This window comes from Ursus arctos, unplaced genomic scaffold (assembly GCF_023065955.2).
Source record: "Ursus arctos isolate Adak ecotype North America unplaced genomic scaffold, UrsArc2.0 scaffold_26, whole genome shotgun sequence".
In the NCBI taxonomy this organism is placed as follows: Eukaryota; Metazoa; Chordata; class Mammalia; order Carnivora; family Ursidae; genus Ursus; species Ursus arctos.
In genome coordinates, this window is record NW_026622941.1 from 3,222,410 (window position 1) to 3,444,063 (window position 221,654).

The following is a 221,654-nucleotide window of genomic DNA, read 5'->3' on the forward strand; positions in this document are numbered from 1 at the left end:
ACCCACGCCCACACGTACACAAGCTAGTGTCTAAAACTAGCTTCAGGGACCAGCCAGAAGAGTTTTAGGCTCTAAGGTAAACAAGAGAAAGAAAACCTTTCCAAAAAAAGACTCACTCCTGGTAGCTTTATTTTAAAAGCAGGGAAAAACGCAACGACTTGCATAAACAGAATTTGAAGGTATAACTTTTTCCTGTTCTCTTCCTGTCCAATCAAGGGAGAAAATGAGAACATCAAATAACCTGTCAATAACAGTTTATTGCTTACTCGCTTTGTAGAATAAGGCTTATGCTTCAGAGCCTATTAAGTAAAGTACAATTTTTGTTTTTTTTAAACTTTCAAGCATAAGGGGAACAAGAGGAAGAAGTCTCTAAGCCTCAGTCTCGGGAATATGCTGGAGTCCACCCACCCTTAGTGAGTGGGGACCTTATTCCGCTCCACCAGTGTGAAGTCAGACAGCATCCTCAGGCTGTTTTTCAATTTCCTTGATAAATCCGCAGGGTTTCAATGCCAGTAAGTAAAGCTACTAACTCAAAGCAGGCTGAGTGACCTCGGCTGGCCCCTCTGGGGCTGGAGGGGCATTGGCGCCACTAAAGAAAACGATGCTGTCACTACCAACTCAAGAGGTCACCTATCCATGTACCCCATGCCACCCCCTGCAGTGCACATGGCTGCGCACGCGCACACGCGCACTCACACGCGCACGAGTGTATGCATGTGTGCACTTCCCGCAGGGGCTGAGGCCAGGACAGGCAGCCCACATCAGTGGATGAATAGCAGGTCTGTCCTGCCAGCTGTGTGCTCTCTCCCACCCAAAGAAAGCAGTAGAGACTCAGACAGCAGAGCCTGGAGTAGCCCACGCAGTCTGTTAGCACCAGTGCGTGTGAAGGCACTTGAGGGCAGCAAGATGGAATCAGAAAGAGAAATCGTCGACCTCCAAGTAAGTTCTCTCTGGGAGAGAGCAAGGAGGGTGGAGATGGGGAGCAGAGGCAACGTTGAAGGAAGGAAGGATTAATATTTTGGTCACTTGATATTCTCCCCTCACCCCCCTTTCTTTCTTACTCACCCCCTTCTCCACATGTTCCCTAGGCTTTGTCTCTTTATTCTCTTTCCGCTTCCCTGTCTGGTTCTTTGCTTGTTTTGAAATATGTGAGAAAGGGATTGTTTAAATCCCTCTCGGCCTCTGCTTCCTCTTGTCAGTCAGAGAGCTAATTAGATTCGCGTTACCAGAAGATGATTTCACATTCGGCACAGCTCTTTCCTCCAAACCCCAGGACAGTAGAGACTTATTTGAGAGCTGCCGGACAGTTCTCTGGAGACAGGGAAAGATAGGAGTTTTAGAGTTAAGAAGAGAGGCAGCTGGCCAACTTTGCATTTTGCAGGTTGGAAAAAACTGGAACCACTCCTCGGCTCTCTCCACAAAGCGCTCCTGTGTAGGACAGAGTGTCTTATTTGGCCGGGGCAAGAAAAGGAAGCCAGTATAATCTGCTAGGAGGAGGCAGAGATGTGTGTCCCTGGCTACCTGGGACAGGCTTGGAGGGCATCAGAAGTTCCCATCCATTGCTGGGGAAGGGAATGGGCTGTTCTGGTGAGAGGAGAGCCAGGTCCTGGAACTGGCATTCCCTGACTCTGTCTAGTGGATGAAGTCAACGCTTCTGTAGGGATCATAGAGGTTGTATGGTGAAGTTTCATAGAGTTGGACAATTACAGAGTGGAGAAGGACTTCTGAGACCAAGGATTTTTGCTCATGGCATCTGTCCTTCAGGCAAAAGCTTCAACAACACCCCGGTGTATGCTTCAGATGAAAAACGAGCTGCGGTGTGTGGTGGGCAGGGTGAAGCAGAGCCTCCGCCCCCGGCCCCGCCACCCCTGAGACACGACCAGGGAAGTCCTAGGACCCCCCGGAGTACTGTGTCAAAACCATTGGTCCAGTACAACCGCACCACAGGCTCGTTTGCCTTGACTGTCGTATAGCCCCAAACGCGGTTCCAACTCAGGGCTTGCTGGTCCTTCTGCCCGGAATACCCTTTCCCTCGGCTGGCTCCTTCTAGTCCATTCGGATCTCAGCTCAAATGTCACTGCCGAAGGGAGACCTTCCCTTCACCCTCTGTGGAAGAACCCTCCTTCTAATTTGTCTTGATCGTTTGTTTTATTTCTTCCATAGCACTGCTCACTCTCTGAAGTTACATTGTTTGATTACTCATCCAATTTAATCAATCTCAGAACAGAATTGCCAGTAGAGCAGGATCTCCTCTGTTTTTTCCATTGCTGTATCCCTAGTGCCCAGGACAGTGCTTGGTACACAGTAGTTGCTCAGAAAATATGTGTAACTAAATATTTCCTTAAGGAAACCATGAGTTAGAGGAGATCGATAACAGGCAGAAGGTTACCCTATCAGACCCTGACAGAGTCAGGACCTCAACCCAGGTCTTCTGACCCTGGGGTGTTTTTGGTTTTGTTTTTTTTAAGATTTTATTTATTTATTTATTTATTTATTTATTTATTTATTTGAGAGAGACAGAGCGCGAGCGCAAGAGCAGGGTGAGGGGCGGAGGGAGAGGGAGAAGCAGACTCCCCACGGGAGAGGGCAGACTGATGATGGGCTTGCCCTACAATCCCAAGATCATGACCTGAGCTGAAGTCAGACACTTAACCGACTGAACCACCCAGGCGCCCCGCTGGGATGTATTTTCTTTTTATTTCCTCTAGTTCTGGCCGCCATTGGATCCTTAGTAGCTAAGGAAACCGTATTACTTGTTTTCAGTCTCTGCAGAACAAGTTTCTTATGCACTGATGAGTTAAACAATCCTGAGTTATGGGCCAAGGACTCTACGTTTGAAAGAACGGCTCAGAAAGAAAGAGGCAGGTGGAACGTAGGAGAAGAAAATTACTGGCCAGGCCTTGACAAGTGTCTCTATTTCTAGCAGGCAACTACAGTGTTAGGGTGCCCTTCTCTTCTTTACTAGAGTCATTCTCTCTTCTCCTATTACAGTCTTTTATTCTGGTGTGTTATTCACACCGTCCTTTGGTCATTTATTTCTTTGGTTGGCCAGAAGGTCATCCACGAGTTTCCACATCTTCCTGGCCAGCTCTCTGGATCTGATTAGGTCTTGGACCCTTTTCGGGAATGGTCACCGCAGTCTTCTGAGAAGGGCAACTGTGGATTAAGGAGAGGCGGAAGTACCTGTCCCCTAGTACTATGACTGTACCCTCCCCTCACATGGCAGCTACCACAGGAAATCCAGAGGAAACATAAATAAAGACCCTAGAATATCACGTACAGAGAAAATATTAGTTCCTCTGTTTCTGAGAAATGTTTTCCAGGGATGGTAAAGATAGATTGACTGCAGCTAAGCCATTTCATCTATTAACAGATATTTACTAATCAATGACTATTTCCCTCTGTGCTTGCTGGGTATGGAAAAGTGTTCGTATTTCATGAGATCATTATGGTGGGTTGAATTCTGCAGGAGCTAAATAGTGTTACTATGTTTTAAAACCCCAAGACTAATTCTTAAACTTGCAAATGTATTATTTACCCCAGGAAAGACAGCTAGAAAGTATGTGAATGATTTACTGTTTTCCACCCTGGACACCTCAAAATATGATGGCACGGCATTTAAACCACGGCAACTCTCTTTACCATGTAAATATCGATCTCTCCCTTATAATCCTGATCTTGGAGACTTTATTTATGTTCAGTATGTAGATTAATTCCTATTCATTACTATCCCATTACCAAAACAAACCAAACCAAGGGGAGAACAAATATTTATTGAGCTTCAACACTGTACGAGGCACCAAAAACTATGATGCCAGAGCACCTGGGTGGCTCAGTCAGTTGAGCGGCTGCCTTCCACTCAGGTCATGATCCCAGGGTCCTGGGATGGAGCCCCACGTTGGGCTCCCCGCTCAGTGGGAAGTCTGCTTCTCCCTCTCCCTCTGCCCTTCCCCCTCCCCCTCTCCCTCCTCAGGACTACCACTGGCTGAGAATTTTTTATTGGAATGGCCATCTTCATAGTTTTAGTGTGTGTTACAAAAAAGGTAACGAATCCATCAAAACTGTGATTTCAAAATTTTTATTGCTCAGGATGAGGCTAAAATAAGTGGCATGATAGGTTTTAAGACCTCATTCAGACCTTGTGAATGTCACAGGCACACCCTGAACTTTTTAATAATTGTATCTGTCTTAACTGTTCAGAAATGCGGCTGGTCTGGATGATAGGAATCCCAAGTGTGTGCGTGTGTGTGTGTGTGTGCGCGCTCGCGCGCGCATTGCCTCTTTCTTTTCATTATAAGATCGCAAACAAGGTACAACTGACATTTGGGAAACTCTAATCGAAAAACAGTAATTGAAGCCTCTATAATCAGTGCTGGAGGTGTTTCTAAGGTCCAAACCTGTGAGACTGCGATGGCTAGTAGCGGTCCCTCTCCTTCCACGCCCTGAGGCTCTGGCCTCCAAGCTTCTGCCCTCTCCCTATCCTTAGTGGCAGCCCTCCCAGGGAGCTAAGGTGGCTCCTCTTCCAGGCTCTACACTTGACTAGCTTTCCATCTTTCCCCCACTCCCAGAGTCTGGATGTATAAAGGGTGGAGGACAATCACTTTCTTCCCCTTCAACCAGTGTTGCAATCCCATCCCAAAACTATGAAGTTCAAGCCACTCTCCTTGCTCCTTCCCTAAATGGAGCTCTTCTCCTGCTTACAGATTTACCCAAGTAGATTTAGTCCGCTGGTCCCTTTCTTCCACCTGTGCTGGATGTTGAGGGACACATGAAGATGGTCAAAGATGGTCTTTTAGTAGGGGAACGAAGACTTGTACACACTGAATGCAAATTCAAAGTAGAAAGGGTTAAGTACGGCAAGAGACAGAATGCAATGGGAATGGAGGTAAATATTACTTATGAGTGGAAGGAGCGTGGTAAATAAAGTACTCTGGAAGTGTTTCCAAATGGAAATTCCAGAAAACAGTTTGGTAGTATATATCAAGAGACTTAAAAATGACCCAGTATGGAGTGCCTGGCTGGCTCAGTCAGTGGAGCATGTGACTCTTGATCTCAGAGTTGTGAGTTCAAGCCCCACCTTGGGTGTAGAGATTACTTTAAAAAATAGAAACTTTAAAAAAGAAAACTGACCCAGTTATCCCACTTCTGGAATGGGCAGGATTTTCACTGAAATATTGTTTATAGCAAAAAGGAGTATCCAACAATGAGGGAATGATTAAATAAATTTTGGTACCTCTGTAAGTGGAGATCATGAAATAATTTTTTCCAGTGTTTGGGAATAATATTTAAAGGAATACCAAAATGCTAATCATATGTAAATCAAAAAAGTAGAATACAGAAATGTATAAACATTTTATCCCAATTTCCTTTAAAAATCATATAGAGTAAATATGTGCAGGAAAACTGTTCACAAGAAATACACCAAAATGTTAATACTGGTTGTTTTTGGGTTATGAATGACTACTTTCTTCTTTTACTTTACTTTTATTTTTACTTTTTATTTCCTTTACACATTTTCACCAACGCATATATTTAGAATAGGAAAAAAACCCTGTAGTTTAAAAAAGAAAATTAGAGAAGCAGATGTGCCTATATGCAAATGAGTAAATCTGTGAATACAAGCAGATATACACACACATATATATTTATTCCCGACTCCGATTACCATAGAAAATAAACAGCTGACTAGTCTTCTGTGTAGGTAGGCATCTCCTTGTAAGTGGCCATCCCTCTTTTTAAAAGTTTTACATGGTATCTCCACTCTTGCTTTTTATGTCTCAGTATGCTTCAAGAACAGACTTTAGGAATGTGAAATCCAGGGACAAACCTGCAGACCACCGAGTTTCTACACAGCCCCTTCAGAGGGACATCAGACACAAGTAGGAGGGGGTGAGGTGGTTGCATCCTGATTTAGTTAGATCTTATTCCTGGCAACTGCAGTAACTTGTCCTTCTATCATACAAAATCATTTGTATTAAGTAGAGAGACACATACAAAAATGAGAGCTGGCTAGCTAGACAGATGATAGAGGGATTAGGGATGACTTCTTGGAGGAGGTAGTCATTGCTTAAACTTTGAAGGATGAGTAGGGCTTTGACCAGGAGAAGATATTCCAGTGGTGAGAACAGCGACAACAAAGACTAGAAGCAGGGCATCATAGGGTGTGTTTGGGGAAGGACAAGTAGTCCAATTTGTCTAGGCTCTAAGGTAAATGGAGGAATAACAGTGGGAATTATGATTATAAAGATCACGATGGACAGTGAAGTCCACGTTACTCTCCTCCAGGATGAGCTGACCGGTGACTCTGGTGACTGATGTTCTTTGCTCTGCACAAGCACCTGAGCTCGCAGGTGGAGGGCCTGGAAGGGGGGGGGGGCAAGGAAAAGGAATGAGGCTATGCCTCCCAAGACCTAAGGCCCCTCCCAGAGTTGAGCTTCTTCCTATATGGGACCTGGAGGGGCCATTAGTCTAGTAGACCAAAGGCCTCGTTTTATAGAAGAGAAAACTGAGTCTGGAGTTGTGATGTTTAACCAGGTCCTAGAATCCTCACACACAATCTGCCCAAAGTCAGCCATGACATTGGGCAGAGTATCCAATGGACAACAAAATACTCAACATTTACTATATTCGTTGACTAATTCATAATTCAATTGGCCATGCACAATGAAAGTCTCTTCCAAATACATGATGAAATCTAATCCTCCCAGCCACCCAGTGGTCATACTCCACCTTTAGTGGAAGAGGAAATGAAGCTCAGAAAGGTCAAGTACAAGATTGAAGAGCAAGAAAGTGGCACCATGAGGACTCAAACCTAAGTTTTCCATTTGCTATACTGTAGCTCAGTGGTTTTCTTTTCTTTCTTTTTTTCTTTCTTCTTTTTTTTTTTGAATTCTTGAAATTTTTTTTAATTTAAATTCAATTAGACAACCTATAGTATATCATTAGTTTCAGATGTAGTGTTCAGTAATTCATCAATTGCCTATAACACCCAGTGCTCATCACATCACACGCCCTCCTTAATGCCCATCACCCTCAGTGGTTTTCAAATGTGGTCACTAGAGCGGCAGTACCCCATCACTTGGGAACTGGTTAGAAACGCAAATTCTCAGTTTCTACGCAAGACCTACTAAATCAGAAACCCTGGGGACTGGGGCCCAGCAATCTGTATTTTAACCAGTCCCTTGGTAATTCTGAGGCACTCAAGTTTCAGATCCACTGCCCAGATACATTGCTGATCAGTGTGGGGGGTTGGGATGGAGGCTCCAAGCCTGGCCTCCTTCCTCCCAGGTAATCCTAGATAAACTGGGGAGTAGCACTTGCACCCGACCTGGAGTAAGGCAGGGAGCAGGATCAGGCAGGGATGCCTGGGAGGCTGGATCAGATGTCAGGCATAGGGAGCTACCTGTCACTTTCTAAGAGCACAAAGGATCTAAGTCTCTTGTTCCAGTATGGGGGCACCGCCACCCTGTCACTGCTATGACTTGCCTGCCGCACACCTGTGGGGATTTCTACCCACTCTGATGAGAGACTCCAGCCTGGGAAAGCGAGTGTTAGACAAGCCTCGGGAGATGAACCGTCCAGGATGTTTGTCCTGTCACCCTGGCCCTGCCTCACACGGAGAGAGGAGAGCAAATGTGGGCAAGGGTGGGACTTTCCCCCAGGGCACAGACACCTGGGGTGGAGGTGGGGAAGTACTCCCTTCCTGCAGGGGTGGAGCAAAGAGAGCAGAGGAATACCACCTTGGGATGGGGGGAAGCAGGGCAGGGGGCAGCCGCCGGGTCATCTGGAGCGCCTCGACACAAAGGCTGACCCGAATCCTAAAGTGGTGAGCCTTGAAGCTGGAAGTCCACCAGACTCCGCGCCAAGGGAACGGAAGACCCCGCGCCTCTGCGGAGGTGAACTCCATTTCCAAAGCCCCATTCGGGGAACTGGGACTGTCTACCCCCAGGTGCAAGAATCTGGCCTTGGGCTTTGTGGGTGTGAGCTTGCCTTGTCTCCCAGGCACAGAGTCCAGGGAGACTTCTGCCTAGATACCCATTTTCAGTCCTCATCTGTACACAGCTGGGCTGGTGTCACTCGAGCGGCCACGACCTCCCACCCCAACCGGCCTTCAGCGGCTGTTTCCTAGAAATGTGACCACCCCGTGTTAGGATTCAAACAGGGCTTCGGCCCAGGGAGGGCAGGGCAGGGCGGGGCTGGCAGGTCGGACCTTTAATGCCGGGCCCTGGCTCTGTCCCCGGTTTTCACAGCCGTCTATGTCATTTAGTGCTCATCCGCATGCCTTGTGGTGAACTGCCTTCGACAGGGTTTGGGTTGGGAGTGGGGAGCAGTACCCTGCAAGGCCCGGGGCTTGTCCTGGTTGCCACAGCAGAATCTCTGGCAACCAGATCCCAGGTTGCTCCCAGCAATCCCTGCAAAGCCGGTGCCTTCCCAGCCCCGTGGAAGCTCCAAGCAGCAGAGCTGGGTGCTTTCAGACCCTTGAGGAGCAGGAATTGGGCAGGAGCTCCAGATCCTCTGTCCCAGCTGAGATCTCTCCTCTCCATATAGAAGGGAAACATGTCTCAGTGGTTGTGGGGGTACCTAAAGAGGAGGCAGGGTGGGACGGAGGGGAACTAAGGGTGAGATGCAGTTTCCAATTTCTGCTCACTGTAGTTTCCGATGCCGTCCCAAACCCCAAGAGTTCGGTATGGCCTGTGGGGTCCCCACATGCTTTTCCCAGTAGTAGCGGCCAGCAGGGGGCTGCTGCTGAGACTGTGAGATGGAGAGGTAGAGAGAGACAGAGAGAAGCCCTGTTATTTTGTTTTCCATTCTCCACGTGATCTGCAGTACTTTTCCTCCTTCCCATTAGAAGTCGGCCTCCTCCCCTACCATCCCGATGTGACCTACTTATCTACTCCCTTTAAAGGGAGGTACTCTGGAAGGCGTCCCAGTCTAGGGCGGTTCTGTCTGATTCTCAAAGACACAAGCTGTCCCTTTAATAAGGGCAATCCAGAAGCCGTAAAATTGGGGGGGGGGGGGGGCCGGGGGTGCTGGGGGGGCCAAGGTAGCAGGGAGGTTAGGGAAGGTTGGGGAGGAAGGGCAATGGTGGAGCCCGAGGGGAGTAGTCAGTGGTGTGTGGCTTTGGCCATCATGACGGATTTGTGCCATGACTAAGGGAAATGGGTTCTGGACCGGTCAGGGACTGGTGGAAGCAGCAGATGTTGATGGCTGGAGAGTGTGCACACAAAGAAGTAAAAATAAAACAAAATTCCAGCTCTTGCAGGTTTCCCACTTTCTGCCCCTAGTTCACTGAGCTATCTAATCTCTGAGCCCCAGTTTCCTTATCTGCAAAATGGGGTTAATGATATCTATCACAGAAAATGGGTGAAAAGATGAAATTATTTACCCCACCCTCTGTTCCCTCCTAAAGAAAACCCAACCAGGTCTCAGGATAACGGGACATATGTGATAACATCTGCCTCTTGTTTCAAAGTATCTATTCTGTGGGAGGCACTGTATATATAGTTTGAATTCCATGAGGAATGTATTATGCCCAGTAAGGAATCTGAGGCTCAGAGAAGTTAAATCACTTATGCAAAGTCACACAGCTAGCGAGTGGCAGAGCGGAGGTTCACACTTGTGGCTGTCTGATTCAAGTATGTGCTCTTAAACACACCTCCCCTAGACTGTAATGACACCAGCCTTAATGAGGAAGGTTTTGGCAAAACCCTTGTCCCCAAATCTTAAGTAAATCTGGAATGCTGAGTCAGATAGGGGCTGGAGGAATCAAACAATAATTGGGTTGTATAAAGCTATCATTTTATGCTAATCTTGGCACCAAGGAGAGATTGTCTTGCGGTCTGGAAGTCTATAAACGCCTATCTGGTCTCCAGCCACTGGCCCTCCAGTCTGGCCTCCCTCAAATCCGTTCTCTTCACTGTAGCCACAGAGAACATTTTCCTGCTTCTACCAGTGGTTCCCAGCTGCCCTCAGGATTACATCCAAACCCAGTGTGGCCAGGGCCTATCTTGTCCTTAGTAGGCCCTGGGCTTGGAAGGCCCTACTCCATTTTTATCAAATGTATTAAAAAATACCCCTATCGTTCACTAAATATGAATGTTTTAACGTAAAAATTTTGAAAGGGTTTTTAATGATTTGAATGTTGAAATGACTCATTTAAACATTCAGTTTTCGCATGTAGGTGCCAATACATTTTTTCCAGGTCTCAAGTATTTGGGGCCTTTGGAAAGCTCCTGAGTACTGAACACATGGTGCCTAATAAGTGAAGCAGCCCTTGCCACAGCCCCTGGCCACTTGCCCTGTGCGCCAGGCTTCTGTAAATACCGTTTCCTTGGCTTAGAATTGGTTCTTCTTCCACAGCTGTACCTACTCACACCATTCCCCCTCCCTCATTGCCCTGCAGTTTGTTTATTTGACCTTAGTTCGTGAGTGCTTAACCTCTCAGCTTCCTTGTGTATAAAACAGGACTAGTGAAACCTACCTCATAATGCTTTTAAGAGGGTAAAATCAATTAACACATCAAGGCCTTGCTATACAAAGTGTGATTCATACACCATCACAGGGGCGCTGGTTAAAAAATGCAGAGTCTCAGGCCCCACCCCAGATGTACTGATCAGAGTCCTTCCGGGGACAAGATCCCCAGGTGACTGGAATGCACATTGAAGTTTGGGGAGCAGTGGACTACAGCCCTTAGAACGATGCCTGCTACATAATAATACATGCTGGCCATTGCTGTTACTGTTGTGCTTCTTAAAGGTCCATTTTCTATAGTTGTCTCCAGTTTCCCTTCTGACTGTACTTTTAACCTCCAAATTCGAGTTCAGTGCTTTTCAAATGGAGCCCCTGCACCAACTTGCATCCTGGGAGCTGGACCAGGCCAGGCATTTCAGCCAAACGCTGAGATTACAGTCAAGACCTTTCCTACACTCAGATAGCTTCCCTCCATCTACAGAGGGAGATAGCCAAGGAAACTGCGACAGGACTACCAAAAAAGGGATATAAGGGTGCTGGAAGGGGCAGCAGGTCAGCTATGGGGCCAAGGAAAGTGCTCTCCAATCTAAGACCTGAAAGGGGAGTCGCCTGGTGGTCTCACAGTGGACTGACTGAACCTACAGTATAAAAGGGACTGGAAAAGCCCATAACTTTGCTTTGGGGAATATCTACGGCCCTTGCTGTTCGCTCCCCCAAACAGGGGAACCCATGGGGGTTTGGGTCTAGACACTACTTGAAGCCCAGCCACGTAGAAAAAGCCATGGCTTCGTTGCAAACCGGACCTTCAGTAGTTGTACAATTCTCTGTCTCTCAGAAACTTGGTTTCCTCGTTTCCAGAACTAGAATAATGATACCCCCTTTACAGGGGGGCAAGATTGTGAGGATTAGGCGAGAGGGCAAAAGTCAAGCAGCAGGCACAGAGTAGGGGCGGGATCAAGTGTTCCTTCTCGGTGAACCGTGTGGCCCCGGGGCGGATTGAGGGCCGGAGCTTCTGAAACCGGACACACTTCTGAGTACTTGCAAATACCACCCTCCCTCCCCTCCTGGGGGCTAAGGTCGGGGCAGGCGAGTTCCGTCGCCCGTCAGCGGAGTCGGCGAGCAGCTGGAGGGGACGGGGTCAGTTGGGGTCACAGGTGGACTGGTTTGGGAGGGAAGAAAAGACGCAATGTTTGGGGGCAGCCCTCGGTGGATGCTCTGAAAGCTCCCGAACAGAGCCGGCACAGTGTGGCCACGGCGAGCCTCGGGCAGCCGGCCTGCCCTTAAGAGGTGCGCTCATTGGCAGAGGCCGCCCGGGGAAGGTGACTATTCCTTTCATAAGGAGGAGAGCGCGTCCGCGAAGACAGCCCCGGGAGCGCGCGCCGTCCCCCTGCCCAAACCTGCCGCGGGGGGGGGGGGGGGGGGACTGGAGAGGCCGCGAGGCCAGGCGGCCGCTGATTGGCCGCGGGGGAGGTTCGCGCCGCGCCGACCCCTCACACCCCCACCCGCGGGCGAGCTGTGCGCGGGGCCGCGGGGCCGCAGGGACGGGGGCGGGCTGGCGGCGGCGACCGCAGGTCAGCTGACTCCCGCCGCGCCGGCCGAGGAGGGGGAAGCCGGCCGAAGGGCTCGCTTCCCCGTCCGGCCCCGGGGCCTGCTGGGGGGGGCGGGGGTGGCCTTGAGCTTTTGTTACGTGGCTGTCCCTCTTCCTTCCCCCGCAGAAGGCCGAGGGCCGTCCTCACCCTTTGCTGAAGCAAAACACCCCCCTGCCCACCGCCGCTCGGCCCAGCCTCCGGCTCCGGTCCTGACGGTCCGGCTGGCTTCGGGGCCGGGGAGAGCCGAGGGGCCTCTTCCGGCTGCTCCCCCTCCGCGAGCGCTCTTGATCGCGGTGGGTGGAGCCTCGTCCGGGCTATTTCGGTTCCTTCTTCGCCTGGAGCCCTCGGTTTCCTGCTGAGTTTCCCCTAGGCTTCCCTTATGTTATTAATAATAATAGCTACCATTTTCTGAGCACTTTATATCAGGCAGGCGCTTTACATATTTATTTTTATATTTCAGAGCACTTTTGTAGTTATCATTAACCCCAATTTACAGATGAAAAAGCTTATAGATCTGAGAGGTTAATTTGGTGAAGGTCGCAGCTAGCTAGTAGTTCAGCGGGGATTCCCATCCTCGGCGGACTCCATCGCTGGGCACTTTCCCCCGTCATGCTCTCCGGTTAGGCCTTTGCCAGGAGCATGCTGAAGACATGGTGAGCAGCTAAATTCTACCCTAAAGCCACATCGTCTTCAAAAACACGTTTGGGGGCCAGACTAGGATATAACCTAGCTCTGGGGGCAATGTTAGAAAAGATTTCCCGAGAGCTTGTTTCTTTAGCACAGAGATCTAATCAAAACTAGTGATCTGGAATTCTTCCCTGACTTCCGTGAGAGGCATCCTGGCTTAGGGCACATTCCTCCTCCCTTGCGCATAGCCGGTCCTCTCCCCTTCATCCTGCCGAGAAAGAACAAGCCATTGCATTTGTCCAAAGCCTCTCCAGTTGGAACTCACCTGTAAATCAAGCATAAACCAAACCAGTCTTGAGCAGGAGAAAGTGAGACACCGGGAGCAACTCAATACATTCACCTTCTGGTGCTGAGTGCTTGAGAAGGACAATAATCTCTCAGGTCCTATCCTCCTTGTGCCCCCCCAAAATAGACACATCTCATGTCCTCAGAACAGCTCCCTCTCAGTGAGAGGGTAGGACTGTTCGAGAAGTAACTTTGAAAGCCAGAGACCATTATACATGGAAGACAGGATTTTTGTCTTGATAAGACATCAGTAAGGCAAGGGCTGGTGTTTAGTATTTTAAGATAGCACAAGCAAATTGTCAAATAACTCCACATGGTAAACAATTACGTGAGAGAGAAGCCTGAAACCCACCTGGAGGACCTATATCGGAAGATTCCTAGGCACAGGGCATGCAAACAATTTATGAATATCACTTCTCACTCGGGTTTCCAACCTACAGCCCTCCATTCCTCTGGTACTGAAATTGGAAAAAGTCTGCGGCAGTGGAGCCCGGGGCGGGGGATGATTTTTTTTTTTTTTTACATATGAGTAAACACAATACAAACAGGTCATTTGAAAATAAGGAATACCATTAAAAAGGGAGGATGAGTTACTGACTGTAGTTGAGCACTGAAGGTCCCAGAGCCATGAAAAGGGAGGTCTGAGCCCCGAGCAGGGCTGTTTCTCCAGGGTGTGTTGTACAAGAAGAAATACATTTTAACTTTTCTCAGGCCAGAAACCCTGCTATCTACCCTTTTTCAAAGCTTCAGGTTCCACATTTGGAAAATAAGGACTTTGGATGTGAGGGTTCCCAAGCAGCCCCCAAGTTTGGAAACTCCTGATTCTGCAATACCCAGATATTTTCATTAAGTGAGGCTCAACTCCTCCATCTCAATAACATGTTAATCATCTGACTAACTGCTCAGCTTTCCGGCTTTATGAGATCATCACTGCCAGTTCCAAGTGCATTTGGCTGCCAGAGAGCAAACATTCCGTGTGTGAACTGGGGATACATATTGCTGTGATAATAGCTGGCAAATTTGAAGCATGCTGATTTAATCTGAAACAGCGCTAAGCTCCAACACACTACTGGGGACCTGGGCCTGGAGCAAAGCTTCCTAATTTGCTTTCAGGTAGCATCCGCCAGAATGCCTCAGGGCTTTGCGAAGGTAAAATATGCCTACCTACGATCCTCAAAAAGTTATCCGGTCCACACCCCACCTTCCATCAGGAAAGATTCATTACACCTGGACTGTCATCAGCCTTGCCTATGAGGGGAGGTTCCACCTGTTACGATCCACAGCTGGGACTACCACCGTCCTCAGCAGGCACTTGCCGAGGAAATCTATGTATATCGCATGACTAAATACAGACATGGCAAATGGTCATGATCTCTCAGTAACAGCCCACACATAGTTTCCAGAGGGCATCAGTAGCTCCTTATAGGCACCTCTAAGCTTCAAATCCATAGATGAGGCCATAGGTTAAGGTGGGGAACAGGATTTTTTTTCTTTCCAGTTAATTCTCACACAGTGATCTGAGTGCCATCCTTGAGGCTTACCAAAGATGTAGAAACACAGAGAAGGTAGAAGACAGGTGGGGAAGGGGCCATTGATTGCACACCTTTAGCATAGTGGTTAAGAATCAGGCCCTGGAGCTGGACTGTTTGGGTTTGAATCCTGGGTCTTCCACTTCCTCGGTGTGCTGTCTAACCTAAGGCAAATTACTTAACCTCTCTGTGCCTCAGGTCCTTATAGGACTATTAACAGGCTTAGAGCACTAAGGATAATGTGTGCTCCATGTCCATGCTATAAATGTGACATTATTGCAGCAAGTCCCATGTTAACTGCCTTATTACTTAACATTAACAACAGTTCTTTTTGCAAAGGAAATTACTGAATTCTACTCCACTAGGTATAATAATGTTTGTGACTAGGGTATATACGAGGAAGGAAATAAACAGATACATGGACCAAACCCTTGTTTCTTCTACTGGTCCCTTCTGCATAAAGGGTTTCATACTGTACTTTTCCCTTTTTGACACAAGAATATGAATTAGCAATCTCTCCATGGCAGAATATGTAGATCCGCTTCATTCTGTTTAACTGCTGCGTGGTATTACATAACATAGCTATAGAGTGGATTAGTTACACAGTCCCATATATTTTGTGAATCTCATGTTTACTGTGTACAGTACAAGATGTGGGAGGAAGCGTAGGCGGTGAAGTAGGCATAGACCATAGTTCTCCAAGACGCTGGTGGGGAAATTTGGGACTTAGGTGAAATAATCACAGACCAATACAAGAGGGTATGTAATAAAATATTAAATGGAATTCAAAACTAAGTGTCAATGTTCGTGATTTGATAGGAAATAACAATACATTGTATTTGACAATGGAGCCTAGAGCCTGCCTCCTGGGCAGCTTTGACGGGATAGAGAGGAAATTCACCCATTAGTTCTCAGTCCTTCCAGCCTCATTGAAAAATGACTCAAGACAAGAAAGACAAGTCTACACTCCCTTAACAAGCCGCAACACAGCAGCACACCGGTGTCTCAGGTGGAATGCGGCAGGCCTACGCGTTCGCTTGCAAGGCGCTGGGCATGTGGGCAGCGCCTCCCTAGAGTAGTGCCGAGGTTTGCTCTTACCTCCAGTCTCTGGAAGAGGCTCATGCTGTTCTCCTTGAATCCCAAGTGGTGCAGGTATCTTTAAGGCACAGCGACTCTGCTCAAGGAAACCAAATGAGAACTCCTTTTTTTTTTTAAAAGTAGGCGCCTCGCCTGGTGTGAAGCCCAATGCGGGGCTTGAACTCATGACCCTGAGATCAAGGCTGAGATGAAGAGTCAGATGCTTAACCGACTGAGCCATGCAGGTGCCCTGAGAACTCCCTTTCTTGAAATCCTGAGTCCTTTGTTTGGCTCTGCTTCCTTGAAGAATTCACAGGGTTGTGAGAGCAGTTGCCCAGTGGGGCCTAGTTAGGGACATTCTGTGCTTAGGTATTCATAAGCTTTAGCCAAGGCAGTATTTCTTTCACCCCACCCCTAAGCGCTAATCACTACCTAAACCCGTAACACCTGGTTGCCACAGAGAATTAGATTGTGTCAAAGCCCACACTTGATATTCCTTCTGCAAGGCCCTACCCGGGATATCTTAAGACCTTGGTTGGGATAAACATTTTGACTCTATCCTTGACCACCTGTACTTCCATGCTTGTCTTTCTGTCCATATTGATGGGAGAGGCAATAGTCAATTAATAGAAAAATATTTATTAGGCACTTACTATGTATTTGGCTCTGTACAAAGCATGGGGCTGGGGATGCTGGATGAGGGAGAGTTAGAAGAAAAGTGAGACAGGGCGTCTGGGTGGCTCAGTCCGTTAAGCATCCAACTCTTGATCTCAGCTCAGGTCTTGATCTCAGGGTCAGGAGTTCAAGTCTTGCATTGTGCTCCACACCAGGTGTGGAGCCTATTAGAAAAAAAGAAAAGAAAAGTGAGACATGGCCTGGCCTTTGGGGACTTAAAACCCTGATACATACAAGAACACGACACGGCAGATCCTGAAACAGTCAAGGTAGACAGCACAGGTGCTGTGTGCTTGGGAGGGCAGAGAAGCAACCTTGGAAGGGAATAGAGGGCCCAGTCAAGAGTCGCTGTTGTCAGGAGCAGCTAGTCTCACCTCCCAGACGCTCCATGGCAGCTTCTTCCGGCAGCCCTGGGGAGCCAGTTCAGTGAGACAGATGATCCAATGTGGCCAACAGATCAATATTTTGCTCCCAGGTTCACAGGAAGTCAGGGTTTCCCTGATCATTTGGGAACCAACACGACTAGACTGTATTTTTCCTGTAATGTCTTAATTTCCAATTAAAAAAAGTAGAAAGACTAGAACAATGAATACTTGCAAACTCTTCCCCTACATTCATCAATTTGGCTATATTTACTTTATCTCTTTCTACAGATGCCCCCTCTTCCCCATTAGAAAGGGAGTTGCAGACATCATCCCTAAATACTTCAGCCTATATCTTCCAAGAAGGGTATTCTCCCACGTAACCCCAATGTAATTATCGCTCTGAAGAAATTTCACATTCGTATACCGTTTATACTCCCTCTTGCCAACCGCCACACAACAATGCCCTCTAGAGCTCTCATACAATCAAAGATTAGTCGTTACATTGGACGTCTTTAATCTGGGACAGCACCCTACTCTCTTTTTTTGGTCCTCTCATCATCTTGATGTTTTTGAAGAGTGCAGCTGAGTCGTTCTGTAGAATGACCCACAATTTGTTTTGTTTTCTTTTCAAATTTTTTATTTAAATTGTAATTAGTTAACATACTGCGCAATATTGGTTTCAGGAGCAGAATTCAGTGATTCATCACTTACATACAACACACGGTGCTCCTCACAATAGATGCCCTCTACCCATCACTCATGAAGCCCACCCCCCACCCACCTCCCTCCATAAACCCTCAGTTTGTTCTCTGTTGTTAAGAGTCTCTTATGGTTTGTTTCCCTCTCTCTTTTTCCTTTTTTCTCCCCTCCATATGTTCATCTGTTTTGTTTCTTAAATTTCACATATGAGTGAAATCATATGGTATTTGTCTTTCTCTGACTGACCTATCTCGCTCGGCATATTACATTCTAGCTCCATCATGGTGTTGCAAATGGCAAGATATCGTTCATTTTGATGGCTGAGTAATATCCCAGTGTGTGTGTGTGTGTGTGTGTGTGTGTGTGTGTATACACACATTCCACATCTTCTTTATCCCTTTATCAGATTATGGATATTTGGGCTCTTTCCATCATTTGGCTATTGTTGATAATATTGCTATAAACATAGGGCACATGTACCCCTTTGAATTTGTATTTTTTTGTCCTTTGAGTAAATACCTACTAGTGCAATTGCTGGGTCGTAGGGTAGTTCTATTTTTAACTTTTTGCAGAACCTCCATACTGTTTTCCAGAGTGACTGCATTTCCACCAACAGTGTGAGAGGGTTCACCTTTCTCTACGTTCTCGCCAACACCTGTTGTTTCTTTGTTGTTGTTGATTTTAGCCATTCTGACAGGTGTGAGATGGTATCTCATCATGGTTTTGATTTGTATTTTCCTGACAATGAGTGATGTTGAGCATCTTTTCATGTGTTAAGTTTTTGCGTTTTTTTTTAAGTAATCTCTACACCCAACTCGGGACTCGAACTTACAACTCCAAGATCAGGAGCTGCATGCTCTACCCACTGAGCCAGCCAGGTGCTGCTGAATGACTCACAATTTGGGTTTATCTGATTATTTCCTCATGGTTGGATTCAGGTGCTATTTCTTTCTTTTTAAAAATTATTGTGGTAAAATATCTGTGCCATGAAAGTTACCATTTTAACCACATTTAAGTGTACAATTCAGTGGCATTGAATACACTCATAATATTGTACAACCATCACTACTGTCTATTTCCAGAATGTTTTCATCATCCCAAACAGGAATGCTATACCCATTAAATAATAACTTCCCATGTCCTCTACCCCCAGCTCCTGGCAACCATCATTCTACTTTCTATCTCTATGAATTTGCCTATTCTAGGTATCTCATACAAGTAGGATCATACAGTATTTGTCCTTTTGTGACTGGCTTATCTCACTTAGTCTTCAAGGCTCATCCATGTTGTAGCATGTGTCAGAAGTTCCTTCCTTTTTAAGGCTGACTAATATTCCTTCGTATGTATATACCACATTTTGTTTATCCACTCATCTGTTGACAGTGGGTTGCCTCTAACCTTTGGTTGTTGTGAACATTGAATACTTTGAATATTGGCGTACAGTGATCTGTTTCAGTCCCTGCTTTCAATTATTTCGGTATATACCTAGGCCTGGAATTGCTGGATCATATGGTAACTCTATGTTTAACTTTTGAAGAATCACCATACTGTTTTCCATAGCGGCTGCATCATTTTACATTCTTACCAGCCTCCAGTTCTCATGAGATTTCCAATTTCTCCACATCCTCATTGATATTTTTTGTTTCTTTTTTAAAAAAATAATAGTCATCCTAACGGGTGAGAAGTGGTATCTCAATGTGATTATTTGTTTGTTTTTAAAGATTTATTCATTTATTTATTTGAGAGAGAGCATGAGGAAGGGGGAGAGGGAGAAGCAGGCCCAGCTTCTTTCCCCTGAGCAGAGAGCCTGACAGGGGGCTGATCCCAGGACCCCAAGATCATGACCCAAGCCAAAGGCAGATGCTTAACCTTCTGAGCCACCCAGGCATCCCAAGAGTGATCTTTTTAAAGTAAGTTGGGTTAGGTCATTACCTGCTTAATAATTATTTCTGGCTTATTATTTCTGACTCGATTCCATTGGTCTATATGTCTGCTCTATTCCATTTAAAGAAGTATATGGTTTCTTCCAAACTCTTTCTTATCCTTGTACCCACTCCATCAAGGAAGGAATAAGGAGGAAAAGTCTTAAATGCAAAAGAATTAATTAATTAATGTAATGGTGCCCTGGATTTGAATGCTAGGAAGAATACAACATTCTGAAGGTGCCCAATTTTCAGACTAGCATTCACATTGTCAGTGTTGAGCAAGCATTTTATTCTATTTTGAACCCATCCCTTGCTATCTTAGGCACAACCATTCTTAACATTTTTTCCCTGTGTTACCAAACTTAGAGGACCCAAATATGCTTGCAAGTTATGCTGTCTTGAAATCCCACATGATGGGAATGAGACTGATTCTGTGTGTTCATTCAGCTTTTAACTCATGGAAGAAGAATTGCTATTAATCAACAGTTATTCATTGAGCACAATTTATGTGGGACACTGTAACATAAAATTTATATCCAATGTGGCTTCCAATGTAATTGGGGAGGCAAAATATACATATAAGCGTATATATAAATGGACAACCACCTAGAGATGAGAAAGATGAAAAAGGAAATAGTTGGCAAAATCTCCAGGCGTGGGGTCTTTCCTGGATATTTAAAGAGGAAGAGTAAAGTCAGATTCAGAGGTTGAAGGGGAAGAATACTGGGTATTAAAATGAAGGCAGGAATGAATAAGCTATCTGGGGACAGTGAGAAGGCCAGCCCAACTAGATCAGAGGTGTGTGTGGGAGAGCACTAGTGGATAGGTGGGGTGGGGCTAAATTATGTAGGATTTTTAAATGACCAGGCAGAAGACTGTGCCCTTGATTTAGTAAGACAATAGGATACCCTTAAAAGTTCTTAAATGACATGATTAATTTTTAAAATAAAGGGTGGTGGTACTGTTTTAGGTACCAGGAAGGGGTGTGGGATAGGTTTTTAGAGAAGAGGAATTGATTCAGTCATCATAAGACTTCACTGGAAAGAAAAGGAGATCTTTGCCCCAAGTCCAATGTCAGATTGAGGTGTGTTTCAGAACCCTTGTTAACTGAAATCCACTATTAGAAAATGCACTGGATCTAAAAATCCTGTAAGATCTTGCCCAAGTTCAAGTAGACCCACTTATCTTTCACGTTAATGGCCTAAAATTTCCACTCTTGGTTCGGGTTTGGTTTGGCTCTCTCCCCGGATTGCCTCGCTGTGGTGCCATGTTTCCACAGCTACCAAGTTGTGGGCAGGGCTGTAATTTTAGTTTCCTCATTTTTACAAAAGGTCAAGTTTTCTAAAGCTATTAGTGGATCAACTAGAATTTGTATCGAAAAGGTACACAAAAACTGGGGACGACTGCAGTTGACCTTTAGAGCTTTCGCCCCACCTCCATTCCCCTAGATGCTCGGCAGGACCTAGCACTTTCTCCTCATTCAGTGCTCTCCCACAGCAGCTACAGGTTACCTGGGACGCACACCAGTGGTCCAAGCTGCTCAGTCCCAGACAGGAATGTTGAGCCTTGCCACTTGACATTTTGGGGGTCACAGGAAAGGAGAGGGTAAACAGGAAGTGTTTCATGGGCTAGAATCATGGGATATGCAAGGACACCCCGTGAACATTCCAGAGCTCAGTGCTAGACAATGGCGTATGAGGGACCATTAGGCTGATTTCCCTTGTGGTCAGAGGTTGGCTGCATTTTTATCCTCCCTCCCCTGCCTGAACACTCCAGACACTGGAATTTCTTCAGATGGCTACTGTGTGTGGTTTTCAACCAGGACAAACAAACAAACAAAAAAAGGATTTGTTTTCCTGTCTGCTTTTGCTGAATGGAATCTCTGATTCTACTTACTGGTCATGCCTTGGACACCCTGGGGCCGGTTGGGACTTTAAACCCTGAGCACACAGAACTCCTAGCTTTACTGACTCCTTTTCCATAGCCTGAGCCTAAGTACGAACTTCATTCTCCTCCTCACCCCCAGCGTCCCTTCAAACTGTGGGTCATTCTGCAGCCAATTCCCAGCTAATACTCCACCCACAAATTGCTATTTCAGCTGAACTTCCCCAAGCTTGAGCGTCCTTACCAAAGACTTTGGGCTTTGTCACAATCTAGTTACTTTCTCATCTGCACACCTTTCTGGTATAATTTTGAGGTGGTGAAAAATCTCCCCTCATTTTAAAGGGCCTATAGTGGGCGCCTGGGCGGCTCAGTCGGTTAAGCGTCTGCCTTTGGCTCGGGTCAAGATCCCAGGGTCCTGGTTGGGCTCCCTGCTCAGCAGGGAGTCTGCTTCTCCCTCTCCCTCTGCCCCTGCTCCTGCACGCTCTCTCTCTCTAATAAATAAATAAAATATTTAAATAAATAAATAAATAAATAAATAATAAATAAATGGCGAATAGTAAGCTCAGCACCCCCAACAGATGTTGCAGAAATCTGGAGTTCTACTCTCTTTATACCTAATTCCAGCCTTCCAGGAGTATAGGATTTCTCAAAACCTTTGTGCTTCGGTGTTTTGTTTTTCACCTTCTTTTTTCCCCTAACTGAAAATGGGGCGAGGAGCAGGAGAAGGGATTGTGGGTCACTGTGATTAAAAAACAAACACACAGGCAAGGAGAGTCTCGGCACTTCCCGCTTCTAATCCCAGGCAGCAGGAGGTAGAGGCAACTCTCAGGTGAGTGAATTTGCAGATGCCTGCGCTTGTCCGGAACATTCCCCAGGGGTCATAAGAGACTGTCCAGCGGGGGCGTGAAGGCTAGGCTTCCGCTTTGGTTTTCTTTTAGAACTTTTGTCCAGAGAGCGTCCTGTTATATACATACCCACTGCCGTCTCCAAACTGCTAGGTGGAGGACAGACTCAAGCGCCTGGCATCGGGTTAGAAATAGAAAACGAGCGGGCAGGACCCTGGTCCCAAGCCTGGGATGGGCTGTTGCTGAGTCCTTCCCACAAGCGCTCTGTACTTTGCCTTTCCTTCTTCCCTTCTAGGGAAGGGCTCAACCCCTTCCTTACTCAACAGTTGAAGACATTTTATAATGTTTTCAAATACACCCTTGACCCCTGCACACATTTAAGAAGCAGCTGTTTCCCCGCCAGAATATTAAGCAGAAAGCTGACCCCCTTCCTTCTCCCTGTCTTCCCCGGGAGGGGACATGGCTGAGCTGGCGCCTCTCAGAGGGAAGCCTGCAGCCCAAGGTGCACACACCAGCCTGAGAGGGGATGGCCAATAGGGTGGGAAGGCTGTGTCCTTTGGGGATTTGTGTTTTGCAGGCTATATTTTATTTATTTATTTATTTATGAACTCTACCATGCGCCTCGAACTCACAACCCTGAGATTAAGAGTCGCATTGCAGCTTAGAAGAAGCTGCCCTGCTTGTAGAAAGCACTGGCCCACTCCGGCTATAATTATGTCTCTTTCTTTTCTTTTTCTTCTTTCTTTCTTTCTTTCTTTCTTTCTTTCTTTCTTTCTTTCTTTCTTTCTTTCTTCCTTCCTTCCTTCCTTCCTTCCTTCCTTTCTTTCTTTCTTTCTTTCTTTCTTCAGTCACTTTCTTTCAGAAACTCAATTTTCAGATGTTTACCATTTTCTGTAAAATGGAAGAAAAAAATGGGAAAAAAATGTTGCCTTACAGGCTGGTGGCCCCCAGTGCATTCTCAGTCTCCTGAGGAAGGAACGGGGAGCAGTTTGGTAAAATTTCACTCAATCTTGGAGTTACCGGAGGATAGGAACTGAGGTGAGGCTTTGGGGACGGCAGGGGGTCAAGTTCTCAATTTCATCATCTAGATTTTGGTGGACCTATTTCGAAGACAGCATTCCTGGCTTGTGTTCCTACTTTCCCCTTTATCAGACCCACGCTACCTCATCCAGGTAACAGCATGGTGGCCAATGGAGCCAGACTGCCTAGGCTCGAATCCCACCTTACTGGTTGTAGGACCTGCTTACTAGTTATGCAAACTTGGGCAAGTTCCTTAATAACAGGATCGGCCTCACAGGATTATGGTGAGCATTAAGTGCGAAGTGTGTAGGCTAGGGACTGGCGTGTATCATAGAAGCATTCCTGTGATTATGGGCTTTTTCCTCCCTCAGCTGTAAAATGAGGAAGTGCCCGTAACTGTCACGTTGCTCATTCTGCACTCTGGACAGGAAGAACGTCCATTGTGTGCGAACACCCACTGTAAGTGCCATTCTGAGCACAGAAAGATCTGGCTCCTACCCTCTGGGAACGGAAGAGACTCCTCAGAGAGTTTCTCAGAGAATATACACAAAGGGAAAAAATCTGCACCCTGCTGTCCCTTGTGGAACATGTCATGACATGGAGGCCTGTCAGAGGCTCGGGGACTATGGTCACTCTCCCTGCAGAGCGGTTTGTCACCTGTACCTGGGGATGGGAGAAAGCTGTGTCGGGATCATGCAGGCCTCCACAGCCTCGCTCTCTGGACTGCAGCTCGCTGTCTTAGTCCCTGGCCTGTCTTGTGGACGTCTTCACGCCCCAAGGCCTCCTCCTGGTGCAGGGTGTGAAAGAGGAGCTGGAAGGACAGACAGGACTTGGATTTGGCAAGGGTCCCTTGAGCAGCTGATGAGCTCCTGCCACTAGGCCCCAAATCTGCCCCCAGGGGATTCTGGCTCCCCCTGTGAGCCTAGCCCCACACTCAGAGCCCAGGTTCTGGACACACTGGTGTCCTCCTTAGTGTGCGTGTGGCGTGCCTTAGCCATGCCCTCCCAGTCTTCCCTGCCTTTCTAGAACCCCCAACCCATTATAGGCTTATATAATCAAAGTCCTCTTTACTCTGCTTTGTCCGTCCAAAGCCTACCCAATCTGTTACAGTCCACTTGAATCTCACCTCCTCCCTGAAGCCTTCCCTGACTGCCCAGCTCTCACTGTCATGTTTCCTTGTAGTGGAAAGTAGAAATGTGGTTAATTATATTAGCCCCAAATATTTGAGCACCTGTTCGATTGCAAGGCTCTAGGAGTGGATGTTGGGGGAATCTATAAAAGTAAAGGACAGGATCTTCTTCTATCAAGAAGGTTAAACTCTAAGAGAATGGCCTGGAAAATCCCCCATTGCCATGTTCCTTTTCAGGTCTGTTGCTGTTATTTAAATTAATAATAATAATAATAAACCATTTTGGGAATACTTGCTCTGTGCCAGTACTGTGCCAAGAAGTCTACATGAACTATTTGACCCTTAATATACTCCTATAAGGGAAATGCTATTATTTGAACCAGGCACCCCGACTCCCCTGTTTCCGCTCTTAGCCACGCTGCCATGTTTTTCCCATGTTTTACCTTTGCTGCTCAACGAGCGGGCAACTCTTTGAAGCCAGGCGCCTTGTCTCCTCCCTCCTCAGCCCCTGCAGCACTTAGCGCACGGCTGCCTTTGGAGCGAGGCCGCACACACGGGCGGTGAGTCGTCAGTCAGGATTCAGGGACGCCTCGGTGAACGGGCCCCGCGGCAGAGAGAAGAGATTGCCCCGGGTTTCTTAGCTCTGGCCAACAGAGCCGGAAAAAGAGCGAGGAGTCCAGCGTCCGCATACCGCCACGGACGACCTCTCAGCTCCGCTGCCTGCAGGCCGAGACCAACAGTACCACCGAGGCAGGCGGCTAGGTGGGCTTATCTGAAGACCTCCTTACGGTGTGCACGGAGGTCCATTGGAAACAGGCCCAGAAGGTTAATGGTTAGTGTTTACGAAGACCAGGAAGTCCCCAGCATTGCCTAGAACTAAGAATGTCCTGTGTTGAGGACAGACGCATGGCATCTTCACATCTACAAGCCTCCGGCCAACCTAAGGATTTCTTACTGGATCTGCCGAGTTAGAGCGATTGCGTCTGAGAGCAGGGGCACTTGGAGCGCGAAAATATCCGTCCTCATTCAAGGGGACAGATTCTCTGATGTTTAATGAAAATCTCACTCCCGTTCTAGTCACGCATCTATCATGTTATCTGTTTCCTTCGAGTCATCGATGGCCTAGTTGGTACCAGAAGCTATGTGAGCACTGAGGGCGCACACCACAAAACTGCCTCCAGCAGTTGATAATCTCAGGAAGGAGATGATTCTAGCTCTATACACACGTGTGTCTACAACACGAGTCATAGGGTAATGATTATCAAATCAACCATTTCTTAATTGCTTACCCTTTGCTTCTATGCTAATAATGCTTTAGCAGATGTTATCACATTTAATCTTTATAACAAATCTAGGAGTAATTATTCCCATTTTATGTATCATGGATAAAGCTCTGAGAAGGTGATTTGTAACAAAGCTATAATTCAAGCCTAGGTTTGTTGGACCCCAGAGGTGGCTCCTAACAACTACACTATATCCGTCCCCTTGAAAGTTCCAGACAGTGAGTGCCAGTGAAAGCAGAGATCAAGGTCACTTTTGGCTCAGTTAACCAGAGGTCTTCTCCTCTAAATGGTGCTTCCCACTGCCACCGCCCAGTCCTTTTTTTAACTCACTTTTTCCCTTATCTAGCCTCCACAGAGCTACCAAATTAACCTACCTTCCTTTCTTTCTTTCTTTCTTTCTTTCTTTCTTTCTTTCTTTCTTTCTTTCTTTCTTTCTTTCTTTCTTTCTTTCTTTTAGAGAGGGAGGGGGGCAGAAGGAGAGGGAAAGAGAGAAGCTTAAGCAGACCCCACTCTCAGTGCGGACCCCAACAAGAGGCTCGATGCCGGGCTCGATCTCACAACCCTGAGAGCATAACCTGAGCCGAAATCAAGAGTTGGACGCTTAACCGACGGAGGCACCCAAACACCCCCCAAATTAATCTTTCTGAGGTATAGCTATGATCATCATGAACTCCTCCACTTAGAAAACTTTGGTGATGCCCCTAAAATCCCAACCTACTTTTAAGCCTGACATGCAAGGTCTTCCAATGGCCAAGTGAATCCTGGCTTTCCAGCCTTCACTCTTTCTACTTCCCTTCCCTACATTCTTGCCAAATAGAACTATTTGCTATTCTGCAATATTGCTTCCAAGTTTCTTTCCATGCCTTCCATCTAGAACGCCTTTTCCTTGGTTCATCTCTCCAACCCTTACCCGTTCTTCAATGTCCAGCTTGAATGTCCCTTACTATGTGATAGTTACTAAGCTAGGGCTTAGTATATACATCTCCATGTATTGTGGCTCATTTATGAGTCTTATTTCCTCTACTAGACAGCAAGTTCTTTGAAATCGGAATCCAAATCTCATTCATTCTTATATTTTCCTATATCCCAGGACCTGGTATCCTAGTACTTCTTTATGTACCTAGAACATCTTTATGGTCCCTCATATCCTCCATATCCTAATTAGATACATTCTCCCATACCCTCCATGTCCTAACCTAATTAGAAGTCCATAAATATTTATTGGATAAATTAATTTTTAAAATCAAAGGATAAAATAATTAAGTGGAAGGATTTGGATGTGTAGTGCCTTGCTCTGCCAATCTTCCTTTGAAGTGTTCATACCTTCACACAAGCTGAGAAGTTAGTTAGACAGCTATAGGTTTGGAGTCCTAGAAGGCTGAAATAGAATTGAACCCAGCAGGGTAAGATTATAGAGAACAATGGATCATTTGCATAGTACATTGTAGAGGAAAAGGACAGGACACAGAGTTCAAGGTGGCGGGTAGAGGAAGGGCTGTAATAGCAATGAATTTCATTCTTTGAAATATTGCCCAACATCCTGGTATTTGGGGAATTTATCTCCCTTGCCTGGTGCAAACTGTGGTATCCTAGCCAAGCCTGGCCGCCTGGACTCTCACTGGTGGACCTTTTGCTTTTCCCCCATGAGCACCTCCAGACGTATTGCCCTCTTAGTCAACCCAGAGCAAGTGTTAGATGCAAACTAAGGCTAAGGATGGATGCTCTTGGGCCAGCTGAGCTTGGGCTCCAGTTGGTTAAAAACCACTGAACTTTCAGAATCAGAATGATGTGTTATAGGGATGGAAAAATCTTCCTTGATTTTGGCTTCTTCGTTCAGGGACTCACAGGACTGAGCAGGGTGGGCAGGTGGGCTCAGCAGGAGAATGAGCCCTCAGACAAGGCGTCTACACGCAGGATCTGAAGGTGGAAGGACAGGTGCACATGGACAGGGGGCAGGAGGAGTGGCAGCTGGGAGATCCTTCCCAGAGATAAGAGCAGCTTTCCATTTCAAGGACTACAAGTCTGCAGGTCCGCGTTCCTAGAGAGACACTTGTAAAAACAGCACTGTCAGGAGGAATTCTTGACTCTTCTTGATCTTGGTGTCTGTTCCTAAGCCCCTTTTGTGGTTCCATTCACCTTACCCCAGCCACCCAGGGGAGCTAGCGTTGAGATGAGGTCTACATGTGCAATGTGCCGCCTTACAGCATGCAGCCTTTTTCTGAACCAGTCTTCCCAAGTCTCAGGAGCCTATAACAGCAGCTGGGAAGTGGGACACTCAGCGGTCCTGTTAAAAGTCCAGTGAGACTTTTAGAGCTTCGATCTATTGAACACTAAGAGAAGGTAAAATTAAACTTATTGAAAGCAACCCACACTAGAGCAGGATTTCCTGACCTGAAGTCTGTAAATGCCCCAGGAGGTCCGTGGTGAATGCAGGGGGTGGGGAACCTGCCGAAGCTGTTGGTAAAAATTATATGTGCACGTGTAGGTGTGGCTACCTTTTTTTCTGGAATGAGGGTCTGTAACCTTTATCACATTCTTAAAGGGTCTCTGACCTCCTGAAGTTAAACAAAACAAAACAGTGCATTTTTCTAGAGGATAAAGGTGGGAACTGGGTGTCAGGGGAATTTGGAGGACATTCCAACCCCTCCCACTTCCCATGTGCTGCAAACATGTGTGCAGTGGAAAACAGTGACAAATACAGGGAAGTGACAGGTCACTTTTTTACAAAAGCCCTTCAAGCTGATAGAATCCTGAGGATTTCCCAGATTTTCTTATAAAGGTTGTCTTTCTCTTCTTAAAGGACACGACTTGCTTACTTGTCCCTCTTTCTTCCATGTTGTCTTTGCTTACACGGGAGCACCTGTTCTAGTGGCTGCTATTTGTTCAAGGGGATTGAGGTTAGAAGGAGAGGCCTCGTTTGTCCGGCTGGAATGAAGAGCCGTGGTCCAGGGAAGGTTGAGTGTGTCCTTCACCTGATCCATTAGAGCCAAACTTGTCAAGCTTGTCCCTCTTTAAAACTTCTAAAACACTTTTGGATTCCTCCAAGTAATCGTAATTGTACTTTTAGTAACCCTGAATGAAAAACTGCATGTTGGGGCGCCTGGGTGGCACAGTCATTAAGCGTCTGCCTTCAGCTCAGGTCACGATCCCAGGGTCCTAGAATCAAGCCCTGCATCGGGCTCCCTGCTCAGCAGGAAGGCTGCTTCTCCCTCTCCCACTCCCCCTGCTTGTGTTCCCTCTCTCACTGGCTGTTCTCTCTCTGTCAAATAAATAAATAAATCTTAAAAAAAAAAACCTGCATACTGATAAAAAGCAACAGTGTATGTAATATTCCTTTATATATGTATTTTTAAAAATAACAGCAGCATCTCTGTGTGTTTGAAAAATAGCCCAGCAGCTACATGCGAGATGAATTATTTATTGTGTCCATAGGCAATGATCCGTGAGCCTCGGGATGCAGGAACCCCATACTTTAACTGAAGACCTTCTCCTCTTCACACAAAGTGGAAGTCACTGGTCTAATTTAAGCTCTTCACTTTATAGATGAGGAGACTAGGGTCCAGAAACATGAGTCTCCTGGCGAGGTGCGTGGAGCTCCTTCCAGAACCCGGTGGGCTTCCTTACTGTCTCTGGGGCTCTTTGCAGGACGCCTGTGGGGCCACAGAATGCTTTCAGAGCCTCCAGTCTCCCACTGGCCCTGGAACTCCTCCTCTTGCACTCCCCCACCTCCCACACCTTCCCCTCACTAAGAGGGCCACCTCTCTGAAGGGTACCTGAGGGAAGAAAGGACCCTGGCTCTCAGACAGGACAATGTTGCTGCCATCAGCACCCGAGCAAACTGCAGAATGGGACCCTTTATGCAGTTTGACATTAAACCAAGCAATCAGATTCTCCCCTGCTTACCTGTGGAAAATGCTTTATCCCTTTCAGATTATCAGACCTAGGAAACCATCAGACAAGAGAGTCCACCGTGCAGCCCCGGGCCTTGGCAACAACCCAGAACACAATGGCTGCCATGGGCAGAGGGGCTGGCCAGGGGTTAAGCCCCGCCTCATGTGGTCCTTACCACACCCCTGTATTATTCTCATCCTCATTTCACAGATGAGGAGACTGAGGCTTGGAGAGGTTAATGGCAATGCCACACACTAAGGGCTTCAGGGATGGGATTCAAAGCCAAGCCTAAAGCCAGAGCCTACAGGGGTAACCTCCATGCAATCCTATGTTATGCAAGGCTGACTGGGCCCAGGGTTCTTGGGTCCTCTTTTTTTTTTTTTTTTTTAACATTTTTATTTATCTGACAGAGAGAGATACAGCGAGAGAGGGAACACAAGCAGGCGGAGTGGGAGAGGAAGAAGCAGGCTTCCCGCTGAGCAGGGAGCCCAATGCGAGGCTCGATCCCAGGACCCTTGGATCATGACCTGAGCCGAAGGCAGATGCTTAACGACTGAGCCACCCAGGCGCCCCTTGGGTCCTCTTTAGAACTAAATGATTTTGCAACCCCTTTCCTCAAGGAATCATTCTAAAGCCAGCCATAGTTAACCAGTAATGTGGAAGCCCTTCGCCACTCCGACATGCTCCCTCTCCAATCCACTCTCCAAGGAAAGCAGCTAGGCTTATGCAAAGATTTCCCTACTCCATGAAGCTCTTCGGAACCCTATAAATGCACGCTGATTTATCTCATTCTTTCTGGAGTATTTTCTCTTTGGCCTAAACACAGCTTCTGCCTTTTGTCTCTTCTGACTTGTGTGAGAGCTTTATTCCCCCAGCAAGCTCCTTGACAGCCGAGGCCCAATGTATCCTGTGTCCCCCTCCCCAAGCAGCCGGCACACACGCTAGTTAGTACTTACTAAATTGAATGCAATGGTTCGGAGAACAATCTTCCTCCCTCCTGGACCATTCCTTCTGGCTACTGCTCCCCTCCAAAGACTTTGCTGGCCCCCTACCCCCTACCTCCTACCTAATTCCCCTAAGGCTCATGACCTTTGAAAGTGCCGGGTTTGTTTTTGCTGCCTTGTCAGAAAGGGGCCTGACCTTTCTGACAATCTTTTGTCTGTGGGGCCCAGGTGGCTCCGCCTGGAAGACATGAGACCAGTTTTTCTGCACCTGAGCAGGGCTCCCAGGAGCTCTAAGAGGCCATTCAAGACTTTGGCAGCTCGGACTTTTAAAGCCACTGGAGTCCAGACAGTGGGTTAAAAGCAAGATTCAGAGAAAGGTGTGTGAGTTTTCTTCTTCACTCGTGTCTGTTTCTCAAGGGCTCTTCTTAACCAAGTGTGTTTGCCTTTCGCTATTCTGGGAGGCCGAGAGCCTCTTTTTCTCTGCAGACTGAGACAGAATGTCTGGAGCAAGAGGCAGTTGAGCTCCTGACCCAACGCCACCACCTCCCCGGAGCCCGACGCTCTGTGTGGTGACGTAGTGCTGTCCTGACTGACCTTCACTGGGTCAACCAGGACTCTCACTGAAGACTGCTGGGAGTCTTGAGCCAACTTTACCCCTCTCTGAACCTCAATTTCTTTATCTGTAAAATGGGGGGGAGGGGCTGGGCATTGATCACTGTATCCCTTCCTGCACTAAAATAGCACAACCTTCTCAAAGGTTTCCCCACCTCCACCCCCATCCTGCCACTGACTTCCACAGGATTCTGAACCACTCTGTGGTCAAGGCTGAACCTTTGCCTTGCCCAGCTAGGAGTTCCTATAGGTTGGGATAGCCCTACTGACAGAGCAGGGTTGCTGCCGCCCAGCTCCCTGGCAAACTGCGGAAGGGGGCAGAGGCGGCTTTTGTGCAGTTTGACATTAAATCAAGACGTCATATCCTCCCCTACTTACCTTTGGAAATGCTTTGTCCCTTTCAGATTACCAGCGTGCTATTTTTCACAGAATTATTTTAATAACAATAATAATACCTGAAATTTTTACCTGTCCTTTACAGTTTATGAAATGGTTTTACATCTATGTTCTCTTTTTTTTTTTGAAAATTTTATTTATTTATTTATTTGAGAGAGAAAGAGAAAGTGAGAGAGCAGGGGTTGCAGCAGAGGGAGAAGCAGACTCCACACTGAGCACAGAGCCTGATGTGGGGCTCGATCTCAGGACCCTGAGATCATGACCTGCGCCAAAATCAAGAGTCAGATGCCCAACTAAGCCACCCAGGCACCCCTACAATCGCTCTCTCTCTTTTTTTTTAAAGATTTTATTTTTAAGTAATCTATACACCCAACATAGGGCTCGAACTCACAACCCCAAGATCAAGAGTCTCCTTGTTCCACTGACTGAGCCAGCCAGGCTACTCCCTATAATTCGGTTTTAAATTCTCATAACAGCCCCATGTAAAAGACAGGGATTATTATTCCCATTTTGCAGACCAGGTAGATGGAATGAGTTACCTAAATTACCCAACGAAAGCGATAAAGCTGAGAATGAATGTACTGCGTCCTGCAGAGGAACCACAGGGACAGAGAAGCCAGGAGCAAGTGCAGGCCTGTTTAATGATGTTCACCTTACCGTGATAGGGCCCAGTGTGAACATTTGGAGGAGCAATCTCTGTAATACAGAAAATATATGCAAATCATATGTAAATCTGCCTCTGGAGATTTTGAACTAAGAGCTTGCTTGGTGCTTCGTGAAGGAACACAACAGCACTCCTTCGATTCCTTCCCGCAAGCAAGAGCCAGAGAAAGCAGAGAAAGAGCCTGTGAGGCAGCGGATATTGGGTGATTTCCAGCCTGCTTTGTTCTTTCTTCTGATAACTTTTGTGCGGGAGACGGGGTGGGAAAGGAGGTAGGGAAAGGAGAAAAGAGCTCCCTGTGTTTGGCCCCATCCCCTCCTCACAGTACAACTCTTGCTCAGAGCTAGGCAGGATGAGAGAACCAATCCTCTGAGACCCAGCCTCCCTTCCTGCAGCCCCAGGGCCTCCCCCTTGGGAAGGGCAGTGATGAAAGCGCGCAGTGGGAGGGCGGCGCAGGCTGTAATCTCTCCCACACGTCCCACCTCTCTGATTCATGTAGGTCATGCCCTGCCGGGTCTGAGGCTCCTGGTAGGAAGTGGAGGAGTGTAGTTCTCTCTAGAAAGGAGAGGCTTTGGAAATGGTACCCAAGTTCAACAAGATCATCACCCCTCGACTGGGCAAAGGAAACAAGGCAATCCTTAAGAAGGTGAAGCAAGAGCTTCGTACCCACGGCATGGCGCTGTCTGGAGAGGTCAATCTGTTGTGACTCGGACACCTCTCCTGTCACTTTATAGCCTGTCCCCTGGGCTCGGTCAGAAAGTGCAGCTACCCTGACCAGGAAAGGCACTGGGTCAGGCAGGAAAAGCCATTCGTTTGGGCTAGCCAGGGAAGACTCACAGATCAGAATCCAGGGCCGTCGTCCACAGTGTTTCTCAGAAAAGGAAACCACTTTATTTGCACTTACCAAAGCCACTTTGAATAAATTCTCTCATTTGACCCTCACGTCATCTCTGTAGGAAAGGAACTATTCTGAGCCTCATTTTATGGGGGATGAAGGTCAAGGCCACACAGCTAGCCGGTGGCAGGTCCAGGATTCATGCACAGGGAGGGTGACCCCAGAGTCTGCCCCCTCGACCGGAGCACAACACTGTCTCTCCTGGGGCACCGGGTGTGGACGGGGGTGCATGAGACCCCAGAACAGCCGTGCCTGGAGAAAGAGCGACCAGGGTCCCAGAGAAGCGAAGGCCAGGCTTTGGGTGATCAGGCCTCTGGAGAACAAGTGACTTCAGATCAACTTGTGAAAAAAGCAGCTCTTTCCTGGGAAGCTGGGCCCCGGCCCGGCTGCCCCACAGTCATTGCCTAACCTCTGCGGCTAAACAAAGAGAGTGAGGTGAGGAAATCGGAACATCCTGGGGAACGAGCAGAGAACAGAAAACACACTGACGCCATGGGGCCGGGGGTGCCCAGGGGTCAGGGTGCCCTGCGAGCCTGGCTGAGGGCCCTGGGGTGGGAGCCGCCTCGCTCGGCAGGCCCTGTAAGCCTCCAACGGCAATAACCACCTTGCAGAGCTCAGGGAACCGTGAGAAAAAGCACAGGGGCCAGACTGGTCCTTTTATCCCCAGGAGCTTGAGAGCTTCACAGACACCCCTTAATTACAAGCCCAGGAAGAAAGGGAGGGAAACGGTGCCTTGGCCGGGACACTTGCCTCATCAGCTATTGTGAATAAGGTCTGGGAGGCCGGAGGAGGGGGGTACAGAGAGGCAGGCATCAGCCAGAGTGTGTCTCAAGCCAGGGCCATAGATTTCGGGGTGGGGGGGAAGCCTGCAGAGCCTCTGCCAGAGGCACTGTGCTCTGACTGCTGCGTGCTCTCCCCTGCTGTCTTCCTGCCGATGTCCCCGCCGATGTCCCCGTAGTACGCACCAGTCTCCACTACCAGCCTTGCTTGTGTGCGGGTGGGCACCGCAGCCCCACAGCAGTGGGTGACTACACCCTTTTCATGAAATGTGGGCAATTTCAGCATCGTGTGTGCCAGAGACCCGCAGCATTTATTCTGGAAGGTAAAGTGAGGATTTGTCATCCTTTACTGGCATAACTAGGGACTCTTGTCTCCAGAATCAGGTTACCTAAGGGCTGCTGTATGGAAGGGTGTTCCATTTCAGACAAAGCTTAAAGGTATGAGAAAGGAGATCGCTATGCAGTTTCCTTGTACCACGCAGCAGTCTGGCTTCTAATTTATGAGTTGTAGATAGACCCGTTTCATAGTCAAGAAGTCCCTGCTCTTGGCATCTTGGCCTCCTGCCTATTTGGAGAGGGGGTGGGAGTGCCTTTCCTGATGAAACCCATAACACCGTCCTTGTCATTGTCCCTGGGACTGGAGCAATCACGTTTCACTGTAGTGACGAGAGCACCACGCAGATGTTTTCAGGCATTCCATCTCTTGAAAACCTTATGCTGCTATCACCCAGGGACCTGGACATTTGCCCTTCCAAGATCAAGCCCCCCAGCCTACATACATTTCTTTTCTCCTCGTGCCATTTATAATTAATCAGCACAATGCAAAAAAATCTTGAGGGATAAACCATAGACAGCTGAGTAATTTATAGGTCCGCAGTCTGGTTACTCCATCCATATGACAGTTAATTCCAGTGACCAGGTCATTACCATTGCCTTGTTCCCTTTCCTGCTCTACTTTCCATTCCTGGTGGGGTTCACGTCTGCTCTTGCAGCTTTTTTGTCTCTAGGCCCTTCTTCAACCTAGGCCAAACAACCAATCAGAATAGCAGGGTGGTCCTGGTTTCCCACCCTCAGAAATTTCCGGGGGCACCTGTGTGGCTCAGTCGGTTTAGCATCTGCCTTCTGCTCTGGTCACGATCTCAGGGTCCTGGGATCGAACCCCACATCAGGTTCCCTGCTCAGCAGGGAGTCTGCTTCTCCCTCTCCCTCTGTCCCTCCCCCTGCTCATGCTTTCTCTCTCTCTCCCCCTTTCACTCAAATAAATAAATAAAATCTTAAAAAAAAAAAAAAGAAAAGAAAAGAAAAAGAAAAAGAAATTTCCTTGAACCAGTCCTTTACCTTTCCGGGAACTTCCTCTGCCCCCAACAAATTCTCATTAGTTCTTTCTAACCAATTGACCAAGTTCTCCTTTCTGAAGCCCTTCACAGTAGATAAAATCCCCTGTAACATACACCCTATCTCTCGGAGAATATTCCTCACTTTTCTCTTCCGAAAGGACGGAAGTCCTTTCTTCCCACGTGCTTCCTACACCAGCACCACCTCTCTGCCAGTGAACAGGATCTTCTCTTGCCTGTCCGTCGACCCTGAAATGGGTATAAGAAGTCATGTGAGGCACACTTCCCGTGCTCGGGGAGCATGCAGCCCGTGGGGTGACAGGCTCTCACATAGCCCTCGGTAAGAGCGCATGGTACACGCTGTACTAGTGGGATGAACCGAACGCTTCGGGAGAACTGAGAAAGAGGGATAAATTTAGACTGTGGGGCTGAGAAAGGCTTCCCAGTTGAGTCGGGCTTTAAAGAGTAAGTAGAATTTCTTCAAGCAGGGAAAAGAATGGGAAGCCGTACGACCTTTGTACGGACAGAGTCTGTCGTTTTAAAAAACCGTGCTCCCTTGGGCAAATACAAAGTGTTCTCATTGATCACGCTGGTCCCTGAGATTTTATGAAACTTTCTAGTGGGGCCTGCTCTTTTCCTTTGAGAATCACTCAGTTACCGGAAGGGAGAGATAACTATGGATTATTGTCTGTACAACCCACAGCAAACCAGAGGTTTCCCTGCAGGCACCCTTGTACACATTCACATAATTGCGCACCCTCGATTCTTCAGAGAGACCGTGGAAGTGTGGACTCTTCCTGGAGTCCCGGCAGGGCCTCTGTGGGCGCTGTTAGGGACGTGAGCTTGTGTGCGAAATGGAAGAGGTCAAGGCCTCCCCAGGCCTGGCAGCTTCCTTGTCTTTGCATGACAGCTGTTTGTTTCTAGAGGGTGCTGACAATGCATGCCGCCCCGGCGTGTGAAGACACAGTCCTGCCCTCAGGCCTCTGGGAACCTGAGCTAGATACTCAGCTCTGGGTGCAAACACAGCTTGAAAAGCAGGCAGGCTGAGTCTGAAGGTATGAGGCCTTTGCTTCCTTCTCTGAGGGAAAAAATAAGCTAGCTAGATGAATTCTCTGAAGAAGGGAGTACACAGGAGTACTGATAAGAGGGGGGGCTGGAATCATGTTAGTGCCCAGGAACTAAAGAATGCCTAGGGTTGGAGAAGGGAAACACAGCCTGAGGCAAGTGGGAAACAGATGGAGGCCAGCAGCGAGGGAGGACAAGCCCCAGAGGGGAAATGAGAGGCCACCCTGTGAGAGAAGTGCCATCTGCCAAGCCTCCCATGGCCCCACAGGCCTCCCCCCCACCCCCGCACACCACCCCTCCCCCTCTAGGGCCTGGGGCTTATAGCTCCACACCCACTGACCTAAATCAAGCCCTGCTGATCAGGTGCCCATGGAGAAAGCTGGAAAGTAAACGCCAAAAGGACTGGTAAAGATGGAACTTCAGGAGACGGCATGACATCATGTAAAAGACACAGGGTTTCAAGCCAGACCAGCCAGGATTCCTTCCCTAGTACCATACCTACCGGCCGTGTGCCTTGGGTGGGTTGATATCCCTTCTCAGCTTCACTGGCCTCTCCTGGAAGATGGCTTCTTGCAGAGTTTAAATGCAATAGCAATAAAGTGCCATGCGCTAGTGCCTGGTACACGGCAGGGGTACACTCGCGACTCCTTCTATGGAAGAGAAGATGTTTATTCTTTAAAATCCACAGTGAGATTTAGAATTAGAAAGAATGACCCAGAAAAAAGAGAAGAGGATCATTTTGCATTTTTCCTTAGGAGCTGCAGAAAGGCCAGGTCTGACATAGCTGTCATAGGGAATTTGCTCAGCAACATGCGGGAGCGATTTCTGGTGTGACGGAGCACCCCAAATCAACCAGCCTGATGGCAGGGGAGGTGGAGTGAGCCTGGGGTGTCCAGGGCCAGGCAGGGTCCCAGTCCAGGCTCTGCCGCTAAACTTCCATGGCCACACTTTGCTTGATGCTTTTGGCTCCTTTCACCCCTAATTCTGTGATTCCGCGAAACCTGCTTAGAGTCCGTTTGAAAGTGCGTGGATTGACCTGCTAGCCAATCAGCCAGGCGATCAGTCTATCCGCCCATTTCTTTCACCTCAGATCCTTCTACTACAATGATTAAAGGATCCAGTATGCCACAGAGTGGGCCACAGAGGCGTGGGCCCTTTGGCTTGCAAGGATACACAGGTCTTTACAAGGACCAGAAGACACTTAGACACTTTTGGTTAGAGGTCACAGGAATGAACCTAAAGTATCCAAGACCAAAAGGGAGAATGTATTATAAGATGTCAGAGTCTCTCCCAGGAATCATGAGCAGAGTGATCAGGGAGGCTGTACAAAGGAAACCAGGAAGCCAGTACCAACCCAGGCAGCTTCTTTCACTCTGCATTTCTAAGGATGACTGGCCTTTCATTTCTGCTTCTCCTGGTGTGACTTGGTTCATGTCCTCATCAGCGGTTGGATAGCAATAGTGAATCTCATCTGCAGTTTGACAGGAGAGAGAATCTGAGTGGCCCTGCTTGGATGGCATGCCTATGCCTGGGGCACTCAGCCAACAGCCAGGTGAGCCAGGCATTCATAGACCACTCTGATAAGCTCTCATAAATAGAACTCACTAGGCTGCTCCTGGGTGAGTAGAGTGGGGGAATCTCAGAGAAGGGCAGGTTGTGACTGCCCTTGCACTCCGAAGGGCGTTATGTTAGTTAGGATACAAGTTTGGCAGCTCTGTCAAGACCCAACAGAATAAGGGCTTAAACAAGATGGAAGTTCATTTCTCTCCTGTGGGTAATAGTCTGAGTGCAAACACTGCAGGGATAATATGGTGGCTTCCCAATGTTAGGGACCCAGGCTCCTTCTAGCTTACTATACTCTTCAGATACTTGTCTTATGCACATGGTTGAGGACGGCTCACCGTAATGTGCAGTCCAACTGGACTTGCCTTCCTCTTAAGTGAATGATTGTTCCTGCTAACTTCTTTTTTTTTTTTTTTAGATTTTATTTATTTATTTATTGGGGTGGGGGGCAGAGGGAGAGGGAGGGAGAAAGCAAACTCCTCGCTGAGCGCAGAGCCCAACTCAGGGCTCCATCTCATGACCCTGAGATCACGACCTGAGCTGAAATTGAGAGTCGGACCCTTAGCCGACTGAACCCCCCAGATGCCCCTTCTGAAACTTCTTATTAGCTAGAACTTGATCACGTGGACATACTGCAAGAGAGATTGGGGGAGGTTGACTTTAGCTAGGTGGTCACGCGCCTGGTCAAAAATCCTACCGCTCTGTGAGAAGGTAAAATAGATATTGGGGGATGACCTTCTACGATAAGCAATAGTGGTCTTGGTTCCTGGAAGTTCATGGACGTTTTCATCCCTCCTGACTCTAGCCTGGGGAGAAGGTTCTTGCGGGGGGAGAGATATGGCAGGCATGGAAGCGTGAACATAGGAATGCCAAAGAGGGTGCAACAGGACCAGGACGAGGTTAGACTAAGTGATGTCTAAAGCGCTTTGCACTCTTATGCCACTTAGAGAAAAAATGAGGATGCTGTGTCTCTTCCTCTATCTTAACTTAGGGGATAGAAAAGGAAGTTCTTGGGACAGATTGCAGAAGTGAATTGTATAACACGGAGTTCTTTAAAGAACACATCTTCAGTGCTGCGGTTCTCCTGGACATAGCTCAGCTCTGCTAAACAAGAGGGAGTTGAAATCATTTCCTTTAGGCACTAGACCCACATATTATGTTCCTGCCTAGCAACCCCATCCTGCAGCTGTGCTGGGTGGAGCAGTTCAGAACAGCTAATCCACCGACAAAGCTGCGTTGGGCACCTACTGTTTGCAGGGTTCTGTGCTGTCTGCTGCAGAAGAGCCCATGGCAGTGGAAGGTGTGCTCACTGGCCCCTTCCTCTCAGCCACCGGACTGACCTTATCTTTAGCTGAGGACTTCCTGCGCACCGTAATTACTTGACAGGCCAGTTCCGAGTCAGCGGAAGGGGTCATGAGTCATGATGCATATGGTAGCTGCGGCTTTGCTGACTGTGCACTCACCCTCTCAGCTCTGAGCTTTGGGCTCTGCACGAGAAAGGAGTGCTGCCTGAGGGGGCTGATTGTCAGCTACGGCAGAGCATTGACCCTGCATCTTTCGGGGTCCAGCACTGCGCACGCGCGTACGTGCGTGCGTGTGCGCGTGCGTGTGTGTGTCTGCATTTGTCAGGATGGGGAAGGCAGAGCGGAGGTAAAGATGATTTGGGGAAGTTAGGGGCTCAAAGTGGACTTCGTACCTTTTAGTTACAGTGATGTCAGGATGAAGTGGGAGGGTTGGGAGCAGAGAGAGCCCCGAGCTAAGAGTCGACTTGCGGTCACACTCTGTTTGGCTACAACTGAACTGAGTGTTTCAATATCATTTCACCCATTTTAAAAAACAGGGGTAATGATGGCCTTGCTCAACTCCAAAAGATTTATAAAATGAAAGAGAATTGGCCCGTGAGCCTTGCAAAGGCAAGGTCTCTACTTCATTTGTCTGTGCCCTTCAGCACCTGGCGTAACGCTTTGTGCACCGAGTAACTCTCCAATGGGTATTGTCTAGACCAAATCACTGAAGTCCCCCGTGCCGCCTGGCGTGTAAGGAAACCGGAACCCAGGGAGGGACAGCCACCGGAAGAGCAAACATGGAAAGCGCCCAGTACCTGACCTGTGGTGAGCATTCAGTCAACGTAAGTGGCCTTCCTTTTGAAATGGCAGCGCCAGGAGTAGAATTCAGATCTTTACCTGTGACAGCTCTGCTCTTGCCCCTCACTGCGGTGCTCTGAGTTATCTGGCTAAAATCAGATCGCTTGTTTAAGGCTGAGGTGGGATCAGTTTGCAGGAGAGCTGTTGCACACACCTGCACCCATGGTTTAAGTACGATGCATGGTTAAAGAACAGGGCCTACGGAGCCAGATGGCCTGGGTTTGAATCCCAATTCTGCCATTTACCACGTGACTTCATTTACTCTCTTTCTGCCTCAGCTTTCTCATCTCTACAATGGGACCAACGTATTTATGCTCACAAGGTTGTGGTGAGATCAAATGAATGAAAAGACGTAAAGTGCTTAGAAAAGTGCCTGGCACGCAGGAAATGTGTTGTTGCTGCTATTCACAGGAAATGGTAGGCTTTTGTCAGCATGGTGGCTGCAAAGGCGGTCCCTGCACTCAGCCTTCACAAAGACAGCCATTTGATGATGGTGGAGTTTGCTATTTCTGAATAGGATAAGATTCCCATGGATGTTTTAAAGGACTGGAGACTCTATTGTGTAAATTCTTGGAGGCCTGAGGTGCTTAACTGATAAGAACTCTCAAGGACTGAGTTCAGTGCCATACAACTGGGGGGCAATTAGGAAGCAAGGATCAGGGGCGCCTGGGTGGCACAGTGGTTAAGCGTCTGCCTTCGGCTCAGGGAGTGATCCCAGCGTTATGGGATCGAGCCCCACATCAGGCTCCTCTGCTATGAGCCTGCTTCTTCCTCTCCCACTCCCCCTGCTTGTGTTCCCTCTCTCGCTGGCTGTCTCTATCTGTGTTAAATAAATAAATAAAATCTTTAAAAAAAAAAAAAAAAGGAAGCAAGGATCAGTAAGAGCTCTTGGGGAGGTGCGGACCCGGGGTCCTCACACTCTATCCACAGCACACTGATGGCTGAGATAGGACACGGGTTTTCTACAGGCTCATCTCCTTCCCTTAAAATCTTTCCAAACCCAGCCTTCGTTCAGATTTGCTCAGCATTAGAAAGTCACTGGAACCCCCCCCCCCCCCCCCCGGCACAAAGAAGGTGGCTGAATGCCAAAGGACCAGAGCCAGGAAAACTATGTGAGAGGCAACCTTGCTCCTGCCAAGAATGGGATGCGATTTCCTACCCCTACCCCCGCAGTGGGCCCCCAACCTCCTGTCATTCCCATTCCCCATCCACCCCCAGTCCTATGGGCCACGGATTTCTGCCTGAAAAAGCAATTCAGTGCTGCTCACTCAGGATATTTCCTCCTGACCTACTTCCTGAGTGCTGGGGCAGAACGCTTGCCCTACTGAGAAAGGCAGCGTTAGCTCAGCATTTCCCCTGCCAAACTTCACCCAGATGCTGAGTGTCTGTCACTCACTCACAGACAATTGCCACACCTGAGAGGTGGCTCCCATGTCGACACCTGGACTGACTAACCTGACAAGTTCCCGGAATAGAGCTAAAACCTCTTTCCTAGTAGAAACGTGCTTTTGCCTTTTCTGTTGTGTGCCTGTTTTTGTAATATGGTTCAAAACCACCATTTACCATGGACCCGGGGACTGAGACTGTCATTCCCAAGTGTTCCTAGTTCCTTCTTCTTCCTCTTCTTCCTCTCCTTGTCCTCCTCCCCACCCCTTCTTCCTCTTCTTCTTCATAATCAATACCTTACAGAGTACCCTCTACTCGGTCAGGTAGTCTACATATTACCTCTAATATGCCCAGTACTCAGCCTTGTGAGGTAGATGTATTAGGACTGCTTCTCAGACTTTAATGTGCAGAGGGAATGCTGTCATAATGCGATTCTGTTGAGTAGGTCTGGGGGATGCCTGGGATTCTGCATTTCTAACAAGCTCCCCTGTGTTAGTGATACTGCTGGTTCTAACTCCTTGAGTAGCAACGGTATCAAGAAGACTCTTTTGGTTGCAAGTGACTGAAATCCAATGTGAACTAGTTAAGCAAGAAGAGGAATTTATTACGAGGATATTAGAGTGTCCCACAAAGCCAAGTATAGGATTAAAAATGTGTCTCAGGAAGATTTGAAGCCAAAGGAGACCCCTTTGGTCTCTTGCCTCTGCTTTTTCCTTCTTCATTCTTCCTCCATCCCTTCCTTCTTTCCTTTCCCCTCCATCCTGGTTAGGACCAAGGCAACTCTACCCACAGTCCTGTGGCTCCCATGTCTTCTGCTTCCTTGATTGACTGCCTCAGTTTGGTGGTGCATATCTTCCAGTAACTTCCTAAGAAAGTGAGCGGAGGAAGTAAAATGTTACTTACGAACATCCCTGAAAATGTCTTTACAATCGATTGATAGTTTCCCCAAGTATAGAATTCTGGCTTCCAGAGTGTCTGTTGTAATATCCAATACCACTTCAATCCTCTGTCCTTTGTATCTCACATCTGAAAGTTTTTAGATTCTTCTCTCTGACCTCCAGTGTTCTGGAAGTTCACAATGCTCTGCCTTGGAATGGTTCCTTCCTCATTCATTATACTGGGCATTTGATGGGTCCTTTTGACCTGGAAACTTATATCCTTCTGTTGTGGAAAAAATTTTTCCTTTGATTATTTAATTATTTCTTCCCGTCTCTTTTTTTGTTCCGTCCATCTGGAGCTCCTGTTATCAGGATGTTAGATCTTCTGACCTGATCCTTTGATCTTCCTAGCTTCTGTATCTAATTTTCCATCTCTTTATCTCTTTGCTTTACTTTCTAGAAGATTTTATAAACTACTTTTTCTAACTTTTCTAGTTGAATTTTAAATATTTATATTTTTAAATTCTCAGAGTTCTCTTTTGTTGTTCTCTGAATATTCCTTTTTCTAATAGGCTACTCTTCTTTCACGGGTGGAATAGCTTCTCTTTTGTCTCCAGGACGTGATTCTTTCCCTTTTTTTGAACTTTTCTTCTCTCTACATTCTTTTCTTTGCCCTTCTTATTTCTTTAATTTGGTTTCTGTCTTTCATGTAGACTTTCTATTTATATTAAAGAGTGAGGCACTAAACAGTTTACCGGAAAGGAACAAGGAAGTAACTGACAGAAGGCTTCTTCGTTGTACCCTTTTGAGTCTTTTGAATTCTGAACCATGTTAGTATAAAGCCTATTCAAAAAACAAAACAAACCTTTTAGAAGTTTATTTTAAGCTTGAGGTGCACGGGTATAGCTTATCCATTGAAGAGCTTTACTGTAGAGATACTGAGATGGGGTGTCAAACAGCTTTTTATCTGAGGGGACTTCTAAATGTCAGCGTTTAAAATTCTCTCTGGGCCATTAAGTCTTTTCTGATAAGAATCTTCTAGACTCCTGTCTGGGGATAGGTGTTGGAGGAGGGTATAAGCCTACCTGCCAGTTTTCTTGAATAAATGTGGGAGGAAGGCTGGATATCCCATTGTTGAGAAGGAAGCTTATTAACCAAGAGCCTCAGCCCTTTCCTAACTATACATTCAACTTAGTTCGTCAGGCTCTAGAGCAAGCTTCTCAAGCTGTCTGTGGTGAAGAACCAGTTTTTAAATTTTCAATCTGTCAGGGACCCACATGTGGTTCTAACGTGCATGGCTAGTCCATATCTCTTAACACACATGACTCCCAGTAGGAGTTCAAACATCCAAACTGGTCTACATCCTGTTCAGCAAGAAGAATCCACTGAGAACTCACTTGAATGTTGAGGCAATTTCAAATTCCTATAAAAATTCCAAACACTCATTCTTACTTTCTGTACTTATCTTATTAGGGCCAGTAACAGGGTTGTGGGCCTGAACCAGTTCATGAACCAGGATTTAAGGGACTGCTCTAGGGAAGAGCAAATCTCTAATCTCTTGCCTTGAAGAGGAGCTGTCACCAGGCTTTGAGGGGCTGTTGTGGGACATCTGGAGTGTGGGACTTCTCTGCAAATAGACTTTTAGCTCATCCCCATCTCAACTCTGTACTTCATTCCCACATTCCTTGGTACCCTATGTTTCCAAACCCAGTGCCTTCTTGAACTTCTCGTGTCCCATTATTGGTTCCTTTCTGCACACATCAGGCCACAGCTTGCACCGCTGGGTCAAATCATTTACCCCTCCTTACTCTACTTTCTTCTCCCATTCTCTTTGTCCTTGCAATTTATACTTTAAAAAATCCCTTTCAGGGGCGCCTGGGTGGCTCAGTTGGTTAAGCATCTGCCTTTGGCTCAGGTCATGATCCCAGGGTCCTGGCATCGAGTCCCAAGTAAGGCTTCCTGCTCAGTGGGGAGCCTGCTTCTCCCTCTCCTCTACCCCCCTGTTTGTGCTCTCTCTTGCTCGCTATCTCTCTCAAATAAACAAAATATTTTTTAAAAACACCTTTCACAAAATCCTGCTGGCTTCTCGGGGCACCTGGGTGGCTCAATTGGATAAACATCAGACTCTTGATGTTAGCTCAAGTCTTGATCTCAGGGCTGTGAGTTTGAGCCCTGCATTGGGCTCCACATTGGGTGTGGAGCCTACTTAAAAGAAAAAAAAAATCCTACTGACTTCTTTGGAGAGTTGATCCTAAAAATATGGAATTTCAAGGGACCCAGAATAGCCAAAACAATCTTGAAAAAGAACAAGTTTGGAGGATTTACATATCCCAATTTTTAAATTTACTGCAAATCTACAGTAATCAAGTAATCAAGTGTGATACTGGCATAAGGATAGACCTACGGATAGATGAAATAGAATTGAGAGTCCATAAATAAACCTTCAGATTTGTGATCAATTGATCTTTGATAAGAATGCCAAGTCAACTCAGTGAGGGAAAGAACAGTCATTTCAGTAGGTGGTGCCAAGACAACTGGAGATCCACACACAAAAGAATGAAGCTGAACCCCTACCTCACACCACACACAAAAATTAACTCAAAATGGATCATGGACCTAAATGTAAGAGCTAAAGATTTAAAACTCTAGAAGAAAATATGAGAGTAAATCTTTGCGAAGCAAAGTTTTCTTAGATATAACATCAAAAGCACAGTAACAAAGGAAAAATAAATTAGACTCATGAAGATTAAAAACTTTTGTGTTCCAAATGACATCATCAAGAAAATGAGAAGAGAACGTTCACAAGAGAAAATATTTTCAAATCCTCTATCTGATAAGGGACTTGTATCTGAAATATATAAAGAACTTTTACAATCTATAATAAAAAGACAAATAACCCAATTTTTAAATGGGCAAAGGATCCAAATAACATTTTTCCAAAGAAGACATACCAATGACCAATAAGCACAGGAAAAGATGTTCAACATCATTAGTCATCAGGGAAAGACAAATTCAAAACTACAATGAGATACCACTTGATACTCACTCACTAGGAGGCTATCATCACAAAGACAGATAATAACAAATGCTCTTAAGGATGTGGAGAAATTGGAACTCATGGGAATGTAAAATGGTGCAGCCACTTTGGAAAACAGTCTTGCAGTTCCTTAAAAACATAAACATAGACCATAGGACCCAGCAATCCCACTCTTAGGTATATATATTCGCACAATGAATGAATGTTCAAAGCAATGTTATTCATGATAGTGAAAAAGTGGAAACAACTCAAGTGGTCATCAGCTGAAGACGGATAAATAAAATGTGGTATATCCATACAATGGAATTTTATTTAATGATAAAAAGAAATGAAGTACTGATACATGCTACAACATGAATGAATTTTGAAAACATTATGCTTAGCGAAAGTCACAAAGTCACAAATGCTTCCATTTACATAAAATGTCTGGAATAGGGGAATCTATACAGAAGGAAAATAGATCAGTGGTTGCCTAGGGGATGGGGGGAAAGAAAATAGATCAGTGGAGTCCAGGGGATGGGGAGGAAATGGTATGGAGGTTTTTTTTTCAGGGTGATAAAGATGTTCTGAAATTGATTGTGGTGATGGCTGCACAACTCTGCAAATATACTAAAAGCCACTGAATTATGCACTTTGGATTGGTGAATTGTATGGTATATGAGTTATAGCTCAATAAAACTGTTATAATGGAATTTCTAGAGTCAACACAGCATATCTAACTACAAGTCTCCAGCATCATCACTCTTTTTTTTTAAGATTGTATTTATTTATTTGACAGAGAGAGCAAGAGAACACAAGCAGGGGGAGCAGTAGAGGGAGAGGGAGAAGTAGTCTCCTTGCTGAGCAGGGAGCCCGACATGGGGCTCGATCCCAGGACCCTGGGATCGTGACCTGAGCCAAAGGCAGCCGCTTAACCAGCTGAGCCCCCCAGGCGCCCTGAGCATCATCACTCTTGAATGTGGAAGTCTCCAGCTTATCTTATGTACAGTGCTCTCAATTTATCAACACACTCGATCAAATCTGAGGTGACACACTTGCTCTCGATCTGATGGTGATCTAAGAGATTGCTGTTGGCTTCGTTAGGGGATGTACCGAGAAATGGCATTTATTGAGTCAGACAAATTAATAAACTGTGCCTAACTTAACACTCTTACTTCATAGAAAATAGTTTCTTTGCTTTTTAAAACAGATCTCTCCTTTTATCAACTGCAAATAATACAAAAACCACCTCCCTACTTGCCCGCCTCGGAATGTGTTCTGAATGAGGATGCAGACCCAGTTTGTTCATTTATTCAACAGATATTTATAGAGCGTTCGCCGTGCGCTGGCCGCTCTCGCAGCTTCCGCGGATGCAGTAAGTGACAGACACATTCCAGAGAGCAGCAAGCTCAGTAAGCCTCGGACCGAAACCAGTCTGTCCTGAATCTCCAAGGGCAGAGAAATTGGTGCTGGTTAACGACTGAGGGATTCAGGGAAATAGCTACATATCTTTTTTTTTTTCTCTTTGAGAACTCAGGGTGGGGTTTTTTAAATTACATAAATATTAGAACAACACTAACAGAAATGGGGAACAAAAGAAAAGCAGTGTAACAACAGTTCTGCCTCCCACCCCTCCCCCCTTCGATCTCATTTCAAACGGTGTCTCTGCTCCCACCCAGTTTTGAAGATACTAGCTCCATCTCTCCCTAACTTAGGCCACCACCCTTCCGTGCCTCTCGGAGGACCCAGTTCAAAGGACCTCCCAAGACTCATTCTGCAAAATTCAGTCCTGAGGCATTGAAGCTTGGTGGCAGCCAAGACCCCCCAGTTGCTCAGGAGGTTGGGGGAGTAAAGGAGTAGATGTGAATCCCAGTGCCAATCTGCTTCGGGGCACATTCCTTAAGACTCAGAAGCCAGGCAGGGGAGGGCCCAAAGGGGGGGGCGGGGGCCACTGCCTCAAGTGTGTAAACCTTGGCATTGGAGGTGTCCTGTGTTCAGAGACCGGCCATGTGAACAGTGTCACCAGCAGTCAGTGGGGGGGACGTCTTAGGGAGGAATGTGAGCCCCTACTCAGGTGTGCTGGGCTGCACGTCTGACCTCGCTGATGGGGAGAGGCAGCAGGCCAGCCCAGGGGTACTTTTCCACACTCTTAGGGGTGCTGGGGGCTCTAGTGCCCAACCCTGCTGCGGAGAGTTGGGTCCAAATACCAGCAAAGCTGAGAACATGCTGTGAGATCTCATGTGTTTCTTCACCTCTCTGAGCCCGTTTATTCGTCTGTAAATGGGGATAATAATCCTCACCTTGGGGCATGTTGAGAGGGTTAGAGACGGCAAGAAGCCTAGCACTGCCTCTTCTCAGTGTGTGACTTGCCATTGTGTCTGGGACACCTACCTATTCTCGTGGGCTACGAGCCCCCCTATATTTCTAGGATTCAGCTTTGTTATTCTCATCTCTCAGTGAATAGGACTTTTTTAATATTAAAGGCTTATTGTACAATATGACTGCAATGTAATACATGTTTATTATAGAATCTTTGACAATTTCAGAAAGTCAGCACAAAATCAAAATAAGCCGGTAATCTGGCCCCTCAGAGATAACCACATTTTCGTTTTAACTCCCAGTCTTTAAAAAAAAAAAAAAAAGCTTACAATTTTAATAGTGGTTCCAACGTAGTAATTACTTCATTACAAAGGTACAGCAATATAAGATATATCAATATCCTTCTATTCTTAGCATAATCTCCTCCAGTTCCATCCATGTTGATGCAAACATTGGGTAATCATCCTTTCGGATGGCTGAGTAATATTCCATTGTATATATGGACCACATCTTCTTTATCCATTCGTCTGTTGAAGGGCATCTTGGCTCCTTCCACAGTTTGGCTCTTGTGGGAATATCCTCCTATTCTTAAAACAAAGCCAATTCAGGGGCACTTGGGTGGCTCAGTCGGTTGAGTGTCTGCCTTAGGCTTGTCCTGATCCCGGGGTCCTGGGATCAAGTCCATGTCAGGCTCCCTGCTCAGCGGGGGGGGGGGGGGGGGGTCTGCTTCTCCCTCTCCCTCTGCCCTTGCTCTCTCTCTAATGAATAAATAAAATCTATTTTTTAAAAAAAGCAAATTCACAATTTGGAACTTTATTTTTAGTTTCAGAGGTAGAATTTGTGATTCATCAGTTGCATACAACACCCAGTGCTCCTTACATCAAGTGCCCTCCTTAATGCCCATCACCCAATTATCCCTTCCCCCTACCCCCCTCCCCTCCAGCAACCCTCGGTGTGTTTCCTAGAGTTCAGTGTCTCTTATGGTTTGCCTCCCTCTCAATTTTCATCTTACGTTATTTTTCCTTCCCTTCCCCTATGTTCATCTGTATTTCTCTGACTTATTTCACTTAGCATAATACCCTCTAGTTCCTTCCACATTGTTGCAAATGGCAAGATTTCATTTTTTGATGGCTGAGTAATATTCCAGTGTGTGTGTGTGTGTGTGTGTGTGTGTGTGTGTGTACCACATCTTCTTTATCCATTCATCTGTCGATGGACTTCTGGGCTCTTCAGTCTCTTTTGATTTATGTATGTAGTGTCGTGAAGTACACACACTTAGTTGCTGCTTGTCTTCTCTGAGTATCTGTCATCATAATTCTCATATAATAACATTTAAAGTAACTAGCATTTAAAATACTAATATCCCAGGGGCGCCTGGGTGGCTCAGTCCTTAAGCATCTACCTTCGGCTCAGGACGTGATCCCAGGGCCTCTCCCACTCCCCCTGCTTGTGTTCCCTCTCTTGCTGGCCGTGTCTCTCTCTGTGAAATAAATAAATAAAATCTTTATTAAAAAAATAAAATAAAATAAAATACTAATATCCCATAGTATGATTATACCATAATTCTTTAACCAACCCCCTACGGTTAATTATGTCCTGTTCTCCCTGTTATAAATGGTACTCATGAATATTCATAAAGCTAAATCTTTCACACATTGCTGATTATTTTCCTAAGATTAATTTCTAAAATGGAGTTACTATCTCAAATGGTAAAAACATTCTTAAGGCTACTCACCAATTGACAGGAAAGACTTTAAATTTGTGTTCTATCGATTTAGTATTTCTCTTTTTCTGCTTATAAAACAAATACATTTTTTTTAAAGATTTTATTTATTTATTTGACAGAGAGAGAGACAGCCAGCAAGAGAGGGAACACAAGTAGGGGGAGTGGGAGAGGAAGAAGCAGGCTCCCAGCGGAGGAGCCTGATGTGGGGCTCGATCCCATAATGCCGGGATCACGCCCTGAGCCGAAGGCAGACGCTTAACCGCTGTGCCACCCAGGCGCCCCAAAACAAATACATTCTTGTCAAAAAAATCAAACATTGTAGGGCCACCTGGGTGGCGCAGTCGTTGGGCGTCTGCCTTCGGCTCAGGGCGTGATCCCAGCGTTCTGGGATCGAGCCCCACATCAGGCTCCTCCGCTGGGAGCCTGCTTCTTCCTCTCCCACTCCCCCTACTTGTGTTCCCTCTCTTGCTGGCTGTCTCTCTCTCTGTCAAATAAATAAATAAAATCTTTAAAATATATATATATTAAAAAAATCAAACATTGTAGAAATACATATTAAAAAGGATTTTAAGTTTCCCTTAATTCTATTGTCCAGAGATCATTGCTACTATTGGTGTACATTAGGAGTCCCTCAAATGACTCCAATTAGGTACTTAGATTCAATTGATGACCATGTTTTAAACATCTGCCTCCCTTTCTCCTGATTTCTTACAAGCCCAGGTTGAGTCACGGGTGAGCTCCTTCTTTGAAGGTGGCCTGTGGCCAGGTCTACACCATTCACACCCTTGGCACAGCGCAGTCTGGTTACCACGGGCAAGCTCGGGCAGCCACCTCAGCCTCTCTCCAGAATCCACTGCGGGTCCTCTCCCTGGAGAGGAAAAGCAAGAAGGGGGCACCAGAATGTGGCTATAAATGTAGGTTCTGGCACTCACCCTCTGGATGCCTAGGGGGAAGTGAGTGAAAGCCCCTGTGATGTAGCCAAGTCTAGAATCATCCCTGGGCATTCCAGAAACAGGTCATTAGCAATGTACTATCTGTCCATATCTACACACGCAGGAAACAAACGTCTATGGGCTCACACATGATTCAGTGGATAGATTCTGTATGCCAGCAGCTGTCCCTGCATCCATGAACCAACCAAAGGCTTATCTGCAGATGCTTGTGAGATGTGTTTACATATGAGATTAAGTTGTCTCTGGAGGGGCTTCTCACCCCTACAAGAGCCCAGAATTACAAAGAAAATCCTGCTGGTGATAACAGAAAGTCCCTTATACTAGAAGGGTTCAATGGTATACTAGAGGGTGCGACGAGGCAGAGGCCCATGGGCCCTCTGGCCCTTAACAGTGCAACATTCCTTCCAAAGTGACCACACCCCAATCCATCCACACCTTCTGTTCAGAGTTAGCTCTGTTTTCAGAGATACAGGCTCCTATGACACCTCTTCATGCTCACTGTTCATGGTAATTCCAATAAATTCTCTTCTGTGGCTGCTAAGATCCTTACGAGAAGATCCATGAAATCTTCTTGGTCAATGGCAGGAGAAGTAGGAATTTCACTTGGCCTTATTTCATCTCAAGATACATTTTTCTTGAGACTTCATCACATGTGTATAAGTCCCTGGCTTTATGTAATGTGAATAATATGCATTATCTTTATTGTTTGAGTTGTTGGACCTATTTTCACTTGTCCATTCTTTATAACATTGAAATCTGTTGGTGTCAGACCGTGTGCTCATGCATTACAGTCCTTAATATCCTGGGTCTCAAATGGAAGCTCCAATAGCCCATCTGTAAGGAAATATATGATAATAACAACAGTACTGAGATTTATTGAGTGCTGACTACGTGCCGGTCACAGTTGTAAGCACTTTGCGTGCACCAGTTCATGTAGTTTTCACGACAGTTCTGTCAGGAAGACACTATTGTTCTTTCATTTTACATATGAGGAACTTGAGGCACGGGGAGGTTAATGACTTGCTTAAGGTCACACGGGTGGTAGAACCAGACAGTACTCACAAGCTCACAGCCTGTAAGCGCCAACATTTTGGCGTTGAGCATTCTGGTTTTTCCTGTGTATATAAAAGTACTTTGTTTTACTTTAGAAAACTGAGGTCATAGATACACTTAACATGCGTTATGTCTTTGTTCAGGATATAGATTTGTAATAGCTGTGACGTACTTTAGATTTTATTTACTTTTCTGTTTGTTTGTTCATTGAGAGAAAAAGAGAGTGCACGAGTGCAACTGGAGGGAGGGGCCGAGGGAGAGGGAGAGAGAGAATCCCAAGTGGACTCCACACTGAGCACAGAGCCCCACTCCGGGCTCCATCCCACCACCCAGAGACCACGACCTGAGCTGAAATCAAGAGTAGGACACCCAACCGACTAAGCCACCCAGGTGCCCCATGTACCTTTTAATTTTAAGAAGTTTTTCAAGTGGCCGAAGTTTAACATTTGTGATGTCTATTAATCTTTACCTTTGTGATTTCTGTCACTTTTTAAAAGATTTTATTTATTTATTCATTTGAGAGAGAGAGAGAGGGAGCGCTCGTGAGCAGGGGAAGGCACAAGGGAGACGGAGAGAGAGAACCTCAAGCAGATTCCGCCCTGAGCTCGGAGCCTGACTCAAGTCTGATTTCACCACTATGCGAGCCTGACCTGAGCCGAAATCAAGAGTCAGACGCTTCACTGACTGAGCCACCCAGGCGCCCCCACTTTTTTTATGTTTGGAAAACCCTTCCGCATTACAGGATCACTATCTTGGCTTCTGGTTTTATTCTTTCTTTTTTACTTTTAATTATTATTCAAGTTATTTGAAATGTATTTGATGAATGATGTATCCCTCTTCCTGAGAAGTTTGCAATACTTCCTTAACATTCATTACGTTCTTATTTATTCTAAGATCTGTTTCAAGGTTGACTGATCTGTTTATTTAATAGATGTTCTTTTTAAAGCAAGTCTTCCCCCGTTATTCTTTTTTTCTTAACAATCATACCTTAACACTTTGCCAAATAAACAACAGAATTATTTTTGGTTAACCTAACAACTTAATTTGAGAAGTTGATATAATTAAGATATTCAGATTTCTAATTTTTTCCATTTTATTTTATTTTTTTAAAAGTTTTTTTATTTATGCATTTATTTGAGAGAGAGAGAGCACAGGCAGGAGGAGGGAGAAGCAGGCTCCCCACTGAGCAGGGAGTCCATGGGCTCAGTCCTAGGAACTTGGGATCATAACCCGAGCTGAAGGCAGATACCTAACCTACTGAGCCACCCAGGTGCCCCTAATGACAGCATTTACCTTTAACACAGCTTTTACTACATTCCATAGTATTTTTTTATTCCCATAATTAACTACAAAATCTGTAATTGATTTTTTTAAAAGCAGCTTTTTTTTGAGTATATATGTATATATAGAGATACCATCAAATTCACTTGTTTAAAGTGTACAGTTCAATGGGTTTTAGAGAATTGTGCAATTATCACCATCATGTTTCCAGAGCATTTTAATCACTTTTAAAAGAAAACCCGGGGGCACCTGGCTGGCTCGATCGGAAGAGCATGTGATTCTTCATCTAGAGGTCATGAGTTTGAACCCCATGTTGCTTGTAGAGATTTCTTAAATAAATACACTTTTTTAAAAAAAAGAAAGAAAGAGGGGTGCATGGGTGGCTCAGTCGGTTAAACATCTGACTTTTGATTTCAGCTGAGGTCGTGATCTCAGGGTTGTGAGATTGAGCCCTTCGTTGGACACTGGACATGGAGCCTGCTTAAGATTCTCTCTCTCTCCCTCTGCCCCTCCCCCTCCCTCTAAAAAAAAAAAAAAAGACAGAAAAGAAAAAAAAGAAGCCCTGTACCTCCCAGCATTACCTTTCATTCCTCCCTTCTCCCAGTCCTTGGCAGCCACTACTCAACTTTCTACCACCATAGACTTACCTCTTCTAGACCTTTCATATAAATGAAACTCTATAATATGTGGTCTTTTGTGTCTGGCTTCTTTCGCTTAGCATAATGTTTTCAAGGTTCTTCCATGTTATCCCATGTGTCGGTACTCCGTTCCTTTTAATGACTGAATAACATTCCATTCTATGGATATCCTACATTTGATTTGGTTTTTAGACCAAATGGACTGATGGACATTTGGGTTATCTCTGCTATGGCTGTTATGAATACAACACTGCTATGAACATTCACGTACCAGTTTTTGTGTGGACGTGTGTTTTCCTTTCTGTTGGGTAGTATCTGGGAGTGGAATTGCTAGATTAACCTTTGAGGAACTGTCAAGCTGTTTTCGAAAGTGGCTGCCCATTTTACATTCCCACCAGCAAGGAGACTTCCACTTTCTTCACATCCTCATCAACAGTTGGTATTTCGATGGCTTTGTTGTAGCCATTCTAGTAGGTGTGAAATGTACCTCGTTTATTTGCAATGATAATTAACGATGGTGGTTATGTTCAGCATCGTCTCATCTGCAGTGTGGCTGTTCATGTAGCACTTTCAGAAAATGGTCATTTTTAATTGGATCATTTGTCTTCCTATTTACTGAATTGTATGAGTTCCTTATATGTTCTAGGTATCAGCCCCTTATGAGATACATGATTTGCAAATCATATTCTCCCTTCTGTGAGTTCTTTTTCTCACTTTCTTGTTGGTGTTATTTGAAACACAGAAGTTTTAAATGTTGATAAAGTTCAATTAATTGTTTCTTTTATTGCTTATGTTTTGGGTGTCATATCTAAAAATCTATTGCCTAACCCAAGGTCATGAAGATTTACTCCTAACCTTCTTCTAAGTGTTTTACAGTTTTAGTTTCTTAATTTAGGTCTATGATCTATTTTGGGTATTTTCTTTGTTTTAAGTTGATTGATTGATTGATTGATTGATTGATTGAAGTAATGTCTACACCCACTGTGGGGCTCAAACTCATAACCCCAGGATCAAGACCTCACAGGCTCTACCGACAGAGCCAGCCAGGCACCCTTCTATGATCCATATTGAGTTAATTTTTGTATATGGTGTGAGGTCAGGGTCCAACTTCATCCTTTTACATATAAATTTACATTTGTCCCTGTGTCATTTGCTGAAAAGATCATGGAATTGTCTAGGCATTCTTGTTAAAAATCATCATAAATAAGCATTTATTTCTGGACTCTCAATTCTGTTTTATTGATCTGTATGTCTATCCTTATGCAAGTACTATGCAGTCTTTACTATTATACATTTGAATTTTTAGTTTATTGTTTGGAATATAAAAGTGTATTGAAAGCACATTTTTAAACTCTCAAGTTTTTAAATTTTTTTAGATTTTATTTACTCATTTATTTTAGAGAGAGAGCATGAACGGGGGAAGGAGCAGAGGGAGAGGAACGGGCAGACTCTGTGTTGAGCATGGAGCCTGACATGGGCCTCGATCCCACAACCCTGAGATCATGACCTGAGCCAAAATCAAGAATCAGGCACTTAACCATCTGAGCCACCCAGGTGCCCCTAAACTTCCAAGTTTTTAGACACTTAAGCTTTAACATTCAGTTTTATGACATGTGGTCATTTAAGCCTTAATGTGCAGTTTTATTGCACTTTGGCTAAAAAAAAATAAAGGTAAGAATTTCATAAAGTACACAGCCCAGTATATAATTACTAGGCTTGTGAATTATAATATTTAGAATTGCCCTGTCCAATAAAGTAACCACTAGCCACATGTGACTATTGAGCAACTCCAAATGTGACTAATGTAACTAAGGAACTGAATTTTAAAATTTTATTTGACATTTTCATCACCCTCTAGAATTTCTTCATGCCCCATTGCAATCAATTTCCATTCCGCCCTTGTGTCAGGCAATCTGCTCTTTGTCTCAATAGATTTGCCTATGCTGGACATTTCATATAAATAGAATCACATAATTTGCAGTCTTCTGTATCTGGTTTCTTTCACTTAACATAGTATTTTTGAAGTTCATTCATGCTGTAGTATGTATCCATACTTCATTTCTTCTTGTTGCTGAATAGAGTCCCATTATATGGATATACCACATGGTATTTCTCCACGTACCAGTTGATGGACATTTGGACTGTTTCGATTTTGTGTAATTTTAATTAATTTAAAATTTAAATACTGAAGCAGGTATAACAGCTCTCCTTCAAGCACAACTTTATTGCATTGGGAAGACTACATTTCTCTGGAACCTCTGTAAACTTAGTGCATGAATTGAGATGTGCCGTAAGTGTAAAATGCACACTAAATTCTGCAGACTTAGAGTTATTAATATGCTTAAAAACATAAAGTAAAAGACTGAAAGAAGGAAAAAGGAACAGAGACTATCTAAATAAATTTGAAAGATTAACTAAAAATCACAAAATAGAGTTTGTAGAAATGGGGAGGGTGGGGGGAAGCATTAAAAACGCACCTCTGAATACCTCCAGGGGTGAAAGTATCCCCTTGTGTTATTTACAGGGGATACATTATGTAAAAATTACATATTTTACATGTATTATTATCTCTTTTCATCTTCCCAGTGACACAGGTGAAGTAGGGATGGACCATCATTTGTTCCTATTTTGTGCCTGAGGAAACCAAGGCTCAGAGAACTTGGCTTGTCCAAGGTCACCTGGCTAGCATGTAGGAAAGCCAGATTTGACACCATTCTGACTTCAAAGACCACATTCGTATCCATTATAGATCAATGGAAAGTTCACCAAGAATGCAAACCAGATATGTGTTTGGCTCCAGCCTGGCCTTTAGGTTTAAGGCACAGTTGGCACAAAAACCAGAGCAGGAGAGGCAAGGGGATGACTTGGTAAAAATAGGGTGTCTCTTGGCTCAAAAGTGACAAGCTACTTCACGTACCACACCTGTTGCCACCAATTCAGTCTTTCACAAGGCTCTTCCGTTACAAGAGGCTCAGACCCTGCCCCCCCATTCCTGAGAAGTTCCAGAGAAACACCCTTGGCCTTCCAAGGTGGCTCCCACAAAGCCCGGCAGTGCCCCCAGCCCTGCTGCTTGATAAGATAAGACCCGAGAGACTGGGGAAAGATGCCAGACTAGTGACGCCCGACTTCTCCCTTGGTGACATCTGTCCCCAGCAGACACCAACCCTCCAGGGACTCCAGGCTCAGCTGAGAGGCCTCTGGTTTTAAGACCAGCTCTATGGAGCTCTCATAACACTGCCTTTCCAGAGCCTTCTGCAATCAGAAAGGCCCCCAGCCTTTTGGTCAAGCGTGCAGCCCAGTCAGCATTCAGTCCCTGGCAGGGGTGGGGTGTGGAGGGGATCTGTCTTCCTTAGCAGTAATGACTGACAGCAAGAGAAGTTCTTGCCTCCAGAGAGCCAGCAGCTCCAGACTGCTGACATGTGCAGTGCTGGGTGCTGTGAGTGTGACAGGGCTATTTCTGCCCCACAGAGCGCTGTCAGCAGGTAGGAGGTGAGTGGTGATGCTGCAGGGGTTGAGAGCTTGGCACAGGGCTGCTTGACCTTGCTAAGGGCTGGGGCCCCACCAGCCTGCAGAACCTAAAACCGCCTTCACCATTGGTTCACAAGAAGCCTGGGAAGGTGAGGGGCGCTGATGACGGACCCTGGGGGCCATCGCACCATTTTGACTTTTTTTTCTCACCACTTTGCTGTAATCTTGATCATAATGCATTATTCACCGCCTGCTTGGAAGAGGTATTGTTCCGGGTTATGCTCAGCAGTGAGCACCAATGAGAGGGGACCCTTGGCCCTGACAGCCTTCCGAATGCCCTGCCGCAGTGGCCCGGCAGCCTGTTGTAATGGGCACCAGGCAAATAGACCTGTGCAGAAGACCACCAGTAGTGCTCTCGCTTTGCACGGAGCCAGATTCCTGGAAGTTTGTCCTCAGATCGAATCGTACTGGGGTAAGATTCCAGACTAGGAACGCACAGGAATTGCTACCTTACCAGAAACACAGATGTCACTCTTTAATTAATTTTATCTTTATATCTCTAAATATTTTATCTACATTTAATTTAATTTAATTTTTTTAAGATTTTATTTATTTATCTGACAGAGAGAGAGACAACACAGGCAGGGGGAGTGGGAGAGGAAGAAGCAGGCTCCCAGTGGAGGAGTCCGACGTGGGACTCGATCCCAGGACTCCTGGATCATGCCCTGAGCTGAAGGCAGACGCTTAACAACTGAGCCACCCAGGCACCCCCACATCTTATTTTATCTTTACTTCTCTTCTTCGTGATTATAAAAGAATGACCTTTGATGGCCAAAAATTCAAATTGAGGGGGCACCTGGCTGGCTCAGTTGGTAGAGTACCCAACTCTTGGTCTCCGGCCGGTGAGCTCAAGCCCCACCCTGGGTGCAGAGATTCCTTTAAAAATTCAGATTGGGAAAATCTATAATTTAGAAAGGGAAAGTTCTTATCGTGATACAAATTCCTTTCATATTTTCCTATGCTCTACAAATGCGTAGTGATCTAAAACAGGTACTCTGAATTTTTTGTATCAATACGGGATCATAGTCATATTCGTAATGACTTTTTCCTCCACTAAATACATTTTATATATATTGCCATATTTATGCATAAGGATCTAACTCATTCTTTTTAAAGACATACATAATATTTCATAGGGGAGATGAAAAGAACTCTGGAGAATATTTTCTGTGAGAGAGACGTGCACTCCCAGAAGTGCACTTATTAGGTAAATGGATGAGAATATTTTAAAATTTTAATAGATATTTGCCAAATTGTCCTTCAGAAAAGATCGTGATCTAGGTGCATTTGGTAGTAAATTACATTTACATCCCCACCAAGTGTATGAAAATGCTTGTTTATCCACATCGTCACCAACATTGAATGTTACCAGTCAGTTAAATTTTTGCCGCCAGTGTAATGGGGACACGCATGCACATGTGTGGGTGCACACGCATGCGCACACACAGGCATGCGCGCGCACACACACGCGTGCACGTGCACACACTTTGGCCATTTACTTCCTCAGTGGCCTGTTTGTTGGCATCCTCTATTTTTCTGTGGGGCTCACTTTAAAGACCTCTGTGTAGATCAGAGAAACCAGTCCTTTGTCCTGTGTGTTCCAGTCTTCTTTCTCATTTGTCTTTGTCTTCTGACATTTATGGTGGCGGTGCAGGGAGTGGCTAGCGCTCGGGGTCTGAAGGCCGACTCCAGCTTCCTCTCTAACAAACTAGCCAAATGACCATGGTTTCCTTACTCAACCTCTGGCTCCCCCTCTGTAAACTGACTGTTACAAGAATGAAATGAGTGCAGGCATATAAAGTGCTCAGCCTAGTGCTTGCATGAAATAAGCACTATAGGGGTGTATGCTGTTATTATTATTATTATTATTATTATTATTATGCATTCAAATAGTTTTAATTTTATGCAGTCAAATTTATTGATCCTTTATGCCTTCTGGATTTCCTGTCATGTTTATGAAGTCTTTTCTCCCTCTAAGATGAGAAAATATTCGGGCCACCTGGGTGGCTCAGTGGGTTAACAGTAGACTCTTGATTTCAGCTCAGGTCATGATCTCAGGGTTGGGAGATTGGGTGTCACTTTGGGCTCACACTCAATGTGAAGTCTTCTTGTCCCTCTTCCTCTCCCTCTCCCTACTCTCTCTCTCTCTCAAATGAATAAATAAAATATTTTTTAAAAAGAAAGAAAAATAGGGGCGCCTGGGCGGCTCAGTCAGTTAAGCATCTGCCTTTGGCTCAGGTCATGATCTCCGGGATTGAGCCCCGAGTTGGGCTCCCTGCTCAGCAGGGGGCCTGCTTCTCCCTCTCCCTCTGCCTGCCACTTCCCCTGCTTGTGCTCTCTCTTTCTCTGTCAAATAAATAAATAAAATCTTAAAAATTAAAAAAAAGTAAATTTAAAAAAAAAGAAAGAAAAATATTCACCAAGGGTGCTACTGAAAGGAGTCTTCAGGAATCCATTCACAATATGAATCCTCCCTCCCCCATTTCACTCTCTTGTAAATTGATTCGGCTGTTTGCATACCAGGATTTTTTTTTTTTTCAGGAAGATAATTGAATTTAATTTTGCTTCGAGTAAGAGAAGGTTATTCTCTTGCAGTTCCGGAGGCTAACGGTCCCAAATCAAGGTGTCAGTAGGGCTTTCTCCAGCCAAAGGCTCTAGGGAAGAATCCTGCCTTCCTTCTGTATCATCCGGTGGGTGCTAGCAATCCTTGGCATTCCTTGGTTTGTGACGACCTAAGTCCCACCTCTGCCTCTGTTTTTGCACGGCCATCTTCCCTCTGTGCGTCTAAGTCCCTGTTTTGTCTTCTCCCCGCACCCAGTTTTACTGAGAAGTACTTGCTAGACATCACTGTGTAAGTTTAAGGCACATGGCATAATGGTTTGATTTACATGTATTGGGAGATGACCGCCACAAGAGGTTCAGCTAATATCCGTCTTTCCAGTGCAGTCTGTCTCTGTCTCTGTGGTGCGGGGGGGGGGGGCTTCAGCCTTACCCCATGTTCTAGAATCCTCTCAGTGGTGTCTTACTCTTGAATAGTTATTACCTGTTCTTCTTGTGAGAGGGCGTGAAGTCAGAGCAACCTGTATCACCGTCTTGATACCCATGCTCTTGAACTTGATCGCCATCCTCAGGAGCTTTCTAAAGGGGAGACCTACTGCACTTTGCGTGTGTGCAACGACCAGGTCGGGTTGTCTTTAAGGGGTCTTGGTTTGGGGAACAGACTGTGCTAGCCTGCAGTTTTATGTCTAAAGACTGGGCCCAGGAGCACCTGGGTGGTTCAGTTGGTTAAGCGACCGCCTTCCGCTCAGGTCATGATCCTGGAGTCCCAGAATCGAGTTCACCATCGGGCTCCCTGCTCAACGGGGAGTCTGCTTCTCCCTCTGACCCTCCCCCTTCTCGCGTTCCCTCTCTCACTCTCTCAAATAAATTAAAAAAATAAAATCTTTAAAGAGCGGGCCTGGCGGGTCATACCACTCCCCCTCTTCATAAACTAAACAACTTCTGCTTGTCAGAGTGCCAGCTCCATGCCAAGGTCCCCACCCCGAAGGAGTTCACAGTCCAATGAGAGAACAGAAAAGTCATCAGATAGAAGGTGTCATCAAACGCCTTATGGTAAAAATAACATCCCTGATGGAAGGAAGAGCTCTTGGGCGGATAGCAAGGAGGGGAACAGAGGACATTCCAAACAGTGGGGACAAGATGTTCAGTCACTACTTTACCAGTATGTACGTGCCTCCAACGCACAGACTCTCTTGCTCCCACTCCACGAAGGCACAGAGACAGGGAAGACAACCCGTAGCATTGGAAAGAGGTGGGGGGTGGGGCCAGATCACAGAGCATCAGTACTCAGACTTCCTGCCCCAGTTCTAGAACTTGACTAGTCAGGTAGACTTAAGAAAGTGGCTTCCCTCCTCTGGGGCTCATTTTGCTCGTCCTTAATGTGCAGCCTCATCCTTATGTCCTTAGGCAGCTATGGAAATTCTGTAAGATTACACATGTGTAAACATTCTGTCCCATACAATGTAAATATTTGACACCCTCAGGACACTTTGAGCTGCTAATTAATAACTGGCGTGGTTCCTACGTAGGGGGCTTCGCTGTGGGGTCAGCCTGTCTGCATTCCCTGGGGCTCCTGTACCTGCTTCCTGCAGAGGGGACCGCTTCCAGCTGGGTCCCACCCTCCTTGTCCACAGCCCACCCTGGTTTCCTGAGTCTTGGTTCCTGCCTCTCCTAGTCTTTTTGTTGATCCAGGTCAGGACTCTAATACCCTTTAACCCTGACAAAGATACTCCGCAGGAAGGTCTGAGCCTCCTCCCCTGATAGGTTGTTCGTAGCAGGACTCGAATTTGCCCCATGTACCTACTGTGTCCCTCTGACCTTGTGCCTCCCAGACATTGGTAAGGCACCTCTTCACCTCTGGCGGTTCTACCATCTGCCCGTGAATGCGAGTTAAAGGCACAGAGGTAGAGCAGATGAGCGTCTCCCTCTCCGCCCCGCTGGAGCCCAGTGAACCGCATCCTCCTAGGGGTCTGGGGACCACTGCGGAGCGCAGCACCCTGCAGCCTTAGTCCTGTGCAGACAGCACTGAAAGGCACCTGGCCAGTACGGAAAGGGCCCTTGATGGGAGTTAGGGAAACTTGTGTTCCACTTCCAGTACTGTCTAGTGGTGGGACCTTGGACAAGTCCCTTACCTGCTCTGGTCCTCAGTTTCCCCATTTATAAAATGAGAGGGCTGGCCATAGGGCTGTCCTGTTGGCAGACAGACGTGTGCGTGTTTGGAGGTTGAATGCCTTTGGGTGGGAATGGCACTTCCCAGTGAGAAGCATTTCCCACCACTTTTACCACCGAAGGCATCAGAATTTGTGTTCTTTGCTGCTCCCCAGTCCTGGCTGTTGGGAAAGGAGCCAACAGCCCCTGGCCTTTTTGCACCGTTATTTAAGAGGTGAACACACAGCCAGATCAGGCTAGGTCATCTCACCTTTTGGAGGTCAACCTTGACCCAAGATGCAAACCGTGAAGCAGTCCCTGGGTTTCTCAAGGCCTGGGATCCTCATGGCAACAAGGAATCTTTCATCTTTTTCTCCCGCACCTATTGGGAGGCTGGCCTGGCTTCACAGGACCTGCTCGTAAGGACCCAGCACCACAGAGGGTCCTCCCTCGGTTTAGTGCTCTGCTCTCACCATCTTGAAATTCTCAGTAATTTTGAACTTGGGACCCCATGTGTCCCTTCTGTACTGGGCCCTGCAAATTACTGTGGGTTACATTATACCCATTTGGCAACCTTTTATCATGTGTCCACCAGCCTCTCGCATTAGGGTACTGGTTCCTAAGACAGACTCTGTGATTACCAGAGGAAGAACATTCTGAAGGATTCTTCTTAACCTTCAAGGTCCAGCTGAGATGGCATTGAAGCCCATGAGGTCTCCTCTGACCTCCCCATTGGATGCTCTCCTACTTTCCCACTTTGTATCTCACATGGCACCCATCCCTCTCTACGATTTATCACAAACTCCCCGTCGGAATGAGTCATCTCTGCAGTATGCCCTCTGTGCTTTGACTTGCCCCAAATAGATAGATGCTCAGTAGGTGTTTGCTGACTGACTGGAGAGCAAACAGAGCTATCTTCTCAGCATAGAGTACAGGGCACTGCACACAGTGGGTGCTTAATCAGTGCTGGTGACTCATCCACGGAGCAGGCCAGGCAGTCACACCCTGTGGCCAGGCCCTACCCCCAGGCAAGGAGTCATACGGACAATCACCGTCTCCCTTCCTACACAGCGAGGCTCGCACCCACGAGGTCCAGAGCAGGACCGCCCCGTCAAAGGGTTTCCTGGTGTGGAGGTGGGGGCACATTATCCCCTACCCACCCCTCCTGTTCCAAAGTGCCCTCGGGTGCAATTATATTAAGAACCCCATACACTTGCAAAGCACTTCAAAGTCTGCAAGCCACTTTCATAAATATCGTTCTCAAACTGTCTTGTAAGTCAAGACAAACACTTCAATACCAATGATGCGGTTGTTGTTTTAACTTTTTTTTCCTTTACTGTTCATTCTGTTCATTGTTCGTTTTCTTTTACTGTTGGTCTATGTTCATTGAGAAAAAATAAGAAAATGCAGAGAAAGCAAAAAGGAAAAAAAACCTCAGATCCCAGTGCCTAGAGATGACACTGTTCATATTTAGTCCATAGCTTCTCAGATTCACCTCAAAATAGGATAATAGTATCACTGTTTCGTAATCACGTGATTCCCAGTTTTCGTAGGTGGCTAGCGGAGGTCCCGGGTCCCATAGGGATCGAGAGGCAGGGCTGAAGGCTGACTCCAGGTGTCCTCAGAGGCTGGTATCCACACCCTGGAACCCGGCCGCTGCCCCAACTCCACAGGGGCCGGAGAGATTGATTGCCCCTATTTGATGGCTGTAGGAATGGAATCCCAGCAACAAAGGGATTGCTCTACTGGGCTTGGGGGAAAGATGCCAAAACTGTGCCGGTGGCCCACAGTTCAGCATGGGCGAGGCTGGGCTGGGCCTGGCGGCCCCGGAGCTCCTACCGCCACAGACCTGGACTTTGCCTTGCATTCAACAGTCCCAGGGCGGACCGGGGTCGGCTCTCGGGCAGGGGGCCCAGAGGGAGCAGGTGCCAGGTGGCAGGATCAAGCCTGTATCCGACTGACCCCAGAGAGCAACTGGGTATCTGTTTGGTAGCCTTGAAGGGCCGTACTCTTTGTATTTTTAGAAAGGGAGTGAGGGCAAGGCAGTGACCCAGCAACTGCCTCATCGCCCTGGGGCGTTGCCCGGGGCTGTAGGAAGGGTCCTTCCAGGCTGGGTCTGGGCCAGAGGCTCAGGGCAGGCCTAGCCCACCTGCCTGCCTTCCCTCCTTCCTGCCTGCCTTTCCTCCTGCCCTCTCCCCCCCTTTCTTCTCCCTTCCTTCCCAGCACACACCACCAGGTCAGACACTGCGTCAGGCCCAGAGGAAGCACTTCCGCAGAGATCTGGCCTTCAAAAGCTACACAGAGGCTTACAGAACAACACAGTGGTTAAGAGTGAGAGCTCTGGCCTCAGACCTGGGTTCAAATCTGCCCTCCCCTCTCTCTAGCTGTGTGACCCCACGCATGTTACCCAGTCCCTCTGAGCCTGCGCTTCTCCCATAAGATTTCGATGAGAAGTGAGAAAATGCATAAAAACACTCAGAAGAGTGACCGGAACACGGTGAGTTCTGAACAGATGAAACTATTAAGAGAGAGGCTGTCAATCTGGAAAACTTCAGGAGCTCGGGCCGTGTAACATGTTCAGCAGCCACGATGGCTCTGGTTCTAGGGCCCCCCGGGGGCTGGGTGACAGCCTGCCCGGACCCACTGGACATTTTTGCCGAGGGTTTGGCAGAGGCTCATTCCTTCCATGTCCGTGGACTGGACCACGCGCCAGTTCCTCACGATGGGGGGAGGGGGTCCTCTCGTTCTACAAAGGAGGAAGCTGAGAAACAGTGGTTGCACGACTGGCCCCAGGCCACGGAGCGAAGAAACGGCAGCGGGCTCAGTTCCGATCCAAGCTCGAGGCCAGCCATTCGCTCAGCCTCCATTTCCCCAGCCCCTGGCCCGTGGCATCAGAGCTGCCGCTCAAGTGCAGGAGTTGGCACGGGGCAAATGTGTGGTTTTGCGCGCCCCCTTCCGCACACAGCTCCTGAGGTTGGAAGGGAGAGCAGGCGTGAGAAGCCAGGCGGGGTCTGCTGGGTCTGCCGGGCCTGAGCGGCAGAGCGGGGCTCTCGGGGCTCGGGCTGCAGCTCTCCCGGCAGGCTGGCAGGCTGGCAGTGAGGCGGCCACCTCCGTGGGCTGGCCAAAGCTGTCAGGGGGCAGTGACGCAGGGCTGGCGGACCCCTGATGGTGGATTCCACCTTGGCTGGGGTCCCTGGGACTCTGCCCCGGGGACTCCTGTCTCTCCTGATCCCATCTGCCCCTGGGGCTGCTGTGAATGCAACAGCATCATTTCTCACAGGCAGCTGGTCTCATCCATGCCAGGACCCAGGCACTGCGACCACAGGGACGGTAAACACACACGCACACGCACACACGTGTGCACTAAAGCTGTAGAGAGGACAGAGTCAGGAGTCGACATGCCCTTGTAAGGGGTCCACAGAAAAGAGAGACCTATGGAGCATAGCTCACCGTGCTTCTGCCTCTCAAGCCCCATTTGAATGAATACAGGGGTGATAAGCGCATCATTCGTTCACGAGGCATGCCGGGCCAGGCGCAGGCTCTGGAATACAGCAGTGAACAAGACGGAGTCCTTGTTCCCATGACGTTGATCTGCTGGGGTGGGATTGAAAAGGTCTTTTTATCTCCTGGCGTCCCCCCTTCATACACTTTATTCTCCGCTAAACCTTATGATTTTAGGGGATTAGGTGAACAGGGATACGGGGAAGGCAGGGATCTCTGTGGTGTCCTAGATGCCTGGCACATGATAGGGGCCGAAAACATGTTTGTTGAACCGACCTGAGTAGGAATCTTGGCAGGCTCTCCCGGCTGGCCTGGGTGGGGTGGGAAACGCGCCACCTTCCCTTTTCCCACCTCGCTGTCAGATAGGATCTGCTTCACGAGGTCTCCTCACCTGGACTGTCGCCAGAGATTGTGGGCACAGCTCTTACTGCTTCTTATTCTAATTGTCTGAAATCCCAAGGAAATCATCCTCACCTCTGGGAAGCATATCATCTCGTGGGGCAGGGGCGCCTGGGGGGCTCAGTCAGTTAAGCGTCTGCCTTTGGCTCAGGTCACGATCCCGGGTCCTGCTCAGCCGGGAGTCTGCTTCTCCCTCTGCCTCTGCCGCTCCCCCCACTTGTGCACTCTCTCTCTCTCAAATAAATAAAAAAATCTGAAAAACAGATGTGTAATCTAGTGGGGACCTTAAAAACTCATACACACCGTGGTGTGGAATGTCGATGTTCTGCTCGGTGATTCATGGCTCTGAAAGCCAAGTTCTCTTACCTGCGTTCAGTCTTCCTGTCTGGATTTAGGCTCCACCACAAAATCCAAGGTTCTACAAGATCAGGAAGGGCTCACTAAATGTTCCTGAGTGAAGGCATAAAGAGAACCTAAGGGTAAACGTATGGGGCCCTTATAAACCGGCACCGGATGAGTGGCTGCCGGGCTGCTGTGGGCTCCGTGTAGACGGGAGCTGTGGGTATGCCGGCTGCTGGGGTGAAATACAGATTTTGATTTACTCACTACTCCCTGGGAGATCTAAATATGTTACCTCTACATACTTTAGACTAGTGTCCGCTCTTGAGAGCTTTACATGGCCAATGCTTCCAGGGACCGTGTGGTGTCGTGGGTGAGCACCCAGGCTCCAGAGCCTGCCCGGGTTCAGGTCCCAGCTCTAATACTTAGCAGCTGGGTGAGCTGGGGCAACGTGACTGGATTGTTTCAAGTCTCGATTTTTTCCTCTGTTAAACAGGTGTTGTTAAAAGAATTCAGTGACAGAAAGGGTCCAGCACTGAGCTTAGAAGACAGTAAGCGTTAACTGTGGCAATTTGGCAGTTACCATGGCATAGACCAATGGCCCTCCAACCTGGGCACGCCAGAGAATCCCTTGAAAACACAGATTGCTGGGTTCCGCCCCCGCGTTTCTGATTCAGTAGCTCTGGGCTGGACCCTGAGCATTTGCGTTTCTCACAAGTTCCCAGGGGCTGCTGCTGCTGCCGCCGCTTCCCCAGGGACCACCCTGAAAGACCCACCCGTATAGAAGAGAGACTATCGGTTTAGGATCTTGACACTAGGACCATCCCGTTGTATCTGGTGACTCTGGGCAGATGATCTCGTCGAGCCTCAGTGACTTCACCTGTAAAACAGGACTGTTAGCACCCCCTTCACCAGGGTTGTGTCTGGCATACAGCATTATCATTATTATTGTTCACATTTTAGCTCAGTTTGTTGGCCCTTGAACAATGAAGAGGCTTGCGGTGAGTGGAGATGGGGAGGTGGTAAGGCTGGGGAATGCTGCGGAGAACCCCAAAGTCAAAGTGGGGCCTAGAGCAAATGCCAGATGGGTCTGGAAGCCCCAGAGCAAAGTGCTAATTCAGGAAGTACTCTCATTTAGGGTATTGGGAGAGAGCAGAAAAATTCTTTGGAAATTTCTATGTGGCAAAGCGATGATTAACTTTGGACCCTAACTGAGATGACACTGTTTGCTGAAAGCCTGACAAGGTGACCTCTTCCAAAGGAGGTGGAAAATGCTTCCTAAGAAAGAGCAAACAGGCCCCACGGAGTTCCTATCACAACCCCTCTGCCTGCTGTCCCTCCCCTCACACTCTCTTCCTTTTATATATAGCCCCCTTTTGCTAGAAGGCAACCCTGGCACCTCCTGAACTCACAGAGGGATCAAAAGCACTTGGGTTCCTGGCCCCTGGCAGGTGGAGCTAACCAGGGCTCTTCAAGCTATTTCCTGGACGGGGGGCCCCTGGTGGACAACAGTGGTACTGCAGACCTTCCCGGCCGGGGGCGGGGGCGGTGCGCCCACGTGGCCAGTGTTCCGGCTCTAAAGCCCTGGTCTGCAGCCTGGGCCAAGGGCTGGAGCTTCTCGGCAAGCCTGTGTCCAAGGCTTGGAGGAGCTTTCTGGGTCAGTTGGGTATTATTATTATTACCGGAATAGCATGCAAAAGACACCCTACCCCAGGTGGTTTAGAGACTGTTGATTTTTAAGAGTGAGATCCACTGCTCTTGGCACAGGGTCAGAGCGCGGGCCCCAGACCAAAGCCTCAGGGGTCTGGGCCTTTGCAGGTTTTGGCCTGAATATCAGTGGCAGCTTCCAATCTGAGTCATCCACTCCCTGAGGCCGGACACCAGCCAGGGGGACAGGGCTATCCCTGGATCAGGGGCTTTTCTTTTAAAGGCAGATTCCCTGTCCAAACACAACTCCCTTGGCCCAGAAGTCATTGTGTGTGAAATCCCACCCTCAACCAGCCTTTCTTTTTACCTCTTCGGAAAAAACAAAACGAACCAAACCAAAACTCTTTCAAACAAAAAGTTCAATGTTATCATCCTTTACTGTGCCTGAATGCGGGCAAGTCACTGAGCGAGGCACTGAGGGGACCCAGGTATCCCGAAGACGAACTCCCTACAGTGACGTAGGTGGCCAGAGGAGCCATCTAGAGAAGTCTAAACAAAGCCTAGGCCAGTACAGAGCCCGGCAGCCTGTGCCCAGGGTCTGGGCAGGACGTGCCCCGGGACAAGTTCTAGAAGGGAGGGGATGCGTGGTGGGTGGAGAGGGCATGGGAAAGAAAGGCCTTCCGTCCTGGAGCCGAGCAGGAGCAGGCCGGGAAGGGTGCGGTGTGTCAGGGAGCGGTGAGTCATCTGGTGTGGCCCGGGACCGCTGGGCACCCCTGTGCCTGGCACGGGCCGAGTGAGCGGCCATACGTAAGGGTTAGCTCTCCGCGCCCTCCTGGGGGTGGGACAAGGAGCAGGGCACCAGGCTACAGACCGGCGTAGACAGAGGCCAGCTGAGAGCGCCTGCCCCACAGAGTCCCAGCAGAGACCCCAGACACCCAGTGGAGGGGGGCTTGTCTGAGAATTTCCTTCCCTGACAGATGGGCCTGGGGCAGCTCGAAGGTGAGGCTCGCTGGGGTGAGGACAGAGATTGGGGCGCGGGCAGAGGGAGGCATGTCAAAGACCATAGGGGTGGCTGGGAAGACGAGTGATGCCTTCCTTCGAAATTTGGGCTGGGCCAGGCCCTGAGTCACAACATATTATTTAAAATGCCTCTAGGCCCACAGGTGCAAGTATAATCCTGAGTGGGAGAGATTTCTCGCCCATCTCATATCTGAATACTTCACGGTTTTCAAAGCCCACTCACCCACTTCATCTCACTGATCTTTTCAAACAGCACCTGTGTGCTAAACAGGGCAGACATTACTCCCATTCCACAGATGGAGAAGCTTCTACTTTGTTTTAACCGTTGGCCTTGTTATGGTGAATATCTGTTTTTGTCTTAAATTTATTATTATTATTTGTTGGATAGTTCAAACATTCAAATGGTTCAAAATCCAAAAGGTATGGATATAAGTCTCTCTTTCAACCCTACCTTCCCCCCTGCCTGGGTCACCTCTTGCCAGTTTGACCCAAGCCTTTTGACTTTGAGATTAGTGCCCTTTCTGCCACATGGTACAGAGGCTCAGGGACCCTGTAGGTTCAGGAAAGCCTAGAGGCAAGTTTCATTTGCTAAGGGTGTTTTACCTCCTTTTAGCAAGTGTGCATACGTACCCTTGGGGACAAATTGTCTTCTTTCCTCTTAATCCACATCTTTGTCTTTCCAACCTAAACTCCCTGGAGGCAGGGAGTATGCCTTCAGTTTCTGTGAGATGGTGGAGTAGGGATTAACATTATAGGGTCTGGCACGTAGAAAACTGGAATACAAACTGTGCTGTGTGACCTTTTGCAAGTTACTTGGGCTCTCTGAGCCTCCAGTTTTTCAACTACCAATGATCATGCCCTCACCAACTTCCCAGGGTTCTTGTGAGGACTCAGTAAGATGACTCATGTCCCACAGTTAAGCCTGTGCCAGGCTCGAGGTATGCACTCTGTGGGTGGGAACAACTAGGATTCCCCAGGGAACCGAGTTTGTGTCCAGTAAGACAGACCCTAGGCACCCTTTCAAACTTAATTCTGACAGGATTAGGGATCTCGGGCACCTAATTAAAAGCAAATTGGCATAGTAGGTCATCCCAATCCAAACGTTCGAGCAAATCATTCTTTCTGGGTTGGGATCCGCCCTTTCCCAAACCAGCCTTCCAAAGGTCTGGCTCATCCCCATCTGCTTTCCAGAAGGGGCCTGGGTTTCTGGATAGGCGGTCATTTTGAGACCAACGGAAGGGCCAACCGGCAAGGGCCCCTCTGGGCCTCTTTGTCTGTAGCCTCGAGTATGAGCGGACACACAGGGAGACACACACACATGTGGCTGTTCTCAGGGCTGCCACTAATGAGTCACTGCAGGGTCACCAATGCCCGAGAGCCGCCTGGGGCAAAGTGACTCACTGGATCTGCCTCTGGGCCTTGCTCCACAGCTGCCTGACCTCTGCCTCTCTCCAGGGAACGTCCTCAACCCCTGAGACTCTCAGACAGGGGGCTTCGCCGCTCCTACATCACTGTGTTCAGAGGGACCCAAGAAATCACGTATTCTAACCTTCCTCCTCTCACAGATGAGAAAAGCAGCCCCGAGGCGGCGATCGGCTTGCTCAAACCTCCAGCTCATAGCAGACCCGGATTTGAACCCCGAGGCCGGGGTGCCCTCTGTGATACTCCCCTGGCTGCCACAAGGCCCTACCTCTCGGCCTGCTATTTCCCCGCAAGGCATTCCCTGCCTGCCTCAGGCTCCAGGTCCTGAACATTCCAGGCTTTGCGGTAGGATGGTTACTTACCCCCTTGAAATTCTGTTTCTGTGAAAGGACAGAAGGATCTCTTGGAGCCTGTAGTTCCCACTGACCATAATGTCAATTAACAATGTAAACATTTGTTTACTTTTCCGTTAAAAGAGGCATTCCTTTCCTCTCCAACTCAAGTTTTGTAAAGAAACAAAAGTATAGGTCAACGAGGATGAAGGGACACATGATTGTCTGGCAGAACAACGGAGCATTCCGGGGCTTGCAGGGAGGGAATCCACACCAGCCCTGGGAGCTGGGGCCTGGCAAGACAAGCAGGGTGCCGGGGAAGTCCGAGCTGAAACAAGAGTGAAGAGCGAGGAAGAGACAGAGGCAATGATTGTGCTGGGACAGGCCCAGGAGGCCGGCAAACCGGCAAACCTGTGGAGTGGATCTGGGGAGTCCCCCAAGCCCCCTGCACCATCCCACCCCAATCAGCAAACCCATGCCCTCTTGGGGTCCAGAACCTCCATGGTGCTCCAGAGTGGGACTCTGGATCTGCTCCCACCTGGCCCCACGCCCACCCCTGCTCCAGCTTCCTACCAACCGCAGTTCTCCTTCTGGTGTTCAGGGGTCACGGGCTGGCCGGGTTTGGATGGGCTGCCTTTCCCACAGGCACCCGCATTTTAAACAGAGACTGAAATCTCTGGTTCGGCCTGCTGCTGGCCTCGAGTACAAGGGCGGGGGGGAGTGGGGTGGGATGGAATAAGACAGAAGATACTGAGAGGGTCCCTGAAAGACACTGAGAGCTCTCAGCCTGCAGAAAAACACGAGGAGAGCTGGGAGTTCTCTTTCCTTTGGGGAGAAACAAAGACGGAATGAGTTCTGTCTCCCCAGAGCCTCCTCGGCTCCAGAGATGGGATTTCCCTCTTCTGTCATAGATGGGGAAACTGAGGCCCAAAGTGCCAAGCCCAGAGGCCGAGTTGGGCCCAAAGGCTGAGTCCTAACCCCCAGGCCCTGCTCTGAGGAGCCAGACGAAAGGGGCCAGGAGCTGGGTGCGGGGAGAGGGCACGTGGGCTGGAGGGGAGGGGCGGGGAGGCCCAGCAGACTGGCCTTGCCGGCTGCAGCCGGGGCCGGGGCTGCCCTGGGAGAGGGCTAGGGCCAAGGCCAGAGGAGGCAGGAGGCGAGAGCCAGTGATTCCCAAGTCCCCTGAAATATAAATGACTCACGCCGGGTGGCTCCGCAGGCCGGCCCAGCCCACATTCCCGGGCCTTTGTTCCCAGCCAGCCTGGGCCCGGCCTTAAAGGGCCAGCTCCTAGGGCACCGGCGGGGCCGCCCTGCCCCACCCCCACCCTCCTCTTTAATCCTGAGCCTTCGTGGGGTTGCTCCTGGACTCCGGGCTGTGGGTAAAAAACGTGGCATCCTGCAGGATTTAGGGGTTCATCCAATTAAATCCTCAGGCTGTAAGGGAGGGCCGTCCGGTCATTTCATCCATTCCTCTGCCTCTGCACCTAAACTGGCCAAGAGGGATTAAAAAAATCCTTGTCCTGCTTTTTAAAGATGTTACCATAAGGGGACCCCTTTCAAAGCAACTTCAACTTCTCGCGGAGTCTCAAAGCATCTCCCCTCTAACTCTACCCCCCCAGGCTGGGGCGTGGGCTGGAGGCCCCTCTCCCGGGGCGGGGGGCGGTCTCTGTTATCGCCCCACCCCACCCCACCCCGGGCCCTGGCAGTATTGGTTTTTCCTTGAGCTCTCCGTTGACGCACGTGTTCGGAGGGTTTGGGGTTGGCCCATCTAGAGTGGTGAGCCCGGCTCCCGGTGCTGGGCCTCCGAGGGGTCTGGATTTCGGGCCAGTCCTGTCCTGTCCGCGGATTCCTCGGGGGAGAAACACGGTCCTGGCGCCGGCACAGCCGGGGTGCCCCGGTAACTTCTTTGGACCTCGTACGCCACCACGTGGACACCCAGGGATCGGGAGCCTTCCGGGGCTTCGTGGGGGCACCCTGCAGGTGTTCCCACCGCTACCCAGCCAGACACTGAAAAAGCGTCCTTGGCTAGAAAGTCGCCCTGAATTAGCACAGATCCAATGAAAGCAGGCCCTAGGTTAGAGAGGAAGAGCTAGGCCTGCACCGGCTTCTGCTCACTGTGACTCATACAGCCTCTGCGGAACAATGGCTTTCTTAGAGCCGTTCAACGACAGAAGCCCAGCAGCTCTGTTAAAACTTAGAGATAGCAGTATTTTTTGTTAAAGCTTGGGAAGATCTTTGTGTCCCCAAGTAAACCACCCTGTCCATCCTCCAGCCCCTCACACACTTTTGGGCAATGCTCAGGACACAACACTAGCGTTTGGGTTTAAGGTTTTGTTCACTGTTCATAGGCAAATTATATTTATTTATTTTTATTATAATAATATTTTTTATTATGTTATGTTAGTCACCTTACAGTACATCCCTGGTTTTTGATGTAAAGTTCGATGATTCATTAGTTGCGTATAACACCCAGTGCACCATGCAGTATGTGCCCTCCTTACTACCCATCACCGGTCTATCCCATTCCCCCATCCCCCTCCCCTCTGAAGCCCTCAGTTTGTTTCTCAGAGTCCATAGTCTTTCATGCTTCATTCCCCCTTCTGATTACCCCCCTTTCTTTATCCCTTTCTTCTCCTACCGATCTTCCTAGTTCTTATGTTCCATAGATGAGAGAAACCATATGATAATTATCTTTCTCTGATTGACTTATTTCACTTAGCATTATCTCCTCCAGTCCCGTCCATGTTGCAGCAAATGTTGAGAACTCATTCTTTCTGATAGCTGAGTAATATTCCATTGTATATATGGACCACAACTTCTTAATCCAGTCATCTGTTGAAGGGCATCTCGGTTCCTTCCACGATCTAGCTATTGTGGACAATGCTGCTATGAACATTGGGGTGCATATGGCCCTTCTCTTCACTACGTCTGTATCTTGGGTAAATACCCAGTAGTGCAATGGCTGGATCATAGGGTAGCTCAATTTTTAACTTTGTAAGGGACCTCCACACTGTTTTCCAGAGTGGCTGTACCAGCTTGCCTTCCCACCAACAGTGTAGGAGGGATCCCCTTTCTCCACATCCTCTCCAGCAATTATTGTTTCTTGATATAGGCAAATTTTAAAAGAGGGGGTCTCCTTGGATGCTTTTGCAGTAATTTCTCAGATCTTGAACTGAGAGCCGGGTTTGGAGGGAGCAGAATGCAAAGCTTGTAGCTACGGGACAAACTGGAGGGTGGGATACGGAGAAGAGGAGTGGGTATGGCCCGTAGCTCACAGTTGTTCCCCAGTCAGGAGCACTTTGAACTGTGGAGAGGCCAGGGGGCTGCCCCATAGACTCTCTCACTTAATAAGTGTCCTTTGTACCCAGGACAAACCTGTACCAAATGGGCTAGAACCACAGGCTGTAGTTTTGAGGACTTCGTGGGGCACTGGCCTTGGCATCCCTGGCCCTAACCAACCAGGCCAGCTCAGCATCCAGAAGGAGCTTCCAGAACCCTCTGAGACCTGACCATCCAACCATCCAACCATCCATCCATCCACCCCACTCACTCAAAGGATAACCTCTGTGGTCATCTGCGGGGTCCGGTTCCCTACCTCCAGGCTTGTGACATCTTTCAAAGCTGCCCCTTCCTCTCCTTTCTCGTTGGCTCTGGTTCAGTTCTTGTCACCCTGACCCCTAATCAGACCATAATCTTTCCATGGGTCTCCTTGCTTCTGGGCCCTCCTAGGCCAATCCATCCCAAGCACCACTCCTAAATTAATCTCCCTAAGACATACCCAAGTTCTCTTGAGTGACTGCTGATTGCCTCCAGCATCCGGTCTGAATTTCCAGGCCCAACCCAGAGGCCCAGTCCATACGCTCTGTATCGTCACTCGGTCTTTCGGAGTTGGTGACTTCCTAAGAATACAAGCTTTGTTTTATCTTTCAAAATCCAAGCAAATGTAAATTACATGTCAATAAATCCTGGCCAAAAAATAATTTAAAAAACCCCAATGAAACGAAGCGCTCTTTGCTAGCACGCATTGCTGTGCGCACGCGCACGCGCATCCAGACCAGCGTTCGGGCGAGCACAGCTGCGGCCTCGGGGGCCTTGGCCACAGGGATGAGTGGGGTCCAGTACAGCTCATGACCCATTTGCTAAGCCGTGCACCCCGCCTTGCGGCCACATGATTTGGAGAGAAGAGGTGCCTTTCCCATGCCACGCAAGCCTCAGAGCTCCTCCTGTTGTCTTTGAGATGCTTTCCTCTCAGAGGAGAGGAGAGAGGCCCAGGCCAGGCTTGACTCTGGCGAAATAGAGAATGAAATGAGGTTGGTGCCTCTGACGAAGAGCCGAGAGCTCCCCCGCCCCACCGCCCCCTCCTTCTGCAGATGGCTGTGGGGAGACCCTAGGGAAACAGAAATGACAACGGATTTGAATGTTGAAATCATTTCAAAGTTCAAAGGTCCTTAAAGCCTTTCCAGTCCAACTCTATTCGTTCAGGCCACAAAAGAGAGAAGGGTGTTACTGGCCCTCAGTTTCCCACCCAGTTAAGGGAAAGCTTGAAAACCTCTCTCCTCTTTCTAGTTTCAACTGCTTTCCTTTGGGGAGCCTCCTAGGTCAGCCTGCGTTTTCTCTGTTACAGCCTGGGGACCCCACCCCCAGGAGCCAGCCCATCAACCTGAACCATTACGCCACCAAGAAGAGCGTGGCAGAGAGCATGCTGGACGTGGCCCTCTTCATGTCCAACGCCACGCGGCTGAAAGCAGTGCTGGAGCAGGGGCCGGCCTCCCATTACTACACCACCCTCGTCACCCTCATCAGCATCTCTCTGCTCCTGCAGGTGGCCATCGGAATCCTCCTCGTGGTCATTGGTGAGGAGCCCTGGCCTGGAGTCGGTCTCGGTGCCCTCTGAGGGGAAGAAAAGCCCCGACTGCCTCCCTGCACGCCCTGCTTTTGCAGACGCCAACGTCTCAACCCTACGCTCCCCCTGCGGTAGCCCTCCGCCCGCACAAACGCTCAGCTAACACCTCCTACACAGTGAGAGCAGGCTCCCTGTCCTACCTCCTGGTCTCCCACACAGCGGTCACTCCGCAGTACCTGCGATGACTCTCTTCACTTACTCGTAGCCGAGGTCCTTATGGCCTTCCGTGTGAGTGCGCATCCCCACTCCTAGGACCCGGTATAGTGCCCCTATCCCGATTTCCTGAGGTGCCGTGTGGATGGCCGGCGCACCGGTCAGTGAGGGAGAAGGCGGCTCAGCCCAGTGCCCGCCACCGCCCTTGCTTTCTGCCATGTGGGTCTCTGAGGTGCCAGACTTTCTCTGACCTCTAGCGGATGCTGCGAGGGAGGTTCTGGGCTGTGGCCCCAGCCCGACCCTTCGCCCCCACTCCCCCACTCGTCCACAGCGCGGCTGAACCTCAATGAGGTAGGAAAGCAGTGGCAGCTCAACCAGCTCAACAACGTGGCCACCACCCTGGTCTTCATCACGGTCGTCATCAACGTCTTCATTACAGCCTTTGGGGCTCACAAGACGGGCTTCCTGGCTGCCAGGACTTCAAGGAATCCTCTCTGAACACAGCCTGGGACCCAGGTGAGGGAGGGAGGGAGGCCCCTGCGCCCAAGGGCTCCAAGTGACCTTCTCCCAGCGCTGGGGGTTTGGGGTAAGAGCAGGGTCTGTGCAGGCAACAGGGAAAGGATAGATCTGCGGCAAGGAGAGGAGCTGGGAGAAGAGCCTAGACTGGGGCCCAGAAAGGCCCCTCCTGCTGCTAACGGGGGGGACTCTTCCTCGGCAGTCAAGCTGGGGTTCCTGGGTTGGGTGGGAGGCAGCATGGCCAGCGCTTGGCTCTGCCCTCTGGCAAAAGGGAAGATGCAGCAGGGGATCCCGTCCTGGCACCGCGCAGCCGTCCTTGCTACTCAGACCGCGGCCCGCCGACCGGCAGCACCACCACCTGAAAGGGTGCGGGGAACGTGGAATTTTCTGCCCCACTTCGGATCTCCTGAATGGGCACCTGCCTTCGAAAAAGGTTGCCCGGGGAATTGTGTGCACAGCGATGTCCGGGGACCCCTGGTCTGGCTGCCCTCCTCACCGTCTCTTCTCTGCTTCCCCTGCAGGTCCCAGGTCTGGAACAGCTTCTGCCTCTTTCCTCCCCGCTCTGCTAGGCTGGTGGCACTTTCCATAGCCCCTGGGAGAGCTCCAAAAAGGACAGTGAGATGCCCTTGCTCCCTACCCAGAGCATCTGAACGAAGACGTGCTATTTTACTGGTCTCGGTGAATCCCATCTTGGTCTGGAGTCCTGAGCTCAGACTGGGGCGCTGCCGACCTTTCTTTCTCGTAGCGTCTCCTGCACCTAAGGCATGTCTACCTAAGGCCAGGCCTGCCCAGCTTCAGGACTTCTTCCTCCACCCCATTCCTTCCGTCTACCCTATCCATTCCCTCTGCTCCAGGCCTCAGTTTTCCCTTTTTGTAAAATGGAATAATCTCTATAAAGTTGTCTGCAAATCCACTATGAGTCAATCTTTATGCATCCGGGCTGGTCTCTGGATACCCTCTCCGGCTGTGTTCTGGAAAACGCTCAACTCCTCTCCTCTGGGTCCTGCTCCGAGTCGGCTTTCCTGGCCCCACCTGCCCTGAGCTAATTACCATCTGCTACATGGATGGCAGATTAGACAATTCTGGATCAATCCATGTATGTGCACAACCCTTTTTGAGAACCTGTCATAAACCTATCCTTTCAAATTAGCACCTCCCCTTAGGCGGGTGCTGAAGGCAGACAAACTCATTTTGATCTTGGCCTTGGCCAGATAGAACCAGGAAGATAAATTTGTTCCCATAAAGCATGGCATCGGGCATCCCTAGCTCAAACAGAAATGATTTTGAGATTGTCTGCTACTTTACAACTGCTCACCAAACCATCCTGGCCCCGCGTCTGGCCTTCTTCCCAGGGCGTCATCCATCAGCCCTTCTCCACTGAAACCACCCATCTCCACCAACCTGCTGAGCAGAAAATGCCCAGCCTGCTCTCAGACGGGAACTCCTCCGGCAGTTCCCCACAGGGCAGGCACCAAACTAATGGTAAAGGGTGGAGGGTGGTGTGGGAGGGTCCTCGGCACACCCATCAGAGGCCTGACAACGGAGGGACAGAGATGTGAACCCTAGGCCCTCAGCCCATCCCTCTCCCATCTTGATGGGTGATGAGAAAAACACACAAGCCACTTTGTTTTCTAAGAAGATGCTGTATTTAATGATTGCCCTCCCTCCTCCCCAGCCCCTCCCCCCACCCAACACATTTCCCTACAGAGTAGGGGCCGTACCAGGCCCTCCCCCTTAAGGCAGATGGTGTGGAGGTAACAAACGTCGAAGGAAAGGCACTGGCCAGGGGCAGAGGGGCCGTAAGTAGGGCAGGGGAAGCTGGGCTGGCTCCTGTCATTAAGAGAACAGAGGGAGCAGAGCTGTTTGGGTTGGCTCAGGCCTACCAGTGCCATGCCCAAGGGTGACAGCGGCCCCAGAGAGCAAGCAGGCACCCCAGCCAGCCAACTGTCGCTCTCACCTATTCCCTACAGCACTTTCCTAAAGGCAGTAGGGCTGGCTGAGCAAGGGCCACGTGAAAAGCCTGGGCCCAAGGGGCAGGTATGGCATTCAGAAGCCACGGCCCATTAATTGGAAAGTCTTTGTCCTTCCTGATTTCTTAGAGGGGAGCAGGGATTCTCTTCAACCTCCAGAAGGTTCTCAACGGGCTCCATTCTCCTAAATGCCAAGCGTGTGCTCTTGGTGAATGCAGGGCCCACCGGTAGACGCTGGAACTCCAAGTGCTGTGACTTGGACTCTCTCACAGCACGGAGCCTGGGCTCTGCGGACGGGCCTCCTCGCCCTGCCGCACCCCCACCAGCGCCTCCTCCCAGCAGGGAGCCCGTGCTCCCCTCCTTCAACAGACACTGGAGTGCCAGAGCCAGCGTCCAATGCACCATTGGTCAATTCAGCAGCGGCGGCAGAAAAATCCCCAGCCCCAAAGGCACCTGGGGATTTTTAGTGCAAGATTGTGTGATCGTCAGGTGTCAGGAAGGGCGCCAGAGACTACAAAGGCCAAAAGCTATCTTCCCTGAAATGACTCTTTTCAGTTCCTCCTGGCTCCACTCCCCTCCAATTGCAGAAGAGATCTCAGGATGCTGCCCTTACCTCCCCAAAACCGTGGACCTGCCCCTTCCCACCGTGGTCCCTGTTCCTCCGTCTTGTCCACACTCCTTCCTCTTCTTTTGGGCAGGCCAGGGCTGGGGAGCTCCCCGCAGGAGGTCAAGTCCGTGGGCGAGCAGGACTGTGGGGACTCGAGTTTTCCACTTCCCTTTCCTCCCTTCCGGCTGGACGCCCACCCCCTCTTCCCATCTAAGCCCACAGCCTTGTTGTATCTCTATCCTCTTTGCTCTCTGCTTCCTATCCTCCCCAAGGCTTTAGGCTACAGGCGGGCCGGGCCAAGCCGGGGCTGCTCTCCCTCCTTCCCCACGGCTCCCGTCCAGCGCCGCCTTTATGCCGGACACAGGGGAGTGACGAGCCCACTGCCCACCAGCTGCCTCCCAACCCCGCCGCGCATCGTGAAGATGACGCCAGTCTGTGCTTCCAGTCGGGCTGGGTTAGTGCCGCCGGCAGGGTGAGGTTAATGCCCTAAATTGGTGGCCAGCTGTTCAGCGGCTCCCTGGGAGAGATGTGCGTGTCTCTGGAAGGCACGAGCCGGGGGCAGAGCTGAGAACGGATCCGTGCTGGGCCAGCTCCTCTGGTTATAAATCAGCTGCCGGGTCAAGGACTGAGGGGCACGTGGCGCTGCACAGGAGTGGGTCTGAAGTATGCAAGTGGGGACATGCCCTAAATGCATGACTCCATCCCTCTCTCATAGTCCAGGCTGGCTCTGGACAAGTACAGTTCTGGTTTTCTGTTACAAAAATAGAAACCCCAATAAAATACGTCCAGGAGAAGAGCTTCCTGGTCATGGTCACTACTCCCCAGGAGGGGCCTGGGGGTGCCGGAATGCACCTCACGGATGGGTCAGTAGCGCTCAAACAGGTCTTTCCTTCCTTGACTGAACTGTGCCGCCTTTCCCAGGAGCCGGTCCATCTCCGTCAACTGAGTCAACGGCCCCTTCTGGTCCCTCTCCCAAGGTCCTCCCTTCAGGGGCCCCAAGGGTAGAGAGAGGGGCCTCGGCAGCTATCTGCGTGAGGTGACAGCTCTGGTGGAGTGATGGCCTCTCAGGACCCCGCCATGGCTTCTGCCCCCCTCCCCCCTCCTCCTCAATGGTGAGCAGGGGCACCGGGGAGCGAGCACAGGTCAAGGAGCAGGAAGCAGTCAGTCCAGCGGGCCGCCCCTCGGGATCACGGCATCTTCATCTGGCGACGATTCCACATGCCTCGCTTGGAATGGAAGTGATGGAAGAAATTCCTGAGGGAGAGACGTTCCACTTCCAGGCCCGCTTGGAGGATCCTGAATGGGGAGGGGCAGGGTGAGCAACAGAAGCACGAGAGGCAACTGGGGAGAGGCCCAGGCCCCCGAGGACCCCACCGCCCGCGTCTACGTCACCCCCTGTCCCTGTCTTCCTCTGTTTACTCCCCACGGGGCACGGGAGGAGGCTGCAGCACACAGAGCATGGGTTTCGGAGCCAGCCAGCCTGGATTTGAACCCCAGCCCCACACCGTGTGAAGCACGTCACCATTCAGAGTCTCAGTCTGCCAGTCTTTGGGGAGAGGAGAATGATATGCAGTCGACCCTGTCCTTTCTTCCTTTGATGTCTCTCTCCCTTTCTCTCCTCCGCCCCCTCCCCCTCAACCCAAATCTCAAGGTATCGTCCTCTTTCCCTTCCTTTCTCTTGGCAACAAATTTCCCTCTTTCTTCTATAACTTTTACTTATTAAAAAACCTCTACCCCCAACGTGGGGCTTGAACTCACGACCCTGAGATCAAAAGCTGCATGCTCTCTCAACGGAGCCAGCCAGGCGCTCCTCATGGCAGCAAACTTCTTTTCTTTTAAAAAGCAAATTTCTTGAAAGAGGAATCTCATGCTAACACAGCTTCTGCTCCCTCACCGCCCTGCAACGGGGTCCCAGCCCGCCTGCTCCTGCCTCAACACCCTCTTCCGTCCGCTTGCCAAGTCTGTGGCCTGTCCTGTGTTCTCCTTTCTCCTTCTTCCCAGGGACTATTTCCTGCTCCCTGGACCTCCCTTCTCCCGGGCTTCCAGGGCCCCAGGACCTCCTGGATATCTTTCTGCCCTTTAATGATCCACACTGTCTCTTTTGCTGGCCCCCAAGTCTTTCCTGACCCTTTGCCTGTCTCTCTTGTCCATTCCCCTGGCCTCAACTTCCCCGCCGGGCAGCAGTGCACGGGAGGAGGGCGTTCGTCCTGCACGATGCAGGAGAACGCAGCTGTGTCCGTGCACTCCCACAGCACTGGGCTGGGAGCATCAGCGTTTACACTCCACAGTTCAACGGCTTGAGCTTTACTCTCACAGGTCACCGTGCAGTTTAATCTCCACACCAACCCTCCGACATAGGTGCAGCCAGTATCATCCCCCTTCTAGTAGACGCAGAAACTGGTCTCGGCCAGGCGAGGAGTATGACCCCTGGTAAGAGGCAAGGCTTCCTCTGAGTCCGGTGGTCAGGAACCTGCAGCCCCGTATGCCCGGCCTCGGCCGCTCTAGCCCTGTTCTCTCCCCATAGCCCTTCTCACGTGCCCTCGTCCCCCAGTCACCTGTCCAGCAGCTCCCAGTCTTCCCCGCCCCAGCGATCTCGGAACTCCTTGGTGTTCATGCCCCCGATTCTGTCCAGGTCTGACTTGTAGATGCCGAGCAGTCCAAACCCATTCACCTCCCAGTAGCCTGTGGCCAGACAAGAAGCCCCCCGTGAGATGAGCCAGGGGCCAGGAGGAAGCAATGAAGCCTGCTGGCTGCATCCCCAGAACCTTCTCTGAAAGACAGAGGACGGGGTGCCTGACGCTGAAAACTATCTCATGTGAACAAGTCCCTGCCTGTTCTGGGGGAAAGCCCCCCCCACACTCCGGTTCAGGGTCCAGTGGAAGCTGCAGTCCCACCAAGGGGTGACTACAGGCCCTACAACAGCATCTGACAACAACAGCCACTGGAGACACAGCTGAGTGTGCTTTCCTGGTCTGTTTCCCTCTCCAGAGGCAGGGGACCCGTCTCCATTTTTCTATCTGCATAGGGCACAGAACCTGGCACCCAGTAAATATCTGGTGACTGAATGAAGGGAAGCTTGGAGGAAATGTTCATCGCTGCTGCTGCTGTGGCCGTGGGCACAGCCCTCAGGCACCTCCCTGGTGGGCCGTCCAGGTGGGCAGAAGGAGCCAGAGGGGGAGGGAGAGGGCTGCCACAGTGGACATGGCTGTTTCCAGCTCTGGGATGAAGAACCAAGAACCCCACCCCAGCCCAAGGCAGGGCTCACCCTCAGGCCACTGGGGGGTGGCCCCGCAATGCAGCCTCATCACCATGGGGGCGAAGGCCATCTTGCCCTCCACACAGTGCTTCCGGATGGTGTCGATGACTCCAGCTGGGAAGTGGATGTGGAGGTCACAGAGGAAGATGATGCTGTGCGGGTCCTGAGGACGGATGGGGGAGGGTCAGCAGACCCCACAGACCAGGGCTCGGCGGTCAGGCCACTCCCAAGGACAATCCTCAGGCTCCTTCCCACTCGAGTGATGGACAAACTCCCACAAAACAAACTGCTGGGCAGATTTCCACAGTACTGGCCACCGAGCACAATTCTCAGAGTCAGAGAATGAATTCTGACCCCTCCCCTGCACCCTTTATGGGCTGCAAGGCCTCTGGACAAATGCCCCGCTGTCATTTTTTCAGTCCCACCCTGGCACCTGCCCTGCAGCAGAGCAGAGAGGACCTCCCACGTCCTCACTCCTTCCTCCCCGAGGAGCTGAACACCTCACACATCCCGGATGTCCCCACCTCTTAACCAGTCTGTAACCATGTCTGCCAAGCCCCTCCCAAGCTATTACCTTCACCAGGTCTATGCCAGCCTGAAGCCCAGCCGAGCGCTCGAAGTTTCCACTCAGCTTCATGTACTGGTAGCTGCAGGGAGAGGAGAGAAGGGCAGGGTATGAGGGCTCGGCAGCAGTGGTCCGTGGAGGACGCCGGTGGGCCCGGGGGAAGGTGATGTGTGCTCCTAGTGTGGGATCGTGGGCAGGTGAGCTGTCTGGAGAAAGCCAGACCCCGGGAATCAGGAAAGCCAGCTGTGACTTCGGGCTCTGCCCGGCACCCAGCTGTCCTCGGACTCTAGAAAGCAGGTGGCACAGGCTGGGCTCCGGCCGGGAAGCCTCCTCACCTCCGCAGCTTGGACCTCTTTAGGGCCATCTCGACGTCCATGTCCTCGCTGCTGTAGTCAGTGACGATGATATTGAAGTGTGGGTCACCGGTGGCCTGGAACAGCCTTTCCATGTCTCTGATAAACTGCTGCACCCAGCGCGCCTGGTTCTTTACTACCGCGGATGGCAGTGGGGAGAGAGAAGTGGTAATGCCGAGAAAGGCAGCCCAGTGCCAGCTCCGGCACGAGTCGGGGCCCCAGCGGGCCTCTGCCACCGCGGACCCACCAGCAGTGCAGCAGAGAGGCGGAAGGCAGAGGGACAGCTGACCGGCGACAGGGGTCTCTGCACCCTGCCGCCCACGGAGCCTCCAGGCAGGGCCCCCAGGGAAGGCCTGGGACCAGGACTCGTCCTCAGCTCTCTCGTAGTAACCGACCTTGCTTTCACACTCAAACCCTGTTATCCGCCCATCCTAGCAGCACCCTTGCTCTCCTGTCCCAGCCCACGGTTCCACACGTCTGTTCTGTGCTCCCCTTTCCCACTACAGAAACCAGCTAAGCCACCCTATGTCTTCTTTCCCAGAGCAGCTGACACCCCTGCACAACGGGGCCACGCTCGCCCCGCCCCCCCACCCTGACACCTGGCACAACAGGGAGCACCTGGCCTACAAGTCGGCATCTTTGCCGACCACGACACTCAGCCGTGTGACCTCAGGTCCTCGACTGTCGGGTGGCCCCTCCCACGGTTCTCACGAGATCACATCAGTGAGCGGAGACCTAGGTGCTCATGGTGACTTTCAGGATCCCCACTCTGCTGATAACGGCCGGGCTCAGCTTGAGGCTCACCAGGCACAACGAAGTGGACCACGGCTCGGTGATTCCAGGAGAAGCCCTGGGGCCAACACAGTTTGGGCTCTGGGGCCCGGACATTCAAGACATGTCTCCGGCGGTTGTGTGAGCCCCAAACCAGGCCCTGCAGGTTCCGGGCCTCGACCTCTTCCCCACCAGCTGGATCGATGCCCTGCCAGCCTCGTGTAGACACATACTCGGAGAGTCGCACTGGGCGCTGGCCTTGTTCCAGCAGCTCAAGCTCCAGGAGGTAGCGACCCCCGCGTAGCTGGTCCTGGCGCTTCTCCACATTCACGATGCGCTGTAGCTGGTACTTTCTGTGGCAGAAAGGGCGGGCAGCTTGAGTAACTCCTTCCCCCACTGTGGGGGGTAACATGGTATGTAGAAGCCTGTGAGGCCAGTGGTCAGGAGACCCTGGTTTTGTCCTAGTGTTGCCATTGGCTAAGATGCTGACACCAGGGGCGCCTGGCTGGCTCAGTCAGTAGAGTGTGTGACTCTTGATCTCAGGGTTGTGAGTTCAAAGCCCCACGCTGGGTGCAGAGCTTACTTAAAAAAATAATAATAAATAAATAAATAAGATGATTCCACCAGACGTTTAATTTGTAGTGTTCACTGCCTCCATCTTTAAAAATGCACCTACTGACCTGGGATGATCTCTAAAGTCTGTTATAGCTCTAAGATCCTAAGCGTATAAGGTGAATGTGTTTCCCTCAGAAACTGACCCTCATTAATAAAATACTGTTCACTCACAGTCCATAACACACGATGGGTTATTAGAGAAATGTTGATTGGTTAGCTCAGTATCATTAATCACTAGGGAAATGCAAATCAAAGCCACCACATGATACCATTTCGCACCCATTAGGATGGCTATTTTCAAGAAAGGAAAATAACAAGCGTTGACAGAGATGTCGAGAAATGACACCACTGATGGGGATACAGAATGATGCAGCTCATTTGGAAAAGAGATTGGCAGTTTCTCAAAATGTTAAACATAGTTACCATATGACTCAGCAATGCTAATCCTAGGTATATCCCCAAGAGAACTGAAACATGTTCATGCAAAAAAAAAGTGTACACAACTGTTCATAGCAGCATTGTATTCATAATAGCCCCAAAGTGAGCCACCCAAATGTCAAGCAACACTATGTGGAACAGCCACACAATGGAATATTCTGCAGCAGTACAAAGGAATGAAGCACTCAATCCAGTCTACAACATGGAGAAGCCTTGAAAATGTCTTGCAAAGTGAAAGAAGCCAGACACAAAAGGCCACATATTACATTTACATGAAATGTAACTCCATTTACATGAAATTATTATAGGTCAATCTATAGCGGGAGAAAGTCAGGTAGTGGTTGCTAGGGACCAAGAGGAGGGAGAAATGGAAGTAATGCTAAGAGGTACAGGGGTCCTTTTAAAAGTGATGAAAACGTTCTGGAATCAGAGAGTGATGATGGTTGCACAACGTTATGAATATGCCTAGAACCCACCAAATTGTACACTCTGAAACTTACACTCTAAAATGGTGCATTAAGTGTTATGTGAATTGTATCTCACTTATAAGAATGGTGATTGGTTAAATGAATGAATGCAAAAACAAAGAAGACAGGCCCTGCTTTCTGCCCTCGCCCTTCTAGCCCACACCTGAGGTCCTGTCTCTCTGAGTCTCAGTTTTGCCTGTTCTATCCCTTTATGACTAGCTCCCTCCCTGACGAAGAGGACCCCATCTACCCAGCCTTCCCAGCACTCAACACACATCCTAGGCCAGGTACCAAGGGATGTCAGATCCTTGCCCGAGGGTGGACAAAGACCTGACAGGTAGACCTCATTCTCAGGACCAGGGGGTCCCAAGTGCGTGATTGTCCGGGGAGCCTGCAGCAGGGGAATGGGCGACAGCCTCCAGGTTCCTGCCCCCAGGCCAGCTGGCCGCCGTGCCCCAGCCCCGGTCCCAGAAGAGCCCTTTACCTTACCCCCGGCTCCTCTGGCTGAGCTTCCTCAGGAAGACCCGCGTGACCTCGAGAGCCTCCTGCTCTGGAAGCAACAGGTTGCCAGACGTGTTACAGTTCAGATCGATCCAGTCGGTCCGCAGGGCTTGGAAGTCAAGGTTCCGAGCACTGAAGGTCTGGTCCCAGTTTACCACTGGGTCAAACATGGGCACATATTCGAACACCTCACTCATATCCTCTTCCTCTTCCTCTTCCTCCCCCTCTTCTTCTCCCTCCACCTGTCCTTCCTGGCCTGCAGCTACCACGACGTCTTCCTCGCCATGCCAACCCCTCCTGGGGGCTGGGGGCTCCATCCTGTCTCCCCTTCTCTGCTCTGCGATGTATGTCTCAACTTGATTCAGCCACTGGGACTGCCCTAGAGTCTTCCTGGGACTGTCACCAGTGGGCCTGGGCCCCCTGATGGGAGGCAGTTTCCCTGCCAGATGCCCTGGGGGCCACTTCTCAGAGTGAGGTGGATCTTGGCTGGGCTCAGGGCTGGGTCTTCGCTCCCTCTTCTTTGGTTGCTGGACTGGGACATCGTTGGTCCTCCCAGGGAAGGGAGCTGTGGAGTTCTCCTTGGAAAAGGATGCCAGCAGACGCTCCTGGGGCTGAGCCAGGAGCTTCCGGAGGCGGTAGTCAGTGACACCCTGCCCAGGGGGGAAGGTAGGCACTTGTCTTCCCTCTGTCATCCTGGTGTTCTGAACATTGGAGGCAACGGTCTCCTCTGCCGCTTCTCCATACTGGGATTCTTCTAGAAGGCTTTCCTCAAAACCTGTTGTTAATAAACAACAACCATTCCTCACATCAGAGTTTCTAACCTTTCCCAAGCAAGATATACAAGACAGCAGTTGATCCTATGAATGACACACCAGCGAGCGTCAGATGGGGACTGTACCTGGGCTCTGCCACTTGCTTACTGCGAGACCTCGGGCAAGTTACCAACCTCAACTAGCCCCAGTTTCTTCCTCTGCATAAAGGGACTAATCATGTATCTTCCATAAGGCTGTTGGGAAGATGGAGTGATATAAAACATCCAAAGTGCCTAGCAGGTGCCCGGCACACACAGGACCCGACAAATGGCCCCTGGCATGCCCTAATCCCTCAAGAAGAAAGGCCACAGGACGACAGTGCTTCTCTACAGCAGAACTTCCCCAGTGACGTGCCAGGGAGAGGGATCCCTCCAGCAGTCCAAGAAATCTCCTCTGGGGCTCTAACTCTCCTCCAGCTGTTAGAAACAGTGTCACTTTCCACATGTGCCTGGGACAGAAAACGAAGGAGTACCACTCTCTACTCCTTTGGGTATAGGGGGAGGGGCTGTGTCGTTCTGATTTTAAGCTCCTCGGGGGCAGGGCTGGCATGGTCTGAACTTCCTCCAGAAACAGACCGTGTTCATCCCTCCCAGCCTGACTTGGAAGCCTCAGCTATCACTCTGTACCTGGCTGCTCCGGCCCCTGCTTCTCAGGCTGGTCAATCTTGATGTACTCCTGAAAGCTGAACCTGCAGGAGGAAGGGAGAGGCAGACTGGCACCCGGTGCCCCACAGGCTAATGTGTGAGGCTCTGTGGGAAGCACCAGCAGCGGTATGGGGTCATGCCCAGACTGGAGTGCGAAGACGAGGCTGGGCAGGAGCGAGTGCGTGCGTGTCCATGAGCATGTGGCATGCCCGGGAAGGGCCAAGACTCCCCGGGCTGGAAGGGCATTTGCGGCCCCTCTAGTCCAGACAGCTCTCCCGGCTCCCGCAGAGCCCCTCTGTAAGGCCATTTTCTTGCCCCATTCAGTGTCACTCACCTGTCCTGGTAGTAGGAGTTTTCCTGGTAGAAGCATTTATTGTGAGTCTCCATGTGGCTCAGGCGGGTATAGTCATTGGGGTAAACAAAGGACAGATGAACCTGGAGCAGAGAAAGCAGCAGCAGGAATGAGAGGGTGGGACCTCATTAAGAAGTCAACCCACCAGACTTAAGCCTGCCGGGACCACACAGGGCTCAGAGGGCCCTGACCTGGAAGAGAGAAGGGCTGCTTTGAGCTCTGGATGAAGACATTTGTTCCGCAGACTGGGATTCCATCCCACTCTTCAGGTCTCCTCTCCTGGGCTCTCTGAACCAAATGCAACCCCTGACTCAAGCTTCCCAGTGCATGCGTCCCTCACCTCCCATCCTAGCTCCTTCTCCCCAGCTGTAGCCAGCACCATTCTCTCCTCCTCCTGCCATCTCATCCTCCCTGCCACCTCCAAACCTTTACCTGCAACCTCCCACAGCTCTGGAACAACCCCCTTTTGTTAGCCACTCCACTACTTCCTGCCCCCCTTACACAGCTTCAGGCAATGCCACCAACCAGCTTCCCAGTTAGACCCCACCCATTCTCTGACCCAGAGGATGACTCTTGGCTGCTTCTTCCTGCCTCAAGCACTCTCTTAATCGTTTTTTAGATCTGCATATATAGTGTGCATTCTGCCTCTGCAGTTTCTACCTGGGCTATAGATAGATTCTCTAGAGCTAACCTCCCCTCCGCAGTTCAATTTCCCCAGTGCCTCGTCTATGAGTTTAGGAAGTACTGCTGGCTGATCCCCTGGTAGGACAACCCAGGTAGGACAGGGTTGTGTGGCTCAAGGAGCAGAGAGTAGAGGAAGCCTCAGGCCAGCCCACCTCCCGTCATCGTCATCACTGTGGCAGAGGTGGTGCTGGAGGCCGTACTAAGGCCAAGTACTCATTCTCGAAGTTTATAGGGTGGTCCACTGAGCCATGGGCAACTTGGAACGCAAGTAAACCCAGCCCATGGACCTGTGAGGCCACCCTGTCTGCTGCTATGTGGCAGGAAAGAGGAAGAGTCAGGCCCAGCACCTCTCCATCTCAGCCACAGGCCGCAAGCCCCCACTGCCCCCACTGCCCCCACTGCCCAGCACCAAGACTTACAAAGCGGAGTCCCTGGTAGCGCTGCAGGGGGAGCCCATCCACCAAGTAGCTGGGTTTGTAGGGACAATCGGGCAGGACGTGGCGGAGATGAGTCTTGGGGATCAGAGGCACTGAGGACAGTAAGGGAAGAGGGATGAGGGTGGGGACGCGAGCCTGGAACGGGCTAGCTTCAAGGCACAAAGGCTCTCGGCTGAAGGGAGGGCCGAAGGCCTCCACTCTGAGCGGGCACCTTTTTGTATTCGCTCATGGCAGCCGTGGGCAGAGTCCAAGTCCATCAGCGGAGGTTGCCAAACCAAGGCTGGCACCACTCCTCTGTGGTGGGTGCATTCGGACTTGGCCTCCGGTTCATGGCACGGTGAGTGCTGTACAGGGCCAGCCTCAGTTAAGGTTTAGAAACGTCCAACAGGCCACCGAGTCTCATCCTAGCGCAGGGCCAATAACTGAATTTCCTCCCAGTTGTTGTGCAGGTTTGAGGGTCGGGGGCTCTCTCATCTTTTAAAGTGTAAACGCTCGCAAGAATTTACGACTCCAACACTTGGTGGGAACATACTTCTCTCGTTGGATTAGAAGAGTTGGGATCTAGTAGGAAAGTATGATATATGTGATTGTGGAGGGACATGCAGGGGACTTCTAGGCTCTAGTTCTAATTCCTGTCCTGGGAGGTGGTTACACAATGTTTGCTGCGTAATGACGTGTGTAACGGTAAAATCGTACACATGTATATTTTGTACTTTTCTGTATGCATGTTGTATTTTACACTCCAAGGGAAAAACCAAGATTCTCTGACTCTGGGGTAATGTGGTAGAAGTGACAAGTCTGCGGAGTCTCCTCTACTAACACCCAGGGGCCTGGCAGCATATGGCACCCAGACTGGATGACAAGCGTGTGGCCAAGGCCTTACCTCGATAGAGGGTGTCCCGAGGGTCAGGCCGCAGCATGTCTGCGAGGGGTGGCTCCTCTCTGGGAAGAGAGTCTCGGGAGCCTGCATGGCTGGCTGCTGTCTGAGGGATATGGCCCACGTCATCCATCCTTAGGACAGTCTCATCTGGGCCCAGGGAGGAAAGAACAGAAGCAGCTGTGAGTCCGAGGCAGAGCCAGAGCCCAGGCTTCTGTAATGCCCCCCAGGGACGGTATGGGTGTGCGTAATCCCTCTCCCCTCTAGCCCTGCCCTCTCACAAGTTGTGGGTTCAGCTACTGATTTCCCTTGGACCCACTCGACCAGCCCCATGGCTACCACAAACCACAACTTTGTGCAAATGGGAAAAAGACACCACTTCCTCAAGTGTGTCACTGCTCTCTGCTGGAAATCTGTCATCGGGAGTCTGCTGCATTTATGTCACAAACACGTATTGAGCACTTACCAAATAACGAGCCAGGCACTGTCCTAAGCATGTCACAAATATCAAACCACTTCATCTCCATAAGCACCGCATGCCTTAGTTTACTGATTATTCCTACTTTACAGACTAGGAACTTTAGCAAAGAGAATCTAAGTCATTTGCCGAAGATCACACAACTGGTCTGAACCTGGGCAGTGTAGTCTCAGCCTCCGGGTTACACCGCATCTCAGGGAGACCAGCCAGCAAGGCGGACCACAGCAGGGCGCCCCCTTGCGTTCTCAGCAGCCTGGCTCATCACCCACCCCATCCTCCCCCACTACCCCTGCGCCCCATCCCACCCCCACCAGTATTCTCCTTTCCAAGTGGGCCAGGCCTCCTCCTCCCCTTTCTAACCACCCTGGGGACTGCTTGCTCGCTGTGGCTCACTGCCATCTGGATTCACCTGTCTTCAGCCCCAGGTGGAGCTCTCCTATACCGGGGCTGGTTACCTCCGGCTCATCTAACTAGTTTCTTCCCTGATCTTTACTATGGGCCTCTTTCTTCTCATTTCACATTTATCTACGGACTCCAGCTCTGCCTTCTTCCTCCGGCACCAACTCAGCTGCTGTGTCCTGCCCCTTCTGCCTTGACCTCATGGCCTCTAGCTTCGTTCACCCCAACCTCTCCCACCTGTCCTTCCCATGCCACACTGCCCCCCTGTCCAGTGAACCCACACCTCCCTGGCCTGTCCCCATCCTGTCCTCCTGGTCTCTTACACACTTCCCACTGCCTTCCCAGTCTCCTCCCAGCACTCGGCTTTCCCTTCCTCCTTTAAGTTTCTGACCCTGCTCTTCCTACACCCAGGCCCACATGGCCCCACCTTCCCCCGCGGTGATTTTTTAGTGGTGCCTGCAAATGCATAGGAAATCATGAGCAATACATAGTACAACTGAAGAGTTCATTTACTGCAAATCTAAAGCAGGTAAGAAAGTTTTTTCAGCTCTGGTCATGGCTTTGCGAAGAACCATGGGACCCTCAACTGTGAAACAGGAAACTGGCCTCACGCAGAGGCTTTTCATCTGGAGTGAGCCTCACGGTCTCTGGATGCCCTTGAAATTGTACACAACATATTGAGTGTAGATGGACAAGGGCATTTTTCTAGGGCAAGGTCTCAGCAAGCTTCCAGCAGGTTCTCAACGGTGTCACTGACCCCTGAGAGTTAAGGATCTCTGACCTTAGGGTCCCTTTAAGTTCTGTTCCTTGTTCTGGACCCCTTTCCACCCACATTCCAAGCACCTTGAGCTTTAGCCTCCACCCCTCCCCTGACCAACCCCCCCAGCAGACTGAGCCCCACATGTCGGCACAGCTTGCCTCTGTCTCCAGGGGAGGGGCAGAGCCTACTCACTTGTGAAGAGGGACAGGGAATGGGAGTCAATAATGGTGAACTTGGCTCCGGGCTCATTCCGTCGCCACTGGAAGAGGAGAGAGGGTGGATGCGGAGGGTTGGAGGGAGCTAGATTTAGAAAAGGGTTCCAGGGACAAGGGGTGAGGATGGCTCCGAGCTGAGCTGGGGGGCAGGAATGGCGGAGCTCTCACCGCAACTTCCACGTGGTCTGTGCCCTCATCGTTCTGCTTGTGCAGCACCTCGAAGTAGTACCTCTGGGAGGCCGCCAGGCTAGCAGGAGAGAGCAGAGACAGAAGGCTATCTTCGCAGGTCCTGTGGTTGCCTTTCCGACCCACTCTCCCGCCGTGCCACACCAGCTCCCACCTCGCTCCTGCAGCCTCCCCTTGTCCTTTTCTCTCTGCTGCCAGAATCCCCGGAGTTTCACTTTTAATTCTGGCCTGGGGTCCCCACGCTACCTCTTACTCACAGTGTGCCTTTAGTTTTCTCTTCCGTAAGATGGCGGTTGTAACAGTACACACTTTACAGGAAAATCAAAGGAAATACAGATCTTCCTCAACTCAGGATGGGCTTACGTTCTGACAGACTCATCGTAAGTTGAAAATATTGGAAGTCAAAATGCACTTAATACATCTGACCTCCCGAACATCATAGCTCTGCCTGGCCCACCTTGAACGTGCTCAGACACTAGCATTCGCCTACAATCGGGCAAGATCATCTGACACAAAGCCTGAGTGCTCGCTAGCCCATGTAAGTTACTGAATGAAAGTGAAAAACAGCATGGTGGTACGCGCACAGAATGATTCTAAGCATATCAGCTGTTGACCCAGTGATCGATCACATAGCTGACTGGGAACTGAGGTTCACGGCCACTGCCCAGCATCACAAGAGACTACTGTAGCCCTTACTGCTAGCCTGGAAAAAGATCCAAATTCAAAATCTGAAGTACAGTTTCCACGGAATGCATATCACTTCTACACCATCGTCAAGTTGAAACATCATAGTTGAACTATTGTAAGTCTGTGGTAATAACCCTTACAGCGTGGTTACTACAGGCCAGACACTGTTCTAAGGGCTTTATACATACCAACTCACTTAATTCTTATTTATAGATGAGAATACTGAGGCACAGAAATCTTGGGTAATTTGCCCCCAAATCACTGAAGTAGTAAGTGGTGGAGCTGGGATTTGGACCCAGGCAGTCTTGCTTCTGGGTCCATGACATTAGCTGCCATGCTGAGTTCCATGTAAAGCGCTCACCACCGAGACTGGACATAGCAAGCGCTCTGCAAGCTAGAACGTCTTATTGTTACCGACATCGCTATTATCACCATGAAGCTGATGCATGTTCTTGTCTGTGTGTGCAGGCCACCAGGTGGCACTCTAAAGTTAAGCTAAGTTCCCCTTCCAGCATGTTAAAGCTTCTAGCCACTACAGGCTGGGAAAGGCCTGGTCTCCCTCTAGTCTCCCAAGGGATCACAGCGATGAGGAACTTTCCGCAGCACAGGCAGAGATCCAGTGTCCAGGCTGTACTGCTGTGGACATCTCCAGGGATGGAGCAAATGGGAAGGGCAAGGACTGGGAGAAGAGAGACCTATTTTGTTTTCTAGTCCTGAGTGTCACTAAATACTGTGTGACCTTCATCAAGTTGCACCCCTCTCTGAGCCTCAGTTTCCCCATCTGTAAAACAAGGAAGGATGGGCCACATGGTTTCTAAGTCAAAGACTTCATTTATCAGAATACATGAGTGCTCAGGCACGCTGAGCCTCTAGGGTAAGGAAGGCTGGAGAGCAGGGAGGGTACAACTGGGCTCCCTGCCTCGGATTTGGCCTCAGTACTTGAGGTAGGTTGGGTTTTTTCTGTCGCTCACAGGAATGTCATGAGACTCCCTACTCACCTCACTGGCTTGGAAATTTGGCTCTGAAATTTCCCAAACTCTCCAGGGGCGGTCCACTCTTTTCCAGTCTAGAGGTGTGGGGAGAGCAAGAAGAGAAGGAAGGAGAAGATGGGCAATATGAAGGAAGGGAGGTGGGGAGTGAAGGGACAAGGAAGGAATGGGGAGGAAACCACGTGGGGGCAAAGAAGAGGAGGGAGATGGTAGAGAAAACAGGAGAGGTGAGGGGAGTGCCAGGTGACCCAGGCAAGAAGCACCTCCGCCCTTCCTATGAGGGGCCCAAGGAATCAGGCCCCATGGCGTGCATCCTTGGCACCATGCTAAGGACACTGGAACCCAAAAAGGGGATGTGGCCCAGTCCCCGCCCAGAGGAATCTTCCTGAAGTCTTTCTGTGGCCTCAGACTAACTCCTCACTCCTCCCCAATTTACACTCCAACTATCCCTTTGTAAAACAGGGCATGGTGAAAGGGAGGATGCTTCCCTCACACCTTCTTCCCTGGCTGTCATGCCAGAGAGACTAATGGTAATGAGCGTTTCCTGATGCGGGCAGGTGCCTCTTCCATAACTTGGCTCCCAGGCCCGGTGGCAGAGCTCTGGGACTGGGCTGACCCTACCTTGCCCACACTGGCCAGCAGCTGAAGGCCTGACACCTGGTCGTCCCGGCTGAGCCAGAACTCAGCGTTGTCATCTGCAGCAATGGCAAACTGGATCTTCCCTGGGCAGTGGGGGAGAGAGTTTGCAGATGAGAGCAAGAAGGGCATTAGCATGAAGGGCTGAAGGCCTGTTTTATGTCTTAGTGATTACATTCTCTCAGGGGGCTTGGTGCTGTGGCTTCCCTCTCTGTAAAGTGGGGGGTTCCTCATCTTAGGACACACCGTGAAGACAGGGAAGACTCCCAGGGAGAGACAAGTTAGTGCCAGACTCTGCAAATTAGGGTGTGAAGTGGCAGCCGGGGTGGGGGGGGGGACTAGATGAGACTTCACTATGACTAAATTTCCCCTCTCTCCCCAGTGATGGCCTAACAGGGTCCAGGCAGCCTAGTGCGGACTTACTTCTCAGCTACAGGCTTATGTTCTCTGGGTACCATAAAGAACCTGGAGCAGGAAGCAGGAGGATGGGACTTTGGGGCTGGCCTCACCATCGGTGAAGGGGTGCAGGTAGCCAAAGATGCGGAGGCCATAGTTGGTCCATTTGGGGGACACGGCCAGCTTCCTCAGGGTTGTGCGAATCTATGCCAAGAAAGGGGAGGGAAACCATTACCCAGAAGAGGGAAGAGGAAACTGAAGTTAACTGGTCCACTCAGGGCTGCTGGGAAGACCAGGGCAGGGAGACAGAAGGGTACTGGGGCATGGCTTGGTGAGTGGAGTGTAGGCAAGATTTCCACTCCCACTTGCTTCTTTGTCCATGTGACCTTGTACAGTGCACAACCAGCCCGACTATATGTGGTGGCTCTGGCTAAACTTTATCATCATAACCCACAATGAGAGCCGAAAGCTGAAATGATGCAGAAGATGGCAGAGAAATCAAAGGAATCCTTGGGAAGAGAGCAGGAGTAGTAACTGTGGGCAGAAGAAAAGAGGACCCAAGATGAAAAGTAAAGAAAATGAACCAGAAAAGAAGCCAGGACAGATGAAGCAGACAGAAGACAGGGGGAGATGAGAGACAGGAGTGGGGCGAGAGAGGGAAAAGAGGCGCGCCCGGCAAACACTCACGTGGGGGTACAGTGGGAAGTGGAGGTTCCTCCTGAGCTGCTGAATGGAACTGCCGCACCAGTCCTCAAACACATGCAGGTTGGCGCGGCCGCGGAACTGTACGGGGCAGAGAAGCGAGCAGGTGAGCGCGAGCGCCCCGGCCCCTGTCCGGCCGCGCGGCTTGAGGAGGCCCGGTGGGGAGACGATGCCCAGGCCACCGCAGCCCGAGCCCCGGTGTCCCTCTCACTACGTCCACTTCAGTCCCAGCCCATCCTCCCACCCACAGCTTCTTGCTCCAGCCTCATCCCCACTGCCTGGCCCTGAGGCCTGGGTCTGTTTTTCCGGCCACGCTTGTGCGCGCATGGGCACGCACGCACGTACGCACGCACGCGCACGCAGCCCCGGCTCTGTGCACGCAGGAAGGGGGCTGGTTTGAGTTCCCCAGGCAAGGGGGGCGGGTAATAGCCATGACGGTAAGGCAGAGATGACAGAAAGAACTGGAAGGAGGGCCGGGCTGGGGTTTCGGCTGAAGACTTGCTCTCCTCCCCTCCCCTTCCCCTCATGCCTAATAGTAAGCTCCACAGCTGTCTGCTGGTGAAACCTTATCTACCCAGTAGTCTTCACGCTTCTGGCTGCCCTTGTGGGGAAGCAGCTGGGAAAGCGCTGCAGGAGGTCTTTGGGGGCCCCATCCGGCAGGACGGCCTCCGACTGTTCCCTTAGGAGCTGGAAGGCCCCCCTCCCCCCGCCCCCGGCTCCGCTTGGCCTCTCCTGGCATAACCACCCGCCCAGTGTCTGGGACTTGGGCAGCCGTGGGAAGGTAAGAGCAGAGGACGTATGCTCTCTCCTCCTTGGCTGTGGCATGGGTGGGGCAGAGACTGAGCCTGGAGGCCAGCAGCAGAGGGCCCCCTTCAGAAGACAGGGCCTTAGAGCCAGTGCTCTGAGTGGGGTGGACGTGCTGGGAGTTTGAGAGGGGAGGGGAAGCATGGGGATCCTGTCCCAATTTATCCTGACAAAGAGTTTCAGATTACCCCATCTCAGCAATTTTCTCCTTCCCCTCCCCCAGAGCTTAATCTCCAGGTTGTGGGAGGTGGGGCCTCAATTACTCTATACAAACAGGCCCTGCCCTTCCCTCCCCACTGTGGCCCATCAGATATAAAAATCTGGGCTGCCCTGAGGAAAACAGAGGAGGAAGGGACACCCAGACTGGAAGCCCAGATAAAAGGAAGTGGCACAAGGGCTTCAGCAAGAGATCTGGAGGTTCGGATGGTGGGGGGAGAAGTCCTGCACACGAATGCCAAGGATCTGAGGTGCGGCCTCTGAGGAAACACAACCCCACAGCTGGATCCAGAAAGGACATGGGAGAGCCTGTCACTCCCCGTCCCTTTAGCAGCCTGGCACTTCCTGGGCACACTGGCCTGGTCAAAGCTGAGCATGTGGGGCCTTGGGAAGCAGCCATCACACTGGGAATATGAGTGGGGGACTGGGATGGGTGGGGGAGAGAATGTGGGCTGGGTAGGTGGGGGGCGGGCTGAGGCTCCTTGGAAGGAAAGAATGGGGACATTGTGCTACTTCTGGGGAAATTCCTTAAGTCCAGTTTACAAGACTCAGTTGTCTCCTACAAATGACCTCCTCTCAGCCCCTCCCTGGGAGACTTTTAGGGCAGTGTAGTCAGATCCACAGCAAACTGCGGACGGAGGGCATGCCACCAGAGAAATCGGTTGTGTTCAGCCAAGAAAGAGGCCAGAGGCCACAAGGGGTTTGGGCAGGGGAAGGAGGGAAGGAGGATGGAGCTGGGCTGGCTGCCTCCCACCTCCCCGCCTCCCACCTCCCTGCCTCCCACTGAGGGCCTTGCTTGCTCTAGCAGGGGTAGCCTGAAATGCTCCAGGGAATGGAAGGCAGGGGACATGAGGAGGGTGTAGGAAGGACTAGCCCTCTCCTCTGAGATCTAGGCCCTCACTCTTCATCAAGGTAGACCTCAACCATGCTTCACCCACTCTCAGGCTGTAGGTGGGAGTCTCTGCGGGACCAGTGGGCACCATCTTCCTCCCCAGGCCCACAGTGGCAACCCCACCAGTATCTGTGTCTCTCCAAGTTTTAGAGACTTTGTATCTGGCAGGGATGAGGGACGCCAGCTCATCAGCACCACCCTTTGCCCACTCTCTCCATTGTCCAGCAGGAGCGAAGGCCCAGGGAAGGACACTGGTTACTCCCATCACCAGAGTATGTCCACGGCCAATGACGGATTTGGAACTTCCAGTTGTAAGTAGTGGAAAAAATATTTGTTGGAACCCTCTCATTTTAGAGGTGAGATTATTGCGGCCCAGACAGGTAAACTGACTCCCCCAAAACACACAGCAGTTAACCCTGTGGAAGTGGGGAGGGTATCTGGGAGTATGGATGCAGGAGGGGGAAGGCCAGCCTGGTGGGTCCTCAGACAGGAACGTCCACTGTCTTCCATTCCCACAACACTGCCTCTGCCAGGCCCCACTGGGCTTGCCAGGCCTGCAGCAGAGCCTCCTCACTGAAGGAAAGCTTCTCTCCCTCCACTGATTCTTCACACTGCCTGTAAGACTGTCTTTCTAAAGCATAGACCTGATCATGTCACTTGGGGGCTTCAAACCTCTAGAGACTCCCAAATGACTTCAGAACAAAACCTCACCCTGACGCTTGAGGTCTTTTCGACTGACCTACCTTCCCAGCCTCAGCTCCTGCCACTCCCTGTCACACACCTACACGCTACTCATACCCATCTCCCTGTCTCTGTCATGCTCTGTCACGCTCCTTCACCTCTCCAGGTCTTTATAAACACTACTTCCAGGTGGGAGGGCCTTTTCCTTTCTCCCCCACCTGGCAAACCCTGGCTCATCCTTTCTCTGACTTCCTCACCAGAGTTAATAGCTTCCCTCCTCTGTGCTTACAGAATATCTTGATTATTTGAATGAACAAATGCTTGCAGAAGCTAAGCTTGGAACCGGATGTTCCTTCATTTATTCGATAAGCGCTGAATGTCTGCTTTGGACCGGTTAGAGATGAACAGAGATAGGGTCCTCCAAGGAGAGAGACGTGTTAACAGTTGGTGTCACTGTGCCAGCGGTTATTGCAAGAGGTGTCAGGGGCACATGGCATGAATGCAGGAGCAGTCACCTCTGCCCCCAGCAGAGGCAGGAGCCGATCACAGAGAGTATACTTGAGAATGGATAAATAAAATGTGGTATGGCCACACAATGGAATAGTACTTAACCATAAAAAGAAATGAAGTGCTGGTACAGGCGACCGCATGGATGAGCCTTGAAAACATCATGCTAAGTGAAAGAAACCAGAAACAAATGGTCACATTGTCTGACTCCATTTATATGAAATGTCCAGAACAGGCAGACCTAGAGAGACGGAAAGTAGACTATTGGGCGCCCTGGCTGGCCCAGCTGGTACGGCATGTGACTCTTGATCTCAGGGTCGTGAGTTTAAGCCCCATGTTGGGCATGGAGCTTACTTAAAAAAAAATAAAAAGTACCCCCCAAAAAAGTATTCCTTAAAAAGAAAAAAGGAAGTGGATTATTGTTTGCATAGGGCTTGTAGGATGGGGGTGGTGAGGAGTGATGGCTAACAGGTATGGAGTTTCTTTCTGTGGTAATGAAAGTGCTCTAAATTAACAGCCATGGATACATAACTCTATGAATCTAGTAAAAGCTATTAAATCACACACCTTAAATGGATGACTTTCATAGTATTTAATTTACATCTCAATAAAACTGTTATTAAAAAAAAAAAAAAGGTAAGCCTGAGAAGAAGATTCTGGGTCTCAGCCCTCTCTTCAAGAGACACCAGCTCACCAAAGCCAGCGTGGCCTGACCCAGGGAAATGCTGACTTGCTATAATCTTATTCTGGATTCACCAGATTTCTTTCTTGTAACTATTTTGGTTTCCAGATGGAACATCCTGAGTATCAGACAGTGTTTTGGTCAATGGACATAAATGAATAAATTGGCATTGAGGTTTGTTCATCAGTGGGGTTTGTGAACTAGGGTCTGTGATTTGGGGTGCCATGAATACGTTTTTGAGGGGTTACCCCATGAAGGCCAGCCCCACAGCCATCCACTCTGACAGTCTCTCTGACACAGCAAAGAGAGTTGCCCATGGCTGCTTAGCTTTCCAGAGTGACTTCTGGCTCAGAGACCCTGCACTGCTGGCTAAAGACTGGGGCAGAGAGAAAAGAAGAGAGCACTGTCAGCTTTCTTATCCTCTGTCCTTGCTCACCATCAGAGCAGAGCTGTGTTCTAGTGATGCCACGAGTTAACCCCTCTCTGAGCCATTACCTACAAAAGGGGGATAATAGTACCACCTGACAGCTCTTGACAGCTAACATACATCATTCATTAACCTGCTGAAACTGTCTGTCAAAAGCGCAGGAGACAGGTAAGGAGATGGGAACAGAGAGGCCCCAGTGGTGGGGGCAGGGACCACCATGCAGCCCTGTGGCTGCAGACCTTAGTTATTTAGGTCTTGTTTCGAAGGGGCCTTGTTTTCTTTGTTGGTGAAATAAGATGATTGGATCAGTGATTCTCTGAAGATCCATGAAGACTGTAACGAGGATTTTGTAAGCTACTCTTTTTTTTTTTTTGTAAAAGCTACTTTCTTAAGAGATTTTATTTAGGGGTGCCTGAGTGGCTCAGTCGTTAAGCGTCTGCCTTCAGCTCAGGGCGTGATCCCAGCATTCTGGGATCGAGTCCCACATCGGGCTCCTCCGCTGGGAGCCTGCTTCTTCCCCTCCCACTCCCCCTGCCTGTGTTCCCTCTCTCGCTGGCTGTCTCTCTCTGTCAAATAAATAAGATCTTTAAAAAAAATAAAAAAATAAAATATTTTATTTATTTATTTTAAAGAAAGCGCGAGAGAGAATGAGCTGGGGGAGGAGCAGAGGGAGAGGGAGAAGCAGGCTCTGTGCTGAGCAGGACCCTGGGATCGTGACCTGTGCCCTGAGCAGAAGGCAGACATGTAAACAACTGAGCCACCCTGGCACCCTGGTAAAGCAACTTTCAATATTAAAAAAAAAAAGTCAATGGAGATCAGGCATTTATCACCAAAAGGCCATATATACTTATTAAAAAATCAAGTATTTCTTTAAAAAGTTAATCCTATTTTAATCACTATTTACAGTTTGTTCAGTTTTAATTTCATATATATCTCCATCCTTGACTGGCCAAAAAAAGTGGGGAAATTAATGATTATTAAATGCAGAATGTTATGCAGTCGTAATCTTTCAAAATAATTGGTTCATTAAGAAAAATGATCCGGGGTGTCTGGGTGGCTCAGTCAGTTGAGTGCTGGACTCTTAGGAGATTTCGGCTCAGGTCATGGGCTCGGGGTCGTGAGATCGGGTCCCATGTCTTGCTCAGCACAGAGTCTGCTTGGGATTCTCTCCCTCTGCCCCTCCCCCCCCACCCGCCCTGCCCTTGCTCTCTCTCAAATAAATAAATAAATCTTAAAAAAACACAAACCAACAACAAAAAATATAAAGAAAGGAAAATGATCCCAACTGTCCTCTAAGGACTGAAGGGCTAGATCATTGGATCAATGGTTTTTAAGGCACCCTCTTGTCGAAACTCCAGGTGGGGTGGGGTGTAATCACCTGATGATGTCACCTAGTACAGGTGTGCCAGTGTTGTAATCTGTCTTCTCTCAAGGCTTTAAACGGAGGCAGTTTCACGGCATGGATAACCTAACACATTACTTTTAGCACGATACTGCCTCCTTCACTCCTGCCCCACAGCAAATACGTGGATTGGAAATAAATCATGCAGGCTGAGAAAAGCTCAATCTGTGACAGCTATGGATAAAGACAGTGGGCTGGCCAATACCACTCAGCCAAGAAAAGTAATACGTGTCCACAGGTCTCAGGATGAAAAGGCACTGGGTTATGGGCAAGTTGTAAAATATGAAGCCCAAATTTAAAATTTTCACCCCCAAAGCACCATGCTACTATGGAATCTTGGCATAAGCAAGTTAATTAACCTCTCTGTGCCTCAGTTTATTTACCAAAGAAAAAGAATCTTTCAGATCCTATATAAGTGAAAGGTATCATAGCAACTCTTATTCACACGTTTAACCACTTCCTATAAAAATTTTCTAAAGCGGGCGCCTGGGTGGCTCAGTCATTAAGCGTCTGCCTTCGGCTCAGGGCGTGATCCCGGCGTTCCGGGATCGAGCCCCACATCAGGCTCCTCCACTGAGAGCCTGCTTCTTCCTCTCCCACTCCCCCTGCTGTGTTCCCTCTCTCGCTGGCTATCTCTATCTCTGTCAAATGAATAAATAAAAAAATCTTAAAAAAAATTTTTTTTCTTCTAAAGCGGCTTTTCCTAGAGTATGTTCTTTAGAATACTAGTTTCGTAGAATATTAAGAGATATTTCATGGGGGAAAAAAAAAGGCAGGAGACACATAGGTTTGGTACCTGCTGAGCTAAACTAAGTTGAACAGCTCACTACAGAACTTCTCGGAAACTTTCCTATGTTATTGTGTATTTCCAAGAAGTGCATGTAGTATATAGTTTGAAGCCTTATTTAATTAACAACGGACTCCTTTCTCCCTGGAATACCTTATGAGACTTACTAGTCCAAGAAAGACAGTTTGGGAAGCCTATCTTTAAGAATGATGTGGATGTGAAAGTCATGTAGCTTTCCTGAGCCCTGTTTTTCTCACTTATAAAATGAGGACAATGATACTATCTTACAGGGTCATAAAACATATGGGATGATATGCAAAAACCAGCACACAATAGGCTCAGAGCAAATGCTCTCCTTCTCTAAAGGAAGAAAACTGAATGAACCTGAAGCCCTTTTCTTTTTCCCAAATCAGGTTAAAAAAAAAAAAATGGGGGGGCTGGGGGGAAAGAAAGAGAGAGCACGAGCTCACGCAAGTGGCGGGGGTAGGGGGAGTTGCGGAGGGGAAGATGGGCAGAGGGAGAGAGAGAATGTTAAGCAGGCTCTAAGCCCAGCGCAGAGCCCAACCTTGGGGCTCAATCTCAAGACCCTGAGATCATGACCTGAGTCGAAATCAGGAGACAGACGCTGAACCGAGTAGCTACCCAGGCACCCCTGGGTGAAAATTTTTAATAATAACCACTAGAAGAAAATTTTCTATGGTCTCTGGAATTATCTGTGAAAACAATGTTTTGGCCATCTCCAAGAACAGGAGCAGCGGAGAATCCCTTACCTCTGAGAGCCAGGGGACGGGCTTATTCCACCTCAGGTAGCTGTTGTTACCACTCCCACCTCGATCCACGTCTTGGTCCTGGCAGAAGAAAGAGTGAAGAATGAACTTGGTGGGAATACCAGGATTGGGAGCCCCCTGAAAGTGCCTGTGGGGAGGTAGGGGGCCAGGAGACATAGTCCCTGCCCCTGGGAAGCTTATCAATATAAGGGACACTCCCATTTATTATTCACCCTGTGTCCCTCAGAAAGACACCCCCTTACAGTTTCATCAATGTATACTTTCCTGAGGTTCTTTTGCTTTCCTGAATTTTCTGTCTTCCCATATGGAAAAAAATTTTTCTTTTTCTTTTTTTGAAAAATAATTCCTAATTAGATCAGTCTTCTGAGAACAGGAACTTACCTCGGTCTTCCTCTACATCCCCCCAGGACTCTGCCCACGTCTGTCACTCATTTGTCCTAACAAGTGGAAGTCCCTTGGGGACATCCCAGCCCTTCCCTACCCACCATGCAGGTTCGAGGGTTCAGTTTGTTTCTGGTCCAGCCTTGGAGATCCATGTCTCTTCTAGGCTCAGAGGCTCAATCTTAGGGTTCCAGACTGAATTAGACCTCGATTTCCTTAATTCCCACCCAGAGCGCTTCCTACCTCCCTAGGGACCACGGGCCCAAGAAACACTATAGAAAAAATGCTCCATGACATATCTGTGCCCCAGCCATTTGCAGCTATACATGACGCCTACCTCCTCATCTCTGACTCTTCGCAGTGAGTATCTGGGATCATTACCAAGGCACCAGCCTAGGCCTCAGGCCAGCAGGAGGCAGGACGTGATGGTTCTGCCTTAAGCTCTCTGCTGCTATTGGAGACGAAGGCCACATGCCTGGACCAGTTCAATTCTGGGCCTCTTGAGCTGCATGAGGAAGGCTTCGAGGAGGGCGGGATGGACATCTCTACCCACCCAGCTAACGAGATCCTGTGATGTCCGAGTACAATCCCAGAAATTCTCTCCTTGGCCTCTCTTACCACAGAAAAGTAGGGGATTCCCTTAAGGCTACAAGGTCATGGACAGCTGAGGACCCATGTTAATGCACTAGTAGGGAAAATGGGCTGGCCCCACCACATACCTTGGGGCCCAGCCTCTGGGGATGATAAAACTGGAGATTTGGATCCACAGCTGGAATGTTCCTGCTGGCCAGAGCCTTGGCCAGTTCTCTCCAGCTGCCATATCCTATGGAAGGGAAAGAAAAGAGAAACAAGGTCAACAGAACATGAAGACCTCATAGGTCTGTAAGATTTGGGGGGAATAAAAGAGTTAAGTTTCTTCCATTCTGCCACTCCTCACACCTCTTCCTACAATGGGCATGAAGTGGGGGGAGGGTCGGGAGATAGTTACAACCTTAGCCAAGGTCAGTAGCACAGAGGGAGAGAAAATGAGCTCCTAGCACATTAAAATTTGCTGTCTTCCATAATCAGAGAAGGAGCGAGGGCAGGTGAAAATGGAACACCATCCATTTGTCCATGGAGTGTGCCCGACATTACGAGCTGACTCTTCCCCAGCTGCCTTCTGAGGCTGATTGCTCCTGAAAGCCACTGTGGGGAAATTGTTGTGAAAGGCAGTGGAACTAAGCTTGATCCCTTTCTCACTCAGTCCCCTTCCTCCGAGCCCAGGAAGACAGCAGGGTTGTCTCGCTGGTGGGGAACAGGAAACTGTTGGGGTCCCAGCGAAGAGTTAAGGAGCAAAGCGCTGTGCTGAGGGTGAGGCTGCAGGAGTCAGGGTTCGGTGGTTAGCACGGCCATGCACTGGGAGGGTTCAAGCCCCCCCACATGTCAAGGGGGCCCCTCGGGCATGACTGTCAGACTTTGAATATGTGAAACCAAACCACTGCTGGCCGTGAACCCAAATCATTGACTATCAGGAGCTAGCAGAGGCTTTCAAGGTCATCTGGTCCTCATTTCAGATGAGGAAAATGGGACCCCAGCCGGCCAAATGACTTCTCTCAGCTCACTTAACAAAGAGCAACAAAGCTAAGACTGACTCCCAAGTGTCCAGATCCCCACTGGGCTACTACTCTCTCTCCAACAACTCCATCAAGATGTGGTGGGTGCTGCACAAAAGGAGTTAGACTCATGGTCCCTGACCACTGGGAGCCAATAGCTGGCCCAGAGCAGAAGTGTCAAGAACCCCATTGTGAGCCCAGTTGAGACACAGCCAACAAGCCACAGAGGAAAGAGCACAATGTATGAATGTGGGCTGGCAGAAGGTGGATACCAACAATTTGTGTGTTTATGTAATTGACTCCGGGAGGGGGGTTGCCATGGTAGGGGGATGCTTTTCTTCCAGTTCTGTTTGATGCGGCCCTTTAGTGCTTACTAAGCATCTCAGAGGAATGATCTCATCTGAGCCTTATAAGACTCTTGTGAGAGGGGTGCCTTGGGTGGCTCAGTTGGTTAAGCATCCGACTCTTGATTTTGACTCAGGTCATGATCCAGCCCTGCATCAGGTTCCACACTCAGCACAGAATCTGCTTGAGATTCTCTCTCCCCCTCTCCCACGTGTGCGCATGCATGCGTGCCCCCCTCAAATAAGTTAATTAATTAATTAAAAGAATCTTGTGAGCTAGGCCTGGTCTGATGACCCCCATTTTACAGATTGGGAAAGAGCAGCGCAGAGTTTAAAGTCACAGAGTGAGTTGTTTTGAAGCCAGATCAGACAGAAAGCCTCCCTGTCTCACAAGCCAGCGTTTTCTCATTCCGCCTACATTTTCTCCTGTGGGCACTTTTTGGCACAAACTTTGAAGAGTCCCAGGGGCAGAGGCCTCAGCTGGGGATCTGTGCCTCTGGGTTTCTGCACAGACTTTAAACCTCTGCTCATGTTATGTTTATGGAGACTTCTGCAGGCTTATCCTTCTGCCATCAAGGTCTCTCCTGTTTCCATGGCCGGCCAGCTGGCAGGCAGGAACAGGTCAGACTAGTTCAGTGCAGGGGGATGTCCTGGGGAAGCAGGATTCTGGGGCCAATAAAGTGAGGTGAGGATATGGGAAGGAGGAAGAGAAAGAATGCTCCCAGACCCACACCCTGCATTTCTGGATGAGCTCAGGAGAGAGCTGTTTGTTCATCTGTTAATCCCAACGAGGACACATTTAAGAGCGCCAGCCCTTTCCAAGTCCGAGGAGCGGTTGGCAAGTGGTTGGGGAGCTCAGGTGCCTGGGTGATGAATGAGTCACACGGTGGGGAGGGGTGGGCAGGCTCTGCCTTGCTTCTGCCTCTGAATGATTGGGTCATCTCTTCCTTGACTTTGCTCTTACAACTAAAAGCTATCTACTTCTAGACAAAGTTGTGAGGAAATAATAATAAAAACACTACTTCCCCTATCGATGGGAATTACAGTATGTCTCAGATGTACATTCTTTCTCATAGACTAGTTTTCAGCTCCAGAAAAATTCTTTGACTCTTGGAAATCACACCAAAGGTGAGACAACCCGAGACACAGTAAACTATCACTGGCATTTCCTGGGAAATGATGAAGACTGTCTCCTTTACCAAATTTTAGACAGGCTCTTCTGAGCCCTCCTTCTGAGTAGGCCTTGTCCTTGGGCCCTGTGCTTGGCTGGCCCAGCCCCGTGTTGAGGAAGAATCCTATTAAGTATTTTTAGAAGGAATCCCCCGCACCTTTGATACCTGATCAATTCCTCATCCTCCCACCCTTGCTTGATGTCTAAGTCCTCAGCCTGCTTTTGGCAAGAATCCTGTTAGGCCAGTTTAGCAAGAATCCCCCTACCCCCAAGAATCTCCTCTTGGTAATTTTCCATCTCCTGGCCCCCTCACTCTGCTTGCTGGCTATAAATCCCCAGCTGTCTTTGCTGTATTCAGAATTGAGTTTAGTTCTCTCCTGAACTCTCTTTCCTATATCATGATAGCACTGAATAAAATCTGCCTTCATCACCTTTACCTGGTGTCTGGCTCTGTTTCTCTGTGAAAGAAGGTAAGAGACGGTTCTCTCAGTGAACAAGCACAAATCCACTGGTGGGAGGTTGGGGGACAGAGGCTATCAGTGAGGTGAAAGCCAACCAGGCCCTGCACCTGGTCACAGGTGTTGAGATGGCTCTGAGATACTTAGAGACTGGAGTAGCCAACAGCCCAGCCTTTAGTAAGTTCAGGAGTAGGAAATTCCGTTTGCAGACTTCAGACTACAGAAGAAAGACAAGCAAGGCTTTAGAGTCAGACCTAATTGTCTATCTACCACTTATAAATGATGACTGCTTGAGCAAGTAATCTGACACACTGTAAGTACTCAGTAAGCACTCCTTCCTCAATGAGTTTGGGGTTCCAGACCTGGGAGTCAGATATGAGTTCAAGCCCCTTTACAATTTTGTAAACTGCAAATGGCCAGTAGTTCTCTTATTCTCTTCTCTCTTTGCTTACCGACCAGAGAAGCAAGCAGACTGTGGGCCAGCAGGGACTCAGTGGTAGCAAAGCAGTGGATGATGCTTTTTGTCTGTTTCCCGGGTATTACTCTCCCTTCCTCCTCACTGCCCATCCACCCCCCTGTTAACTTTCGCTGAGTGGTATCAGGCATCAGGCAGTGTGCTGGGCATTTGGTAATTCCTCTTCCCGTTTCTTTGCCTGTGTATTAACCCTGTCAGTGGATCCCCAGGTATTGCTCTGCCCCTTGGGGGAACCTGGAGCTAAAGAACGTGCTGATTTAACTATTGACACTTGTCACTTGCCCTCTGATAAGTGAACTCCTCCTGCTCCTGGCCAGACCTCTCCTCCCAGGGCGCCAGCTGCCAGGGCCTGTTTCTCCTGCAACAGGTGTCACACTTGTGCCAGGAGACAGACACCCCGATCTCAGGTGACAGATAAAGCACCACCATGGGCCTCACATTCTGCCCTCACAAAGCTGGGCTATCAAATTCACCATCAGCTGGAATTTTGCCAACATCTGTCTTCGGTGCAATGTGAACTCTTCAGAGGCCTGAAGATGATCACATTGGCTCTTTGCTGAAAATATGGGATACATCTATCCCTTGGTGCTTTTTTCAAAGACTCTCACGTACATTATTTCACAGCCTCCTCACAATCTCCCCATGGACTGTTGTCATCTCCATTTTAGAAATGATAAAACAGAAACAGACAGGTGAAGTCATCAGCCCAAGGTCACTCAGTGAATAAGATAATCCACGTAAAGGACTTAGTCCCTGGAACATAATCAGTAATAAGCAGGTTGTAGCTTATGATTTTATTATTCATCACAATGTGGCAGACCCGAAACTTACATTCATTTCTCCTGACCTCTGGCCTGATTCCCTTGGCAGGCTGTCATGTGGTCAACAGGGACATTTACACCAGGAGGAAAGGAAGTCCCTTATGGTTCGGGCAGCTTTTGGATAGATTTTCAAAGTACAGCTGACATGCTTTGCTCACGGATTGGATATGAGGAGAGGAATCAAGAATGATCTGAAGATTCTGACCTGGGCAGTTGGAAGGTTAGAGGTGCCATTTCCTAAGATGGGGAGCCTAGGCTGGGGTGTCCCCAGGAGAGGTGGAGCTGGGAGTAATGTCTGAAAGAGAAGTGGAAGCACTGGGGGGCAGGTGGGGGCCATGGAAATGATCTTTCTGAAGCTCTTCTCCAGCCTGAAGCAGGGCTCCACCGGAAAGCGCTAGCACCTAGAACCTTCCCTGAATAAAACTCTCTTTGAAAAACAGGAAGCCGACTGACCTCCAGGGCAGTGGGAAGGTGGGCTGAAGGAGGAGCCTAGGAGGGCTGGTCCCGAAGGGCTCCATCAGATGTAAGGGACCCAAGGATCCAGGGTGAATGCAGAGATTTTGTTTAGTAGCCCAGCGTCTGTCCAGAGGAGAGGTGATGAATCCAGAGGACAAGAGGTTGCCAAGGGAATGTGAGGTCATGCCACCCAGGGCACGGTTCCACAAATGCCAGCAACCAGCACTGAGTCCTAGGACAAAAAAGCAAGACTCTGTGGCTCTGTGGCTCTGACCTTGGAGTGCCCTTTAGGGCCAGTCACATGTCCTCAGCAGAACAAAGCCCCTATGTCTAGAAGCTGGCAGGGCCTGGAGCCCCACCCCCCCTGCAAACCTGCAGTGACACAGCCAGTCAGGGATGGTACCAGGGACTGGCACCTGGGAGGAAGTCCCTGAGGCAAACACAAAGCTCCAGTGGCAGAGACAGAGCTGTGTGCCCTAACCTTTCTTTCCAGCCCAGGACACCGTGATGCAAGAGGACTTACTATTCACGTAACCTTACCAGTTAACATTGATGTGTGAGGCCTATATGCATATATATACTCATATTAAATGAAATATAGAATATTTCAGGAAAACAAGGCTTAGAAGTTAAAAATCTTGCTGAAAGTCAGAGGTCGTAAGTGAAAGAGGCCAGTATTTGAACCGAGGACAAAAGCTCGTGTCCTTAATTCCACCAGTCTCAACTGAATACATGAGGATTTCCGTCCACCTCTACCACCACCATCATTATCACCTGGTGTCAGGCACTCATTTAGTCACCAAACTGTCCCCTCCCTTATTAACTCCCCCTCACCACCCACACCTGCCAACCCCCCTCCCCCACAGTCCCAGACTATTTCCTTACTCTTTCTAACTTGGCCACAGACACCTCTCCATATAAGCCAAAGAAAAGCAAGAGGGAGTGTGGAGACCCAAGTATCCCAAAACAGCTAAAAATTGGACATGAAAGCATCTTCATATAGGCCTGCTCCCCCCTTCCTGATTTCTGAGCCTCTTCCTTCCCAACATGAAGGTAAACAATCCAGCATTGTGTCTGCGAGCAGGCGTTGGCCCGGAGGAAGATGAGAAGTGGTTTGCTCAGTCAGCTCACTCTCTCTCCCAGCACAGGTGTGTGCTGGGGAGGGGGGTAATGAAGACTAGGAGAGAGGTGGGGTCCAGGTGTCTCCCTAGCTCCTCCTTGATGAGTCTCTTCCCCCATTGCCCCCTACCGCCACCCCCAAGCTGCTGCTGCTTAGTGCTGAGCTCAGGAACCAGAACAGCCAGCTGCTCCCCAGCTCCCTGCCAAGCCAGCACCTGAGCTGCTGTAATGGTTTTGGCTGCTGGCAGGCTGACGCTTGCCAGCGAGACGCAAGGGACTGTACCTACTGCCCTGTTGGGTGCCACCTAAAGGGGGCCCAAAAGAAGGCATCAGAGCTGTGCCAAGTATGAGCTTGTATATTTCAGCTCTGCTGTCGGTACTTCCTGTTCACTCAAACATCCAGACTCAAGCATAAAACTTTAAGGGGGTAGATGAGGAGAGGAGATAGAGAGGGTAAATGCCCTTTCTATGGGGCTGCCGCTGCTCTGGGAACGTAGGGTCTGTGTGCACACAGCCCAGCTTGTAACTTTCCATTCCCCGAGCCATGGATTTGATCGGTAGAGGCCCCGGAAGATTTGGCCAGGTCCCAAGGCACCTCTAGGATATCGTCATCATCATTATTATAAAACAAAAACAAAACCAAAACCCCCAACAACATTTAAGGCCTCATCTTCTAGTCCATGTCAACAGGACAATTACAGCCACACACACAGTTCTGTCCAAGGGGAATTCTGACTGAAGACCCTTGATGCAATCAGTGGGATGGTTTCAGGAAAACCTAGAGATAAAAGGGTCCAGGACTTCTAAGACTCACCCAAGCCAACTGAAAAGGTATTCTCATCATCTGTGGATCTAGACATGGACCACTTGTAGTTTTAGGGTTCCTCAGATCATCATGGAAGCCACAAGGCTTGTTGTTTCCAGTCTTCTTTCTGGACTGGGACACAGACAAGCTTCTGAACATGTAGGAAAATGGGGGACAATCCTTTCCCTTCCTGGCATCTTTCAAAGAGGAAGTTTAGTGGTACTCAAGAGTAAGCAAATAGCAGGTTGGGAAAGAGTGAATTAATGAATCAGTGAACCAACAAATCAGCAGGCATGTATTGAGCACTTGTTGTATACTCAGAACTCAGCTAACTGCTGTAATAGATAGAAAGATACAAACTGAGGGGTGCCTGGCTGGCTCAGTGGGTGGAGCATGAGACTCTTGCTCTCGGGGTTGTGAGTTCGAGTCCCGTGATGGGCGTAGAGATTACTTAAAAATAAAATCGAAAGAAAGAAAGAAAGAAAGAAAGAAAGAAAGAAAGAAAGAAAGAAAGAAAGAAAGAAAGAAAAAGAATGAGGACCAACATGTCTATGGACTCGTGTGCGTGTTCTGGCACTCACACCTGTGCGCACATGCAGGGCATGTACGAGCCAGTTCTGCTTTATGCAAACAGACAGACCCACATTAGACAGCTAGGCTAACTGGACGTGAATGATGTGATGTTACTTGATGATTTTCCAGGCTTGCAGGAACCTCAGGCAAGACACTCTGCAAACCATTCTGGGGATAAGGGAACTGGTCTTTGCCGTCCCAAAGAGTTCAGGAGAAGCAGCACAGGAATAGGAAAACCCTGGTTCTGTAAAATGGCAATGGAGTCATTTCAGCAGAAATATCCCCAGGATGCACCTGAAGGTTGACACTGCCTACCTCCGGAAGCCCTGACGGTTTGGAGCCATCTGGAACAACAGCCCAGGAGCTAGTCAAAAGGCAGTGCTCTTTCTTTTACTTCTTTTTAGGCGGGAGGAGGGAGCAGTAGAGGCCCAAGATCCCAGAACTCTTTCCCAACTGGGTGGAGGTGGCTCCACCCCCACTTGAGGGAGAGGAGTGGTTTCCGTAGTTATAGGTCTGCGAGGACCTTCAGTCACACAGAAGGTGTTCTAGAAAGAAAGAGTTGGAACCAGAAGGAAAAAAACAAAGCCTGGAAAAAAAGACTGGGAGGGAAGAAGAACTTTGAAAAAGAGAAGAGCGAGCCCCACCCAGCCAGCTAATGAGACAAGAGGGGAGAAGTGGGAATATTTGATAATAACTATGTTAATTATGAAGATTGTGGGGTTACTACAGTAAAACGCCAAAAGGGACCTGGGAGGGGAGCAACACTGTTGACAAAGCCCTCCTCCATGCATTACCCGACTCAACCCACTAAACAGGTTACTACCAAGTACGTTTAACAGAGAATAAACACAACAGCTAATATCTGTGTAGTTTTTCAGGCCCGTCAGCATGCTAAGCATTCATTCATTCAATCTTCGTAACAATCCTTTCAGGTAGATATTAATATTATTCCCATTTTACAGATGAGAAAATTGAGGCCATGGGCAGTGAGAAGGGTACCTATCTGCCCAAACCTCACAACTTCTACATAAAAGAGCTGAGATTTTCAAACCCAAGCACCTGACTCATTAAGCAAAATTTTCTTAACAATTATCTTACACACACCCTTTTGTTTGGTGAGTGAAAACACAATGGGATCCAAATGAAGCAGGAAGAGAGAGGAGCCCCGAAGCCGAGAAAGTTTTCTAGGGCCACACAAGGACTGGGTTTGGGAACAGAAGTCAGGAGCCACACCTTCCGCCTCCCTCTCCACCTGATGTCTCCTCTTAGAACAACACACTCTTTTAAACAGCTTGTGGAGCCCCTTCTCTTTTCTGCACAGGCCTGAAAACGAATCAGATGCATTATCTGATCTGAAGGGCTGCCAGCTGCTGGATTTGGGAGGGCTGATGAAGGTGACTTGCCAACGCCAAGCTGGGGTTATTATGACCTGTTTGGGGAAAGAGAGGCGATGAATGGGACAGGGAAGGCATGGTGACAAGAGAGGAATCCGGGGACTCTACTTTTCTCCTTTCCACAAAACATCATCGTAACGGAGCCTCACAGGTTGGACCAGCCGACGGCAGAAGCCCGAGTTGCGTGTTTGCCCCCATGCCCACGTCGACCGACCCTGCTCATGTTTTATTTTTATATATTTTTTTAAGATTTTATTTATTTATGTGACAGAGAGACAGCCAGCGAGAGAGGGAACACAGCAGGGGAGTGGGAGAGGAAGAAGCAGGCTCATAGCGGAGGAGCCTGATGTGGGGCTCGATCCCAGAACGCCAGGATCACGCCCTGAGCCGAAGGCAGACGCTTAACGACTGCGCCACCCAGGCGCCCCCCTGCTCATGTTTTATGTCAGAGCTCTTTCACACTCTTGGTCTCATTTTTACTTTTACCCCCATCCTGTGAGGCATTTCCACATGGCCGAGGGGACACAGAGAGCCACAGATAGCTTACCAGATTAGTTTAATGTCAAACAGAAGCCAGTGCCAAGGCCAGGCTGCAGCCTAGGCCTTTGATTCTTGGCTCAAGGCCGCGCATCACGCCGCGGTGCGTGTCTGCAGCTGCCGGAGCTCAGTGGCACTCTGACGGAGTCTGCGCGAGGAAAGGGCTGCAAATTAGCACCGTGCTGGCAGCAGCCAGGCCTTGTTCATCACTGTACCCCCACTGTAGAAATCAGCTGAAATCAGCAGTTTTAACACATCACTGCTTCAGAGAGGGGTTAAACTACCTGGGCCTGATTTTATATTCCCATTGTAGAGATCAGGCACTTCACGCATGCGGAATGACTAACTGATGCACTGACTGACTGACTGAGTGAATGGATGAATGAATGAATGAATGACAAGGAGAGTTACAAGAGGGGCCCGGCATGTTTATCATCATAGAACTATTTAGGGGTCTTCCGGCCACAACCCTGGGCTAGGGCCTGAATGAACTGACAGATCGCAGCCCTGACATTCTGAGAAGTTTAACCCGCTGAAGTCTTTCTCAATACCTGTGGGCACTCACAATGGCACAACCCGAAGCTACCTCTAAGAAAGCTCTCTTAGGGCCCTCTGTCTCTCTTCTCAAAACTTTAATTTCCAGATCTGTGTGTGTGTGTGGTAAAAGATAATTAACATAAAATTTACCATCGCAATCATGTTTAAGTGTTTCGTAGCATTAAGTACATTCACATTGCTATGCAACCACCACCACCACCATCTCCAGAATTTTTTATCTTCCCAGACTGAAACTCTGCACCCATTCAACGCGAACTCCCCATTCCTTGCGGCCCCAGGTCTCCGGCAACCACCATCTACTTTCTGTCTCTATGAATTTGATTAGGCTAGCTACCTCATACAAGTGGAATCATATAATATTTGGCCTTTTGTGTCTGGCTTACTCAGCACCATGTTTTCAAGGCTCATCCATGTTACAGCATGCAGCAGAATTTCCTTCCTTTTTAAGGCTGAACCATATTCCACTGAATGTACAGGACCACATTTTGTTTCTCCATTCATCCTTCAAGGACGTTTCGGTTGTTTCCACCTTTTGGCTACTATGACTCATACTACTATGAACAGGGATGTACACATATCTGTGTGAGTCCCTGCTTTCTTTTCTTTCAGAGGGCACTTTCTTTTTGAACTGCTAAAAACTTTGTTCATTCTTCCAGAGATAGGCCAAGGGGTCCAGGCTGCTATCCTCACAGTAGAGACATGGTGGCAAACTTCTTGTTCGACAGAGAATATAAGAAGTCTGGAGACAGTGAGTGCAAGGAGGAGGAGGGGTGGGTGGGTGGGATCAGGTTGGAGCAATCCCAGCCAACAAGTTAGGAGGAAAAGCAAAACTTCTGAGTGGGCTTCCCCTAGGAACTGTGTAGACATTAGCAGCTTTAACACATCCCAGCTTCGGGGAGAGGTTAAGTTTCTTTCTTTTTTTTTTTGTTTTAAAGATTTTATTTATTTATGTGACAGAGAGACAGCCAGTGAGAGAGGGAACACAGCAGGGGAGTGGGAGAGGAAGAAGCAGGCTCATAGCGGAGGAGCCCGATGTGGGACTCGATCCCGGAACGCCAGGATCGCCCTGAGCCGAAGGCAGACGCTTAACGACTGCGCTACCCAGGCGCCTCAGAGGTTAAGTCTCTTGGGCCCTTAGAAGCTCCAGCTCAGTGCTGATGCTAATCCTCAGCAAGATGGGTATAGAAACTCAGAGTAAGATTTAGAACCTTTTCGAACATCAACATGGGACAGTGGAGGCATCTCACTGAACATGGTATAGATCATTTTTGGATGTTTTGAATGCTGCATCCTGGCAAAATGTAGTATGACCACATCAGTCAGTGACAGACTGGGAACTAAACACAAAAACTGGAAAAACTGGTCCTTCACTATAGTTTGTTCCGGTTAGCATCATGGACCTGCCTGCCTTCCTTCCTTCCCTCTGTTCCTTCCCAATTTAGGCCAAAGGTAACTCTGAAAAAGACTGGAGTGGCTCACAGAATCAGAGAGAACCACACAACCAGGACCCAGAAAAGCCAAGAACCAGGGTAGTGACTGGAATCTCTGCAGCCAGCCCCAGACTCTGCTCCAAACACCTGTGTGTCTCTGCTCAGAATTCAAATTCCCAGCAAAGAGAATCTGAGTGGTCTCAGCTTGGGTCCAGTGTCCCGGGGGTGGTGGAATGTTGTGTGAAGTGGGGCATGTTGTGTGGAGTGAAGATAAGACCCCTGCAGCTCTGTTAGAAGAACAGGTAGAGGGAGGGGGCAGATGTAGCATGGGGATTTTCTGAATCCTCCATGCAAAAATAGCTTAACTCTGAACAATTGACTGTTATTCCTTTTTAAAATTATTTATTTATTTAAAGTAGGCTCCACGCCCAACATGGGGCTTGAAATCATGACCCTGAGATCCAAGGGTCACATGCTCTACCGACTGAGCCAGCCAGGCACCCCTGACTGTTATACCTAAGACAAAGTGGCATTTGGGGCACCTGGTGGCTCAGTCAGTTAAGTGTCTTCGGCTCAGGGCGTGATCTCAGGGTCCTGGGATCGAGCCCCACATCCAGCTCCCTGCTCAGCAGGAAGTCTGCTTCTCTCTCTTCCTCTGCCTGTCCACCCCAACTTGTGCTCTCTCTCTCTCTCTCTGAAATAAATAAAATCTTAAAAAAGAAAGTGGAATTTGTCAGAGAGTCATTACATTTTTAAAGCAGGGGCACATAAAATGCAGAGATAGCTGAAAGTACAAGAGACACACACATGGAGTTATGCAGTACTTAAGAGACTTCATAGAAAATGTAAAAGATGGGAGAGTTGATTATTTAGAATATCCTCAGGAAAAGTTCCAGACTCATACAGAGAGACAATGTTCAAAACACATTTCTTGGAAAGAGAGGTGAACCGAACATTCGTGTGAGCCTTTGAAAGTGATACGCTGTCCGATTCATTTTAATCTCAGTTCTAAAAAAAAGAGGGAGAGAGAATGGTAAGAGTCCTTGGCGTGTGGGGGAGCTTAGACTCCATCATTGCTGGAGCCTTGACCTTTTCCATTGTCTGTCTAGCAGGAAGACTTGAGGACTGGGACGCTGCCTGAGGCAAAGCAAGGTAAAGGCAGAACCAGGACTGGAATCCAGGTCTCCTCCGTTCTGGATCAGGACTCTTCCGTCCAGACCACAGAACTAACCTGCTAGTGTGTGAGGTTGTTCCCAGGTTGCCGACCTGCTGCCGACACACAGCGGCATCGGGGTGCCGAGGCAGCACTCTGCTGTTTGGAATCCTAGCACTGAGCACAGCCGCTCTCGGGGAAATAGGGATGTGCTCTAAAGAGACAACCTGGGGAACACGTTTCTCTGAGTATCTGAGAGCCTGCTAGTTTGGGTACAGATCATTCTAAATCCAGAATCTGTGACTGTTTCATAAAGGAAGGCTTTGGAGCTTTTCTGAAGCAGAGGCTATGTTACGCTTAGCCTTGACCTTCCTGTGGGCTCTTGTTTAAATATGGAAGATGCTCAATACGTGACTAATGGGTTTCACTGAAATACCTTTTATTGTTATTATATTTTGTTCTCTAATTATTTTTTTAAGTTTTTATTTATTAGGGAGAGAGAGTGTGTGTGTGTGCGTGCACGTGTGCACGAGCAAGGGCGGGGCAGAGGGAGAAGGACAAGCAGACTTACCATTGACCAGGGAGCCTGATGCAGGACTCGATCCCAGGACCCTGAGATCATGACCTGAGCCAAAGGCAGACGCTCAGCTGACTGAGCCACCCAGGTGCCCCTAGTCCCTAATTATCAAAAAATACTTAATCTACATACATAGATATAACCACAAGCGCATTAAATACTACTTTGCCATGCTATCTATTAACACTCTACATGGAAGGAAAAAATGCTCTTTTTTCTGGGTTAGCAACCACTTTTATTTATTTAAAGATTTTATTTATTTATTAGAGAGAGAGAGCACAAGTAGACAGAGCGGCAGGCAGAGGGAGAGGGAGAAGCAGGCTCCCCACTAAGCAGAGAGCCTGATACGGAGCCCAATCCCAGGACCCTGGGATCATGACCTGAGCTGAAGGCAGACGCTCAACCGACTGAGCCACCCAGGTGCCCCTAACAACTACTTCAAAAATAAATGGATAAATATGTTTGGGAATAGGAAAAAATTTAGACTCAATTAGAAAAATGCTGAGTAGAAGCACCAATAACTCGCTTGATATTATATGTCTTCTACCTTCACAAATAAAACTCTGCTCCCTGGACTGCAGTGTAATTATTAAAATATCTACTTCAGCTTAGACACTATTGGTCATAATACCATAGGATGATTCCATCAATACCATACAATTTCTACCAGTCTACTCTTACCTTCACAAATGCAATAAAACATTGACTCTTAGGACGGCTGATTAAACTATTTAGTATATGGTTTTTACATCCCACACAATCAAAGCACCAGCTCTATGTCTAAAGGGAAAAGTACAGTAAGTGGAAAAATGAGTATCTGATTAAATCGACTGGTTATCTGATGTGTCAGTGACCATATTTTCTGAACCCCAAATCAGGCTATGTGGTGTGACCAAGGCAACAGAATGTTTGAAACAATTCATCTTTCCCAGAAACTCAGGCCAAACAGTCACATTGTTTATTTGACACTAAATTATCAGTTTCACAGAACTCTATTGTCCTTAGCCTTACCAAATTTGCTAAATTCACTACAAATGGCCAAACATGACTGAGCCACACAACTCTATCCAGCCCATTTATAGCTGGACTAACAAGAGGGCTGCCTATCATTCCAAGGCCCTCCATCTCCCACCTAGCCTGCCATTGGCCAGCACTCCCACCAATCTCTTGCACCACTCCCGTTCGCTGAGCCAGCAGGCCAATCCAGGTCCACCATCAAGTCTGGACAGAAGTGACTGCTGGCCCAAACCGTACACAAAAGTGGAGACAGCACAGAACCACTGCTACGCCAAACACAGAGCACACATGGAGATGGGGGAAAGCCAAGAATATGAAAGTGGCCAACCTGGCAAATCGAAGAAAACTTTCGGCATTATCATGAGCACTACTGAAAGCTGCGTGGCTCAACTTAACCAACTTTTTGCCGAGTAGATCGTGCTAGGAAGCCAGTCACTCAGCCTGAACTTGCGTGCCTGACTTAGCTCAAAGAACCTCAGTGAAACAACCAATCAACAAGGTCTGGTGGGAACCAAAGAGGAACTCAAGGATAGCCAAACAGATGAGCTGATAAAAACCGCTCAGAAATCGGCGGACTACTCTGGTCCTCTACCAAAAAAGGAAAAAGTGGGCACTTTGGAGCAGCCGATGCTACAAGAAGGCTCGGAGATTAAAAAGCAAGAGGCAGACCACCACCACGGAGCCGCGCGCCGCTAGCAGTCTACTATTTCCACCTTTCGGATCTGTGTGACTCTCATTTTACCTGGGTGATACCCAAATGGTTTCGGGAACTTTCTCTTACTTGGAGTACTAGGGAAGACAAGTGAGGCACAGAGAACTTAGATTATTTTGGCTTCCTGAGCGTTAACTTTGATATTTAATGAGCTGTGATAGTGGTCGGTATCTCGGTAATACATAAAACCCTTGGGAATCTATTAACTGTTTAGCATTCCCGGGTCTTAGGGGAATATGCTTTCCATCTTTCAAAGAGCCTGTTGTAGGCAGTTTGTGGAGTAAGATGCAAATATTCCCTCGAGCGGGTGAAGGCAGCGACCTAGGTCTGCCGTACAAAACAGATCCGCATTTCTCACAAAGCCTGCACAGTCTGCTATTGGTTTTGAACTGGCTTCTCGGATCCGTCTATTAGAGTTGTGATGCTTGCACTAAATGGCTCTAGTGGGCGGTAAGCTTTAAAAGAGAGACCTGGGGAAGGAAAGCTGCATCAGCAGCCCGTTAACTAGATTTACTGAGCATCGAGTATGGAGACGGCGCTGCTTGGCCTGGCTCTGGGTGGGCGGCTGACCACGTATTTGTTAAAGAACCACGTTCAGAGTCAGAAAGATCTAGAAATGAATCCAGGCCTTGCCACCATCTATGTGTGTGACCTCTGGCAAGTCCCTTAACCTCTCAGAGCTTCAGCTGTCTCATTTCCCCACCCCCCCCCATTCGGTTAGAAAGATTAATTCAGTCCATGAATGAATGAAGTGTCTGTTCCCCACAGACGGGGTCACAAGCAGCTCCTCGATTAACTGTGGTACTAGCACTTACGGACTGACCAACCACCGACCCTGCCAGGCATTTTACATGGCTTAATTTCCAAGGGACAATAACCCTGTAAGGTAAGGACTATTTTCCCCATTCTCCTCATAATAAAACTGATGTTTAAAGAGTTTGCCTGATTTGCTCAAGATCCTGTAAATAGCTGAACTGGGATTCAAACTGTTTCTTTTTGGTTCCAAAGTCCACAGTCTTTCCACTGCCGCCCAGTTAACCCTCACTGCCACCCGGCACAAACCAATATTCTGGAGACCCATCTACAGAAGGAGATGGAGGCAAAGGAGCCAACCCAGGTCAGGAGTGAGAAGTCGCCGCGGACAGCCCTGCCATCGCACTCCAGTACTGCTGGGCTGGATTTTCACACCCAGGCTGTACCCTCTGTGCTTTTTTCTGTGACACAACTCTACTTTACACATGCAGGATGGGTTTGGTAACATGACATGGTGCACAGTGAGTCACCACACAAGGCTCTGGAATGTGGAGAGGAGGACCCTGGCGGGCAGGGAAGACTTCACGACAAAGCCGGTGCAAAGTAAGCGTTTTGGGAAGCCGGTGGAGTTGCTGGGTCTGGGAATGGAAGTCAGTCACTGGCCCTAGGAGACCTAGATCTTATAGGGCAATCTGGATTGTTTCCATTTGTCCTCTCCAAGCCCCGCCCAGTTCCCTGACTGGAACCCAGAAGGTTTTTTCTGAAATAAAAGTAGCAGCGGAACACCATCCTCCCCCAATAGCACAGTAGACACGTTTACGGAGCAGAAAGTTACCATCCCCTGTACTCGCACTCTCCTCCCCATGGGACACCCCTCGGTCCTTTTGCTAGATGCTCCTCATTTGCCCTTTCTTTACACGCTGTATAACTTACCTCGGGGTTCAGTCTGTGGACTACTTTTTCCTATCTACACTCCAACCCTTGCGGATCTCTTCCGATCTTTTTGAATACCATCAGTCTGTCCTGCCTTCCTTAGTTTTAGCCCTGACCCTCCCTGAACTCCACATTTGTATATCTGATTTACCTACTCACTTCCCCGCTTGGAGATCGGAGAGGCATTTCAAACTTAACAGGTCTCGACTTTTCCTGCCAAACCGGCTCCTCCCCCATCCTCCCCATTTTAGTGAATGGCAACTCCGGCCTTCCAACTGCCCAGGTTGGAAATCTGTGAGCCATTCTTGATTTCTCTCCCCATATCCCAATTCATCAGCAAGTCCTGTCAGCTGTACCTCCAAAAACTATCCCAAATCTGCCTACGCTGACCCCTTGACTTCTGCTGCCCTCATCACACCCATCCTCTCGTCTAGTCTCTGAGCGCACACCCTCATACCCTACAGTCTAGAACAGGGGCGACTACACTAAAATGTAAGTCAGGCCATGTCAATTCCCTGCTCAAAACCCTGCAGTGCTTTCCCAACACACTCAAATTATAATCCAAGATCCCCTGGATCACCTAGGAGCAAAGTTTGCTGGGGACAGACCCAGTTCAGGGGTTGTCCTGGCAGCATTATTAACAGCCAGGACTCACTTTTCCTATCAAAAGTGTCCCAGTTTGGACAACAAATGATACAGTCACCCAGCTAAGGAGGCCCTATAGATTAAATCCTTGCCCTGGTGTCATCTCGTATATCTCTTTACCAGCACTCCACTCCAGCTTTTCGTTGCTGTTTGTCCCACATGCCAGGTACACATACCTCAGGGTCCCTGCACTTCCGCTACCTGAAATACACTCCCTCGGGTATTTACATGGCACATTTGCTCTCCTCACCCCAGTGTCTGCTCAAGTATCAGAGGCCTTTCTGATCATTCTACCTACACCAGATGCTGTCTCTCCCCAGCCCATCTTTCTCCCTTACCTGGCATTATCTTTCTTAATAGCACTTACTACCACTTGACATATTATGCCTGTCTATGTATAAAATCTATCTTCTCCCTACATGTATTTTGTTCATTATGCCTAACACAGAGCAGATACTTAGAGAATGAATGATGTCAGTTAATAGTGTCCATATACTTTCACACGAAGGTTAAAAGCAAGAACACTACAGGCAGACTCGATGGTACCCAGCTATCTAATCTTAACCTCTAAACTTTGGTTTCCTTCTCTAAAATACTGATATTAGTAGGATTTACCTTATTGGGGTGATCATGAAAATCAAATGAGAGTAGCATATAGTAAGTGCTCAATAAATACTGGAGATAATACTAATAGTTAATATATTTAGCATTCACTATGTGCCAGGCAGTGTGCTAAGCATTTTACAAACATTGTCCCACTTAATTCTCATAAAACCCCTTTAAGAGAGGTACTATTATTTCTTCCCTTTTACAGATGAGGAAATTAAAATTCAGAGGTTAAGTAACTTCCCAACGTCACATAGCTGATAAGGGGCAGAGCCAGGATCAGAACCCAAGGTCTCTGTTTCCAGTGTCTGTTCTCATCCATTATTCTGCTTTGATTACAAATTCTTTCTATTGCATAGTTCCTCGTTTCCTAAAAATTCCAAGTGTTCACCACAAGAAGTGAACTCTAGAGACATATTTTTCAAAAAGTATCTCATCTCTTCTGTCCCTCCCCACCATAACTAATGTTAATAGTTAAGTAAATGTCCATACCTTTCTACTTTCTCACATACTAATAGAATTTATTAGTTTCTTTTGTTTTAGAAAATAGGTTCATATTGCATACATATTACTCTGCTTTTCTCACTCGCAATCACGGACATTTCTCTGGGTCAAACCATAATTCATTTTTAAAAAAATAGCTACAAAAATACTCCATAGTATGGCTTTAGCACAATTTAGCCAACCAGCTTCCCACTCATAGACATCCAATTGTTTCCAAGCAATGCTTCAAGCGTATATGGCTGCTATGGTGTCTACAGATCAAGTTCCAAAGTGAGATTGCGAGGCAAAGCGTATTCTTAAAATGTCCGTAATTGAATATTACTTTTTTTAAAGGTTTATTTATTTATTTGACAGAGAGAGAGAGAGAGAACACAAGCAGGGGCGGCAGAGGGAGAGAGAGAGAGAGAATCTCAAGCAGAGATTGACACACGGGGCTTGATCTTATAACACTGAGATTGTGACCTGAGCTGAAATCAAGAGTCAGATGCTTAACCAACTGAGCCATCCAGGGGCCCCTGAGTATTCCTTTCTAAAAAGGTGTGAAAACAATTCACATTGTCACCAGCGTTATTTACAAGTTTCCAGGCAACTTCATCGGCACCACATATTAATCTTAAAAAGTTTTGCCAGTCTGATGGGAGTGTACATTTTTAAAACATAGATGGGCTTATACTATACATCCTATCCTGCAACTGGCTTTTTTCTCCTCAACAATATATCACGGACATCTCTTCAACAGATGTAAAATGTTGCTGCTTATGTCATACAATCACCTCTGTGACCTGGAGCACATTTCTTTCCCACCTGGAACAGCTGATCTACGAAAGAAATGGGGATGACAACGTTGATCTTCCTGCATTGACCAGAGAAGGCAGAAATTATTTCAAACCCAGTACAGAGGCACTCCCTGCCCAATGGGCGAGCTATCCTCCACAAGACAGACCATAACAAGTGGCAAGGGTGGCAAGGGTGTGGACGAAATCGGGACCTTCATACAGTGCTGCTGGGATGTAAAATAGTGTGACCTCTTTGGAAAACGGTCCGGCAGTTCCTCAAAACATTCAATATAGAGTTACCACATTTCTACGCCTCGGTACATGCCCAAGAGAAATCAAAACATCATAGCAACATTATTTATTATAGCCCCAAAGTGGAAACAAGCCAGCTATCCATCAGTTGACAAACGGATAAACAAAATATAGTGTACTCCTACTACGGAATATTAGTCAGCAATTTAAAAAACTGAACTACCGATACCAGGATGAGCGGCGAAAGCATGTGCTAAGTAAAAGAAGCCAGACACAACCTATCACATATTGTGTGATCCCATTTATATGAAATGTTCACAATAGGCAAATCCAGAGAGACAGAAAGCAGAATAGAGGTTGCCAGTGAGGGGGTGGGGGGTGTGAGGGAAACAGGGAATGACTGTTAAATGGGTACCGGGTTCCTTTTGGGAATAAGAGTGTTCTAGAATTAGAGGGTGATAATGGTTGTACAAACTTGTGAATATACTAAAACCACTGAGTTTTATACTTTAATGAACAAATAACACGCCCGTGGCCTTTACTTCTCTTTCCACATCAACATTTGGGTCTCTCTATTCTCCCTCCCCCCCACCCCAGCATCTCCACCCCCAGTTTAATTATCTTGATCCCTAGAGAGGAGGCAACGGGGTTTCTTTTCAAAGCTGCCTAGGTCGGGTTTGTGCACTGCCCCTCCCTCACAGACCCAACCCCCTCCTCTTTGTACCCAGATCGTTTACTTATTAAACCAATTAGATTAAATGACTCACATTGCACCCTTGGGCCTGAGGCGGGATAAACAGCTCACAAGAGTCTGACTTACACTTGAAAGGGCTGCTTCGCTCTCCTACCACCTGTCCACCGCTGCCCAAGTCATTTCTTTTTTTTTTAAGATTTTATTTATTTATTCGACAGAGATAGAGACAGCCAGCGAGCGAGAGAGAGAACACAAGCAGGGGAAGTGGGAGAGGAAGAAGCAGGCTCATAGCGGAGGAGCCTGATGTGGGGCTCGATCCCATAACGCCAGGATCACGCCCTGAGCCAAAGGCAGACGCTTAACAGCTGTGCCACCCAGGCGCCCCTGCCCAAGTCATTTCTGAGACCACTGGAAGAAACCTGAGGCTAAGGGGTTGTTGCTACCCCCACCTACTGAGCTCTCACCCGCAAAGAAGGCCACACCAACCGCTCAAAGAGTGGATACAATAGTCTTCTTTATTTCATTGCTTACCAGGCCAGCAGGCAATCAGCTCAGCACCTGGGCAAATGTTTGCAGGGTTCCTGGTTTTTCAAAGACTTGTCATGTGTAAGACTGCCAGGAGGGTATCTGGAGCCCTCCTGCCTGCCCTTTGCTGCCACATCCTAGCCTCAAACAGTGGTATCGCACTTTGGGTGCTCTGTCCCTGCCAAAACTCACTGGAGTTGAATGTCTTGGAGATGCCAGGCAGCTAACTCCCGAAGTAATCTGGACATAGGTGAAAAATAAGGATCAGGCTCTAGATGATCTCTCCAGGCTCTAAGATTGGTGAATTTGCACTTCCACAAATGCGGACTAAATTCTCTAGGTCCTGGAGGTGAACAGAGAGGTCTGTTGAACAAGGTCTCCATCTGCAGAGAAGTCTCAGTGGTCCAGTAAGATAAGAGAGGACTAACACATAAGTACTAATTTTGATATCATGCAGCAAGGATGAAATAAAGCATAGAGGCTCTCTTGGAGCGTGGAGAAAAGGTTTCCCGGTGTCCTCCCCTCCCTGCTCCCACTACCCCACCCACAGCACACTTCTCTGCCCCTGCAGCCTCAGGCACCGGACACACATTATCAAGCCTGTCAGGAGCATCTCTAGGCCACGGTTAGAACCAGCTCTGCTCTCACACCTCCTTCCAAACACCACCTCGGAGGCATCCCTCCTGACAGCCTGGAATCCAGGAGAGAGGTGTGATTTGAGTCAGATTCTGTCCTGGAGTGGAACCACATCCTCTTGCCACCCCCCCACCCAGGCATTTCCGCCTTTGTATATTTATAAGACTCTCTTAAAATAGGTCCCAGCAAACAGGAGCAGAGACCTGATTTGGGTCGATGAAATCAGCATTTGGGAGAGTGAAGACTCCCTCCTGAGAGCAAAGTTGCTATTTTTTCTCCTATCCCATATCCGGGTTTCAGTATCATCCAAATCCCCCAGGAAGCCTTCCCCTCCCCACTCAGTGTTGCTTCCTGAGTTTCTCCGGCCCTGGAAACCTCCCTCTCTCCTGTCCTCTCAGTGCAGATGAGTCTCCTGAAACAGTGACCCCAGGCCACCTTCTGATGCTCGCTTATTATTATTATTATTATTACTATTACTATTATTACTGAGAGAAGGGCGGGAGGGCAAAGGAGTGGGGGAGGGGCAACGGGAGAGAGAGAGAATCCTAAGTAGGCTCCATGCCCAGCACAGAGCCCCACACACCGCACGGGGCTCAATCTCACAACCCTGATATCATGACCTGAGCCGAAATCAGAGTCGGAGCCTTAACCTTAACCGACTGAGCCACCCAGGCGTTCCTAATACTCACTTATTAAGCAATTACACTTGCAAAGTACTTGTTGGCCGTCAGCCCTTTTGCTCAACAAGCCCATCCACCCACTCCTAAATGGGGTCCAAGTTCCATAAAGGAGGGGGAGAAAAGGGACAACGGAAGGTCTGTAGGTGCAGATGTCCTGGACCTACACCATCTGCCTCAGGACAAGTTGTCCACCATCCCTGAAGTGCTGGAAAGCAGGCAGAGATGGGGAAAGCAGTATCATGGGAGTGTGTCTCAGATACCTGCTGAGACCTGGCAGAGATTCTGTGCTGGGTGAGAAAAACCAGCTGAGTGTGTTGTGTCTACACCTTTCCTAACTGGAGCAACTCCCTCACAAGGCATTCGGAGCCTGGTGCCTCGCCTAGCTGGGGTCACGCGCGGTCCTATCCGTCCGCCTCCCTAGGCTGCATGGCAGAAAAGGACTCTGGCTCCCAGGCTCCTTCTTGAGAAAGGGCTGATTCTATTTTGCAGTGTGGGAAGCCTGCTGGGGGGCTCTGTGGAATGAGACAAAGAGGGCTGTCTAGGGCTTCCCTTCCTCTGGCTTCAGCCAGAGGAGGCCAGTCCTGGGAGTGCATTTGTAGGCCCAGGACGCGGGAGGACAGCCCTGGAGCTCTGTCGGAAACGAGGGGTCAGAGGCAGAGAACAGGGGGCCTGGATGCTGGTGAATGTTTAAGCGGGAAGGTGCGAGGCACATCAGAGGCTACGCTGTTCCCAGGGACGTCCGCAGAAAACCAAACCTCGGTGAAATAGGTGAAAGGTTAAAATCAGATAGTTGTTTCAAAATATGTACTCGCCCTTCTGAGGTGACAGAAACCATCTGCGAAAGATGCGTAAGCTTTGTCTTCATCAGCTCATACTAATGGGAGGTCCAGCCTGCGCGGCAGGGGAGTGAGAGAAGACGTTCTGTCCCCACTGGCTGCGGGACCTCAGGCTACAGGAGTTTTTAGATCTTTTCTAGTTATAATTGATAATCATCAGAAGTTTCCCTCACAGGTTTATACTAACCTTCTACTCAAGCACTCCTGACAGGTGGCCACCAAGCCACTGCTAGAAATAGCCAGTGACAGGGAGTGTTCTGCCTGCCAAGGTGGTTGCCCCACTGTTGGTTCATACTGTTAACCAAATTCTTGTGTTTTGCAGGGCCTCCCAGAACAAGCCCTTCATGGGAAAGGGCTTCAACCAGAAGCGTCAACTCTCACACCCGCAGAGGCACACGTGGGGTGCAGAGGGGCAGGGTGCCAGCAGCACCGCAGGCCACTTGGTTGCTTTTCTCTGCGTTCTGTCAGTCCATTCCCACACGAGTTCTCCGCCTCCGAGAGTGTCCGAACTCTGAGACAGCAGGAAGTGTCTACTTTACGAGACAGCACCTAGGCTCAGGGACAGTCAGACATGTGCTCTCTGCCAAGGGCAGTGTAAAATGATGGGGTAGAGCCATGCCATGGCGATTTTAAAGGTGGGCAAAGCCTCACTCACTAACCCTGAAACATGTTCAAAACATATGGTTATGTGAAAAAATGTTGCCATACAATGTTACAAAAGTGAAATGATCTAAAAAAAGTTTTTTTTTTAAACTGTCACAGCCAAGAACAGCCTAAGGAGACATAAATGAATATAATGCGATGATGTGAATGGAATCCTGAACAGAAAAAGGACATTTGAAAGGGAATAAGAATAAAGTATGTACCCTAATTAATAACAATGAATCAATATTAGTTTATTAATTATAACAAATGTACCATACTAATGTTAAGACATTAATAACAGAGGAAACGGGGTGTAAGGTAAATAAGAACTCCCTAGGAGCTGGCTCAGTCAGTGGAGTGGCAAGACTGATCTCAGTGGTGGTGAGGTCCAGCCCCACGTTGGACTTCGAAACCCACATTGGGTGTGGAGCCTAAAAAAAAAAAAAAAAAAAGAACTCCTTGTACTATCTTTGCAATTTTTTGTGAATATAAAACTATTCTAAAATAAAAGTTTTATTTAAAAATGTACTTATGTCAGGGAGCCTGGGTGGCTCAGTTGATTAAGCGTCCGACTTGATTTCGGCTCAGGTCATGATCTCAGGGTCATGGGACTGAGCCCCAAGTCGGGCTCTGCACTCAGTGTGGAGTCTGCTTATTCCTCTCTCTTCTCCCCCAGCTCATGCTCTCTCTCTCCAAACATAAATAAACAAAAACTCTTTTTTAAAAATGTACTTATATCTACAAATAGAGAGGTTTACCTGTGTACATGAGTCATACAGGCATAAAGGAAACTCAGGAAGGCATATTAAACTTTTTAGGGTTCTTACCCCTAGGAAGACACTGTTTACATTATACACTTGTAATTTTTTAAAAAATGTATTTAAGTAGTAGAGATAGGAATGAAAATATAGGAGAATCAAAACTGGAACATTTTGCCATATTCTGTTGTTCCTGTGATAGGAAGAGCACAGGCCTAGGTGTCCGGAGGCCAGAGTTTTTGGTCCTTGTTCTCCTGCTAGCTTTGTGATCCCAGTGACCCTCTCAGACAGACCCTCCGTTTTCTCACCTATAAAATGATGACATTTAGGGGCATTCCAAATGTTACCCTCTGTGATTTGATGATAAACACACACAAAGAAAAGCCTCGTGTTGTTAGCAGATCCATCAACGTTTCCTTTAAATAACAAAGCCCCCTAATGCATTTCAAAGTATTTCAGCCCCTAAAAAAATCTGAACCACATAGAATTTTTCAGGGATATATCTACAGGTACACTGTAGTTTTAGAAGTTAAAGAAAAAAAAAGGGGGAGACAAATTGGGTTACAGGCTGATTTTTAAGAAGACTACTGGCTGATGCTTAACTGGCTCGAATCTATGCAAATGAAGGAAGACAAAAAAAGATGGATGGAGTTGCAAATGGCAATGCTCCCACTTGTCTCTGATCTAGGGCTCTTCATGGGAGAGGGTTGAAAATCCTTGGCGGGTTCCACAGAGCTTTGTTTCCAGTTCCCCATTCACCTCCCCCAACTCCTATCAACTCCAGATGCAGGACAATTTGAGAGGCAGACCTATTCAGACCCCTATCTCTCTGAAGATAGCAATCGTGGACCTGGTAATGTGAAACAAGGGTCTTCAGGACACCATCCCCCATGACAGCAAAGTGTGCCAGGGAGACAATATCCCATCCATTGCAAACATTCTGAAAATGGGATGAGAAAGAATGAGAGAAGCCAGGAACCACAAAAGTCAAACCTAAGGATAGGGGCAAATTTCTCCCCCAGGCAAATTTCAGCAAGAGCCAGATCTTAATTTGGGGTTTATCCGAAGCAACTCACCTATCCAAGAAGGATGGGATGGAGGGGGCAGTGTAGATAGGACCCTCCTTTCCCTGGCTGGGCTCTTGGGAGTCCAAGGTTGGAGACTGCAGTGGGAATCAACAGGGAAGAAGGCTGTTGTGAGAGCCACTGTTGCTGTTGCCATTTCTCCGGGTAAAGTCAGCATGGTGGTCACCTGTAGCTCTCTTTATTCTTTCACCGATGATAATTTATTCTAGGACGACAGCCAAACCCCAGGTTGTCTCAAAGCACAGCTACCAAGTAACTAGTTAATTCCCTGGTTACATAGCGTAGACTATCTGTTAAATCCTATGATGAAGTCTTCATAAGACCAGAGGGATATGTATATGCACATGGAGGGAGGGGTGTGGGGTTTGAGGGCAGAGGGTAAAGAAAGAAATAGAAGGTTTAGGAATTTATCCTAACTTTAAAGAGTTTTTATATCCTCAAATTTGAGAACACTAGACTAATATGAAGAGAAAAAATAGATTTTTACAAAAGCACCAGCAAATATAACTTAATACAGCACAGACTAGTAGGTAGACGGTACACTAGTAAGTAAACGGTACATGCAGAATAATGGAGTGATTGGTATTGAATGGAGTTATTCTTTGGCTTCTTGAAAGTAGTAAATTTTTATAGGAGCCCAGCCTAGGCTCTCCGTGAGGTGAATTACTAACTGTGGCATTCAAGGCAGACAGGACTTTGGATCTGAAACTCAGACCCACACTTTCATCCTGGTTCTGCACTCACCCATGCTGCCATCTTTGGTGAGTGGTGGCCCCTTTTCTGTTCTGGCTTCATGTCATAAAATAATAACGTTGCCCTTTCCAGGATGTTATAAGCATCAAAAAACGCCCATGTGCCCGCCCGCACACACACCTACACACACACACACACACACACACACAAACCCATTACATATATAATTTGTGCTATGAGGTCCACGGAGGGAAAAAGTGCAAAGATCAATTCAAACCAGGTCTGCTTATTAGTTTCCAACATGAAATAAAAGAGATTTCAAAAGCAAACCGAACTGAATAGTGGTCTGTGTGATGTAGTCCACGCTCGTGCATGTGTCATACGCACGTGTCAGCAAATACAATTAGTCTATCAATGACCCACCACTCGGCACAAAGAGGGGAAGAGACCCGCTTGGCAGGACACTAGTTCTGCCCAGTTCTGTGAGCTGTCTCAGCTAGTTTCTCCCTTATCTCAGCGGGACACCCAAAGCCTACTCCTCTCCCCCTCCACCGCTGCCAATGATTTTACAACTGTGGCTGGGCACAGCCTGTAATTGCCTCCTTCTTCCCATAAAACCTACTGCCTTCTGGCAGCTTTTGGATTTCAAAGATACTAGAGGCCTGTGGTAACAACAGCCTTCTCTGGAAATCCTTCTCGGTCTGTACTCCTGGGCTTCCTCAGCTCCCTTCTTTCCCCAGCTCATCTGCTTCTCTAATTGTCTTTCTTCAGCCTTCCTTCTTTCCCTGGGGTGACATAGGAGACTCCCCCAGTTTCTGACTAAGGAGGTCCAAAGGAGAGAGGGAGGGGTGTGAGGACAGTGCTGTGGGCAGCGGAGACATGGCTTTGTCTTGTTATCTTTAGCTACTGTGCAAGAAATCAATCTTACTGTACCTTTTCTCCGTAACTAACTCTGCCGATTGGTGGGGGAGGGGAGGGGAGCGTTAAAATCTCATTGTCTGGGACGCCTGGGTGGCTCAGTCAGTTAACTGTCTGGCTCTTGATGTCAGCTCAGGTCATGATCTCAGGTTCGTGAGATCAAACCCTACATAGGGCTCCACACTGAGCATGGAGTCTGCTTAAGATTCTCTCTCTCCCTCTGCACTGCCCCCTTCCTCCCTCAAAAATAAATTTAAAATCTCATTGTCTAAGGGCTGCCTGCTCAGCTTTAGGCTAGTAGTACTTGATAATACAAGGCAGGCTTATCTGTCACCTTGGCCAAACATCCTGGGGTACAAAGAAATGATCCTTGATTAGCGACCCAGTGACCGGCTGATAGAGCCTCCAGGCAAAGTGCCAGAGAAAGGGACATGACTCAGTCAATGGGCTTTAGAGTCACACAGACCTGCATTTGCCTCTTGGCCTTGCCATTTATCAGGTACACATCCTTGGACAGATTCTTACTCTCACTGAGCTTTGGTCTTCTCAACCAAAAACTGGAGTTAACAAGATAGAGCAGAACGGAACTGAAAGAAACCTTCAAGTGGAATCATTGAACCAGACAGTATTTTTTAATTGAAGATCACATCCCATCAGTGGTCCATGAAATCTATTTAGTGGGTTGCAAACAGTATCTTTAAAAAATGAAAAATGTCCCAGTATCCCCCATAGTTGCAGTAAGTATTGTACTGTTAAATTTTTGTTCCAGTTATGTCTACATGTAAGTGGGTGTGTTGTACTGGCAATGTAAAGTGTACTTTCTTGGTGGATCACGTAACAAGTTTGAGTTCCTGTCATGGAAGGATCGGCAGAGATATGGAGAAGAAGTAGCCGATGATGTCGCAACAGCCTCCCACATGGAATAAAGGTTGACCTAAAACTCATTCATTCATTTTTCCTAAACTAACGACCCAGCCTACATTCGCACACATACTCCCAGAAGCTCTCTTCCAGTGTCTTCCTCCGTGTCCCTCCCCAAACCCTGGGCCTTTGGCTCAGCATCCATACTGCAGCTCCACGGGCGGGGCCTGGCTGCATCTCCCCAGTCAAACCATAAGCTCCCCAAGCGCAGGCTGGTAACTTCTTATGCTTTCTCAACAGCCGGCAGTACAGGCTCTGCACAGTGGGTGTTCAACAGCCAGGGGGTGGGCCCAGGCTTGCGCAGGGAGAAGGGCAACTGGGTCCCTTTAGAATCGGACTCAACAAGCACTGTGCTGGTGCTATTTCTGACATCATATTTAATTTCAAAGGAACCCCATGAGGCAGCAGGGAGGTCAGGAATTATTATTCCAATTTGAAGGGTAAAGAAACTGAGGTCCACCCAACAAGGAAGCAGCAGAGATTTGAATGCTAGTCCAATTTTCTTATTACTAACTCATTCATTTCTTCATTTATTCTTTCAACAGATACTTAATGAATGCCTGCTATATGGTAGGCACTGTGCCCAACAATGAAGACATACAGATGAACAGTCACTGACCTCAAATAAGAGGTAACAGGCACTTAACACTTGAATATGGTAAATGTGGGGTGCCTGGGTGGCACAGCGGTTAAGCGTCTGCCTTCGGCTCAGGGCGTGATCCCGGCATTATGGGATCGAGCCCCGCGTCGGGCTCCTCCGCTGGGAGCCTGCTTCTTCCTCTCCCACTCCCCCTGCTTGTGTTCCCTCTCTCGCTGGCTGTCTCTCTCTCTGTCGAATAAATTAAAAAAAAAAAAAAGACTCCAGCTGGAAGGGACGCCTGGGTGGCTCAGTTGATGGGGCGTCTGCCTCCGGCTCGGGTCGTGGTCCCAGGGTCCTGGGATTGAGCCCCACATCCAGTTCCTTGCTCAGCAGGGACCCTGCTTCTCCCTCTGCCTGCTGCTCCTCCTGCTTGTACTTGCGCTCTCTCTCTCTGACAAATGGATGGATAAAATCTTTAAAAAAAATGAATATGGTAAATGCTTAGAAAGAGGGTTGGAGAGAGGCGGCTGAATTGGAGACACGTTTCATGACTGTATGGGGGAGGTGAGAGGACTAGCAGTTTTTATATTTTACTTAAATTCAACTCTATAGTGTTGGATTTTCTTTTCCTTTCTTTCTCTCTTTCTTTCTTTTTTTTTTAAACAACGAGCATGCATTACTTTTACAATCTTAAAAAGGAAGTAGGTGGTCAACAGTGTCAAATGCTGCAGAGGTGAGTGGGATGAGGTTGGAGAATTGGGCTCTACCAAGGTTCACAGACCTCAGGTGACTTGCTTTGGTAATCAAGGGCTCACGTGCCTGGTAAACATTAAGAAAGGGAAGAGCAGAATTTGGTTCAGGGGCGAAGGGGAGGTGGGGAGTGGGGGGAAGAAGAGAAGCTGACCGTGGCATCTTTCATCTGATAAGCTCCAAGCTTCTGAAAGATGTTCACTCACTACTCCACACAGCAAGGCGGAGTTAGCAGTGAGCCTGAGGTACATTTCCCAGGTCAGAAATCTGAGACACAGATGGGAAGGATGCTTGGTGCAAGAGCCTGCAAAGGATTTGACACCTGACAGAAGAGAAGTCATGGCTCCCAAGAAACTCTTTGAGGGAGGTGGCGTTTGGAAGGAAGAAGATGGCGTGTGAGCGCAGTCAGGGTCCTGTGGCCAAGGACCTCTGAGATAGTGGGGCGTGGTCACTAAGTGGGTGGTGGATAGGTATGTAGGTGAGAGAGAACAGGTAAGCAAGGCCGAGGCTGTAAAGCAGGGAGGCCTTGTGGTCACGTGAGTCACTGCGCACACTCCCTACAATTCCCAGGATCTCACTGCTGGGAAACATCAGTCAGCGCTTGCAAACTCCAAACATCCTACCTATTGCCTCTGCTGAGTCACTGCATCTGTCTAGTGGTTCCTACTCGGGAACTTGTTTAAACAAAAAGGAAACAGTGCTCATGGATGTCACTCCTCCTCAGATAATAGCAAGGACTTTCATACTCTGCATGTGTGTGCTAAGAATACCACTCACCGCTTCACTGGCTTCCCAGATTTTAACTTCTCTCCTTAGGTCTTTCTTGGCCTCTCTTCCTGAGATTTTTCATTTCCTCTTTTTTCTGTCTGTGGTTTCTCCTTTCTTCTTCCAATCTCTCTGCATCTGTCTCCCAGCCCTCTATCCCTATGCCGCTTTCCACGTCCCTATCATTTGGAACTAATGCAAAACTGGGAGAACTCTCAAGGCGGTGCTATAATATTCCACCTCCAAGGAAGTCCCCCCAGGGGCATAATTATGAGGCACTGAGTGCAGCTGCCAGGCAGAAGAGGAGCTCAGCAATGACAGCTGCTACAAGTCAGAGCGTCTGACAAAGACAAGGGGGCAGGAGGGTGCTGGAGGCCCAGCTCAGGACACAGGAAGCCCTGTCAACAGGTGGCTTGAGCAAGGTCAGCCAACTGGGTCCATGCCCTAAGGGGACGTGATGGAGAAATCACTCAGAAACAAGCTAATCTGCCTAGACCGGATCTCCCCTCCTAGGATAGAAACCTGATCCTTACCCTGTGTGTTTAGTTTATCGTGAAGCCCAACAAGATCCCTGGGCTTCTTTTCCCCTTGTCCTTTACTCTCAGACTTCGGGGACGCCTACATCTCACTGGGGCAATGGAACAAGCTCTACGACAGAGGAAGTAATAAAGGGTGGGGAAAAGACCCCCATCCCAACTGGCTAGGGAGCACTCAAACTTTTACACTGGCCCATCAGTCAATCCTATGCACTGAGCACCTGATGCAGGTAGACTGTGGCACCGGGTTCTGTGTGAAGAGGCAGAGGCAGGAGATGACACTCACCTTGTTGAGAGAATAGGGTAGTTCCTGATTTGGTGCCTATCAGGAACATCTAAAAGTACTTAATAAAAATAATGATTCCTGGACCCTACCATACCAACAAAATTAGAATTTCATGTATTTAACAATGTCTCGTGATTCATTAGCACCACCAACTTTGGGGACCCAACAGATCACATCACTGTGCAAACCCCCACCTCTAGTCTCTGACCTCTACTTCTCTAAGCTTTGTGTAAAGATAACGTTAGAAAGGATGCTGTTTCCTGCTTAGAATATGGAAAACAATAATTATAGGAGTCCGATCTCAGTTAATTTTCACAATAACCCTACCAATAGGGTAGTATGAGTAGTACTATCCCCATTTTATGGATGAAGAAAGTTAAGGTGAAAGAGGTTAAATAATTTGTCAAGGAATACTCAGCTAAGTAAGAGGTGGAGCTAGGATTCAAACTCAGGTTTACCTAGGCGTGAGTTTCAAATACTTGACCAGGGCTACGACACCAGCCCTGATGACTGAGAATAAATGCCAGCCCTGGCAATGGAGCACAGTACTGGAGACTCACTAATGGGCAGGCATTGCCTCTTTAGTTGTTAGGTTGTAGGGAGGTTTAGAGAGTTAACAAATGAATTTTTGAGTGCCTGCCCCAGGCAAGACACTATTCCAGGTACAGAGAGCATGGGCTCTACATTGCACTATGGTCCATGTAACTCACACAAAGTGTGTGTTTGCACTTACATATGGCCTGCTTCATTTACTTAAGTTACCTGCTTGGACCTTAAGTTTCTGACCCCCCCCCCCCCCCGCCCCGAGCTAAATGTACAAAGGTAGAATGGCCAACACCAGGTACACAACTCTCATGATGCTATCCCGGCACCATCTCAAGCTTCCTAAAGTGAGACTCTCAGTCCCTAGAAGCTTCTCCAGCCCCCTAAAACAGTCCTGTCCTCAGATTTTACGTTGTTGGGGTCTCTGGGTTCTGACCCAGACTCCTACCAGATTTTGGGTCTTCTCTCCACACCAAAGCTCCATTGTTGTGCCCCTAGATTCATCAACTTGCCATTTATCATTGGATTTCCCAATTCTACTATCCAGGTGACACCATCATTGAGATTCTTTTCAGGGTAGGACAATGTTCCCTTGACCGTCCAGCTTGCTGGAGGGGAGCCTCTTTAAGGATGGACTTGGGTAATCCAAGAAGACAAAGTTATACATGCTGCCTTATCAATATAAATTCCTCTACTTTGCCATTCTGCGTCTTCTAACCTAGCCCCACATGTCTGCTTTCCTCAACTTGTTATTCCAATCTGAACATTTTCTTTTTCTGTAGCTGCCATCCGGCCATACCCGCCTCTCCCACCTCTCCCAAGCCTGTCATCTTACGCATGTACAAATCCTTGCTTCCTGACTACTAATCGAAATGGGCACATGGGTAGATATAAACATACAAGGAACATATCAAGAACAAAGTAAAATCAGGAAGTCAACATTAAATGGGGCCACAGGTATAGTTATTTAAATTCGACATGGGTCAGAAAGCATCATTCTAGTGCATGGTAGGGGGCAATGATTTGGAGCATCCAAAGCAGCATAATGTAGCCTTGCAGTGACCTGTAGCCTAACGTGTCTACTCTTTGGGTGGAACAGGACATGGGTGGAAATTGTGGTATGGGAGCTGGGGAGTTGAGCATCTCATTCAAAACCACCTCTCAGCAGTAAGAAACATAAAGGTCGGCTTCATGATACCCAATCAGAAGCAGCATCAAATAGGAAGAGGGAAAAACAATCTCTCTTCAGGTCAAATATAGGTGCTGCTAAAGTATTAATAAGCCCAGGACAAAGCACAGAAGACTTGGCAAATGGCCAGGGCAGTGGGGGTGAGGAGGGCATAAAGCTAGAAGGTTAAGGCAGGTCTGTTTATTGTTCAGCCACTACACAGGAAATCTGGGGTGGGAGTGGAAGAGGACGGAGGGGTGAGGGTGGGAAGAGCTAAGGAACCCAATGTGCACCAGCCCCAGGAGGGGACTTAAGGATTGCGGTGACTGGAAACAACCTGAGGTGCTTAGAGTAGGAAATCAAAAGGCTTTGAGGATGGTTGTGCTATTGAACAAGAGGCACGACAAGAAGATGGCAAGAACAACTTAGGAATGCTGGGTTTGGGAATGTTGGTGACGAAAACAAGAAAAATAAAATGTCTACATCCTGACTTGGAGATAAGGTGATATGTAGGAATGGAGAGGGAGAGGCGCGCCTGGGTGGCTCGGTTGGGTTGAGCCACCGATTCTTGGTTTTGGCTCAGGTCATGATCCCAGGATGTGAGATTGAGCCCTGCACTGGGGTCTAAGCCCAGTGGTAAGTCTGCTTGAGATTCTCTCTCCCTCTCCCTCTGCCCTTCCCCCAGCCCACGCACATGCTCTCTCTCTCTCAAATAAATAAATAAATCCTTAAAAAAAATGGAGGGGGGAGACCAAGCATGACAGGGAAGAAGCTACTACCTGTCCAATGCAACAAGAATGAATGAAGTCAGTTCTTCAGAAAATTAAACAAATATTTACCATACAACCCAGTAATTTTACTCCTAAGTATATCCCCAAAAGAGTTGAAAATGGGAATTCAAAGAAATACTTGTACGTCAATGTTCATAGCAGCACTACTTACAATAGCCAAGGTAGAAGCAAACCAAATGTCCATCAACAGGTAAATGGATAAATGAATATTCTTCACCCATAGAAAGGAATGAAGTACTACTAATATGCTACGATATGGATGAATCTTGAAAACATTATGCCACAAGGGAAACAAAAGAAAAAATGAACTTGTGGGACTTCATCGAAATAAAAAGCTTCTGCACAGCCAAGGAAACAGTCAAAAAAACTAAGAGGCAGCCCACGGAATGGGAGAATATATTTGCAAATGACACTACAGATAAAAGACTGGTATCCAAGATCTACAAAGAACTTCTTAAACTCGATACACATGAAACAAATAATCAAATCAAAATATGGGCAGAAGATAAGAAAAGACACTTTTCCAATGAAGACATACAAATGGCTAACAGACACATGAAAAAATGTTCAAAATCATTAGCCATCAGGGAAATTCAAATCAAAACCACCTTGAGATACCACCTTGCACCAGTTAGAATGGCAAAAATTGACAAGGCAGGAAACAAGAAATGTTGGAGAGGATGTGAAGAAAGGGGATCCCTCTTACACTGTTGGTGGGAATGCAAGTTGGTACAACCACTCTGGAAAACAGTGTGGAGGTCCCTTAAAAAGTTAAAAATTGAGCTACCCTATGATCCAGCAATTGCACTACTGGGTATTTACCCCAAAGATACAGACGTAGTGAAGAGAAGGGCCATATGCACCCCAATGTTCATAGCAGCATTGTCCACAATAGCTAAATCATGGAAGGAGCTGAGATGCCCTTCAACAGATGACTGGATTAAGAAGATGTGGTCCAGGGGCGCCTGGGTGGCACAGTGGTTAAGCGTCTGCCTTCGGCTCAGGGCGTGATCCCGGCGTTCTGGGATCGAGCCCCACATCAGGCTCCTCCACTGGGAGCCTGCTTCTTCCTCTCCCACTCCCCCTGCTTGTGTTCCCTCTCTCGCTGGCTGTCTCTATCTCTGTCAAATAAATAAATAAAATCTTAAAAAAAAAAAAAAAGATGTGGTCCATATATACAATGGAATATTACTCAGCTATCAGAAAGAACGATTTCTCAACATTTGCTGCAACATGGACGGCACTGGAGGAGATTATGCTAAGTGAAATAAGTCAAGCAGAGAAAGACAATTATCATATGGTTTCTCTCACCTATGGAACATAAGAACTAGGAAGATCGGTAGGAGAAGAAAGGGATAAAGAAAGGGGGGGGTAATCAGAAGAGGGAATGAAGCATGAGAGACTATGGACTCTGAGAAACAAACTGAGGGCTTCAGAGGGGAGGGGAGTAGGGGAATGGGATAGGCCGGTGATGGGTAGTAAGGAGGGCACATATTGCATGGTACACTGGGTGTTATACGCAACTAATGAATCATCGAACTTTACATAAAAAACCAGGGATGTACTGTATGGTGATTAACATAATATAATAAAAAAACATTAAAAAAAAAAAAAGAAGATGTGGTCCATATATACAATGGACTATTACTCAGCCATCAGAAAGAACGATTACCCAACATTTGCAGCAACATGGACGGGACTGGAGGAGATTATGCTAAGTGAAATAAGTCAAGCAGAGAAAGACAATTATCATATGGTTTCACTCATTTATGGAACATAAGAAATAGGAAGATCGGTAGGAGAAGAAAGGGAAGAATGAAGGAGGGGTAAACAGAAGGGGGAATGAACCATGAGAGACTGTGGACTCTGGGATACAAACTGAGGGCTTCAGAGGGGAGGGGGGTGGGGGAATGGGATAGGCCGGTGATGGGTATTAAGGAGGGCACATATTGCATGGTGCACTGGGTGTTATACGCAAATAATGAATCATGGAACATTGCATCAAAAACTGGGGATGTACTGTATGGTGACTAATATAACAAAATAAAAATTATAAAAAAAAATAAATAAAAAATAAAAATAAATTTAAAAAAAGAAAACATTGTGCCAAGTAAAAGAAGCCAGACACAGAAGTCACATATTATATGAATTCGTTTATACAAAACATCCAGAATAAGTAAATCCAAAGAGACAGAAAGCAGCTTAGAGGTTGTCAAGAGCCTGGGGGTAAAAGGAATGGAGAATGACTACTGCATGGGTAGAGTCTCCTTTGGGGATGATAAAAAATGTTTTGGAACTAAATAACACTGTCAATGTAATAAATGCCACTGAATTGTACACTTTATTATTTATAAAGATTTTATTTATTTATTTGACTGAGAGAGAGAGAGTGTGAGCGGCGGGGCGGGGGGGGGGGGTGGGGGAGGAGCAGAGGGAGAGGAACAAGTCAACTCTGCACTGAACATGGAGCCCAATGCGGGGCTCAATCCTATCACCCTGGGATCATGACCTGAGCCAAAATCAAGAGTTGGATGCTTAACAAACTGAGCCACCCAGGTGCCCCCTGAATTGTACAATTTAAAAGGTCAATATTATATGAATTTCACCTCAATTTAAAAAAAACAAGTGAATAAATGAATGAGTGAATGAATGAAGGCAGCAAGGGAGTCTAGGGAACAAGGCTTAAAGATATCAAAATAGAAAGGCAGGAACCAGAGATGGGCAAGGGACAGAGATACTACCCTTTGTTCTCTACTTCTCAATTCTTTTTCTGCCATGATCCTTGACAGGTGACAGGGCATGACATATCTATGGGCATATTTTAGAGTTTTTCACAATTCTCAAGAACCTAACAAATTCCAACCTTTTCTCTACCCCTCAAGAAAGGGTACTGGAATACACGTGAGGGACAAGGATGTAAAACTTTTATACTTATAGATACATATACAGACATAAAATATATACTATTAGTAAAATATAATAAATGTATACTTTTTTTTTTAAAGATTTTATTTATTCATTCGACAGAGATAGAGACAGCCAGCGAGAGAGGGAACACAAGCAGGGGGAGTGGGAGAGGAAGAAGCAGGCTCATAGCGGAAGAGCCTGATGTGGGGCTCGATCCCATAACGCCGGGATCACGCCCTGAGCCGAAGGCAGACGTTCAACCGCTGTGCCACCCAGGCGCCCCAATAAATGTATACTTTTAAATTTTAAATCATTCATGGGTGCCTGGGTGGCTCAGTTGGTTGAGTGTCTGCCTTTGGTTCACGTCATGATCCAGACGTCCTGGGATTGAGCCCCGCTTTAGGCTTCCTGCTCAGTGGGGAGCCTGCTTCTCCCTCTGCCCCTCCCCTGGCTCTTGCTTGCTCACCCGCTCTCTCTCGCTCTCTCTCTCTCAAAAATAAATAAATAAAATCTTTAAAAAATTTTTTAAATCATTCATGAACACTGATATTCCTGTAGTTCTTAAAATCAAATGGCCCCTGCTTCCATTATTTTTTATGGGGATACAATTTTAAGTAAAGATAAGATAGCTACCCAAGGGCAAGACTTAAGCCTGAACAGCTCTGGCACAGTCAGGGCCACCATCAGTCTATTTAGTGCCTTTGTGCCCTTTCTCCAGGCACAAAGCTTGGTAAGTGGAGTTCGTGCTAGATTTTGGTTCCCACACACACCCTGGAAGGGGAGCACCTATGCAGTTTACAACATATGAGAGAAATGAGAGAAAATCTACATAAGTAGAGAAATATTCCATTTTTATGGATTGAAAGATTCAATATTACTAAGATGTCCATTCTCCCCCAATTTTATTCCATTCAAAATACCAGCAGACTTTTTCTAGAACTTAATGGGCTGACTCTAAAACGTAAAGAAAGTCTGAAGGACCATAAATAACCCCAACAATCATAAAGAAAAAGAACAAAGTTGGAAGACTTAACAAGATTTCAAAATTTACAATAAAGCAACAGCAATTAAGACAGTGTGATACTGGTGTCAAATCTGGACTGTTTCAACAGCCTAACAGAGAGTCCAAATACACACACACTTATATACACACACACACACACACACACACACACACACACACACGATTATCGAAAAGGATTCCAATGTAATTCAACGGAGAAAGGAAAACAGGAAAATCTTTCCAATGGAATTGGTACATATCAATATTTGTATGGAAAAAAATTAACATTAATCCATACCTCACACCATACACAAAAATCAATTCGAAATGATCACATACCTAAACTCAAAAGCTAGGGCACCTGGGTGGCTCAGTCGGCTGTGTCTGCGTTCAGCTCAAGTCATGATCCCAGGGTCCTGGGATCAAACCCCACGTTCAGCTCCCTGCTCAGCGGGGAGTCTGCTTCTCCCTCTCCTTCTCCCTCTGCCCTTCCCTCCCCCACTCATGTGTGCTCTCTCTCTCTCTCTCTCAAATAAATAAACTCTTAAAAAAATAAATAAAAGAGCCTCCAAAAAAAAAAAAAAAAGAACTACTGATATAAGCAACAACATGGACAAATCTCAAAACCACTTCTGGTGAAAGTCCCAGACAAAAGAGTACATACAGTATGACTCCATTCACATATGAAGTTCGAGAACAGGCAAAGCAAATCTACTACAGAAATCAGAAGAGTGGTTGCCCTAAGCAGGAAATTATTAAAAAGGGGGCTTTAGGGAATATTCTGAGGTGGCTGAAAATGTTCTGTGATTTGGGTAATGGTAGCATGGGTATATACCCTGAACTAAGTGTGCAACTAAGATGCATATTACTGCATGTAAATTATTCCTCAATAAAGAAAAAAAACATACAGGAATATTCTGAGACCAAATACAAATGGGTTTTTTGGTGGGTAGGAATTTATTGGGAAAAGAAGGTACACAGATTTTATGGAGGCCTTGTGGAAAAAATGAGGATTTAAGATATACATAAATCAGATCAGGGTACCATGAATCCTCAAATCACTATGGGACTGAATTCCTTGCCACTCAAACTTGTCTCGTTTTTTTCAGAAAGAGCTATCATATTTAGGGAATGGAATTTAGATGAGGTTAGTCTGAGAACACAGGTATGGTGCAACCTAGGAGGCTTATAAGAGAAGAGGTTAAGGAGGCTAAGGATAATGGCTGGAAAAAATGTCCATTAGTCTGGTCAATAGGAGACTTCATTTCCAGTCTGTTTACATATTTGTAAAACAAGCAGGTTTGTTCATATTATCTTTGAGATTCTATCTGCTCCAAAAGTTTTAACCTACAAGTGGAAACCCCAGCTGTGGATAACAATCATCCAGGAAACTTTTGGAAAATGTTAATGCCTGGGTCCTGCTCAGACCAAATAAATCAAAGTATCTGAGGAATGGAGGGGACGGTAAAAAGCAATTTTTTGTTTGTTTCTTTATAACTCTAGACCCTGGGGCACACATCCCACAGACCCCTCCCACAATTTTTTAAATTAGTAAACTTATTTTTTTAAGAGCAATTTGAGGGTCAAAGTAAAATTGAGCAAAAAATACAGAGTTCCTTGATACCCCCTGTCCAAAATACCCACAAACTCCCCAACTATCAACATTCTCATCAGAATGGTACATTTGTTACAATCGATGAACCCATATTGACACAGCATTGTCACCCAAAGTCCATAGTTTATGATAGGGTTACTAGTGTCTCTCTCTGCATTGTACATATTATGGGTTTTGACAAACGTATAATGACATGCAGCTACCACCGTAGTATCATACGGAATAGTTTCACTGGCCTAAAAATCCTATTTGCTCTTCGTATTCATGCCGCCCCTCCCCCTAACCCCTGGCAATCACTGACTTTCTTCTTACGTCTCCATACTTTTGCCTTTTCCAGAATGTCAACTAGTTGTAATCACACCGCATGCGGCCTTTTCAGATTGGCTTATTTCAACGCAGTAATGTGCATTTAAGGTCCTTCCAGGTCTTTATAGAGCTTGATGGCTCATTTCTTTTCAGTACATTGTCTGAATGTACCAGTTTACTGAACCATTCACCTACAGAAGGACATCTTGATTGCTTCCAAGTGTTGGTAATTATGAATAAAGCTGCTATAAACATCTGTGTGCAGGTTTTTGTGTGGACATAATTCTTCAACTCCTTTGGGTAAATACCAAGGAGCATGACTGCTGGATTATATGGTAAGAGTATGTCTAGTTTTGAAAGAAACAGCCAAATTGCCTTCCAAAGTGACTGTACCATTTTGCATTCCCACCAGCACTGAAAGCTCCATATCCTTGCCAGAATTTGGTGTTCTCCGCATTTTGGATTTGGGCTATTCTTGCAGTGTGTGCATTGATATCTCACTGCTGTTTTCACTTGTAATTCCCTACTATCATATGATGTTGGACATATTTTTCATACGCTTATTTGTCATCGGATGTCTTTAGTGAGGTATCTGTTCATGTCTTTTGCCCATTTTTAAATCAGGCCATTCTTTTTCTTATTGTTGAATTTAAGAGTTCTTTGTATATCCTGAGCCCAGTATAAGATGTGTCTCTTTGAAATTATTTTCTCCCAGTCTGAGGCTTGTCTTCCCATTCTCTTGACATTGGTTTTTGAAAAAGTTTTTAATTGTAATAAAGTCCAGCTTATCAATTATTTCTTTTATGGATTGTGCCTTTGGTGTTCTATCTAAAAAGTCATGCCATACCCAAGGTCGTCTGGGTTTTCTCTTACGTTATCTTCTAGGAGTTTTATAGTTTTGCTTTTCAGGTTTAGGTCTATGATTCAGATTGAGTTGAATTGATTTCTGTGAGAAGTGTAAGGTCTGTGTCTAGATTCTTTTTTTTTTTTCTTTTTTTGCATGTGGAGATCCAGTTATTCCAGCACCATTTGTTGGAAAGACTATCTTTGCTCCATTCTATCACCTTTGCTCCTTTGCCAAAGATCAATTGACTATTTGTGGATCTGTTTCTTTCTCCCTTCCTTCCTTCTTTCCTCCCTCCCCCCTCCCTCCCTCTTTCCCTCTCTCTCTTTCTTTTTTTGTGGGCAGCAAAGCAAGGTTTATTGAGCAATAGCAAAGTGATTGTACGAAGCTCCCAAGGAGGGAGGGGACCCAAGAGGGTTGCCCTATGTGGGTCTGTTTCTAGGATCTCTATTTTGTTCCACTGATTTGTCCATTTCTTTCTTCTTGTTTAAAAAAAGATTTTATTTATTTATTTACGAGAGAAGAAGCAGCAGTGGGGAGGGACGGGGGGGGGGAAGAGAGAGAGAGAGAGAGAGAGAGAGAGAGAAGCAGACTCCCTGATAATCCGGAAGCCTGACTCGGGGCTTGATCCCAGGGCCCAGAGATCACGACCTGAGCTGAAGACAGACGTTTAACCAACTGAGCCCCCCAGGTGCCCCACAGTGTGTAAGTTTAAAGCATACAACGTGTTGATTTGATACATTTCTATATTGCGATATGATTACCACTACAGAGTTAGCTAACACCTCTATTGTGCCACATAATTATCTTTTTTTTGTGGTGATAACAATTAAGATCTAGTCTTAACTAACTTTGAAGTTTATAACACAATATTGTTGACTATAATCACTATGCTGTGCATCAGCTCTCCCCCTTGAAGTTTTTAACTCTCAGACTTGTCCACACTGAGCCTCTAGCAATTTGTCAATTACAGTTTAGGTTTTCCCCTGCTGGCGCTGGTTCCCATGGAAGTTTCTGCTCCAGTATGTTTTGTTTTAAAATTAACTATGCTTAAGTATAATTTGTATACAACAAAATGTACCCATTTTAAGTGAACCGTCCTGTGAGTGTTGACAAATGTATACGCTTGTATAGCCTCCACTCTTCTACGTCAATTATTTTTTAAGCTTCCTGGATGACCCAGTATGCAGCCAGGATTGAAAACTACTGCTCTGTCATTCTTCATTGCCAGCCAAGGCCCTGGGACTGCCAATCCTGAGGTTATTCACTTATTTCTGGGTCATGGTTTCTTCACATCTTTTGTTTCTAGATGGAATACCTGTAAACACCATCCCACCACAAGGGGTCTCAATTTGCTGATTGCCATGTTATAAAGTCAGGCTCAAAATGGAGATAGAAAATTTATTTAAAAGATTATGTGATTCATCTATCCTTCATGTATCTATTGAGCCTGTACCCATTTAGCATAGCTGATTCCTTCCTCCCCTTCTCTCAACTTGAGCTGCGCTTGGACTGTAAGGACCTCTTTCCTCTCCCTGCCCACCCTCCCCAGGGAACGTAGTAGCCTCTTCTGTCAGATCGGACTCTTCATCATGCCCCTGGCACATCCTTGCTTGTTCCCTCTGTCCTCAAGCTCCTTTATCTCCATCGAAGCCCTATGCACCATTTAAGTCCTAATTCAAATCCCACCTCCACCACAAAGCCTTCCTCCCCTAGCTAGATTTTATTTCTCTTACTTCTATCAGGCACTTGAGCACATAATCATGCTCCCAATGCCCTACAGCTCACCTTGCTTTAGTTGTTCAAATAATCAAATTCATTAAACACATATGGAATCAGTTAAGGACTTTCTTTGAAGTGGGCATAATGCTAGGTTCTGGTTGATAGAGTGGTGACTAAGACAAAAAATAGACATGTTTCTTGCCCTTACATGACAGACTAAACAAGTGTAATAAGCTCTACCCAAGGTGAGAGGGTTTCTGAATGCCGGAGAGAGCATTGTCAAGGGAATGCATTATTTCTGATCTATACATGCATCTGTGCAAGAAAACCACAGCTCTTAGAATGGGTGGAGTTCACACTTCTCCGTATCTCCTGCAGTTTACACACACCACATGATCAAATATTCATTGGGTGAAACAACTCATGAAGCAGGTACCACTGGGAAGGTATGGGGTCACTACAGGGGGCAATTTAGCATCCTCCAACATCAAGCATTTTCCCCCCATTTTCTCCTCTTTCCTTTCTACTTCGTTGTCTCCTTCCTTCTCTGTTACTTGTTCCATTTCCAATCTTCACTGGCTTAATCCTGGATCAGCCTGGGGCCCAGGGCATTCTGGGCCATTGCTTAGCTATGTACTCCCTTATCTTTTCATCATCCTTTATTTCTTAGCTCATCCCACCTGGAGAGAAAGTGCAGACCTAAGTTTTTTTGTTTTTTTTTAACCTTGGCTACCAATTAGCGTCACCTGGAAAGGCGATGCTTCGTTCCCCCTCTTCTCATATCTAATTGATTAACTTGAGGTGAGGTCTGGCATGGATAGTTCTGAAAGCTCCCCAGGTGGGGCGCCTGGGTGGCACAGCGGTTAAGCGTCTGCCTTCGGCTCAGGGCGTGATCCTGGCCTTCTGGGATCGAGCCCCACATCAGGCTCCTCCGCTGGAAGCCTGCTTCTTCCTCTCCCACTCCCCCTGCTTGTGTTCCCTCTCTCGCTGGCTGTCTCTCTCTCTCTGTCAAATAAATAAATAAAAATCTTAAAAAAAAAAAAAAAAAGAAAGAAAGCTCCCCAGGTGATTCAAACGTGCAGCCAAACTGAGAACCACTGGGATAGATTAAGGATTTCAAAGCCTCCCCCTTCTCAGCTGAGGGTGATGGCCCCCAGACATAACCACGGAACCTGGCGTGTGCCGACAGTGGCATTGTTTGCACTTGGGGCGGGGTAAGGACAGACGCTTCAGATCTCTAGCATCTCAGCTCTGTACTGACTGCCACTGACAAAGTGAAGCCAGCACCCTGGAGAAGGCGGGGACAGCAGATTTGTTAATAGCGGAATGCTGCGAGCAAGGAGGCAAACCTCCCTGTGAAGCAGCAATCACGTGGTCCTGATGGGGTCAAGGGAAGATAAGAGGTAATACCTGAAAAGTAGCTGGCGTAGCATTTCATTCTCAATAAATGTCAGTTTTTACAGTGATAGAGTACTTTTATATTCATATTCAAACTGTTTACACAAGAAGGAGCAGCAAGTAGAATGAGTTCCATTTTACAGATGGGAAATAGAAGTTTAGAGGGATTACCCCACCCCCACAGGGCAGCTCACTGTGCAAGACAACTCACGTGCACCACAGCATGCACTGGCTAATACGTGAGCGCTCTCACTCAACTTGACTGCAAGATTATTCACCACAAAACCCTGAACAAGGTAAGTAACCTCTCTGAACTTCAGTTTCCTCATCGGTAAGAAGAGGATAGGTTCCATGCTCTCTAGGTTTCCTTTCAGTGTAAGTCTGCAAGTAACCCAGGAGATGTGTCCTGGGGCTGGGACTTGGCACACTGCTGAAGAATATCAGTTTCCCACCTGCTGCGCCATGGCCTTCTAGTGGGCTTCAAATGGGTAACAGATGTGCCAAGTACCAACCCCCTGGGGTCCTGGGGCAGCAGAACTCCAGGGCTGGCTGCATTCATCCACAAATACCTTTCTCTCTTTACCCTCATGTGGGATACCAATATCTTTTCCCGTCACTTTCTCTGTGTGCCAATAAGAAATAGATTGCGAAGCACTAAATCCAATTATTTACTTGGTGTCGAGTGGGAGGCTGGATTTAGTCTGTACACCCAGGATAGTTTGGGGATATGCTCTTCTCCTTATTGCCCCCAGCTGCCCTTTCTAGAAACCACCAGTCCACCGTGGAGGTGCTATATCAGCAGTTTCTGTCCTACACAGCCACCCGGAAAGAGAAAAAAGATAGAAATATTTTAACGCAAGAGGCCTTGGAGAAAGTGGCAGCTTCAAGGCCCCACCCTCCATGCAGAGGAACCCGTGTCCTAGGCTTTCTCTGCCCCAAAGGCAGAGGCAGGAATGTGCCCGAGAGCAGACCTGGAGGGCTGTGTCCATGGCTCCCTGCAAGGAGACTTAGAACTCCCCGCAGGCGGCCCAGCCCGGCTGCCTGGGCCCAGCCACAGCTGCTGGCAAGGAGTCTCCAGGTCTAAAATTAGCCTCCGGCTCTCCACCCAGGCAGTTCCACCATTCAATCTGGCAGACGAGGCCCTGCGGTGAGGTAATGACTGGGAGCCTGTCTGGCCCAGGACAACAAGGGGTTAGGAGAAGGCAGCACAGAGCAAAGCCCCACTTTCCCATCATGGTCAGCCTCAGGCTGGAACTGGGGAAACGGGAAGCAAGAGCATCCACGTATGTGGGACGTGACTTTTGCTTTGCTTCTGTTTTTCCTCCACGCCTGCGCCTATCGGGTATACCCTGTCCTATTCTTCACTCAGGGCACGCCAAGGCAAGGAAAGCACACTTCCTGAGAGTTTAAGATGTGCCGGGTTTTCAATCGGCCACCACAACCTTGTGAGGTCAGGATCATAATCCCATTATATTGAACACCACAAGGATGCTCACCAAATTAGCTGACCTAAGTCAGTGACCCTGAGAGGAAGAATCCAGAAGGATCAGTCCCCTTCTTTTGGAGGGGAAGTCTGCTTCCTGGAGGGGCACCTCTAGGGAGGACTTCCTCCCTGAGGCAGAGCCTGAGCCCATGACTCACTGACCCCCACCTCTAGGTCCCCCAGCTTCTGAAGGTCTGGTCAGGAAGCCTGTGGTTGGAGCTGCCAAAATAAGCAGCCAACCCCACGGCCAATCCCTGGGCACAAGTCCCTCCTATCCCTGGGCTGAGCTGTGGGGGCAGGGGGTTCGCAGCTCAGAAGTACACAGGAAGAGTAGGTGGGAGGGCTATGGGAAAGATGACATGGTCACTAGGGCCCATGGAAATGTCCTGCAAAGTCACTAAGCCTCTCCAACCAAAGGCTTCTCAGAGACCCTAACAATCATTAGCCCCTAATGATCATTACCCTGAGCTCATACCTCAGCCTCTCCCTTCACTGTCCCCACCTATGGAACCTGTCCTTCCCAAGTCAGTGGGAAAGGAGAGAGTGCTAGAGGAAGGTGGAGGTGGGCATCGTCTCGGGACAAAAGCTGGGCCCAGGACCCAACTCCCAGTCCTGCTTGAATGAGAAGGCAAGGTCCCATAGCTAGCGAGTGGCGCCAGGATTGAATTCAGGCATCTCTCTGAATCTCTTTTTTTCCAATCTTTCTCTAGCCACTTCCAGGTCAGAATACTCAGTGCTGGTGCAAATACCACTTTCTCTGGGAATAATGTTGGAGCCAGAGGGGACCTCAAGGACCAAGTAGCCAAGCCTTCGCATTTAGAAATAAGAAAATTGAGACCCAGGGGGCAGAAATGACTTGTTCAAAGTCACAGAACCAGTTCATATCAGAACCAAGACTGGAACCCAGGTGCCCGGACTCCCAATCCAGGGTTCTTAGCCCTAACCATGTGCCTAAAAGAAAAAGACCTCTGAGTTCTCTTCTAGCCCAAATACTGTACGATTCTTTAACCTGGCTTCTACTTTCCCCCTTCTGTTATGACAACCTCAACTGATCAGGCGATTCCTAGTGACTCTCCCTGCTCCTTCGCCAAATACACTGGTTTCCTCTCAGGTCTCACCCTTCTGGACCTTTCAACTGCGCTGACAGTGTTGCTCATCTTTTTCCTTACCAAGACTCCTTAAGGGCACCAGGGTGGCTCAGTCAGTTAAGTGTCTGCCTTCAGCTCAGGTCATGATCTTGGGGTCCTGGGATCGAACCCTGCATCGGGCTCCCTGCCCGGTGGGGAGTCTGCTTCTCTCTGACCCTCTGTGCGCTCATGTTCTCTCTCTCAAATAAATAAATAAAATCTTAAAAAAAAAAAAAAAAAAAAGACTCCTTAGAAGAATGACCCCTCCTCCACCTTTCCCTAATTGCTCATTGGCTAGCTGCAGGCAACCAAGGGCCCCCCCCCTTGCCCTGCTGATGACCAGATTCCAATGTGTGCTCTCTGTATCCCAGCTTTGACAGTCAATTGAACGTTAGCTCTCGGTCTACGGGAGGGTTCTTCGGCAGGGCCACAGCCATGAAACAAAATACCCTCAGTGAGAGTTAAGTTACTCAAGAGAGATTCTAGATTGCATACTGAGGCCTGCTGAGCTTCTGGGCCCTGCTGTAGCCCTGACCCAGAGCTGAGAGCCAGCACACCTAAGGGAACTTCCTTCCTCAGCAGGCTTAATAGGTTTGTGTGTACCTCTTGCCACCGCTTGCCTTGGTTTTCCCTCTATATAAAGCAGGCAGCAGGCTGCACCTTCTGTCTTCCAAGTGCAGGTCTCATCACGGTGGAGGAGTGGCGTTTCCCACATGCGTTGCTCCATATGCATCTTTCAGATCATGGCGGAGGACACTTCGCAGACAGGTCAAAAGGAGTAATCTTCCTTCCGGGAGAAGTAGTAATCTCTGATCCTAAAATGTGGATGCAGCCTAAGTTGCTCCAAGTTCCCAGGAGAAAAGTTCCTAGTGAAAACAAGGTACTATTGTTCTCCCTCGCCTTCCACTCCTTCCCTCACATGATTGGATCACGAAAACCCTGCCAGCTGGGGAAAGTGTTCACTACTCTGGAACTTTCCAAACCTTATTAGAGATAGAAAGGGGCAGAAAAATATAGAAAAACAACCCTTTCTTGAGGACTTTTTTTCTTGGTTTTAGAAGAAATAACTGGGTGTTTCCCCCCCTGCTTCTCAGGCTTTCCAATTTCTAAATATACCAAGCATAATCATTTTGAGCAAACCAAGTTATGTACAATATATGTTTATCTTGCTAAACTTTCAGAAAATGACTTTAGATCTGTAAAGGGCACTAAAAAGTTTCATAATTGTTTCCCTAAAAATATTACAATATATTGCCATTTCCCAGAAATTGGAACTCTCTAATTTTTGTATCAAGTCCCTTAGGTACTTTATTGTGCTCATTTCTTTTTTTCAAAGTAAATACCAACTTCCAATTTAATACCTCTTGCCTTGGGGCGCCTGGGTGGCTCCGTCGTTAAGCGTCTGCCTTCGGCTCAGGGCGTGATCCCAGCGTTCTGGGATGGAGCCCCGCATCAGGCTCCTCTGCTAGGAGCCTGCTTCTTCCTCTCCCACTCCCCCTGCTTGTGTTCCCTCTCTCGCTGCCTGTCTCTCTCTGTCAAATAAATTTTTAAAAAAATACCTCTTGCCTTGATAAACATTGTCTCATGACAGACAGGTGGTATTTCCTGAGAAACATAATTAAAGCTTCACTGTTGTAGATTATTCCTTATGCAAATATTTTTCCAACCTTCATGCATCAGAACAAAGTTAAATTCTTATTCAACAGGTTAAATCAAACTCGTATATTAATTTTTTCACCTCCTTTCTATAGGCCTCCAAACGCAGTCTGCACCCACTTATTACTACCTCTCTGCAATTTATCTGCAATTTGTCATCCATTTTTCACCCCCGCACAGAACCGCTGGCAGTGGACTTCCATTTGCTAACGAGGACTAGGATTATGAAAACATCAGCCCTTATCAGCTTGTATCTTTCTCCAGAGATGAGAATGAGGAGATGACAACATCTTTTAAAAATATGTACTTTTCTACCACAGATCTCATGATTTATATGTTTCAAGACTCTTTTGATTTACCTTATTTTTTTTAAAGATTTTATTTACCTATTCGAGAGAGACAGGGAGAGAGAAAAAGCGCAAGCAGAGAGAGGGAGAAGCAGGCTCCCCACTGAGCAGCGAGCCTGATGTGGGGCCATGACCTGAGCCAAAAGCAGATGCAACCAACTGAGCCACAGAGGCGCCCCTGAATGGTTTTGTTTTGGTTTGTTTTTTCTTTCTTTCTTTCTTTCTTTTTTTTTTAAAGAAGCTATTTACTCCTTTACTAGAAGGGGCTGTTCTGAGGATGAGAGGGTGTGGGGAACAAAGGGACCTGCTGCATGAGAAATGTCACATTTTGGCCTGCCCTTTGCACTATGAGAATTCAACATCAGCAAGAGCCTCTTTGCAGGTTACCCTCAGCTATCAATATCAATGCAGGGTGTCACTAGAGAAATTTCAGAAAACTCACAAGTCACCCCCACAGCAGCTGAGGTGGGCCCACGATCCACCCCCAGCTAGGTGACAATAACTTCCGCTCGTTCACTGGCAAGAAAAGATAAATAAACAGACTTGAGAATGGGTTCTACGCCTGCTTCGTACACTGTCAGATTGCTTGGATGGGAGAAAAAAGGACCTCATGAAACTCAGACATTAGAAGAAAGCACTCTCGGGACGCCTGGGTGGCACAGCGGTTAAGCGTCTGCCTTCGGCTCAGGGCGTGATCCCGGCGTTATGGGATCGAGTCCCACATCAGGCTCCTCCGCTATGAGCCTGCTTCTTCCTCTCCCACTCCCTGCTGTGTTCCCTCTCTCGCTGGCTGTCTCTCTCTCTCTCTCTCTCTCTGTCAAATAAATAAATAAAATCTTTAAAAAAAAAAAAAAAAGAAGAAGAAAGCACTCTCAGCAAACAGAAAGGAAACAAGTCACGGCAGAATGGTGGGTGGCACGGTGTGCTGTAAAGCGCACTGCTCAGGCATCAGGAATTGAGCCCAGTGCTGCGCTCTAGGCAGGTTGCTCAAATTCTCTAGGCCTTACATTCTGCATTGGTGAAATGAGGAGTTTGAGCAAACGGATCACACTTTAAGAGGCAACTTGCCACTGCCTGATGAGCTGTGTTGAGAACGATTAGACTGCATCTGGGCTTAGTAGAAGACTTAGATGTTCTACCGAAGCTGTCTGCCATTGGCCTGGAATAGGAAACGCAGGTATTTTCCATCTCAGAATTTAAAAATCTCTGATCCATTCTGCCCCCAGGATTCTCTAGGATATGTGAAGGACAGCTCCCAAAAACCAGTCAAAAGAGAAACAAAAGGGCTTTAAAGGCTGATTAAATGATTTAAAAAACAATAATTTTAAAAAACAAGGCAATACTAAAAACAAGCAGCTAACATTTATTAAACATTATGTATCCAGAACTGTTCTAAGTACTATGTATGTCTTCTTTCACTTAATTGCCACAACAAAAACCCTATGAGGTAGAACTAGTAATATTCCCATTTCACGGATAAGTAACTGGGGCATATTGACGCTTAGTACTCTGCTCACTAAAGCCCAGCTTACTGAGAACTGGAGCTAGGATTCAAACCCAGGTAGTCTGCCTTCCGAGGCTTGCTCCTGACGACTATGCCATGATAAGGAAGAAAAGGAGGGGAGGTAAGAGACACTGGCAGATGGCACAGAAGACACAACAGCAACCTCAAGAGTTAAGGTAGAAAGGATGGCTGTATCCATATGGAGGAAACGTGGGCACAGCGAAGCCTGTGCCCACTCGATTCCAAGTTCACCACCTGCCTCTTCCAAGCACTTCATCGATGCTTATGGGGAGGGTAACGCAAACTGCCATCACCACACCCTCTGGAGCCGTCTTTGGCTTCTCTAACAACCCTACTTGGAATACAGAACACCAACCAGGATGAAGTCAAGAGAAGAGAAAAATATCTAAAATAACAAAAGAGGGGTGCCTGGGTGACTCCGTCGGCCAAGCAAGAGCCTGACTCTTGATTCCAGCTCAGGTCATGATCTCAGGGTCCTGAGATCGAGCCCCGTGTCGGACTCTATGGTAGGCGTGGAGCCTATTCAAGATTCTCTCTCTCCCTCTCCACCTTCCCACCTGCCTCTCTCTCTCAAGAAATAAATAAAACAAAATAACAAAACAAAATATCAACATTTGAGTTGCAGACAACTTGAGTGCAACAGAAGTTCCCAAAAGGGTAAGGTCAGCTGGCACAGAAATAACTGAGGTAGGGTTCAGGGAGGAGATGGGGTTGGAAGAATGGGCAGAGCTTTGAAAAGCACGCATAAGGAACATCATGAGACTGGACAGGAGCACTTCGGAGTCTGGGAAAAGACCAGCCCCAGAGGGAGGAGACACCAACTCTGACTCTGCAAGAAGCGACAACGAGGCTATTGCTCTCTGGGCGGTTACTTTCAGCTTATACACACTCTTCTCCATCTCCTACCAGTGGGGCTGCTTCCGGGCTCTCTCTCTCCCACGAAACATCTGACCCCTGCAACTGGAGTAGAGGCATTTAATTGGGAGGATGCCCCCAAATCAGTCAAACTCTGGGAACTTACTGTGTACCAGGTATGGGAAGGCACTCAGGCAGAGTTCTTGACTAGGGATCCTCGGATGGGAGTCAGGGGCCTGTGTACCTCCCCCAAAAAGCATGCAAAACATTCGAAGGGCAGGCAAATTTCCGCACTAATTTCCACAGTTTCTTCACCAGACTCTCCAAGTGTATGTATGAGCCACAAAAGGTTAAAAATCTCTGCACTAGGGAGACAAAGGGGGGGAAATGCCCAGGTCTAGCACTCTAGAAATTCACTATCCCGTGGGGGAAGACAAACACAGACATAAATAACTTTGATGGAAGGCAGACTTTGATAAGTGCACTAATGGAGCTACCAAAAAAAAAAAAAAAAAAAAAATCCGTGAGGGAAGGGGAACAGACGTGGATTCCAATGTGTTGTGGTTAGGACACCCTCTCCCCCATCCTGGGTTTGGGATCCAAGTTTGTAATGAGGAAAAACAAACGCTACTACTTCTCCTCAAGCCCAGACAGAGCCTTTGGCTGGCCCCTCTTTCTCAGGGACTCCCAGTGGAAAACTGAGTCTAAGGCTAAACCCATTCCTGTCAGAGAGGTGCAGGAGGACACTGTTTTCAGGACAATGGGAGGCGGTAGCAAGGAGATGTTCTGAAAATGAGCAATGACTCCGTTCTACATTTTTTCTGTCTTCTACCCAGTTCCCATTCGCTGGACTCCTGAGGTACTCACTCATTCTGGGCTTAATCATGTCCTCTACCCCTAGTTATCTGTTTTAGGTAAGTCACCTCTCAGAAAGCCCCCTCATTCTCCAAGCTAGTCTTACCTCTCCCCCCTCCACCTAGAAATTTTGTGCCATTACCGTGTTTCATTTTCTTCCAAGAACTAATCACCGTCTGAAATTCTTATGTTTGTTTATGTGTTCATTAAGGTTTTTTTTTTTTTTTTCATGAAGTGTAAGCACCATGACAGCTTTGAATTTCTGGTTCCCTTCAATATTCCAATACCTAGGATACTGCCCAGACATAACGTGGGTGCAATGAATATTTGTTGAATAAATGAGTATCTGTCTCCTGTCCCTTTGCATTGTCCTGCAGGACCAGCACAATATCTAAATCCCAGAGAGGAAGCTGTAAGGAGAAATTAAAGCACTTTTTTTCTCATGAGAACATCTTTTGAGATGCTGGCTGTGCAGGGCTGCCCTTAACAAAAACGATCACGGCAGTGTAGCCAGAGAACCGTGTGTGAAACTCACAACCGAACATTCTGACACCTTCTACGTCAACTCTACCACCAAATTCTGTCACTTCTTTCTTTGACAGGTCTCAGCTATTCTCTGTCACCCTTCTCAGCTAGACACTCACTGCCCACACTTTAGGTCATTGCGATAAGTACCTGAGTGGCCCCTCTATCTCCAAAGCATCCTGCAAGCTTCCAACAGTTTCATCTACCTATAGCCACAGTTCCTAGGACATAAAAGGTACTCAACAAATGTCTGAAGAATCAAAGTAAAGTCAGTGGACGAAAATAAGAAAACACTGCCTTCATCACATCAAATCTCTGCTTTAAAAAATATATGTTGCTCTCCACCAAACCCAACCTCAGCAGCCGGGCACTTGAGACTCCACAATCATGTCACAACCATTGTCCCAACCTCATCTTCAGACCAGGTGAGCCTCTGTGCTAAAGGATTTGCATTCCCTCAATGTTTACCGAGCTTCTACTATATTCCTCAAATGGGAACATTCACCGTTGCTTACACACACAACTCCCAGTAAGTACAGGCTATGGGGGCTGGGAACGGTCTTAAATGTTCAAGCCAAAGGACCTCCTTTTGGGATATACAGTGAAATACTAAGAAATGCTGGACAAAATATGACAAACTTCTTTTTTTTTTTTTTAAAGATTTTATTTATTTATTTGACAGAGAGAGAGACAGCCAGCGAGAGAGGGAACACAAGCAGGGGAAGTGGGAGAGGAAGAAGCAGGCTCATAGTGGAGGAGCCTGATGTGGGGCTCGATCCCATAACGCCGGGATCACGCCCTTAGCCGAAGGCAGACGCTTAACCGCTGTGCCACCCAGGCGCCCCGACAAACTTCTTTTTACTTACATAGTTCAGCATTCCCTAAAGCCAGGGAAATCTCCAGGGCCCAAAATATAAAGAACTGAGGGGCGCCTGGCTGGTTCAGTTGGTAGGGTATCCGACTCTTGATCTTGGGGTCCTGAGTTCGAGCTGCATGTTGGGTGTAGAGTTTACTTTAAAAAAACGCACTGAACATCAGAGCAGCAAGCAGATACTAACACTTTGGCAGCTCCTTAGTTTGGGGCAACCAACAACTTTCGGTAATACATTAGAAAAAAATTAATGCTTTATGTTATTATAAACAGAAGAACAACATAGTTTCTAAATAGTATTTTAAAAGGAACCAAATCTGAAATCAAACCAAATAAAACTTACAACTTTGAAAAAATATAGTCATTGAATCAACTGAGAAAATGGGGTAATGTCTCTCGATTTCTCCCCTTCATTGTCCTGTACCCTTTTCCCTGCCTTCTCCTGGAAGCTGTTCACCTGAGATCTGCTCCCCATTGTCCTCTCCCTTTTTCCAGGCCCTCTACTCAGCTGGAACAAAAAAGACAACCAAGGGGGTGCCTGCATGGCTCAGTCGTTAAGCGTCTGCCTTCGGCTCAGGGCATGATCCCAGAGTCCTGGGATCGAGCCCCACATCGGGCTCCCTGCTCCGCTGGGAGCCTGCTTCTTCCTCTCCCACTCCCCCTGCTTGTGTTCCCTCTCTCGCTGGCTGTCTCTATCTCTGTCAAATGAATAAATAAAATCTTAAAAAAAAAAAAAAAAGACAACCAATAACTGACATGCTCCATTAATACTTAGTCTCTCTTCATGAGGAAATCCGCAATGTCCTCGCTCCTCCTGCCGATCCTTGACTCAGAGGTGGCGGTGCGCAGTCAGGAGACCAGCTGTTTGGTGCGAGGAGGGTGTGTACGTACACATGCCTGCATGCATCCATTTGAACCCTGGGCTGGCAGGCAGGGTGGAAAGGAGTGGATCAGAGGATTTGTAAGGAGATCTCAGCAGAGAGGCCTTTAATCTTTGAGGCAACTGCTTGTACGGAGACCATGTTGTCAGACATGACCTTGGAGACCAAGTAGCCAGAAGCACTGGGATAGCTGCCACCTATCAGTTCAAAGCAACTGAGTCATGAAAGACCGGTGCCAGAATGGCAAAGATTGACTCTCCCCTTGACACCTCAGTGACACCGGAGAGGTTCCAAACCTACTCCTGAAAGAGGTATCTCCTTCCGAAGTTTATGAAACTGAAGCCCTCAAAAGAAAAGGCACTTGCCCAAGGACCCTCGATAAGTCAGTTACGAAGCTGGGATTTAAACGAAGATAAGTGCCCAGTGTTTCTGCCTTCCAGTCCCAGAAATCCTCAGAGGACACACAGCAGAGTGACCAGCTAGCTACCACTTCCCAACTGCAGAGCTCTTGTGCGCCGACATCCCCAACAGATCTCTCATTCTCAGCAAAATCCTTGACTTCTGACCCGCCCCTCCCATCCCCTACTGCAAATCTTTGCCTGGGGTGGGGGTAGAAAGATGGAGGCAGTACTGAGCATCACAGAAGGAAGAAAGGGTGGTTCAAGAACAGGTCTTTGCCGGCAGGTGCTGGACATAGATGGCCTGGGGACTGGTGAGGACCGGACACAGCTGTGTCACGGACTGAGATGCTGAAGCGACACTGGCAAAGGGCTAGCTGAGGACTGTATCTATCCACTCCTGCCTGCCCAGCCATTTTCCAGTTCCTACCAGACTGTAAACTCTCAGGGGGCAGAGATGGGAACTAACATTCATTGAGCTCTTAATATGTGCAAGGCTTATGTTAAATCTAATTGGGCACCTATTTAGTGTGCTAGTGTGCTAACTCTTAATATGTGCAAGCTCTTAATATGTGCTAGCTCTTAATATGTGCTAGCTCTTAATATGTGCAAGGCTTATGTTAAATCTAATTGGGCACCTATTTAGTGTGCTAGTGTGCTAACTCTTACTGAGTCATAAGAAAGCTCTACAGGGAGGGCTTTATAACCCAACCCACGCCCCCCCCCCCCCAGATGAAGCATCTGAGTCTTGAAAAGGGCTAAGTACCTTATGCAAAGTCCTGCAACTAGTGAGTAACAGAACTTGGATTTGAGCCCTGCCTTGTCTTCAAAGTCCATAATTTTTTCCAGGAACTATCAATGCTTTTTACCCCACTCAGTGCCCCAAGAAAGTAAACGCTGAATCACCTCTGCAGCCACTTAAGATTTGCAAAATAAATAAAAACTGAAAAATACACATCACTTAACTTCCGGGCATTTACATATAAAATCCTTGGTCTGCTTGGAATGTCATTTCTCTATTCCAACACCCACCTTTCTTTCTCTTTTTCCCATCCGTGGGCCCTTTTCCCAGGTCCTGATACTGTAAAGCACAATTCTATCTGGTATAGAGTAGGATGCACGTATAGCCTCTGTTAGGCTCCACGAGAATACGGTTTAAAAGAAATTAGTAGAGGAGGCAGATAACATCTCTTCCCTGGGCCTGCTTTCTCATCTGTTAGTGAAGGACTGGATCTCTGGTGTTTGTGACCTTATGCATCCATAAGCCACAGGCTGGGCAGGTCTTCATGCTTACGGTCTCACCATTGGTCTGGCGGGGTAGGAGTCCACATGACAAACTTGAGGTTCCCAGCCTTCTTGACCAGTCCCCTCAGTTGCTTTATCAGGGGTGTTCCTTGGGGTTCCCCAAGCTTTACTGAATTTTCCTTGTATTTATGTCACTGTTCTCAATGACGCTGGCTCAGGCCCCAACATCTGTCAATAAATTCTAAGCTTTTAATGATACTCATAAAGAGGTGAGAATTTATTTTTGAATGCCATTCAACTTTTCAACACCTAAATAAACTAAAAACCAAAAAAAAAAAAAAAAAAAAAAAAAAGACCGGGAAGATTATTTTTTGGCTTTTTTAAATCTAGAATTCTTGTTTAAGTTATTCAGAATCCACCATCTGGTTATCACAGCTTTTTATACTTTTTTTTTTTTTCTTTTCAACAATCTCTAGGTCAAAGTAGTGGGATTATAGGTGATTTTTAATTTCTTCTTCATACTTTTATATATACCATGGCTCTTTCATTGATTTATTTTTTGATTTGCCCCAAAAAAGTTACAGTGCTTTACAAGGATCATAGAAAGTAAGGTGACATAAACTAGAAGTCACTGTGGGGGGAAAAAGGAAAAACAAAGGTATAAGAGGCATAAAATTAATACCAAGAGGCAGATCATAAAACCTTTTATACTTTTTTCCAGATGAACCAAAATTGAATTCTAAAGCTTTCTAGTAACCAATACAAAGGGGGAAAACCTGGTAGTTATACAACTTACACGGCCAATAAAAATTTAAACAAATTGACTGCTCAACTATTTCTAATATCGAGACCAGAGAATCATTTTTGGACGGTTCTCACACACAGGATAAGCAATGTTTCTCAACCCCACCCTGGTAGCAGTTCTAATGGAGAATTTCACAGGGCTCTATCTCATAGCTTTTAGGTCCCTGGTCTTCACTGGCCACTCCTTAAGTCATTGTATCAGTTGTACTGGGGTACCTACAGCACAAAAAAGAAATTTTACAGGGGTTAGTGTGGTCCAGCTACACAGCTGTCATCTGGTATAATGAACATGCATTACTTTCAGAATCATAAATATTAACTTTAAAATAAAGCATGTATTTTTATACAGAAAGTATAAAAATAGTCTAAGTAAATCTGTCCTGAGGGTAGTGACTGAAAGGGAATTCACGGGGGGCTGCTGGGGTGCTGGTAATATTCCATTTCTTCATCGGGGTGCTCGTTACGCAGGTATGTTCAGATTGTGAAAATTCAAGCTGTACACTTATACGTGTGCTTTTCTGAACATAGAAGATATTTCAATGAAAAGTTACCAAAAACAAAACACACACACAGCCAGGGACCACAAGGATAATCTGTATCCTTATTTTCTAAAAAAAAAAAAAAAAAGTTGGTTACTAGTTAAAAAAAAAAAAAAATTAGCATAAAAAATAAATTACATACAAAAATATCACAAGGATAAAAATAATACTCATTTTTGCTTGTCTCATGGATATTTGTAACATTGAAAGCAGCACTTGTTAGAACCTAAAAGTCTGCAAAATTTAAAGAGCTATCCATCATGCTTTGCTCAGAATATATAACATATTCAGCCCAACGCCCTTTATATACACCATCCAAACTGTTCTCACCTCTTCCAGTATTTTTTTTTATATCGGGTAACATATAAATCTATTAATTGTGGATCACAAGGTTAAAGGGGTCTGAAAGCAAACTATATAGTCGGCCCGGTTTAGACCTCACCACCCTGGGATATATGGGAAAGTATTCGTGGAAAATAAAAAGGGCAGATTTTGAGACTGGTGGAACTTGGTACAGAACTGGGCTCCAAGAACAGCCTCTAGGCCCCCTTCCAAAGCAAACTCGGCTATGGCGGCTGCTCTGCTCCGCTCCATAAAGCTCAGCACTAGAGGGCAAGACCAGGCTCTGCAGCCTGGAAAATTACTGCAGCGCGAGGACCAGCAGCTCCTAAAGCCAGCACAGAAGTGCTTGCTTCGAAAGACCTGGTGCTGCGAAGCAGTCACAACCACGCAGGGCGTCTGGACAACTCCCGAGACGGGAGCGGTAAGGAGCCTCTGAGCAGGCAAACGGGGCCTCAACTTGGACTGAGGGTCCCCAGGCGGTGTGGGCAGGATAGATGGCGAGGTGTGTTGCCACAGTTGTCCTAGCCACGTCAGAAGGAGAACAAGAGAGCCCAGGGAAAGGAGACGCCAAGTCTGGGTCAGGGCTCCTACTCTGTGTCACACACGGCATTCCGGGTACAGACGGTACTGGGTCCAAAGAAAACACACTTATATAAAAAGGCATTGATGGCTTAATTCATACCCTTTGCATATGTGTTGAAAGGCTATTGTTGTTTATATGTATTACGGTACAAGGAACAAGAATTCCTAGGTTCTATTCTTGGATCGGTCACTGATAAACAAAGTATCTGCCAGTGGAAAATATCAGGTGCTTGGAAATTCAGAGCTTACCATCCATAACCAGGAGGTATTTATTCAAGCGCCTAGTGTGTGCCCAGAACTGAATACTGATTTGAAGATACACACAGCAGCCAGGTGGCCAGGGTGGCGGCATAAAGAGACATAAGTAGGACACAGGAATAGGAGTCAGAGGTTCCACGGGAGTGAGGGGCAGCCCAGCCAGGGCAGCAGGAGCCACGGTCCCGGGCCATAAGAAGCACAGAAGGAGTCGTGCTCCCCTTCCACGCTCACCTCTGCTGTGAGTGTCGGCCCTAAGCCACATCATCCCCACTCTGCCCACACATCTGTCTCATTTGTTCTCCCTCTCTCCCTGCCTGCGGCTCAGATTACTGTTCTGCCCTGAGTTACCTCTGCTGTGGAGGGTTTGTATCCTTTCCAAACCAGCACGGCTGCAGTGACCCCAGGAGGTGAGGTGCCCGCCTGACATCTGTGGGTGTGCCTCCCTCAGCCCACGCAAAGTCCCTCGGAAGTCACAGGGGCCAACCAGAGGGTGTGTTAGAGGTGTAAGGCAGCAAAACCGATTCATTCCTGAGCCTGAGAACACTTCGGGGTTCAGCGGGTAAACGTGACACTTAAAAAACGGGGACACACCGGAACCAGCCTTGTGAGATCGAGAAAGAGGCTGGTGCACGCTATCATTCTGCCCTGGCTCTGGGCCCAAATGCAATCTCTTGGCTCCAGCACCAAGGTGGTCCCAGCAGTAGGTCAATTATAGAGCAAAGAACCTAGAAACCATTTTAGTCCAGACCTCTGCCCTGGGGCAGGATTTAGCTAATCCAATCCTAACAAATGGGTATAACTTGTTAAAAGCTGCCAGGATAGAGAGTCTTTAACTTCCAACAATAGTCTGTTCCCAGGGCTGCTTTTCAGCTGGTACACTCCAGTAGAGCTGTACCAGTTATTAAACTACTGAAAGACTCATGAACATGTTGGTATATAGTGACTGCCCCAAGCCCTCTGAATGCCCCACTACCACCCTGACCCATCCCCAGGAGAGCTTCATGACTCAGCAGCTAAAGGGCTCATGCCAGGCACAGCAAGGGACCTTCAGGGCCCTGTTCAGGCATCCTCTATACTGAAGTATCATCAAACAGCTTGACCCTGGCCGGCTCCATTCTACAAGGCTACCTACCCTATTCTAAAACTGCCTTCTCTTATCTACTGAATAAATGCCAGTCTTTAAGGTTGCTTTCAAAGTCTTTCATAATATAGCACCATCCTATATTCTCCCTCCTACTCTCTGCTTCATCAAACCCAGATGCTTGACATTCCCAAACACTAACTCTTCCCTGGTCTTTGTTTATACTGCTTTCTGCCTGGAATAGCCTTCTCTTTCCATATCCGTTAAAACCTTACCAACTCCTCAAGATCTCCTGAAATGTCACCACTTGCATGAAGTATTAGTTGAAAGAGCCATATCCCATTTCCAGAAGTGTCGCAACAACATCTCGGTTCCACATTTGTAGAACTTAATGCCTGTTTCATATTACAATTATTTTTATATATGCACCTGAACTCCCTTCCTAGAGAGAAAGCTGTTGAGAGGGCTAGAAACCATAATCTACTCACCATTATATCTAAGTGACCTAGCACAACGCCTTGCTCGAGGTATGTGCTAAATAAATATTTGTTTAAATGAGTCAGTGAACAGCTCTAATTCTTTTGTCCAAGGGACCCATTTTCTATCTGTTAAAGATTTGGGTTGTTTTTCTCTGAAGTTACTCCAATTGTGGTTGTATCTCTTTCTACATATGGAGCCCAAATTGCACATCATCCATATCTTAAACTACTGGGTTATTCCATGAAGATGAAGCAGGAAGCATGCTCCCCTGTCATTACTTTACCACCCTGGAGTCTGGGACTGCCATTTCTCCATACACTTCTTCCAGCGTCAGATCAATGTACCCGTCACACAGGGACAGGCAAATGAAAGGTTCTTGGTAAAGGAGGCCGGCCTTACAGATGACAGGAAGGCTGATGGTAGAGTGAGTTGGCAGGGATTGCTGAAGAGAGGAGGCAGGGTGGCTTGTTGGGAAGCAGAGCCAAAATGGAACTCTGGTTGCTGCGGTCAAGGCCACGGGTGCAGTCCTGGGAGGGGAAGTTCTATGGCCTGGTTGCTGTTGGTATGCAGGGCGTAAAGGAGGAAATGGTAGCAAGCCTTTCCTTACCTCTGTTCTTTAATTCCTCCTCCCCTGCTCTCCCTCCAGAGGAATAGCTCTGAGCTGGGAATAAGACTAGAGAGGACTTTGATGAAAGATGTCTGGGCTTCTTAAAAACAAAGGAGGATGGGAGACAAGGAGCCAGAAACCACAGCCACTGCCTAAATCTCATTCCAAAAGGAAATCCAGGCAAGAGTAGAATACAATGGGACAGCCCAGCATGAAAAGTCACCCTGCAGAACAGATGGGTTTCAGGGTTCTAGGAGGCTGAGACGAGGAAACAAATGACCCATCAGTGCCTAGGTTTGGGCTCTCGTTGAAAATGATGGTTAGAGAAACAAAGACATTGCTGGAATTGGAAGCTGGGAACATCTTTCTGGAGAAGGGTCAGTTTGGAAAAGGAAACAAAGAATAAGGAAACCCAGTCAGAGTTAAGATTCCTCTAGAAGGGAAACCAAACAGACCCATGGATTGACTGATAGCTAGGGATGAGACAGCCAACAGGAGTCAGAGGGTAGGAGCCAGAATGTAAGATTATGATTATGGTAAACTGGTTCTGGTCTGAGGAGAAAGCACACTTGAGGTAAAGGAAAAGTGTGTTGGGGTGAGGGCGGGGGGTTGGAAGAAGAGACCTCACTAATTTCAGGATCACAAAGCAACTGCTTTCCTCTGTTTTTAATCCCTGCAGAAGATCCCACTAGCTACCACGTTAACAAAATGGTGGCCACGTTGAGAAGGGGTGTCCCAGGGAAGAGAGAAAGGAGATCCCTTCCCGGGGCCTCCCATCTGCACACACTCCAAAGGGGCTCACCCACTTGGGACTGAGCAGCCACAGAATGGAAGAGTAGATTCACTGTCTTCAGAGGGAAGAGCAAGGCTCAGGGGAGGGAAGAACTAGCTATGCGAAGGCAAATTTTGGTCATCAGAAGGAAGAACTCTCCCATTCAGAGCTGTGGAGCTGTGGCTAAGCAGAGCCCTCCTCAGGATGTGCTGGGCTCTCCGGCCCTGGAAAAGCTCAAGCAGGGGCAATCACACAATCGAAGCATCCAGACTCAAAGGGACCTTGGAGACCATTTAGTCCAACTTCCTCCTTCTACCTAAAACGCTGTCATTTTCCCTTTGATCTCCCAACTCGTTAGTGGCAGAACCAGGATTGGAACCCCAGTCTCTCGACTCACAGCCAGAAATACTTCAACAGAGAGGTTCTGCCATAAATACATGTCTCTACCCTGAACCAGCTCAATTACTGACCCTAGTAATTCCCTTTCTTTGGCCACAGGAGGAGGCAAAGCACCACACCCAACTCTGCCCAGAGCAGCTGACACAAGGACATGTCAAAGCATCTTCTCACCAGCAATTTCATCACCGCGTATACCTTCAGAATTTCCTCAAAGGGGGGAAGTGAAGCCATGGGAGGCAATGTGTTCCAACTATGAACCTCCACTCCTTGGCCTTGGGCGGGGAGCCTCCTCTGGGAGTTTCTCCACTTTTTCCTGCTATTACATTGACCTTTTACAGTCCCTGACACTTTCAGAGTTTTGCTTTGTTAGCTCCATCAGTAGTAAACCGAAAATGACGTTGGATAGCCATGGCTGTCGAAGGAAAAGGAGAAAGAGACCGTTCTCTCCCATTTTCCTAGGAGGAAACTGAGGCACAGAAAAATTAAGTCGCTTTGGCTGCGTTAAAAAGGGAAGCAGGAATCTAACCACTGCTTCGTCCACTGTGCCGTCCACTGTCTCCCCGAGCAGGGTCTGGTGAGTTCAGTATGTTCCGCAAGGTTCCAAAGCTTCAGATAACTAGCTGGAGAGGTAGCCAGGACTAGGAGGGGGGCCGGCTCAGTGAGGAAGAGGAAGGGGCTGGGGGGGTGGCCATGAGAGGGCTCTCAGAGGTATGGTTAAAATAAAGAACCCCAGAAAGCGCAGCGCGAGAGGAAACGGAGCGAGCCTCAGAGCAGGCGGCGAGCAAAGTTTGGGCCGCGCTAACCGGAGCGCCCCTCCTCGGGGGACACACGGCCGAGGGCACCCCGGGCACAAACCCCAGCCCACGCCTGGATCGCGTGTTTCTCTCGTTGGGGGTCTGCAAGCCTCGCGCGCGGGAGGTGCCCCGCGTCTCGGCCCGCATTTCCGCGCGGCGGGAGGGAGCCCCTCTCCCCGCCGTCCGCCGAGGGGAGCAGCGAGCAGCCCCGAGGATGCCCCGTCCCCCTACGGCCCTGCGGGCAGGCCTGGTCTCAGAACTCAGCGACCGGCCCCCACGCCCCCCTTCTCTCCCCGAGTAGGCAGCGGGGCGGCGCCGGGCACCTGGAGAAGAAAATGAGTTGGAAATCGGGTCTGAGGATGAGAGGCGGGTCTCCCCAACCCGGGAGCCACCGGTGCTGCCTCCTCCCACCTCCGCGCCCTCCCCGTCTCCCCCCCACCCCGGCGTACTTACTCCGGTTCAGGGGGTTCCCGCCGACCTGGGCCGACGCCACCAGTTCCAGATAGAGAGTCCAGAGCCCCACGGACACCAGGGCGAGCGCCAGCAGCAGCCGGAAGCGCCTCCGCAGCAGCTTGACCGGGCGCAGGAGCAGCAGGAGCAGCGCGGCCCGGGGGCTCCCCATGGCGCGGCGCCCCGGCGGCCGCCGCCAGCGCGGGCCGCTCCGCACCCAGCCCCCGCCCCCCTGCCGGGCCCAGCGCCCCGGGCGCACCGTGGCCCAGCCCCAGCCCAGTGTCTCAGGGCTGCGCCGAGGCCGTCGCCCCCGGCCGCTCTCCAGCCGGGCGCAGGCTCATGCTCCGCGCGCCAGGGGTCCCTCCGGCTGCACGGGCGCCTCGCGCCGCCTCTCAGGTCTCCCTTCGCGAGCGGAGCCGGCGCCTCCTCCCCCGAGTGTCCTCCGCGCCCGGCTCTCCTCTCCACGCCTCTCGCCGCAGGCTCGCCGCCTCCCGCCCGCTCTCCCGCCCGCTCTCCCGCCCGCCTCCTCGCCCGCTCGCCCGCTCTCACACTGCACACAGGCAGGCTTCCCTAGGTGCGCGCCTGCCCGCCTCTCCGCCGCCACCTCCCGCTCGGGCTCTTTCTCCCAGCCCTGGGCTCGCCCGCACACCCACCTGTCCCGCCCCCGCCCCCGCCCAGGCCCCGCCCCCGGGGCACAGGTGGGCTCCGCCCCTGAGAAGCCCCGGGGGGGGGCGGGGAAGAACCCCTCTCGGCCTCCTGGGCAGCGAGAGAAGCGGCCCGAGATTGGCGCCTCCGCCGACTTGGGACGGTGACGGTGTAGGAGGGGGCGAGTTCGGCTCCGAAATCTGTGTGACCGAGGGAAACTGAGGTACCGCCCAGGCACCCGGTGGTGTTGCGCCCCAAGCAGAAGTGAAGTAGAAGCTGGGTAGAAGGGGGGCGCGGAGTGGGGGAGTCACCGGTGGAGCGGTCACTCTGGGGAAGAGCTGGGGGTGACGCCTGAGGCTTTGGCTTCAGGGCCTCTCGGGGCCAGTGACGACACTACTTCCTACTTTAGGTAATAAGAGTAGACGTGGTGTTAGTTGGGAGGCAATGGCCACTTAAGTCAGCCACGGTTTCTTCGTCCGGGTTGGATTTGAAGACCCGTCTATCCCAGCCTCAACCACCTCAACAAGAAACTGGGGAAGTTATACGCACCCCAGATTGAACCCCAAGTGGTTTTTCCCAGACTGGGACGAAATAATTGTTGGGGGAGAGCAGATGTTGGAGAGTTCTGAAGAATTAAAAATCAAAAAGAGGGGCGCCTGGCTGGCTCCGTTGGAAGAGGAAGCGACTCTTGATCTCCCGGTCGTGATTTGGAGCCCCAGGTTGGGTGCACAGATTACTTAAATAAATATTTAAAAAATAAATAAATAAACAAGAAAGGCACTCAAAGAATTGAAAAAAAAATCATCAAGGTATTATCATCTGATTTAAATGAGATAATTAAGGGCCAGTGGAGGGGAGTGAGTTGCCTGACAGGTAATAGTGCAGGTTTCTTTCCACTCTCCTGGGGAAAGTGGTCAGGAGACTATGAAGAAAGCAAGGATCAGAGAAGCATTCCCAGATATTTTTAACTCAAACAAACAACATGCAAATAGTGTTCCAAGACAGAAGTTCACAGAATTGAGTGCTGTGTTTCCCATTCTCTCTGCTACCACCCTAGTTGGATGCTCAAGAGCCCAATAATCTCTAGGGACTGTGGTACATTTTCCCAACTCGCACCCCCCACCCTCTCCTGTCTACACTACACAATTCTTTGACACATTCATACACTTGCTCAAAAACATCCAATGACGTCCTAGTGCTTCCTGATTAAAATGCAAACTGTAAATCTGGAATTCAAGGCTTTCCAAAACCTGTTCCAACTTTATGTGACATCTGAAACCTGCTTGAGCTAAAATGAACTCATTTACTGCCCCCCCCCATACATTTTCTTTTTTAGTCAGATTTGACACTTGCTTCAAGGTCCATTTCAGGCTCTATGAAGTTTTCTTAGACCAACCCAGTCTTGAGCAACCATATCCTGCTTGGAGTTTTAGTAGAACTGACAGCCTACCCCACCCACAGATACGTACAGGCTCCCCAACCTCACCGCAGGGCTTCAAAAGTGGGAACTTTGCCTCCTCAACGGGTAACACAATGTCCATTTTAGCACACAGTAATGTTTGAGGATGAAGATAGCGCTTGGAGCAAACATCCTGCAGAACTTCCGGTGTAGTTCTTTAACAAAAGGTAGACCTAAAGAACAATTTCTCTAATAGCCCCAAGGAAATGTCTCTGCAAATTTCCAAACCAGAGACGTGTACACTTCCCACACTCTTCCTTCTCTCCAAAAGGCTGAGAGACAAGAGAAGCCAGCATGGACAAGCCTGGCTGAGGCAGGTGAGACGTGATCAGGGTCTCTGTGAATGGAATCTCTCTCTCTCTCTCTTTCATTGGGAGCAACCAGACTGGCAGGCTGAGTCACTTTCAGGTACTTTGTCATGGAAACAGTGACAGCCCTACTACAATCCTCTCCTCAAGACTGTTCCTCCTGAGAGAACACATGTAACACCTCCATCAACCAAACCCTTCAAGTATCTACTATGTGGGAACTGGGAGAGATTGAAAACCGAGGGCATGCCATTTAGTTGAGGAGAAAAGATATTCCCCAGAAAGACAGATCTGACAATATAAAGGCTAGGTTTCTGGTCCAAATAGTGAATTCCAAAGAAATTCAGAAAAGGAAAGAGATCACTCTGCACATCTCATTTCTTTGCCCTCCTCTTCCCACTCTATGTTCTCATACCTGAAACAGCTCATTTCTGGGACACCAGCCTGGCTCAGTTGGAAGAGTATGCGACTCTTGATCTTCGGACCATGATGAGTTCAAGCCCCATGTTGGATGTAGAGACTACTTTTAAAAAGTAAATAAATTAAAAAATTTTTAAAAATCATTTTTTCTCTACTTATGGTGAGAGGGTGCAGGAGTGGGCAGGGGTAAAGAGGCCAGGAAACCCTTGTGGCTCTCACTCTTCTGTCTCCTCAGTACTGAGATTTTCCTCACACCCAGTCGCTTTCGGACAGCTTGCTCTAAATCCCCTTTTGACTCCTAATATCACAGCAAGGCAGCATCCAGACTTCAAGACCCAAATTCTTTTTTCAATCAATTGAGCTAGCTGTCATTCTCCCTCAGGTCCAGAGCTCAGTATATATAACTAAGTATATATAATTTTCATGGCACAATATTGTCACCAATGTCTGTTCATTGTCATGTCAATTTATCTGGATACTCACTGGTTCTTCTGACGATCTTCACTGTCCTTTCACTCTCCCACTTCAGTGCTGGCACCTGTCCAGAATGGTCCAGGGTCATATTGCACAAATCACACCTGAGAGGAAAGAGCATTTCTATCATGTCTCCTGTAATATGGATGGGATGGGCTCTGGTCTTTGGCTTGGCGAGGATGTCAGCATCAGGTCACACCACAAAGTCTCTTTTCCCAAATTGCAGAGGCTTTGTGAGAGAGGTCAGTCGAAGCTTTCTAAAATGGGCCAAGGCTAGCACAGGGACCAGAAAATTCTGGTTTGTAGAGCATTCAAAAGGGAAACGTGTACAGTGACCGGTAGGTGTGGTAGCAGAACTCTGTGTCCGGAACAAGTCTTATTCTAGTCATAGGGGCAGCAGCTTATACTAAGTAACTCCCTTGATCCCAGGGCCCCCTTCCCATTTCCTCAAACCTGACACCTACATTGTAATGTGGCAGTTTGAGCTTACAGAGCATTTTTGCATCTTCTATTGTGTGTGTTTTCTTTCACAACCCCACGAGAATAGTAGGAAAGGTATTCTCCTCTATTGACAGATGAACTGTGCAAACCTCAGTTTCTTCCAGGTGATCTGCACCAAGTTCACATAACCAGTGCCGTGATGGAATCAGAACCAGAACCAGATCTTTAGCCCCTGGGGGCGCCTGGGTGGCACAGCGGTTAAGCGTCTGCCTTCGGCTCAGGGCGTGATCCCAGCGTTATGGGATCGAGCCCCACATCAGGCTCCTCCGCTGTGAGCCTGCTTCTTCCTCTCCCACTCCCCCTGCTTGTGTTCCCTCTCTCGCTGGCTGTCTCTATCTCTGTCAAATAAATAAATAAAATCTTTAAAAAAAAAAAAAAAAGATCTTTAGCCCCTGGTTCTCTTTCCACTGGACCCAGAGAACGCCTTCTCTGGCCTGAACTTCCATATTCCCTTCTGCCCATACAGACCCTCGCTTTTGTCTTTTACTTCAGGAGCTTCTCTGCTATTCAGATGTATTTCATGGAAATGTCTTGGTTAGTGGAAAATCTGATGATAATTCAGTGTGGGTTTCTGGGCCATTGCTAAGTCAATCAATGTCTTAGACTGTGACATGTGGAGGGCCGAGTTCCTTTACTTAGAGAAAATTCCTAGAAGAGAAAAGTACAGCGCCAAAACCATCTCCCAGTGTCATGGCCATCTTGGCAAGCATTTATTTGTTTTATCTCTTTCAGCTCATGTAACACATCCCTGCCTATAGGTTTCATGGGTTCCGTTTTACAGATAAGGAGATGTTAAATAACGGGTTCGAGGTGATGTAGGTGACTTGTATCTTAGATGGCACTCAAACTCAGGCTTTCTAACTTCAGATTTGATGCCTTTTTTTTTTCCCCTTTGCACATATTTCCCTGGAAGTTTCCCTGGAGCAATATATTCACCCTGGAAACTCTGAGCTCACTCTCAGCACATCCGTAACTCACCGAGCCACATGATAATTCTTCTCCTCCTCCTCCTCCCCACCCTCTTGAGCACTGCCTGCTCTGCTCTTTACAGAAGAGGTTGCTTTTTCCTCTCTCTTCCTTCCACAAATCCATCTTCTACAAGTCTTTCTGCAGAGTTTGCTACTGTGGAGGCGAATCCAGGAGAAGGTGGAAACCCTCACTGAATGTATCTTATTGGTTCCTTCTCTTGATTGCCAGGGCAGTCGGGCCCTTCTCTCTGGATGGTGGAAAGAATTGTACGAACTTTGGCCAAGCCTCAAGCCTTAGTTTCCCTCCATTTGTGGTCCTAAATAATTTTGCATACTGGACTGGGAAACAGATGAATATTTACCATCTTTATAAAAATGTGTGCAAGATTGCATCATAGAGAGTCAAAGGAACCAGATGAAAAGAGTCAAAGGGAAGACGAACAGAGGGGCAGAGATGTTATGTGTCAGAACAAAGCTCTTTAGCTTTCAGGAAAAGGATCCCAGGCAGTTCACATACTGAGAGCTTATGGCTTCATCTCCCTCCCAAGCTAATGAGTTGTTGATTCGATCTTCGGCAAACGCAAGGCATGACCCAGACCAGAACTATATGCTTCAAAGCTTAAATTTGGCATCTATTCCTGGGTCTTGCTTCTCTTTCCAGTCTGCAGTGTGAATGCCTCCAAATTATTACAACTTCTCTTCCTGCCTTCCTCCCCCAAGGAAAGGGATTCTCCTGCAAGTCAACAGATAATTATCTAAGTCAAAAAATTAACTTTGACTTGTTCAGGCTTTTCAACTGAGTAATAGCAATTATTCCCCTCCACTCAGATCTGCTTTGTTGCTGGGAAACCCACAAGGAGAAAGGGTCAACAGCACTCCCCGTTGCTCATTAGTTGGTGCTGAAACAGAGGCTCAATGAGCCTTCCCTGGAGTTCCACCTCCCGTCTCTCTGACCACGAAACCTCGCTCGAAAGACATTCTCCAACCCGTCTGTGGAAAGACATTCTCTCCTGTCTGCAACCTGCAATCTGCTACTGCAGGTAATGGTGAGGGGTTTTGTAGTTGACGCTCAGGCGTGGCGACCCCCAGCTCTGAGTAGCTTCTTCCCCACTCCCAGGTCCTGGTAGTGTTTGATGTCTGAGAGCTACGTGGCTTGTCATGGCTTGAAACTCATGACCCACGTACCTGAGGGAGCTCTTGGTGCTTTCTTCTCTTCTCCCAAGACACGTCCCACAGGCTTGGTCCCCACATGTAGGAATCCACACAGGTGTGCACACGCTGCCCTTTGGGGGGCTGTGCAGATGGTAGCCTCAGAGGCAGCTTTCTTGCCTGACTTAGCTCTCTGGCACCACCTTCTGCAGCGCTGAGGGGGTGCTCAGCATTTGCAGGACAAACTGTGGGTCTCGAAGCCTCTGAGGGAAGCCGGATTTCCTCCCTCTATTCTTTCATCCTGAAGAAACTCTTCCATATACATCCACCACTCCAGACTTCACAGCTTCTCCAGTCCCTCACAGGGCTTGTCAATGCCCACGATCGTTCTACACTCTACAACCTGGACCCCTTCTATAGCGTTATATCCAGCCCAGAAGTCATTCAGTAAACATTCTGCAATGATGGCAAATGTTCTTACTGCCCATCTTAGGAGGCTCTGCCTCCTCTTCAGCCCACTCATTTAAGGATGCCTTCCTCTATTAGAGTAAATGTGGGAACATGGATATCCCTCGCCTCAAGCGCAATCGAATCTACTCACCCACGGGGAATGCCGCGGGCAACCCAGGCAAGGGGACAGCAGGCTGGGTTGACCTACCGTATGGCTTTGCTGGGGAACAATAATCCTAACGGCGAGTACACGTGCAGAGTGACACAAAACAGCTCCAGTGCTCAAGCCCCAGGCCGACTTTCTGAAAACCTTCTTTGTCTAAGTTCATAGGTCCAGGCTATAAACTCTGGTGAGAGAACCCCAGCCATGCCACTTAACACTCAATCACTGTGGCATCTCAGCAGCATGTCTCGGCTTCCAGACGGTGATGCTGGGCACTGATGAGAGTCAGAGCTGTTGGTTTCAGGTTTCTCAGCTGTGTTATCTAAGGACCGGCTGCTTGGGATTTGATCAGGGCTGGCTTGGGAGAGAGGCAGACGCCGTCTTTTCCCCAGAACAGACTAGCCTTTGAGCTCTGCCGCCACCCGGACTGGGGATGGAAGAAAGAAAACAAAAATCCTCACTGTATGTGGTTCTCTGGAATTTAACTTGGCTCTGAAGAGGGAAAATTAAAGAGCAGCACTGCTCATCCACTCTCAACGCCCTCTGCAGGCGGCAAACCCCCGTGAACGCCGAGGCTTGTCAGGACCAGGAAGGGGTTAAGGTGAGGACAAGAAGGATTTCTGACCCTCTCCGTGGTGGGGGAGGGTCCCACCTCCTTTCATGGTCAACACTAAGTTGTTGAGTGGGGGATCTGATTTAAAGTCAATTTACAAGAACCAGCCCTTCCATGAAGATGGTACCAAAGGGGAAGGAGGAAGCCCCTGTCCCTCCCAAAGCCAAAGCCAAAGCCAAAGCCAAAGCCAAAACAAGGCCAAGACCGGGGTGCGGAAAGGCGTCCACAGTCACAGAAACAAGATCTGCACGTCACTTACCTTTGACAGCCCAGGACACTGTTTCTCTGAAGGCAGCCCAAATATCCTCAAAAGAGCACCCCCAGGAGAAGCAAACTTACCACTATGCCGTCATCAACTTCCCCTGACCACCGAGTGAGTCAGTCATGAAGAAAATAGAAGACAACAGCACACTTGTGTTCATTGTGAATGTCAAGGCCAACAAGCACCAGATCAAATAGGCTGTGAAGAAGCTCTATGACATTGACGTGGCCAAGGGCAACACCCCAATCCCGCCTGATGGAGAGAAGAAGGCGTATGTTCGATCCAGCCAGCTCCTGACATGATGCTTTGGCTGTTGCCAACAAAATTGGGATCATCTAAACTGAGTCCAGCTGGCTAAATCTAAATATAAATTTTTTCACCATAAAAAAAATAATAAAGTTAGTTTCCAAGAACCAATTGAAACAGAACATTCTCATCAGGCTAAGCTATGAAGAGAGGAGATAAACCCCATTTAGTGATTTGGGACAAGGACAGCACAACTAGTCACGTGATGAGTTTTTTCTGTTTTATTTTCCTGGTCCTTCGTATATTCACCACATACACGGGGTGTGTGTGTGTGTGTGTGTGTGTGTGTGTGTGTGTGTGTGTGTGGTAGTGGAGGGCGGTTAGGGGTGGGTGTTGGGTATAAGGAAGCACTTTTGGAGAAAGTGAAGTGCTGAGTTCTTCCTAAACTTTCTATTCCCTAGAGCTAAAAAAATTCTTCTGCCTTGACAAAGATTCTGCTTTTCAACTTTACATCTTACCCTCAAAAGAGGGCTGTCAGTGCAGGTCAGTGAGAGATATGCATGAAAAAACCTTGCATTCCATCATCCCAGATCTTTTTAGGGGACATTTCATGCTCTCAGTTTTTCTTCAGATTATTAGAAAGTGAACTTGGGGACTTTAGATCAGTCTGATTTACTTTTCTCATCTGGGTTCAGTCACCCTTTGCTATACATTTCTCATCCCAGTGCTACCTTGGCTTACTACGTGGAAAATTTTGCTCTCAACTAAGTTTTCCCTTAAATTCCATACTGTTCTCGGGGTGCCTGGCTGGCTCAGTGGGCAGAGCATGCAACTCTTGATCTCAGGGTTGTGAGTTCAAGCCCTATATTTGGGTGTAGAGATTACTTCCAAAAATAAGTAAATAAAAAAATTTTTAAATAATGAAAGTTTCTTCAAAAAATTCCACACTGGTCTCAAGGGAGATTACTTCTTTTTGAGACCTCTAGGAAAAGAAATCCCATAACATTCTCACCATTAGTTGTTGGCATGATGGAAAAGCATGAGATCACCTAGGGAGGATAGGATCACGTGGGTGACAGTCCTGGGAACAACGACATTGTTGAAATAAGCAGAAGGGAGTCGGACAAGGCATGAGCAAACCCAGCAGACAGAAGAGTCAGGACAGAGATTTACGAAGCAGGGAGAACAGGTGAGGACAGGGTGGCACCCTCAGATGTCAGTGCTCAGGAGGTGAAGCTGGGAGGCCAGGTATGACACACAAGGAGAGGGGGCAGGAAGAATTCAAGAGGGTTATGGTCAGATTGAGTAGAGGCGAAATACAGAATCCCAAAGATGTTATGGAGGATTTGAGCAGAGAACATACAGAGAAAGAAGAGTTTTATAAGGTCATTTTTTTGGGAGAAGGAATTCATTGCTTTGACACGAAGCAAGAAAGAGAACATAGCTTTCGGCACATAAAGAACATAGCTATTTTCTGCAGAAGCTTATCAGGTGCTGGCCTGGTCTGGCCTAGGTAGTGATACAAGAGCTGTAGGGATGAGTAGAGAATCACTCTAGTTTAAGTAAAAGAACTGCAGACAGACCACTTCAGTCTTTACTGATTATGGAGCTTGGGTCCAAATGAAATCTTATAGAAATCCGCATGACAATACTACATTACTGCATGACAATACTATAATACTACATTACTCAGATTTTAGATCCCTCTATTTAATATTTCATTATCCCTTTCTAAATGTCAAGGCAAAGAACAGTCAACGTAGCAATATCAAGATTGTACGAATTTAAAATTAGCACTGATATGGTTAAATACGAAGATGCTTAGTGGGTAGGACAATTGTGAGCCAAAAGGCGGGGAAAAAGTCACAAAACCAACACAAGGCCCATCAGAAACATTGTGGTCCTATTTGGGGTCTGTTGGGATGCCAAACCTGTAGACTAGCCACGTCAAAATGGAGTGCTGGGGGAAACTGGACAAAAAGGATCTTTCTGATTTCTTACAACCGCATGTGAACCTATAATTATCTAAGAAGATAGATTAACATAGAGATCAATAGATGGAGGTAAGTGAGCCACATTTTCAAGCATAGGATTTTATAATAAATATTTAACTAAAACAAATATGTATTTAGCACACCAACCTGACGACTCTATTACAATAGCCTAAATTCCAACAGTGAATTGGGCCTGTTTCTCCACTTTATATTCTGTGCCATTGGTTGGTCTGTTTATGTGTCAATACAACACATTTAATTAAAAAAAAAAAAGTGTGGCTGGCTCAGTTTTCAAAAAGAAGCCACACAGTCCAAGAAGCAAAGAGGAAGAGATACCAAAAAGATCTGCAAACAGAAGCAGTAACCGCTGCCATCTGACCGGCAAGCTCCCAGAGAGCTGCTATGGCAAGGGCAGTGGGTTTCTTAGTAACAATCTTACTCCATACACTTACGTTCCACTTAAGATGTGAATATTACCATCTGGTGGTTCAGAAATAAATTACGTCATTTCCAAACTGAGAGCTACCCCATACACAATAACACGGGTAGACTGCGATGCCACCTTAGACACGAAGTAATCGAGGGCGTGCTCCGGAGGTCCTGGTTGTGTTCATACTTGCTTTTCGTAGGACTAACTGGAAAGTAAGCTACCAATCAGTCCATGAGTGGACGACTTCACAGCTTAGACCCGTAAAGCAATGTAGAGGCTTAAAAGAAAACAAAAACAAACAAACAAAAAAACCTTTTGGAGGCACCTGGCTGGCTCAGATGGTAGAACATGTGACTCTTGATCTCACGATCATGAGTTCAAGCCCCCCATTAGGCCTAGAGCTTACTTTAAAAAAAAACAAACAAAACCTTTTGAAACATTTCCTTTGCAGTGTCTCCCTTCACTTGGCAGCCGAACCCTCCATCCCTTTCTCCTGCTTGTCTGCCTATTCTAGATCCATTTGGTTCTGTGCCCTTACCTACTTGGGAGTTTAGGAGGGCACATGAAACAGACTGTGACTTGCTGGAATCCTAGACATTTTTTCATTGGCGGTCAATTCAACTCACTAAATCCTTCATCCAGACCTCTTCCTAATGGTTCTATCACTTGCCTCTCACCAGCACCCTCTCAACTTTCCAAACATTTCCTCTTCTCAAGCTCATCACAGCAGTGCCCCACTCCACTCTCAGCGGAAGGCCTTGCTTTTATTTCCTCTGTGAAAAATGAGGCAATCAACCCTTTAGGATTATCTACTCATCTGCTCTTCCTGCCGCCATTGGGACTGACTCTCATTCTCCTCCAGGACCTTACTTCACGAACATCCCCTCTCATCCATCTCTCTTCAAGTGATAGAACCAAAGGCGGTGGCACTAAAACTTTATCCGTTTTTCCATCTATATCCTTTTGGAAGCAAATTGCTGTGCAGCTGGGGCAAAATAATTGCATCCGTACCTGGACACCCCCTGGAAATTCAGGGGATCTTGGCTCAGTATATAGCATCGTTTTGATTCACCCAGGACAAAGGAAAGAACTCAGGTTTTCACATTTGTGTTAAAGGAAAATGGTGACTGAACTGCCAGTAGGAGAGGCTCCTTTTTTTTTTTTTTTTTTTTTTTAAAGCCTATGATAACAGATCACGTTTTCTTTTCACTAATAAAGTCAACCAAAAATTCCCAGAGGGCTCAGTCTTGGGCTTTAGAGGGACATGTATAACGGATGGTTCTTCCTTTTATTCTGGTTCTTCCTTTTGTTCTAACACTTAAGGAACTGACTTTTTATTTCAGTTGCTCTTTTGATGCTATGCAAAACAAAAAGGTTATTAAATCATAGAATTTCAGGGTAAAACTTTAATACTTGTACAAAACTGCAGAGACCATGGAACAAGTAAACCAAGTCATTAACAAAGCTATAAATGTGGTTTTTAACAAGAAATTATAGGAAACTAGAATCTTTTCAATTACATTTTTATTGAAAAATAGTTGATTTAAAATATATAATTATTTTTTTAAAAGCATGTTATTGGTAAAATAATGATCTTTCATACAAGGATCACTGAAGTTTCATTCACTCTTACCAAAGTGGCACCTTTATTTTTCTAGATGCACGTTTTGCTTAAAAATAGAGTCTCTGAAAAAAAAAAAAGAAAAGAAAAAAGAAAGAAAGAAAAAGACAAGACTAGGGTCTCTAGTGCCCTCTGGTGAAACTTCCTGAGACTGGGTATCCAAAAAAGGAATTCAGCTCATGGTGGAAGAAAGTTAAATAACAGAATTACTACCTGTTTACGTGTGATAAATTGTGATTTGCTGCCTTGGGCAACCTCAGAGGATGCCTTGATCTCAGGCAGAGTTTCAACTACTGACACTCAGTCAAGCTCACAGCAAAAAATACTTTCTTCCCAAATTTTCATCATCATTGCCTTCTTAAAAAAACAAAAAGCTGTCATTATATTATGAATGGAAGAAATAATGTGGGAAAGTCTTTAAGTAATTCAGGTTATAATCCAGACCAAAAACACAAAAAAGGTTAACAGGACAGCAAAAATGATAACTAAAGCTTAGCATGCAAGAAGGGCTCTTTTAGTGGTCCCTAATTCTTAGCCCCGTCTTCTTAATAACGGATAGCACGATTCTAGCCAACTCTGTGCATAGTTTCTGGGAGAAGAGGACCTTTTCCTCAGATTTCAGAAAGCAGATGAAGGCCACGTCTAAACGTACACATCAACAGAGTCTAAGTTCATTCTCCAGACCGAAGACTTTGGACTTAAGGTTCTTCAGTTCTCCTTGTAGCTTATGTGCCCGTCTATTGCTGTCACGCACCTCACACAGAATGGCAAGATCCTGGTTTGCCCGCGCATTAAGTGTTGCCTAGAGATTTGGAAAAAAAGAAGAGGAAATGATTATGGCACATGCCAGGGGAAAGAAATCAGTCATAAAGACTAGGCTATGCTGGTTCCTTTTTGGGAGACTTTTAGCACATAAGATAAATTCAATCCTTAGCTTGCTTAATGACTAATAGAAAGGAAACGTAGAGTAAAATTAAAACAAAAGGCATGAGACTCTGCTTTCCTATACAATAGTAAAGAAGCCATAAGATAGACATCAACAAACAATAATAAGTAAAAAAAGAGAACAATATAAACATTACTGGTAAATTTGCCAATGAAAGAAAAGCGTCTCTTCTATAACTAACCTTGTTCGGCACATAGCAATCACTTAGGATATGTGGATGACTCGTTAAATCTCTTTAAGAAGGATTCTGAGGCAACCTGAATGCTAAATAAAGCTGTGTTTGACAGGGAGAAATTACTTCATTACTTACCCACTCTCCCCATTGGTAAAACAGACACAGTTCTTTTCATCTACTTCTTGAACTGGGAAGGATGAAGCTTTCTGCTAAGTTTCACTCAGATGGAAGTACGATGGCGCAGGCAAGCAATGATCTGTCTACTGTGTCCTCCCTGTGGTGTGTACTTAAGCTGGTCTTGGTGAGACTTAAAGGATGGCGGTCTGCTATAGTCTACCATCAGGGAAAGAGCACATCTTTCTTCTGAGGAGCCCTCACGACCATGGTTCCTTACCTGCACCCCTCTTCCCCCTCTCAGTAATTCAGAGTCAGCAATTACCTTATAGAGGATTTGTTCCAAGTCTTTCAGCTTCTGCCGGAGAATCTTAATATCTGTCTTAAAGCCTTCTACTTCCAAGATACGCCGATTCTCCAAGGCCTCATAGCGTCTTGTCATCACCTGTAAACGCTTCCCCATCTTGTTAGTGCGATCCTAAATATAGAGACATGGCAAGGCATTTGTGAAGACGAGGGAAGCATTCCCAGAGCATCCACGCTTCCCACTCCGTCAGAAGTGGCCGAGAATTTTGTACCTTGAAGATCTCTCTCCTCACTCCCTCCTCCTCACGAATTCGGGCAAGTTCCTCTTCTAGGGAAATGCACTGCTCTTGATACATGTTGGACAATTTTTTCTCTTGTACTAACTTATCCTTGAGGGACTGCAGGTCAGAAGGAAAATAAAATTACAATTTTGGTAATTCAAATAGCACTGAGGTAACGAAAGAAAGGAAAGAAATGATTTCCATTAAGTCTAAAACGAATTAAGGAACAAGACGGCAAGGAACTCTGGAGAACATGTGAAAGCCTCCTATTTCTAGATGATTCTCTTAACCTTTTTCTAAAGTGTCCATAGTAGAAATTCTTTATTATTATTATTGTTATTATTTTTAAAGATTTTATTTATTTATTTGACAGAGATAGAGACAGCCAGCGAGAGAGGGAACACAAGCAGGGGGAGTGGGAGAGGAAGAAGCAGGCTCACAGCGGAGGAGCCTGATGTGGGGCTCGATCCCGTAACGCTGAGATCACGCCCTGAGCTGAAGGCAGACGCCCAACCGCTGTGCCACCCAGGCGCCCCCATAGTAGAAATTCTTTAAAATAAAACAAATATTTTTGGCTCTGAGAAGGACCAGATAATGCAGTTCAGAACTGTACCAAGTAGGACATGACAATATGTTTTGGGACACATTTCTGAAGCTCTTCTTTAAATAGAAAGAACAAGAACACATAATATACATGTTCCACTGAGCAGTGGGAATGATCGGTAAAAACCTTAATCAGATCATGTTTCTTCCTAACACACAATCCTTCAAAGACAATGTTTACAGCCAAATAGTCTTACAAGGAATATAAAGGCCCTGTAAGGCCCTTCGTGACTGGCTGCAGCCCACCCTTCCAACCTCTTTGCTTAGCACTGCCTTCTTGCTTATTCCTCTATGACCACAATGATATTTCCTCTCTTACCCGAACATACTTTAGGCTTGCTCTTCCCTCTGCCTGTAATGCTCTTCCCCTAGGTCTGTATGGGAAGCTCAGTACCATTTTACAGGTCTCAGCAACAATATCAGACTTCACAGAGGGTCCCTGTGCTTCCCTACAAAAGCAGACTTTCAGCAAATATATATATAATCTTCATATAATCTTTTTAATTCCTAAATACCACTTTTTAATAAGCTATCATTTTCTCTGTACCTTCTCACCCATTAAACTTTTTATTTATTTATTTAAATAATCTCTACACCCCATGCGGGGCTTGAACTCCTGACCCTGAGACCAAGAGGCATGCTCTTGCCATTGAACCAGCCAAGTACACCCCTACCCATTAAAATGTAAATGCCATGAAGGCAGACCTGGTCTAATTTATCTACTGCTGTCGCCCTGGAGCTTAGCCCTTAGTAGGAGTGCAATAAATATTTGTTGAATGAATAAATGAATTTTCTACATTCCCAAACACTATCATGACAAGCTACTCTTTGAAACCTATTTCTTGAGGCTGCTGCTACAACAGCTTCCTCGACTGAATGGATCTTGTATGACAATTCTTAGGTTCTTTGGAATTCTCTGAGTTCTTTCAACTATTCCAGAAAAATTAGCAATTTCCGTAAGACATAAGAAAACTACCTTAATATATTCATTTTGGTTGTGATGAGTCTCATGGATGACTGGCCAAACTTTTCCAATTTTATCTTCTTTCTTCTTACACTGCATGCTGTATTGCTTAATCTTTGACATCAAATGATCCTTTTCAAGCATCCATGACTTCTCTTTATTTTGGTTTTCAAATCTGAGTTGCAAAAAGTCTTTTGTGCTCTCATAGAGGAGTTCTTGGGTGTGATGGAGACTACGAAAGAAAGTACAAGTGTGGACACCAAGATGCTTTGTGGTATATATGATACGTAGTTACTCAAACAAAGGGACAATACAGGTTCTTTTAAAGTTGTACATAAATTCTATAAAATATCATTAGCAGTATTTAAAACACGCTTAATCTGATCACTGGCAAACCTACACGTTTCATTGGACAGAGTGTAATGTACCTACCCACACGCACTAGCTCACAGACTGGTCTTTTTTTTTAAGATTTATTTATTGTGCACCTGGGTGGCTCAGTCAGTTAAGCCTCTGCCCTCGGCTCAGGTTATGATCCCAGGGTCCTGGGATCGAGTCCTGCATCGGGCGCCCTGCTTGGTGGAGAGCCTGCCTCTCCCTCTACCCCTCCCCACTGCTCATGATCTCTCTCTCTCTCTCAAATAAAAAAATTAAATATTTTTAAAAAAGATTTATTTATTTGAGAGAGAGAGAGTGCGTGCACTCACTGCGTGGGAGGAGGGGCAGAAGGAGAGAGAGAATCTCCAGCAGACTCTCCGCTGAGTGTGGAGAACAATGCAGGGCTTGCTCTCACAACCCTGAGATCCCAACTTGAGCCAAAATCAAGTTAACTTGCTTAACTGACTGTGCCACCCAGGGGCCCAACATAGACGGGTCTTTATAGGTATTTTCCCAATGCTAATTCCAGGTTACATCATTAAAAGATTTACAGAAATAGCTACACATAGCCTGCACAAGTATGGACTATTCCCTGACTCAGGGTGAACACAAGTTCTAAAATGTCGAGAATAGTTTTGGTTTTGTTTATGCTGTGCTCCACATGTAAACTGCCCGATATCAAATCTTGTCCTTTTCTCAAGATCAGCTTTCTCCATGGAGAGATCGTGACAACCTTAGCCCATTTAGTTTCTCCATTCTCTGAAATTCTGTATCAGTTTAAATCTCTACCCCTGTGTAATAATTTGACACTTGCTCATACACTGTGTCATGTTTTATTTCTGTATTTTATTTTTTTTAAGATTTCATTTATTTGAGAGAGTGAGCGAGTGAGAGACAGAGAAAGCATGAGGGGGGGGGAGAAGGAGAGGGAGAGGGAAAAGAAGACTCCCCACTGAGGAGGGAGCCTGACTCGGGGCCCAATCCCAGGACCACAACCCGAGCTGAAGGCAGACGACTAACTGACTGAGCCACTCAGGCGCCCCTGTCATGTTTTAACCATCAACAGGCATAGTTTCATTTCTTTTTTTTTTTTTTTAAGATTTTATTTTTAAGTAATCTCTACATCCAACGTGGGGCTCGAACTTACAACCCCAAGATCAAGAGTCACATGCTCTATGGACTGAAACAGCCAGGCACCCCCACATGCGTATTTTCTAACCTCAGTGAAAGCATATCCCTTGTTTATCATTTACTTTTGCCCTGCTACCACCAGATTGTCAAGAACAGCACCAACTACTAAACATACAGTGTACTAAGTAGCGTCCTGCTGACTACTGAGATTTAAGAATAGGCAAATGATGTTTCTATCTTCAAAAAAGGATATCCCTAGAAGTTAGCAACTCATCAGTTTAACATCAACACTTTCCAGAAAAATACTGTATCGAATGATCAAACTGCTTGCAAAGAATATTAAATACCATGAGCAACCACTATAATTTCCCACTGACCAAATAATGTCAGACGAACTTAGTTCTTTTCATGAGTAACAGGATACACAGATACGGGGAACATGATAGCATAATGCAGGCACAAAGCAGGGTAACGGTCATCAGACGAATGTATATATACTCAGGTATACGTGTATGTGTATGAAGAGAGACTGATTCAGTTACCACAAGATCTCTCTTGCTTTCAATGAGTTATTTTATTCTATTTTACATTATGTTCTCGATTACAAACTGGGCAAGTAATAGTCTTGTTAATGTATAAATGGTTTGAAAGTGAGACCCAAAGGACAGTCATTAAAGGCCTAGGATTTCATGCCATTCAATATCCTTAGGATGATCTATCTAACGTAAGGGACTGATTATATGCTCAGATATGCAGATAATGCTAAACTACGATGGTTATTAATATTCTAGAAGACAGATATAAAATTATAAATTACTGTGACAATTTAAAAACACCGTCTCCCTAAAAACAATTAAAATCCAATGAAAAGTGAACATGCTATGTGTAAGCACAAAACACCAAAAATAAAAATGAAGATGGAGACATGCTGGCCACATGCAAACATATTACACTGTGTTAAAAGAAACAGAGCCTGCAAGAGCCAGAAGGCATTTTCCCCCCTGTATTGGCCAGAGATCTTAATTGAAGAATCACAGCTAATTTTAATCATCACACTTTTTTTTTTTAAGTAGACTCCACACTGGTGTGGAGCCCAACGTGGGGCTTGAACTCATGACCTTGAGATCAAGACCTGAGCTGAGAGGCGCCTAGGTGGCGCAGTCCTTAAGCGTCTGCCTTTGGCTCAGGGCGTGATCCTGGCGTTCTGGGATCGAGCCCCACATCAGGCTCCTCTGCTGGGAGCCTGCTTCTTCCTCTCCCACTCCTCCTGCTTGTGTTCCCTCTGTCAACTGGCTGTCTCTCTCTGTCAAATAAATAAATAAATAAAATCTTAAAAAGAAAAAAAAAAAAAAGACCTGAGCTGAGATCAAGAGTCATACACTTAACTGACTGAGCCACCCAGGCGTTCCAATCACCATACTTTTAAGTGGAGGAAGAGGCACTAGAGAAGTTTAAGACGACAGTGAAAGAAGACAAAAGGATGTTAAAAATGTAACATGAAAAAAAATTTTTTAATGTAGAATGTTTAATGCAAAAAGAAGAAGTAAGACGCAGCTTGATAAGGATGACCAAGTATTGGACAAATGTTTATTGTGTGCCTGTTATGCATACAGGGCAGGACAGAGGCCACAGCAAGCACCCGGGGAACAGACTTAACTCCAATAGGTGGCGATAAGTGCCACCAGCGGCAGGAGAGTCATCACAGGAATGTGGAGGAGGAAAAATTGAATTCTGCCTGGGGAAGTGTTCAGAGAAGAGGTGACCATGAACAGCAAAGGGCTTGCCACACGGCAAGGATCCCATAAGCAACAGACTTTAGTAGTCAGACTGAAGGACGGGGTAGAACGCAGCAGGAGAGGAAGAGTGGAGACGGAAAAGGTTAATCTGGTGCCAGATGACAAAGATCCTAGTAATTCACGCCAAGGTAGCAGCACTTTATCAGAAGATAAATGGGGAGTTAGCACATGTTTTTGAGCAGTTGGTAACCCCTAACGGAGGCGAGGAACTGCGCGTAACAGTGAGGAAGACTGCAGAAGGCAGTGGGATCAGTGACAGGAAGAGCAGTTAGGTTACTGCAGCAATGTAAACAAGAAGACGCTAGGGGGCGCCTGACTGGCTCAGGAGGGGGAGCACGTGACTCTTGGGCCTCAGAGTCGCGAATTCGAGCCCCACATTGGGGGCAGAGATGAGTTAGAAACGTAAAATTAAAAAAAAAAAAAAAAAAGAAAGCTTGAACCAATGTGAGAAAAATGAGAGGGACAGAACGGACTGGAGAGGCTTCCCAGGCTCATACTCAGTAGGGCATGGAATTCAGCAATAAGAGAGTGGGGAGTTGAAGATAACTCTAAGGTTGGGAAGCTTGGAAACAGGATGGATATCATTGAACTAAATGGGAAAAAGAATGAAGTAGTAGGTTTGAGATGGGACAAGGGAGTGTTTCTTGGGAAAGAAAAACAGTCCGATTCAGTCACGGTAAATTGGAGGTGTTGGAACATTACTGAAGAGATCTGTACAGCACAGTCTGGCCACTGGAACCAGACAAAAAGCTGAGGAGGGTCAGACAGGTAGAAGCATCAAGACAGGTGTTACAGAAATCAAAGGGATAATTTCAAAGAAACGGTGGTTAGAGGTACCAAATATGCAGAATGATACTAGTTACAACAAGGACTGTAAAGAGATAACTGGTCATGGGAGTTAACAAGTCAGTGATGACTTTAGAAAGGGCACACTTAGTAAAACGGTGCGGATGAAATCAGGCTGCAGAAAGGTGAGGAATAAAGGCAGTGAGGACAGAGTTTGTGGTTTTTGTACAAGTACGGAGTCATTTTTCCCACACTCGTGAAGGACCAAACAAAAGGAAAGGTCCCTACTGTAATGGGCTGAGTCGGATAACCTGTCAGTGGAGAAGAGAGTATTTCTTTTTTTTTTTTTTTAAAGATTTTATTTATTTATTCGACAGAGAGAGAGACAGCCAGCGAGAGAGGGAACACAAACAGGGGGAGTGGGAGAGGAAGAAGCAGGCTCATAGAGGAAGAGCCTGATGTGGGGCTCGATCCCAGAACTCCGGGATCACGCCCTGAGCCGAAGGCAGACGCTTAACCGCTGTGCCACCCAGGCGCCCCGAGAAGAGAGTATTTCTTAACCACTAAGATCAAGCTAAAACTCTAAAGTGGGTTAAACGGAGCATGTGGGATACTTGCCAGCTCTTCAAGAAAAGAATCAACAGCACCCCTAGAGGAGCCTGGACACCCACCTACATAGAGGCAGGGGTGTCTGACGAAGACACATTTTTCAAAGTCCCTTTCAGTTCCACAGTCCTATGCTGCTGAAGGACAGAACCGTTAACTTTTAAGCCACTCAGAAAAATTAATAAATCTGTCAGGTACAGCTTTCTTGAACACTCACTTTTTGGTAAGCTCTTTGATTTTGTCCTGATTTCTCTGGTGATGAACTTGTATTTCCTCAATGCGAATCCGTCTATCCTCCATGAGCCCTTCAACTTGCTCTCTAGAAAGCTTGGTCTGCTCTTCCAGCTGGGCCTGCAGTGCTTCCACCTAGACAGGCCAAAAGGGGTGAGGTATCCACTCCTGTCTTGCTTCCACTTATTTCTTACCTCGAAAAGCGAGTCTTTCTCCAGAAAACTTTAAAAAACAAAACAAAAAATCCACAAACAAAAGCACAGCAGCAAAACAAATAGAAGAAAAACCTTAAGTGTACTCCTTTTTATGTAATGTCTTATAAATGGGGTTAAGCTACACAGGAGCAAGCTCTGGCCACGCTAAACAAAGCATCTGCATCACACATGAAAAGTTAGCAAACCCAGTTTCCTCTACCCTAACATTCTCAGCTTTTCACTATCTCCCTTTTGGGATTCTTAGGACTATCTCCCTTCTAAGACTCCCCAGCTGCATAGAAATAGAATGATTCTTTTCTTCATTTTTAAATTTAAAAAGCGGAGCAAAATCAGTATCATGTAATTTCCTTCTCCGATTCTGGCTGTCATGACTCCAAATGGAGATACTGGCCAAAGGCAGAAGCTGTCATTTAAAGCAAAAGCAACAGACTCCTCTTGCACCCCAGTGAGGACAGAAACTTGAGTGCACCTAGAAAAAAAATCTTGGTGGCAAATGATACACAATTACCACGTGGTAAAAAGATGATTGGTAACTTGAAAATACATGCACTAAATAAAGATATACCCCCACAGGTCAATCTATCAGCAAAGACAATTGTAACTCTGTGTCTCCCCTAGGCCAACCACACAGGGAATTCTTACTGTATGATAGTTTTGTTGGGTAGGGCTAAGCAAATAAGCTGAATAAAGAGAAGGTTCAGAATACCACTTCTAGAATGGCTGAACAGAGAATAGTTTTAAAACATAAACTCTTGGAAATTAGGAACAACCTAAATTTTCTTAATCACTTGATGCCAAGATATAATATGTGTGCAAGGTCATCAAAAAGAATGAAATCTTGCCATTTGCAACGACGTGGATGGAACTAGAGGGTATTATGCTAAGAGAAATAAGTTAATCAGAGAAAGACAATTACCATATGATCTCACTGATATGTGGAATTTAAGAAACAAAGCAGAGGATCATAGGGGAAGAGAGGAAAAAATGAAATAAGACGAAATCAGAGAGGGAGACAAACCATAAGAGACTCTTAATCTTAGGAAACAAAGTGAGGGTTGCTGGTGGGGGGATGGGGTAACTCGGTGATGGACATTGGGGAGGGTGTGTGTTGTAATGAGCACTGGGTATTATACAAGACCAATAAATCACATACCTGTACCCCTGAAACAAATAATATATGTTAATTTAAAAAAAGGGAAAAAAAGAAATGAAATCATATGTACACACACACACACACACACACACACACACAAAAGGAAAAAAAGAAAAAAAATATGTATGCAAGGAGATACTTATATGATAACACACATATGATATGTTACACATAGCTAAACTTGTGGACAGAAACTATTCTGGTCTGCTTTACCTGTAGGATAAGTGTTTGTATGTCTCTCTGGTACTGCTCAGAACTTTCTTCCTTCTCTCTCATTGCTGGTTTTCTTTTGTTTACTTTAGAATCTAAAATAGAAAACAAAAATTAATCAAGACCTTTACTTAGTTTTTCTCTTGGCTACTCAAGCACCAGCAGACCTCTGCAGAGGAGTCTGGTTTCATTCACCAAGAAGAGAAGGAACGGAAGAAAAAGGAAAGCATACAATGACTATAGTAATACTTTTTCAAATGGGAATCTCTCTAAAGGAACTCTGCTAGAATGTCTCCTGGATAATAATATTCATCTTTCTAAAGAATATACTAAATTTTCCTTTGGAGTTTTGTCTATTTTCTTCATAAAATCTTATTTAATCAGAAAAGGTAACGAATAAGGAAAACTAAGTCTAAATATTTGGTTATGATGGATCACCCAATTTTCAAAAGACAAAATTATTTTAAAAATAAGCAACACTAAAATTACACTGAACAAAATTCCTAGGATGATTCAAGAAGCTCATGCTGGAGAATAGATCTTAAAAGTTCTCATCACAAGAAAAACAAATCTGTAACCACGTGTGGTGATGAAAATTATCTAGATTTATCATGGTGATCATTTCATAATATATACAAATATTGAATCCTTACATTGTATACTTTGATGTTATATGTCAATTACATCTCAATTTTCTAAAAAAAGGCAAAGAAAGAAATAAAATTGGGATTTCCATTTAAAAGAGAGAGAGAGAGAGAGAGGAGAGACTGAGGCTTAGAAGCTAATCAACGTTCTGTGATCCCAGAAGTTATCCAAATCTGTTTTATGACTTGTCACCTGTAAGCACATTTATTATGTATTTTTTACTCTCCTTTATTAAAACATCATGGGAAGGTTAAAGGAAAAAAAACTCAGTGAGATCTTAAACCAGCAGAGATATCATTATGAACATTCATTATTACCACATAGTAGAAACAAAATCTAATTATTTGCACTGTGTTTTTGAATTCTACATCAATGAGAATTTATAACAATTTGCTGGTACCTGCTCTGAAAGCTGAGGAAGATTCATTCTGTTCACATATACCTACAGCCTTGATAGTCTTTGAGTGAATGCTGACCTGAAGAAGCAAAAAACCCCAAAAAGTATAGAATTAGCTTTCCTATAAATGTTGTATTTCACTTTTTAGCTTTACTTCTGAAGATCAAAACACTATTCATAAATCCAATAGGTCAAAATTGCCATAATCATATAAGGATGTCCTGTGTGGGAGACACCAAAGTGGACAAAGTAACAAAGTGGATAAAACTCAGTACTAGTGATATAAACTAAAAGATTAAATTTCAGGGTTATTTAACGATATCTGCTAAAAGAAAGGGGCGGGGGATCTTTGGCAAGGGCCTTTAGGAAAATAATGGGAACACAGAAGCATGCATATGTAGATATGCATAAAGATGTTCACTGAGGCAGTTTACAGAAGAGTAAAAATGGAAAAACTATATGTACACATAAATATTTCTATATGAATGGAAAAAGAGCTTTATCTCTGGGATAAAAGAGACTGCCACTTTTACATGACAGATTTTTGAAATCTGTCTGTTTTTAATAAAGACCATATATTACTTTCATCATCAGCATAAACTAAGATTAAAAAAGAAACCTGAGTATTGCAAACTTGCTCCCACACTAAGCTCCTGCTTTCCTCTCTAATCTCACCCCAAACATCCACTCCTCTGTGCTTTAAGGTTTCCAAACAGTGAAATGGGGTAAATGATGCCACTTTCCCAAGGTTTTTTGGGGAAAAAAAAAAAAATAAGTAAAAGCACAAAGCTCTCTGTAATTATAGAAAGTGCTTTGAAGACTTAGAGATTATGACAGCTAATTCTCCTTCTATCTTTTTTAGCAAGTTCCATAATTGCTCTTACTATGGACCCCAGTCTGTAGTTTTTAAAAAGTCATGCTTACCATGCCGTAACCAGAGATAACTTACTTTGTTTGGAGGCTCCTTATAAAAATAGGTCACTTCTCCAGTGTCTGTGCCCACAAGAGCCAAGAGACTCTGAATCTTTTTCTTGTCTTCTAGCTCCCTGCAATTCTCATAGAGAGTAAGCACACATTGTGTTCAGAGGAAGCAAAATTTTCTATTTAAAGGTTCTCCTTTCTGATTTAAAGACAATGGCAACATCAAATTAAAATTGAATAAGATTTATTGAGACCTTAGCTCTAATTTTTAAAACATCAGATATTTATATTCAGAAATTCAGAGAGAAGAGACCAGAAAATAATTTCTTAGTTGGTTCTAGAAGAGAATTATAGTGGATGCTGGGGTACACTGTTCAGATGCTCCCCTTCAGCACTGATGGGTTCATTCCTCCAACTCCCAGCAATGTTGCAAGCTGTGGCTCACAGCTAAATCTCTCTCCAGAATTGTCCTCAGTCAAGAAGGACTGCCTTAACCAACTGTATACTCAATGGACAGACCACACCCAGTGCCTGGCTAATGAGAGGGCAGAAAAGTCCAATCCCCTTGCCTCAATTCAGGATATCTCTGAAGGGCCATCCCAGCTTCAGGGCACCCTGTGGCACTGGCTGAGGTCTTCTGTAGTTAATTAAATAGCTCAACTTCTGTCCAGACTTTCCTTTTTCCTTCATAGGTGGTTATTCCTGAGGGCACTCTCCAATAAATCTGCAAGCAAATCTCCATTGCAGAGTCTGTTTTCCTGGGAACCCAACTTAAGACAGTTGGTATCAGAAATGGACCAAGGAAGCAAACTCTAAAACGAGATTTCAGAGCCTGTGATATGGAGATGGCTTATAGAACATAGTGTTCTTGGGGCGCCAGGTGGCTCAGTCGGGTGAGCATCTGATTCTTGATTTGGGCTCAGGTCATGATCTTGGGGTCATGGGATCCAGCCCTGCGTTGGGCTCTGTGCTCAGCACAGAGTCTGCTGGCGATCCCCCCCCCCTTTGTCCCACCCCCCGCTTGTGCTCTTTCTCTAAATAAATAAAATCTTTAAAAAGAAAAAAAACATAGTGTTCTTAGGAACAAGACAGATGGGTGGTTAACAGGGTACAGCTTAAAAAATTAAGATAAATCAAAGATGGGTGCCTGGGTGGCTCAATAGGTTAAGTATCCAACTTTTGATCTCAGCTCGGGTCTTGATCTCAGGGCCATGAGTTCAAGTTCCGCATTGGGCTTCATGCTAGATGTGGAGTCTACTTAAAATAAATGAATGAATGAATAAATAAAACAAAATAAATCAAAGATGGAGGGAGGCTAAGGGCAGCACCCTATACGAAATCACAATCTCTGACCCATTTTCCACACCTCAGCCAGTTTTAAGACTATTATTTGACAAAGAAGCTGGGTCCCCAGGAAGTAAGACTTGGTGACACCACAGCAAGTATACATGATAATGAGTCCCTTAGTCTTTCCCCAAAAGACCCATGGCCATTTATTTAAGTAATTATACACTGGAGAAAAGGAAATACCCAGGTAATTCAAGGACTGATGGATCCAGGGTCTGAACTGACATTAATACCTGCCATTATCATGGCACTGGAGTATATAGGAACCATGTAATCAACAGAATTTTGTTTCAGGTCCAGCTCACAGTGGGTCCACTGGGTCCAGACCCAATCCATGGTCAGTTTCCCCATCTCCAAACGTATAACTGGAATGGACATATTTGGTAGTTGGCAAAACCTCCAAATTGATTTCTTGGCTTCTGGGTTAAGGTAAGAGGAAGACTCTGAAACTGCCCCTCCCCACCCCTGCCAAGATGGTAAATAAAGACTTACAGGATGGTAACTATCAAATCCCCATTTAATTCACAGGATGACCTATACAAACCAGAAGGATAACAGTGGACTACTACCAAGTAGGTCCCAATTTTAGTCACTGTCCTAGATGTAGTGTTTTTGCTGGAGGAGATTAACTTGATTTTAGGTACATGGTATATGGATACTGATTAAGCAAATGTATTCCTTCTCATTCCTAACAGAACCAGGAATAGTTCTCATTTGTGTGGAGTGAACACAGTATACTTTTACAGTCTTTCCATAAAACCATGTTAACTCTTCTGCGTTCTATCAAATAAGTCTAAAGAGACCTGGATCTGGCCATAACACAGATCTCATTAGTTCACTACTAATGATATCAGATTAAATTAGACTGGATAGACAAGAAATGGCAGGTGCATTGGAACCCTTGGTAAGATACACGCGCTCCAGAGAGTTGGAAGTAAACCTTACAAAGCACATCAGTGAAGTTTTAGGGGTCTGATCTGGGCATGACAGGACATTCTCTTCAGAGTAAAGGACAAACTACTGTACCTTACCCTTACCAGGAAGAAGAAAGGACTCTTTAGGTCTCTTCAGAGAACATATTCCATACTCTGGAATACTGCTCTAACCCATATCAAGTGACATGGAAGGTGAGCTTTCAATGTGGCCCAGAGTTGAAAGGAAGTTCTGCATTAGGTCAAGGCTAAAACTATTAAGGAGACTGAGTTGGTAATCAAAAACCTCCTGACAAAGAAAAACTCTGGACCTGATGTCTTCACTAGTGACTTCAACCAAGTACCTAAAGGACAAACACCAATAACTCTCAAACTTTTCTAAAAATTGAAGAAGAGGCAACACTTCCTAACTCATTTTACGAGACCAGCATTACCCGGACACCAAAGCCAGACAAAGACATTACAAGAAAACTGCTACAGACCAATATCCCTCATGAACATTGATGTAAAAATCCTCAACAAAATACAAGCAAACCAAATTCAGGAGCATATTACATGGATTATACACCATGATTAAGTGTAATTTATTTCTGGAATCCAAGCATAGTTCAGCATATGAAAACTGATCAATGTAATACACCACATTAACAGAATGAAGGAAAAAAACCACAATCATCAATTGATAAAGAAAACTCATGTAATAACATTCAAAACCCTTTTATGAGAAAAACACTCAACAAACTAGGTAAAGAAGGAAACAACCTCTACCTAATAGAAGCCATGTTATGGAAAACCCACAGCTAACATCAAACTCAATGTTGAAAGACCAAAAGTTTTCTTCTACAATCAAGAACGAGACAAGGATGCCCACTTTCAGAACTTCCATTTAATACAGTATTAGAAATCCTAGCCAGGGCAAGTAGTCAAGAAAAAAGGAAAAGACATCCAAAGTGGAAAGAGAGAAGTAAAATTATCTTTGTTCACAGATCTTATATGTAGAAAATCTAAGGGTTCCACAAAAACAACAAAAACCAAACAAAACAAACCAAGGAAATCCTATTAGAACTGATATTATTAGAGAATTCAGCAAAGTAGCAGAATACAAATTCTTCATGCAAAAGACAGTTTGCATACACTAATGGTGAACAATCTGAAAAGGAAATTAAGATAATAATTTGCTTTACAACAACATCAAAAAGAATAAAATACTTAGGAATTAATAAAGAAGTGAAAGACTTGTATACTAAAAACACTACTGAAAGAAATTAAAGAACACAGAAATAAATGGAAGATTTGATATTATGAGGTCAATATTACCCAAAGCAGTCTACAGATTCAGAGCAACTCCCATCAAATCTCAATGACATTTTTTGCAGAGACAGAAAAATCCATATGGATTTTTAAAATCCATATGGAATCTCAGGGAACTCAAAATAATTAAGACAATCCAGAAAAAGGCCGCAGTTGGAAGACCCACACATCCTGATTTCAAAACTTACTACAAAGTTACAGTAATCAAAACAGTGTGGTACTGACATAATGACAGATCGATAGACCAGTGGAATCGAACGGACAGCCCAGAAATAAGTCCCACATGTGTGGTCAAGTGATTTTCAACTTTCAATGGAGAAAAGACAGTCTTCTCAACAAATGGTGCTGGGAAAACCGGATATTCAACATGCAAACGAATGAAGGTGGACCCTTACGTAACACAATATACAAAAGTTATCTTAAAATGGATCAAAGACCTACCTGTAAGACCTAAAACTATAAAACACAGTGGGGGTGCCTGGGTGGCTCAGTCGGTTGAGCGTCCGACTCCTGATTTAGGCTCAGGTCATGATCTCAGCATTGTGAGATGGAGCCCTGTGTTGCGCTCTGCCCTGGGCGTGGAGCCTGCTTAAGATTCTCTCTCCCTCTGCCCCTTCCCAACACTCAGGAGTGCTCTCTCTTAGAAAAAAACCCAAAACTATAGTGATATTGGATTTGGCAATGATTTTTTTAATATGACACCAAAAGCAGAAGCAACAAAAGGAAAAGTATACCAATTGGACCTTACAAAAATAAAAAGCTTTTGTGCATCAAAAAGATTATCAACAGAGTAAAATGGCAACACTCAGAATGGGAGAAAACAGTTACAAATCAGTTATCTAATAAGGGATTAAATCCAGAATATAAAAAGAACTCTTAAAAACTAAACAACAGTAAAAATCAAAGAACCCAATTCAAAAATGGGCAAAGGGCTTGAACAGACACTTCTCTAGAGAAGACACACAAATAGCCAATAAGCATATGAGAAAAGGCTCAATATCATTCATCGTTAGGACAATGCAAATCAAAACATACCCATTATTAAAAAATAGAAAAAAATGTTGGTATGAATAAGAAACTGAAACCCTTGTGTACTTGCGGTGGGAATATAAAATGGTGCAGTCACTATCAAAAGCAACATGGTAGTTCCTCAAAAATACTAAACATAGAATTAGCATTTGATTCATCATTCCACTTCTGGGTATATACACAAAAGAACCGAAAGCAGAGACCTGAACAGGTATTTGTATACCAATGTTCATGGCAGTATTATTCACAATAGCTAGAAGGTGGAAACAATTCAAATGTCCATCAGTGGACAAATGATAAACAAAATGTGCTATGTACATACACTGGGATATTACCTTAAAAAGGAGTGAAATTTTGATACACGCTACAACATGGTTGAACCTTGAAAACATTACGCTAAGTGAAATAAGCCAGACACAAAGGCACAAATACTGTATGATTCTACTTATATGAGGTCAAATACATAGACAGAAAGGAGAACAGTGGTTACTAAGGGCTGGGGGCGGTGATGAGGAGTTATTGTTTAATAGGTATAGAGTTTCTACAAGGGACGATGAAAAAGTTCTAGAGCTGGACAGTGGTATGGCTGCATGATAACATAAATATACTTAACACCACTGCACCATGCACTTGAAAATGACCAAAATGGTAAATTTTATTTTAAGTATATTTTACCACAATTAAAAAAAAATTTAGTAGTGGACGTTGTGGAACACTGCTCAGATGCCACCTTCAGGACCAAGAAACCCATCACCCAAGAGCTGAGTTCTTCTCCAGGAACTGCCCTAGGCTGAAGGGGGCTGCCTCCCTCACGTTTACATCCCCACCCTGGTGACAGCCTACATCCAATGAGTGATCAGTGTGGAGTACAAATGGTCAACCCCTTTGCTCTGAATGGCTGTCCTGGCCTAGAGCTCCCTGTGGGGTTGGCTGAGGCCTCTGCTCCCACAGAATCACAGTTCTAATTCTCCCTCTGCCCAAATCTGCTCATAGATGTTATTCCTGAGAGTCTTCCTACTAACCATCTTTGCCTCCATCTCAGAGCCCGCTTCCTGGGGAACACAACCTAAGAGAAGAACCATAGAGAAATGTGTCTTGTTTAGTGTAATTTAGAAACAGAACTCCAATATTTCCCTTCCACTTGGTACCTGATTCTCAGTCGGTCATTTTCTGAGTAGAGGCGTAAAACATGCTCCCGCTCCTGGAATAGGCAGACCTGTATATCACTTAGAGCTTTCTGTAGTTCAGCAATCTCTTCCTCCCTCTGCTGCAAATCCCATTCCAGTTTATGCTGGGGGGGGGGAGGGGAGAAAGGTAGTTGAAAAGATATTGTGCTTCACAGGAGTATTTCTGATTGGATATGGTGGATCAGTTCATGCAGAAATATTACAAAGTGAATGGTTTCACCAACACAGAATTCAAATGACAACAACAAGTTGTATACAGACTTGAGCTTAAAAGCTGTAGTGTGAGTGTGATGTTTGCCTATACCACCGAAGCTCTTGTATCTTCCTTTTACAGATTACAGAACCCTAATGCCACATGATTCACTTGTTCTACTCACACTTTTTTTTTTAATGCTTTCTATGTAATAAGGATTATAAAATTTTGGAAAAAGATAAAAAGGTATGATTCTTTTTTTTTTTTTTAAAGATTTATTTACTTATTAGGCAGAGAGAGACAGCCAGCGAGAGAGGGAACACAAGCAGGGGGAGTGGGAGAGGAAGAAGCAGGCTCACAGCGGAGGAGCCTGACGTGGGGCTCGATCTCACAACGCTGGGATCACGCCCTGAGCCGAAGGCAGACACCCAACCGCTGTGCCACCCAGACGCCCCAAAAGGTATGATTCTTGCCCACAAAGTTGAAGAATTTTGCGCGGGGAGAGACATGCGAACAATTAAAATGAAATAGTTATTTCATGAAAGAGTGTGCATAGTAAAATGGTAGAAGGGAAAAGTACAGCAGGAGTAAAACCTCTGCAGGTCTTGGGAAGTCAGAGAACACAACCAAAATTGGAACTTAAAAGATGAAAACTGCCAGAGACAAGCAAAGGGCGGGTACTCTTGGGAAAGAGAAATACAGAACTATCAGAGCCTTAAGTGTTTGCGCAACCCCAAGTATATCAGGGTTGCTGAAGTGGACAGTGAGAGGCAGAGTAGAGAAATGTGAGGCCACAGGCTGGGTACTGGTAAGGAGGACACTGGAATAGTTCGGGGGAGACATAATGAGAGCTGGAACTAGATTTGAGGGAACAGTGATTAAGCTGTTGGAATGGGTGAAGCGACATTTAGGAAGCAGAGTGAAGAGGACTTACCAAGTGATGGAAGTAGGGGCTGGGGAGAATCGCAGGCAACGATACCATTTACTGGATACGGAATAAAGAACAAGTGAAGAGATAAGGAATGGAGGGAGCGGAAATGTTAGTGGTACAGATTATGTGTGGGTAGGGTAGGAAGGAGGAAGGTAGTTCACACATGGACACGTTAACATGAAACGCAGGAGAAAAGTGAGTCCGCATTGGTTATCTGGTGTCATCTCACATGTAGTAGTAGAAGGCATGACTGCAACGAGGCCATATATGGTGGAATCTAGAGCTTTCGTATTTAAGACTAAGGAAGGGGGGCTGTTGATGGAGACTGAGGAGAACTGGTTAGAGGTAAGACAGAAACTGGGAAAGGAAAATGACACGGAAATCAAGAAAGGATAAGTCTGCAGAAAGAAGAGGTCAATAGTGACAAACGCTGCAAAGGCCACGAAAAGATCACTTTGACTAGCAGGTTCCAGAGACCACAGGAGGTGCACTTTTAGTGGAGCAATGAGGACAGAGACCAAACTGCAGTCAGGAGGTCGCTGAGTGGGTGACAAAGTCAAACTATTCTACAGGTGTGGCTGAGAAAAGAGCCATTTACATAAAAGAGGAGTTAAGAGGGGAAAGTACAACTACAGAAGGCTGTTTTTTTAAGTTAGGAAAGACTTGAGTAGGTTTATATACTGAGGACAAAAAGCCAACGTCAGGCAAGAAGTTAAAAATAGAACACACAGAGAAGAGAGGTGATGAAGCAGGTTTCTGAGGAGAAAGGGCTAGGGGCCAGGGGGGCTGCTGGATCAGTGCAGCTTGAACGGGCAGAGACAGCTTGTCCCTGAAGCAGTAAGAAAAAAGAGAGATGGATATAGATGTAGGTAACTTGTGTGGATGGGCAGGAAGGGAGCACATGCGTGCGAGCTGGTGTCTCCTCTGTGAACTAGGAAACAATGTGGCCTGAGAGAAGAGGGCTAAGAAGGGGTTTCGGGCTGGAGGAGGGTGAAGGTAGGGCACAGATGTGCACAGGCAAGAAAACCGCTGTATAGTGACTAAGGATACGGATGACAAGTTCACCATGAATTTATTCTGTAATGTTGTATGTGACCATTCTAGAACAACGGTTCTCAACTGGGGGCGATTTTGCCTATGCCCCCGAGAAACTGGGCAACGTCCGCAGGCATTTTTGATGGTCATGACTGGGGGTTGGGGGGTGGGGGAGGACGTGCGCTACTGGTATCTAGCGAGTGGAGGCCAAGGACGCTACTAAGCAGCCTACAACGCACACGACAGTCTTCATGACAAACAAGTACCAAGCCCCAAATGCCAGTGATGCCAAGGTTGACAAATCCTGCTCCAGAAGAAGTGGTGGAGAACTGGACGAAATTACAGCTAGGGTTTGTGCTATGCAAGCAGGGCAGAAGAATAAGCAAGGGGTCCCATGCAGGCAGTATAGTTACTGAAGTGAAGCACCATGGAATTTGGGTCAGAAAGGAAGGAAGGTCAGAAGCTGGCGGGCAATGCTTAGAAACCTGAACTGTTAAGGGGCTACAGAGCTATCAATGAAGTTAAATGGAGTCAGGTGTAAGGGGGTGAAAGAACTACAAGCATAAAAGAGACCAAGTTGTAAGAGTTTAAGGTTTTAGAGGTCTAGCAGTTGGGGGAGATTATGATCCAGTGAGGGACCCAAAGGGTGGATAGGTAGCTAGGCTGCAGTAGAAAGGAATAAAAGAATTTCTTAAATAAAATATCTGCTTATGATATGAGCTGGCACTCGTCCCAGGAATGAACAGACTCAACCGGAGTCCAAAAAGGGCACAACACATCATCCCTTTCACCTGTGCATCACACGCTGCTTTGTAGAGTTCCAGTTTCTTCAACAGGTCTTCATTTTCTTCCTCACACTCAGCCATCTTCTTTTGGTAATATTCCAGAAGTTCCTGAGAAGGGCAGAGGACAGCCAGACGATCTTCTGTGGAAGGCAAGGGAGTGGACTCCATCGAATCCAAGAAAGACATTCCCTTCCACTTGGTGGGACCATTGAAGCCACAGGGAACATCATGTTTGGAGACAGTTGTCGGTCTGTGTAAAATCAGAAAGGATATATTCATTAAACTATGTGAACATTTATGAGACATTATAATTTCTTAAATAAAAACAGAGTTTATGTTCTTGAAGTGCTATAATTAAGGTGCTCATAAACCTTCAAAGTTTGATGTTCAGAGTTAGTGAGTAATTTTATGAATTGGTTTCCAAGTATTAAAGGCTTAAAGCTAGATTCAAAATACATGTTAGAAGAATAAAAAGATCATTTTAAAAAATGAAATATTACCCAAGTAAGACCAGGTAATAACAGAAAATTTAATACTATTAAGGTATATAGCAAAAGAACACTATACATTGCTGGTGGAGTCTAACTTGACATTACAGAGAGTAATTTGGCAGAATCTAGTAAAACCGCCATTCCTCTTGTCCTGGAGAAACTCATGCACATGTGTACAAGGTGACACACAGAAAATGTTTATAGCAACATTATTTGTAATAACAAAAATGGTAAACTTTCCAGACATCCACTCAATAGGATAATGGATAAACTGTGGAATCTTTATATATATAGAACATTATTCAAAGTCATTAGAAACTATGGATTAGAGATATCCAAATATGAATGAATCATCCAAACAACATTAAAAGGGAAAATGTACATAGATGCATATGTAGAAGATATTACCATTTATTTAAGATTGGAATTTGCCAAATGAAACTCTTTTCAGGAACAGGTACATGTAAGTGGCAAAGTTATTAAGAAAGGGAATGACAAATATAAGATTCAGGATTAGAAAACATAGCCTTAGTTAGTAACCACACAATCACATCAGCCTCGAGACATCTGAATTACACAGACCAAGACTAGACAAGATCAAAGGCTAATGAAAGGCTGGGCAAGAAGTTCTCTTTGTTTGCTTTTAGCAAACGAGAGCGGTCAGCTAAAACAATGCAAGTCAGAAAACAAATGGTGTGGAAGTGGAGAAACCCTGCAAACCCTAACCCACCTTGGCTAACTACCTGCAATTTACAATACAACAAAACAGACAGCAGTGTGGAGAAACTTTATACTGGATGCCCAAGGCAGTTAACAAAGGAGATGGTCAGCACCTTTAATAAGCAGGCATGTATAGAAGAGATATTAAAATTTACTTCCAGCTAGCATAAAGAAAATAAAAACCCTAGTATTTCCTCAATCACTAAAAGCTCATGACAGAAATGTTCTTTTACTTAATGTTTCATGTCTTCAAAGGGAGTTGCCTTATAACTACTCCGGGAAATAGATCAGGAGATGAACTAAGAGGTACTGGCTGAGATTTTGCAGTTGAGAGTTGTGGTGATGAGGACAAGGATGTCTGTCGTGCGGGAAGTTGATGGCAGAACCAGAATTAAAAGTCCCGTTTGCATGCTGGTTGTTTCCTCTGTAATCCAGGATCCATGGGCACTATACCAGGCTCGTTCAAACTGCTTGGATTCGGGTATTAACATTTAATATGCCCTAGTTTTAAATCCAAATTGCACATAAGAATAGAGAAATGGGGTCTAATACAGTTCAAACCCAGAGTATGGAAACATGCTTCTGAAACGTTTCTAGTTCCTAAACTAACTTGTACTTACAGCTACAAAACTCTTGATTCTTTAGCTAACAACTTGAAAATAAGCAAATGTCTTACTTTCTGCAGATGGGGGTACGCACCGGGGTAAAGTTCATGCTGTCCTTTTCACACCTGTCAAATACACAAAAATTCAAAATGAGGGGTCAGGAACAGACAAAAGAAAAAACAGGATACGCAGACAGGTTCCCTTTCCATCATTAACAGATGTACCTGCTGGTGAGAATGTGATGCTTTAAAATGTAGGATTCTTTAAAGTAGTTAAAAATCCTGAAAATCTAGGACTTTCAAATTTTCATAAGGCATTCGTCATTACTATTTAAATAAAATCAGAATGGTATCTAATGTTTGGATGGATAAGCACACACAAAAGAAAAGCCTCCTTAACATGAAGGTTGTCTGCAACAATGCAAAACGAATTTACAATCCTTTTGCTGAAATAGGAGGGAGATGCAGAAAAGTTTCTGACAAGTAAGGGACAGTAACTGGAAATTAAGGTATAGGGCCAATTATGCTAAATTTAAAAGAAATACTAAGCCACTGACATTTTATCTCTCTTTGGTGAGCTTTATTTATTGTTTCATCTTAGAGAAAGAAAAAATTACTTACAAGCTTTGTAAGGTCCATTTACAATCTCCATTCCAATTGCTAACATAGAGCTTGGGTTTCTCTATATGAATAATCTTATCACAGAAATTTTCATGAAGATAACCTCACGGTCAGGGAGGGAATAGCAGAGAAGGGGAGAAGGGCGAGAGAAGAGAAGAATGGGAGAGGAGGGAGGAAAGAAGGAGTGAGGGAAGGGGAGAGTTTATTAGCTTCAGGGAAAGCTGGCTTATCAAGCATGCTTTGTCAACCCATTCTGATTTTGAGCACGATCATGTAACATTCTGTTCTTGTGCTCTTTTAATTGGTATGTTTCTGTTTATAATCTTCAGTCCTTTGGAGAAGAATTTTGTGAACACGATTGAAAAGAGATAATAACTCCTGTTAATTCTATACGCCATTTCCCTGCTGGGAACCCCAGAGTGCCTCTGCTCCTCCTCCTTGAAACCATTCTTCATTTGGCTTCTAGGATACCACGTTCCTGGTTTTCTTTCTCACTGATCATTAATTTTCAGTCACTGCTAGTTCTTCTTCTTATCTATACTTACTGCCTTGGTGACTGTGTGTCAGTTTTAGAGGTGCCTGGGTGGCTCAGCCAGTTAAGTGTCTGCCTTTGGCTCAGGTCATGACCTTGGGGTCCTGGGATCGAGTCCCACATCCGGCTCCTTGCTCAGTGGGGAGTCTGCTTCTCCCTCTCCCTCTGCTGCTTCCCCTGCTTTTGCTCGCTCTCTCTCCCTCTATCTCTGATAAATAAAATCTTTAAAAGGAAAAAAAAAACCTCCATGAGCTACCACTACACACTCTGTAGAGTAACTAAAATTAAAAACAAAGAGATAATACCAAGTGTCAGCAAGGACGTAGAGCAACTAGAACACACACTACTAGTGGAAATGTAAAATGTTACACTTACTGTGATTGCTTATTTATGTATATACATATATATAAACGTATATATATGTATATATAAATGTGTATATTTGTATATATATGTATATATATAAATAAATAAACAAATAAATAAATAAATAAGTAGTAAGTCAAAACACAAACCTCCTCTGCTCGAAAGCCTCCTGAGGCTTTTTGCTTGAGTCAGAGAGCCAAAGGCTTTAAGATGGCTTCCCAGGTCCTACATGATCCAGCTACCCCAAGACTTCTGTGACCCCACCTACGACTCTCCCCCTGCTCACAGCTCCAACAACATTGGCCTCTGCTGTTCTTCAGACACGCTAGACAAACTTTTCTTCAGACTTCAAACTTCTATTTTATGATGTTCTTTTCCCATTTATCTCTATACGGCTTGCTCCCTCTCCATAAGGGTTCTAATGTCACCTTCTTGGTGAAGTCTTTCCTGACCATCTGGCATTCCCTTACCCACTTTCTCTGCTTTGCTTTACCACCATCTGACAGAGCTAGAAAATTGGTTTCTGCTTCTGTCATTCCATTAGCTTTCTTCTGCCCACCAACGCTTCAAGTGCACCATCTCTTTTTCTCACCCTCTCCTTTAAAATGACTACTCTCCTCCTTCGAACTCACCTCCTTCCACAAAAGTTCTTCAAACTGGGTGAATCTGTCTCTTGTAAAAAAACAACCTGGAAAGTAAAAATGGTAATTGGGTTGGTACGGTAGGATTACGGGCGACGTTTTTTTAACAGCTTTATTGAGATATAATTCACATTCCATACAACTCAAAGTGTACAACTCAATGATTTCAGTATATTCAGATATGTGCAACCCTCACAATTACAGAACATCTTCATCACTTCAAGAAATCCTATAACCTTTAGCCATCACCCTGTTCCACCTCCCCCAAGCCCTAAGCAACTACTTAACTACTTTCTATTTCTATGGATCTCCCTATTTTGGACCTCCCTATGAATGAGACCGTATAGTATGTGGTCTTCTGCGGCTGGCTATGACAGGCTGCTCTCACTTAGCAAGATGTTTTCAAGGTTCATCCACGTTGTAGCATGTGTTAGTGCTTCATTCCTTTATATGGCCAAGCAATATTCCATTTCATGAATACACGTGACATCTTAAAGATGAATGTCACTGTTCTAAAAATATTTAAGAGTAACTTGGAACTTTAAAAAAAATATTTTGAGTCTTTTTTTTTTTTTTAAGTAACCTCTATGCCCAATGTGGGGCTTAAACTCAAGACCCCAAGATCAAGAGTTGCATGCTCAGGACCCTGGGTGGATCAGTCAGTTGGGCAGCCAACTCTTGGTTTTGGCTCAGGTCATGATCTCAGGGTCCTGGGACTGAGTCCTGCATCGGGCTCCATGCTCAGTGGGGAGTCTGCTTAAGGAGTCTCTCTCTCCCTCTTCCACTGCTTGTGCACGCTCGCTCTCTAACAAATAAATAAATCTTAAACAAACAAAAATAATGAGTTGCATGCTCTACCAAGTGAGCCAGCCAGGCGCCGCAAAATAACTCCGACCTTTAAAAGACCCTTCTAACAACTTGTAACTTCTCTTCTTCCTCATAGTGACTGTCCTCACTCCTTCTCTTTCCTGTGACTACAGCACATCAACAAAAAAGGTGTCCACATTCACATCTCATTTAGCTTTATAACCTCTCACAATCTGACTTCTACAATAGCTGGAAGGCAGCTATGCTTCCCACTATACCGACACCTACTACAACGTCTGAACTGAAATTCCTTTTCTTGGTCAGCAGACACCCGAATGAATAAATTCAGCTGCTTTCTTGGTGTCCCATCCTCCATCCAGCAAGTCACTCTTTGACTTGTATGCTTAATTTGACAGTGTTGATCACCTTTTTTAAAAAAAATATTGTAGTTCAGAGCTTGGGCTCTGAAATCAAACAGACTTGGGTTTCAGCCAAAGTTTTGTCCCTTATTAGCTGTGTGCCAGGTAAGTTATTTCACCTCTCTACGTTCCAGTTACTTATTAAAAGATGGGAAGAATAGCATATATCATAGGTTGGTGTAAAGATTAAATGAGATAATGAATAAAGGGTTGAGCACAGTGTCTGACACATAAGTGCTCAATAAATGGAGATTATTATTATTTTTACTAATAATCTTCCTCTCTTGGTTCAAAAGGTTCTGTCTTCAACTTTCTTTTCTACTTCTTCTGTCCATTTCTGTGGGAACATCATTATTCTTGCTGTTTTTATGGTGACCTCTATTATCTAAAACACTACCTGGCATAGAGTAATAACTACTTATTGAATAAACAAATGACATCTTTAAATATCCTGGCTTGAAATTCCAATTATGTAAGGGACAATTTCACCTATATGTCCCATTGGAGCTTGAAATGTCTAATTCAAAAAAAAGTCTAACTTAAAAAATCACTCAAGTCACATATTTTTTAGCACTTCAAAGCTAATTCAGCATCTTCCAAGCAATCTGGACTTTAAAATTTAAATACATCATTTCATTACTCCTTCTCTTGACCTTTATCCAACCATATGAAAATCCTGTATATTCTATCTGGGCAATGACCATGTTAATTCAAGATTTCCATATCTTCTTACCCCATGACTTAACTGTTCTAACCACCTCTTTTCTCCTCTGGACCATATTCTCAAAAGTCATAAAATTCATCAGCGGCTCCTGATAGCCTAATGCATTAACTCAAACTCTGCCTAGACATCATGGCTAAGAACCAAACCTACCTCTCTAATTTCCTTCTACTCCCCTAAATGTACCCCTGGTTGTAGATAACTTTCTTGCCTCCATGCCCTTGTTGGTGAGCTTCCCCTAGCTGGAACATAACTCCCTCCACTGTCATAATTCCACTTAGTGGAACCTGTAGCCCTGAAACAAATAATACATTATACGTTAATAAAAAAATAATTTCACTTAGTGGAATCCAGTTAGTACCTGAAAACTCAATACTACCTCCTTCATCTCTTTCCAGAGTCTCTCCACCCAAACTGATCTATCAAAATGATCTAACTGCAAAAGAACCGCATCTGTAATTCTCTAAAAGTTAACATAATAGACTTCTTTGTTGCTATCAGTTCTCTAATGATGTGTATGTTCCTTGAAGATAGAAAATGGGCTTTACTCATTACTGTATCTCCCCCCAAAAAACAATGTCTGTTTATAAATAAGTTAATGGGTTTCAGGTCGCTTCTATTCCTCCATCTCTGTGATATCTTATTTAGGGTTGTTGTTGTTTTTTAATATAACCTTACCTTTCCTTACAATTAAATCTTGATTAGCATTTTGACATTTACTTTATTTACCCCCACAACAACTCTGTTAAGGACTTTTATTATTCCTTAATTCCACAAATGAGGAAATTGAGGGCTTAGACTATCTTGGGATGAGAGAATACTGGAACGCACTTCCAGGACCTCCAAATTCTATACTCCTTTTTACATTTCATCCCGTTGTCGACTCCCTCATTGCCATGGCTCCCCAATCCTCCAACCCCCCCCCCCCCCAAACCTTTCACTTCGCACGTTCTAACTTCCCTCTTCCGGTCCCCGCACTTACTTCTCCGACACTAGGTTTTTTTTAGCCCAAAGCCCCAATTCCCTAATCCCAGCATCCTAAACCCAAAACTCTTTACTCACGCCACACTAAGCCTCCGAGTCAGAGACCCCAACCGAAAAACAAAACTTAAATCCGGTAGCGCCGCGGCGCCACTGAGCGTGCACGAATCCGTCCAATCGCCCACAAGTTTACACGGCCTTTTGGATAGCGCACCAATAGGAAGGCTACTCACACAGAGGCGCGCCCTCCCCCCATTCCCCGCCCTTCCTCCCTACCGCGTGTAACCGCGCAGAGATCGCCGGGAAATGTAGTTTTACTTCTGTACACAGCTTCCCAGGTTGGGGGTGTAAACCAATTGCTACCCAGCTCATCTCCGTACTCACAGTGTGATGTTTGGGGTAAGAACGCGCTAGTTCTGGGCACACCCAGTTTAAACTTGCTCAACTACTTTGTTTTCACGAAAAATTACGCAGGAACGCGATGCATAATTATGGAATGGATCACAAGATTATTATGTGTTGCAATTTATAAGCTTATATCAAGGTGAAGATTCTAAGAAAATAGTTTCTCCTTTAATGACCTGGTGGCCTAGAGCCAAGATTGGACCTGTGGTTCAATTTCTACAGTCAGAGGACTATGTATATAAATGCTACTGTTTTTGTCAGATAGCAGACACTACTTCCTTTTCCTGAAAGATGTGGAAGACTGGCTTTAATCATATTAAGCTAGTTCAAAACTCAACTGTAGTCTCATCTTTCCAGAAGAGCAAGAGGTAGAGGGAAAGGCACTTCAGGATCAGAGCTGCAACTACTGCTGTGGAAAAGCTGGGACTTCTCACCGGTGTAACTTGACATCTCCTAAATTTACTTTTTTCTATCTTGTGATTTTTCTCTGTTAGTTACGTCAAGAGCTTCCCAGACATTAAAAAAAAAAAAAAAAAAAAAAAAGATCTTCCCAGACATATGAACTCAGTATGTTTGTCACCTTTTCGGTCCTTACATTTTTTTTTAAAAAAATCAAAATCTTGGTGATCTTATCTTCATATTGGCTTTTAAATATTATATATTCTATAAATATTCTTCATTTTTTTCCTACTCTTTGTCTCATTACCTTTCACTTGGGCTACTACTATAGGTTTCTAACTGGTGTTTTTTCCTTCTCCAATCCATTCTGTAAAAGGTGATTATTTTTTTTTAAAGATTTTATTTATTTATTTGACAGAGAGACAGCCAGCGAGAGAGAGAACACAAGCAGGGGGAGTGGGAGAGGAAGAAGTAGGCTCCCAGTGGAGGAGCCTGATGTGGGGCTCGATCCCAGAACGCCGGGATCACACCCTGAGCTGAAGGCAGACGCTTAAGGACTGCGCTACCCAGGCGCCCCAAAAGGTGATTATTTTTTTAAGCACACTTCTGGACATATTACTGTCCTGCTCATAAACTTTTGGTGACTCCTGAGAGTAGAGAGTTAGTCCAGATAGTAATATGGCATTCAAATACTGACACAATCTGATCCTACTTATCTTTATTATATAATAATTAACTGGTTATTTTCTGAATGTAGCATGGACTTTCTAGCTTTGGCTCACACCCTTCCTTTTATCTGGATTGACCCTTTCCATGAATCTTTACCAAAGCCAACACAAATACCATCTCCTTTATTGGAAGTAATCCTTTCTGTTTTGATACTCACTTAGCAATTAGTCATTATATTTTTACAGCATAGCTTCTGTTCAAATGTCATCAATCTTAAGCCCTTCTCTGACTATCCTGTCCCCCCTTACCACCCCTCCACTCCCTGCCTTCTCTACTTTTATGAGATCTCATCAGCACCTAAAATTATATTTATTGGTTTGTGCTTATTATTTTGAATCCCCTCACCACTAGAAAGTAAGCTATATGTCTTTTTGTTGTTGTTCATGTTATATATCAAGCATCTGGAAGAGTTCTGGCACATAGCAGATGCTCAAAAGTTGTTGCCAAATGAATAAATGCATATGTAATGTTCCTCCCTACACATGTGTTGTCTCTCTTGTTAGATTTCTCTTCTTCTTCCATTCTATGTCAAGATTAATGTGTCATTATTCATGCAAATACCAAAGAGTTATTCTCAACCCCTCCCTCTCTCACAACCACCTAACATCAGATTGATTTTTTTTTCTTTAAACTCTCTGGTGGCAGAGGATCAATTAAGAACAACACTTGAAGATTTGGGAGGCTGCAAAGATAACTCATGTGAAAGAAAAGGCCTAACTAAACAAGGGAGGCAATAACAGAAATATGAAGAGGGAAATGGGAGATATTTAAAAGTTCCAATTGACCAGATCCAGGACAGGGAGACTAGCTGGAGTAGCTGACATTAATCAAAACAGGAAATACAAGGAACACCTGGCTAGCTCAGTCACTGGAGCCTACAACTCTTGATCTCTGGGTTGTGAGTTTGAGCCCCATGTTGGGTGTAGGGATTCCTTAAAAATAAAATCTAATGGGACGTCTGGGTGATTCAGTCGGTTAAGGGTCTGCCTTCGGCTCAGATCATGATCCCAGGGTCCTGGCATCAAGTCCCACATCAAGCTATTTGCTCGATGCAGAGCCTGCTTCTTCTTCTGCCCCTCCCTCCGTTCATGCACTCACTCGAGAGCACCCGCATGCTCGCTCGCTCTCTCTAACAAATAAATAAAATCTTAAAAAAAATAAAATCTAAAAAAAAAGAAAGAATGGGAAATACAAGAGGAAGAATATGTATGGAGGCTATGAGAAGAGCAGCATGGCAAACTCTTACTTGGTATATTCTCCTGCCCTGGGGCTTTACTTTCCTACTCAGCTTAGTTCTGTGGTGCGAAACATTGACTGTTCTTTCCAGTAATCTCACCTTGTTTTCTTTGTCTTTCTGACGCTGCTGATAACCCCTACACTTTAGATTACTCTTATCATTTGCCTTATATGTGTGGTGCTGGAGAACGTCTCACATTTACAGGTGATATCATAAATTTATGGTCTCTAGGTGCACCTGGGTGGCCCAGTCACTTAAGCGTCTGACTCTTGGTTTTGGCTCAGGTCTTGACCTCAGGATGGTGAGATCCAGCCGATATCAGGGTCTGTGCTCGGCAGGGAGTCTGCTTCAGACTCTCCCTCTCCCTCTGCCCCTACTCTGGGCGCGCGCGCCATGCTCTCTCTCATAAAATAAGTAAATCTTTTAAAAAAATTTTTATGGTCTCTAACCTTATTTAAGCGCTCAGAAGTGAAGAACAGCACTTCTCAGGAAACATTTGCTCCTTCTCCTAATTCCCACAGTAGCCATTTTGGGCATTCACAATTTGCGTTAAGCCCTTAAGGGAGCTCTCCTGATACCTTTCTCTTTATTTCCCAAAGGCACCAACTGCCTTAACTTCTTGTCTTCTCACCCACTTACTTACCATCACTGTACTTGCTTCCTTCCTTCCCCTCTGCTTCAGAGGAAGGGGTATCCCAGCTCTCATCATGCACTAATTTCTTTCATCTCCTTAGGGACTTTGATTTCTCTGTTACTATCTTCAACCTCCCGTTCTCCATTAGTTCTTTCTTCTCAGAAGTGAAACCTACTCATCTGTACTAGTTTGTGAAGGCTTTCTTTTGTTCTCCTTCAGTAACTTTCATCTTCCTGTACCCAACCTTTCCTTCACAGCCAAGAACCTTGAGTCTATGTTTCGCTTCTTTTCTTCACCTCCCATTCGCTTCCCAACTTACTGGAAACTGGATATTGACTCCATAACTTCATTGAAACTGCTCTATGATCTACTAATTATTAGATTGAATAGTCCCTTCTTAATTTGTCTCATCTCATTCTTTCTGACATTTTATGCTGTTGCCAATTTTCATCTTTTCTCCAAGTTTTACTCGCTTGACCACCATGAAACACTCTCGAATCACTCTCTGCATTCATTCTTAGCATCACATGCTGGTTTTTCTTCTTAAGGTGGAAGAAATATTACCTTCCTAGAAAAACTCACTTTTAATTAGCTCAGCACAAATAACTCAAGAGTAAACTTCTGGTTTCTCTCATTTGTGTAGGAGGCTTCTATCAAAGTAAGAATAAATATAACTGAAGAAACGTGTATCTGGTATGCTTCCTATGCTCACTTAATGCGAAATTTAAGAAATAATAGCTCTTGTGGTGCTTGGATTTAGTTGGTTAAGCATCTGCCTTCGGCTCAGGTCATGATCTCAGGGTCCTGGGATGAAGCCCCGAGTTGGGCTCCCTGTTCAGCAGGAAGTCTGCTTCTCCCTCTGCCCCTCCCCCTGCTCATGCATGTTCTCTCTGTCTCTCAAATAAATAAATAAATAAACAAATAAATAAATAAATATTTTTAAAAAATAGCTCTTGCCCTCTGAGAGATCATGGAAAAACAGACAATGCACATACAAACACATTAAAGGAAATATGAGTACTTAAAAAGTATGTACCTGCCCCGGAAGCCTACACCAGGAAAACAAAGAAATAACTGGTACCCATGTTTTAATTTTGAAAAATCACGGGGCAGAGAGAACATAGAAGACTGATGTTTACCATTTCCTTTCCATTACTATCAACTGTATTTTTATTGTCATGTGTAGGTTGGTACATTATGGTGAATAAGGTCTGTGTTATCTGTTCTCTATGAAGGCACCTGTGATATAGAAAAGTATTGATAAAGTCTTTGAAATAAATTTGAGCTAATCCAAACTAAATATGAAAGAATACTTCACCTAGGTTTCTTTCTTTGTTTCTTTCTTTCTTTCTTTCTTTCTTTCTTTCTTTCTTTCTTTCTTTCTTTCTTATATGGCATTTGACTTTATTCTTGAATTCACCCAGTTTTTTAGAGTAGAAGCTCTTGGTACATTACTTCACAAATTATGCAAATATTTTGGTAAACACACATTTAGAGATTCAAAGGACATGTTTTGCCTGACTAAATTTTTTTAAATGATTTTTTATTATATTATGTTAGTCACCATACAGTACATCCCCGGTTTCCGATGTAAGGCTCGATGATTCATTAGTTGTGTATAACACCCAGTGCACCATGCAATACGTGCCCTCCTTACTACCCATCACCGGTCTATCCCATTCCCCCACCCCCCCTCCCCACTGAGGCCCTCAGTTTGTTTCTCATAGTCCATAGTCTCTCATGTTTCATTCCCCCTTCTGATTACCCCCCCTTTCTTTATCCCTTTCTTCCCCTACTGATCATCCTAGTTCTTATGTTCCATAGATGAGAGAAATCATATGATAGTTATCTTTCTCTGCTTGACTTATTTCACTTAGCATTATCTCCTCCAGTGCCGTCCATGTTGCAGCAAATATTGAGAACTCGTTCTTTCTGATAGCTGAGTAATATTCCATTGTATATATGGACCACAACTTCTTAATCCAGTCATCTGTTGAAGGGCATCTCGGCTCCTTCCACGATTTAGCTATTGTGGACATTGCTGCTATGAACATTGGGGTGCATATGGCCCTTCTCTTTACTACGTCTGTATCTTTGGGGTAAACACCCAGTAGTGTAATGGCTGGATCATAGGGTAGCTCAATTTTTAACTTTTTAAGGGACCTCCACACTGTTTTCCAGAGTGGCTGTACCAACTTGCATTCCCACCAACAATATAGGAGGGATCCCCTTTCTCCACATCCTCTCCAACAATTGTTGTTTCTTGCCTTGTCTATATTTGCCATTCTGACTGGCGTAAGGTGGTATCTCAGTGTGGTTTTGATTTGAATTTCCTTGATGGCTAATGATTTTGAACATTTTTCATGTGTCTGTTAGCCATTTGTAAGTCTTCATACATACAAGTGTCTATTCATATCTTCTGCCCATTTTTTGATTTGTTTATTTGTGTCTCGTGTATGTATGTCTTCATACATACAAGTGTCTATTCATATCTTCTGCCTATTTTTTGATTTGTTTATTTGTTTCTCGTGTATTGAGTTTGAGAAGTTCTTTGTAGATCTTGGATACCAGTCCTTTATCTGTAGTGTCATTTGCAAATATATTCTCCCATTCCGTGGGCTGCCTCTTAGTTTTTCTGACTGTTTCCTTGGCTGTGCAGAAACTTTTAATCTTGATGAAGTCCCATAAATTCATTTTATCTTTTGTTTCTCTTGCCTTTGGGGATGTATCATGAAAAAGGTTGCTTTGGCCGATGTCATAGAGGTTACTGCCTGTGTTCTCCTCTAGAATTTTGATGGATTCCTGTCTCACATCTTTCATCCATTTGGAGTTTATTTTTGTGTATGGTGTGAGATAGTGGTCAAGTTTCATTCTTTTGCATGTAGCTGTCCAATTTTCCCAGCACCATTTATTGAAGAGACTGTCTTTTTCCCACCAGATGTTTTTTCCTGCCTTATCAAATATTAGTTGCCCAAAGAGCTGAGGGTCCATTTCTGGGCTCTCTATTCTGTTCCATTGGTCTGTGTGTCTGTTTTTGTGCCAGTACCATGCTGTCTTTGTGATCACAGCTTTGTAGTACAGCTCGAAATCCGGCATTGTGATGCCCCCAGCTTTGTTTTTCCTTTTCAACAGTTCCTTAGAGATTCGGGGCCTTTTCTGTTTCCATACAAATTTAAGGACTATTTGTTCCAGTTCTTTGAAAAATGTCCTCGGTATTTTGATCGGGATAGCATTGAAAGTGTAGATTGCTCTGGGTAGCATGGACATTTTAACTATGTTAATTCTTCCGATCCATGAGCATGGAATACCTTTCCATCTTTTTATGTCTTCCTCAACGTCTTTCAAGAGTGATTTATAGTATCTAGAATATAGGTCCTTTACGTCTCTGGTTAAGTTAATTCCAAGGTAACGTATGGTTTTTGGTGCTATTGTAAATGGGATGGATTCCTTAATTTCTCTTTCTTCGGTCTCGTTATTCGTGTATAGAAATGCAACTGATTTCTGAGCATTGATTTTGTATCCCGCCACGTTACTGAATTGCTCTATAACTTCTAATAGTTTGGGAGTGACTTCTTTTGGGTTTTCCATATAGAGTATCATGTCATCTGCGAAGAGAGACATTTTGACTTCTTCTTTGCCGATTTGAATACCTTTGATCCCTTTTTGTCATCTGATTGCTGTTGCAAGGACTTCTAGTACTATGTTGAATAATAGTGGCGAGAGTGGGCATCCTTGTCGAGTTCCTGATCTTAAGGGAAAGGCTTCCAGCTTTTCCCCATTGAGAATAATATTTGCAGTAGGCTTTTCATAGATGGCTTTTATGAGATTGAGAAATGTACCTTCTATTCCTACACTCTGAAGGGTTTTAATCAGGAAAGGATGCTGTATTTTGTCAAATGCTTTTTCGGCAATTGAGAGGATCATATGGTTCCTGAGTCTTTTCTTGTTGATATGATGTATCACGCTGATTGATTTGCGAATATTGAACCACGCTTGCATCCCAGGTATGAATCCCACTTGATCATGATGGATAATCCTTTTAATGTACTGTTGGATTCTATTAGCAAGGATCTTGTTGAGGATTTTGGAGTCCATATTCATTAGGGAAATCGGTCTGTAATTCTCCTTTTTGAGGGGGTCTTTGCCTGGTTTGGGGATCAAGGTAATATTGGCCTCATAGAATGAGTTTGGTAGCTTTCCTTCTGTTTCTATTTTTTGAAATAGCTTTAGAAGAATAGGTATTATTTCTTCTTTGAATGTTTGGTAGAATTCCCCAGGAAAACCGTCCGGGCCTGGAGTTTTGTTATTTGGAAAGTTGTTTATCACTGACTCAATTTCTTCATAATTAATTGGTCTGTTTAAGAAATCAATTTCTTCCTGTTTCAATCTTGGTAGTTTATAGGTTTCCAGGAAGGATTCCATCTCTTCCAGATTGCTTAGTTTATTGGCATATAGCTGTTGATAAAAATTTCTAATAATCCTTCCAATTTCAATGGTGTTCGTCGTGACCTCTCCTTTTTCATTCATAATTTTAATAATCTGGGTCCTTTCTCTTTTCTTTTGGATAAGTCTTGCCAGTGGTCTGTCAATTTTATTGATTTTCTCAAAGAACCAGCTTCTAGTCCTGTTGATCTGCTCTACTGTACTTCTGGTTTCTGATTGATTGATTTCTGCTCTAATTTTGGTCAACTGCTTCCTCATGTGTGGATTAGGCCTGTCCCTCTGTTGCTGTTCCAGCTTCTTGAGGTGAGAATATAAAAACTGCATTTTAGATTTTTCTATTCTTTTGAGTGAGGCTTGGATGGCTATGTATTTCCCCCTTAGGACTGCCTTTGCAGTATCCCATAGGTTTTGGACTGTTGTATTTTCATTCTCATTGGTCTCCATAAATTGTTTAATTTGATTTTTGATTTCCTGGTTTATCGAGTCATTCCTGAGCAGGATGGTTCTTAGTCTCCAAGTGTTTGAGTTTCTTCCAAATTTTTCCTTGTGGTTGAGTTCCAATTTCAGAGCGTTGTGGTCTGAGAATATGCAGGGGATAATTTCAATCTTTTGGTATTGGTTGAGACCTGTTTTGTGTCCCAGAACATGGTCTATTCTTGAGAATGTTCCATGGGCATTAGAATAGGATGAGTATTCTTTGGTTCTGGGATGTAGTGTTCTATATATATCTAAGAGGTCCAACTCGTCAAGTATGGCATTCAAAGCCTTTGATTCTTTGCTTAGTTTTTGCCAGGGTGTTCTGTCTATTTCTGATAGTGGAGTGTTGAGGTCCCCTACTATTAATGTATTTTTATCTATATGTCTCTTTATTCTGGTTAAGAGTTGGCTTGTGTATCTTGCTGCTCCCCTGTTGGGGGCATATATATTTATAATTATCATATTCACTTGTTGAATACTTCCTTTAAGAATAATATAGTGCCCTTCTGCATCTCTAACTATAGTCTGTAGTTTAAAATCCAATTTTTCTGATATGAGAATTGCTACCCCAGCTTTCTTTTGAGGTCCATTTGCGTGAAAGATGGTACTCCATCCCCTTACTCTCAGTCTGAATGCATCTTTGGGTTCGAAATGAGTCTCTTGTAGACAGCAAATGGATGGGTCATTTCTTTTTATCCAATCTGCAACCCTGTGGCATAAAATGGGAGCGTTCAAACCATTCACATTAGCGCTAAGAACTGAGAGATATGATTTTAATGATGCCATGTTGCCAGTAAAGTCTTTGTTTGTATTGGTTGTGACTTTCTTTTGTGTATCACTCTTGGGGCCTTTTTACCTTAATATCTCCTGTAGGGCTGGTTTCGTGGTTACAAAATTGGTTAATGACTGGCGATTCTGAAATGTCTTTATTTCTCCATCAATTCTGAATGACAGCCTTGCTGGATAAAGGATCCTTGGCTGCATGTTTTTCTCTGAAAGAGCTTTAAAAATGCTCCCCCAACCCTTTCTCTCATTCCAGGTCTGTGTAGACAGGTCTGACGTAATTCTGATGCCTTTGCCTTGGTACGTGAGAAATTTCTTTGCCCTGGCCACTTTCAATACTGTATCCTTGGATCTAATATTTGCGAATTTCACTATGACGTGACGTGGCGTAGGTTTGTTGTGGTTGAGCTTGGGAGGGGTCCTCTCTGCCTCTTGGACATGAATGTTTGTTTCCCTCGCTAGATTAGGGAAGTTTTCAGCTACCATTTGTTCAAATATCTCTTCTAGACCTCTGTTTTTCTCCACCCCCTCGGGGATGCCAATGATTCTACCATTGGATCGTTTCATTGAGTCAGTAATCTCCCGTAACCTACATTCGTGGGCGTGGATTTTTTTAAGACCAGCTTCTATCTTCATTTTTTCCTCTATTAATCCATCCTCCAATTCACTAACCCTTTCCTCTGCTTCGGTGACCCTGGCCGTCAGAGCCTCTAGTTTTGCCTGCATTTGGCTCATAGAATTTTTAATTTCTGTCAGATTCGCTCTCATTTCTGTCCTTAGGGATTCTATATTCTCAGTAACCTTTTCGTTAATAGTTTTTTCAATTCTACTCATCATTTTGACCATCGTTACTCTGAATTCCATTTCTAATAATTTGGTTACATCCATATCCATTATTTCTGTGGCAGAGGCCACAGACTCACTGTCTATTCTTTGCTGGGGGGGGCTTCTCCTTCTTGTCATTCTGATGAGGAGAGGTTGCGGGGTTGTCCAGAGCCCAAATTATTGACTGGGTCCCAGGCCGTGCCCCTTGTTTTATAGGGATCTTAGGGATGTGGGCTTCTTCTTTAAAGATTTTATTTATTTATTTATTGAGAAAATTGGCCACTTGATTTGTTATGGGCTTGGAAGGTCATATAAACAAGTCCATGATTATAGGATATGAAGCAGAATCAGGAAACTACAGATTTATACAGGAAGTCAATCATGGAAGCACTGCTACGTCCAACTTCTTACAACTCTTTGGTGGCTAGAAGGCGGTCTTCCAGAAGTTCAAGCAGCCGGTGCTGTCGCCAGGCCTCCAGAGCGAGCAGGCACTTGACTGGGGCTTTTCCGGGTCAGGCGTTATCTCGGGTATGAGGCCTCCTCAGCGCAAAGGCAGGATCCGGCTCTCCGGCAGAGCTCCCCTCTGACCCCTGCCCGGGGGCCCAGCAACCAAGGCTTAGCCGGTCCAGAAATGCCGGGACTCTGTGTGAATGAGGTTCGTTTGCTAATCTTCAAGCGCAGCCTGAGGGGCAGGCCCCTCATTTCTCACACCTCTAGAGGCCTGCTGGCTGGCGGGCACCATCTTCGCACTCTTCCTCTGCAGGCGCCATCTTTTCTCTGGCTCTGTCAGGTGAATCCATTGGGCATCTTGGTGGAACTTCCAAAACTGCAAATCAAGTCTGTGGTCCATAGGACTCCACCCCACCCGCGCCTCAAACCGCGGAGCCAGCTGGCGGCGCACAGCTTGCTCCTCCCAGCTCACACCTCAGCCAGGGCCGGCCTGACTAAATTATTTTTTAAGTACATTTTGAAAGTTCCACTAATTATTCTAGGGAATAAATGTAATTTTTCACTTACTCCCATTTGGAAAAGAGGATATAAAATTAAATTCCAGAATTAAATTACAACCCAGAAAAGACAGCAAAGGAACTTATAAACTGAAAAATACATTATATTATTAATTTTTTAAAATTTAACCTCTACCCCCAACGTGGGGCTCAAACTCACAAGCCCAAGATCAAGAGTTGAACCCTCTTCCAACTGAGCCAGCCAGCACCCCCCATGATATTATTTTAGAAGTGATTACAAGATGTTCTTAGAAAGATATTCATGGTTTTACATTGAACACAACAATTTACAATGCCTCTAAATTTATTGATAATCTTGTACCTTGCCTTACAACAATCTTTTATCTGCTAAGTACAAAAGAATAGATGATTAAGAATCCATTAAAGGTCATATAAGTCATATTCAAATAAATAATACAAATATCTTGGGCAAAACAAGCTGTTGGTAGTTTGAGGGAATTAGACATAGACTAAATAGGAGTGTTCGAATAGTCTGATTGGGAAAGTAGTTGTTGATACTTTAATTAAGGGAGGATAATAGAGAGTGATAATTTATAAGTAGTTTTTGTAGACCTCAATTTTAGGGGCAAATGTTTTCATTAATTACCTTGGAGAAGAGAGAAAATAAAAATTACCAATTACATATGAAGAATAAAAGTTTTAAATTTTTTCAAGGGGCACCTGGGTGGCGCAGTTGTTAAGCGTCTGCCTTAGGCTCAGGGCGTGATCCCAGCGTTCTGGGGTCGAGCCCCACATCAGGCTCCTCTGCTAAGAGACTGCTTCTTCCTCTCCCACTCCCCCTGCTTGTGTTCCCTCTCTCGCTGGCTGTCTCTGTCAAATAAATAAATAAAATCTTTAAAAAATTTTTTTTTCAAAAATTGTGGAATTTTAAGGCAATGGTGAAACCAATAATAAAATTTAATTAGTATGTATTCTAGGAGAAGAAATTGTATTTTAGGAGAAGAAAAAGAAAGCACATATAGAAGAGCTTTGGTTAAAAGGCTACATTTATACCGGAATTTTGAACATAGAGACTGATAGATCTTTCATTTAAACATTAAGTTATATAAGAGAAAGTTATACAGGAAAGGATTAATTCAACAACACATGGCAGCATTTCATATGAATTTGTTCTTGTTTTCTAAGTAGGCTCCACACCCAGCATGGAGCTTGAACTCATGACCCTGAGATCAAGAGTTGCGTGCTCTATTCACTGAGCCAGCCAGCCACCCCTATTTTGTTCTTTGGTGGGTTTTTTTTGTTTTTGTTTTTTATAAGAATTTGGTGATAACATACAAGTCTCTAGCCTATATCACTTCCGATGGCTCTGATAGGTAAATTGATCTAAAAGATTTTTAAATGCAATATTTTGAATGATTATGTCCTTACTAATATTATGATAAAGGAAGAAGAAATATTTTAAATCATAGCTTTTCAGCCTTCAGGGTTTGTAAAAACTGAATCTCTTCCTCCTAATCTGATTTGTTCCTATGACCGACTTAGAGTCTGTTTTCCCAAACCCCACTTAAAAATGTGTCTTTAGGGGCACCTGGCTGGCTCATTTGGAAGAATTGAATTGTTGAACTTGATTGAATTCAATCACAAATCACCAGATACAGAATAAACTGTCATTACTTTGAGCCAAATGAATTTAAGGGTTTGTTAACTGCACTTGCTTTCTTGTAATGTTAAAGTGTGTAAGAGAACCTATTTTATGGCATTTTAAAAGAATCTAGTAACATATACAACGTCAAAATTTAAATGTTTAAATATTTAATAAGAAAAGACCTGTTGCTGAGACTATAGTTCTAACAGGTTATTTCCTTTTTTTTTTTTTTTTAAGTAGGCTTCACAACCAACGTGGAGCTCAACGTGGGGCTCGACATGGGGCTCAAACTCACAACCCTGAGATCGAGACCTGAGCTGAAGTCAAGAGTCTCATGCTTAATTGACTGAGCCACCCAGGTGGCCCAGGTTATTTACTTTTTTCTCTTTTTAAAGCAGCTGTCTTTCAGCTCTTTCATTGTTTATGTTAATTCAAATGATAGGAAAAACCAGCAGTCCCCAAAGACCTTTCTGAAGGTCTTGAAGTCAAAATTATTTTCATATTAATACTAAGATGCTATTTGCTTTTTTTTTTACCAGCAACATTTGTACTGACGGTGCAAAATCAATGGTGGGTAAAACTACTGGTTCTTTAGCATGAATCGTGGCAGTGACACCAAACTGTACTTGCGACCATTGTCTTCATTACACACACTGAAGGTTTAAAAAAAATGCCAGTTTCATTTAAGAATACGCATGATGAAGCAGTAAAAATGATTTGTTTTAATAAACCGTGACTTTGTAATAGTCTGTGTGCTGAGATAGGAAGTACAAATAAAGCAGTTCTACTGTAGAGAGAGGCAGAAGCGTTTCCTCAAGGAAAAGGACTTACAAGCTAAAGCTGCCAGTTTTTTCATGGAATGCCAGAGGGTCTAACAGATAAACTACGACTATTTAGATCTAGATATTTGACAGACATTTTTTTGGAAAACGAACAATGTGAGCCCATTTATTCAAGGGAAACTACTGATGGTATTTGTTGACAATGAAAATTTGAGCTTTAAGTGAAAATTATTTTTTGGAAAACTTGTTTCTGTTACTCTGAGTTCGACAGCCTCCCAACTTTCTGAGAACATCAATAGTGATATTGTTATGATGTTCTAAATATTATATAATTATGGGCATCAATGTTGGGAAGACCTGTATAACTCAGTTATAATATTGAACTAGTATTTTTGAAACGATCAATGCATGATGTCACAAAATCATAACTTAGTAAAAAAATCTATTCAAGTACAATGTTGACTGCCGTTTTAATGTAACAGAGTTCAAAGAGTTCATTGAAAAAGTTTTAGATTCCACATTGCTAGCCTTTAAGAAATTACAATTATCTGGGGCACCTGGGTGGCGCAGTCATTAAGCGTCTGCCTTCGGCTCAGGGCGTGATCCCGGTGTTCTGGGATTGAGCCCCACATCAGGCTCCTCCACTAGGAGCCTGCATCTTCCTCTCCCACTCCCTCTGCTTGTGTTCCCTCTCTCACTGGCTGTCTCTTTCTGTCAAAAAAATAAATAAAATATTTTTAAAAAATTACAATTATCTGAAAAGGCTGAATATTGAAAAAATACTATTCTTTTTCCAATTACATATCTGTGTGATGCTGGATTTTTTCATGTATTTCAACCCAAACAACATATCAGAAAAGATTGAATGCAGAAGCAGATAGGAGAATCCAGCTTGATCCCACAAGCCAAACATTAAAAGGTTTTTCAAAAAATGTAAACCAAAGCCACTATCACTAAATTCCTTTGGGAAAATGTTGTCATTATATATAAAATATATTTATATTAACATGTGTGATGGTTTTGGATGAGATTAATGTTTAAAGTAAAACAGATTGCTCTTCATAATGTGGGTGGACCTCATCTAATCAGCTGAAGGCCTGAATAGGACAAAAATCCAGGCTCCCCCAGCAAGATGGAATTCTTCTGCAGAGTGTCTTCAGAATTCATCTGTACGATCATCAGCTTCCCTGGGACTCCAGCCTGCTAGCCCACATGGCAGATTTTGGACTTGCTAGCCTCCATAATCGTGTGAGCTAATTCCTCATATTAACTTTCTCTCCATATAGACACATCCTATATAAGTCCTGTTTCTCTGGAGAAAGCTGACCAATATGACATGTAATGAGTTTGTTATTTTTATTTTTAAATGAGTAAATATTTTAAACATTTCTTAGTTTTAATTTCTAATGCAGTAAATATCCGTATATAATCCATATAAATAGGAATTTTGGGGGGTTCTCAATAATTCTTAATAAAAGTGGTCCTGAGACCAAAAGTTGGACCAAAACATTTGAGAACCACTGGTAAAAACTATATTTGAAACAAAATAGCTTTTCCTTAAAAATTCAGTAATTTTGACTGTTGGCTCTCTGAAACTAGCCTTCCCTCAATTAGTCTGAATTTATGAAGTTTTGTTGTGTTTATAAAAAAATTCAGAGATCACAGCCTAGCTAAATGATTACCAGAGTTGGGTATTCATTTTTATCCTATTCTAGCACTAAGGACAGCAAATTTTGAATAAAACCTAATACTTTAATATTATTTAACTTTTTCTCAAAAGTTTCTAGAAACTGCTGAATATTGCAAACAGCACTTTTAAACTTCAGCTAAACCTAACTGTTCTGCCTAGAGACTCAAATACTATTGAAAGTTAGTTTAACAGCCTGTATGCAGAAAGCCCTCATAGGAGCTGATTAAACGCAAGTTTTGGATCTTTACAATAGTGATTCTCAAAGGGATGGGCATGAGGGGTGAGAGTGGCTTCCCCACCCTCCCTGAGGTGAGCATCAGAATCTCATGGGGGTGAAACTGGAGAAGGTTTTTCCATCCCAGCGGAGATATTCATGCCCTTCTATTACAGACTCACTGCTTAAGTGACCAGTACAGATTTCTCAGGCATCTCAAGGCAAAGACATGATTGAGGATAATTATTCTGTGATTTTATATTCTACTAGGGAGACAGTTTTTTAAATAAAGATTTTATTTATTTATTTGACAGACAGAGATCCCAGGACTCTGGGATCACGCCCTGAGCCAAAGGCAGCCGCTTAACGACTGAGCCACCCAGGCGCCCCTACTAGTGAGACAGTTTAAAGTAGTTGGTAAATATAACTCGAAAGACTAAAAGGAAATAAACAGAAACAAAGCTTTTAGGAGTTTGTGCTTATTCTGAGGGTCAGTCAGAGCTTTGCTGCTCTATTAATAACATAAAAGCAAAACCATTATACTTTACATTATTTAATGATTATTTCAATGTTAGTTGCTTTACTTAGAATTTCATTATTTTTTTGTAAATAATATGGATTTTCAGATTTAAAAAGTACAAAATGTGACTTTGTTGTGAATCATTGATTGTATGCAATGAATTGCACTTTTCTTTCTCTCCAACCCTTTGCAATGTGATGTTATTGTTCTTCCCATCAAGATATGTAGTCTGATTCACCACCCAATTGAATCTGGGCTAGCCTTATGACTTGCTTTGACCAACAGAATGTGACAGAAGTGATCTTGTATATTTTGGAGCCTAGGACTTAGTCCTAGGCTTCTACTCTCATACACTTACAATGTTAAGACCATCCTATGAAAAAGCACAGTCTATCCTACTAAGGATGAGAAGTCATGTGGAGAACTGAGGTTTCCCAGCCAACAGCCAGCACCAACTGCCAGACTTGTGATGAGGCCACATTGGATCCTCCAACTCCAGTTAAGCTCTCAGATGTCTGTAGCTGCATGAGTGATCTCAGGGGAAACCATGAGAACATCAGATGACCAACCCACAGAATTGCAGTAATAGTTTTCATTTTTTAGCCACTGAGGTTTTTTTAGCCACGAAGTTTTGAAGTGGTTTGTTACGTAACAAAGACTAACTGAAACAAATATTTGTGTGGGGCGCCTGGGTGGCTCAGTCAGTTAACTGTCTGCCTTTGGCTCACGTCATGATCCCGGGGTCCTGAGATCGAGCCCCACATCGGGCTCCCTGTTTAGCAGGGCATCTGCTTCTCCCTCTCCCCCTGCCCTTCTCCCTGCTTGTGCTCTCTTTCTGTCAAATAAATAAATAAAATCTTTAAAAAAAAAGTTTGTGTGGGGTTTAGGCTGGTGGGTGCAAGTAATTGGGGGTTAATTTTTATGGATGTTATAATCAAATGAAGGGATATCATATATGCCATACCCTGGTAGAGCCTCAAAATTTGTTATATATAAATGTAGGATGAGGCAGTGAAACACAAGATCCATTTATTGGGTGAATCCATCCACTCATTCAACAGATATTTATTTAGCAGACATTTATTGCATGCCTTCTATACACCAAGCACTATTTTAGGAATTGGGGCTACAATGGTCAATAAAACAGACCCTGCACCTGCCTTTGTATAGCTTAAAGTCTGAGGAATAAAGGCAATTAAGCAATTCCAAAAAAGTTTGATGAGGAAATACAGGTTGCTGCTGAGTAAATAACTTTGAAGAGTTAGGGAAGGCTTTCCAGAGGAAGTGATATTTAATCTGATAAATGAAAGAGAAGTAGGTCAGGGGCACCTGGTGGCTCAGTCAGTTAAGCATTTGCCTTCCACTTGAGTCATGATCTCGGGATCCTGAGATCGAGCCCTGCATCAGGCTCCCCCCTCAGCGGGGAGTCTGCTCGTCCCTCTCTCTCTCTCTACCTCCCCCTGCTCGATAAATAAATAAATAAGTTTTTTTTAAGAAAAGATTTTATTTATTTGTCAGAAAGAGAGAAAGCACAAGCAGTGGGGGCAGCAGGCAGAGGGAGAAGCAGGCTCCCTGCTGAGCAAGGAGCTTGATGCAGGACTGCATCCCAGGACCTGGGACCATGACCTGAGCTGAACGCAGACGCTTAACCAACTGAGCCACCCAGTGGTCCCTAAATTAATAAAATCTTAACAAAAAAGAAAGAGAAGTAGGTCAGAAAGGGGATATATGAAACTGTGGGTGGGATCAGGAGAGTAAAACATGTTCCAGACAGAGGAAACAGTATCTGTGAAGGCTCAGACATGAAAAAAAGCATGGTGCATTAAAGCCATCACAAAACTCTCTGTGTGGTATATGGAGAAGCATAACAGATGAAGCTTGGGAGTAAGATGGATTTTCGACAAGGCAATCTGACAACGGAGCAGAACGGAATTTGAGAGGGGGTAAGAACTGAGCTATCATAGTTCAGGTGGGAGAGAACTTAAATTAGGTTAGTGATAATGAGAATGAAGAGACATGGGTGAGTTTAAGATTTTTAGGTGACACAATCTCTAGACTTGACATCTGATTATACAGAGTAAGGGAGGAGTCAAGGATTTCTGGCTCAAAAAAACAGAGTAGGTGGATGAAGTCATTCGCGGAAACTGGAAACGATGAAAAAACAGTGGGTACTTGAATTAACCAAGTGGTCTTATCTAGTAGGTATCTAGATGTACCGGTTTGTAAGTCGAAAGAAAAATCTTGTCTGGAAATACAGTTTTGGGAATCATTAACCGTAGTTGGCAATTCAGTTCCTGGGGTAGCTGAGGTTGCAAAGGGAGTATGAGGAAAAGCCCTGGAAAGGACGTCTTCCTTCCAATAAATATTTAATACTGGAACTACATTTTCATGGTTTCTTCTTTAGTTCTCTCTACGTTATCGCCCACAATTTGGAGTAAGTGGAGATGCACAGTGGCACAGAAATTTTTGACAAGCAGGATCAGAAGGTTGCAATACCTTTTACAGCATATTGAGAAAGGTTTACGGAGCGTGTGGTAGCAGAGTAAAGAGCTTGCTGTTGAGATGACTTGGAGTCAACTGCTGGAAAAGCAAGGTCAAGAGCAGTTGCTTCCATGTGCACGAAAAGCAATTTCTAGATGGTGGCTAAGGCTGTCTGGCAGGATTTGAGGGTTAGATCCGACCCGAACCTGTTGTCATGGAGATGAGGCGGCTATAAAGTGGCC

General features: G+C 46.4%; 3 protein-coding genes across 6 annotated transcripts; 1 reads left to right on the forward strand and 2 right to left on the reverse strand.

The window, feature by feature from the left end:
- Positions 1-712: 712 nt before the first annotated feature.
- NINJ2 (ninjurin 2) lies at positions 713-76,373 on the forward strand. 2 transcript variants are annotated; one of them, XM_026502712.3, is made up of 5 exons: positions 38,850-39,252; positions 39,604-39,730; positions 74,513-74,741; positions 75,276-75,460; positions 75,982-76,373. In XM_026502712.3, the coding sequence occupies exons 2-4, from the start codon at positions 39,686-39,688 to the stop codon at positions 75,440-75,442; spliced, it is 441 nt and encodes a 146-aa protein (XP_026358497.2). In that variant the 5' UTR covers positions 38,850-39,252; positions 39,604-39,685; the 3' UTR covers positions 75,443-75,460; positions 75,982-76,373. The 2 variants fall into 2 exon arrangements, with proteins under 2 accessions (XP_026358496.4, XP_026358497.2); XM_026502711.4 differs by lacking the exons at positions 38,850-39,252; positions 39,604-39,730 and adding an exon at positions 713-939 and having other exon boundaries at positions 75,982-76,364.
- A 710-nt stretch (positions 76,374-77,083) lies between these two features.
- B4GALNT3 (beta-1,4-N-acetyl-galactosaminyltransferase 3) lies at positions 77,084-164,138 on the reverse strand. The gene is made up of 20 exons (XM_057319001.1): positions 163,970-164,138; positions 102,544-102,647; positions 101,426-101,503; positions 94,243-94,338; positions 93,669-93,759; positions 93,145-93,245; positions 92,533-92,600; positions 90,830-90,908; positions 90,639-90,705; positions 88,816-88,959; positions 87,915-88,024; positions 86,794-86,894; positions 86,442-86,503; positions 84,992-85,778; positions 83,016-83,335; positions 82,194-82,347; positions 81,868-81,940; positions 81,303-81,456; positions 80,593-80,719; positions 77,084-79,333 (listed from the first exon to the last, which is right to left on the reverse strand). Exons 1-20 carry the CDS (start codon positions 164,136-164,138, stop codon positions 79,225-79,227), a joined length of 2,994 nt encoding a protein of 997 aa, XP_057174984.1. The 3' UTR covers positions 77,084-79,224.
- An 11,417-nt stretch (positions 164,139-175,555) lies between these two features.
- On the reverse strand, positions 175,556-203,373 carry CCDC77 (coiled-coil domain containing 77). Of its 3 annotated transcripts, XM_026502707.4 has the most exons (13): positions 203,262-203,373; positions 200,244-200,299; positions 198,165-198,218; positions 196,284-196,527; positions 193,295-193,437; positions 187,556-187,652; positions 186,610-186,685; positions 185,568-185,659; positions 183,973-184,121; positions 179,071-179,290; positions 177,483-177,608; positions 177,230-177,382; positions 175,556-176,471 (listed from the first exon to the last, which is right to left on the reverse strand). In XM_026502707.4, the coding sequence occupies exons 3-13, from the start codon at positions 198,200-198,202 to the stop codon at positions 176,325-176,327; spliced, it is 1,485 nt and encodes a 494-aa protein (XP_026358492.2). In that variant the 5' UTR covers positions 198,203-198,218; positions 200,244-200,299; positions 203,262-203,373; the 3' UTR covers positions 175,556-176,324. The 3 variants fall into 3 exon arrangements, with proteins under 3 accessions (XP_026358492.2, XP_057174937.1, XP_057174936.1); XM_057318954.1 differs by having other exon boundaries at positions 175,556-177,382; positions 198,188-198,218; positions 203,262-203,365; XM_057318953.1 differs by having other exon boundaries at positions 175,556-177,382; positions 203,262-203,365.
- Between the last annotated feature and the right edge of the window lie 18,281 nt (positions 203,374-221,654).

Bases quoted from the DNA above. Each gene is read 5' to 3' on its own strand.
- CCDC77 (XM_057318953.1), bottom strand. From the start codon at position 198,202: ATGAACTTTACCCCGGTGCGTACCCCCATCTGCAGAAA. The intron at 184,122-185,567 runs GTAAAGCAGACC...TGGCCTGTCTAG, and splicing joins TACAAACACTTATCCTACAG to GTGGAAGCACTGCAGGCCCA. The intron at 179,291-183,972 runs GTGAGTGTTCAA...TTTCTTTCGTAG, and splicing joins ATCAAAGAGCTTACCAAAAA to TCTCCATCACACCCAAGAAC.
- NINJ2 (XM_026502711.4), top strand. From the start codon at position 715: ATGTGTGCACTTCCCGCAGGGGCTGAGGCCAGGACAGGCAGCCCACAT. The intron at 940-74,512 runs GTAAGTTCTCTC...TCTCTGTTACAG, and splicing joins GAGAAATCGTCGACCTCCAA to CCTGGGGACCCCACCCCCAG. The intron at 74,742-75,275 runs GTGAGGAGCCCT...ACTCGTCCACAG, and splicing joins AATCCTCCTCGTGGTCATTG to CGCGGCTGAACCTCAATGAG.
- B4GALNT3 (XM_057319001.1), bottom strand. From the start codon at position 164,138: ATGGGGAGCCCCCGGGCCGCGCTGCTCCTGCTGCTCCTGCGCCCGGTC. The intron at 93,246-93,668 runs GTGAGGCCAGCC...CCCACTGCCCAG, and splicing joins CCTGCACCCCTTCACCGATG to GGAAGATCCAGTTTGCCATT. The intron at 86,895-87,914 runs GTAAGTCTTGGT...TCTCTGCTCCAG, and splicing joins GCTACCAGGGACTCCGCTTT to GTTCATCTGTCCTTTGTTTA.